This window comes from Fringilla coelebs, assembly GCF_963513975.1.
Source record: "Fringilla coelebs genome assembly, chromosome: 1".
Classification (NCBI taxonomy): Eukaryota; Metazoa; Chordata; class Aves; order Passeriformes; family Fringillidae; genus Fringilla; species Fringilla coelebs.
Genome location: NC_140028.1, coordinates 138,410,985 through 138,647,204, shown reverse-complemented (window position 1 = coordinate 138,647,204; position 236,220 = coordinate 138,410,985). Strand labels below are relative to the sequence as shown.

At 41.0% G+C, this 236,220-nt stretch overlaps 1 protein-coding gene and 1 long non-coding RNA gene across 4 annotated transcripts; one reads left to right on the top strand and one right to left on the bottom strand.

Moving 5' to 3' along the window:
* Nucleotides 1-55,596: 55,596 nt before the first annotated feature.
* ZEB1 (zinc finger E-box binding homeobox 1) lies at nucleotides 55,597-173,814 on the bottom strand. Of its 3 annotated transcripts, none has more exons than XM_084223216.1 (9): nucleotides 173,709-173,814; nucleotides 79,497-79,697; nucleotides 74,370-74,432; nucleotides 72,590-72,751; nucleotides 69,537-69,739; nucleotides 64,380-64,485; nucleotides 61,761-63,571; nucleotides 60,151-60,331; nucleotides 55,597-58,080 (listed from the first exon to the last, which is right to left on the bottom strand). In XM_084223216.1, exons 1-9 carry the CDS (start codon nucleotides 173,764-173,766, stop codon nucleotides 57,527-57,529), a joined length of 3,339 nt encoding a protein of 1,112 aa, XP_084079342.1. In that variant the 5' UTR covers nucleotides 173,767-173,814; the 3' UTR covers nucleotides 55,597-57,526. The 3 variants fall into 3 exon arrangements, with proteins under 3 accessions (XP_084079342.1, XP_084079343.1, XP_084079344.1); XM_084223217.1 differs by lacking the exon at nucleotides 173,709-173,814 and adding an exon at nucleotides 172,826-172,944; XM_084223218.1 differs by lacking the exon at nucleotides 55,597-58,080 and having other exon boundaries at nucleotides 60,157-60,331; nucleotides 61,732-63,571.
* On the top strand, nucleotides 173,511-174,618 carry LOC311164018. Its single transcript, XR_014616833.1, has 2 exons — nucleotides 173,511-173,985; nucleotides 174,382-174,618. It is a non-coding gene; the product is annotated as an uncharacterized lncRNA (long non-coding RNA).
* The last annotated feature ends 61,602 nt before the right edge of the window (nucleotides 174,619-236,220 follow it).

The following is a 236,220-nucleotide window of genomic DNA, read 5'->3' as shown; positions in this document are numbered from 1 at the left end:
ATTGACAAAAAGTTGCTTATAGAAAGTCTAAAAAGGAAAAAAAAAATACCCTATAGTGCTTCTTGTTAATAAAGCTCCTTTCCTATTTTTTTTAAATTTAATTCCAGCTGTGAGCAGGAGGAAAATCTTTAAAAAAAAGGCAAGCAAACCTCTAACCCCGCATAGATTCCTCCAGGCTGTTAAGAGCTCTCCAAACAACTACAGCTACACAGCCTTGACATTCCTGATCTTTTACAACAAACTGGGCTTTGAAACAAGATTTTCCATGTTTCCTTCTTCATGTTACAAAAATTAGAAAGGAACAAAAAATTACAGGCTGCACCAAAACACACGGACCCAGAGGGACATTCCTGAGCGTCCGCCCTGTGTCTGACCCTGCTCTGGCACATGTAACTCGAGCTGCTCTGGAAATGCCAGCCATGTCAGTGGCCATCATGAGTTTTCCTGCCAGGGCTGTAACTCCAGCAGCAGGTGGCTGAAGAGCCACAGAAGAACGACAGGAGCCTTGTGGTACCAATGGGCAGTCGGTGCCACCATTCCTGTCGTGCACGGCTATAGGCTCTCTGGAACTTTGCCCAGGTGGGAGCAGTCAGAGCCACAGTGTCACTGTAGAGATAAGGCTGGAGGGGACTTCTGGAGGTCAGCCAGGGACACCTAGAGGAGGCTGCCTAGGACTATGCCCAGATGGCTTTTAAATATCTCCAGCGATGGAGACTGCACCGCACCCCTGGGCACTGTGCCAGTGTTCCATCACCTTCACAGTGGAAAACTGTTTCCTCACTTTCAGAGGAAGCCTTGCACTACCTAAAACATTTTGAGCACTTAGGCTTTAGGGTCTTGTGAAGAAGCAGGAGCAGAAGGGAATAAAACCCACTCTGCCACTCCTTCTTTGGCAGCCAGCAGGCAATGAGTCTCCAGCCTCCTCCCTTCCTACCACGATTTTATTGACTGCTGGAATAGCGGCTGTACCCACTGACAAAGCAAAAACAAACATGCATGCCCAAATTGATAACAGATGTTGGGAACATCTCAGAAAACACATGAAGCCCTAAACTGGTCTTTCACAGAGATTAATATTAAAATGTCATCCTGGCATGGTGCAGTTCAGAGCAATCTGCCAAGACAAAGAAAGCCATTTAAAAAGTTAAGACTGTGCTGTAAGTCCAAATAAGGGAAGAGAAAAATGGAAGTTTACCCTAAGCTATCCTTAGCTCACCTTACTATGTCTAGATGTGGCAGGTTGTCAGAGAACTCTCCAAGAGCCTTGGGAGCAGGTATGCAGCAGATCAAGTTTTTCAGCTCCCAGCTGGGCAAGACGTCACTGGTGCTTGCAGACTGGAGCTCACTCTGAAGCTCTGCAAAGCCTGGTTGGATTTTAAGCCTGTGTTTTTCTGTCTCCTGACATATTTAGGCATGGGGTGAATTTGCAAAAACCCCAGCACCACAAGTTTTATGCAGAGAGCCATGGGTCTTTTGTTACTCTCTTGCTGTCCCTTCCAGGTGTTTAGGAGGAGTCTGAAGAATGCCTCACTAAAGAGATCCCCACAGAGCATCCTACCACTTGTTAGCTGATTTACAAAACAAAGCCAGTTAGGTATCAATTTAAGAGCAATACAAAAACCCTGAAAATTTGCACTGACTATGATCTGACACCACAAACTGCCTACTACACATACAAAAAACCCACACTTGCGAAGGAATATTGCTTTGGGCAAGAGGGAGAATGTGTGTAATAGGGTTGTGGATTCAACGACTTCAAAAGAAAATGAACATGTCCAAAGAAAAGGGATGTTCAAAGAACAATGTTGTCTTCTCCTACTTTTGGTGCCTTTTGAAACTATCCTGGTGCCAAAGAATTCTCTTCAGGCACAGGTTTTTAAAGAAAGGCTTTGAGAGGTTTTGCCTTAGAAATTAGTACTTATGATGCAGCAATAGAAGGAGATCATGGTGAGCAAGAGCTGGTTACAAAGAAGGAAAAAGATAGAAGCCAAAGGGAGCTGGGAAAGGTCAATAAGCGCAAGTGGAGCACAAAGCAGACTACAGCAATTACAGCATCATTCTGTTCTTATGCCAGTACTGTACTTTGTTGAAAACATGGTGCTTTTCTGTTCCCTGCAGCATAACCCACTAACTCGCAGGATCGCTGTGCCAAAAACCTTCAAGTCAACATGCTGTGTATCGTTAAAGAAATAAGAGGCCACTTCATTCCTGATATTTAGGCTGCTATATTTGAGACATAAACATGTTTTGAGTGACAAGGCCTAGTAAAGTTATTCCATAGTTTCCCGCTATGAAATTTCTCCAGAACTTCTAACTGTTGCTACAGGTGCATGTGGACACAGCTGGAATACTCACTACAGCAAACTTGTGCTCCTGCAAGTCTCCATATTTGCACACATCCCTGTGCTCCCCACATCCTTCTGAGATCAAAGATATCCCCATGTCCTGGTTCACAGCGCAGCAGGAGCTGAAACTGGAAGTGACACGTTTAGAGAGTGGTCCTTCTGCGCTAGCACAGGCACCGTGAGTTGCCACTCGCCTTGATGTTAAACAGGTGTTAAACAGTAGGCAATTTTATAAGTTTCCTTTAACTGGAAAGTGTCTGGAAAGCAATGAAAACCTCACAGAGAAGTTTTTGTGAAATGTCAGAGGGAAACATCTGTTATTTAAAAACCTAATAGGAGGGAAGCACGGCAGTAAGAACTTTCTCTTTGGTGCGTTTTTCCCATGCCGGGAAATGCTCCACTGGGAATCTCACTCTTGCCTGCTGCAGCGCTGCTGGTTGAAGGTTTTGCCTACAAGAGCGGTAGAATCTAAAACTGCCAGAGGTTCAGGCAGGACCTGAACCACCAGAGAGCAGATGGGGTGAGGCAGCTCAGTATTGCACAGGCTTCCTAGGAACACAAGGCCATGCAACTTAGCACCATTTTGCCTTTAATTTGTGGCATTTCCAGCAAAACTTGACCTTTAAGCACCACTGCTGTTCATTAAATTATGTCACTTGGTAGGGAAAAAAAAGGCTATTTCAGGGTCTGTCACTTAACTGAAGTTTACTGAGGGCATCAAGGAAGATTCCAAACACAGAGAATAACAGGTAGAAATGAATCAGGAGCACTTACAAAATAGACAGATCCAACACATTCCTCCTCCCAGCATTTACTACTGTCCACCACCCATGGGTCACTGGGCAACTCAGACACAGCTTATCCTAAGGGATAAATTTGAGATGGCTCCTGAAAAGCTGTTTCTTCTGTTGCAGGTGCAGCCCTGGCTGCTTTGCTGGGGCTCAGGGAGAGAAAATAGCACTTTTAGAGTATCATGCAACTGGTGTTTCAGCCTCCCCTGACATCCTCTGTTGCCCCAGCCCCAGGGACAAAGATGCCGTGGGTCCTCACTTTGTCACAACCACAGAAACTCTTGACAAAAGTATTTTGGCTGGTGATGCAATGTGTCCTAGGAGAGAGAAAAGGGGTTGCTTTTCTACTTAGACCTAAGGCTTGAGCTACATCCTAAGTCTGGTGTATACCTCAATATTATTTATTTACAAACTCAGAAGGTCTGAATTAGATCAAGACAAGCAAGACAAGTCATAGCCAGATTCTCATTTCTCCAGTCATTTCTTTATTTTTCAACTCAGTCTGAGGGTAGCAAGGACTGGTATCCTCTCACATCAGGGGAGAGAAGTTAGAAGGAGGAACTGCAAAGTTTTTCTCTCTATCCTATGGACAGGTGATGACCAAAGCAGAAAACAAACCCAGTCTTGGAAGGCTTCTGTTAACTCTGTTCAGCTTAGGGCAAACTCTCAGAGCCAAAGAAACTGGTTGTTTATTGTTGTGCTGTCAGCTTTTAACTGCTTGGTGTGACTGTTTTGGGTAGAAGGAACAGCTTTGGTTCCATTCCTCTGCTGTACTTGGCTCCTGCATGCACTGGTTTGTTGGATTAAAACATACAGATTGAGGGAGTAAACTAGCCAACAAAGAGGCATGGAGCTCCACTAGGCTGGGGCAGAGGGTGGTGCAGTGCAGGCTGCCAGCACAGCACCCACACCTGGGAGCATCACTCCTCCCTGGGCACGCCTCTGTTGGGGCGCCTCACCATGGGCAGCACCATGGCACACCCCTGGGTGAGAAGTCACATCCACGTCCTCTTGTCCTGGACTCTTCTTCTGGGTTTGTGTGGGTCCATTTGGTCTGTGTCTGCACCTGCCTAGAGAACTCCTGGCATAATTTTAGATCCTGACCGATTACTTGCAGTGTCCTGGAAAAAGCATCAGGTGAACTCAATCCAGGTCCTGTGACACAAAGCCCTATCTATGGGACATGCAGGCTCTGGTTAGTCACATGTTTGCATGGTCCTATTTAGCCAAAACAAGATGATTAGCACAGGATGGAGTTAATGTAGGAGGCAAACCTTTACCAGACATTCCTGCACTGATTTCCATAGGCTCAAAGGCCATGTGCTGGTGTGCAGGCTGCTGGCAGCATTGAGGCACTAGCTGACACTGGTTTTTATAACCCTCCAACCTTTAAACAACAAGAAAAGAAAAGAACCCTAACAAAAAAGTCCCCCTTGATTTTGGAGGGTAGAGGAAAAGTGACCTGTGTACATACATACATGCACTTCCTTGCTCAGGCAGGGGCTCAGCCAGGTATGCTGCTTTTCCTCTGAGTAATCTCCAGAGGCACCACGCTTGAATTGTGCCAGCTCTTTGCACAGGCTGTTTGCTGCTCTGTTCTATCCCCACAGTATTTGCCATAAGCCAGGCTCCTAAAAGGCTTAGTGTGAAGTCCCTTACAGGAAAGCTATTTGGCATTCATCTGCTGCTCAGTTCCACGGCAGGTTACCTCGGATAGGCTGCAAAATCATGATGTAAATACCTACAGCATTGCATTACAGAGCTAACTCAGCTCCTCCCACCTCAGAGCCTGCAGCAGAAAGGCAGCAAGTGCCTCCACGATCTCCTGCAAAGAGCTCTGCCCTCCCTGGCAGCAGAAAGGCTGCTGTGTTCACAGAATCACAGAATATTCTCAGTTGGAGGGGACCACCAAGTCCAACCCTCAAGCAATAGCCCCTGCTGGGACTGAACTTGTGATACACAGACAGCAGCTCACAAGGCAGGCAGTGTCCTTGAGCACAGAGGATTAACTTCATGAGTGACAAATTAAGAATAACTGTCCCATTTCATTATTATTCCAAAAAATTCAGAATGTAGCAGGAAATCTGACCTCTGTAATTGCCTTTTTCTCCAAAGCAGAAATCATACGAAATAAAAAGGCTCCAGCTTCTCGCCCAAAGTCACGCTTTTAACCTCCTGCAAATACACAAAGATGATGCACAATGCCCATATTTTATCTGCAAATGTTCCATTGGGCTAACAGCCCAGGCTGAAACAGATGGGCATAGGTTCTAAAAGCAAATAATGTGCCCTGAAACACTATTTCAGCATGTGTTCCCTTTAGAAGTATGGCCTAAAGAGAAATTCTAGATGCACTGATGGACAGCTGCTTCACCTCTGAGCCAAGTCAAACCTGAGCTTTCCAGAGCCACAGCCTCTGCTGCACAGACTGGAAAGCCCAACCCATTCCTACCTGTGCTGTGCAAGCCACTTTCTCCAGCCTCTGCCCCTTTTGTCTCCTTTCAGTTGTCTTTTTGTGGACTGAAGCATTTGGACACTTACTGTAGGAGCCTTTTCCCTCACAGAAGCCCCAAGTCCTGAGTGAGGTCATGAGCTTTGCATGAATGGCTTAGCCTCCCCTAATTAGGAGCCCCTTTTTTAAAGTATATATTTTTTAGGCTATACTGACATCTGCAGGTGCACCATAGTGGATTTTGGAAACTAGGCATGCTATCGTTGAAGAATCAGCCTCCAGGTTTGCAATGAAAAGGATGATTGCATCACTGGGAGTGAAGGGGGAGGAGGAGCAGGGCCAGCTCCCACGAGAGGGTGCTGCACACTGCAGTGGCCAAGCCCTGCTACCAAACCCTCCCTGGTGCTAAGAGCAGACCCACTCCTTCTTCATGGAATTGTTCTCAGGCCAGCAGGCCAACTTCATAAAGAACCTACAAGGTGCAGCTGCTCAGAATTAGCAAAGAATTGTATTTAGTGATATTTTGGCTGGTATTCAAACCTGTGTTGATCAATGTTGGCCTTAGTTTAAACAATAACCATAAAAACCTACATTTGGAAAAATACAGGGTATTGTAGATGAGAATGAGGGTCAAATTAACTTAGGTCATTGTTACTAGAATTTATAAATGCCTATTGAAACTGTATTCAGCCAGAGCACAATGTGCCTTGCAAATATTCTCAATTTTCTACTGTTCTGATCTTAAAGTGAACAAGTGAACATCTCTGATGCTGGAGATGTCACTGCAGCAAGATGTCACATGTTCTTCGAAATCAAGTGGGGTTCAGAGTGCCTTGCCTTTAATGAACCTGTAAACAAAAAATCCATGAGAGATGCCACTTGAAATAGTTGAGCAACAGGTGCCAAGACAGGTGGGAATTTCTGCCACTTAATGCATGCCTGCAAGTTGCAGAACTGAAAGAAATCGGTTGAAGCCTAACTACCCATGACATTGGTATATCATAACAGTTTTGTAAAGGTTATGATAGACCAATTGTTTTTCTTAGATATGTCCTTTATGAAGTAAAGAAACACCCAGAATTATCCTCATTTTCCTTCCAAAGATTTTTCCGGCTTCTAAAAATATTCTATTACCAATACAAGACTTTCTGTAGTATCTCATTCTGAAAGCATTTCAAGGCATAAGGATTTGGACAGTCATTGTGTTGCTTCTAGGTATTATTACACTATGAAAAGAGAATAAATAAATTAACAAAACAGAGTCCTTTTTGCTTAAACAGAGAAACTTCCAGTATCTAAGTTGTGATTTGTTTATCTCACGTCAAATTACAACCTAGGCTCTTTGCTCAGGGTTTAGAGGATCTCACCAGACACCCAGGCCTGCCTGACTACAGGGAGGCCTGAAGCAGGGGCCTTCAGGGACACAATTCCCACTTTATCCCTGCAAACTGTGCTTATGCAGTCCCAAGACCTGCACCTCTGAGCCCTCCAGACAATTTGTCACTCATGACAGGGGCAGCAAGGACTGATCCTGGGAGCTGTTACTTTTTAAAATGAGGTTGCCATGGTTGGGTACCAAGAATTAGGTGACATACAAATGAACAGAGTAAAGCAGAAGAAAGCCTGGGATGAAGAAACTACACCTTTTTTATGTCAAAGGTCAGGCTCTGCTCTCTTTGGCTTTCCAGGTAGTCCTACTGAGGGTGAAGCAGATCCTGGAGCAGCTAAAGAGAAGGAAGGTGGACTGTGTGTGCTAACGTTAGAAAGCCTTTCCCCCTCCCAGCCAAGACACTACACGTGAGTGCTGCCTCAGTGCTCCTGCAGGTGCAGAGCTGCATTTGTACCATTTCCGGGGGTGACTGAGCTGGTGGGTGCCTGGAGAAGGAGCTGAGGTGCCATTTCCCCTGTGAGCTGGACAGGAAGGGGCTTGGGCACCTCCTCTTCTGCTGAGATCTAAGTGCCCCAACCACAGCATGCAAGAGGAGGCAAGTCAGCCAACACAGCTGCACAGTGCCTGAGAGTCACGTCCCAGAGTCAGATTGAAGCCTTTGAGCAGCTCTCAAAAAATTGCTGCAGAACTTAAAAATGAGCCCAGCATGTGCTGGTGCAGAGTGCCAGGCAGCCATTGGTCAGGGCCTGTGAGCATGAGAAGTGACCCTCTACTAATACCACACTCTTGGTACACATCTCTCAGGGCAAGATGCACAAAAAAGGTTTTTAAGACCTTATTTGCCAGCTGGAGTCATGGCCCTGAGTTATCTCCCAAAGCTCTCTAAACGTTGTATGACTACAGGGAGTCAAGCCCCTCTGAGTTTTCATCACACAAGGAGTGATGAAAACCAAGCTGCAGAGTAAGAAATTACCCTGCACAGCAATTAGGAAACACTCAAATCTGTCTTGTGCACTGGCCCATGTACCCAGCAAACAGAGATGTCCTACAGCAAGAGCAGTGGCTTATCTCTAGCTGAGATTGACCCCCTTGGAACTACAGAGCCTGTATCCCACAGGCAGAGCTGTCTGCAGCCTTTTATAAATCCTGCTATGGCACATTGCCTGATGAAGTAGGAGGCAGAGGTACAGCTCTTTCTGGCTGTGGTAGCTTCAGGCATGCCCCTGCAAGCCCCAGGTTCTCTTGAAGTAAGGGTCTGGGCTGAGGGCAAGGTGGCTCTTCCAGTCCCCATAGCAGAAGCCACTTCTTTCGCCTCACAATACAGGACAAGGTTGGAGAGTTGGAGCCTGAGTGGATCAAAGAGACAGAAAACTCACTCAACAAGTCAGGTACAGCAGCTCTGAGGCAGATTGCACTGAGTGTGAGCTTCTCTCTTCCATCCATTTTACCACCACCATGTAGTGCCTCAAATGGAGAAAAGCTGATCCTTCTGACTTGGCTGCCCTGGGGAGAGAGGCTTTCAAACATTCCGTGGAGGCAAAAAAGGCTAAACCTGCTTGAATATCAGCAAATCTTTACTGCCTTCACTCAGTTTATACTGGGCATCTGGACAGAGATCTTGCCTTGCATGTGAGCTATGGAGCAGCTCAACAGCCCGCCAGGCAGATCCCAGAATTCTTGGCAGCATGGAATCTCCCAGGAATTCATCACTTAGCCACAGTTTTGCCATGTGGTTGTTTGCATCCTTGTTCTCAAATTCAACAGTGCGACAAGCACGACCCCAAACCAAGCAGAGTGTCCATGGACCCACCATTTCCATCACAGCTTTATACCTGTGGACAGAAAACAAACCTCCTGTCTCTGGGATTCCACAAGAAAAGCTCTGGGGCGGGTAAACTCTGTAGTAGTCATACTTTGTGTGCAGAATGCCTGACAGGCATGGACATGAGGCAGCCAAGAAACAGAGAAGGAGAGGAGAGGGAAGGATGGCTGTTGTTCTCACATCCCAGCAGTGGTGGAGACCTTGGGAAGTGGTGCCCAGGAGGACACAAGTGCCAACTTCTTGCTTCTCAGTGTCAAAAGGGTTGTAGTACAAATCACCTAACAGACAGAAATATAAAAGCCATGGCCCTAAAGGCCCAGGCAAATCTTCCTCTTCCTCTGTTATGAAGGTTAGACATTTAATAAAACCAGGAAAATTGATTACATGCAAGACCTGTTGAAGGCCCTGGGCTGAGGACCTGGCTCACTTGCTGACATGACACACATTTAGTTCAGCAAAGAGGAGCCTGAGGACAGGAAAAATCCTCATCCAAACTCTACTTGGTAAAAGTGATGGGGAGAAAAGAAAGAAAAAAACCTGAGTCAGTAGCCAGAATGTATATTTTGGCTTGTGTTTTGGGATAGTCTAAATCTGAAGTCTGATCTGAAAACATCTGAAATGCAAGGAATTCAAATTCAGGTATGAGTTCATATTTGGATCCGTTCCAAGCAAAACAAATAAGGACTGTCTTCTACTGACTGAAGATGAAACACCTTTTTTTCTGCCAAACTGTCTATTACCAAGCACGAATTTAGCACAATTAAAAAAAATTTAAAAGGGTGTGGGGGGCGAGTGGAATGCATTTACTTGAGTTTTAAACAGATAATAAATAGTCTAGATATGGAGGTGCCACCAATGGAGACATAAGACACTAGCTCAGCTCTGCAACTGGGAGTTTTCCAATCTTTTATAAAAACATTTTACACATTGTCAAAACAAACTACAGATAAACAAGCATACAACAGGTGAAAAATGTGACTGCAAGGGCTGTGATGACAATTCTGTTTGCACAATACATTCATTTAAAGGTACTTGAGCATCTGTTACATATTTAGTTCTTTCCTGCTAAAGACAATAAAGCGGGTGAGCATCACTTACACCTAAGAGACCATATGTTTGTGAGATGCTGAAAGGTTCACTCAGCAGAGAAAGAAATGCATTCCCTTCAGGGGAGAGCACAGCAGATCAAATTTCTTCTTTGCACTTTATTATAATGACATTATTAATGCAAGTTATATAAAATAATGTACACAGAATACAGCATCTGGGCTAAATGCTTCCTCTTCCTTGCTGCCAAAACATTAAAAAGGAGTCTTGTTTTGGGTTTAGTGAACAAATAAAGTACAGAAATGAAAGTAAAGAACTGATTTCCCCTACCCTTTGTAATGAATCCACTTCTGAATTGTTAGGAGACACTGGGCATGAAAAGGTGGCTTCCATGCAGGTTTCTCCTACTGAAGAGAAACTCTCAGATGCTCAGCTTAAAGCCTCAGCTGAAGACAGGAAAAGAAGAGGTTGTTTTGATTTGAAAATTCTTGTTTATGATGCCCCCATTCCCAGAAACACAGCAATGGCTGCTTTTGCTCCCCCAGTTTGAGGAAATTTTTCATGTTTTGAGGAAAGCTGTGATTAACCTTTATTCAGAATTATGTACATTGGGAGTACCATGTCACTTTTGGACTGCCCAGAACAAGACAGACCTTGATATACTGAATTGTGCCCAGTGGAGGCCACCAAGATTGTTGGAGGTTGGTGCATGTGGACAAGGAGAGGCTGAGAGAGACCTGCCCAGCCTGGAGAGGGATGGCTGTCAGGGATGATGCTGTCTACAGCTACTGGAGGGCAGGAAAGAAGGAAGAGGAAGCCAGACTCTTTTAAGAGGTGCACAGCAAAAGGCAATGAACACAATCTGGAACCTGGAAAATTCCACCTAGCTACTAAGTTGGACATTTTCAGCTGTGAACGGAGTGAGCTCTTCCAAGGTTACTTCTAAATGACATCATTCTGTAATGCTAAAACTGGAGGAACAATCCACCCTCTTTACGCCTCAGTTGTGATGGGAAATGCAAAAGCAAAGGAGAGGAGTCATAATAAAACAAAGATGCATTTTTTATTTGACTATATGGTGTCCAGGACAATTCAGCCAGAAGGGCCCAAGCAAAGAAAATCTCTGATTTCTGACTTCAAACAAAGTTCACCCAGCTCAAAAAACTTTCCAGGTTAATGCATCTCCTCTTCATTGACTACGGCTCTGCTGAGACAGACAGGGGTCTCAGCCTGGAGAGAGGCTGTAAACTTAGAAATTAAATTTAGTTGTGTGCACTAACTGGCCAAATGAGTTTGTGTTAGTGTATGTGCAAAAGCAGAACTCCAGGGGAGTCTCACTGCAGCTGAAGATGCTGGTCAAGTCATAACAGGAAAATATTGTTGGCTGTGAAGATACCCAGGTTGCTCGCTGAAGGGGTTTTGAAGTGTTTAGGTAACAAATAAGACAATAGTCTCCTTTTCCAGCTCTAAGAAATTCAGGTCTAGACTGTAAATTGCAGTTATACTAAGACAGGAAAATTACCCCTAAAGACATTTGGAGAGGACTGTGTTTCTTTGTGCATACTGAAGTACAGAAGTGCAAGTGCTGTGATGTGACCTTTCACTACAAGTATGTGTAGTGGTAACAAAGGGGAAATTTTGTATGAGAAAAGCCAATGGATTTACTGCCTGAATGAGTTTTGTTTAAAACTAAAGCACTGGTATTCTAAATAGTACTTACTGCGGGGTTTTTAACAATGTATTAAATGTTTGTTTAGCAAAGAACTGAATGGTATTTCCTCATTGATGCTAACAGGAACTCCTGACACCTTCAGTCAATAACTGAGATCTGTGTATCCTCTCTGGGAGGACAGAAGTGATGCTGATGTTTCAGGAAAGGGCTAAACAGAGATCCCCAGCAAAGAAGAGCTGGATGGTTACAGTAGGACTGGCAGTGAAACGGGATTGCACAGGCATGCAAATGAGGAGGACAATTCCTACAGCTGAGCACTCTCTCACTGCTTCCCTGTTACCAAATCAGGACAATGTTACCCAAGATACCCCAGCTCCTTGCTGGACAGATCTCCAGCCCACCAGATGAGGGCCCTGAAAGCTGTAGCAGTCAGGCAGGACAGAGATGCTCCCAAGGGGAGCCAGCTGGCACAAGAGGAGAAGTGGGAACCACCACCCAGTCTCATGTCTCATTCCATGAGAAGCGATAGTGTGAATGGATCTGCCCCACAAACACTCCTCTTTCTGCATGGGCATTACCAGCTGGGGGGGTTCTCACAGACAGAAAGGGCAGAGCAAAAATCTCTGGGGGCTGTGCAAGCCTGCCAGCATTGTAGAGCTGGCAATTTAGGGATGCACTGTTGGACTTCCCAGGCTCCTGGGGACAGGAGACAGGCAGGCCTGAAAGGCATTTTACTGGGCCAAAGGGGTGGTACCTGGGACTCCTGCTTTCTGCCACACCAGTGCTCCCAGCAAGGCAGTGGTGGCAGAGGGGAAGCAGCCCCAGGGGAAGCAGAGCTTCTGGGTTGCTCTCCTCAGGCACACTCTGGACTAAAGCATTTGTCACCCTGGAGCATTTAGTGGGGAACAACTGAGCTATACAAACTCCTCAGGGGAAAGCCAGGGCTGACCTTCATCATGCCCTCTCACTCACCTGCCACCTCCTCCTCCAGGCCTCCAGCAGCCCAGAGCCCACTGAGCCCTCTGCCTACTACTTATTTATTTATCTTGGAAAGATGAGCCCGGGGCGTTTCACATTTCAGCCTTTTGTGCCCTTGAGGGAGGAGATAATGGAAGAGCTGGCAGGAGATGCACACACTCATCAGCCCAGGGATCCCCCACACCACCTTTGCAGGGATCCCTGGGAGGGCACCACCCCGATATAAATAAATATTTATCAGCAGTGCACCATTAAGCCATATGCTTTTTAAAACAAAGAATGTGAACATAAATAAAGCTGGGCTAAAGCATATATATAAAATTTGCAGGAAACACTTGAGACTTGGAGAAGCATCTTTCCTGTACTAGTGGGTTTCCTTCTGCAAAAACAACAATAAATAAGAAGTACTTCAACTAACAGCTATAAATAGCATCCTGTGTGCACCCTCAGATGATTTACATGCTTGTCCTGGAGTGATTGGGCTGGAATGAGTTGCAGCCTGTTCCTCTTCCTACATGGCAGGAGTTCTCCCATTACCTAAGCTTCATTGTTTTTGCACTTTTTATTCCAGGGCTTCACGCATGGCTTGTTTGCTGCTCAGTTCCTTCCCGTGTCCAGCTTCCCTCCTTGCCAGCATTTCCAGCCATGGAGATGACACCTGATGGTGAGCTGATCAATGGCTGGTTTCCTTCCTCTGAACTCACCACAGGGTGAGTTCACACACACACAACACAGTCTGTCGGCTTTGCAGATGTTCCCACTTGTTTTCCTGGGATATTTGAAAACATTTCAAATCCACCATTGACTGAATGAAAATAATTCATGCCTGAAGTAAATGTGCTGATTTTTATTGTATGAATCCTGTTGTAGAGAGGGACACACACAGATGCATATACATCTCACACTCTTTTCAGACATGTGCATGTTTTCTCATGCAGATAATATGTTTCTTCTACTGGTTTCCCTTGGTGTGAAGCAGTATCTTTAAAGACAGGAAAAATTGTATAGCACTGACATGAAGTTTCTACTATTTGAATTTTTATTGCAAAGGCACTAGTGGAAATTTCCCTTGGGAAAATACTTGGCATCTGAGATTTCTCCCTACATTAAGGAACATATATAAATGAGTCTTGATTATACAAATTGCTAATTGATAAGATACAATGTAACTCTCCTTGCTATCATAGCTGTAGAATTGTATTTGCCTTCTTTAAAACTTTTGTGCTGCCTCAAGTGAATAAAGGCCAGAGAACGTGAAGTACCTCAGTGAAACACACCATTGTCCCAGAACAGGAGTTCACAGGCTTTTTAATCTGCTGTGGCAGCTCTCAGCCTTTCAAACTGCAGCTTCACAGAGGAGTGCCATCTCCTCTGCAACCCACATGTTGCTGGAGGTGGTTCAAAGACACATGGGGAGTGAGAGCCTGCTGCAAGCAGCAGACAGCACAGCTTCTGCTGAAGGCCAGACACAATCCAGCTGAGCGCCTGTGATGTACAGATGAATTCAAGGCTGTGCCTGCTTAGCCCAGTGCTCTCCCTGTCAGCCTTGGCAGCTCCCACAGGCGAGCACAGAGTCACAGCCATCGCCTGGGAGCTGTTGGAGGCTGAGGAGAAGTCACCCATTGCTTTATTATTTCTTGCAGGAGCACATGGAGACAGACCTCCCAGTTTATCCCTGTGGAGCCCTGTGAAGATTCCTGTTCCTCAAGCAGCAGTAACAGCTGCCAGAGGATGTGCTTGTGCTGAGGCTCCGCACAGCTGCAGGGTGCTGCAGAAGGGCTGGAAGCACTCCTACTCACAATGGTTGCTTGCCTGCAGCTGGATTATGCACATGGTTGCTTCCAATGTCCACAAAAGGTTGAAGAATGCAGAGAAAACAGCTCAGACAATTGTTTATTTGTTTTCAAAAAAGGAAAAGAAGGAGACTCTCTCAGTGGAGAACATCAATTCATAGCCAAGTACCCGTCTTTGAGACTAGAATAAATGGTGTCTCCACCAAAGGCGATGAATGCTGTTATCTCCTGCCAGGCTGGGCCATGACACCACCTCTTGCTTTTGCCTCACCACGAGCAACAGGACAGCCTCTCCCCGAGAGAAGTTCAGCAGAATTAGGGTCACAACCTCTTTGGGCATCTGTCAGTAGAGGGCAATGTAGTTACAAACAACCGACCTGCTCCGGGTCCCCACCCAGCAGAAGGCATCGACCTTACCTAGTGTTTTATATTGCCATGTGTGACCTAATAGTGTATCCTGCTGTTATGTGCCGTGTTTAACATACCAGCAACACTATGTCATGCAGCTGATACTAGAATTAAGGTCTAGGGTATTTGTTTATGGAGGCAGGTTCCCTTGTGATCGCTGCTATTTGTGGCAGGGGAAAGGAGGGGACACAGCCCTGGAATGGGTTTCCAGTGGGCGTTTGTTTACTGTACTTTCGATGCACTGGTTTATCAGCCCAGGGAATAAGTTATAGCTTCCCAGCCTGCCTGTCTGGTTACAAATTCCAGTCTGTTCCTCCAGGCTGAATATAGAGAGCAGCTGGCTGAAGCTAAATGAATAATACTGCCTCACAAAACAATAGTGCTGGGCTCAACATGTTGCACAGACATCTATTTTGAGTTTGGATATTTAAAGACTAAGGAGGCATGACAGGCACATTTATGGGGCAGCAATTACCAGCAGCCTGCAGACTGTGCCTTGGATGTGAACAGATTAACACCTTCTTCTCTGCGTGTGTCAAATACCCCGGTAAAGAGTTCACCTTTACAAAGAAAGTGTCTCTGAAGAGTTGACAAGTCCTTCCACTTCCTGTACATCCAGCACTTTCCTGTTGGATAACCTTAAGCAGAAACTTTTTGTGCTACAATCAATCCTATCTAAAATAAAGAGGCAAAATATGCTGCTGTTATTTTACTCCATACATGTTATTTTATTGCTGTTATTGGTGGGAAACGGTAGGAAGATCTAACAGATCTTTCTGGTTATTAATTTTCTAATTTCATTCTGGTCTAATGAAAGCACTAAGAACTTCCTTAGCACATAAGGTACCTCAATGCTCAAAAGCAATCATTGCTTTTTGAAAGCCAATGGAAAAGGGAGGTAATTTTCTGCTTTTCAAGACAATGAGAGCTAGGACATAACCAGACACACAGGTTGCTTTTGGAGATACTTCACCTCTTTCAGTTTCATCATCTCACTACAGCTATGAGTGTCTGCATATACCAATAATCCAGAGGAGGCTGGATTCTCATTTTTTTGGGTGCAACCTGATAACCTCTATTTATTTCAGACCAAGAAGAAAAGGGATTTGTATGGCTTTGTGGCCTGAGCTTGCAAGTATGTACTGAAAATCACAGCTTCAGGACACTGTCATGAGAGATTGAAACACTCTCATGCAGGGCAGTGCAAGGATGAGGCTTTAAAATGTGTTTGTTTTACAGTTCATGCCATAAAATCATATACAAGCAGTCATAGGACCTTGCCTGAGGTTTTATAAGCTCGTAGTATCTTCAGGTACTCGGAAGTTCCCAACTTTGACTGTTCTCTCCAGCAGGAAGGAAAACTACTCTCAATTAAATGGTGCTTAAGGGAAAAATTGAGTCTTTCTTAAAAAGTTCACTGGCCAGTGACTCTGGGGTTAGAGAAAGCTCTAGATCACAGCGGGAGGTCACTCAATACCCAGGTTTAGGGGCTCAAATATAAATTAACATAGGATAAGAAAGCTCCGGGCCTAATCTCCAGCTAAATTAGCAATGTGGACTGACCTGCAGATAGCTTATGCACTGATGCATTAGTAGGCTCATGGCAAGTAACTAAAAATACCCAGGAAAAGATATTGAGATGGTTCGGTAAAAGAATGCTAGGAAATCCTTAACTGCTATTCATGCCAGAATTTGCTGGGTTTTTTTCTGCAGTTTTGAAGCCAGCACTGTTCTCTTATCTCATCATGTAGTTCTGCATACAGCAAATGAATGGGACAGTGAAAACAAGCAGTGAACAGAAAACCCCAGTGAAAAATACAGTATATCACACTTCTGACTTTTGTCTGAAAATGGGTTGTGATACAAGTGCTTTGGTCTAACCAATAATCTCTGTAATCATTGAGCTGGGCATGTGTTTAAATGCTTTGCAATGCTAATAGAATTAATCTGAGGTTTTTGGAAAGCTGAAAAAATAAGTATATAATAATTTTTTAAGAAAAAATGATTCAGAAATCAGGTTGTGATTTTCAGAAAAAAAGGAGGATCTAGCAATTTCAGTAGAATTAAGCATTCACACCTGTATTTGTGTCATCAGGCTTACAGATAATTAAGGAGCATATTCTCACAACCAATATTGCACACTTATTTACCCATATAATCTCTCTAAGGTCTCAATAAAGAGTAAAAGGCTTTTTAGTGGTCAGTTCAAAGGACCTAACCGGGAACTGTGCTCTGGAGCACATGCTTGAAGAGACAAATTCAGCAGTTAGCCTGGGTAGTGCCTTAAAACCACAGAGTAATTTAGGTTGGAAGGGATCTCTGAAGACCATCTTGTCACCCTGCTGCTCAGAAGGGGGTCAACTGCAGCACACTGCTCAGGGTTTTGATGAGCTGGGCTTTGCACATCTGCAAGGATGGAGACTCTACAACCTCCCTGGGAAAGCTGTTGCAGAGTCTTCCTCTGCCCTGCTGATGAATCAGGTTTTCCCACTGCTTAATTTGAATTTACCATGTTCCAGCTGGTCTGCTGCCCATCACTGTGTACCACTGAGGAGTCTGATTCCATCTGCCCTTTTGTGGACCCCTTCCTGAAGCTTTCCCTTCTCCATGCTGAAAAAACCCAGTTCTCAGCCTCTTCCCATACATCACCTGCTCCAACCCCCTCACCATCTCTGTGGCCTCCTCTGGACTCAATCCTGTTTGTTGATGTTCTGTGGAGCTCAAAAGTGGACAGAGTGCTCCAGATACACTCTCATATCTCCCTGCCTGCTTCCTCTGCTTCATGCTCCCCCAGCTCAGTGTGGAGCCAGCTGCCTTTGCTGCAAGGGCACACTGCTGCCTCATGGCCCACATTTGGTCCACAAGGACTCCCAGATCCTTTTCTGCCAAACCACTGCCTGTTTGCTTCACCCCCACCCTGTCCTGCTGTGGGGGGGTTGTCTCATTCTAGGTACAGGACTCTGTGTTTGTCTTTTTTGAGTTTTGTGAGATTCTTCTCAGCTGATTCTCCAGGTTGTGCAGTAAAGCCCTGAAGAACAGCAGCTCTACCCTCCAGCATACGAATTATCCACCTCCCCCCATTTCAGTACCACCTGCAAACTGCAGGGAATAGAAGAAAGAAGCAGTTAATGGGACAGTGTGCATCCAAACCCCAGACTAGCAGCATTTGTTCTCTGCCCAACATAGCAGCAGCCATGCTCAGACCTCCTGTGAGTCAGCAGTGAGTACACTCCCAGCACCTGGCAGTGCTGGGACAGCCAGGACAAACTTCCTGCCACCAGCAGACAGCCTTTCTGGGTGCCTGTCATGTTTCAGGCAGACAGAAGTGTAGGGCTGCTGTGACTGAATGTCTAGGGAATGCGCCTGCTCCATCTGAAGAATTTATTTTTGCAATAATGTAATATTAGTACAGTAAGCAGGAGACAAAATGGCATTATATATTTTTTATCAATTTCTTTGCCATCAGAATGCACTATGAGTTTTTTCCACACCCCAAAAAAGAGACATGGGAAATAGGAATCACTAACTGAACTGGAAGTTTCCCCTAATTTCAGCTATTCCCTATAGCACTTTTTATCTAGATTTTGAGTTTTTTTTCTGGGATCAGCTGTGTCCCCCACTGAAAAAGTTGCAGCTGGTCCAGATCAAATGGGTTAAATGCCTTGTTCCTGTCTCTGACAGTGTTTTACTGCTCTGGAAACTCTTTTAGGGCCATATGTCCAATAAAATTCGGTGTCTAGATGGTGAAGCAAACTGTGCAGAACACACGGAGCCTGGCCTCTGCTCACCAGCACCACTGGTGCTGCACAGCTCCTGGCCACAGCCCTGTGCCAGGATGGCTGGGAATGGCTCTTTGTGTCCAGAGGAAGATACCAAACCACTCCTGTACCAGGGAGAGCCCTAAAGCAAGAACAAACCACTTGTCCTCACCTCATGCAAATGTTACTGAGCACAAAAGGTTGCGCGGTTTCTCAGGGATGCGATTACAAAGCCAGGGGATGCACATGCTCTGCCTGTTAATCACCCCTCGGGTGCTTAGAAAATGTAAATCTCCTCTCTATGCTGGGCTTTGGCAGTGCCAGCCACAGAGAGCTCCAGCTTCACCCTGCAGCGTGCACAGCGCTCCCTGACTCCACACTAAATAGGCTCCCACCTGCTGCAAGACCTGAGGAAACACTTGGCATTGCTTGCTTATAAATAGCACACACCTAATCCCAGCACCAAATTAAATTAGACTTAAAATATTCACACAGTCTACACCTGGTTTCCTGCTAATGGAGGCTATACTAGTAAATGTTCTTTTTCTCTACCAAAGCTATCTCCTCCAAGGCAGATCTCACAGAACTCTGCTCTGAGCAAGCATGACTGGGATTAAGGATGTGCTCTGCCTCTGCCCCTCATTTGAGCCAAGTCTGCCACCCAAGCAGGTCACCCCTGGCTTTTTTTTTTTTTCCCAAAAAGTTATCTTCAGTTTGGTTTTTTTGCATCATGAACAAAGTACCATCTTGTTTTAATTTTAAATATATATATAGGGGAAAAAAAGACAGCATTTGAATTTCCAGAGATGCTGGTAGAGTGTGTACTGGGCACTTCTGAAAACAGAAAATTATATTTATTCAAAGTACTTAATAGGTCTGTACCTGAAGTCTTCCATTTTCTCAGTGACACACTGAATACAGAGATTGATGACATGACTTTATGCTTTAAAGATTGCTGTATAATTGTTTCCATATAATAATATGATAAAATGCCTTACTTTTTTTTTAGCACCTACCTTTGGCCTAAAAGGCAACTTGCCCTTCTAGACTTCCAAGGAACTGCTGCAGGAGGAAACAGCTACTGCCATACAAGTGGTTCAATAAGTAGAGCCTTTATCTGAGCAGCATTGTACAGCCCAGGCTGCAGCAGCTGCCTCTGCTAAGCTGGATGGTCCAGAAATTTGCAGGACAATCAAATCTGTTTGTGAGAGTGAACCATGAACCACCTACGCTGGACCCTAACAGGCTGCCCCAAAACAGGAAGAAAATGTTGAAACTTCTAAATTATTAATTTAAATAGTCAACATTTCATATTTTTATTTAACCTTGATTTATGGCAATCATAATGGTAAGGGCAAGTAATTCAGAAAAAAACCAAAAAAAACCCCCACCTTTATCTCTGGCCTGAGGAAAGTATTTGGGATGTTTTGTAACATTTCTGGCTGCCAGATTAAAAAAAAATCATTATTAATACATCTCTTTTCAGAATCTTCAGAATCTATTGGTCTACATGTCCCATATGGCAAGGTTTAGGCTTTGAGATATAGTAAATATCAAATATTTATGCAATTTTCGGGTGAGGGGAAGATGGAAAGACTAGGCAATAGTTTATAATTCAGGTTCTGTTTAATCCATGCTAAAAAATAAACTTTGAAAACCACTGTGGAGGCAGCATTTAATCATGTAAGTGTCTAGGTCAGAACTATAGCTCCTGGCAAGTTGAAACTGAATAAGAGACACTAAAACCAGCCTTCACAAGCCCTATAAAGCCCGTGTGCAGCTCCTTTCTGCTAGTAGTTATGAGCCTTGCTCTTAAAGATGTGGAAGATGTGCCAAAAAGCTGTATCCATGTAAACAGGACTTCTGGTTTCATCACTTTGGAAAAGATAAAATAGCACCTGAGGAAATGACAGGCAAAGTTTGGAAAAACTGGTATAAAATATTAATTGTTTGCAAATTGCTTATTATTTGCAGAGCATTGTGTAAAAATAGAGAGATTGCCTGTTCTGGCAAGGCTATGGACTTTGTTTTTTTAGCCAGTAGCATGAAGCCAGACTGCTGTGGCTGAAGGGGAACCACTGCTTTAATCTGCACTTCTCACCAGCAGACCCACACATTAAAAGCTGCTGCCTGAACAGCCAAGCCACCCAGTAGGAAAGATGAAAGGGAAACCAGGATTTTGAAAACAGTCTTTCTATTCCTTGCTTTACCTCAGAGACTGTGGGCAAGCCAAAGGCTCATGTTCCCCATCTTTTAAAGGCTGGTGACAGCACTTTGCTGCCCTGCAAGGATGATGAAGATATGTACATTTAATACTCTGAGACTCTCTGGCACTAAAAAGAGAGAAGCATCCTGAACGGATACAGAGTAGACAGGCTGCCCTGGAAAGGAATGACTGAGGAATGTGGCTTAGTATTTGCAAATTATAGTTGACACTTTTTTTAGGACTTAGTATTTTCTGGCTATGATAATGTTCTCAAAGGAACAGACCTGCAGTCTCTTGCAAATCATGCACTAGAGCAGATGTCATATTTCTGATATTTCATTCCATTACATTTATTTTTGGAACTCTAAAAATTCCTAAATCCTCAAAATCTAGACTGAACACCCTATCTGTGTTGTAGCATAAATATGCATAGCTGAAGCCCTGGTTATGACTGTCAATACTAACTAGAGAGCCCTAATGTGCTTAAATTTAAGCCCACTTAATTTGCAGAAAGCTATTCAGATGCTGTCAGTCAAGCTGGGAATTTGAAGAATATTTAAGTTGTTGATTAAGTACTTAACATTACAGGTTAATCCAAAATTGTCTGTCCTACTTTTCTTGTGGGTATATGGTGACCTGTATAAATATTGGAGTTCTGTCTCACTCCTTCCAGTGCAGTCAGATCTCATCACCCCAAATTATGCAGGACTAGAGGAGGTACAAATGTGCATTCCTATGTCAGGCTGCTCACTAACAGCTCCCTTGTGCTGCCCATTTGCTCTCACTGATGAGGTGCAGATATTCACTAGTCAAGCATGTGAGGCCCAAATAAGGCAGGAGGAGGAGGAAGAAGGAGGTCCTCGGAGCTGCTCCTCTTTCCATACCTGTGGTGAGATCTTGTATGGGCAGGGAGAAGGTCAGTGCCAGCAAAGGCACACGTGGGAACAGGCATGCTCCTCCGAGAGCCTGGGTTTTATTAGAGCTCCAAAGTGCTGTGAGTCAAGGTGAAACTGGCAACACTAGATCCCTCTCTGTCCAAAACAGCTTCCATCTGAGAAAATCCTGACCCTGTCATCATTTTGCACATGAAAGTGGGAAGGTGAAACCCTCTCCCCTCTAGAGACTGGGGATTTGTGTGCAGGACACCAGGTCAACATCACAGAGCAGAACAGAGCATTTGTGCCGCCAGCACCAGAGCTTTCATGGGGAGGCTTTGATTTCTTTTTTCTTGAAGCCATCGGCTCTGCAACAAGGGTTTACAGGATGTTTTTAGCATAAAACAAACTAAAATATATACAAAACTCCCCACCAACTTTCTAACCCTTCTTCTTAGAGAGAAATGCCATGTAACAGACTTAAAACTCAAAAGTCTCCCATCTTTGTTGTGGCCTATTGTAAAATTTTGTCATTTTAAGCACATGGACAGGCTGAATGTTGAGGCTGCCAGCACTACTTTGTTGAACACCATGCAAGCCAGGGCAGCTCTGTACTTCTGGAGTTTTCTCTCCAGCCACTGTGTTAGCAGAGCTGTGCTACAAAGCTCCTCTGCAGGTGTGTTTCTTGTGAATTTCATGCAGGGGAGAAGACCTTAGGTGTCCTCTGTTCTCACAGGCTTCACTTGAGGTGTTTGGTGCAGGAAGAGTTCACATTTACCTACTTTTGATGCCATTTCAAGAGATGAAAAAATGCAGTGTGGTGGTTGAAACTCATGAACTGGTTGGAGCAGAGATCACCCAGTGACAACATCCTCCAGCACTTCATATTGTCACAGAACCCACCTCATCTTCTTCAACAATTCTCATAGCTGCTGCAATTGCCTGCTCTTCCATGTGACACCAGGGAAGAGTATAATTGATTTCTTGCCTGTTTTAATGGAGCTTAGCAATTAGAAGAGAGGTAGAACAAACATTGCATCATCAACCACTTCCCACAGCTAAGCACCAACTGATCCTCAAACCACAACTGGGACAGCATTTGGTAAAGATGAGAGGTACAGACATATCCACCGATTTAACGTGATGGAGGAGTTCCTGGACTAATCAGGGATTTGAATTTTTGGGGTTATCTGCACAAACCCTGCGTTTTAAACGAGTTACTTTCTCTGCAGTTAAGGAAATCAGATTACAGCCTGCCTCTATGTCTCCTGGACTGTAAGGATGAATGGCTTGTTAAAATAATATATTCTTTAAACATGATCGACATGCTTATAAATGGCCTAAAAATCCAGGTCTAGTAAAAATGACACATGGAGTATGTGCCTTTGTGTTAGTTTAGCCTAAAATGTTCAATGGGAATTGAACCAAATGTTGTTCCCTTCAGTGTTAAAGAAAAAAACTCATGGCTTATCTGTGTTTATTCTAGTAGGTCTTCACTTCTCTGGGAGTTAGTTTTTTAACTGTACTCCCAGGGTAGCCAGGATGTTGGTAAATATTCATTGGCAAAAACATCTCCTCATGATTGGAATTCACTCCCAGCAGGCATTAAATTGGAACAGAAGAACAAAGGATATGCCAGACTTGATCAGACCGCTGGTCTGTCAAGCCTGGTACCCTGCCTCTGGCAGTGGCCCATTCTTTATGCTTCAGACAAAAGAAAAAAACAATATAAAAAACAATGCACCTGTCTGGAAATGCATCCCAAATACCTAACTCACATTTACTACCTCATCTCTATGTAGCCAGGACCAGAGTAACAGAGAACAAAATAACTTAATACAGTACTGCAGGGAATGATTGTATAAATTTTATTTTTGTTTCACTTTATTGATCATTTCTTCAGGATAGACCTTACTTTAATATTTATACAGTTCTGAGTGTCCCTGGCACTGTTGAAAATGAGCTGTGGCTTCTCAGGGATAATTTTGTAGGTGAACGTTTCAGAAATCAGATTTCACTCTGGCAGCTTGACACACAAAAACTGCCTTTCACTTACGGCTCAAAAGCCCCTGAAGTCACCAGCTTGGGTGGCCTCAGCAAGAATTACTTGATTCCAACAATTAGGTTCTGCTTTTACTATTGCAGTTTATCCTGTATTAAGGTTTTATCAGGTCACCCTGCCCAGGACCCACTGTGGTAGCCTGTGCACAAGCCTATCTCAGTTTTGACACCCCCTTTCAAAGGCTTTACAGCCCTGAACACAATCTGTGGCAAGTGAATGGAATAGGTAAGCCAGCAGGAAAGGTGAAGGGCAAGCCTCTACACTCGTCAGGAAAAAATTAACAGGATTCTCCCACACTGGTGCAATCTGTACCAGTGAGCAGATCTGATCTGCTCACTGAGTATGTGGTTTTATTGTCAGGAGAGAAACTGAGGTTTCAGTGACATGGAGGCTGAGTGATGATCTCAGCCCAGGTATAATTGCCTTCTGGAGAAGATCCGAGGCCTGCTGATGAAGAAGGTGCTCAGTCACCCTGCCTTGGGTGCCAAAGAGAGGCTCTTAGCAAATCCTAGAGGCCCCCAAAGCTGTGTTCTTCATGGGCAACGCACAAATAATACAAATGTGCCGTGTCTTTGTGCAGGTCAAGTGTCTTCAGGCCTGTGAGCAAGCAGAGCATCTCTGTTTCCAGGTGAGTACGAAGGGCATTTAGACAAACTTCCTGCACACTTCAAATCCCCCTGCCTCAGGCCACTCTCGAGCACAGTAGATGAGAAATCTTTGATCCCCAGTGCACTGTATCACACAAAGTGTACGTGTCATGAAGGCCTTGCTTTAGTCCCTGATAAATTGTAGCCATGTGTGTCTAAGGCAGTGCTTTGTCAAACCAAGGTGCGTGAAAAGCGATGAAAAGAGACGGGCGGGGGATGCCACGGGCAGTGAGGGCCTGAGCGCTGAGGAGCCAGGCCTGGGGAAAGGGACCAGGGCTTTGACCTTAAAAGCTGCTCTGAGCACGTCCAGTCTGCATGGGAAACAGTCAAGAGCGGACATCTGTGTTTTCGGTCTGTTAACTTGTATTTGACAGCTTGGGTTTTGGCAGCCTGAAAAGATTAAAAAAAACGCAGCCGGGCCAAGGCTGGCCTTGCGCTGAGGCTGATGGCGGCGAGGGATTAGAGGTGAGGGAGGCCGAGGTGCCAGGCACAGCGGTAGTGGTGGGCCCAAAGCTATGACAACAGCCACGCTGCTCACTTTTCCTCAGCTGGTAGCTGTTTGTTTGAGGATTTGTGCTGCCTGCCCCCTGGGTGAGGGTTTGCAAAGTGCCTGCTTGGAAAACATTTCCATCTGCGTTTCTGCACACAGCTGCCAGAGGAGAGGAGCATGGCCTGGGAGTCTGACACTGCTCCGCACACCCCGTCTCCCTCGGGTGTGCCCTGGGCTGAGTGACTTCATGGCCAGATCCAAGCTCTTCCCAGTGCCTTCAGAGCTGGTAGAGCTCTCTCCCTGCCTCTACAGAGTGTTCACCCACTGAAGGTAATTCCAAAAAGGAGCTCATGTATCTGACTGCCATGGGGTGTAAAGCTGGCTGAGAAGGAAAAGTGTAGAGCCTCCAGTGGCTAATCAATTTCTGAGTCTGTATCTGTGGTCTTATTTGCTGGTAAAGTTTTCAATTCATTGCTGCAAGAAGGGAATCGAGATTTTTGCCTGATCGAACCTGCAATAGGGCAGCAGGTTTAGAGAAAGGTACTTGTCCACTTTTTGCTGCTGGAAGCTAAATGCTGAGAGGGACCTGCATGCAATACTCACAGCAAGACTTTTATTAACTCCTGCCACTGTTAAGACTATGTCAGGCCAAAACACCCTCCATCACACAGAATCATCTAATGCCAATGAGCTGATGGTATGCTAGGGACAAGGATTTTGCAGGCATTCTCCTTCCCCCAGAAGCAAGAACCAAGAAGCTGAGACTGCTGTGTTGCTTGTGCATATCCTAGTGAAGAGGTGCTTCAGTGCAATGAGATAGGAGCTCAGAGTAGTGTGGAATGTCATTCTGAAAAATGTTGTTTTTGTGGAGGGGGCAATGGTTGTAATATCCAGCAGTGTTGTCTTCTGCTGGTGCGATGGAGGCAGGAGCCAGCTGGAAGGCAAGGCTGTGCTGCTCCAGAAACCCACACGGTGCTGTAGGTGAACAGCAGGACCAGCTGAACCTTCCAGACCTCTGAGAGCCTGTGGCCATTCTAGCTCAAGGTCATTTAGCAGTAGCACCTGACAGTGAGGGCATTTCTTACAGGCTAACTTGCGATTAAATCTGTTTTGTGACTGAAGAACAATCCAGTCAGTAAAGAGCAATAGGAAATGCCAACCTAGTTGGTCATTTAATTCAATAATTTGTTAAAAAATGTGACTGGTAAGAGGGCAGGGTTACACTCCCAACATCTGTAATGCTTATAAAAAACGACAGAATAGAATGGCACCATAACAGCCCAGTTCTAGTCTCTGGCAAGGCCAGAAACACTGAACATTTGGAATTATTTTTGATTACTCCTCTAGAACAGCATGCACAGCCCTTATGGAGTGCCCAAGCTGCCATGTGTCTTGTTCAGGGGAGTCGTGAGTGTCTGAGCAGACATATGGTGAGGCGAGGAACCAGCCGGTGCGGGTGATGCAGACACTGCCAATTCACTTGCTACTGCTGCTGCTGGGCAATTAGGCACATCAGGAACTCAGCGAGCTACTTTCCCTCTCTACTTGTTCATAAGTGAAAAGACAAAGTGTCAGCAGGGCTCATGCCCACTTTCCCTACCATTGTCTTCATCTGAGTCTCCCCTGGCAGTCACCAAAAGTAAGACAAAAATAACACTGTTTGAGCTGAATGTTTCTCTGTGCAGAGAGACCCTGTAATGCCTTCCGCAGCATTCAGGCCTTGCCTTGGGACTGTACACGGCTCATGGGTGAAACAGCAGTACAAAGGGGGCCGTTGTGCTGAACAAGTTCCTTTGGCACAATAAAAGTCTCTGCCGTAAGAATAAAGATCCTTTGTGCCAGGAGCAGAGCATTTCCAGTGCGTGGCAGTGGAAGGAACATCCCTAGAAACTGGGCAGCATCAGGCATCCTTTCCCAGCATGAGGCATCTTCCTCTCATGCTGCAGAGCACACTGCAGCATTGATTGCAAAGATGCAGGCTATGGAAAGGGACTTTCTCCTGCACCTGCCTCTGCCCCCAGGTCATAGGCCATGCCTGGGTGGTCATCTCACTGCTCTGTGAGGGAGCTTAGGGGTGCAAAGATGAGGACTGGCTGCTGCAGGGCTGTCTCTGAAAGCGTGAGGTGGCCGGTATCTGCTGCTCCAGTGCAACCAGGCCATCCTGGGACCTTTGGCAAGGATACCAGACATGGCCAGGACACCAGGAGTTTGTAATCTCTTCTCCTTCACCCTGCAAGCCAGGGTTCACATACAGGCTGCAGAGCTGGAAAGCCCCAAACAAGTGTTCATACCCCAGGCAGAAATGCCATTTCTTAAATGTTCTCCTGCTGCTGGTCCAAACCCAGCTTGTGAGCTGAGGGGGCCCCTGCTGCCACTCAAATGAAAAACACTCTGTACAGGCGGGAGCACTTGTGAGGCTGGTGCTTAAAACCACAACTGAAAACAAACCAAGTCAACAGAATCAAACCAGACACTGACTACCTCTGAAACCACATGCAAGTCTGGCTTCAGCTGAGCCTGACGAATGCGCATGGCAAAATGGCTGGGGCGGTCACATTTCCTGCTGTCCCCAGGCCCGGGCGCTGCGGTGCCGGGAAGCAGAGCATTCATCCCGGGGAGCAGCCAGGAGATGGACCAGCCTCTGGAACTTTGGTTTGAATGCTCCCAGTGCTCCCCAGCCCCACAGCTGCTCCCTAGCCCCATGACTTCTCCCCAGCAGGTTGTCCAAGTGCTCAAACACTGAGCTGGGAAGTGCAGTGAGACCCGATTCCATCTGCTGGCACCAGTACAGCATTTGTGGGTGGGCAGGGTGGTCCCAAACCATCATGGTGTGCAGCTGTTGGTGGCTCAGGGCAGCAGGCCCTGTGGGCACCTTGGCATTTTGTTGAGCAGCCCAGAGAAGGTTTTTTTATCTGGCTTTAGTTACAGCTGGAGCTGTGGTTGTTAGGAGAACCTTTCACAGAGGCTTAGGGGATTCAGGCACAGTCTGCAGGTAGAAAGAAATATTTCTGGATTTCAGACCTCCCTTTGGTTTGGGAAAGGGTTGTTGATGGGCTGAAGAAGGGTCATGACCTGCTGTGATTGCTCCTGTTGACAGTGCAGGAGACACAGTCTAGTCTCCTCTCCTTGGCTGAGGGAAAGTCTGCCAGCTCCCAGGTCCTGTGATGGCAACTGCCAGGGCTTTGTCTGTGAGCAGCTACTGCTGTGCACCACTGGAATGCCTGGGGAATTTCTGCCTTAAAACCCACCCTGCCTCCACAGCAATCAAGTGTCAGGATGAGAGGGACCAATTAGAGGGACCAGTGGAGAGTGGGAGAGGTTGCAATGCTATTCACTCTCTGTCACTTCAAAAGGGTTTTATTTTCTGTATGTTTAATATGCAAATATTTAATGGGGTGTATTAGAGCATTACAGCCATAACTTGAGACCTTTCAGTCAAGAGTAAACAGGTGCTGAGTCTTTCTTTTCAAGGCCAGGCACAGCTGCAAGCCTTCCCTCCCCAGTACATGATTATGGGATGCTGCTGGGACTTTTTCCACATCCCTCCCCCACGATGCTGCACGCGCTCCTGCAAAGACCCTTTTTTTGTCTTTCTGCAAAAGACTGTCCTCACTGTTCAAAAGGAACAGGAAAAAAGAAATGTGATTTATTAGCTCTGGCACAGAGGGCAAGGTTTTGACCTCAGGTGTGAATCTGAGAAAAATACTATTTTCTTGACAGCCAGCCCTCTTGGAGTGAATTAAAACTGCTATTGTGAGGAAATGGATTAAAGCCGTTTCAGCTTTTATGACAATACAAGCTGGTTGCTTTATAGACCATCTCGGATGTAGACTCACCCCAAGGTGCTTTATAATCATGGGTTTAAAGGGAGAGAATCAGAGATGCAGGGATGAATCAATGGGTGTATTTTATGAAACATTAATGACTGCTTTTGTAGATGTAAATTTGGGGGTATGTGCCTGCATCTCTCTGTGCTGTCCTGCAGCTGCAGCTTAAGCTCTTTTGCTGTTAGTGAAGATCATAATCCAGCAGTGCAGTTTTGCTGGAGGAGCTTTACATCATCTTGTAATGTAAACAATATTGTAAGAGAGCCTGACAGCCCCACAGGATTTTCATTGAGCTATGATTGATGTGGAAAAGGATGGAGCTGCAGTGATTCTGCATCAGTCACAGCTCTTGCCTGGCTCTAAAACTGACCCTGTTAGCACAGTCTGACTTGGATCATTTGTCTCAGAAGTACCAAGGGATTTTAAAACAGCTGTGGATTCAACCATTTCAAATGGGAACATATTTTTGGTTTGTGGTAAGAACAACATAAACCGTATGTGTTTCAGAACTCGGGCCTCAGCATTCCTGGCTTGTTTTGTCAGTGTGTCTTTGCTCTCCTCGGCAGCATTCACACGTACGGGTCCATGGAGGTTTTTTTTTGATTGGTTTTGTTTTTCCACTTCAAATCTTCCTCCCTTCTTTTTTCCTTCCATCCTCAAAGAAAGACAGACAGAAAGAAAATGCATCACCTTTGTTTTTGGGGCTAGGCAAGGTTTAAGCTGAGGTAACACTTAAGCAAAGGGACCTTTTTTTTTTCAGCCTTTGATGTATCCCTCATCTGATGTGTTTTCTCCTAAACTCTGTAGAATGTGCAAGTGCCCTGTGGTAGTAGCAAATACCAGGCACCATGGCAGAGCCCTGAGCAGTGCCTGCCTTGTCTCCAGATGGGTAACCTATTTCAGTCACGCAAATTATTCTGCTTTTCTTCTCCTCAGCCCTTTAGATCACTCCTCCCCTTCTCCTTCAGCAGGTTCCTTCCCCACTGACATCTGTTCTTAGGAATGATGAACTGAGCTTTGGAGCAATTACCACAGTTTGTATTTTCCAAACCGGCTTGCAGCATGTGTATTAAAAACACCAGCATTAAAAGTCAACAGGGTGTAAAAGGTAACAGAGTCTCCCACCTCAAAGCTAATGATGTTTTGCCATGCGAACAAGAGCTGTGTATCCTAATTTGCAGGCTTCTTTCTCATTTGTACAATTTTGAGCCGTTGTTTAATGAAGCCCGTCTGGTTCCCATGATGGGAAATTATATTATCACAATGCTCACGTTAAAGGCCTTATATTTCACCCCAAGCACCTGTGGCTGCACAGCAAGGAGGAAAGCTCTAATGTGCCAACTTGGATTCAGATTTTGAAGCAGGGAAAGGCTGATTTAGGAAATGCTCCTCTGCCTTCTTTGCAGCCAAGCACAGCAGGGGCTGGGGAGCTGGTGGGCTGTTGGGGTGCCTGCAGTCCAAGGCAGCTCTGTGCTGCAGCCAGCAGCTGGGGATTAATATCACAGAGAGAGTAAGAGCTGAGTTATTTCCGCAATCCGTTCACATAATGGATGTGAATGTCAAGATGTCGCCATCTGAAGTATGAGCACCTTGGAACAAAACAAAAAATTACTGGCAGTGTCAGCTTTCAGGAATGCTTTTCAGAGGTGGTGGAAAGCTGCACACACAGCACCGACTTTTTTCAGCATCTTCTTTTCTGAATAAAGGGTGACCTCAGGCCCTCTCCTCTTCCCCCACAGGCAGTCATGCACAGGTCTCTTATAAACTAAACCCTATGCACACTTACTACCATGTGAGCAGCTATTTGGCAGGCAGTTTCTCCAGCAGGCATCCTGCTCCGAGTGGATTTGCGGCTCCAGTGTGTGTTCAGACTCTGCCAAAGGGCTGTGAACAGGCCTGAGCATCTACAAATCCTTCCTGAGGTTTTATTCCCCACTTAGCTGCAGACCGCCCAGAGCTCATGTCAAACATGTGGCAAGGGCTGATTTGGCAGTGTCCCATGTACAGACACACCCTGAATCTGTAGCTCCAGGACCAAAGCAAAGCTCGAGCAAGGTTTACTGCTAACCAGGAGATGGCTGTGATCACACTGGTATTGAATGGAAGCACTCTATGCTCAGGAGCTTCCTGGCTGGAAGTTTAAGTAATGTCCACATTGTCACCATCAGTGCAGTTGGTCAGAATAACCTACTCTGTGAGCTGTGATCATACTGGAGGGCCAACTACTTTGCAACTGTTAAAATACTTCTTTCTTGATCTGGGAGCACAGGCAGGGGAACCTGCATCAATACATCTTGGCCTTGGATGCTCAGCAAGCCTCTGCCCTCTGAGTCCTAATACTGTTATATGACATAAGTAGGAAATTTTGCCTTGCATATCCCATAGAAAAATGCTACTGACTTTGCTGTGGGTCAGCATGTGGGACAGTGGTCCTTCCCATTTGTAAGGATCCTGGCCCAGACCTTGTAAGAGCTTTGTAACAGGGCCATGGAGAACGGAGAGGGAGTTTTTACAGGAGCTCCTGTATTTGGTGCATGTGCTGAATAGTTACTGATGTCTTAGAAATAAAATGCCTGTTGTATCAAAAGAGATGTGAAAACAAATTTTTTTTCTCAAATAGACACTGCCACCCAAAAATGCTCCCCAAAAATTGTCAGTAGGGAAACATCAAAGCTGGGGTATCAGTCCTTCACCATCCCAAGTCAGCTGCAAGGAGATAACTGGTATTGAAAATATTGGATGCAAAATAGGTATGTGATAATTGGATCCATCCCTGTCCATGGTCTGTCAGGATCCTTCAAGGGCTGAACAGTATTTCCCATCTCCCACCCCATGTCACCAACTTTCCCATCATGTAAAAAAGTTTCATTTCCAGGAGAGCAGAAGTGCCCTGGCATTCAAACCTGGCTGCCTGATTTGAATTTAGATTATTTCATCAAGGTAATAACAAGATCTGGGATCAAAATCTGCTGGAATAATTTAAAAAGCCATGTGAGGTCACTGTTGCTTCTTACAAATTGAGCTTAGACATAATTTACCTGGCAGTAACTTGACCTGGAAGAGAGAGGTTTATCTTCTTGGCATGCTGAGTCTGAGTAGCTCGACAATTTCTACATAAATTTGAGATCTTTCATTCTCCAGCTGGTTGTTATTACTTAAAATCTCTTAATGCAAAAAGTATTCCTTCCAGGGGCCCCTTTCTTTGCCTTTCTTACCTTTGCTTTTTTTTTAAAAAAAAAAGATATATTGCATGTTCATTTGCCTTAGGATCTCAGGCCCGTGTCCTTGCAATCCTAATTTGGTCACTACACCTAAAACCTTTGTTATGCTTTATGTTTTAGGTGCCTCTTCACTTCTAAATGCTTCACTGTATTATGCAATTTTCAGGAAAGATTGATTAAGAGACCTACATTGAAAACTTTGCATTGTGGACACACCCCATAGCTTCGCTTAGAATCCCTTTTGTGAGGAGATTACAAGCAGAACACCAGAATTACAGGATTACAGTAGAAATGGGGAAAAATTGTTGCAGAGGTTCCTGAGAGAAGCCTGGTCCTGACCTGTCTTAGGGAAGTTATGGTGCAGTTCTTACACATCCCACTCCACTCCTTTTCAGGGGTTTGAGACTGGCAGTGGGTTGCTGTCTCCCCTCTCTGGGCCCTTCTCCATGTCTTGGGAAACACTCCCTGTCTCTTGTCCCTTCCTTGGACTAAGCAGCTCCTCCTCACTGCCTCAGCTGTCTGCCTGATGCCTGCAGTACTGCCCCTTCTCCCTCACCTACTGCTGACACATCGGGGGATTTCTGCTGCCCTTCAAACCTCTCTGGCTGCTGGAGCATGAAGCACCTCCTCAGCATTTCCATGTTCTAAGAAAGGGTGGTTTCACTTCCTTTTAGGGTTTTTGACTTTTCTTAACTTCAGGAGGGCAGCCCGCTGTGGGTTCTGCTTGCTGCTCCCTTAACCAGAAAGCGTCAGTGCAAAAGAGCTGCCTTGTCCTCATGACCAAACACTGTGGGGAGCCCTGTGCCACCTTCACCATTGTACAGGGAAGGGAGGAGAGACAGGATCAGCTGGAAGTGAATTGTGCCTCAGGTGTCTGCCCAGAGCTGGCAAGACTCACTGTGAACTGACTTCTGTGTCCTGTCCTGGTCACCAGTGGTCCCATAAGCATGTGATGGCTGTCCTGGCTGCGCACCAGAGCTTCCCTCTGGGAATCCTGGAGGCATGGCCCATGGCCAGGGCATGTGCAGGGCGAGTCCCAAAGGACTGGGATGCTGGGAAGCCTGGTGGGGTCAGCCTGCCATGGTGCTGTGTAACCCCAGCCTGAGAACTGGAAGGCAGCAGATCCCTGGTGTCTGGCCTCAGCTTCACTGTCAGAATAGAGTCAGCGTCTTGACATGTCTGGCACCAGCCCTGGGCTTAGAGCATGCTGACCAAAATGCACCCACCCTAGAAGGAAAGAAGCAAGAAATGGTGCTGCTGAACATATTTGCATCAATAAAATGTACCATAATACAAACATCCAGTTTGATACATTCATTATTATAGTTGTTGCCTGTGCCTCTGCTGTTTCTGACAACAATATTTTCTCTTTTTTTCTCTGATTACCTGGACCCCAATCATTACCAGTACCCTTCCCATCATCACTGAACCTCATTTTAGCAATGTGACGAACAACAGCAGCCTCGGAGATGCCAGTTTTAACATGACTAAACCCTCACCCACACTTTCAAACTGGGACAGCTGAGGAAGAGCTTTTATGTAAGATGATGCAGAGCATTACAGCCATCCCCATCAGGTGTTGGCTTTTTTCCCCCTTTTTCTTCATCTTTGCCTCAAGATGTTGCAGTTTTAGCTTGTATTTGCTTTTTTTCCAGCTCATGACTCCACGTGTGACTGGAAGGCAGAGCTGGAGCAGGCTGTGCTGATGTCTGTAACATTAGTGCGGGGCTGTCAGGGAGCAGACGGCATGTGACCAGGACAGGCTAAACTGGGACATGGGACTCAGATACCGCCTTCCCTATTTCTGGCTCTGCCTCCGGGCCCAGGTTCTGCCACTCCCTCTCTTGGAGGCGGCGGTGCAGGGCCAGCGCAGCTACCAGGGCCAGCAGCCGGCGCCCCGGGCTGCGCAGAAGCAGGTCCGTGAGGAAGAGCATGGGCCATGAAAGAGGAACCAGCAACAGGACGGGGCTGGAAACACTCCAGGGAGCCCCAGTCCCGCTGCAGAAGCTGAGGCATTTCCTGCTTCTCCAGCAAAAAGAAACTTCCCTGCACGAAGGAGCTGCTCGGTCCCTTCTGGCTCCCCTGCCGCCGCTTTTGGTTTTGCAGTGAGTTTCTCAGCAGCTTTCCCCCCAGCTCTTCCTCCCAGCGCTCAGTCAGGTGACTGTGATGGATGGAAGGTGGAGGGACACTCCTGGGGAATTTATCCAACCGTCAAACTGTGCAGAAGTGTACAACTTCAGCAAAGTTTTAATCTGCCCCTGAAAGTTGCAGGTTATTTTTTATTGTAAAAGAGATTTAACTGAAAATTCAGGACTTTGTCTCCTGTTGGGTTTTTACCTATGATGAGTTAAAACATGTTACATGGAATTTTACTTTTAAATTATGGGGCAGTTTTCGCACAAATGGGGCACAATTTCATTCTCATAAGAGCTGCCTACAGACATCTGAGATCAGTGCTCTTCCTACACAGCCTGCCAGAGGCCTGAGTCTAAAATGCATAAATTTACAAAAAGCAGAAATGAAACTTGCTCACCAATCCCCACTGCACACTGCTAAAAATAAAAAGGTTGTTCTATACAAAACACCCATTTAGGTGTCATCTGCCATTTCAAATATTACCAAAAACACTTATTTAAGGCTGTTCTGGTATTGCAGCTATTATGGCTGATGACAAAAAGGGGTGGAATAAAAGCCACTCTCCTTTGGTGTTCAGTAAGTGGCTCCAGAAGAAGCAGGTACTGCTCTGTGCCTGCAGGTAACTTGTAAAAGCTTTAATAGGAGAACAAAGAGTGAGAGCCCGTGGCACAATGCTGGCTGCAGGCAGCCTTTTCCTGCCCAGCCAGTGAACCCATTAGAACAGGCACAGCATCAGCCTGGATTTCACTGCTCCTTCAGCCCAAACCTTCAGCCTAAAGCTCTTGATCAAAGGCCTCCCCAGCCTTGTCCCTCTTCCCAGTCCCTCTCCCTGCTGGCCTCAGTCTGCTCCTGGCACCAGCCTGGTTCCCTTTTTTTCCCCAGTTTTCCTTCACAGTCTGTATATTCTTTTCCATCCCCTACAAATCTCTCTTGCTGTCTGTGAGAAAGAGATGTCTCTCCCACAGTCTCTCCCCTTTTCCTCATCTTCTACCCAAATTTTTGTGCCCCCAGGGAAATGGCACTTTCTGCATCTGAGCTGCTTTCCCCCTGCCCATTAACTCTGTCCAGCTTCTGCGGGGTCTTCCCTCTTGTGTGTCCTGATGACCTCCCACAACCGAGTCCAGTTCCACCACGGCCTCCCTGTATTTGCATCTGCTTCAGAGAAACCTCCTGCTGCCTGAAGCAGCATTAGACTCAAGAGGACCCAAAGCAAAGTGGAGATTTGGATATTCCTCCTCTATGAGCAGATGGAAAGAAGCTGCTTAGTCTGACCTGTGAAGAACCCCTCCATTGCCCTCCCCATGGACAACTGGCCTAGCAGAAAATGCTTTCTCTTCTCTCCAGCTGTGCTCTTTGCCTCTGGCTTCTCATATTCCTCACCAGCCACCAACCATCCCTTCCTCCCCAACATCCTCCATGGGCTGTGTGTGGTTTGGCAGTGGCAGCATCACCTGCTCTGTCACTTCTTGGTGATGCTGTGCTCTGACTGCCCACTGCACCTACCCAGCATCACCCCATACCTGACACACACACTTTGAATCCTGCTGTTGCTCTTTGACTCAGACCAGACACCCACCAAAGTGGCAGGATACTGCCAAGAAACAAGGGAAAGGAGCTTATCCTCGACCCCCACCTGTTCTTCCTTGTGCCAGGTTTTCTTTTCCTTTCCCCACACTGTCCCTCACTCCACCACAGATTTTGTATGTTAATATGCCCTGATTTGATTTTGCAATTCACCCTGAGAGGCAGTAGTTAATCTCTCTTCTTGGTCCTAACTGATTTTACTTTCTCAGGAATTTTTGTCACCTTTTTAGAAACCTTTTCTGCTCCCTCCAGCTTGGGCTTTTCCGTCTGCCTGTGCACCTGCCACTCAAAAGACTCCTCCCATTTCCCCCCTCCCTCTTGCATCTTATGCTCAAAGGCATATTAGATTAGAAGAATTGGAGAGGCTTGTGACTTTTAAGTTCCAACAATGCTCTGGTCTTGGCAGATTTCAGTGATGTTGTCACAGATGAATCTATTGCCTGGGAAACTGGAGCACCCCACCTGCGTCCTGCCCTGCCCTGCCCTCAGCAGTGACACACACTTGGACTCGGCTGCCTTTGATGTAATCATTCTTCCAGTATGTCTCTCTGGGCTTATTATTTATCCTATGTAGCATTCCCTCTTACCTTTTTGTTTCTGACACTGACCACATCTCTCCTGCCATGCTATCCCCCTTACCCCCACATTAGCAGATCATTTCAGTTCATTTCTTAGCAAAAATTATGTGTCTTCATAAGTTTCTATTATAGTGCTTCTCTCTCCAGTCAAAAAACCAGAGGTGACACGAAATTGAATAACTTTTTGTGTTTTCCTCTGCATATTTGTAATCTCATCTGGAAGAGCGCTTTAAAAATGTTGCAGAGGATCTTGTTATGACTAATACAATTCTGTCATGCAATTAGCACCAGACTTATTTAATAATCTAGTCTTCAGAGAAAAATTGCCATATCAATAACATTTATCAACCCTCCATAACACAAACCACCAAGGTATCAATCCATCTTTTCCCTTCAGTCACTTGATACTATATAACCTCCATTAAATGCAGTGCACCTGCTTATGTGAGCCCTTTTCTTCTTCAGAAATAACAGTTTGTCACACCATTCATGAACAACAACCCAGCCCAGGGGCTCTTCCCTAGCAACATTTGGTGTTCAACATTTCAGAGGAATGTCTAAGCTTCACTTACATGAAATAAGGTAATTTTTTTTCCTGCCTCTACCCAGCAATGAGGTTATGTAGTTAGGGAGAAAGCTTGCCTCTCGTGTAGTGTTACAGTCCCTGGCATAAATACAGGTACAAATCCCACTGTTACCAGTACAAGGACTTAATGGTTTTGGTTTGACTGTTGCAAAAAGCCACCAAAGCCTAATCTGAGTGGAAAGCTTTCCCTTGCCCCTGCAGTTTCTGGCGCTGTCTGTCTTTCATCTCACTCCTTTTGCCTGCCCAGAGTGGGCTGGGGGTGAGCTGGGTGCGCTCGGCCGTGCCTGCAGTTCAGAGAAACCATTTCTAATTCCTCCTTAGCAGCGTGGTGTGAGCAGCCAGCTGAACTTGTATCAGGAATCAAAGCATTTCTGTATGTCATGACTCTGGAGGAGAAACACATGCTGCAGAAAGTACAGGGTCTAAAATAATAGACACTGGGGGGAAATAAAAAAGCATGTCAGAGAGTGGATTGTTAAGCCTTCACAGTCAAATCCTGAGAGGTCTTTAGCCCTTGCAAGCAACTCCTGTTGGCTTCAAGAGGCCTCCAGGTGCTCATCTCCCTTCAGGATCTGCACACAGGGCTTTTACTTAATGAAAAGATCTTCACTGACTGGTAGGAGAGTGAAAGGGTTTTAAGCACAATAAAACATTTTTCCTGGATTTGTGGAGCAGGCAGCACAGACTGGGGGGTCATAACAGCAGTCCCTGTTCCCCTGGAAATTGGGGACACAACTCCTAGTTCTGGGAATGTAGTGCTGCTTCTCAACTTGCTGCAGTGAAACAGTGTGCAAAATGGGGAACAAAAAGAGCTGCTGTCAGGAGGGCTGGTAGGTAGCAGATGCCTGTGTGGCTCTCTGGAGAGAGGAAAATCTCTTAATTCTGATGGCTTTGAGCTTCTGACTCTTCAACAGACTGCATATTGTAAACCCCAAAACTTGCATTGAAACAAACGACACTTCCTTGTTTCCATGTGGCGTGGAGGGGGTCCCATATGGCTCTTCCCAGGGAGGCAAAGTGATTGCAAATAAAACAGTATTTCAGTGCTCATGGATCCCACAAAGGACAAGTAGTAGTATTATTATCATTATTATTAGTATTATTTTTATTAGACATTGAACAGAAGTGTTGTAACTCAAGAGTATTATTTTCAGTAGTTCTGTCTGCAGGACACCTGCTCTCCATGGTCATTTCAAGACAGCTCCTGCTCTGTTGTTATTGGCTCCATACCAAGAGCCAGCAAAGCAAAAAATTTTTCACTTAAGCCCAAACTTACTGTTCTCCTGTCAGCTTCCCCATAATGTATTACTTCACCATGTCCTTTGACCTACTGCATTTCTTTATAGAGAAATAGAATTAATTTTGAGACACAGCTTAGCTCTGGGGTTCAAAACAGTTTCACGTGTTTACTCAAAACATTAATTTTTCCCTTCTTTTTTAATTTTCAGGCAGAAAAGGTTATGAGAGTTAAACAAAGCACTGCTCCTTCCAAGATCTCCAAATGCCAGCATGGCTGGAAGAAGCTGATGGAGGGAGGAGGATGGAAGGGACAGAGGGGAGGCTTTCTCAGCCAGAACCCAGGAGCCAGAGCTGTTCCTGGGAGCTCAGGTATGGGAAGGAATGAAAAACACCTCTGCTGCACAAATAACCGGTGGTGTATGTGAGGGCGGATGTCTGCAGATCACTCTGAGCTTTGAGGGCAGATTTGTTGACATGCTGAAGCTGCTGCTGCCCACAGCTACATCATCACCTGCTCCTCCCAGGCAGGCTCCCCCATGGGGACAGCTCAGTCTATCCCTGTCCCAGGGATCCAGGCAAAGAGCGGCACCTTTTTCTCACAGAAACCAGGACACAGATGGGCTGTTAAAGTGACCTGCCATCTTCCTTATTCATACATTCCCCCATGAGGATTTGTCATATGAATGATGACAAATCTTGTCGCTGGTGGTAGGTCTTACTTGTCACACCAATAGCCCCTGCTTCATTTGTGGATTATTGTCCAAAGACTGAGGTGTTTCTAGAAGCCATGAAGGACCCAGTTAAGCCCCTTTTCTCATCTTTTCTTTCTGCAGCAGAATTGCTTACATTGTGGAACACACTCACAGTCCATCTGAGAGCAGGTGTTGCAAATCCAACACATGGGTGCTGTTAATCCTACAGGAACTATTTGAGGAAATGGAGGGGGAAGGGAAGTTGCATATAGATATAGGAATTAACAAAAAATCTTTGTGAAAATTTAGCACATTTCTGAGACATCCAGAGCCACCCAGCACCATAAGCAATCAGTAACTGGAAAGAGATCTATTTAGTAATAATGAGAGGTGCACTTGGCATCTCATGTTCAAAGGCATGTGAGGTTTTTAGTCCTTACAATTTCAACAGTAGTCCCATATCTGATGCTCCACAGAAAGCCTTGATAACCCTTTGCAAGTCCAGTCAGCGCCTTTGAAGTCAACGTTGCCACAGTAATAGCTCTGAAGATCTGTGCTGGCTCTTACCTCACTGGAAGAGTGTTATAGTGTTACCATCTATTTTGTAACACTCAGGTTCTTTGAACTAACAGCACTCCCTGGGTTTACAGCACCTGACACATCTGCTGCCAAGCTTCTTTACTTCTTTCTTACTGCTTTTCCAAAGCAAAGACTCCTATAACTCCATTTTTTATTGCTTTCAATAGAAAAGAAAACAAAAAATCCTGGTTCCATAATAAACTCAATGTCTAACTTTCCAGGAATGTTACACAAATAGCCCTGCTGGGATGGATTGAAACAGTAACCTTTTGCAGGATACTTATGTTTGTACATCCTCTTGGTTTAATTCATTTTCCTCAATGAGAATGAAAACACACTTCCTGAAAACATACTTGGATGAAAGCTAGTGGGGAAAAGTCTAGATTTAATATCAAGAAAGATGTAAAACTAGTGGGAAAATGGACTGTGGGCTGTTTTTTTTTTTTTTTTTTCAAGTCAATATTTCATTGTCATATTGGGAGGATTAAATAATGTTCAAACAAGGTTTGTCACAAATCTGGCGCAGACTAGGCAAAGGCAGTGGTCCAAAGCTATTATGAAAGCCATAGCTGGCATTTAACATCATGCATCACCCATGAAAACAAGAAATCTCACAGCACACTCTGATCTAATCATGATACATTTGACAGCTGAATGCCAGAAAGTTCTTTGCTGTTGCTTACTGCACGATGGAGTATCCAAATGGCAGAAAGACACCTGCCCAGGCCTGGCCTGGGGGCTCAGCCTTGAGGCTGTGGGGTGAACCAGACTGTGCTCACCTGGCTCTGCAGGGTCTGGTGTGAGATTGCACACCAGGCCAAACTTACTCTTTGTTGTTTTGAGCATTTGGGGCACAATGAGAAGTGAACTGCTCAGTGCCAGGTGCTTCTACAGATCCCACTGTGCCTTGGCAGTGCTCACCCCTCCCATACTGCCCCAGAAGTCTGAATGGAAAACCTAGCCCAGAACTGAGCTGCCAGGCCACATCATAGGCAGTCCTTAGCAGGGGCAGAATAAAAGCAGTTCTAGAGTAACTGGTTGTAGCCAGGGACAGGGGAGCAGCTCACAATGCAGTGAACAATCTCTAGATTTTTTTATCTAAATATCCATATAATTATGACAGCTAATAAAGAAGGGAAACCAATAGTAATTTATCTGAAGTGCTAAAGCCTTTTGAGTAAACTAATTCTCCAGCCTGTCAAGCATAAGTCTATGTAGCCAAGATTCACTACTCTTTTGGTACCCAAACTAAGATAAATGATCATCTTGTCCACAAGTCATCTTATACCATTTCCCACAGGAAGACAAGGTTTGAATCCAAATTGATTCTGAAAACCCCTGAGGTATGGTCAGAAATCAAATAGATGTCAGCAAAAAACACTTAAGAGGGAAATGTCAAATGCAAAAGCTACCAACAAACAAGCCCAACCTGCAGCCCTCATGAAGAGTGACCTGCCAGGCAGTGCAGACTGCAGAAAAGGACCCACAGTTTTCAGAGATCCAGCAACTGTTTGGATGTTTGGTGTTGTCTGCCCACAACAAAAGAGAAGGCAAGTGCCATCCTGGGACATACACACCTGTGAGTGTGTTTCATGTAAAACATGGAAGGTATAATTGTGTTCAAATTGGCACCGGTGCATTCTCTGTGTAGTTTGGTGTCCAGTTCACAGCATCATGTGTTAAGGAAAAGGGATGGTCAAGGCCCAAAGATTCTCATATGAAAGCCCAAAAGTTTAGAAGATGCAACCCAGGACAAAAGGCTAATGAATTGGGCATTTTCTGTGTGGAAATGCGAAGATGAGGAAAACGTAAACCTTAGCTGTCTAGCAGAAACCTGACCTCTTTCTACCCATTATAAACCGGTGAGGTGAAATGTGATGTCTTCCACTCTCTGCTTTTGTCTGGTAAGGTTTGGTACAGCAGGACTGTGCAAATTTAGACCATTTGTTAGAGCATTTTCAGACCTTTTATCTGGCTGAGCCAGAGCTTCCTCACATCAAAGTCCTGCAAGACTCCCCTCAGGATCCAGTTGTTTGGCCAGCATTCATCACGACCAACTCCTTTTGAACATACCCGGTTGTCTGGGATATTGCATGGTTTAGCTCTGGAGGGCTGCAATGAAGCTGAGATGAGCTCTGGGACGCGATGGTTCTTGGTCACAGCACCAGTGTCAGAAGTGACTGCTGGCCCTTGGAGACACAGCCTGGACACACAGCGCTGGAGGCATTTCCAACATGGGCATCTTCAGTGTGCACCTGCCAGGGCTGCCAGGTATGACACAGGACCTACAGAAAACCTACATCTTCCTGGACCAGCAGCTGGACCCAGGTAGCACTTCCTAGGGGAAAATGGCCAAAAGCCTGGGGCCAAGCACCTGAGATGTGCATGCTGTGAAGCAGAGGAAGAAGAATTGGAACAGTGGTGTTCATTAAAGCACATATAACAGGGGCACCCAGTGCATGGATAAAGAATTACATCATGCTGCAGTGACAGTGCTGGGCAGGGTCTGGGGTTTCTGTCTGTCCTACAACAGAGACTCCCAGACTGAAGCCTGGGGCATCCACAAGCCCACCTTGTTGACGGACCAAGAGCAAGGTAGTGCCCAGCAGGGCTGGCAGCAGGGCACACAAAAGAAGGCCAAGGAAGGCAGCAGAACAAGGGGAATGGCTGGGATAGGGGCTATTTCCCCTGCATATTACTGCAGCCACTTGTCCCTGAAGGCACTGCCCCCATCCCCTGCTGGAGCTGTCATCACCAAACCCGCAGCTCACCCAGGGTGTGGAGCTGGCACGGACCCCATCGACCCCAGATCCTGTTTCTGGGCTGCACTGACCAAGAGGGCAATCATGCACACTTCCTTCCACATTTATGCAAAAAGCATCCACCCCACACGTATTTCCACTGTATTTGAGGCCTTGTGAAATCTTGGCAGAAGTGGATGGATTTTGCCCAGAATACACAATTTAGTACTAATTATCTCTTCCTGCTGGGCTTTAGAGCACAGAGCTTTCAGTTCAAGAACAACAGCTACAAGAGCTAATGGATTGCTCTGTTACCAGGAAGCAAACCCTTTGCAGAGCGTGGAGGATCCTGCCCTGCTGCAGGTCCCGGGGAAACTCTGCAACAATAGGAGGATGGAATTCATTAACTCTTCAGGGAAGGAGAGCACATCACCAGCATCGTAATTGCCTTCCGCTGGTACTGCTGGGGAGAACATCCCAACACAAACGAGCATCTCACCCCTCTCATGGCATAGCAAATTATGTTGTAAATGTAGAAAAAGAAAATTCCCCTTGTTGGGTCAGTGAGAAGCTGCAGAAGAGAAAAGGATGAACTGTGGCTGTGATTCATTCCCTTCCATGTCACATACAGTGGAATTCCATATTTTCTGTGAGTGAGTGTACAGGATATGAATTAAATTTTTGCTTTCCAAACCCCCCTTCCCATGTGCACTTATCTCACATATAGAATGGCCTATGGGCCTCTCTGATTGGGATCCACTGACAAACCTCCACAGACTAATACCCCCTGAGACAAGGAAAAGACTTGCTCTACTCTGCTGGCAATTAAGCTGCAGGTAATGAATTAACAACATATAGGAGTCACACTGGGAGCCAATAATAATTTAATTCTCCTGCACTGGCAGTTAACCACCCAGCAGTAACCATCCCAGAGCTGCTCTCCACACAGCTGATTTTAGAGCTTTACAGACCTACATATGGTGATCATTTTGGTGATTCCAATGCTGACATGTAGCCTGAAGGAGAGTCCAAAGTACCTCCTAGCACAGTGAGCATTTTGGCTAGTGGTGACCACGTCTTAGCTTTTCTTTCAAATGGAGTCTTTTGGTGTGGCTACTCACCTTCTCAAATATCCTTACAAGTGTAAGAAAAAAACCCCGAAATATAGAGCAGATGCTTCAGTACCTTGGACTAGATCCATTATTGACACAGGACCAACATTACACCCTTCTCAAAGACACTTTCTCACTTGCTCATATGGTGCACAGATGTAGGCTGCTGGCAGTGATCTCTAAAGTGATGTGGGCAACTTCCAGATTTTCAGGTACCCTTTGTCTCTATTTCTTGTGTGAGATTCTGGACAGTTTATTCTCATTTGGGTCTTTGTAGCTATGAGGCTAAAATATCTTTATCATTGTTGCATTTTTGCTTCCTCTTGGAAACCGAGTGAGGGAAACACTGCTTTGACGAATGGAACAACACCCAGCACTGAAGGTGAGGATTGGTGGCATTGCCACAGGTCACCAAGATAATCCTGTGACCTGCCTGCCCAGCACACAGAGGTTTTACTGGCAATTCTTCCAGAGAGCATGCTACTACCAGTGGGAAAGGTTTTCACAGCTTGGAATCATGATTACCACCACCAAAAAGTAAAAGGCTGTGAGGCTAAAAGGAGTGAGAATAATTTTTCCTGAGTGAGCTGGGGAAACAGCCGTACCAAGCCTGACAGCTGTTTGCTGGGACAGTTGTAAGCACCCTCCATCACGTCCAGACAGAGTTCCCTGTCTCAAGAACAAGTTGTCCAGCACTAGTTCACTGGGAAACAGCAGAAAAAAAAAAAAAGCAAAACACCAAATTCATTCCAAGGAAGATTTTCTTGCTTGAAATGAAGATAAATAATTCTGCTGCTTTATGACTGGTGGTTTTACTGTGAGGCATTGCACAACAGGATTAAACAATGTTCAAGTATGACTGCATCCACTTGTATCTGGCTGTAATGTTTTCCTTAGCTCATTGTGTCTCAGACAAGGTTGGTTACGAAGAACAAAAGCCTTTTAGGACTGCAGATTACATGCACATGAACCCTTCTCACCTGACTGTGGTAACAAGCATGTGGAATACATATTGAACTCATTCTTCATAGTGTTTTGTCTCATAACATTTGGAATTCAAGTAAGCTTTGTACCTTAATAAATAAATATTGAGCTAATTGCATTAATAAACACAAAGCAAAAGGCAGAAAATACCCTTCCTATCCTGCCTGTGGACAGCCTCAGTTTCCAGCATGAGCTGGAGGATGACCATGGGCAGGGACCACGGGGTTAATCAGAGCAGCTGGACACCCTGTCCACCAGCCTGGGCTGCAGATGCCCCTGTCTCCCATCTCTCTGCCTGGTTGGCCTGCCCCTACTTTTAGCAGGGCTTGTCATGCTCCTTTTCTGTCCAGGTGGTCTCTGCCTTAGTACCATCCCAAGAGACAGGAGAGACTTGACCTCCACAAACCTGCTACCTGCCTAATCCTAAACCATGTCAACCCCACCTTTGAAAGAAAAGCATTATTTGCCTCTTCTCACACAATACACATAATAATGAGAGTGCTCCACCAACACTTTCATTACCCATCTTCTCACAGGACAAGATGCTTATCCTCTCTCCCATACTTTTTTCTTTAAAAACCAAACAAATAAAAAACAGTTGACAAACTGTTGGCAAACAGTTAACAAATCAAAGATGCAAGTCTCCACACAAAATATAGAACTATTGCAAAAAATGATAAGCACCTTGAAGCAGACCTCGCTGGGGCAGAGTCAAGCAGGGCTGTCAGACTTTAAACACCAAGCAGGCACAGAGATGTCCTTCTTCCTTCTTTTGTGCAGTGTCTTCAAGCCCAATGCCCTGGGGGGACTACAGCCATGGGAGTGCCACATGACACAGGTAAGATTTAATGTGTTGCAGCAAATGTGTAGGAAAGCCATGGTCTGTCTTCCCTTCAGGTGAGGCTTGGGATCAGAGCAGTAAGTACAGGACAGCCCCCATTGCATGGGGCATCTGGAACTGAGCACCAGGCAACCTCCACATCACGGGCAACATTCCAGCCCCATCCACAGGGCAGCAGCTTTGCTCTCCTAGAGCCCCCACGCTTCACCAGCTAAGCACTCCTGAAATTGGATCCCCCAGCATGCCTGTGGATAATGACTGAGACTTACCCTTCCTCTAAAGATAGGAAAACCGGACCAAAGATTTTTTCCTGCTGTAGAAATGGTTCAATTGTTTCCATCCTGAATGTGATGTTTGTGATCCAGGACTTCTGCCGTCCACCTCATGCACAGGGGAAAAAGCAGGCACTAGGCTGCTTCCCCTGGCAGCTCTGCCTGTTGGCTTTGACAGAAAGGGATCAAGACCCACTCAGATGCCCACAAAAATTGTTGATTTTTTTTCAGTAGGGCAGCACACTGCTCACCCAGGGGGAGGGGAAACAAGGTTGGTCTTTGGGTATGTTTTGGAAGCTTTGCTGCCCATCTGATGGATAGTTATAAACAAACTTCTGTGGGGTCGGGTCTGAAAACACTGCAGAGCCATACTTTTAGCTAGAAAGATTTCATATGGAGACTGGATGAAAACCAGCAAGGCAATGGACATGGATGCATTTCTTTTTTGTTGTCACAGCTGATGGAAACATCCAGTCTACGCAGGATGTTTGCTGACATGATGCATACAGCAGAAGCTAGATCTAATGAGATGCCTCAACCCCTCCAGCAGACACCCAGAGGTTCCTGTGCCCAGGTGATCAGGGCCACCTCAGTGCCAGTGGGTCAGCACGTCCTTCCCGCCCAGGTGAGGGACATCTTGTTTTAGAGAAATCCCAAAACCTCCTAACGAGCCTGATCTGCAGGCCTGAGGTCATCTCAGTGTATTCTTCCAAAGCTTGGATGGAAGAGGCACCTCCCCTGCTCCTTGTGCAGCAGTGAGGGCACTCAGCAAGGACATGGTGCTGTGCTCGGGCTGCTGCTTCTCATCTGCTACACCACCATGGTGCCACCATGGACTGATCCTTGGGACACAGCAACAGCACAGGGGCATCTCCTCTGCCAAGGGACTGCTCTTCCCACAGGATCAGGGACAGGCTCCCTCTGGTGCCTATGCTTGTTTGTATCACTCGTGCCCTCTCTCCACCGGTCCTGAAACACTGTCTAAAGAGGAAAACATCCTCAGTAAAAGGAAAGGGTGTGCACCAGTGCTGCTCTGAAATACCTTGTGTCTGCTAGGTTATGGTGATCAAATACTGAGGTGACAATGGGGGGATTAAATAAGATGTTGGGTTCCTTCTCCTCATGTGAAAAATTTAACTGTGCACATGGGCAGGAGAGGGGCTTGAAGTGAGCCCTGTCCAGCTGTCCACCACAGATTCTCAAGGTGAAATCCATGTTTTGGGGCATGCATGGACAGAAGGACCTGAGCGCATCCCTGAGCCAAGGCAATGCCAGGCACCAAATTTTCCTTTTGCAGTCTGTAGCTTCCCAACAGAGATGCCTGGACTTTACTCCAGGGTCAGGCCCTCGAGTCTTTTCTCGTGTCTAGCTTCCAGTCCCAGTGTGGTGATGTCCTGCTGCCAGTGCCTCATTTATAAGCACGGGAAAATCCAACCCATTCAGATTTTGAATCTGCTAAATGACTAATGGAGCTAATTGTGCCCTCTGCTCTTGTAGCAGCCTGAAAGCAAAAAAGAGGGGTTGACACCATAGGGCAAAGGACATTTTCTAGCTCTGACAATAACTCAGCAGCCCACTTTTGCATTTGCCGAGACGTGGTGCCAGCAGCCCACTCTTACTGGGCTCCTACTTACCTTTGTAATTTACTTCAGTTTTTTGCCTTCAGTCCAGTCTTAAGCAACATTGTTCTTGGCTTCACTCTGGTACCTATCAGAGCATACAGAAACCCTGTGATTAATAAAGCAAACCCAGAATAGTAGAATACCTGTAATCCAGGGCCTACTTTGTAGTTTGAGCAAAAGCAGCAGCAGGTAAAGCACAGACATAGCTGTGGGAGAGTGGGGAAGAATTAAGTCAAACAGCACAGAAAGAGGTTCTTAGCTGAAAACAAAAATGATCTGCTTGCATCACAAAATAAATTAAGTTTTTAGCAGTAGCTGGAAGTCACACATACAAGGAACAAAGGAGTTCATTTACACGGCACTGCTTGCTTACATTTCAGAGTAACCAACCTCAGTGCAGGACTAGGAGCAGAGCAAACCCAGTAGTCTGGGTTTAACTATGAGCTGTTACTGCTGCTGACCACAATGAGAGGACCTCTCCTAAATTGTATCTCAACACTGGTACTGGGATATGTGTCTTGGACTAATAAACAATACGGGTTGTTTCTTTTTGGGAAACCAGCTTTAAGTTAAAGGGAAGAACATTTCAGAGCATGCTCAGTGCCTGCTTTGCACCAGTCTAAAAGGAGAAAACCCACCCCCCAACATTCCTTTCTCTTGCTTTGGTGTTACTTGGGGAACTGATTCAGCTGAAAAATAATCCAGGAAAAATGGCTGGTTACTTGTCAACTTGTTAAGGATCAGTCCTGATGGGGCTGTACTGGGAAAGGGCAGAGGATGAGAGTATGCTGGATTCTCCCTTCCAGCTGCAGCAGCAACATTTACTAATACTGACTGCATTGGTTGCTGAATTGCAGGCTTGAAGTTTGGAAATTCAGTTCTCAGGAGGTTTAAACATCTGCTTCTGGCATTCCCAGAAGTGCACCAGCATCAGCATGCTGATTAATTCATTAGAGCCCACAGACCTCTTCCTTCACCTGTATTGCTTGGGGAGAATGGCAAGAAAGGCTTAAACCACCTAAAACCTTTGGACTGAACTGCACACTGGCGCAGGAATAACAAGATATTTCGTTATTATGTCCATGTTACAGCACTCATGAAGGACATATGAAACTTGCACTCACATTTTCCATTGAAACAAGGAGGTTTCAAGGCAGCACACTCCATTCTGGCCTCCTGAAAGACAAAGACTCCATTGCTGGCTTAGTTCCACTTTGCATGACAGAATCCTGTATTTGTTTGGCTGGACAATGAGCATATAAACATGATTCTTAGCCTGTGATGGAGATGAAGGTATCAATCCTGTTGGCAGTGTCCCCTATGGATAATGGCCAGACATTGTAGTTAGCACCGTAATTCAAGTCTCCTGCTTGAAGGCAGTGCAATAGTAAATCACTAATTAGACATTCACACTTGCACTTTTGTGTTTCTTTCTTTTATCTTTTGTCCTTTCAAATAACAGCATAAACAAGAGGGTGACTGAATGAATGAAACCCACTCTCACCTTTCCTATCTCTCTTGGCTGGACAAGCAGTGGCACATGCTGGGTGCAGTTCAGAACTGCACTGTAAGGGATGCAGTAATAGCTGCTTTTGCCTAGCAAGGACATTTGTTTGTTCCTCTGCCCCAGGAAGCCAAGTTTCAGAAGTCATGCAAAGATTTCACATCTTTGACACATCACCTTTCCTGCCAAAATTGGTCAGGCATAATCATCAGGTCAAAATGTAAGATGAGAGAAGGGGACAAGCAGCACAAGCTCATAAATACCACTGCTTAGGAGATCAAGGCCAAAAACCAGGGTAGGTGGTTACAAGATTACAAGATGTTTATGGCAAGGGAATTCAAGGGAATTTAAAGCAAGGGTATTTCACAATCTGCTTTTTTTTTTTTTTTTTTTCTGAGAAATATACAATTATCCTAAATTTAGAGCACCTCAGAGATTATACAGCAGCATTCTTCCACTCCTTGTCACAGCTGGTCATTCAGCAGAGCATCTCAATGAGCTGCATGACACTGATGGTAGCATGCACCTTTTGGGGGAGCAAAGACTGCTTGCCACAAGGAGAATTGGATACCAACATGCACTCAGAAAACTCCATGTCAGGAAACAATGTGTCTACAAATCTGAGCAGAAAGATGGGCAAAATGCATTTCAGAAACTACAGGAGAGAGCTGAGGTAGTGGATTACAGGAAAGGCTAATTTGTGAAATACAAGGATATTAACCATGAGACATCCCAGAGAAATTTGAAATTTGTGCTTAGAAGGAATTCTATGGCTAGACCATGGTGCAATGGTCTGTTTGAGGCAGATCTACTGCAACAATGAAGCCAGGCTGCCTCCTGTTCTAGTGCTTTCAAGTGTAGGATCTTCCAGGAGCAGAGTCACTGGAACGCGGCCACAGCTTGAGAACCTTATTTATCCACAGCAGCAACAAGGGATGCACAAGTGTTTGGGGCAAAGCTGACAGAACTGGGGAGCAGAGGAGCAGAAGATGGACTTGAACAGCAGTTTTGAAATACAGTTAAAAAAAAAAGGAACACAAATGGTCTTTGACCCATTGATGGTTCTTGTCACCATACGTGCATCTTTTTTTACATAAAATTTTCCAGCTATTTTCAATTAGTTTTATATGCAGTGAGCTGAATAGATTCAGATTTCAGTGAATAAAATGTATTTCCACTATCAGAGAGTAAGCAATGCAGTAATGTAAATGGTGAAGCAAACTAGACTAAATAAGAAGCTACAGTAAAGTAGAAATTAAGTTTCTCCTTAATGTTGAAAAATCGGAACACTTTAGTAGCAAGGGTGGAAAAGCAGATTGTACAATGGTTTTACTGACCCAAGTAATCATGAGATAAGCAATTTCTGTAAAGAAGGATGGAACAATTTGTATTTTTAAACATGCATGCAATTTGCTGCCCCGAGGTGTTTTTTCCTCTCCACTCCTCTCCCCTGAGGATTGCAGGCGGAGCCTCTACTGGGGATCCAAAACACATGTCCCTAGCAGGTGACCTTCACCAAAAACCTACAAGGAACAAGATGATGTTTTGGGCCAGGAGGAGCTAAAAAGAATCAGCAAAGCTTTTATTCTTTCCCCTCTGTAAGAGCCACTGGCAGAACCTGAGCTCCTTCCAGACTGACAGATCCTCACCACTTCATGTACAGCAGCAATCCCAGCATCAGCCTGTGCAGGGAGCAACAAGGCCCAAACACCACTGGTTTCTGGGAACATTTCTGGAAGAAAATTGCTGGAGGCAACCAAACACCTAGCCAAAAGTCCCACCAGCCCTTTGTTTTTGGCATCTGTTGACCCCACATATTACACTTTAATTGTGTACAAAGTCTGAGATTGTTGGTTGGGCTGAAGAATTGGCCTCTGACCACAGAGGAAGAGGATAAGTTTGTCAAGTGGTATAGCTGCTAATGGCTGAGCTCCCCTGGGCTGCTGAAAATCACAGAAATGTTCTATTTGCCACTGTCCTTCAGAACCAACTGCATGCCAAAGTGAGACAGAAGGCTTTCCCCTGTTAGAGTCAGTCCTCAGTTCGGTTCCCAACTTTGTCTGAATAACCCTGTTTGAGTTATGTTATCATTCATCAATTATTTCATATAATATGGTTTTGATTTCTTCTAACACAGGAAAACTCACCCTATAATCACAGTTGGAAAAGATACAGAAATGGTGATAACACCCATCATAAATGTAAATGGTAGAATTCCTTGTTTCTTGCTTTATAGTGCCTTTCCCTAAGCTTCAGATTGTCTAGGAGACTAGAACGTCAACAAGAAGAAAGATTAAAAAGATAAAAGGAGGATTTTGAAGACAATACCATGTTTTGGGGAACACGAGTCACTACTCTCAAGAATTTGTAATTTACAGGCTGAGGGGCAGCTTTTCTCTGGGCTTGAGCAATGTAAGCCAGCAGCTCCTCCAAAGCATGACTGCTGGCTCGTGCCTGAGGCATTCCTTGGAGCTGTCTAAACTGGGGAAGAAAAGCTGACTTGAGGTCAGCTTAGCCAGCTTGCCTTGATGGAAGCCCCTCTTATCCCTGCAACCAGAGCTGAGATCATTTGCCCTGGTCACCCTTTAACTGCGGCCACTGCAAACACTGCCTGGAGAGCAGGGCAGCAGCTCACAAAATAGTGCTGCTGGCAGGACAACCCCCTCCAACTCCCAGAAGGGTCAAACCTTCCTCCCCCTCACTCCAGTAGAGGAGTTGTGCCTTTTCTGATCACAAGGACTCAGAGTATGTACAAATCTTAACTCAGCTCCTGGTATGGAGAGGACCAGTGAGAGCATTGTGCTCAGCCAGGGCAAAAGAAGTTGAGAACTACACAGAAATGTTGTCCCATTATTGGATTCATTTGGTTTGAGAAGGGAGTCGGATTCCAAGTACCCTTTTTGATACAGGAACTTGCAAACCTGTTGGGAGCTCTTGTTTTGTTTCAGGATTTCACATGATTTTCCAATTAACTTATTTCTTGAACAATTTGGTTGAGCAGATTTTATTTTTGCACACTGAAAGAGCAAAATGCTCTCTCTATATCTTTGCAATAGCTTACCTATCATTAAAAATGTAGAAAGTTTCACAGAATTTAAGAGATCTGATGATATCCATGCAGAATTTGGCTAAAGAGAGAGCTGTTGAAGGGTAAGAGATGGGAATAGGACCCAATAATCTTATGTGCTGTAAGGCTGGTCGTTCTTTGGGCCCAAAGCTACAAGTGAGCAGGATTTCCAAGCAGAACAACAGAAGCTCAGTAGGAATGACACAAAAGTTAGTGTAGGCATGTTTCAGGCTTTTTTTTTTTCACATTTAATAATTTATCCCCTTCATTCCTGAATTAACACATAATGTAAATCTTGTGATCATTACACAAACTCTAGTTCATACAACGATGAGCAAAACCCAAGGACAGTCCCCAATACAGAAATGTCAAAATCTAAAGGCAGAATCAGAGGACTTGAGGCTCACTAGAAAACCAAAGGAATGACCAAATGGCATTCTCAAATATGTATTCTAAAGATTACTTGCCACTGTTCTCACAGTTTTTAAAGATCCTTTGGCAGATCTGCCAGTGTAGAGGTAAGGCCTTAGAGAACTTTACCTAATTGTAGGTTATTACTACAAGACTTTCATATCTGGCATGCTACTAAGACAAACTCTACTACAAAAGTGCTCCTTTCACCAGCACATTTCATGTTTAGTCCAAACTATAGGTTTATTTTTTAATAATTTTTTTAAAAGCAGATTACTTTTTGTGAAGCAGTGAATATATAACAATATATTGTTCCCCCTAGAGACAACATGTATACAATGTGTATGATAGGCATGATATACACAAATAAGAGGACAGTGTGACAGATTAGTAACTAGAGGCCATGAAAGAGCAGAGGGATAAAACAAAAGTAGTAAATTTTTGGTCACTTTTGAGAGTTAATTTGGTCATCACATTCTTTTGTGTTTTTTTTTTTTTTTGTGATAATCAGATAGTGTATATATCATTCTAATAACTGTTCACGAAAAATATGAACAATAAATGACAAAGCACAGACTTGAAAGATACGCTAATATTGAATTTCCCAGATGAAATCTAGAGATTATTGTAGCAACAATTAAACAAGCTATTCTGCCAAGGAAAGGTAAAAAAAAAGTACCTTTTAAAGCACCAGACTGTGAACTGCAAAACACACATCAAAACCTCTATCCAAGCAGAGAATTGCATGCAGACTCACACCTTAGTAAATAATTAGAAAGAGCCCACTTTGAAGTAGTGCTCAGCACAGTGCAGATTAAGCTCTTTTCTCTCTCCTCCTCCATCTCCTATCTTCACTCCAGCCTCCAGGACCAAAATGGACTTTTTTCATCCTCACCCATTACCTTCACCTCTAATGGTCTTCTGCACCCTAAGAAGTATTTTCATTTCTCTGTTATAGACTTCAATGTTGGTTTGGAGTGTCATGTCCTGATCTTTCATTGCTTTGATGATAAAAGCCCCAGTGTAGCATTTTGCTGTGGCAAAAACTGAGCTTTTAGTAGTGTCATATTTTCTATCTTGGAAATAGCTTTGCTTTCAAATTGCCACTCAGTCTGGTGGCCACCACCATCCCAGGTACACTTTGCCAGCACAAACATGAGTAAAGTGCTGCTTGTACAGACTTTGGTTTACCAGCAATAACTGCATTAGAATAATTTCACTCAAGAGTGTGAGTACAACACTTGTTGGCAGTTGAAGCAATTTTTGCTGAGTCTCAACAACAGTGCCTTTTAGTGTAAATATGTTATGTTCTGGGTTGATATGCCATAGTGCATTATTCCACTAACACTTAAGGTATTTACTGAAACACATTGCAACTCCGAGATTAGCCAAAGTAATAAAACTTTTAAATTTCTTTTTCTAGCTTCCATTAATCTATTTGGAATCCAATACAATATGTTAAAAAAACTTTTGAGCTCATCATACAGCATTGCTGAATGTTGCTGTGCTATTGATTACACCCATGGATAGGCTGCTCCAGAAAAATAGCAACTAGACAGCAATGTGGCTATGGAGAATTTGGGAATGCCACCAAAATCACCACTGGGATGACATATGAGTATTTCTGAAAGAGAAGGAACAGTTTCTCTTCCTCAATGTATCTTCAGTGTATTCTCTGCTTTCTCTCCTTGAAGTTTTCTCTGTAGCCTTAAGTGCCTCCTTCTTTTCCTATTAGCTCAGGACCTCCTACGGGTATTTCCCGTCCCAGGGCCAAAACTTGGTATTTACTTCTCTAACAATGTTTCTAGAGTTATTCTGTAACATTTTCCCTTTGCTCACATTATTTGATAAAAGAGGACAGACAACTGTCACAATTTTGCAACTACATCTGATTTTGAGGCGGTGGTTCATTACATTCTGAAGACAGATCAGTAGCGGAAACAAAACCAGTGCCCCCAGGCAGGGCAGGGCTGTGCCATGCTGAATTCCAAGGACACTTTTCTTTCTGCCAGCCTGCTCTCTGAGTGCTGTGCCAAACTGAGGGATGCATGGTGAGCCTGAGGAAGAAGCAGGCGCAGACATCAGCTTGGGCACACAAGGCAGCTGATGGACTTTTCATCTTGTCACTGAAGACCAGGTCATAGCACAGTGTAGTTTCATTAAAACTACATATCTCATGTTCAATGCTCTTTCCCAACTTTCATTTATCTCTAAAAGACAGAACCAAAGGCTTTATGCTTTTGCTTTTCCCCCTTTTTTTTTTCTTTTCTTTTTTTTTTTTTTTTTTTTTTTTTCCATGTGGGAAACTTACTGTCATTGAAACTGCTTTGCCATTAATTTAGAGAGAGGTCACAAAATCACAAAACCCACATGGCTGCAGCTGGGCTGCCGCTGCTCCCCTGGGGCTTGGACTTGGTCACAGCTGCCCCGGCATCTCCACACACACAGAGCTTCCTCACTGCTGGAATCTCACTGCTGGGGCTGGGAATAGCTTCTGCATCCTCTAAGCACCTCTGGCTTCCACATGAGTTTGCTCAACTAAATGAAGACACACCACAGTTTCTGTGTTTTTCAAACAGATAACAGATGATATTACAAAGTCACAAACACCAAAGACATTGCTGAGCTTAACAGATGCAAAACTCAATGCACCAATCCATTTGGAAGATAAAAATGTTAATAACATAGTGTAAGTAATGAATATAAATTTTCTCCCCCAAAACAATGACATTTCCTGAGTAAAAGTTGCTTGGACTTAACTTTCTAGCCAAATTACTGGCCTTCATTCAGCTGTCAGTCACTTACATGAGAAACCTTAGGTTTACCAAAATTCTCTGCTTTACTACTAAAGACAATTAAATTTTCCCATTTCAGAAAATGTCTCACTGGGTTTACTACCACAGGCATCTTGGAATATGAAAAATATGAAAATCTTAAAATAGTTTCAAGAAAGTGTGTTTCATTACCTAAAAGAGAGCAGAGACAGTTCTACTTGGGAGAAATTTGGAACCACCTGATTAATTCTGTTATGATAATAATTACAAGACAATATTATTAATGGAACATAAATGGTTGGTTTCTTCAAAACAGCTTTCACATATTTAGCTCAATGATACTATGAAGGTAGAAGTTTACTTAAAAGTGCAGTATTCATATACTGTACAGCAAGATGCACAGGAAGTAAAATGATTACTATATGGGAGAAATCCTCTGTATGTACTAATGTTGAGATAATAAGATTGAGAAATACCAAAACTTAGGTACGTGAATATAAAGTAACTTAAATGATGTTTGTGAACCCCCCGCCCCCAGTATTAACAACTGAAATTCCATTTTAGGGATCATTAAAAACCAGAACTTTGCTTAAAGAACAGTCTCTAAACTTTGCTTGAACGGTAAAACATTGTAACCATGCATATATATTAAAATTTTCAAGCCTTTATACTTACATTACTGAAACTGTGTATCTGCAATGTTGGCATTGTATCTTTGTTAAGTTCAACAGCAATAGATACGTCAGCCTTTCCATGGACAATTAACTTATTGCTAAGTCAAGAAAACAGTTCTGGACTTATTTCATTTAAAAGCAGTCTTATTGAAAAATAGCATTGAACAGTATATTAGATAGGTACAGCAAAATAAAATTACCCAAAAGAACAACCCACATGGTTCATTTTGAAAACTTAGTTGTTCTCCTGAAACTGGAAAATCAATGAACTAATGTAGCAATCCCTGTGCCTGCACACAGTTCAAACCCTTCTCTCACTTCCATGCTCCTTATGCACCCCTGAAACCCAGGACTGTCACTGAAGCAGGAGCTGTGTCTCACTTTCTACATTACCAGAATAATGACAGTAAGTCAGACTTGTTGACGCATTTTATTGTGAGATGGGGAGTCTGGTAAAAAACTAGAAAATGACCATGATGTAACAAGGAACTTAAAAATGAAGTTTCAGATTTGTAACATACATACATGAATACAGGAACAAATTGGCACAAAAATGTTAAACATTGTTCCCAACACTGTTTTATAAGATTATTCTAATTTGGCTTACTAAGGAAATGAGAGTTTTATGGTTAGACTAATCTCTTAATAAAACTGCAGAGCATCATGCTATTAGTCACACAGTGAATTTCAAAATTTAAGAGCTTTATATTAAAAACTGGGTAAAGGTAAAATGAATTGATTGCAATTGTAAAATTAATACATTCCCATTTTAATTCTTCTGTTCTACAGTCCAAGGCAAGTATAAATGTTAACATAACACTGTTAAATCAAATCTCAATGCAAGAGAACCGATTGCATCTCTACTTTAAATCTTATCAACTTTCCAAATTTTCATACTAAAATATATTATTGTATTAATACAAACTACAGTATTATACACTACACTGTGTAATAAATAAAGAAATATAAAAATAAGACACATAAATATAAAAGTTTTCTAAAACTAAAAAGGTACATATGTCAGTAAGAAGGGTATTAATACTGCCAGGTTTGAAGACATACAGTACAAAATGTTGCACAGATCTATAAACTAAAAGAAATAAAATAATACTGATAGGTAAAAATCAGCTAACATTGTTAATAAATGGGGTCCATAATAACTAACATTTGAAAATACTTATGAGCCAGATAACATGTCATGTATGTGTCTGAAATTAAAGTAAACCAATAAAGCAATAAAGCAGATTAGAAAATTTCCCTTGTAATTATTGTAGAGAAATTCTGCAAGTCAGGTATTAACCCAAAATACCACCAAATAATTAAATAATGAAATATACCAGTGTTCTTACTTCTCTGATGGCTGAGTGTTTTTTTCCCCATTAATAGTTTAGAAGTTTGATACAAATCAACAAATGCTAGTTATTGTAGGCCACACATTGGATAAAGGCTGCTTAGAGCCTTTGTAATACTGATAAATGGCACTTACAGCACATAGGTCTTGCATAAGGCCAAAGGAGATACAAAGCTTCATATCATATCCTTCATATTGTTACTACATACTCAAAACACAATTACAAACACTGTTTTTGACAACTTTCCTGTCCTTACCAGTATTAACACTGTTAGTCCCTGCAATCAGAACTCAACGACAATCTTCTCAACTACATTTTTAACCACATGAGTAAGAAACTTCAGTTCTTCTATCATCTTCTTCCTTAAGGCTAACAATACACTTTAAATTATAATATGCTCTACTACAACATCTAATGTCATAAACTGCTACCTTCTAGGTTGAATTTACAAAGGTAGCCAAGCACTGTTTGCAACTGCATTACACGTCTCTGCAAAAGGGAATTTTGTAGTGCAGAAGTTCTCACATTGTAAAACATAAGAAAATACTGAAGAGGATTTAGGAAATGTTTTACCATAAAAAAAAAAAATTCATATAAATCTCTCCCAATTGTACAGTTTAAAAATTAATCAACTTAAGAATGAAAATTAATACTGATAAAACAAACAATGCCAGATGCTTGTCTAATAATCAGGTTTCCTACAACCTGTTAAATCTTTGCTTCCAGAGTCACTGTATTTTTCTAATCTGCTTCATGTTATAAACTTGTTCCTAACTTTGAAAACTGTGTGAAAAATTACTAAGTTTGAGGTTCAGGCACACCTGGATTTCTTTTTTTTTTCTTTTCATTTTTTTTATATATATATTTTTTTACACAGTAGTGAACAGAAATCACAGTATGCAGGCTACTGCGTTTCCATGAAAAGCATGTATACTATAGAAGGAACTTCATTACCAATTTTTTTTCCTTATAGAAAAAACCTAGCATGTAAGCTTTATTCGTTATTTTCTTCTGACACCTGCCCATTATTTTGTATAACTTCTGGTTCTGCATTGCTTGCTTGATTTACAGCTTCATCGTTCCTGTCACCTTCAGTTTTCCCTTCTTCCTCTTCTACTGCTGCTACTTCTTCTGCATCCCCTACTTCTTGTAGTTCCCTACATTCTTTTTCTTCCTGAAGTCCCTCTATGTCTTTTTCTTCCTCCTCCTCTTCCTCTTTTTCACTGTATTCCTCTTCTTCCCTGGTTAGGCTCTCCCTCTCATCCGAGTCGATCTGCGAGGGGGACGCCCTGACCACCACGTGCTCGCTGCTCAGCGCCTCGGGGCCCAGCTCCTCGGGCTCGGCGCTGTCGCGCTCCTCCGGCTCCCTTTTGCAGTAGGAGTAGCGATGGTTCATGTGCTGAGAGTAAGAGCCCGAGTGTGAAAACCTCTTTCCACACTTGTCACATTGGTAGGGCTTTTCCCCAGAATGCAGTCGCATGTGTTCGATCAAATGGTGTTTGTGTTTAAATGCTTTCGTACAGATTCCACACTCGTGAGGTCTTTTACCTGGAAAATAAAGCACAAACAGCTGGGCACCTTGTAGCTGAAGTTTTAAAAATGCACACTGCCGTTTTTATTGTAAAATGCTGTTGGTGAACATATTAGCATTGATTAAATTTTATATAACAAGATGTTCATTAGCAGCCTGAGTTTCTCTCCTGAGCCCAAAGAACAAAGGTGCAAGGGTACATTGTCACAATCACTACAGTAATTTGTAAGTTTTTAGGAAAACTCATCATAGGAGGATAAAGAGATTCTCATATATAACTTATAGCACAAAAAAGTGGAAATATAAAATAGAAAATGAGAATTTTTTCTTGCATAAACTATTTTCAATTGAAACCATTTTAACTTTTCTATATTGATGGCAATTTCAAATTAGCTAAGCTTTTATGTTGGTTTTGGTGTACAAAGTCCTTCCATGATACAGGTAAATGGAAAATCATTCTAAAATCTAGGCTGAATGCTTTATGTGTAAAACTTGCTGACTACACATGCATTGACATGAAAAAAATCTGTTTCACTCAGTGTGTTTCTGCTGTTTTCCAGCTACGGTCTTGTTTTTAGAGTTTCTTATAAATATATCAGGAGGCTAGCAGTGTTATTTTGATTTTAACATTTAAAGTTGTTACACAAAATGACTTTACAGTCATAGCTCAGACATAAAAGACAAAGACAGTAAGACATCAGATCACACTACACAATGACCAGCACATCCACGTCATCTCATGCCAAACAAGCAACAAGGCAGATGTTGGTCTCTCTTCCCAAGAAACAAGTGACAGGACAAGAGGAAATGGCCTTGAGTTGTGCCGGGGGAGGTTTAGATTGGAAATTAGGAAAAGTCCTAGTTAGGAAATTAGCAAAAGTTTCTTCACCAAAAGGGTTGTGAAGCACTGGCTGCCCAGGGAAGTGGTTGAGTGACCATCCCCGAGGTACTTAAAAGACAAGCAGGTGTGGCACATCTGGGACAGAGCAGTGGACTTGGCAGTGCTGGGTTAATGGTTGGAGTCAATGATCTTAAAGGCCTTTTCCAACCTAAATGATTCTATGATTTTGAATGTTACATTGAAGTTAAAACTGGTAGGGGAAGAACAATTCTGCTAGGAAAAGGAGGAGTTAAAAAAGCCTCAGGACACTATAGGTATGAAATTAGATACCTTTAATGAATACAACTTGAGAAAATTGATCAAGAAAAAAATAATTTTTTATGCTTTTTAATTTTATATGTAAGATAACATTAAAATGTTAATATGCAGAAATATAATTAATATAATAATTCAGCTACTCTGTGAACCAAGAAAGTAGAGCAGCATGGAGTAGCCAGAAGTTCTGAAGAGTTTATTTTATGGATGTGGGGAAAGAGAAGATAACAGAGCCAGCAAGAAAGGAATCTATAATACAAAACCCAATATATATTTGGCACCTAATCAATAAAAAAAAAAAGAATTCTTACTTTAAGACATCACAGAAGAAATAAGAGAGCAAGAGGTATTAAAAAAATCCTACAGATACCAGAACTGGAGCCAAAAGAAACAACTATGAGAAATTAAAAATAAAAATCAAAGCCAAAAGGGTGTTCATTGGCAGTTAGATTCTACGTCTAATGAATAACTGAAGCTGTTAACTTTAAGGCATTATAAATGTAGCTCAATTGGAAAATCCTTCATGCCAGATAGGCATGCTGCTTTTCATGCACAGTATCAAATACATACACAATCCTTTTTTTTCCAGCTTTTATTTTTAAGTTTTTTCAAAATTGATAACCAGGCAAGGTAAATTAGAAGTAATATATCCTCATTTATAGGCTGTAGCTCACAGAGGATTATCCACAAGCCAGATGCAAAAACTCCCCTTTTTCTATTTAGGGTTTAGGTCTAACAAATTTAAAGAAAGACAGAATTGCTGTTCTGCCAAACAAATTTAAAAAACCAGGGGTTTCTAAAGAAAGCTTAGCACAGGCAGTAAGGACTGCTACACTTCCCGACACTGCCTGAGAACTGGCTTCCAGCTGAAATTATCAGTTACATGTTACTAAAGAAATAACAATCAGAAAAGTCTTTTCCTAGTACATACCTGTGTGTTCATACTTATGTCTCAATAACGAGCTGCTCTTCTGGAATATTTTGTCACATAAATCACATGCATACATCCCATTTTCTGTCTTTCTCATTTTTTTCTTTGGGGGTGTTGAATCAGAATCGTTTTGATCTTCTAAATTGGATATTCCTTCTGAGCTAGTGTCTTGCCTTTCATCCTTCAGAAAAATTACAAAAATAAGTTAATTCCAATAAAAGAAGTCACCCACATAAACTGAAGCTGCTATTCCCATTCAATTCCATAAATAGACAAACAAAATTGTTTAGACTTCTACAGTCAAAAAAATCCTTTACTGCATTGTTTTGCTTTGCAGTCCCTGCCACCATCCAGATGCAAATTTCCTCACTGGGACTGGTTTTAATCACATCCAAATATGACTGTTGGCCAGGTCTAAGGTATGCTGGCACTCCATATTTTAGGGCCCATAAAATAACTGCAATATTACAGACCTGTAAAGCACTTCAGTAAGTGGGAAGAGCAAATTTGCCACCTAACTGTATTTTTCAGCTAATGCTGGTCACCTACCTTTTTCTGCCTCACAGATTTTATGAACTTAAAAGACTGGTTTTGCTGAAGTTTTCACAAAAAAGCTATTTAAATTACCATTCCAATTTGCATATTTGACTACCTTCTTCCTCTTGAAACTACCACAAATACCACTTAACCCAAAATTTAGGGGACTTCAAGTACTGTCATGAGTAAATATTTTCAAAAATATAACTGCTGTGTATTTCTAAGCTTTTTAAGTGCTAAAGCTTCCCTGTAAAAGCACAGTATTTTCTACTGACATCAGCAGCACGTACATGTTACTCTCAAACTTTTAACGTTTTAAACAACCTTGTAACTCTTCAAGGCTCCTCAGTCTCTGGCAATACAGAAGCCTGAATAAAATGCTAGGCCACCAATTTCTAAGATTTAAGTAGAAACACTCAGCCACTTTCCTGTTCTGCCCTGTCCCTACCTTAATGTTCACAGGTGATTCTCAGGAGGACTGCCACCAATTAGATCCCATCTGGATGCACCCAGGGAGCAACAAGCCAGGATACAGGAATGGCAGATGAAGATAAATATCTCCCTGACTTTCAATTGAGAATATATCTGCATTTTGTTTAAAGTGACATTATGGTGTAGGATGAATTCAGTTACTCTGCAAACCAAGGAAGCAGAGCAGCAGGAAAGGAGTAACCAAAAGTTCCAAAGAGTTTATTTTCTGAATATGGGGAAAGAGGAGAGGCAGAGCCAGCAAAAGACAAAAGCCATGTTTTTATTTTGCTTTTTGATCAGGAGCATTAGATAGTCTTTAAAATAGTGAGCACTAATGTCCTAGAAGATTAAATACGGAGAATAACTGAGTTGTCCACGCACAACAGTTTCCATTAGTCTGGACTCAAGCTGACTGAGCTAACTAGCTTTGCAGAGGGCACAACAGTAATACCTATTACCTATTTACAATCAAGTCAAATAAGCTGGATAGCTTGTATTTATATTTTTATTTAGTTCACCTTGATAGCTTTCTGTTAGTTCAGCAGAGATACAGATTGAATACATCATACGTACATCATGTAGGAATATGGGGACCGAAGTACCTGATTTCCATTGGCTTGGGTCTGTTTTGGTGGTGTCTCATGAACTGCAGGACTAACTGTAGTAGAGTATGTATAAGCCACCTGTGGAATCAAAATGGTTTGCTTATTGGCAGCGAGAGCTCTCAAGCAGGGAACACTGTTCTGGTCAGCAATGGCAACAATTGTAGGTAACTGGGCAGTGACTGTAGGTATAGCAATATTTATGGGATTGGCACTTGGTGGGATTACATTTACAATAGGATCAGAGTCTGTAACACTGTTGTCCTTTTGTGGTTCTTTTTTTGCACAAGTTAAGTTCAAAGGTTCTTCTTGGACAGAATAAACACTGTTCTGGTAAACACTAGTTATGGTAGATCTTTCCAACAGTTCTCCATGTTGCTTTGGTAGCGAAAGGTCAAGAGGTTCTATTTGTGGCTCTTCTTGTACACCCTCTGCCGTGTACGTGTAACCCTGTGAATTTCTTGATGAAGAAAGGTTTAGTGGTGATGCAGATGGCGTGCTACTGTGTGAACCATTCAGAGTTGAAGCCCCTGGTAAAGTCTGAGATTTCGTAGTACTGACAGGATTTTGTGAGTTATTTGTGCTGTTCTGGGGTTCACTCACATCTGAAGTTGCCGCTTGATCATCGTTGTCTGCGGGGCTGCTTAATTTAACTTGTTCAGGAGAAGATGGCCCAGAAGACTGCACAGAAATCTGTCCAGCTTGCATTTTTTCAAACCACTTTTTTACCACATCCAGTGGTAGGTTTACAGAATCTGCTATTTTTGAAAGCTCTTCTGCACTTGGTTGTGCATTTAATGCATAATACGCTTTTAGGAGCGACAGAAGGTTCTTTAAAGGTGGCTGACCAGGAGACAAGTTGTTGTCCCCGGTTTCTGATGGGACAGGGGACTCGGGTTTCTCAGCTTCTGCTCCACTGGGCTGGGGAAGCTGAGGAGGGCTTTTTGTTTCATAGTGCTTTAATTCTTGAAGTGCATTAAGATCTCCTGGACAGTCATCACAAAGAAGACAAGTGCTATCGTTGGTCTCTCCTTCAAAGTTCTTATCTTTCTCAGACTTCACTGTGAGATCTTGTGGTAATTTCTCATTTTTGCAACTATTTGCAGGAACAGAGTTTTCTTTTTTTAGATTTTGTGGAACAACCTGAAGTTGACTTGGCTGCTCCAAGCTGTAGTTGATGATAATTTTGGTTGTCCCATCTTGGTCAACCAAAGGAAGACTGATAGCTGAAATGAGGGAATGGCCAGCTTGTTGTATAGATGCATTGTTGATTGTTTCTTGTTCTTTGGATGCAAGATTAGCATGATTGTTTTCCAGTACTTGCCTTATTACGTTACCATCCACTGCCACTTTTAGTACATTTTGAATGTCACTTAAATTGATGCTTATGGGAGACACCAGACCTACTGTTGGTAGAACAACAGCTTGCACCACACCCTGAGGAGAACTGGTTGCCTGCAACGGGCTACCACCACTAAAAACCCCATTTTGCAAAGGGGTTGAACAATTAATTCCTGAAGCAACCACTATGGGCTTGAATTCATAATCCACAGGTTCAGTTTTAATTTGGTTAAGAGGAAGCTGCTCTTGCAAGGGTTTATTTTCTATCTTTTGTCGTATCTGTGGTCTTGCTGGGCTACCTGGTGATGCAGAAAGGGAAGGGGACGAGCACTGAGACATCTTGAGCCCTGACCGGGCTCGACCATTCACGGGCATCAAACCAATACACTTCTTACTGCTTATGTGAGAACTGTATGAACCAGAATGGGAAAAACGTTTCTTGCAGTTTGGGCACTCATATGGCTTCTCTCCTAAACAGAAGAAAAATAAAAAAAAAAGAGAAAAGGCATAGGCAACAGTTAACCAGGTTACAGCATAACTTCATCAAGCAATAATTATCAGAACAAATACATCATAATGACCTCTCAAAGAGTCCTAGGGAAAAAAACAATCTTATCTAGTGAATTGAACAGTAAGAGCATAGCTCTGAGCCAAGGATCCTTTAATAAGTTTCTGATCCACTAGATATAGGATGGAGCCCACACGATCATGTGTTCCAGTATTCCTCTATTTGACAATTACAGATTTCATTGAACTTCATTAAAGTAGTACCACCACTAACTTCTAACTTCTTATATAAGATTTCTTATAACTCATCCAATAAATTGTGTCCTGAGTCTACTTTAGTATGACTAATCTTGAATGATGCCAATTACAGCCGCAGGAGGAACACTCAGTTCTTATGTCCTGAGTATTATCAATTAAAATTCTCTAGCAAGGCTTGTAACACACTGAATGATCTGCAAACATTGAAGAAAAACAGACAAGTGCAAAGGACCAGAAAGATGTCCCCATTTCTTCTGTGACAAGTCAAGTTTTCCTTAATTGTAAGAGATTAAGTTGCAACTGTAAATCCTCTTGAGTTTTTCTACATATTCCCTGCACAGAGCTGAAGGCTGCAGTCAGTGCTTGCAGTATTCCAGAGGGAAAAATATATGGAAAACACTAGTATTTTAAAACTAAAACTAATATTTAGACTTACAAGACTGCTATTACAACAAAGTTATAAAGAGCAGAAATGGCAACATTAATACTCAATTCAATGCTTGATTTATTTACCACTGTGGATTCGTAGGTGCTCCTTTAGGTGATGTTTATATTTAAAAGCTTTTCCACATTCAGTGCACTTGAATTTTCGATTACCGCTGGACTGCGTCACATGTCTCTGTAAGAAAGAAGTCTTAATTATTGTACAGGACAGCATCTTGCAGAAACACCTTCTATTTTCACATTGCAACATAGAAAAAGCCATACAAACCCAAAAAGAATCAACTATAATTGTAAGAGACTGAAGGTGGTATGGAAAAAGGAAACAAATTACAAAGCAGGTAGAAACTGAGGTACACATTTCTTCTGAATAAATCTGATACAGTAAAGAGAAAGAAACAAAACAAACTCAAAAATATAGTTGCCCCTTCTCCTAAATTCAGGTGAAGTTTACACTGACATGTTAGTAGGAAGTTCCAGGATGAATGCTAGTTCTACTTGTGAAAGCAAAACCATCAGGGAAAAAACCCAAGCCCAGTAACCACAGAATATTTCATGCAGGATAGAAAAACATTAAAGTCTATAGAAACCTGTTTAAACTTTAATCGGTTGACTTGATTTTTCCATTTACATGCTTTCAGGGCTTACTGTTGGCCTTGGATCCCTCTATATAATGCTGCCACAGGACTGCTCAAGAGAAGGTAGCTTAGTGACAATAAAGGTACTCTTGGTCACAATTAATTCGCAAAACAAATGTGAGAAACCAAACCAAAACAAATAAAAATATGGAGGGTTTCCCAAGTACAAAACACCAAACCTCTTCACCATTTACACGGAAGCTCTGTGATTATTTTTGTTAGATTTTGCCTTGTGAGAGCATTTATTGTTAAGTTCTAAATTGTTTTTGTCTTTATTGCTATACTAGTTTCAAAAAAAGCAAAAGCTATGACAGACATGTAAATATCTGTAGTGTATACGTGACACATATGTTCAAGATTTGTAATTTCACCACAAAATGCATAAATCTATGAATGGGTACTTTTAAAGACAAAAATTACATGCACTTTTAAAGTTGAAACAGCTTAATTACCAACATAAAACAGAGGAACTAGGAATTTTTCTGTTCAAACAACTTGTTTATTAGAAAAACCCAGCAGCTCCTTTTTAAATAGAGCTCATTTGGCAAAAAGATAATCTGCATTGGGATGCACTGCAGAGTTTTGGTAACTGGGGCAAGCATTTTCATAAACTCATAAACAGAGCTGTTCATGGACCCCAGGGACAAACAGGCTGCCCACCACCAACAGCAGGTGTGGATCAGCTGCCTCTGGTGTGAAAGCATGGGAGGAACCCCTGGCCCTGGCCTGCTGTGCTTGGCAGCACGGGGAGCAGATGCTCACCGGGTGCTAGGGCTCTTCCTGAGCAGACATGACAACTGGGGGCTGAGAACTGTGCTGGAGAAGCAGGGATGGGTAAAACACAGGATGGTGACCCTGCTGTGAGACATGCCTGCAGATCTGAAGAACCTGTGGCTGTGCAGATTACTGGATGAAAGTCTGAACTCTCTGCTCTGAGATATGCTGTCCAAATTATCAACCCTTCCTGTTCTACTCCCTGTCCCCCTTTAACAGAAGACAAATTGAAATAAGATCATCTAAATTACTTCCACATACTCTAATTTAAGAGTTCCCCTGGGAGAAGCAGTTGGTTAAGCTGCAGATTTTACCTGTCAGCAGATACTGCTCCTACCCTGCTCAGGGTGAGCTGCTTCCTGCCTCCCCCTGGGCTCTGCAGTGAGGTCTCCACTCGAGTTTATCCCCATTAGCACCTGACCTTCATTCCCAGGTTTGTCAGCTGTCTTTTGCTAGTTCACATGGCTTTTCAGCTCTGTTTAACTAAGTCCCTTGAAGATGATATTCTAGAAGACTGTGGCTGACTCACTGCATTTCACTTTAAATGATCCAACTGCAATGAGTCTAGAGGACCGTGTCAGGATTTACTTAAGCCTGCTGAGAATCAGTTACTATTGTTTGTCTTGAATTATACAAGCTAACAGAACTCAGGATATATAGAGTTATTGCAGGTCCTGGACTACATAAATATTCATACTAAGTATCAGTGCATGTGTTCAATCTGTCAGAAATGCTTCTGCTCCAGTCTTTAAAATCTAATGCTCTATTTCTAAGGCATGGAAGTCCACACTCCACTTATCAAAATTTTAATGAATTTTCCTGTTTTTCCGGTCACAGCTGTAAGGTGCTTTAAGCTTTCTGCTAGGCAGTGTTTCCAAATCGATTTTGCCTTAGCTTCTTATATTTGTAACTCTCTGTTCAGCTTTCTTGCTGTCTCTCGTAGTACTGTTCAGAATTACTTTGAAGGATCTTGTTTAAATGCATCTGAGAAATCATAACACTTCTCCAAAGTACCACCTGTAATACTTTCACCTTCATTTTCTCAGATTCAAATGGTTTTCCCCCTCTCAGCACTGTTAAAGCCACATTAGTCTGTGCCTGAGATATGTGATACATTTCTAAAACATGTACATAATTGCTGTTTTCTGCTCATTAAAGAATTAACTGCAACATTCAAAGAATATTCTTCTGCGCTCCTTCCAGAACTGAAAGAAGAAACATCAGCATTAAGGTCTGTAACTAGCCACTAATACATCCCTGAACCAGATGTTTACTGTGCTTACGACTGAAGTCCACCCCTCTCACACCAGAGAACAAAACTAATTAATGAGAATCCTCCAAAGTTATTTGGAAGACAGAAATTACAGATATATCAGGGGCTTTCACAGATGATTTGACCATGGTTTCCAAGAACTGCCATTTCTCATCAGTGTGCACGACACTGTGAAATTCTGAAAAACTACCTACAGGTGCTTCATAAATTGATGAGAAAAAAAATTAAAACAAATAATATAAGAAGTACTTTTTCACACTTCAACATCCCTTTTGGTGCTTCACATGTCAAGGCAGACAACACATACAGCATCACCTCCTACCAACTGTTAGTGGTGCAGAAACAGCCAAGGGTGCTGTGAGGAGCAGGGGGAGGAAAGAAGAAGAAGGTGCAGGATGGCTCTCAGCTCTCTGCTGGAGCAGGAGCAGAAGTTTTGTATACCTTCCCCTGGCTCAGGAGGAGGCCCAGTGTGCAGGTACCCCTTCCACTGCCTTCACTAAGCTAGATTTTATCTTTGCTCTTTGCTTCTTTGTAGAGAACCACTACAAGATTGTGACAGGATGGACATTTCCAGCTAACAAAGTTATCCAAATAATCTATGGTCAGGTGAAGTCCTTTAAGAATAAGACATCAAGTTTTAAACATGCAGCTGTTTAAGATCCACAGCCAGGAGGTCTATACTTTACTAAAAACAAAATTTTCCATTACTCAAATGATGTAATCATGTATACGCAGCCAATTTTGAAGACATGACAACTTTGCAATAATAACATAAACAAACAAGTATTTCACATTTACCAAGTATCTAAACCATTGTAGTTTTAATTCTGGCTATGGCTTGAGAAAAAAGAACATACTTTTACAGGTGTAATACTGATTCCAGATACTCCATAGAAACAACATTAATCAAATACAATTGTGCCTTCAAAAGTATAAATCCATGAAAACGTTTTTGTGGGAATACAGTTTAAGCTACCCTTTTCAGCAATTCTTCTGATTTACTCACTTGGTATTTTTTATTTTTTCATTCAAACTGCATGCAAGTATGGCTTCTATCTCCCCCAACTACTTTATTCTTATGGTCTTAGGCTTGTAACTGAAAAGACTGAAAACAAATGTGGTAGCCCACAAGAAAAGCATTATATAAATAGCATTCATAGATTTTATAGCTAGAAATATAAGATGTATGTAAGATGAAAGTAACTTTTAAAGTGCAAGCCAAGCCAAAAAGGAAGCGAAACAGAAATTAATTGCTCATGGGAAGCATATTTGAGTAAAAAAGAACTGCCACACCAGAATATGGTGGTGAGGTTATTCCAAAGCTTGTGAGACAATAAAATCCTTGCAGCAGGATGGCTGACACTTTTTGTACCAATTTAATTGACCTGTGAATGCAAACACTTGTGTACAAAAATGTATAATAAATTTTTTACCCTGTTAAATTGTTGGACTTGGTGATACTTTGTAGGATAGAGGTTAACAGCCAATGTGTAAAAAAGCATCTCCTTTACTCTGGTTTCCTTAAGTAAAGCATGTTCCTTTACTCTGGGCTACAGCCTGTTGGTTTGGTGCTACCAGAAATGTCAGAAGTACCATTACTTTTACATTCGGTTTTGCATTTTTCTGTTATATTTGTCTCCTGTTTCATTTCTGGAGAGTATATGAATCTTTCTAGTCTGTCCTCCGAAGGAAATATCTCCCAGCCTCTTTAACTTGGTGGTGGAAAATCTGTATGTTTTTTTCTCTGGATAATTCCTGACTGTTTCAGTCGGATCCTGAGCCTCAGAGGGCCTCTGATAAGAATGTGCTGGGGATGGATGATGGACATTGTGGGGATAAAAAAAGAAAAGAAAAAGAGTGATGGGAGAACAGAGACTCAGGATCTTCTGATGGTTATGATCAGATGTTTAACTCATGGAAGACATTACAAGGACCCATGCCCTCAGGTCAGCCCATGAACCAGAGAAAACAAGCTCATAACATCTTTAGTCTTTTCTGCTGCTTCATTTAGTATTTAACACCATATTTCACACATTTAACACCATATTTTAAACACTAATTATTTATATATTGTCTTACAGCATGAATTGCATTTCAAAACTGTACCTCACAGTTCAAGCAACATAATGGTTTGTTTCTTAAGGGCAAAAATGCTACAGTAAATTGTGAATTATTCAAACTGAACTTATGAAAAAAAGAAGGAAATCTTTCATGAAAGGTTTGAAATAAGATTTAAGTCATAATTTTTACACAATGGTAGCCAATGAACAGAAAAAAACAACAAATTACCTGTAAATGTAATAAAGCACTTCTGAAAACAACCCTATTGCCTAGATGAATGAAAACAGGAATTGAGATCTCAACCTCTGACAGCTACAGAAAAAGCCTGACTTGAGCAGCAAGCTTGAGTGTGTTCTCTGGGCCCGGGCCATCAGCACACAGATGATCTGCTTTGACCAGTTTAGCCGCTCTGCACATTTCTGCCCACAAAACAAACCACAGCATTGCTACAGAGACAATAACCATCATTCAAACGCCACTCACTGGGTCTCTTCCTGACTTGTGTGATGTCATGTGGCGGTCGAGCTGCGTTCTGTACGCAAACGTGTAACTGCACAAGGAGCAGCTGAAGTTATCTTCGTTTTTTTCATGGCGGTATTTGATGTGTTCCTTCAGAGAGGTGAAACGCTTGTACCCTCGGTCGCAGTACGGGCACGTGAGCAGCTGGGAAAACGCGTCAGGCGTTCCTACACGGCAGACACAAGGCACCACGCTTAAATAAACAAGTTCCAAACTTACTACCTGCAACAAACAGGCCTGACATTTGCACTGATTACTGTAAGAGAACATGAAGCTGCTGGAAGCTTCATTTGTTTTAGAGAAGGACTCATGATAATTTAGATTTTTTCCACAGGTATTATGCACCCTCCCACACTGTGGTATGGTTGCCCCAATGTACCTTGGAGAGAGTCAGCACAATATGCTGATAGGACAAGAAGGAATGGTTTTAAACCAAAAGACAGCAGATGGAAACTAGGTATAAAGAAGAAACTTTTCATTATAAGGGTGATAAAATATTTCAGCAGGTTGCCTAGAGGGGTGGCAAATGACCCATTTCTGGAAATATTCAAGACCAGCTAGGACAGGGTTCTGAGCAACATGATAAAGTTGAAGATGTCCCAGCTCATTTCAGTGGGATTGGATGTAGATGACCTTTAAAAGTCCTGTCCAACACCAACCATTCTATGATTCACAGATATGTACGTGTTAGTAGGATATACTGTCTGCAGGACAGAAAGTAGAGAGATCAAATGTGTGGCCATATGTATGAGTCCAATGTGATCTATGGAATCTATTTTGCTGGCTTTCATAAAGTACTTCTGTATTAGCACAGGGAAAAGTGAAACCAGATTGAAACTAAATATTAATTTCACATGTCTATTTCAAGAAGTCACCATTTAGGAAGTTTTAGCTCCATTCCTTCTTAGCAGCATATGTTTAGCCCTCCACATAGTAACTCATTCTATCCTTGAAAAATTAATTTTTAAAGGACTGAATAAAATACTTTCTAAATTTATCAATAAAGATATGTTCAAATAAATGTAGGGTTTGCTGTATTTGATTAAAACATCAATTTATAGGTGTGATATCCTCCAATGACCATGCTACTCTTCCTTGCTTCAAGTCAAACAGGAAGCAAAGGTTGCAATGATGCACCTATGCACTGTGCTGAGCATGAGAAAGGTGGAAGGTCTTTACTGATTAACATTTTATGCTCTGACGCACAAAGGGCACATTTGTACACGCTGTCATTTTAAGTTTCAGAACTGTAAGAATTATTAATGCTCATTAAATGAACCAGTACTTTAGAAAGTACTTCTGAATTATTTACCTTCATGACCTCTTCCAGCAGTTATCACCACAGTCTGGTAATATGTTCTATGAAGTAGCAATTCATTCTGTTTGTGTGGAATTTACGAACTTAATTTTTACTGAATGTGCCACTGATCTTGCAACAGTGAAAAACAATCACACAACTTTCCCTTGTTACTAAAGATCACCACTTTTTCTGTCATATAGGTTCTTTTACACTTGTTATAGTAACAATCAAAATAACCCCTATTCACAGGGACTGTTTTGTTGTACCATTTTTGCTTTTCCTGGTTAAGCTGAGTTGTCCAAAAAGAAAGCCATCCCCACATGTGTAGACCAAGTATACTTCCTTTCAATTCTCTTTTTACCACCTATAATTCAACTCATCTGACATAAAGAATACTCCATTTCAGCACAAATACAACTCAGTGGAAATGTCAGAAGCACATTTACTTAAATTCTATTTCCACTGGAGGAAATGGAGAAATGAAAACCATTTCCCAAAATCACAAAAAACTCAGATTCTGTTGTTTCTCTTGTCTACTTTCCCAGTTTGGAAGCACGCATCTTTACCAAATGTCCCTATATTTTTGGCATTTTCTGTTCCAAAATGATTAAAACACTAAACACTATTATTCAGCATTGTGATCTTCACAATACTTCTCAGTGAAGTTACTGGGAGTTATAGGTCCAATTTAAATGATTAATACAAATATGTATTTTTAATGATTACATGGAAATCATATGACAAGTCTGTAAAACTAACTTGACAATATGTGCCACTGCAACCACATATTAAAATCTTAAATTAATGAATGCACTTTTTAAAGTAAAATCTGTAATAGCAAAAAATCTCTAGAGAAGAAGAACAAAAAGGCTATCTTTACTTCTATCTGCTCAGTTATATTCATTTCTTAAAGCAACTAGAACACAACTCCTAACCATTTATGTAGGCTGTTACCTTTTCTTGAAAAATCATAAATACTCCAATTGACACAAGCTATCTCAGCTAAACACTTGAGAAAACACATAGATTGCAAAACCAATCTCAACAGCATTTCTCTTCAAATATTTCATAATGAAGAAATGAACAAAGTGTAACCTCTCATCTCACACAGAACACCTTAAGCATGAAACTTCTTCAGATGAAAAAAAACTATATCTACTTAAAAACAACAACAGGTCCTTATTTTTTTCACATAAACATTTTTGTACGAACAATGCTTCTTTTTTCTCTGCTGCTGTCCTTTCAGGCAAAAAAACCCAAAAGCCTGTCATAGACTGGCTACCCAATAAAAGAAATTCTATCTATCTAAAAGTCCTATTGGGAACTTTGTTTAGAAATATAAAAAAGGAAAGAAATATATTATAACTCTCCTTAAGTTATTCTTATACATAGTTTTACTATTTTGCTTTACTTCTATTTTATTTAATAAATGTTTATTCTGTTCTTTCATATAAGAATGTTGAATGGATTTATGAAAGCATGAACTTTTCAATGACTAGGTTATCATTTAGGTACTCATACAAGTGAATCCCAGTGCATGTCTTGTTTGCAAAATCGAGTGGCAATGTTTTTTGCTATCCTCTTATAATTATTTAACTAAGATTTTTTCCCTCCATAGTTGCATTTATATGCACCGGTGTCTTAAGCTCAGCAGAAGTGTTGGGTCAAGGAGAGAGTACAACTGATTTCATAAGAACTGAACTGATGACATATTTACCATTTTCGTCCTGACCACTAGCTTCTGGTGTGCCTTGTCTCTGGTCCTCCTCAGGTGCTTCAGGGTAGATAACAGCTGTATCTTCTTGTTGTAGGAATTCTTCAACATTAGGGTCATGGTTTTGCTCATTCTCTGCATCAGAATCACATTCATCTTCTTTTACTAAGTGTGAAAAACAAGACACAAGATACAAAATTAAGTTCAAAAAGAACATAAATGAGATTCAGTAATTCACATTGCCAAATCTTCCTCTAGCCAAGTATTTAAAAACTCTTTACAGATACTAGCATAGGTCAATTCCTTTAAGATGCCAGATTATGCCATGTTTTGAAAGAACTGGTAGCATAATGATATTCAAAAACTTGACTAAACACAGTTTCCCTAACTCAGTGCATTTTATCATTTCAGATTTAGCTGTTCTTCTCAACTTCCCTTAAAATCTTAAATACAACATTAATAATTATTTAGGCCTTGTAGCTGGAAGGTCTATTTACCATCTTGGCTCCTGTGTTTGCAAAAGTACATTTGTTGCCTTCAAGACACAATTTTTCATGTTATTTATAGCTGTTCATTAGCACAAACTCAGAAGATATTTAAACTGAATAAAAACTCGGCCAGATAAATGCAGCAAACTTGAACTCTCACTGGCTTGTTCTGTGGTATTAGAAATGGCTACCAAAAAGGCTTCAGATCAAGTTAACAACCTCCAACATTTCCCACTTAAAAACTTGAGATAAAAACCCAACGAACAACTGTATTGCAAAACTAGATAATTACAAATTAAATATTTTACCTAATGCTTGTATGGTAAATATTTGATCCCAAGTATTAGCCTAAATACGTTGTTCATAGAGTTTATTTTACCATGGTGGAACATTCTCTGAAAGCTCTGCCTGCAGCACCCTAAATCATTACAGATGTTCTCCACTATTAATGTGAGGTATATTTTTAATAGGAAAGTGAAGTGTTATGATTCATCTCTCAGTGTGAAGTCACATACTCAATTTACAATTTGACACAATCTTTTTATGACATGAGGCAGTCTCTCACATGTAGACTGTAAAACGCAATGAATAATGCAGCTGTCCACACTTATGTGGCAAGAACTGACTTTATAGGAACTGAAAAGAATGGGTAAAATTAGAGTTTAAAACATATCAATGTGTTTAGATGTGGGTTTGCTCTCAAATAGGACTTACTCTGATATTATCTACCTATCTAGTATGGGCATTAAATAAACCCCCCACAAACCTTTAAGAAGTTGGACAGGATGTATATTAACCTTCTGTCAGGCAGGGAAATGGAGAAAATAACAAACCATCTGTTTTTGTTTGAGTCTGAAACCGAAGCACACATTTCATTTTGCTTTCTACGTAATCAGTCCAAACAGAGGAGTGGATAATAAAATACAGTATTAGCTTAAGTCTATTCTTGTATATTTCTTCATAGTTTAAAACACTACTTGTTGACCCTACATGTAAGATCATTGCTATTCCTTGTTCTGCCCTTTGGAGACGTGGTGCTGCTGGAGCCGTACGGTCAGTCCTTGGGAGGCAGGGATGATGCTCTGTGTCACCTACACCTCTGGACCCTGGACACCAAAAGATGCCCAGACTTTTTTCCTCAGTTAAAACAGCTTTTACAGTTTAAGACCTCTAGCATGGAAAAGAAAAGCACTTTTATAAACAGAGGTGGGAGAATTCCAAAGCTTTTGGAATGATACCTAACTAAAATTCATTAGCACTTTATGAATAAGGGACTCAGATTAACAAAGAAATACCTGCACATCCAATTTCATCTGTCTGAGCTTCAGGCCCCAGGATTTCCTTTCTTTCTTTTCCAGCTGAAATAGCACATTTCACAAAAAGGATGAATATTTAAAGAAAACCCCACAAAACAACAACAAAAGCCACATGCACTCCAACAACTTAATATACTTATTTCTTCATCAGTGCTTTCCATTTCTGTATTGTTCAGAAGAGCATTTAAACACAATGTTCTTTCAAAGATATGGATGGCACATTATTTCAGCAGTGCGTGATCAGTTGTACCACAAAGATATTTCATACTTAAGAAAACCAAACCTAAAAAGGAAGCGATACTAAACACTGACCATTATGTGAGGAGAGGTAAAGCCATGGACAGTGTGTTTCACCAGCAAATAGAGTCAGCTACTTAAGTGACCCCATCTACAAATGCAGCCATCTGATACACTGGAATATTATTTCCAGAAATCAGAACATCATAAAACAAATGCAGTTATGTTATTTTCTCCAATTAGCGGTTTTCAGAAATGATTGATAATTTGCTGGTAATGCCTGCAAACAGCAACCTAATGTGTTCTCTTTCTTGCAAATTATCTAGAAACCACTTAAGGCTGCGATTGCCTTAAAAATTTAAACAAAAAAAGGATTTTAAACACGTGCTCCCCCTTCAGAACAACTGTGCACTGCAGATACGCTTCACGCATCGATTCCAATACTCGGTATGAGTCTGCAGAACCAGCGCTGCGGAGCCAACCTGCTGCCCCAGCTCTGCCAGCTCTGCTGAGCTGCAGCCCTCCAGGATGCAGCGTGGAAGTCTATTGTACCAACAGGTTGCTGGTGCAAATCAATAAAGGGCCAAGTTGTTCTTCATTTTGGTTCATTGGTTAGCACAGACTGGGAAGCTCCCACAGGAAAAGCCACTACTGACATTTCTCTCCATTTCTGTTGGTACCTGGGGCTCATGGCATGAGTACATAGCAGAGCTACATTGCTTGGTTTGCTTTTTATCAGTACTATGCTATGGCAATAGATGTGAAACTGAAGTGTTATTTCATAGTTTCATTATGGAAACCTTGGATGCTTCAGACCTACACTCTAGAAAAAGCCTTCTAGGTGATGTAGAAGGTTAGAGCACAGCTGCTCTGACCTGAAATGGCAACTGTTACACTTCTATTACTTATACTTCTATTTACCTTTACTTCAGGGCAGGAAAAATCCTTTAGGTTGGCAAGTCACAAGCCCAGAACATTCCAGCTTTTTAATTACAGAAGAAGCCAATTTCTCTTTTATGGAAGGAAGATGATAAATCCTAGGAGAACTTTTAAGTTCTCAAATAATACCAGCTTCCTCAAAGGAAAAGCTTCTTAATTCTGCCTACTTTGACCAAAGCCCACAGATCCAAGGTATCTGCAAATAGTGGCAATTCAAACACGTTTCTTACTTTAAACAAGAAATGTGTTTAAAAGGAAACTGCAACTCTTAAATCTTACTTTAATTTCACCTGACATCTTAAAAACCCCTCAAATTTTGGCTCATGATACCAGACTTGGTTCAGAGTTTGTAAGATGGATGACTGGACAAAGCAAATTTAAACCCAAAATTTAATTTCTTAAAATCAAACAAAATACAAACCCACTGTTTTCTTTTAAGGAGGGTTTTTGATGGCTGTGATTTTTCTCCATTATAAAATAGGATCTACATGAAGGGGGAAATATCAATCAGTAAGTTATTACTCTGGAAATTTAAATTACAGGGTCTCCAGTAAATTCCACTGGCTTCGGTACAAATAAAAGTTATGTTTCCCAAGAGAATGTCAAGGAATTTATGGAATTATAGATTAATCTAGTGAAGTTAAACTACCTCTCAATTCTAATAGTACTAACCTCTGTTTGGTACTGTCTCTTTTCAATAGCTAAAAGTAGGGTATAAGACAGGGAGAAACCCTTTTCCACAGGGAAATGCTGTAGGAATAACTAATAATTTGAAAAATATTAAGTAGATAGACATCTTTGTAGCTACACATGGTCCTCAAATAAAGACAACATTGCAATTGTGCCCTCAGAAGCCAAATTATCACACAGCTGGGAACAACAGAATGGGATGTGATGTGGGATGTGATGATGGGGGAACAGACCTCAAGACACAGTTCTACCCAGCAGAAGTCACAGCTCTGAGTTCCAGAGGAAATTCAAGCTACCTGCTAAATGACAGCTTAAATAGAGGTCTCCACAAATAGCATCTAGGTCATGAATATCCATCCTGGAATTGCAGCTGGACATACCAGATAGCTGTAAAACAAGTTCTTGGGCTTCTACATCTCATTGCTGCTTATGAGCTACCGCTCAGAGCCACAGTGGGGCTTCCCAGGGTTAAATGCTGATGATTTTCAAATGACAGGGAACAGTGTTAACTAGCAGCAAACATGCCTGACAACTACTGACATTGGCTGACAGTAAAGATTTCTGCATGGCTAAGATAACTGATCAAATTGAAACCACTAGCAAAGTGGAAATTTTGGCTGTAGGCAGAAAGACAAACTTCATGAAATTTCCACTCAGTCTTTATCTGCAGAGAAGGAAATAAATTCCAAAGCCCATCAAGAGAGTTTCTAATTTAAATTCTTCAGAGCTAATTTTCTGATATTCATGTAGCAAGCACTATTTACAGCTTGCAGTATTGACTGGTTGTTTGCTTTTTGATCCAAAACATGCCACCAACTGCCAGCACAAACTTTTGAGCATATAGGCTCAACCTAAAATTTGATGACTTAAAGGAATTTTTGAATTCCAGAAAGCACATAAACATAAAACACATTTATACTTTTTTCAAAGATATCTTAGTTCCAGTCCTGAGACCTCCAGATTTGCTAAATACTTAATAGTACATAATAATGCTCTTTTAAGAGCATTAATACAATAAGTTTAACTCCTGCCTTTTTTTTTTCTTTTAATTGTAGCATAGTTTTTACTTCTAACTAAAGCAAAGGAAAATTATATTAGAGAATCATTGCACACATGAATGCTGGCACACTGTCAACAACATGTACAGGATACATGTGGTTCACTTTTTTAAACCCATAGGACTGTTTCAGTTAAACCTCCTGAGAAACACACCTTATATTTAAAACACCTGTTCCTAGGGTCTTTTAGAAATTCAGTTAGAATGACTGGAAACGGAAGGAAACTAATCTGATACAGAAATGTTATGTGTGTTGTTTCTATTCTGGGCAATTCGTGAACAGAATAAATATGCAAAAAAATCATTCTGTCAAGTTCAGCTAAACCCAGAACTACTGAGTACTACTTTACTGATGAAACACAGCTTACTGAAACTGCTGTAGAGTATATTTTTCTAAAGATAATCACCAGTCCTGAAGATAGTTGCACACCATCAACCCCAGAGCATTCCCCTATATGAGAGAGATCATGTATTCAGTACCTCTCTCTTCATATTTCTAACATGCAGCCAAGACTGATGATGTGATTTTCAGCTCATACCTTTCCTTCTAGGAAAGCTATCAAAAGAGTAAACAGTATTCCACCCTAGCAAATCAAAGCTCCATAAAACCTAACGTAGCCTCACTCTTCTCATACAGAAATTGCCTGAAATTTCACCTATTTATTAAAAAAAACCCATCATCAAATTTAAAAACCCTTCCAGACTGTTACAAAAAAGGCTTAAGAATACATAATTTTTATAGAGCAAATTTGTGGTTGTTGAGCAAGCTTGTATGGCAATTGATTAATCTTCTGTCTGGCTACCAATGAAATTCTCTCTTCATTAGCAAACTCCAAAGCAGAGAAACATTGCTTACATTGCAAATCTACAACCACAGTAGAATTTAAAATTAAAGAGAAGTTAGAATTTTAGCAAACAAATTTTTAAAGGTTAAAAACGGTACACAAGGAGTCAAACAAGATGGGATCACATGTCTAGAGCCCTGAAAACCCCCAGAGTGCTGCCCGAGCTGCTGTGTGATGGGTACACCTCCAGAAAACATCCAGTCCAAGAGATCTTGATCCCAAATGTCTGGGAGCCAGTGCTCTTCTTCCTTCCCCTTTTCAGATTTCCTACACCTGTGCTTGAAGGGTTCAAGCCTACCCAGAGCCCACTTTAATGTAACCACAATTTCTGAAGCCTGCAGGAGAGCAAAGATATTACAGGAGAACTAAGAAGATTACCTAATAATTTAGCTCCAAAACACTCATTTCCCAGCACAGCATACCTTGGCAGTAGCAGCTATGTAAAAACAGGCTGAGCTGATTCTTTGAACTCTCAGCTGCTCTCTCTCAGATGGACTGCAGTTAGGGGCCATATGACTGCTTTCCGTTTATTTAGATGTGAGGTCATGCACCATGTATTAAACCACTGCTGTTAAAAGGTGGATGCTAGGAACTGTGGCTGGAGTTCAGATATGCTGAAAAACATTCTGTATCTTTCAGGGTATTAAGGCCAAATTCCACAGTAAATTCCACTAATTTATGCATTTATCCCAATTTGGCTCAAAAGTAAGCATGCTGTGTGATATTATGAAACTCAGTATCTGATTCCACAGTAAAAAAAGGCCCATTTCCTGTCTGTTAAAAATTTTCAGCTTCTAAACCTGCTGCATAATATGTGCAACACTTACCTCCTAACAGTATTTTCAAAATACTGATTCATTATGACTTACACAGCCAATTCAAAAACTAGTAATCTAAAAATTATTTTTTCTGCCTGTGTTTTACAAGGAAAAAGAGGGAAATTAACATCTGATTGGTTTTTTCACATTTTTTGTTTACTGCTTACTCCCCAAGCTGAGCCAATCCTGAACCTTACAAGGAGCCCCGGCAGAGACCTGCCAGGCAAAGACTTGAAAAAACCAAGATCAAGTAACTAGTCTTTAATCAGCCTTTGGAATGCTGCAACTACAGTCTGGAAGCTCCTGCTAAACAATGCCAACACAATTAATGCACCTCTGAATCTGCTTCAAATAATAAATGAAGAACATGAAGTATGGTATAACAAATATGCTATAAAACCTCTTTTTTGATTGCGAATCTTACATGTTATTTCAGTAATAAAGGGACCAAAAAAGTTCTATTGAATCTTTATTTTAGAAATCTTTCTTTACATAGTATCATCAGTAGAAATGAACATACCTTCATCCTCCCAACAAGTGTTTGTACTCGCTTCTCTTTCACTGTTTTCTGGTAACACTATATGGTCCGTTGGCAAGTCATCTTCTGGCACACTAGCATCACAGTCTGCTGCATCCGTTACACTTTCCTCTTCCACTATATGCAATTTATCTTCATCATCTGAGTCTGAGTTTGCTTCTACCACATTGTTATAATTGGTGACTGTGGAGAGACAAAAACAGAATACTGATCAACATACTCTTAACTGACGGCATGGGGTCACATTATTATTGCTTCTTGCCCCATGGGGATGGCACTGCCTTGTGAGCAGCTTGGCTGGAATGTTGGCACACAAGGAGCCCCTGACAGCTCCTGGGCTCCCACCACCTCTCACTGTGCACTCCCAATATAAGGCTGCACAAGAGAAGGCAGCAGGCAACTCCAGAGTTGGAGCCACAGTGCAGCAACAGAATTCCAGCTGGATCACTCCAATATGGATGCCAGCATTGCCTTATGTCACATTTATCATTATTAAGGAACTGAAAACCGCATGGCCCCAGGCTGAGCACCCTTCAGAGAAGGCAGCCCAGCTGCTCTTGGGGCCCCACGGAGCCAGCCCTTTCCTGCAGGCACACACTGTGTGCTCCCCCAGCCCAGCTTCCCACTGCATCCTCCTGTAACCAATGGCACCCCACACTCCAGCTGTGGGAATCATGGGGAAACAAGTGGGAACAATAATGAGATTGAACTCAGAATGGCTTAAGTGCTCCTGATCCAAGCTAAAAGCTCTTGTAGTTACACCCATTAAAGACTCAACAGGATGAATGTGAAAGGAAAAATCACAGAGATCACTTAGACAGGGAATCTCATGAAACATTTGCCCAGTTATCATGAAAAGGTAATAACTCTACTTTCTTAGCAACATATTGCAAGTCTTTGGACAAAGGATTACATGACAATATATATGTTTCTGTCATATGTGAGCAGATTATTATTATAATAGTCTTCATTTGTAGGCACAAAAGATCAGTTACAGTCATTTCAGCTTAAAATGTAAGGAACTGTAAGTAAACTGTATTAAGAAAAAATTACTTTCACAATCTGTTTAAATGTCTTGTTATTCACACTGAAGTTAAACTATGAAACAGATCTATGTTGGTATTATTTCTTCACTGCCAAGCTTGAACTTCTTACTAAAATGCTTCAAAATACAGTCTAAGAAAGAGAATACATTTATAGATGGATAAACCAACAAGACTTGGCTGCAGCACTCCTTCAGTGGTTATCAGAATTATACCTGGGAGGCACATAATCATGGTATTTTATGATACCTGCATCCTGTCACTGTTAGTTCACAAGAAGCCAGACTGATTCTTTCATATGAAATACTGTCTATTAAAGTAGATAAATAGCAAACCAGACTCCTGCTCTTCCGAAGTTAGCTCTTCTTTTTTTTTTAAAGTAGAGATTTTAGTAATTTAAAAATGCATGTAACCAGGAAAAGTGAGTAACATTATGAACAGATAGGCTATTATCTCATTTCCTTCCAGTTCAGGAGAAAAATGTCTCATCTAAAACATGCATGAGAATGACAAAAGATCCTTTTCAATTTAAAACAATCATTCCATGTTTCCATATTTTACATAGTGCTATTTGAAAAATATAGTAACTCCCCACTACTCATAGTACTGACATCTTCTAAAAGAGCAAATTTAGGCAAATTGCCTAAAAACTAGTACCTGGTCCATTTCAATTGATAAATTGATATTCACTTAATATCCTCTAACTGATTTTGCAAAGTAAAATAGCTACTGTAAGTGATGCTATAATACTGTGTGATATAGAGGACATACCCATACAGGAGACAAATTCCCTCACCAAAGCAGACGAGATTTATGAATTTATTTTTCTGAGAAATGGTAAATGCAACTTCAAAAACGTGTGAGAACAGACATAAAGCAAGGGGAAGTAGAAAATAATTTTAGCCTTTTCTCTTGATTGGGTTTTACTCTGAGGCTCAGATGTTGAGTATTATTAATATAAAGTAGCAACGTATTTACATTTGCCACACATAAAAGAGATAATTAAGAGTGGGGATCAAAATTTATAGGGATAAGTTCAGATGTAGATAATGAATACTTCATTTTTTAAAAACAAATTTCCTGTTTAGTTTGGGAAATTAAGTAGTATTCCTTATATTAGACCTAGGTTTAATGGAAAACAAAACCATAATCAAACAGTCTGTCTTCAAAATTAGACTAATGGAGAAAAAATGTTTCTTCTTTCCTCATTAAATACATGACAGATATGATATATTCATTAGGGCTCTCTTCATGAAACATTTCCATACATCCTCACTATACTCAAGTGCCAACTTACTCCTCCTTCCTTATAAAAAGCAAGGAACTGATCTTCGGGATTTCAGTTTCTTTCATTAAAAATCAGACGTTAAAAAGGCAGACAATAAAGCAAACAAGAAATCTGGTTCCAACATTTTTTCTTTCCTCTCCCCAAAATGATTTAGGGAAAATAAAACTGCCAAAGCTGTATCTAAAAGGTCTCAGCACATTTGGGGTGGTCAGGCAACCCACCACCAAACACAGCAGAAAGTCAAGCCCTTAAAATGACAGGAGCACTCATATACCTACACATAATTTTAACAAAATGATTACATGCTGCTTTCCTTCTGTAAGATCCTTGCCTCATCTAGTGCAGTGATAGCAAATACAAAGGGAATGCTCAGTTTTATGGAGTGAGCTGAGTATTTGTAGCCTTCTGCCTCATTTGTTTAGATTGCAATGTGATTGCTCATACTCCTTATTCCCTTCAGCCAGCAGTGCACCCAAAGCTCCCCTTATGGGATGCTAGCCAGAATGGGATTCCATATTATATATTATAATGTATGGCATATGCTTATATGCAATATATTGTAGCTATTTATTGCACAATTATATGATTATATATTTTATATTATATATAATTCCTTTACCTGGTATTCAGATGAATGCTTCAAAGCATATAATTAACTGAACTGTAGTAGGATGATGCTATCTCCATTTTGCAGATTAGAACCTGGCTGCTTAAAACCCAGAAAAGGCTTCTGGCAATCCTGGCATTGCCATGTCAGTGCAGGGTACTTCAGGCTGTACTTTTCAGAAGACTTTGCATTCATACAGTGTTTTACACATTCAAAGCACACTTGTGTTCATTCCAAATGCAGCTGTGCCCAGAGCCCAGGTACCTTGGCCCATGTGCCACAGCAACCAGAAACACAGAGACCACTTCCAAATAAGTGACCTTCCAGAATCACATAAAACCTCCTTCAAAATGAGAAAGTAAAATCTAGTCTTTCTGTGGAGCTTTCAAACGCCTTGGAGAGAATGCTTTTGATTCCTGCAGCCCTCTACTTAAATTGCTCTGCTTTCCAGCAATTAAGGCAAGGGTTCTGGAGGCAACAGCTTCCTTTAATAAACACCCCTGATTTATTCTCTGGGCAGCATTCCTCCTGTGAAAAAATTATGTGATCATATAATTAAAGATCTTATCGTTATGCATACACGCAAGAGACAAATTAAAACAGTTTGAACAATCTTAATTTCAACATTTTCCAACTTTTTTTGAATGCTCAGCTTTCAAAGTCAAGTGTTTGATTTCAAAGAATGTATTAACACTCTTTAATGGAAACGATGGTTAAAAAAACAATCAAACCCTTGTAATTTACTGTATTTTTAGCTAATTAAAATTAAAATCAAAATCCCATTACATGATACCATTCTGATACCTTCATGGCTGCAAATCTTAGCTTTAGCAATGCAGATTTGCTCCTGGCACCCTACAAGACGAATGGGTGGCAGTAGGAAGCTGCTGCCTCCATTTGCTCAGACAGATTTTGGCTCCATGTTTCATAGGAACTACGGCATCTGGCATTCAATTCCAGGGGCAATCATCCTCCTCCTCTCCTTTCTTCAGTTCAGTCCTACAGCCAAGTTTAAACCTTCCCTATCTGTACACAATTTTGTGTGTTTTCTCCTCTTGTCCTTGATGTTTCCTCAGAATAGTGACCACTGAAAGAAGAGGACAACAAGCTCACAAGCCTTGTTCAATGCCTGGCGCCACAGTAGCTGCTGAAGGTGGGAGGAATAAATTTCATTAAACCTTTTTGGATAAAGATTGAAGTATATTCAATACAAAAGCAATACGTAGAGACAACTGCTTACAATCTCTGAAAGAAATTAAATTGACTATACATAAATGATGACTTCAAGGGGCTCCTAATTTGGCAAAATATCCCATGCAGAAAATAAAACACACATAAAACCTTGCCTGGAACAGTTACGGCTTCCCAGTGAAGGAGCTGCAAGTATTTCAGACTTCAGTACTATTTACTTTTAGCTAATGTCATTTAAAAGTAGTGACTAGCTAAATAAAATAATACAGCCTGAATCACAGAAATCTGGCACCAACAGCAGTCAGTGTCTCCACGATGAGACATTGCTCTGTGAAAAGCAAGGACAATTAGAGAGGTTACGTCACCCTCGGCCAGCACAGCTCCAGGGACGGCCATCAGCCACAGGGGACAAGCAGCAGACCACTGAGGGGTTTCTTATCAAGATAACTGTAAAAGCCACAGATCATGAGCCACGGCTGTAATCAGCTGAAGACAGGTCACAGACAAGCAGGTATGATGTATGACACACACATGGGCCTATTCTGTTCAATGTACAGCATGACGCCTTAGCAAAATTTTACATTATTAAAGTTTAATTATTCATTTCAGCTTTACTTTCATAGACTAATAGAAAGCCTCAAAAAACATAAATTACACTGAAGACTAAGTATTTATTCAATAAAACAAATTTTTATATCATTACTATGTAAAATCTCAAATAATCATGAAATAGTAATTAAAAATACATTTTATGAACCATAATTACTTTTTTTCCTCTTGATCACTTTCTTGATACAGTATCCTGGTTCTTAAAGAACAAATCACTAGCTGGAGTTGAAATTTTCCTTGCTCTAAGAACAAATGACTGCAAAATGAACAACAGCAAATGAGCTTCACTTTCTGGATTTTTACAGTCCTAAATGCAAAGCAGATGTATGATGTTGCACAATTCTAATTAAAAAAGAAATGTGCTCAGGTGGAAGTAGTGATTGAAGAGCTAAAACAGAGATATATATTATTTTGCTGGTTGAATACAGGTGGGTAACTATTACACGTATGTCTAATCAAATCAAACATGATATTTGAAAGGAAAAAATTGCTAGTTGCTGATTTAAAATCAGTAAAACCAGGAAATTCAAGGTGAACACCAAGATTGTGGTGATCAAAGACTATAGGATTCATTGTTTCCATAACATAATGGGTGAGTCCCAAAAATACAATTAGTATTATTGCCTCCAGAACAAAAGCTTCTTAAAAAGCTGTCACCAGTTACCTGCTCACCACTCCCCCATCCAAACCTGCCCTCAGAATCACTACATGACATGAAAGATGACATTCCCAGCACAAGGAATGACACAATCAAGTTGATGTCACTCAACAAGAGAAAAACATACGTGGTGGAATATGCATCAGAATTATTTGAGATCTGGCAAGAGGACAGAACTGCACTGAAAAGAGGAGAGAATTCCACAGAACTAAGGCAAAATGCCCACCATGTAATACCAGAATCTGGAAGGCTGCTTTGAACCTGCTAAAACCTTTTGCACAATTCTTGACAATGGTCACTGTCTTTTATGTAGGATCTGGTCCAGCATTCTTACTAGCTGTCTTTTGTACACCTCTCCATACTTACCCCAAAAACCCTACTGACTTCCCCTGAACAAAAAACCCCCCACAACTTTTTGGAATTTGTGAGTCAACACAAACACTGTTGAATTTTTTAAGATGTTGAACATGTAACCAACACATCTGAGTTGTGTGAGCTCAGCATCTCAACACTGAACTGGCAGGGGATGTAGAACAGGTGTGAGAGATTCTGATCTTTTAGAAATCCTACTTCTAAAAGCTCTTCCAAAAAAAAGCTGTGAATGCTCATGCATGAATTCTCCTAGAAAGAAAGGTTTGATTCTACAAACTAGAACAACTCCTGTGCTCTCTGAAGTTCATTCCCAGTTCATGGATTTCTGCTCTGACAGCCTACAATCATCTCCTGGAAACCACTTACTCTTTGTCAGCCCACCTGAAAATCTGCTCCTATATATTATTTAGATCTAGTGCAATATTTAAGCAAAATATATTGTGAAGTCTGAAACCTAGTCATTTAGCATTCAGTATTTTATACTTCGATTTTAGGGTATACTATTAATTTTGTTACTACTCCTGAATGAAATGCCATACTTTCAACTCTCCACTGATAAGCTGCTTAGACCTCTATGCTATTTTCATATTTTTCCTTTCCGTTTAATACATACACTTGACATGCAATAATATATACAGAACCCTGCTACCATCTGAGGCAGAAACTCTGAGAAAGAGCTTAAGAAAAAAGAAGGCATATGCTCATGCTTTTACTAAAATTCTCTGCTTGGAGTTTTCTGGCTTCTGGAATTCCTAAAGGACTTGTGCTGTCTTCATACCTAAGAGCTTAATTTTCTGTGAATTTGTCTGCTTACTTCTTGAATTCATGAAAATTTTGGCATCCACATTAGTCTGAGGCAAGCAGTTTCACAGCTCTGTATTGTGGGCAGAAAAAGTTTCTTCTGTTGATTTTGAACCTGCTCTGCACTACATGCAGTGGGTGTCCATTGTGTGCCCTCCTTGGGTGCTCTGTGCTGTCCATGATTTTATACACATCATAGCACTGCCCTCCCCTACATCATGAAGACTCTTTGCTCACTTGTTACCCATACAAAAGTTTTCCACTGATCATTTTTGCTGCACCTCTCTGGACCTTCTGCTCTGCAGCACCAAAGTGTTAGCAGGAGGAGAGGTGACAATCTAGAACTGTGCTCAGCATTCATCTTAGATTAGAATGGCAGCACAACAACACACTGTTTTCTTCTCTGTCCCTTTTCTAACAACACAACCATATTTCTAGGACTTTTCTTGACTTCCACAAGCAATTAAGCTGGCATTACTAAAGGTTTATTATCTGTAAACCCAGAAGTGCTATTCCTGAATGGTGACAATCAGGTCAGAAGCCATCACAGGACCCTTCCTCAGCTTCACTTTTATCCATCTAGAATTTTACCTGCCATACTACTGGCTTGACTATGTGGAAACACTGTCATTATTTCCCAAACAAATACAAGCAACTCTTAGTGAAAGTATTTGTTGCTTCACACTCGTGTCACTGCCTCCATCAGGCAGCAGGGTGATTTCCTGCAGCACTGGGATGGCCAGCAGCATTACAGAGGAGAGTGGAGGCACCAAAAAACATTCCATTAGGTAGCCTGTTGAATTCAGTAAAAACACACAATGAGATCTCATTATACCCTCAATTAAATTGTTCAGGAACAAAAACCATGCCAGAGATTAGTTTCTGAAACAATCCATTTAAAATTTAATTTAAGAACATACTTGCAATTTTCAGAAATTCTGAAAGTCATTCTGCTTTTAAGAACAGTATATGTGCTATGACTGTGGAGAGCAGAACTAGCTTTTATATATAAAAGTTTGAGTTGTGTTGATTTATATTTGTGTAGATATACACACATATGAGTGTGCTCACAGAGGAATGGGGAAACTGGACTGAGTCCTTCCTCTGCCTGAAGGGATCAAACTTACATCTCCCACACATGTTTATATAAATATATTAATAGCTGGAAAAATACAAGTCTAAATATTTATATGTACCAAGCACATTTCTGATAATTTTGTTTAACTAATAAAAAACTCTTTCAAAATAGTTTTACACCTCTTAACTGACTTCTAGTCAAATGCAGCTTGACACACTTTGACTGAATATTCCAACACATTAAAACCCACAAAATTCAAGAATCTTAATAAGCACTAAGGTATATAAATCACCTCAATACACATACACTGGATTATTTGCTCTTCAGATCAACTCAAAGAAACTTTGAGTTTAAAATAAATGCTTTGCAAGCAGACTGCAGAAAAAAATGTGCTCTAAATACTTTACCAAGAGGAACACTGGACGTTTGGCTTGGCTTACCCAACACACATTAAAATCAATGATGTAAACAGAATTTTTCTGCTTGTCAAATTTAAATTTTGGTTTTAAAATCCATCAGCATTTGACACTAAAAAACCCCCAACCCTCAGTGTTGATGGCAAAGTCTGCAGTAAATTCTGATGATCTAAGTCAGGACCAATTCCCCAGAACAAGGGTAATGGCTACAGCTCTGGCACGACACTCTGAGATGACATAAGTGATACTTGGAGCAAATGTGGCAAATATTCCAGTCTCAGTGAGAAAATTTTCTGTTGGTTGCCTTTGTTCTTATCATCATGTCACTTTCAGGTAACTTAGTCCTACGTGCAAAATGGCATTGGAACAGGACAGTTTGGTCATGTACTATTAGGAAAGGCAGGACAAGCTCAAAGCTGCCCAGTGGGGCAGACATGGTGGAAGTTTTGGCCCAACTGATGTTTAGCCTTGGTCCAAAAACAATCCTTAATACAGGAAACATTTGTTTACATATGTTTACATATGTATACATACAGATACATACTTACATACATATTTTCAGGTTTGACAGCCTAAAGTTAAATTTGGAAATGAAAACCAATATATCATATACTATATCATAATACAAAAATAATATGCTTTAAAAATATTTCTCTTATTTGGGCTCCTAGAGTGAAGTAACTTAAATATAATTTTCGCCATTTTGCTTTGATACTCTTCATTACTCTGCAGCTTTTCTGTGTTAAAAATGCAAGCTTTATAGCTTTGCAAAATGAAGTCTTTCAGTCTTTCAGTGGCACAAAGGGACTTGCAAAGGGACTCTATTGGATTTGCAAATGATGGCCATTTTTCTAATGAAAAAGCTAACTATTGCCCAAATTTTCTCTCTTTACAATCTCTGGATTGATGTAAATGCTACGTGCAAATACAAAAATTCTTAGTGGCAGCATAATTTGAAAAATTGTATTTACTACAAGGTGCTGACAGGTTTGAAAATACTATAAATGGTCCCATAAGAAAGAAATTAACCTTCAAAAGCAAGACAGCCAAAGGTGTATGAGAAAATTAACTGTACCCTTTGCCTGTTATCACCACTGTACAAGCCAAGGTTTCTACAAATGAGAACTTAACTCTGTGTAATTCCATGTCACCTGCTGCTGTCAGGAAGCTTTACAAAAACTTATAGGAAATTTAATACTTTAAGGAAGTATCTATAAAAACAGTGAAGTATTTATGAAGCAGTGAAAAAAGAAACATAACCCCTCCATGCTTTTTTTTTTTTTTTTTTAAATTTTTATAATTTCACTGCAGCTTTAAACACTCAGAAGGGAAGAAGCCGTGTACCATTGTAACTTTTCTCTCTCAGGGCTCGCCCATTTCGCATGCTGTCCCTCAGGGAGCCACAGAAAATGCACAGTAGTGTTCACTCAATATAGGTGACAAAACTTCTCCTATGCAACACTCAAGTATTTACAACTATTTATATTTGTGACTACATTTGGACAAAATAAACATCAAGCAGAAAGTGGGAGTAGCTATGTAATACACAGGCATGAACTTTTGATAAATCTGCACTCTGCCCATTATTCACTTTCTAAAGAACACACAGTTTTTCCATGAAGTTGCACCGGCTTAAATAGAAAATCTTGATATTAATGATAAAAAACATAATCTGAATTTTCAAAAAACTACTGCAGTGACCAATGCTGGGTAAGTGGCAATGTTTTAGTCATTGTCTGATTAAATCAAAGACAAAAAAGGTAGAAACCTTTCCCTCATGTCCTATGTGACTGCTGTTAAGTTTGAATTTCTGTCACCAGTATTAGTTGCACTGTTTATCATTTTCCTCAGAAGACTGGAAAAATTAATCTGCACACCCACTTCACATTCTGAAGGCTGTAGGGGTTTACTGCCTCCAAGACAACTGAGCACCCTGATCATAAAAATCAAGTGTAAGATGTAGAAATATCTGAGAAACCTTCATCTTTTAGTACCTCCACTTACTGAACAAATGGAAACAGTGAATTAAACTGATGAAAGGCTGAGAGCAAGAAGTATGTCCATGTATTACATAGTCTGTTTAACTCCTCAAAAATGACCTTTTCACTGGTGACTGTACCACTCTGCTCTATGTTCAAAATACTCTTAACTCCAAATGGTTGAATTTTTTTTATTTATGAAACTTTTCAGATATTGAAAAAAATTAGCTAAGAGATGCATTCAGGAGATAAGACAATTAATTACTTTTTCAGAGTCAGGTTTTTAAAAAGATGATTTATTATCACAGTAGAAATTTAACCTTGCACACAGAAAAATGCCACCAACTAAAGAGAACCGACAGACAATTGTCTCATCGTTAACTGGCACTAGGTACCAAAGGGTTCCAGTCATTTGGGAAAATGTGGTGAGAGGAGCTTACTTGATTGCAGAAAGATGGAGACACTAAATATAAGATACATACAGGCATAAACCACACACACCAAAATTACATACAAGTTCCCTCATACTGACCAACTTGCTGAACAAGTGTAATATCCCATTTCTGGTCAGAACTGCAGCATAAATTTAACACAACTCTAACACAGTTGCTTTATATTTACCCTCATTAAAGACTTAATCTGAATTACAGTTTGATAATTACCTTAATCCATGCTGAAAAACTTGGCAGCCACGTTTTCTACAGCCACAGCATTCTACATAAAATGTTGGGTTAGCAGAAGCCACTTGTAACCAAACCCACTCCATGATGCTGCTCAATCCCTCATCAATTCAGATACCATTAGGCCAGGTTAATCCTTCAGAAATACACAGCTGACATGTTAATATAAATGTATATATTTCATAATACTGTCTATTTTCTATAACACCATTACCTAGGTTTATAGACAGTAAATATTTATTTCAGGGATAATAAAAACGCTACAATACAGGAATACAACTTTGGCTTTAAAGTTTTGAGATCCTCTTAAATACAAGTAGAAGGATGATACTCCAATGGCACATTTTATGCACAAGAATAGCCTCTGACAGAATTTTTTTCTTGTTACAAAAATTTTATGACTATGATAAGATGCCACTAAAACTCTTCAGCATTATGAAAATTTTATATTTGGCACACATACCACTGAAATTAATCACATGCCTTGTGAAGCTCTGACATAGTTTTTTACTCATTCCTAAATTAATAGAGCAATAAATGACAATTTTGAAGATGTGTTGCATAAATATAATCTAAATTAATAGATTACCAAAATACATTTATTTAGAGTACTAATTTATTTTCATTTCATATTTCACAACATTTTTTCCTAATCTCCAACCAATTTCTTAAATATACCTCTTGAGAGAGAGGTAGTTTGTCAAATGCACAATGTCATCTATTTATCCTGACTGTAAGTTCAAACACTCCAGTATTCGAGTAACTCCCCTGGCTGTTCCCTACTTAGGACACAGTGAAGGGACTTTTTTTCTATTTGTCTATTAAGTTGACAAGTTATATTTTGGCTTCACTCCTATTCCACATATAGCACCTTAATGGTGTTTTATGTTTCAGTTTTCAAAATGTATGTCTTGACTTTTGGATTCAGGATAACTAATTTGTAGTGATTATATGTTATTATCATGACAGAGTGTTATAGCAAACATTCCTAATTCCCTTTTTTCTTTGGAAATAAAGATTACAAAGAGATGCTAGAATATCAAAATGTAGATGAATATAGTCTTAACATGTAATTTAGATGATCTGGTTTGCTATACATACCTTTGTACCTTGACTAACATGAGTTTATTATGCATATTCATACATGATTTGCACATAATTTTTGCATTTATATTCACAGCTAATCAAGCAAAACACTGGCAGCAGAAAATTGCTGTCTGGGAGTGGTATGACGAGTTCCAAGTCCCTCCAATTTTTAATTGTCTACTATATTTCTGCAATACTCATTTTACAATACAGATTTTTCACAATACTGATTTTCAATTCTTTTAAAATATGAAATCACTGACCATTTATATAATTTATTTGTGTGAAGTGGGAAATAAATAACCATCTAAATTCTAAGTGTGGCCTGTTCCCGTTGCAAGATAATGAACAGCTATCATTCTCAGGAATCTACTGCAGTGAAGGAGCATAAAAGAGACGGTCAAAAACCACGCAATGGATTTACAGCATTTTACTGGATTTCAAGGACAGACAATCCCTGGTGTTCTCTTGAAACAGGTGTCTACATGAGATTATGAAAGGCCTCATTTATCCTGTTTAAATGGAAGCCTAAAGCTTAAGGAATAATTTAATTTTCAAAAGATGCATTCTATGAGGACTATATACATTGCTAAAATAGTAATGGTAAGGTTTATGTCAGAGGATTTCATACATTTAAATAAGAATTTTTATATTTATACAAATCAGAATGAAACTTAATTGGTATTTCTAATATTATATTAAGGAAATAAACATATTTTGCCATAATAACCTCTTGAAAATACTTCAAAAGACTATGAATGTATTCAACAGCACACATTAGCAAGATGTTATTTTTCTCTGAAGATCAAGTAATTTATGATTCCAGCTTCCAAAGCTGGGGTTAACTTTTTAAAACTGTAGTCTGGATTTACACTGTTCCATTCCTGTACACAAAGTGTTCACATATAGCTACTGAATCTCCCTGCAAAAGCACTTAAATTCAGATGTTTTGACCAAAAACTGGACAAACCAGTTCTTTGGCTCCTATGTTGAAGAATAACCACTATCTATCTATTGCAATATTTCACAGTCACTGTTAGCACATGCTTCAAGAGAAGTCTGGTTCCCAAAGAAGGTACGAGAACACAATAAACTTTCAGGATTTACACAGCCATGCTGATACTGACCCTACAGCTGCTCCCCATCAGAGATATGAAGATTCAAATCAGCATCTTGCAGCATCAGTGCTGCAAGAATGAAGAGAAACACATGCAAGAGCCTCTTTCTGAAATACATTAATATATGCACTCTAACACAAAGAAATCGTAAATTAGGCACTAGCCTAAATTTAAAATAAAACTCTCATTCAGTTCTCTGAGTTACTTAGAAGAACTAGCAAATTATTAAATGTTCTAGCAAACTGTTTCAGACTGTTTCCCTTAAAATGTGAAATAACATCCTGAGAAAACAGCACTGCTAGCCTTGAAGAATGGTACTCTATCTATCAAAACAGTCTTAAGGAATAAGAAAATACCCTGCAAAGCCAAGAACTTCAGAGCAGACATAACACGATGACACGATATTATCTCTGTCTGAACTTACGTGGCAGACGAAGCCGGGCAATAAGAGGCTGGAGAGCAGTGACACTGAAAGGGACCTGGGGGTCCTGGTCCATGGGCACCAGGAGGGCCAACCCTGTCCTGGGGGACACCAGGCACAGACACCAGGGCAAGGGAGGGGATCATCCTGCTCTGCTCTGCTCTGGAACTGCCTCCCCTTGGATATTACGTGCAGTTTTGGGTGGCACAATATAAAAAAGACATTAGGCTGCTAGAGGGTGTCCAAGGAGAGCCTCCAAGGATGGTGAAGGGTCTGGAGGGGAATCTCGGTCCGTTCAGCCTGGAGGAGAGACTGAGGGGAGACCTCAGTGTGGTCTGTAACATCCTCCCAAGGGGAAGCCAAGGGACAGGCACTGATCTCTTCACTCTTGTGACCAGTGACAGAACACGAGGAAACGGTGTGGAACTGTGCTGGGGAAGGTCTGAGCTGGATACCAGGAAAAGGTTTTTCACCAGAGGGTGGCTGAGTACCAGAACACTCTCTGACTGGCAAAGCAGTGGAGCAGGAGAGGAATGCCATTGTCTGCCCTTCCTGCAATCCTGGAGGCTGCTGGCACCCCCAGGGAGGGCTCCTACTCTTCCCTTCCTGAGCATCAGGGTGCTTTGCTGATGCTACCCTTGCCTTTAAGCCCTATATTCCTGTGATTATAGTTCATTCCTGCATTTATGAATCCTACCAGCAATAGAAATTTCTATCAACTGCTGAAAATTTGTATATTGCTCAATGATTTCAGAAAATAATCTGCTTCTCTCAAGAGAGATGTCAAATTCACAAGCAAACCCAGTACAGGGAGAAATGTCTATAACTGACACAAGTGCCAGGGTTTCTAACATTCTTATTTATTTTTAATCTAATTTAAAGTATTTCTCTACCTTAAAGAAGCAATGGTCAAGAAAGCATTTTTAGAATCAGGAAAGAAATAGCTTTACTTACTGAACAAAACTGAAGTAATTGGGTCTGTAATGTGACCGAGATCCAGAAAAAGCTATTGTGTTATCCTCTGCTGCACCTCTGGAGAAACTCCTTCAGCTGCTTTGCTTCATTCAGCCTCATATTTGTTTCTCCATTAACTCTAAAGTGAATTATTCCTTACACTATTTTGCATTTTCCAGTCATCAAAAAAACCCCCAAAACCCACAGGCAAAAATCTTTCTAATCTTTCACTCATTTGTTACTATCTTTAAAAAAAAATAAAAAGAGAGGCTGCAGATAATTATTATTTATGTTTATATAATATTATCCGCAATTATTATTTGGAGGGGCAAATTAAGTGTTGGCACAAAATAATGGAACGCAGAAAAGACATTCTTTTTTGACATTCTTCAGTTAGTGTTAACATGAATGTAAAGTGAGCTGAATGAACAGTAGCTAATAAGCTAATGCTAAAATCTTTCATAATCATTCATAATTACAGTATGCAACTTTTTACAGTTTGCAACTTTTTACAGTATGCAACTACATGATACACTGAATTTCTATGAAAGCATGCATGCATGTTTGCACAGGATCAACACACGGCACAGTAAAGCTGGTAAAAGGTTCCTAACCAAAAAATACTTTAAAAATAAAGCAAATAAGGAGGATTAACAATATATAGAAAAAAAGAAAACTAAGATTTTAAATATGATATTGGAATTTACTGTACAGCAGGTGTGTTCCAAGACTTATTAATGGTGATGAATAACTGTACTCAATTTAGTCCAACACCTCCAAATTCCCACTGTCTACACAAGGATGAAGTCAAACATTTTGAGACTTTAATTTAAAAGAGCTTATCTGTTTCATGCAACATTGAAATTCATACATAAGGTAAACAAACAGCAATAAAGAACAATCCAACAAAGGATCAGTTACTGGGGAGCTTAAGCAGGGAGACTAGTTTCCAAAAAAAGACCCTATTCACCCCCATATTTATTCATGTAAATGACATTCATTAGTGGCATTCTTAAATTCAATTTTGCCAACTTTTTGTAAACAAATTGAAAAGACAATTGGAAAGCAACTTAGACATGTCTAATTTCAGATGAGTACTGAGGAAGACAGCAAGAAACATCTGGCACTCACTGCAAGTCAGACTTTTCTTTGTAAAGGTTACTACAAAAACAGCTGAATCCTAACAAACCTCAGTGCATGGTTTGTTACAAAACTCCTTTGCTTAGACGGTAAATGATTTTCAAGCTTACTGTATCAGGTCTCCATGAAGAGAAAGAAATTCTAAAAAGGGAGAAAAACTTCCAAATACCTTGTAATAAAACTTCCAATACCAATTTTTTTTATTGCTTCACAGACAGCATGTGAGAGATTTTTTAAGAACTCTCTGGTTAAAATTACAAGCCAGAGATCTCCTGAAGACAGCAAAGGCATAGTGTTACCTGTAGCTACTTTAGTATATGTAACAGTTTAATTTTATAGACAGTATTTCTAGAGCATATTTTAGTTTTTAAGAATCTTATTTGCTCTATCAGAACAGTGCAACTGCAATTCACTGATACGCTATGAAAAGGAATAGCAGCAATAAAAATAATGCTAAAAAAATTTAAAACATTTTAACTTACTCCATTTGTGAATATTAATAATGAAGAGTTGGCTGTTAATAACTCAGACATTAAACATCTCAAGTCTTACAACCTCTTATTTCCTAAGGGAAATAGAACAAGAAAACAGAGAATTTGAAGGATTCAAATGTGATCAGACCTGACTTTTGGATCTTCTAAAAAGAGAAATATATTTTATAAACATGATTTTTTCAAGAACATACCCACATTCTTTAAGAAGATCTGTCTAATCTTCTGTTCCTCCTAAAAGCACTTGAAACATTTTTATGGTTACAAGTGTAACTAAAATAAAGGAGATCTCCTAGAGCGATTGGAAGCGCAGAAGGGGCTACATCAATACCCAGCTAGGTTTTCAGGGGAATTTAGTTTTTCTGAAGCTGTGATGCATCAGAGAAAGAAGGGTGCAGGGAAATGGACTGAGGGTTAGAACACAAGCACAGTCAGTGAGCAGAAGGCTACTGAGAAACCATCACTGAATAAGAAATCAATTCACTCATGAAAAACAAATGGCCACAATGAGGTGGTAAGATGAGATGACATGTTTAAAAAGAAAAAACCCACAACTCTGCAAGGCTTCCTGACAGAAATAGCACTTCTGGGAAAGGCAGCAGTAGAGGGGAAAGGACACATTTCCACTGTGTTGAGGATTGTATGGGAAAGACTCTGTGCCCCAAATTCACCACAGAAAGTACAATACTCAGAGGTGTTATGGCCACTATGAAGAACTGCCTGGAAAAAAGTCTAATGAAACAGCTGAAAATAATACTGTATATACCAGTAATAGCCAAATACATCCATACTGCTCTAGGGATCCCAAGTTAAATCTACAACTTTTCTGAACTCCATGAATGTTAAGAAAGAGAATTATTAGGACAAACCTTTGTGGTTAAAGACACTGTGTAGAAACTTGAGAGATCTGTTGTGGACTGGTAAAAACTGAGAGACACCTATGAAATCTCATCCTACAATTTTAGTTTTTAAGCCAAACATGAGACATGAGGTGAAATAAATATTTCTCTCTGAAAATATGAGTCAGTAAGTTTACCCTTGCCTTCAGAACACCCATCTTTTTGCCAGTTGACATAAACAACATATTGGTTCTTTCTGGAGGACAAGGAAACCAGAGAGAGATAAAGAGCAAAGAATTTAGAACAGACCCACAAGGCTTCACATTACAACTTAAATACAACATGACTTTAAAAACCCTTTAGTGTAAGAGTGAAAATCAACTTTGTTTTACCAGATAAATTTAGATCAATTAGTAAACACTGTAGTCTAATAGGAAGCCACAAGCTTGACCAGTGCAGGTAATGGTTGTGCCCTGAAAAGCAGCAGCTGTAGAGGTGCTGGAACAATCCATCATCCAGCTCATTTACGAGGTCTGCTGATTAACAAACTCAAGGCCACACAAGGAAAGAGAAAAAACCAAGGGAGTAGAGTGGGTAATTAAACTCTTCGTTTACTACACAGTGTACAGAAACACATGTGAACATTCCCCACACTGGCTTCATGCCAGGTTCTTTCTCCAACATTACAATGTTGTAATACCACTCATATCTACTTAAAGACATCAAAAACCACAAAAGGAGCCAAACTTTCTTAACACAAAAATGACTTAAACTCCGTGTGACTAGAAATTTTGAACAATGACAGTGACTTCTGAGACAAATTACTATCAGGATGGCCAGGATGATGTAGAATTTAAAACAAAAAATTTCAGATAAATTTAAGAATTTCAGATAAATAGTTATATTGCAATATGCTCACTATAATGAAAGGAGAGCAGCACTGCATTTTTAAGTAACCCAAAAGTGATGTTAGACATATGAGAGGAGATAGAAAAGTTAGGAATCCTGAGGAAATAAATAAACAAGACACTACTTATAGTATATATTAAAGTATAAAGCCAATCTATGATGCTTATCTCAACAGCAAATTCAGGTAATATGTTTTTGGATGAAAAAGTACAATCTTAGGGCCATTGTTTTGAGAATAAGGCATACATAAACAATATAATTGCAAGACAAAGTATTTCAGGCACTTAGAAAACCATAACTTTGATATCCCAAATAATTTTTTTATATGAAGTTCTGCTGGTTTTGCAAACCTACATACTCTTGACACATACTCTATCAAGATACTTGAGGAAAACTCAAGCCATATGACATTCAAATTCCTTTCTCCAGGAGAATTCCCAAGCATTTTGACTGACTACCCACAATGGAAACACTCAACACTACAAACCAGCCAACTCCTAAGTGGAACTTCACATTAATTTTTGGCCACCTGAAGCAGAGTTTTGAGGAAGCTGAGTGAACCAGAAGAGCTGAAAACAATATATTGTCATAATCTAAACACACCTAAGAAACAACCTCCCTGCTCTGTAAAAAGCCCAATCTAGTTCTTAAGAACAGAAGCAATGAAGATTAATTTTACAATATATTTCATTAAATAATATCTAGATGTTACAGTAGTCCATTAGCTCAGTGCACTCTGAATACTAATTATGCACTATCTCATTTTAGTGCCATATGGAGTAAAAGCTGTGAAATTATGAACCAGTGCTTATGCAGAGATAACCTGTATGGCAGCATTTTGGTAGTACCAATTCTTCTATTAAGAATTCTTAAAGGATCTTGAAAAATGATACATTCTTTCTGTAATTCTACTGCGACTTATACCATTAGACATGATAGTGCAGTAGGATCAGTAACATGCCCTTAGTAATAACCCAACATGAAACAACTAATTTCTTCACCATTTATTAAACACTTTGAATAAACAGTTCTGATGTTATGGTCAGGTCAGTGCTAAAAGGCAGTGCTGTAAAAGAGAAAATTTACTACCAATTTTTGGTTGCAAGAAACTCAAGATGCACATGGAAGTCCCTGCAGTATTCTGACACACCCTCTCTGAAATAAGCTAAAAAGTTTTATGTTTTATCCTTTCACCATGGGGTGTGCAGAACGACAAGAAACTACTTATTCCCATAAGCCCAGACACTGAAGTGAAGAGGGGCTGCAATTACTGTTTACCTTTAAAATGAGTCCGCTATGTTAAATGAGATGTTAGTGATGGCAGAGCAAAAGGCAGAAAGTTATTTGTGTTATCAGCTGTATGAATAAACACTCAGTATTATCTGATTATCAGTCTTATCTACAAGCTCATTGGTATCTATGTATGCTGTTACAAAAAACTGAATTACTTCAACGTGACTAGCAAATAAATAAGCCATGGTCCTTTTTTCCTTTGTTCTTATTTTTGAATAGCGATGAAAAAAATTACCTGGTTGCCTTCCTGAAGTTAGAGATATTTAGAATCCTAATCACAAATCAAAAACATCAGAGACCAGTCTTACCCTCATCAGAAAGACAGATGCCTGGCTGCCTGATCAAACACATTTGGAGCCACACTTTCTATTCAGAAAGAACAACATTTTTGCAAGTAAAAATGCATTTGCTCACTTTTATTTTACTAACACACTATAGACAGATCATTAGGCACAGAGTAGGCAATTAATTAACTTTGTGCAGTTAAAGAATTAAACCCAAAATGTTTTCTTTAAATAATAAAAATGTCAGCCACATATACCTGTCCTATGCACTTGTCAAAATGCAGCTTCCCCTCAGAAAAATGAGGTACAACTGAGCAGCATAAACGTTCCAACAGCAGTTTAGCAAACAAGGAGCTGTCAACTTCCAATAAGCTATTATTCACACCTCTTTAATCACTGCCACAGAGTCGATTATAAATAGCCTCATACATTTTTAAATAAGGTCATTCTGAAATGAAACAACAAAGAGGGTAGTAAATATTCCAGTACATAAGCAATTTAAATTCTACAGCATAACAGGGCTGTGTGTTCTCAAATACTCAGTTTAAAGAAAGCCAACAAAACCTTTTATTAACTGGTGCAGTGTCAGACACGTAATCTCTGTGAGATCAATAAACCAGGCCAATTATGTAGTAGTTTGCAAACAGATCTGAAAGAAATGAAACTATTAAGACTTGCTCACAAAATCCAGCTTCAACAGCATTATTTACAATATAAAGTAATACAAATTAAGTTAATACAATACACGGAGCTGCATGAGTAAGTGTATTATGTAAACATTTCAGAGGAATATGAAACAGCTTCTCTCTGTTTTCCCAGAAGAACAGCACAAAGAAACAACTTATGCAGAACGTTGATCATATGAGACCGTTCTCTGTTTTTCCTGAGATTTTAAATAATTAGAAATTAATGCACAAAGAAAAGCAAGAAAAGATCTACACAAGTAGAAGTTCTAATTTTTCCCTCTGTTCCCCATATTTTCTGATATTCAAGATTGCTTGATAAAATAACAAATATGACAACATTAAAATCAATTATTTATCAATTAGCTCAGACAAAAAATGATAAAAATTATGCTTTTTTTTTCTCAGCAGCACTATAATAGTTAACTGGACCGCAATTTAAAGATGTTAATTTAGCACTACCAGAAAAAGAAAAATTAGGAGGAAAAAATAGCCCAACTAGTTCTCATTTTACTGCCACACTTTGTTGTTACTGTGAGAAGTATTGGAGCACTTCTTATTATTACAAGCTTTGTTTTTCTAACTTGATACTCACAGAATCATAGAATATCCTGAGTTGGAGGGCACCCAAAAGGACCACAAAAGTCCAGCTCCTGACCCTGCACAGGACAACCCCAGCAATGCCATCATGAGACCAAGAGCATTGTCCAAACACTTCAGGAACTCTGGCAGGCAGTGGTCACAGCACCAGATGTGGGGAGCCTGTTCCAGTGCCCAACCACCCTCTGGATTAAGAATTTTTTCCTAATATCAAAAATCTCACTTGACACAGCCTCAGACCATTCCCCCAGGTCCTGCTACTGGTCACCAGAGATAAGATCAGTGTCTGTCCCTCCTCTTCCCCTATGAAGAAGCTGCAGACTGAAGTGAGGTGTCCTTTCACTCTTCTCTAGGCTGAACAGCGCAAGTGACCTCAGCTGCTCCTCACAGAGCTTCCCCTCCAGGCCTTGCTCCACCTTAGCTGCCCTCTTCACACACAGAGACTTGCCTGTGATTTTCAAGGCCTGCTGATACATTGTGCCACACCCACCCATAGAACCATAGTCATTACCTGCTCCATTGTGGAAAATGAGCTCCATGAGTAGGGAACCCCAATACTCCCCACTCCCCAAACCTTTCTGAGGTATTTAACCCAGCCTCACTTATCAGATTTAGCTCACAGGTGTTTTCCATAGTTCACAGGCTGCTTTGTACATGATTCTAAAAAGGCTAATATTTCCCATAAGCAGCAAAAATACCAAAATCTTTCACCAACCTAGAAGCATACCTTAATATTAAAATGTCATATTTAAGTATAGATGCATCTGGACAGACACAGGAGGCATTGTTCTTTGTACCTGCACTTGGAGCTGGCCATGCCCAGAAGCTGTATCCCCACAGCATCACACCTGACCTACCACCCTGCTGCATCTTCTTGGTGTTTCATGGTCTCACCATAAAGCAAGAGAGACCTCCTGAATAAAGGAATATTCAGAAGTTCCATTCAATTAAGAACTGAATTAACTTCAGAATTCAATTAAGAACTTCACAGCTATCAAAACATTTACCTACATCCACAAACACCCTAGAAAACAGTGTAAAGGATCCACTCTTCTCAGTCAGACAGTACTGGTATTCTACACAGCTACACCTTCTAACTGGATTTCCATGTTTTAAATAAAGTAGTAGCTTACACAGTGAAGGGATAAAATTGCAGCTGACTACAGCAAAATCTACATAAAAGCAAGGAGCAAGCTGTGCTATTTCAGTTCCCAGACAATAAAGAAGTAGAAAAGGTTCCGATGTCAACAGGCATCTTAGAATATGTTTATTTCTACATTAGGTATGTTGCTTTTTCATCTGGTTCACTGTCATCTCCCTCACAACAGCCCTTAATGAATACTTAGAAAAGGAAATAGCTTACACAAAGAAACACACCCTCTCAGCCTTTATGTCACCAAAGTTTGGTTTATTCCCCAAAGCTTGCAAACTTCTGTTTTCTTAGGTGTACGTCCTCCATCTACCTTAAATTCCATAATTTGTTTATAAGAGCTAGGCCAGTGTTCCAGTGTAAGGTTTTTTTAACCAGTGTCAAGGAAATGGAGCTATGCCTGAAGAAAAACTAAATATTTTCCTCCAAAAAGATGCACTACCTTATATATACTATCCATATATTGCTAAGCCATCCCTAATTTTTCTATTTGTTCTGTATAAGACAGTTCATCTGTACTTTCATGCTAACAACTTTTGGTAATAACAAAGCCTCTTACTTGCTGTTCACAGTATGTTCACAAGCAGAATTTTCAGGAAGAAACAAAGAGTCAACTATACATGATTTCTTACCTGTGTAAGCATTTTGGGAGGAAGGATTTCAAGCATTTCCTAATATTAGAAAGCATACTTTCATTAGACTATTGTCAATAAAACAGAATCCTTTTTCCTCATCCAATATGCAACTAAGCTTATAATCCAGTAATTGGGAGAAGTCTCGTGCTAAGAGTAGTTTCAGTGGTTGCTGTGAGTCTCATGATAATTTGCTTTCAGCTGCCTCACAACCTTGCAGAAGCCATGGAAGAATGCTGAGTTCTGATAAACAAAAGAAAGAATTGTGATACATGTCCCACCACAGTAAGAAGGGCAGTTTGGATTCATGAAGAACAATGAACTCGAGAGGTGACAGGTCTGAACCCTTAAGATGTTTTAGGACAAGACATCCAGCACTATCATTAGAGATCAAGAAAGCTGCAATCCCACAGCATTGGAATGCCCAGCTGGCATTCCACAAACCAGTAGGAAAGGATCATGGAAGTGAAACTAGAAAAATCCCATGACCTTTGGGCACCAATTAGGATGTTACATATTCTCAACATCAAAAAAATCAAGTCCACCATAAAGTACAAAAGCTGAGCCAGCAAAGCAAGCTGAGCCCCAAAACTAATGAAAAGCAGTAAAGACACAAACCACAAAAAACCTTGAAAACCTTGATTTGTATTTGTTAGTATTAGATGTGACTTCTATAAAGAGTAAACCAGAAAAAATACAGTCTGAGTTCTATAAAATATATCTGTATTAAGACTATAGACATACAGATGTGTTTACACACACACACACAAAAATATAAATAACTACAATTATTTATGAAGTGCCTAAAATCCTTAAAAATCACTTCAATCTACTTGACTATAGGAAAAACAATTTTATTGTAATCCAGCAAGGGGAACCCCAGTCCTTGCTGCATTTGCACTCTGGGCTGAGAACAGAAGCAGGAATGGAAAAAGGAACATAACAGAAAAAATACAACTCAATTATAAACCAAATGAGTTAAAAATAAACCCAACTCTCACATGATAGCACAACATTACTCAGTATGTTAGGACCATGACACAATAAATAGAGAAAAATACAATACACATACACAGATGCAGGCAGCACAACAGCTACACTTATACGAGCTGTAAATGAGAATGAAAACCAACACCTACACAATAAAAACTTTAAAAACTAGCAGGTGGGCAGCCCACATGGGATGAAACATCAGCTAATGAAATTCAAGTTTCGAGATAACATTCCAAAGAAGGTCTTGGAGCACACACAAACAAGAATCTGCACAAGTGTAAGTTCACTTCATTAGGAACACAATCAAAAGCACAGCCCTACTTTCATCATACTACAGTAAAATTATTTTTAATTTTATGAATTAATTTATACACAAAATTAATTTATACTGAATTACCCTAAAGAAAGCAAAACTTTTAAAAAAAATGCCTTGTCTTCTGACCTGCCTGTGAATCGCCCTGCTTAATTTCTCATATCTGACCCTACTTGCTTACTCATTTGTTACAGTTTAATAGATAATTCAAATGACATTGAATTAAATAGTTTAAGGAAAGGTATATGCATCCCAGTCATGATGCAATATCTGGACTGAGATATAGTATGTTATAAATTACACCTTAATAATACTCATGCTCCACTGGATATGGCATCAGAGGAATGAGTAGTAAACAACATCTGAAATTATGTTTTGTTGTTATATTTTCTTCTTTGGTGACTACACAAATGAAGAATTTCACACTTTTTTTTTTTAATAGAATATATTTAGTTCTTCCAATGGTTGCTTAGTGTCCCCTGACAGCCACCTGCTTCAGGAGAGATGGGCTGCCCTGCAGGAGTGCTCACTTCTCTCCAAGATTAAGTGGAATGAATGTGGCAGGACTAGCCCTGATCTCAGCATCTAAAATGCTGACAACTCATAAGCACAGGTGACTATGACAAGGTACCTAAGGAAGAAAATACCTGGAAGAAGATACCTGGCCATAACCTGAAAGAAAACAGATGCTTCCAGGAGTAAGGTGTACTCGAACCTTCTCCCAGGAGGTAGTAGAAGACAATGCATATCAGAAAACTGAGGTAATTTCCCTTTTACAAAATCCATATGGCTTTCAGTTTTACCCCAGGTCTCCTCTAACATTCTAATTTATATACTTGGGAAGAGATGCCTGAACTTCCTTAAATGTGCAGAAATAGTGAGTGACACATGCAGAAAGGATGAGAGGGGACAACAAACATGGCCAGGTTTAACACATTGGGAGCGACTCCACAAGGCTGACAGTATTACTGTCACTGAACCAGCCCTGCAGAGAACTAAGGCCTGCTGCATACTGCAGAGAAGAGCCCAGCTTTGTATACAGGCTCTTCACCAAGTAGAAGTGAGCTCCATCAGGTTCCAACTTGACTTGGCAGAAGGCAGTGACAAAACAAAACCCTCACTGGTGTCCCAGCTTGTGCCAGGCACAGGCAAACCCATCCTGCTATTGAGACTGGCTCATTAGTGCAGGCATGCTGCTGTAGACATACAGATTACTGTTTCAAACTCATCCAGAGCAGTAGTGCAAGCAAAGTGGAATACAAATAGTATATGTAACTAAAAATAAGCTTAAGGAATAAAAAGAAAAAGGCAGAAATTTCAGCTAGGAGCTCCTAAAGTTTCCAAATGGCTTCACCCTTCTGCTATGGGCATCATACTTGGCAGACAACTCTCTTGTAAGTCCAGCTCTGCCACTTCAAACCCTCTTCAGACCAATTTACAGCCTAAAAGAGATGAAACCAGTGTCAAGGGAGTGTTCAGTCCTATTTCTTTCAAAAAAAGATTGTCAGTGTAGGGAGCTTAATTTTGTCCTGCATTTCTACCCCTACATTTTAGTGCTTGGGTCCCTAATCCAGTCAAGAACTGCTATAAAGTAACAGTGGGAGAAGGAAAAGGTCTGAAACATACTGAAAAATTAAAGAAGATTTGAGCATCCTAACATGAATGTAATAGAGGACATAATTTTTCTTATGCTTCTTTGCTGCTGTTGTAACATTGAAAAACGATTTAAAAGAAAATTTTTATTTAGAAATTATGACATTGATCAGAAATAACAATATATAAAGCCATTTTCCTTAATTTGAGAAGGTAATGCAAATATCAGTTTTAGAGCCTCATTATACCTAATCAAACTGCAAAACTTTTTTCTAAAAACACAGACTACAGTAAGAGCAGAAGATAGACGTGTGGAAATTTTAATGTAGGGAAGTCTTTGGTCTAGGTAAGATCTGCAAGATCTCAGACTTGCATGGACCCATGATCACAGTTTAGTTTTTTCCCACTCATGTAAAATGTTTTCTTGAACACTGGCCACTGCTCTGCAAAGCTTCTCTTCAGAGAAGAGATGCAGTGAGAACACACCAGGAAGCCCCTGGTGTTTTCTCACTGCATTTTGCACCAGGGATTGCAGGAACACCTGCATACAGCAAAAGCTGCCAATGTGCTCTAAGAGAAATACATACTGCAAAGGAAAGGCATCCTTCCCAAGCTCAAAAATACCATCTTGATCACAAGTTTTGTTTCCTAAAGTTTACTTTGCTTGCTTCCACTGTTCCCTATTCTGCATGTAACTAAGTGCTCAAATTCCTTTTGGATTTTGAATATGTTGCTTCCTTTGTTTTTGTGTCTGTCTGCACTGCTTCTGTCAGATAATGTACCAGGTACGACGAACGTTTTACCAAATCCCTAGAGAAATGAATCAGGGCAACTAAATTATGTATTGATTTGGCTTTCCACTAGGTACAACAAAATGAAAAGGGGCACCTAATCTTCAATTCTGAATTCTGCTCTCCAATCCCCAGGCTAACCTGGGCTACTCTGAAGCCATCCTACACAACTGGCTGTATTGTGGACACAGCAGCCCACGTTCAGCTGTCCTGCCACAGGGAGCACCTCTTCTCTCAGCTTACCAGCAGGGAATTTCCAAGGCAATGTGTACTTTACCCTGCTGAGCAAAGGAATTAGAACAATGAAAAAAGGATCACTGACAGAATGTCTTAATGTGGTTCTTGCCAATAATATGAAAAGATGAGCCAGTTGTCAGAAAGTATCCATGGGAAAGGTTCATGTTGCTTTCTGAAGTCATCCTGAATTAGCTACACACTGGTGCAGGTGTTAGGTCTGCTGAGAGGGAATTTGACATGGCAGTTTTTTTCCAACTCTATATCTTATAAGATATGTATAGAAAATCATAAAAACACAGAATGGTTTGGATTGGAAGAGGCCTTACAGATCATTTAGTTCCAGCCCAAGTGCTGGACCTCGTGCTTGGCCTTGTTGAACTTTGTGAGGTTTTCCTGGGGCCACCTCTCAGGCCTGTCAAGGTCCCCCTGGAACTCCATAGCACAGAGCTCGGTGTCTTGCTCAGGATGAGCTCATCTCACTGTCCATTCTGCTGGCAAAGATGTCACACAGTGCCAATCCCAGTGGTGACCCCTGGAAATATCATTATTAACCTCACAGACTGAAGACAGGCTACAAAAATCTTATTACTTGAAGAAAATGTCATTCAATTAATATGGTACTCTTGCATTCAATATATTGCTTCCTGGAGAAAAACTCAATGTTGTCAAGTATTTTAGGACCCATATAATCTGATTTCATGAGGAACATAAGACATTTCATTGTATGAAGAAAAAAGCACTGTGGTATTAGAAGTAGCTCATTAGATGAAGTCTCACCTTTGCACCTCTGCCAGAGCTTCAACTAACTTAGCAAAAAAATATTCCTGTTTATTAAACCTAGTAAAACATTTCAGACATTAGACATGATTACAACTTTTAAATAGCAACTACCTTTGAAGTTACTTCATCTGAATAGAATTTCACAGGTTTCCCCCAAGTTAGGTTTGAGATGTGAAGGAAAGCTAGTTTGGGGAGGTTTAGTCCAACTGTAACTATTATTAGTCCTAGCTGACTTGAAGTGGAGAAGGGAATGGTTTTTTTGATGTCATTTTGGGTAAGAGCGCATGTGGCTGCAAATAGCGTGGATGTTTGCATAATGATAGGCATAATGATAAACTGCTTTTATTTTCAGAACTTAGAAAAGTGTGCTTCACAAAAAACCAAATTTTTTAATATTTTCTTTTTAATAACTATTCTGAAAGATAACGGCACTCATATTTAACTAAAGACAAATAAAAGCATACATTTAAAAGGTAAGTGGCAATGAGTCTCAATTTTCTGTTCCCAAATGGTAAAAGAGACTTTCACACATCACAAGGGAGGTGAGGGGTGCTGAGACAGAACACCAAGTTCCCCAGATCTCTGCCAGCTTTACAAAAGGTCAGAGCCTGGGGCTCCAGCTTCCCGGAGCTCCTGGGCTTCTGCTGACACATGAGAAGTGAGAGTGGGAAGGAGGGAATTCTCCCCCTTGAGTGAATGGCTCAAGAAATCCCAGGACAGGTGGAGATGGCAGTGTCAAGACAGGCTTAGATGAAAAAAGTCTGGAATCCACATCTGCAAGTGTGTATTTATGTTCACTTTATTAGTTAGCAGCCTAGAGTTTGTTCTGTACACATATGGTAGCCTTGTCTACTTAGACTAAAAATTGTTCTGAAGAATATCCTTTCACTTCCTGTACAGGATTTTTTTCAGGAAGTACTTACATGACAAGTCCTCCTCCCATACCTTAGTTAACTAAAATCTGTGTACATACAAACCTTATTCAAATTGTTCTCTAAAAGCAAGTTGAAATAGTCATATTTAAACAAATTACAAAGAGACAGGTTGGAAGGTGAGAAAAAAATTTTCATAACACAAAGTCAACTTTAAACTTGAAACTATGAATTAATCTTAGAGATCAAAAAAGAAGAAGTGAAAAGTTACTTTTGCATGGTTCTATCTGAAATTAAAATTTTTATTTAAAATTGCTTACACACTAGCTTCAGCTCTTAAAACAATTATTTTCTAACTCAGCTTCAGAAAGATTCTAACAGTAGACTGAAAAGAAATACCACAAAATAAGTTGTTCCTCCAGAATCAGAGACTGGAGCAGTTAACAGATCAACAGCCCTCTTCATCTGTGCCAACTAGATTATTTCCAGTGATGTAAAATCCTCTATACCCAAATCATAGATCATCTAGTTCCAACCCCTTGCCATGGGCAGGGACATCTTATACTAGACCAGGTTCCTCAAAGCCTCATCCAACCTGGCCTTGAACACTTCCAGGGATGAGGCATCCACAGCTTCTCTGGGCAACCTGTTCAGTGCCTCACCAATAAAGTATTCCTTCCCAATACCTTAATCTAAACCTCCTCTCTCTGTTTGAAGCCATTCCTCTGTCCTGTCCTTACACATCCTTGTAAAAAGCCTCAAATTTTCTCGAAGGCTCCCTTCAGGTACTGGAAAGCCACTATTAGGTCACCCCAAACCCTTCTCTTTTCTAGGCTGAAAAATCCCAGTTCTCCCAGCCTTTTCTTGTAGGAGACCCGCTCCATCCCTCCCATCTTCTTGGTGGCCTCCTCTGGACTCACTCCAACAGGTCAGTTTTCTTCCTGTGCTGGACACAGCACTGCACAGACACAGTTAGACACACCCCACAAACACAAGTAGGATCTCACCAGAACAAAGCTGAGGGGCAGAATCACCCTCCTCAACCTCATAACATCTTATTCAATCTAACTTTGGAGAGTATCTCAATAGCATTATCATCACAAACCAGCACCAACTCCGTGATTCAGAGCATCTCTGCAGGAGTGGCTGAATGTTGCACCCTGCACACCCTCTTCTTGCTGTGTAGCCCACCTACTGAAAACACAACACATGTGCATGCATATGCCCATTAATTTAGACAACAAATCATGATAGCACATGATGATTACAATTTTGGAATCACAGGTAAGAGACCAGAAGAAATATTTTAATTTTCAGTAGTTAGGAAAACAAATCTCTCCACAACACTGTCTTTAAATGTGATGGCAATTTCAAACCCAAAAGTAAATTGTGTCTGTCACTTAAACAGATAAAAATACAGTTTTTATAGCACTTTTTAGGAGCAGCTGTGCATTCACCAACTGAGAATTCATTTCAATACTGACAAAATTTTCTGCAATGAGCAAAGGAGAAATAGAAGGGGTAAATATTAGCATATGCATGACTAAAATAAGAAAATTCAACATTTTGTCAGAGGCATCTTTATGCTTTAAGTAGAACAGAAGAATGACTGGATATTTTGAGCTGTGCATAAATGCAGCATATATGTCTTCTGATTTTCACCCATTTGTAGCTACAATAGAAAATGAGCTTTAAAGATATTAACAGAATCACAGAATAAGGGTTGGAAAAACCCTCTGGGGTCATGGACTCCAAGCTTTGACTGGACACCACCATGTCAAAGTGCCATGTCCAGTCTTTTCTTACACACCTCCAGGTACAGTGACTCCACCACCTCCCTGGGCAGGCTATTCCAATGTCTAATCCTCCTTCTGTGAAGAAATTTTTCCTACTGTTACAGAAATCTTACACCTTCTGTTCCAATGTTGTGAGAGGCATTTTGTTATTGTATATACTAATAGCACTTGTCCCACTGATGCCAAATTGATTTTTGCCTTTTTTCTTTTATATATACTCTGAATTCTTTACACATATATTTGTAGCCTATTATTGTATTTGTCATCCCAGTACTTTTCTCTACCTTTTCCAGAGGCAGAAAGGTAAAGTACATCCCGGAGCTCCAAGCCCTGGGGGGTTAAAGGTCCTTATCCTATCTTGCTTCACCCTGGCAACCAAGGTTGAAACCAGCTCTTCAAGACACATTTTTATAAAAAAATTTTGCTTCCTATCTGAGGGGGGAAGATTCTGAGAGGGTTGAACCAGGCGGAATTACCTCACCACTAATGTCTCTAATTAGTGATTTTTGTCAATTATGCTAATTTGCTAAACTTATAAAACTGTATTCACCCTGTGGTGGAGGGGGGTGGTGTTTTGTGGACATTTTCCATATCTGCCCCTGGAGATGTCCAATAAAAACCAGCCTTCACATTATGTCCTACCTAATATTATCTAGAAAGTGTGGTGTTTCATTTCTAGGTTCTCTAAGGCATCGCTACCACATCTGAAAGTAACATCCTTAAAACAATAATCTGAAATCAAGTGGGGGGGAGGATATAAAAAATACACTTCAATATTGAAACTCTGATACTTAGCTTGTTGACTGCCTTCCTCTGAAATACTCTTTAAGAGTAGACTGAAAGAGCCTGTGGCTCTTGATGTGACAGCATCTCACATTAACATTTTTGGGAAAAAATAATGTTTTGACCATATTATTAGATTCCAACAAAAAAGATCCAAGTGCCAGACCTAATATCTAGAATTGTTGCCAGTTGAGGATTTCACTGATAAGAGAATCAAATTAGACCTAATGAAGTAAACAGTAAAGGAGGAAAAAAAAAATGGTCCTACCCTCTCTCAGCACACCATGACTATGGCAGCAAACCCTAACAGATGCAAGAAAAAAAACAATAGTTTCTGCTACTTCTCATGTTTAGGGTCTTACAGCTAAACTATAAAGCATCACAAAACATACTTGAAAAACAATGTTGCATTAGATAATTAAGAGGAAAACTAATCGTCCAACTGATCACACTGCAAAGCACCAAATGTTGGGGGCTGTTGCAGTCACAGGTGGATATTCACTGGAGGGCAAGAACAGAAGGGGTTTGCTGTGGCACTACTTTGCCTGTTCCCTTGCCCTCTTCCATAGGCGTCAGCATCCCAGCCATGACAGCAAAGAACTTTTCCCCTCAAACCTTTACAGTTATTTGTTCCTAGATTTTGCTATGAGAATAAAAAATCCTTAAAGCCTGAGGCATGCAACCATCTTTCAAAGCAGAAGAAAATAAAATCTATGGGTGAACAAGTAGCTGGAAAAACTCCCCTGATAACAGGCAGTATGCTAGGATGAAGAAAGTAAAATGTTCTTTACTTCTGCTTTTTCCAGGCCTCTGGCTAACTGAATATCTTCTCCAAGACATAAAATGGCAGCAAGGTAAGTATTAACTTGCAAGCAGCTTTTCAAGTGTTCCACTATTCTTCCAACAAAATCCAAGCTGTCTTGCTCACTGGTATTCTGTCCAATTTTTAAGCTTTTAATTACATTAAAAATTACCTTCAGAATCTAACACCTTTTAAAAAAATTGTTCAACAGCCTTTGTGGAGTCAACACAACTGCTACAAATACATTGGTCCTTGTTTTTGGAATGAAGAGAGAACTCCACATAAGCAAAAAGAAGAAACTGCATGCCAGCTCCAATGGGTCTGGACAGAAGTACTCCTGGATTCTCAATATTATTAATATTCTGTTTTCAAAATGGCAAAACAAATTTTTTCTGTTTTCCTTCTCATGTAGAAAGCTACTTGAACATTTTCTGTTTTATTATAACAATGTCAAACATCCTAGATACTTAGTAAGAGCAAATTCCTGTAACCAGTTGCTATGCTGTAGCTATTAGCTGAGCAAGCTGTACCCCAGGAAGGATATAAAAGAGGTCTGAAATTTTAGAAGCTAAAAATAGTTGGCAGTTTAAAGAAAAACCAAAAATTATTTGTATTAAAGAGTTTTTAATATGTGAAGAAAAGACTGTCAAATCTAGAAACGTATTCAAATTTTGTCACTGTGTTAAATTCCCCAATTTTAAATGACATGTGACCAGGCATAACTGCTAGCTTTGAAATGTAAAGCAGAAAATCATGCACATGAAAGGAAAAAAAGCTAAAGCAGGTCTAAGTTTTGGGTTTGGTCTTTTAAAGACTCTGAATCTACCTTGAATAATTTTTCTTTAGGTCAGTGCTTCATTCCCCTGCCTTAGTTGTCATCTTTAGAAGTTGATTTTTAAAATTTTTCTGCGGGACAAACTAAAATACTGTTTCTAATAAAACTGTTTGCTACAAGTGTGCAATTTCTGGGGTATTTAGGACATTAATAGGGCAATTTGAAGGAACAAAACCATTACTTTCTATTTTACAGATCACTAAGTAATTTTCAAGAATTCTGAAAACAGTACCTAGGAAAAAGTATTAACAAACTTGAATTCATAATACAGTCATCTGTATCATCCTCAGGAAATTTTTAGGATCTACAAATTGAATGCTGAAAGCCAGTGGCAGATACCCTCTGTATGGCATGTGATACATCAACATTTGGACTAATACCAAGTTGGGGAAATTAATCTGAAAAGCACTGAACATTGTAGAAGAGATAAGAGCAGACTCAGCACAACAAAATCACTCAGCATAGATCACATGAAAGACATAATCAGAAGTTAAACAAGGAAGATGACTGCACAGCTGAGGGGAAAATAATAGCTCCTGCAAATTCAAGTTGAGGCCCTATGACTCTACACTACGTTTTTCACTCACATAACCACTTGCTGTTTTTTCATGGGACTTTTGTCTCATTCCACATACAAGATAGGCAATGGTCTCTCACTAAGCAGGTAGGCAGATTTAATTTGCAAAGGCATCACTCTGAGAATGTTCAACTCCCAGTTGACCCTGAAATTGTGTGGGATCTTCTGCTCCAGCTGGATCACTACAAATCTAGGGGGCCTGATGGGATTCATCTGAGAATCCTCAAAGAGCTGGCTGATGTTTGCAAAACCTCTCTGGATGATTTCCAAGCAGTCTCAAGAGTCCAGAGAAGTCCCAGCTGGATGGAAGCTGGTGGAATATTGTCCCAGTTTTGATGAAGGGCAAGAAGGAGGACCCCAGAAACTACCCACCTGTTAGTCTCACTTCAGTGCCCGGTAAAGTTATGGAAAGGACCTGAAGGACAATCCAGTCACTGGTCACAGCCAGCATGGCCTCATGAGGGTAAAGTGCTGCTTTTTCATTCTACAAGAGGGTAACCCACTGAGCTGATCTAGGAAAGGCAGCAGATGTAAACTTTCTGGACTTGAGCAAAGCTTTTGATACTCACTCACAATATCCTCACGGACAAAGCGTCCAGCTGACGGCGGGACAGCCCTGTTACACGATCGGTGAGCAAGTGGATCGGGGGTCAGGCATGAAGAGTTCCAGCGAATGAGCTGACACCAGGCTGGTGTCATTAGTGGGAACCATCCTCAGATCATTCCCTCCAACAGCTTCATTAATGACTCAAAGGAATACTACATAAGTTTGCTAGTGACACTAAATTGGGAGGAGCTGTCACCTCCAAGGGCAGAGAGGCCTTGCAGAGAAACCAGGGCAAATTAGAGGTCTGGGCAATCACCAACTATTTGAAGATCAACAAGGGAAAGTGCTGCATTCTGCACCTGGGATGGATGTATGGACAGACTGGGCAATGAGAGGCTGGAGAGCTGTGACACAAAAAGGACCTGGGGTCCTGGTCCATGGCCAGTTGAACCTGAGCCAGCAGTGCCCTGGCACCAGGAGGGCCAACCCTGTCCTGGGGGGCACCAGGCACAGCAGGGCAAAGGAGGGCATTGTCCTGCTCTGCTCTGCCCTGGGGCAGCCTCACCTTGGATATTACATGCAGCTCTGGCTACCGCAACATAAAAAAGACATTGAGCTGTTAGGAAGTGTTCAAAGAAGGTCCCTGAGGAGAGAAGCCAGAGGAGCAGATGAGGTCACTTGGTTTGTTCAGCTTGGAGAAGAGGACACTGAGGAGACACTTCACTGGATCTTCAACATCTTCATGAGGGGAAATGGAGGGGCCAGCACCAATCTCTTCCCTCTTGTGACCAGTGACAGGACTTAATGGAACAGCAGGAAGCTGTGGTGGGAGACGTTTAGGCTGGATATCAGGAAAAGGTTTTTCACCCAGGGGGTGGTTGGGCTCTGCAGGGAAGTGGTCACAGCACCAGCCTGACAGAACTCAAGATGAGTTTGGTCAATGCTCTCAGGGACATGGTGAGATTCCTGGGGTGCCCTGTGTAGGGCTGGGAGCTGGACTCAATGATCCTGATAGGTCCCTTCCAGATCAACATATCTCACGATCCTATGATTCTTTGTATCAAGGTACTTAAACATCTTCACAACATCACCATGACAATAGGAAGACCAAGCTTTACTTGACAAAATAAGACCAGATTTAAAAATTAAATAAAAAAGCCAAAAACATAAAACAGTAATTTGTGTTCTACAATTTATCAGATCAAGTTTTTAAAAGTATTTATCATTTTGACAGCCACATACATGTGCAGATGAGAATTTTAACCGAGTGCAGCTGCTCCTGTGAACACCAAGTGTTCTACAAAAGTGACCTCAGTGGCAGCTACACAGCCAGAGCAAGCTCTGTTCATTGACCACTGAATGAGAAACAGATGTGATAGAAAGCTGTACATTATAGACCATTGTAACCACTACTGTTCCAGGTATGCAGTGGCCAGGCTTCACGTTTTACATATACTCTTTCCTGCAGCTGGTGACCTGGCTCATCTTTTGGATCCTGACTGGTCTGCATAAAAAATGCAGTAACTCAGCATCAAACAGGATCTCAGACTTGTACCTCTCCTTCTCAACACTGCGAGTAATGTTGGCAAATTTATTTTGTCTCTCAAGAGTTTCCAGTCAGAGACCTGAAATAACCTTGCATCAATAACTTTGAAAGATACTATTCATTAAGTTCTGGAGACAGATGAGAATGAAAGCAAAAGCTTGGAGACAAAGCTTTACCTGTACAGTAGTCTCTGGTACCTTAAAAGCCTCTGCAAACATTCGCGCTCCTCTTTTCCCAACAACCCCAGTCGATATCAGCCCCGGCAAGGAGCTACAACCTGTTCCTTGATGCTTTCCTCAGAGCCTTCTCTTCCCCCTCAGCTTGTTTCCAGGTCATGTCTTTACAGTTCTTTACTTTAACCCACAGAATTCAAAGAGGTTAACAAAATATCAAAGTAACATGACAGGCACACAGGGTTTAATATTCAACTAAAAAATACTACACCAAGCCTTTTCTCAAGCACACACATGACTGGGCTAATTCAGGTTTTGCAGGCAGCTTCTCCATAGTTTTTAAAACCTTTGTTGTTTTATTCTTTTTCTTTTTAGACAGTATTTCAAGATTACAAGCAGTTAATGTAATCATGCTAAAGAGACCCACACTCATGTCTAAGGTTCAGTGGCAAAATCCTGTTGAACAGAGTGGTTTTTCAGCAATGGATTCAGTTTGAGAGATATTAAAGACACCTAAATATGATAATTTTGAGGACCCCTGAAATTCTAAGAGCTATTACGATTAGTAGTAAAAGAAATTGTATCATTTAAATATTTAAGATGGAATACACCTTACTTACCAGACCTCTGATGAGAGCTAAATCTTAACAAGAGTACACATTTATAAGCTGCACTGGAGAACCCTGAATCCCAAGCAGAGTATCCTTAAGGGTACATTACTAGCCATATCAAAACCTTCTTTCCTGACCTAAAATTCACAGAATTCTCATGCTTTTGCAACACATAGATACCTTTTCTCAGTAAAAAGCAAATAAAAAGTCTTAATGAAACCTTACAGAACCCTGTGTTCAGAACATAAGACAAATGATTTGCTCAAATTTCACTTCAGAAACTTTTCAAAATTATTGCACAGCAAAAAGGAATTTTTCATAAGAGACATGAATCCAATAGAAGAAACAGCGCAAACTCCAGCTTGAAGACTTAAGTTTTCACAAAGCAATAAGCAACAACCAAAAAACAAAAACAAAACAAAAAAGGAAACAAAATCTTGCTTTTACAAGGTGACATGATACCCAGATGCAGCATACATTTTATACATATTTTAAATAATTAGTCAGATATCAGTTCTAAGGTTAAATCTGAGAGTCTGGAATTGCTGTTATAAGGAAAATCTGGTAAAGCAGATGTTCAAGAATTGAAAGGAAAAGAACAGATGAGGGCAGTATAGATTTTTGCCAATTAATACTTTAGAAGATAAGGAAATACTTACAGCTATTTTTAACCACAGCTTCCTGCTGTTTTCCAGACTTACATTTAAATCAAAGTGCCACTTGGCAAAGTAAAACTGCAACTCTGACAACTTTCACAAGCTGAAGCTGTTCCAAGAAAAGAAAAAAAAAAAAAAACCCAAGAAAACACAAACCCAAACAGGATCCTTCTAACTCTTCTTCCCTAAGCAATCTGTGCCATATCAGCTTATGCTAGGCAGGAAGGATCTCAAGGGGTCATGTTTTCAGTGCCACAATGTAAAAGCCAACACTGAAAGACTGGGGAAAGAGACTATTGATTCTTACAGGTCAAAGAGGCACAAACAGAAAGGAAGAAATAAGTGGTGTCAAGACGAACAAAAATTAGCAAAATTTCCAAGCAGAACAGATTAAGTTGACTAGTCATCACACTAATTAAAAATGCTCTGTATTTTCTCTAGGAAGTGCACTAAAATACATTCCTTTTCCGTTTTACAGGTGTACCTAATTTAAAACAGCATGAAACTTATAAATAGGAAAAATCAAATAATCTACTTCCTCAAGATTGTTTGTTGCTCCACTTGTAACATCCAATTCCAGCTCATGTACCACGCCAAAAATCCTCTTACTACCATGAGGAAAAGCTGGGGTTTTTCACCCAGATTCATTGAAATTGCAACCAAAAAGACAGAGAAAAAAAACCCAAACCATATATTATGTATGTTGTACAGCTTTAATAAAGAGGCAAAGAAACTCAGAAATGGAACAATTCTAACACATCAAAGGCAGAAGTTACAAAGTATTTTTTATGTAACAGCACCTTAATGGGTTGGGGTTTTCCCCCTATGTGTCACAGGATGACAGTTTTACTTTCAGAAATTAGACTTTTAAAAAGACATAATCACGAAAAAATACATATATACATATAAACACCCTGAATTTAAGGGGATGAACCTAAAAATCAGCCCAGTGAAATGCTAAACTAGTTTTACACATAGTGAAACTTGGGTAAAAGCAAGTGTAATTCCAATAAAGGCATATAGAAACAACCACATCAAATGCCTTTTGACTACTGGTATGGGCTGTTGGTAAAACCTAAAACTATGCTAATGAAGTTCCTAAAATAAAAAGTTAAACATGGAAATCAACTTTCATACACTAGCATTAATACAGAAAATGAAAATCTTTGCAATCATCCACATATTCAGTGCTTAAATCATTGAGAATGTTTCCAGTGTACTTCATAATAGTTGTTTCATGTTGACACAGCTCAAACTCCAAGCATATAAAAATCACTGCCTATTTTAACACACTAAACAAAACAATTAGGAAGTGTGTGACAGTTCAGGTAGAAATATCGGTTGTTAGCCATTAAAAACAAAGTAAGCAGCATTTCAGATAATTTACTACTATGCAAAATAGATGTTATTACTATTCGTTTGTCACTGCAGAATTTCTCCCTGTAAGCAAAACCCAACATTTTTTTAAAAAGCAGAGTGAAATAAAAAGGAATGATTACAGAGAGATGATGAGAAAACTTTGTAGAGAAACAAAATGGGACATACTAGATCATATAGAAGACATTCCACAGAGCATATATATAAAAAATTGTTTGACTTTTATTGTACGTAGATATTTTGATTTGGGAAGTTACTGGAGCCACTGAGCCACACTGCTCAATGTAGACAGTTTGCTGTTCTCCTTTTTTCACAATGTTCCCTTAGCATCTGCAGTTACTATCTTTTACATTTTTCTCCATTTATACTGCAAAACCAAAGAGCTCATCTGTCAGAGATGAACAGCAAATCAAATAATAGTCAGGGTTTGGAGGCTGGAAGATGAATTATGAGGAGATGCCAAGCAGAGCAGCACTGCCAACACTCACTGATCCTTGAAGGTGTCCAAGGAGATGGTGGATGATACCCAGTGGTGCTCTGCCCAGAAATGTGAGTCTAGGAAGACTTGTGTGAGATGGAAAATTGCAGCACTCAACTTCTGCAGCAGGTGGGATAGACAAGGAGCACGGGATCCACCAAGGCTACTTAAATCCAGTTCAGGGGCTCTCTAGCACATGGCATGGTAAAGGGTCTTCAGGCCTCTGTGCAGGATGGGGATTGTGCTGCAGCTCCTCAGCAAGGTTTCTCCTCACTTTCTGAATGGCCAAGAGGGATCCAATTGTGTTGAGAAGCTTTCAGGTTCTAAGGTGGTTATGGTGAAAGACTGGCAGCTCAGAATAGTTTTAGAAAAGACCTTTTGATATGGAGGTAAAGACCTTGGAGTGCTCAAACATGAAAAAGGAAAGTCCACTCCAGAATGCTTTGTGCAGAAAAGCCTCCATCACATGGGAATCTCTGTGGAGCCTTCTGGAAGTAGAAGGCATGAACACACCCTCCCTCCCAGAAGGACCTAAAAAACTATACAGAGAACCAGTGAAGGACACTCTACAGCCAGATCCTTAGTCTGATTCAGGACACACAGTCCTTATAATCAGATCTGATGACTAAGTTGCAGAAAACAAGGCAACAGTTTCGATGCATAATTTCTATTTTAAAAGACAATAAAAATCTGCATTCTTGACCAGACTTTACTAGTTTGGCTCTGGTGGAATTGCACACTGGTAAGGGTGGGAGGGCAAAGGGACAGCTGTGATCAAGAGGCAGAAGAGGGGCTTTAATTACATTGTCATCATGGTTAAGGCTCCTTCTTCTAAGAGTGCAGGGAGGAACCAATAACATGTATTGTTATACCACAAGAGTTGCTTAAAATTATTCAGGCTAGAATAAAATTTAAAGATTACTCAACATTCAAGTTGCTATTAGAACACTTTGTTTTCACTTTCTTATAAAAAGCAACATCAGCCAATTTTGTTAAGAGTTTTGACATATTGTCTAAATTGAGGCAAATACTCCACATGGAGCTCATCTGTCACAAAGTAGCTAAAATCATTTCAAGAAACCTGGATACAGAAAATATTTTAAAACCTGAGCAAAATACATGCGCACACACACTGAAGCCTCATCTTTGAGCATGGTGGCACCTGTATATTTAGTAGAAGGATCCTGCTATGTTTAACAATGTGCAATTTAGAGGACAGGAATTTGCACTTTACTGTTCTCATCCCCTAGAACTGGCATAAAATATATCTTCAAGGTACTGTGGGAATTAGAAATTTGTACATACTAATGACAATAAAAAAAGTTGAGATCCACAACACCACATAGCAAGTCTCAATAGGTCTTTTCTACTTTATTAGCTAAGCTGCCTAAAAACTGTGGACACCCTCAATATTGTCAGAGGTCTCTATGCTGCATTTTCCCCAGAGTAAAAGTTTCCAAGTTACAGCACCCAAACGGTTTTATACAGTATATAGACACAGCCCCGAGAACTGAGTATCTTTTGTGCACTGACATTATCTGGAAGAACACTGCCACAGCAGCAATGGAAAAAGTTTAGGAATTTCACCAAGAAAGTTTTACAGTCTTTCATTGACAACCATGACTTCAAGGATAAAGTTGGTCTTTTCAAAAATGAATTTTCCCCACAGTTTTAGCTCTTTGATTAGGTAAGCACTGAAAATACAATCCAGAAGCCAGAAAGTTTCTCCTAAGCTTTCAACTACTCTGTGCTGACACCTAGGCAACATAGAAAGGAAAATGTGATTAGAATGCAAAGGGCATGAACGAAGTGAGGAAAAGGAAAAAAGGAGATTGTAGCAGATGCGGTGAGTGGGAAGCTGCAGGAAACTGGCAAGGGAGGATTTGAGCCTACTTGGCAAAAACAGTGGGAACTGGAGGGAGGGTCAATGGAAAACCCAATCATGGAACGCAGGCAATTGACAAGAGACAGTAAGAAAAATGGCAGGTGAAGGATTAACAAGCAGTTGGGTGAAGAGGGAGAATGAGGATGTTGAGAAAGTGGGAAAACTGGGAACAGAGGGAAAGGTACCAGCAGGGACTATCACAGAGCTCAGAAACCGGGAATGCAAGGAGGGGGACACAGAGACAACATCACAGGTGCTGAAAGGCAGGGGGAAGAAGACACATTCATGTAGCTCTTTTCCATTTCTTCTGATAGACACTGGTGAGGTGGGGGCACAAGAAGATGGAACAGAGCAAAAAGGAGTAAAATTAGAAAGAGGTCTAAGGAAGGAAATAAAGAATGGCAGTCAGAAAAAAGGAGAACCAGGTAAGCTTCCATGAATATATATGTACAGACTGAACAAGGAGAGTGTGACTGACACAGGAACTCTGAATAATAAAGTTGGGCATCATGAACAAGACTGAGACAAACATCCAAAGATGAAGCAGGGAAGGTATGGAGTATGAAAGCAAGTTGAGAAAAAAAAAAAATCATGCTCAGAGCTGCAGAAAAAGGAGAAGCTTCTATGATTTTCAGAACTTTTTCAAGTGGAATTCCTAACTCCTAACTGTTATCTGTCTTCTCTCTTGGCAAAGGTTATACAGCTTGCTAGCAAAACATGCCTCCTCCTACTCTACAGTAGTCAGTGGAACCAGCAGCAACAGCCCAGGCTACATAACTTCATAGGGAATTCAAGAGTTCACAACTTCCTGATCAGCTGCCTACAGGCTAACAGAATGAAAGTGCAAAGGCATTAGCTCAGGCTGTAAAATTCCATTTTTGCCACCTCACATGAAAAAAAAGTCATATGAAACCATTATTTATATGGCCCTTCCCAAAAAACTGTATTACCCTTCAGTGTAGAGGATGCATCTCCACTGGGAAAGAATGAGGAACTGTCAGTGACTGCTGCATCTTTGGTTCATTTACTGCAGAGTTCGCAAATTTCTGAATGATACCAGAATTGCAGCAAGACAGTCTCTTGCTGATAAAATCATATGCTATTCCTGCCTTTGCTACAGATTCTCTTTTGTTACCAAGCAGGTAATTCAGACCAAGTTTATTTAAAACTCATTAATTATGCTACTTTCTCCATTTTTTTGTTCAGATATCCACTTGAATTTTCTTCTAAAGCAAACTGCTACTATATAATCAGCTGCAGCTACACTAGTGGGAGCTATTCTTGGTATTGCACAAGTTAAGTAGGTTTAAGCATTGAAGTATTTCAGAATGCAAAAAAGTCACCCAAAACTGATGGAAAACCTTCTCTTTACAATTGCACCTCAAAGCAGCACTGTGAAAAGAGACAGTTGTGAAGTATTACAAATACCTCTTTAGAAATAATTTTTATTTCTGAATAGTGTTGAACATTACACTGCAAGATTCAAAGCAATACATAGAACAATAAGGTGGAAAACTGCTGTGACTAATTTTCCATTAAATATATACCACACATCTGCACTGAAACCTGAGTTACATGGAAAAAATGCATGTTATCATGAAGCTAAAAGCAATTAACCATACACATACATGCAGTGAAGAATCTGCATTTGGAGAGAAAAGACAGAACAGACTGGAAAAGCAGTGAGATCCAAATTAACTATATAGCTTGCCATTTTTTAACCTCTGAGTTTTCACTTAAAGCAGTACAAGTTAAAACTGTTTAAGACAAAAGAGTACATAAATCAAGAAGGATAGGAATTTAAAGGGTCTTGCTTCAAGGGTTCTTTTTTTTTTTTTTTTAATAGAACAAGGCTTCCAAATCCTAGACTACAGTCTCCAGGTACTCCATTTGCTGTCATGCTTCTTTCAAAGCAAATTACATTTGACAAGATTCGGATATCAACAATTAATTAAACTCAAAGTGGTAAATTATGTTCACAGCCCACTTAAAGCATTAAAACCTTTTTTTGCTGATAAAGTTTAACAAGTAAAATTACCAGGAAAAAACCATCAGTTTTTAAAAACAATCCTTTTCTGGTCAGATATAAGCATTTGTTTCTCAGTCAGAATACCCAGAGATCTGCCGAAAGCCAAGAAGAAATGAATGTTACACAGGGAACTCTTCTACACTGGGAATAAAGAACAGGTGATGGTGACTCACTTTATATGCATATCAATGGCATGACTAAGGATGAATTGCTCTGCAAAACATAGTAGCCCTTTGTCCAAAATAAACTTCAAAACTTGTCCATCACTTCTAGAGAATATAGATTAACAGAATTGCTGACATATTTTCTCCTTTTTTACATGCACATGCATCCTCTTGAGCTCAATGGAAAAGCTTGGTCTTAAAGTTTTGAACTAAGATTAAAAAAGAAACCCAGAGGAAGACTGGAATCCAACACATATTGCGTATTTGGAGTGGGTGTGTTTCGTTTGAAAGAAAAAATTCCATTCCTGCAGCTGAAGACTGAACAGAGAATATAATTTAAAAGAAGTCTTCTCATGAAGAGGGAATGTTGAAGAATGGTATGTCTTGTCTTGTAAAAGAAAAAATTTACAGCAACTAGATGGACTCACTGGAGTTTGCTGCACTCTGGTTCAGATGGAGAGCTGCTAAAAATCCACTGTTCCCATTTTTAATGTTATATGTAGTCTCAGGGGGAAAATTTGACTTGACAGTGAATTAATCTGCTCTTTTGGTTCTTCTTACAAGAGAAGTAATTCTGTGGTAGCAGCAACCATGTAAAGCTACTATATTGCAGGGTTTTCCTTCCTCCTTGCATTACACTTGCCCCTTAGATTGTAATTTTTCCCTTTATTTTTCTTTCCTGTTCTGCACTGGTTTTTGTATCATATTCATTTTAAATTAGATTGTGCTGGCAACAGACTAGATGAAATGTTGTTGATATTTTCTCTTTCTGTAATTTGGTAAATATGATAATCTGATATATAATGAACTGCAAAAACCTTTTCAGTGTGCCCGTATTGCAGTTTTGGTTTAGTTTAATGGTGTGTTATGGTATTGATTTCCTTGGAGATAGAAACTAATCACAACTGCAGTATCCAGGACCATTTGCCTCAAATAAATGCTTTAATTAAAAATCAAAACTCTAAGAGAAGTCATAAGCATTGCTACCAGAATATCTGCTATGTTTCACTCCAGTTTCCTCTCTCCAATTCTCTCTATGCTTATGAAGTTTTCCTTAACATGGGGAACAGCTACATAATTTACATCAGTTGATTTTGTACTTTTAAAAAATGGATTTTGCATACTTGATCTCACAGTCAGTCCATTAAAACATTATTATTTGGTTCCAAAATACAGAGCAAAAAACTGCTTAACTGAAATGGGAATTTTGTCCAAGACCAACTGTTTTCCAAATCTGCTTTGTACTTTACCTGTATCTATACTCTATTAGCCATTTACAATGTTCATGTTGTCATTCCACCTCTTTTGAACAGTAATTACATTTCTCATAAATTTCTTGTTTAAAATACAGCCTAATTTGTAAGAAGAAAAATCCCCATAGTTTAAATACTAGGTTTAATATCTATTTTAGTATCAATTGCTATGTTTAATATCTATTTTCTTGTTCTAGCTGCTACAGCACAACTCCTTTTATTGCATGAATTTCTGTTGAAAAATTTTATGTATCATGTTAAGATTTCAGTCTCTCTGAAAGATGAGACAACCATCTGTTCTTTTGATGCATGTATTAGGAATCATAGACCAGCTACTTGCCCTTTATCATAGGACAAGTACTCTGCTTCAGTATTAAGAGTACTAAAAACACTGTATTTCATTTCTCCCTTTTGCTATTCTAGCACGAAATCTCTCTGCAATTCCATGTCACCCTCATTTCCATGACCCTGAAAAACTTCATATCATTTGCAAAGTTACTTTTTTTGCTCTCCACACCCTTTTTCAGATAATTTACTGAACAACAAAAGTTTTCTGCATTTGTGTATCGTATTTTATCACCACTCCTTTATTCTAGTACCCTCCATTTTAAATTAATTTCTCTGCCTTAAGAATTTAAGAACTTTTCACAAGGGTCTTGGCTAACCATGTCAACAGCATATCCTTCTTCCCACCTGTCCTGTGACTCTTCTAGAGAAATCAGGAGAAACCTTCATGTCTGGCACTCTGGACTCATCCCCAAGCCGAACCCTCCTTCCCAACTGCCCTGATACTGACACAGTCCTCAGCAATAAACTTATTGAACACCACAGATTGCTCAGTGATTTCCTTCTCAAGTCATCCATAAGGAAGACTATATGTTACCTAGGGGGCTGCTCACTCCCCTCCACCTCCAAACTCAACCACCAGATTTAAGGCAGTTTCCTTCTGCAAGAGAGCAGAGCTGGACTGAAGTGAACTTGTCCTACCTCCTGTGCTGTGAACACACTTACCTAAAGGCATCGCTTTTTTGTTCCGTGACCTTATTTCCTTCAAGTGTCACTTCCATACATTAATCAGTTTCTAGTATTACAGAAAGCTTCTTATTTCAGATGCTTGAAAAACCAGGCTTTAATAGTTTTCAGGCACCTTGTAAATTGTTCCCCAGACCCTTGGTTTGGCCCTCTCTAGTATTTCTGGGTTAAGCCTACTAGAACCTAATGTACTTCCTATTCTCAATGCTGGGCGCCATTTGAACTTTATGAGGAAAGGTTATCTTTCTCTTTCTGTACTTCCATTTACTGCACCATTTAATCACACAAATCTCTTGATCCTTCACACAAGTCAACTACCTGCAGGTTATGTGGTGATTTCAAGGCTTCAAGAAAAATCACACCACTCTGGGCTGCCCCTTTCCATTTCTTTTTAGTTTAAGGAACATTCTTACAGACATCCAAGTTGGGGGCCAACTTGCCCCAACAAGGACCCCCTACAAAAGACTTGTTTTGGACAGTTGAAACATTCCTGGAGGAATGAAGTATAGCCTGATTGCTGTAAGAGTAATTCCACATTAACACTATTTCCAGTATCCTTATTTGGGTTCAGTCCATCATTTAGGACAAGTCAAAAACACTTTCCCTTGCGAGCCCTCCAATATTCTGTCCGTGATATTTCTGCTGTCTAAGGAAAGTGTTATACTGTGTACTGGAACACTGGCAACTTCTTGCACAAACTTCTCACCTTCTCTACAAGGAGGACCAAGCATTTCTTTGGTCTTTCTGGAATCTACCAGTCTTGCAGTGTAATTTAAAAGGCACCTTCAGATCCTTCACATCATATTATCTGTGAATACAATCACTATGGGCAATGCTTTTATTGTGACCTTGAGGGGACAACAAAGTTCAGCTGGGGACGATATGATTGTGTATATGTGCATTTATTGCATATTAATGCCACAACACAACAGCAGCCTGAAGTGAAAGCTCTATCACCCCCCTTCAGCAATCACATCTTTTATTTTTGCAGTTCTGCAGCTCACTTATGTGCTGCATTCTGCACTATAAGTACCTAATTAAATACACTATAATTTTTCCCATTGCATACTGTGCTATAAGATACTTTGGTTTGTGAGAACTCAACAATGTTTACAATCAAATGAAACACTCCTTCTGAAAACAAATTAATTTTGGTTGTTTGGGCATTTAATAGACAATTAAGATAAGTTTGTTCTTTAATAAAAGCACAGAAGATGTAAGAATATGAGCCAGATGTATTAATGATGCATTTTCTTGATTTTATTTTAAAATCATATCTCCTACTGACATATGTAACTAGAATTTCATTTTAGAAATATCTATGGGAATGTCCATCTCCATTCAATGCTGTCCAGGTCAGTACTGACTGATGGGAAATAACAATGACTGAAACTGAATTTTTGGTTCCTTATACCATCAACACTTGTATCATCAGATACATAAGTAAGAGATTTCAAGATCAATACATTGCAAACATCTGTAACCTGAATCCTGCAAGTGTCAGGCTGTACTGTCAAAAGAGTACAAGGTCATGTCACCTAACAGAGATGATACACAAGTCTCTATGTATATATGAAGCTCTCTAAAACATCTTTATAGAACAAAAAATCTTAGCAAGAGCCATAAGTTATAAAACAAGAATCACTTTTATGCATCTCAGTAGTGCTCACTGAGATTAAACTGTAACTAAATAGCACCCCAGCCCTTCTTGCAAAGAAGTTTAAAGAGTAATTTAAACAGAATTCTGTTTTCAGTCTTTCTTATTCACATGCATTTAATAATTTCCTTTGGTTTCTTCGTGCCATGACGCAAAATGTAAAAGGATTACTTGCATCCTAAAAGTGAAACCAAAACAACCCTACTCAAATCAAAGCAATCTTAAGTCAAATTGACAACAAAATTAAAGACATTCACAGCCAAGTCTTGACATTCATTATACATCAAAGGTAATAAATATACAAATATTTTGACAGGATATCTTGAAGCTGAAGAAATTTTAGATTTTCAAATATTCTGAATGAAGGCTTGAATACTGAAGTCTCAGGTAAAGATTTTCAGTAGCTGTCTGAATGTAGAAATATGAAGAATTATAATGTATTCATTAAACCCCATAATCCTTATCAGAACTATTATTCATCAATCCATTTTAGCAGCAAGAAATGTTTACCATGCAGAAAACTCCAATATAATTTCCAGATTAAGGAAAAATACTCTCTCAATTGCCTGGTAAACAAGTTAGGAAAACATTATTCTATGAGATTTTCCAAGCTGCCTTGGTAGCACCAAGGTGCATTGCTATTTTCCCTCCCACTTCTGAAATGCGTATTTTCACTTAGAGTATTTCTAAATTTCTTACTTATTAAAAGAAAATTCCATTAGATGTAAAGCTAAGTCACTGAATAAGCAAGCCAATTCACTCAGTGATAAACACTGGTAATTACATCAGCATATCAGTTTCAATAGAAATTATAGATGGTCTCCAGTCAAGAAAATTAGAGAGTAGCTTTAGAGACCAAAAACAGCATTAAAAAAAGATGTTTGAAAGTCGACCAAAGTACACCTATTCTGTTGTATGTCTTTAATTGCATTGCTGTAGAAGAAACTCAGGGGCTGGGGGTTTCCCCTTTCAACTTGCATAGGAGGAATACAGATAAGTCAGAGTATCAAAAGCAGTAACTGGACATTTTATAAAATAATTTTATAAAGATTCAAAAATAAGTTATTAGTAGAACTGCATTTTGCAACCAGAGGTTAGGAATGCTTTCAGAAAGGGCACAGGAGGGAAGGGAAAGAGTAGGAAATTATACCTTCTTAAGTGCGTAACAGGATTTTGGAAAAGCTAGCATTCTTTACCTACAAAGTCTGTTAAGCCCCTTCTTCTACCTGACCTTTCTGATTTCTATTGAAATGCCTTATTTAACTTTCTATAGCTCCTGCACAAGTGTCCATGTTGGGGAAGTATGTAGGTCACAGAACACACTGATGTTTACAGTCAAATGTGTGTGACCAACTAATTACATAACAAAACCTACCCAGTGCAGCCTGCATCAGTACAAACAGCAATTCACAAGTTCTGTATCTCCTAGCACACCTCACAAGAATCATGCTTTTACAGCAGTCTGCCTCAAAGGCTCATGGCAGGGAGAATGAATTCTGCATGTATCGGTTCAGTTGCTGGGTTTTAAATATAGATTTTTCAGGGTATTTTGCTTCTTACAGGCACAGACAGAGGACAGCTGTAGGGAAACACTACAAATATCTTGTTTTCAACTTATGCAAACAAGATGCTCGCAAGACTCAGAGATCTGGTAACTCATATATTAAAACCCCACACACAGTATACATAAAATTCCTCACAAGGAAATCGTGTCCTGAAAGAAAAGGGCAGAAAAAGAATACTGTACTGCTCCTTTTCAGCCTGTGCATTATGAAGTAGTATCTAAAGAAAACTGGTATTCCCTCATAAGACATTACAGATGAAGCAACCAAAAGAAAGAAACAAGAAATAATTAAAAAAAAAAAAATTTCACTGACAGTTGGGAGCAAAAAGATCTCTTCTGACTCTGACAAGTTTATGATCTCTGAGAAGCCAATCCAACCAAAACCAGAGCATTCTCAATCAGAAAAGAGGGAAGAAAGGTATTTACACTGCTTGCTCACAGCGCTGTCCCATGCTGTTCCCCCACATGTTCTAGCTAATTTACCCATACAGCCTTCTGGCAATTCTGTTTATTACATTTGAACATAAGCTTCATAAATTTAAAAGCTTCTTGTGTTCAGTAATATCACTCTATCCATGCACCAAAACTGAATGCTCATCTGGGCTTTTTTACCTCTTCAGTGTAGCAGTAGAAAACTAGGGGACAAGAGAAAGTGTGAGCCCATCATTTAGAAGTTACACACATTCTCCAAAACAGAACCTGTGCTAAAACAGCTCTATCACTCCTCCTCAGACATTTATGAAATAACTGTTTATTGTCTATGCAGTCAGAGCCCACTGAATGTTAAATACTTTTAAAGAAGGCTGCATGGCTTAATAGGAAAAGGTCCATGGAGCTCATGGACTAGGGCACTGCAGCCACTGACATGCTGTCCCTAGAACAGAAACATTGATTTGGAGTGGAAAGATGTAGCATGAAAACCACAAATGGAAGGAAAGAGGAGGAAGAAAGTTCAGAACTTGTTTCATCTAACAAAAATCCTCGTCTTCTTTTGGACTATTTTCCCTAGCCAATCATCATCCCAAATTTTCATCTGAAATTACTTCAGTTCCAAGCCTTTTAGAAATGCAGAACATTATTAATTTAAGATGTCAGAGGTGGGAAGAAGGGAAAGTCCTCAACAGCAATGTGAACATGAAAAACCCTTGTGGAATTATGGTTTTAAATATAGCCTGTTCAGTTTACCTTTTGGTTTCAAGTGTTTAATATGTAGTATGAAGAGCCATTAGGACCACAGAACATGAAGTTATCTTTCTGACCCACTCCTGGTGTAACTTTGCATTACATAATGGCACAAGGGCATCAAAAGGAGTCAAGCCCTCTCTTTGACAAGGACTCTGGCTCATTTTGTATTTGTTAACAGGCTTAATAAATATTTGAAATGGGAATAGAAAACTATGTTAACAGTCTGACATTCTTCCCCACCCTTTTGTCCCTCCCATACAGAGGAGATTGGCAGGGGTTATTGTTGCTCTGCACAGTAGAGTAGTAGGAATTAATGCTGGACATGGAACAACTTTATTTTCACACTTCTTAACATCAGTGTAACACCAGCATTGCAGAGTCTCTTTCGTTAGCACACAAAACTTAAGCCAAATATTCTCATTTATTACTATTTATTTTCAACTATGAACCATTAAAGCCACAGATACACAATGTAAACTTTTGCCTCTCTCCTAACAATGAATTTAGAATATACTTAACTTTCCAAAAGATTACACACATTACATATTTCCACATACCAAACATGAACACAATAACTGCATCCAAGCCTGTTCCATAGAAGAATGAGTGGTTTGCACAAGTGTTCACAAGTTCAACTGGAAATGTGTAAAAATCCACTGTGTTGGTGGCAGTCTGAGATCATCTAGAGCAACAGGTGTTCAACCTGTACATTCAATCCATTCCCAACCAGTGACAACCAATTATAAACAAAATTCCACAAGCATAAATGCATCAACCTTCTCCTGCAGAAGTCCCACAGCAACAGGCAGATTACAAAGCAAAACCCAAGAGCTGCTATGCCAGGTTGTGCAGGGCAGGAATGGATGCAGCAATTTCCATTAGCACCAACACTTGCACCCATCTTGCAAGAGCAGGGCCCCTCTCAATAGCTTGCAAGGACATTCTATAACTTCTTCAGCAACTGAAATTTGTCCAGCTTCCATTCCTTCTTCCTGCTGCTGTTCTACACACTGTCAAGGAAGATGAAAGCAAAAAAACAGGGAGCTAGTACAAGGGATGGTAGTTTACACTGAGAAATGCAATGCATACTGAAAGGATGTTTTAAAAACCCTCACAGTACCAAACTGACAGTGACATAATGCAGACTTACATCAGTAATCCAGAGCACTATTCAGCCATAGTGTTCAACTGTGGTTCATAAGGAGCGAGATGTTTATGGAAGTCAGAATACAATGCTTTAATCTGGCCCAGTAGCTTTACATTTTACACACTGTGGGTACTAGCAGTAGACTGAAGAGAAAAACATCCAACACTTAAACCTACATTGGACTAATACAATGTATTATCTGCTTGCACCCTCAAAATGAAGCGTAGGAAGTAACCTACAAGGAAAACTAGCCTTCTCTAGCTTTCTCTCAATTTCTTTAAAACTATTTAATTGCAAGCACCTTGTTCTTCTTTAAATGTAACCTTTTATATGTTCTTCTAAATCTGTTTTGTTTTTTACAGTTGCTAAGTTGTAAGTAGACAGTATCCGGAAGCATTGCAAGTGAGCAATAATTCAGTTGAAAGAAGCACAAACATATGGGTGGGTAATTGCTATAGAGATAGCTGAAGAGTAAAGAGGGAAAAATACTTAAAATTTGTAAGAACAAAAGCTCCCACCAAAACCAACACCCTTCAATCTTACCACAGGAGTAATTTCACAAGGTATGGGACTGCAAACTATCCTACTAGTATGAAACATTTGCAAAGCTTGAATATCTACTCCTTGCTGTGTTTTATCACCCATCCATCTTCTCCATTGAAAACAAAACATGTAGAATTTAAGGCTTGGTCAAAATGCAACTGTTTATGTTTTCCTATTACACTGGGAGTTAGTCATGCTTTTTTACAAATAATTTTGAATAATTTCAACTTGTTCTCCAGTCAAGTAAGAGAAGTGCAACAGCACTTACTAGTGTGCAATAAGTACAAGTGCTCAGGAAGAATACTGAAATAGCAGTTCTGCATTTCTTTTTACGTTTCTCCTTGTAACATAAAGAGTTAAGTTGTAGCTCATGATACTTTCTTCAGGAACTGTTTGCAACTGCTATGAGATGAAGCATACATATATATGCTTCTACACTTCTCTCTGCACGGACAACTGCCTTTTTAAGAGATAAATTTCCTACAGCAGGCTACAGGAGACACTGTTCTCATCATGATGCTCTTAACTTTAAATGACTGCAAGAAGACACTTAAGAGTAGAACTCTTCAGGAGGATAAACGGAAAGACCCAAATAATTAGAGATACAAGTGTAGGTTACCTAAACCAAGAAGATGCCCAGGTAGATGATAAAAGACAACAAGCAATACATATATAAGCCTGTACTAAAATACATCCCCGTGCCTGCCAAACATGAACAGCTTTCCAAATAATCGTGGAGCATCCCACATTGAAAGGGACCTGCAAAGAGCACTGAAACCAGCACTTATAAAATGTATATTTAGCAATTCAACAAATTCAGAAGTTTAGTCACCAGCTGCCAATAAATATCATCACTTGAAGATCCAAATCGTATCTTGAATTGATTAGATATTGGAATAATCACATTTTGTGCTGGTAATCTCCAACTTCCCCATGAACAATGCAACTCAGTTAAATACAGAGGAGGGCACAGCAGCTTAATCACTAATGCCAATGCATACTAACAGAAGTCTCGCAGATGGCATTTGACAAATATTAACTGATACGAAAATATTTTTACAGAAATGCTCTCCTTTTCCAATCTCCAAAACCACCAAAATATCATCACAAAACTAACATAAAAATTGAGATCAAAGTTGAACTATATTTAAGAGTGATAAATAGAATGCTGCAGTTTAAAAAGAGGGGGAAAATAGAAAGGCCAAATATCAGTCTCAATTTTAGTATCTAAATTTAAGTGCTAACCTTCACTCTGCCCTCTCATTCCTGTGTCTCATCTAAATTAGGAGTCACCAATCATCACTATTTAAAATGGAGCTACCCAGTCCAAAACCAGTTAATCATTTCATCCTGCAAAATACATGCTCTTCTGTGCTAATTAAACTCTGTAAGGACCCTTGCTGGTATTTACACACAATCACATTAGTTACCACACCTCTCAGCTGAGAGCCCAGGACAACACAGTTAACAGATCAAGGCTGTCTTCACACAATCCTAACAGTGTTCCAACACCACTACACTACCACACCTCACATTTGAAACTTCTCTCACATTCAGTGTGGTGTAAACACACACCACTTGTCAACAAGTTTGTAGGATCACGACATAAACAAAACCATTTCAGCAAATTAATGCTCTTGGACCACTGGAAGGACAAGCCAAATTAAGTGGAGGTAGCATTAGTTCTGCTGGGAAGCTTTTTCCTCAACAGAATGACAGTCTTGTCAATATTGCTTAGAGTCAGGTTCATCCTCTCTTCAAACTTTCCTTAAGGAACGCCACAAGATACAGGTCTGTATCAGGTTTGCACTGCAAGGTGTTGGTAGTGGGAGGGCTACAGGGGTGGCCTCTAGAAAAAGATGCCAGAAGCTTCCCCTATGTCCAACAGAGCCAATGCCAACCAGCTCCAGGCTGAGCCCCTGCAGCAGCACCTCTGGAATAAAACATTTAAGAAGGGGGAAACTGCTTGGAATTAAAACAGTGGAAAGAAGAGTGAATATGCAAGAGAAACAACTCTGCAGACACCAAGATCAGTGGAGAAGGAGGGGGAGGAGGTGCTCCATGTGTCAGAGCTGATGTTCCCTGGCAGACCATGGTGAAGACCATGGTGAGGTGGCTGTGCCCCTGCAGGTCCACAGTGGAGCAAATACCCACCTGCAGCCCCATGGGAGACCCTGCACCAGAGCAGGTGGATGCCCAAGGAAGACAGACCCAGTGAGAAGCCCATGCTGGAGCAGACTCCTAGTAGGACCTGTGGATAGAGAAGCCCATGCCAGAGCAGGTTTGCTGGCAGGGCCTGAGACCCCACAGGAGACCCACCATAAGGGAAATTATTTAACTTCAGAAGGAAACCAATCTTCCCAGAAAACAAAGATTCTCTAAAGCATTAGAACATGGACTAATGTAATTAACAGACTAGTGTAATTAGTTCAACAATCTCCTTACCCTCTCAGAATAGGGAACATGTCTAATTTGTCCTGCTTCCCAGCCCCACTCCCATCCTAGGTGGATAATCACTTACTGTTTCGGCTTCTTGAGTCAATAAGACAATCCCTTATGTTGTAAAAACTACAGCTTTGGCTGCTTTACATGCCAGAGTGCAAAAGCAAATTCCCAAGCACAACTGTGAGTTCAGTGAAGACCAGCTGGTAGGTAAAAAACATGAATTACAGTTTCAAATCATCCTTGAGAACTGTTAGCATTAACTTCATTCATGAGCTGAAGCCTTAAGGACAAGCAGAAACTGGGGAGTCTCTGAGGCATGGGTGGTAGCAGTACATCAAGGGGACACAGTTCTGCTGTGAGACTACACAGTCTCCTGCAGAAGCATTTTTCTTCCATGTACTGAAGTGCCTTAAGATGGTACTTGAAAGCTTGACAAACACAAACTATTACAGCTTGAAGAACTTGGATAATCTGAGTATTTCTTTTAAGTTTCTGAACAACTTCACTGCCTAACTTTCCATGACCTTTACACATACTAAAAGCTTTATAGCTAACAGATTTCACAGAACAAGCATCTAAGGTTATTCATCATTATTATTCCAATAATTTGTCTGTTTCGGTATGCTGTCACTATTTGTCATCTTGAACAGTGTGAGAAGAGGTTATTAACACAGACACAGAAAGAGGTTCACACATTTCTGCATGTGCCTATTTTCATGCTACTATAGCCAAAGCATTTCTGAATGAGGTGTCACTATGAAGGTCTAGTTTTAAACTCCTGACAGGTATTAATTATAAATATTAATGCCAAAAAAGCCTTAATTATAATGACAACAACTGCCTTTCAAATTTACTTTGTTCAGGAAATACTGTAACATGTACCTTTTAAAATTATTATTTTCCTAATGTGGATTAATTTAGAAGCATCCTCAGTTATTAATAACACTACTTCTGGTTGTGTCCCCAGTCTACAGCTGCTTACCATGAAGAGCATTACTAAGTTATACAGTACACCACAAAACATCTGTAAAACCCAGAGGAACTCACTCCAACTCAGAATTTACTCAAATGATGAGTTGTTCTGACTTCTCTTCTGAAACTACTCTCATGGAGTTAGGCAATATATTCTGATAATTTGTGTTCTTGTTATAGCAGGCATAGGCATCTCTAGTATCACAGTTGGATTTAATACTAGTAAAACTATCATTCAAATTCTAATTGTTTAATTTGGTAAATAACCTGGTTCAAGTACTTTAGAGGGCTTTTAAGTAGACAAAATAAACAAAGAATAGCCTTGGCAAAAGCCTAAAATAATTATAGTCAATTTTCACAACGGCTCTGCTTGAGGGATTAGTCTCAACAGCTCCAGTTCATCATAACCCTTAAAAAAAAACCAAAAAAGCTTAATTTCCCCATCACTTTATAGCATGTTGAGTTGAACTTAACAATACAATTACATTATGGAGTTAGCATTTTCTCTACTGTCAGGGAACATCTTTTGCATATGTTTCCTCAAGTAGGTCTAAGTTCTTACATGTTCTACAGCTTTTCTCTAAACTTTCAATGCTATCCATACACTGAGAAGCAATCAGGGTAGCCTACAAAGCACAGTTCACCAAACCCAAGTTCTGATTTCTGGTCATGTTATTTGCCTAAAGGGAACCTGAAGCTGGAAATTTAAAAAGACATCAGGTGCTAAATTCTGCTAAGAAGTTTCTGACAATTTCAAAGACTCTTGAAATAACATCATTTGGCCCATACTACTTAAAAAGTCCATATTAACTTTTGTTAACCCATGGAACAAGCAGTATATCCAAAATAGTGAGTTATTTATGATGAACAATAACCTCAATGTGAAGAGACTAAAAACAGATGAAACTCCTTAGGATCAAGCCTTTGAATATCTCTCCATCTAATTCTAGAGAAAGTCTTTAAAGTTGGCCTTAAAGAGACACATGAAACTTCCTCAATCATGTACCACACAGCAAGAAGCTGGTGACTGTCCTTGATTACTAACAAAACAAGCAATTGATTCCACATTAACCTACTAAGTTCTTTAAAAGACTATATAAAAATGGCAAAAAAATGCATGAAAAGCAGCAGGTAATATCCTAAACATCAGATAAGAATGTTCTTGATAAATACAGAAAGCAGCTTATCATTATTATACAGAATTTGCCATAGTAACCTAATGCCTAACAGCCATCTGCTGTAAGGGGTTGCATGTTGCTGACATTATTAAGGGGTTTCAAATGACTCAAACTGGCCCTAAGTGAGAGTTATATTCAAAGGAACAGTGAGTGGGAGATGCTCTGCATAAAGCATTAGTGAAATTAAAAAAAAAAAATCCACAAACAAACAAATATCCACAAAAATGAAACCTCAAACAAAGCAAACAAACTAAAATCAACCACATGCTCTTCATTCACCATCAAGCAATCTTAAAGCCAGTGCCTATTATTGATTCAGAAGAATGAGATTGATTACCAGAGCTAGACAACCCCAAGAACTGAACACAACTACTCCATTTGAAGCTGATTACAGCACAGAAGTCAAAAACAGTAGGAAAAAAATGAGGATGAGATCTACTCTTCCTCCATAAGGTGGATGCATTCTTCCTCATTACTAATCTTTCAGGGTAGCAAGGAAGAGCAAGCACGTAATTTGTGGGAAAACAATCATTGTTTATTACAAGGACACATGCCAAACCTTCAAATCCTGCAAAGAAGACAGTTCCAGCAAGGTTAAAAGCAGTGACCTGTTTCACTTTATCAGCAAGTTCCTTACCCATATTTGCACATCAGTGCAGAAAGAAAAAGAAAGGTAGAAAAATGACTAACAAAACAGTAGTGAGATTCAGTGTAGAAATACTGGTGGTTAGGTAGAAAAAGCCAGGTTTTCTCACAACTAGCTTTGTTGAGCTCAACTTCTGCACTAGGTGAAGCTTCTTGAAGAGGAGTGTAATATGACAGGCATTCATTTCTTCAACCACATCCAAGCAAGTAAAGCTAGGTTGGTTATGCTCACATAAAAAAAGGCTTATTTTTCAATACCACATCTCCTTCCATACTCTGAGACAGGATTATACAAGAAAAGAAACCCCCAATCCTCCTCATGCTTTGACCGTGCTTTCATGAAACTGATACATTTCATTCTTCAGCATATCAGTTTTGATTGTTCAATATTAGATACACCATGAATTAACATTTTTCAGCACCAAAAACATAACTTCTACTTCATTCAATGTAATAACAATGTAACTTAATCAAGGATTTCCTGAGACATAGTGACTACGTTCATATATCCACACAACATAAAAGCCCCTCAGCCTACAATTACTCAGTCGCCAAAGCACCTGATGGACACAGCAGTATGTGAGGACCACCACCAAGAACCCTGAGAAAAAAATATAAAGTCTCATTTTATACCACCATAGAAGATGAAGCTCTTTAGTACATCTGGAACCAACTCATCTTGAAAAGCTCAAAGCTGCTTTACAAGTATTGAATCACTCTACATGCTACAGATTTTACATCTTGTGCAATGAAAGACATAAGTAGAAAGTGTATTACAATTATTTATTGAAAACATCTCTCTAATCCAAAGACTCAGGTAAACCATACTGCACAAGCAGCTTGCCTCCTAGTCAGTTAAAATGTTTTACACCTTCCACAGCCATGCAGAAGTTCTGACAGAAGCAATGAACCTTCAGGCCTTTAATTCCCCAGCAAAGCCCATTCAACACATACACATACAGAGAATTCCTATCCTTAATACACATTAGTGTATCTATTCAACATACGTGCACAGGCTACCTCACACTGTGCAGAAAACAGGTGAAAGAAAAACCTCTGTTCTACTTTTCCAACTTGTCCTAGAAAGTACACATCCAGAATCCCAAATGCAATACATAAGTAAAGAACAAAAATTTCTATCAGATTAAATTCTGCAGAGAAATAGAAAAGTAGATATAAACATACAAAACCTCAAACAACAGCAAAAAAACCCCAACTAAAAACCACCAAAAACCTTCAATTGTCCAAAGATGCTGTTCTCTGTCCACCAGACAAAAGTTCCTAAGCTTCAATGAGATTTTAGATATATTCAGTGACATGAAGATGCACTTACCATGAAAAAAGCAAAAGGTTAATTCTTCCTAGATTGCCTATCCATGACCAGTTTTAAAACTTTAAAGAATGACATTTCTTTAAGAAATTGTTTAACAAGCCAACATATGTGAAAGTGGTTCTGAGCACATCCCATGTCTTTCAGGGACATCACTATTCTAAAGTAAAAAAGCTTTCAGCAAGGAGTGAGTAGTCATTGATCCCACTAAAAGTTTTTAACAAAAAATGGAGAGAACAGTGGCAGCCAAAGAAGTGTACCAAACACCCTCACAAATCTCAGTTTTACATAAAAGTCAGAAATACTCTGGGATTTTTTTCTTTATTATAGTCAAAAAACACTCTCTAGTTCTTGTAAATCTGTGTCAGTTTCTAGGTGTTAAGAGATAAAAACATGCTAAAGACCATTAATTAAAGGAAAAATCTCACCCTCCTCAAGATATGATGTGATCTCAATTTACCTTTTTAATGTGAGGATATCAGTCTTCAGAGTTTCAAACACACTGAAGGCAAGGAAAAAAACCTACACTTAGTAAGTTTCCTTCTATTCTTTTGGGACAGCCAAAATACCTGGCTAATTAGCAGAAATTACCTCTCTCTAGTAATATTAAAACAGTCTCACAAGCAGTTTCCTCCAGCACCCCTTGCAGTTTGGCTCACAGTGATATAAAAAGGATGTTACTCCCCAGGACACATGAAGAAGCCGCAGTCTGGATTTCCAGGATTCTAGATCCTGTGTAGTTTACTCTTAGACACAAGCTAAGGCCTTGCACTGTTTCCTAGGAGAAAACAAAGCCTTCAACGTGAAGTTTATCACAAGCCGAACACAGGAGGATTACAACAGTGAAGACTCACAAGGGGTACAAATATCCCATATACTTAATTTTCCCATCATGATTTGTTTTGCTATACAAGGATCCTCAGTATAACGGAAAATACAAAAGTCCTTTGTGCAGAGGGCAAGTGTAGCTGAAATAGTGCCAAAAAGACTGACATGCTTTTTGCTCCATCTGCCTGCTAATAACCATAGGAGCCATCAGCCAGCTGTCTCTGCTGTTGATCTCCAGTACCCAGAAGTTTCCAAAAGAAGTCCCCAAATCCACACCCACAAGCAAAACCACAGCAAAGAAAATGTAAAGCCATTTTCCAGAATAGATTGGAAGACAGAGGAATCAACAGAAGATTGCAAGAAATTCCAAGCAATTTTTTTTTGTTTGCTTAGGGAGGATGAGAGGGAAATTTACCTCGTGCTACAGCGAGTAGCTACCCCAGCAGTAACTCAGTGTTTGGCTAGCAGTGGCAGTAGTCTTACAGTGAACATTCAGTCTGACTGTCACAACATTAAGAAAACAATGCATGCAAATCACTGTTTTAAGAAGCAATTATCTAATGGGCTTTTGGTAAGTGCTGCCGCTTTATCAGCAAACCCTAAACCAAACAAAAACAAATACTAAGGGTTTCGGGAGGAGGGAGATGCCCACAACAAAAACTCTACTGCCACCTTTCTCTTTTGCAATACAACAATGCATTAAATAGGATAAAGCCTAAACAGACATAAATGTAAAGGAGATAATACAAATGTATTTACTACCACCTCTATAAAACAATATTAGTCACTGTTTTCATCTGCATAAATGAAAGATATACTTAGCCACTGGAGGGCTCTTAAATCTGAAGATGTACATATTGGTGCCCTACTCCAAGAAGTTTTTACTTACCTTTTCAGGACTATGAAGCACAAACTGTGACCCTTCACCTTTTACTTAACAATACAATTACACTTTGATCTAGAACCTATATTCACACTTTACTTTTACATCCCCTAATCCCCACAAAATTTCACATAGTTGTATAACGGCATAAGCATAGGTGGAGCTTTTTTGTAATAAAGCAACAGAAGAGTGATCCCAGGTGCCTGATGCTAATGAAGCTGGAATTACATTTCAAGACTTGAGAGGGAAAAAAAACCAATATCAATTTTTTCCAGACTTACACTTCTTGTCAGAAGAATATTTAAAAGCGAACATCAAGACAAACCCCGTGTTTTCTCCATCCCCTCAGGTTCCTTGTTTTTTAACTGTAATGGCTTCAGACTCTTTGCCACCCAGCTACTGGAAATGGGATTTCTTCTTGGCAGTGTGTGCCACAATTGCATGTTCTAATACAGGGCAGCTCAGGCTTACACACTGCTAGTGATTAGAACTGCCTCTCCAATGTTTAATGTACACAGATAGCTTGGGAAAGCCTCAGAAGCAGATCTAGTTTAAATTGTATGTTCCAAACAGCCACCAAGACAGGGGAAAGAAGATACAAGACATCCCTGCCATTGATACTGAAAGTAATTTGCAGGCATTCTTTAGGCAAAGGATTGCCTAAAAGGAAAGAACAACATTTTTAGGTAAAGAAACTGAAGATACGTATTTTGATACTGCTCCTGAAATGTTATGCATGACTTGTAAAACTGATCAGTATAACAAACAAAAAGACAAGATACAAGTAAAAAAAAAATCTAATTAAAAAACCAACGAAATGCTACCAACTGTGATTTCAAGTTTGGTAGTAATAATTTGTTTACTTCATGCCACAAAGCACATTTCTCTATACCACCATATGTGGTGAAAATCTCTCCGATAAAGAACTGCCTACCTCAACCAGCAGCATTATTGAAAGTACTTTATACCTCTGCTCTTGATCCAAGTTCTGTTTAATGACATGGTTGGTTCGAGTTTGGTTTTCTTTTAGTGTGTGTTCTTGGTGCATGTTGTTTGGTTTGGGATTTTTTTTTTTGGCAGAGATAGTGTGTCAGGCGTTTTATATGCTTCTGACCTGAAAATCAGAATCATGGAACAGTTTGGGTTGGAAGGGACCTTTAAAGGCCAAACTTCCAAAAGTGCTGCTATTGCTATCCCTCCCATGGTAGAATATAATGAAGTATTTTACTGTGACTGGTTGTAGCTGAAAGAAAACACATGCATACAAAAAGAGAAAATTAAAGTGTGATAGTTTTATAGTTCTGATTCAGGAGAAATTTTTTCAAATGGACTGAAGTCTAACTGAAGTTCAGCAGTTGCTCAAGCTTGGTTTTTTGTTGTTCAAAGTCAATACTCACAAGTTGCTTTAAGTAAGCATGGTGTGCTAATTAGTTTTAAACAGGTCATAAAAGAGTCATAGTTCACATGCAAAGTAATTTAACCATTCACTAAACTCCTATTCAATAGGCAATGAAGCCTAACAAACTGTTTCTTCCAGAGGTCTAGCAAAGACAAGTTCCAAGCACTTCGAAGTGAAAATGTAAGCATTGACCTTTGTTAACAAAACACATCCAACACGGAATTCACAGCCAAACTGATTTACCCCCTTTGGCTGCCCCCCCAATAAATGGAGCATTAAAAATCACTGTTAGAAAACTTAAGTGAATTTTTCCACAATTTGCCCAACCATAAAATGTATTTTCAGTAGGAGGAGAAAGCCATCATCAACAGTTAACAATTACAAAAAGTTACTGCCAAGTTGTGTGCATTAAGCCAGTCTCAAATCCATAAAAGATCTAACATGTCTCTCCCTCAATAGAGGGAAAGCAAATAAATGAAGATGAAGAGTTGGGAGTAGAGAAGGCACACAGGGAGAGACTCCCTTGAACATAACAGACAGCTCTTAGATTTCTGAATCATACAAATCCAGTGGCTTTAATATAGCTGACTATGACAAGTGTTAAATCTTAAATTCGTCTCCTTGCTAAAAATCTCGTATTAATATTTTATTTTGTTACATAATGCTTCCTTCACACAAAGCTAAGTTCCAGAATCTTATACCTTTATGTAATACAGACTTACAATTCCCATCCTCAGCCTTCCCCCACATTTCACATTAAATTAAAATGAAACTAGTGTACCTCATCCCTTATCCCACAGGACAGAGTCTGCCATAGCTCCTTTCATGCCTCTTTCCCTGTGCAGTCCTTTCACTGCAGCACATCTCCCTGCTCTGGAAGACAACCCAAGGCCATTCCTGGCTGACTCTACTCCAAACTGGAAATTTTTTCTACTTTTCTTCTTCACTCACAGTATAAGAGAGAAGCAAACAAGCAGTTGAGGAGAAGGTCCAATGGAACAGCAAGGGCTGAACTTAAAAAAACCCCAGTTGTTACACAGAAACATCTTCAGTTATAAAATGCACACAATAAATATTTTAGAGAATGTGGTTCCTTCTTCCATTGCTTTTCTGGTCACGCCCTAATAACGTCACCTCATTTGCTGCTCTTTGACTAGAATGATGGCAAATGAGGCTGTCATGGGAACACTGAGACTTGTATAAAGCCTACAGCCTATCAAGGCAGTATTCACTGACAGTTATATGAACACCTTAATTTTGAATTTTGATGTAGTCATAATGCTTAGTATTACTTCTTCAATGCATCACAGAGATGGGAGGTCCTTACAAGAGACTTAAGAACATGGATCTGCTGGTCTTGAGAATGGTTTACTATTAGCTGCAAAAAAAAAGTACTCAAGTACTAAACTCTGAGGTTTACAAGAGAAAAATACAAAGCCAAGGTGGGCCAAGTAGAAAAGATCTCATTCTAAAGTTTTTCATTCTTGCTCAGGGTTGCTCTCTCACACTAAGGCTTTATATTGTATCTTCAAACATGTTATGGGTCTCTTCATTTGTATAGGTATCTTCTCATTCTGCTTTTGTCCTATTTCCACAAAAAAAGTACTGCACCAACCACCTGTATTTGAAGTACAGTTTCTGCTACTTTTTTCCTGTTTATCTTATGCTCCTTTTATAAAAAACCCCAAAATTTAGAACTGATTTCTTCCCCCTGAATTAACGCACAGCCTTAAGATACGCCATCTCTCCTGCAACTAGGCTGGTTCCCAGAGGCCTGAAGCTTCAGGCCTGCGACATCTCAACTCCATGAACTCCCCTCTATCAGCTATGTCTGCCAGCTGCTCTTCTCTTTTCATATATAAAATAATCTTTAGGCAGCATATGGCCTTGACTATGTGTGTATGTTCTGGCGGGTTCAGGCTAAAAGGGTTACAGGCCATTTGTCAAGCTGTATCACATTTCCTCCACGCCCTTCCTCTCGTGAGTAACCCAATGCCGCTCGCAGGCAGAGCCCGACGCCGAAGCACGGCCATGACCGAGGGAAGGCTTTTACTTGAACTCAGCATTACACACTGGTGCCCACAGAGTGAGTCACGGCTGTTAAAATAAAGGGCATGACACAGCAGAAGTTAAATTGATAAGGAATTAACAGTTCATCAGGCTTGAGAGGAAAAGGCTGGTTCTCCAAAATCATAAGAGGTTAAGCCTTCATTTTGTGCGTTAAGACAACCACTGGAGCCACCATGCACCAGCACAGAAGTGAGGTCATGCTACACCATCCCTCATGGGTGAGGAAGCCCACATTCCACAGCCCTCAAGAATCCCATTCCACTCTGCAGCGTGAGATCTGTAATTGAAGGGCTTTGCCAGTTCGATACAATCAGCCAAGTGATGATCTGCACTGTCTGCCTCAGAAAAGGACAGATCTAACATTTACTGGATTATCTGAATGTCTCCAAGTGCGTTACAGGAAAATCAGTTTGTCAATATAAACTCCTAAGTGACTCAGGGAAGTTTTACTGGCATAGATATATCAGTCAAGGCACCTGGCTATGCCTCTTGCCAACACCTCTGAAACCAGCACAGTCAGGATGAATTTCCAATACACTACTGTCTCACCTTTGGTTTCTAGTTCCTCTGAAGTGCAGTAGTGTTTTGGGATGAGGTATCAATGGATGGCTGGAAGAGTAAGTTCATTTCCCAGCTTCACAGACAAGTTTTCTGTACTTCACAATTAAATCTTTTTACTGAGCCAAATTATTTCCCGTCTAAACAGTGCCTTTAAAGTGAGTCAATTGCATATAGCAGCAGACATCTCTTTTCTTATTCAAAACAAAGGAAATTAAAGATTTATATTAACATAGCAGGTATCACAATCATAAGAGAACATGCTAAAAGCTTTTCCATGGGAATCATCTTGTTTCATACAGGTCAGGTCATTGAACACATAATTTACAAGACATGCTTCAGTATCAGGATAACAACTTTTCCCACATCTTGGCCAGACACCTTTGAAGAAAAATAATAAATTACCTCTCAGTACATTTAATGATGGTTGAGAGAAGTCTAAAAAAAGTGGATGCTTTCATACTGGTGAACAGGCCATTAAGTTTCAGAACTTGAAATGCACAGCAATTGCACACTATGAGAATGATCAAATTTAGAGGCATTAACAAGGTGGATTTCCTCATTCATAGATGACTTACAGAAACAATTAACTAAAGTCATAACAATATGTAGTTCATAGCATACAAATATGCTGTAGATACCTGCTTCAATATCTACTTGGGGAAATATGAAATAACTGGTTTCACAAAACAACTTTGAACAGGTGCCTGCATTTCAAAGGTTTTTGTCCAAATACAATGGCAGCCTAATGCTCGAGAAACAGCATAAACCCTTCTGATTTGTAAACCTTCAGAAGACCCCTCTTTGAGGCACAGAGCATAAGGAAACAGAGCTGCAGTACAATGAGATGTGTCAGCATGCAGCAAGAGATTCAGGATGTTCAACTTACTCGGCCAGCTCCATCCTGATCCCAAGTGACTACACAACACTACTTGGGTAATAACAATAAACCACAGTGCCTACCACCTTCCTGACCTTGCTGCAAGTTAGTTCTGAGATTCCCCAAAAGAGATGTTCCTCTCCTGACACAAGACCGAGCAGTTATCTGTAGAAAATACTCTTGCCTTGGGATATGCTATGCTTGGAATTGCATACCCTTTTTGTAATGGGAAGCTAAGAGCTTCAGTAATAGTGGTAAACTACAAAATTTGGCTTCTGAAGACATTTCTGTGCAGGAAGGTTGTTTGAATTGTTAAGTATACCACTAAAAGCATTTAGAGCACAATTGAAGAACCAACCACAAGAATGCCCACTTACAATAGAAAATCAACCACAGGAATGCCCACTCAAGATAAGCCTAAGTATCATTCCTACAGCTCAAAAAGTTAGGAGCTCAACAGCTGAAGCACACATACCTTCACTTACCTGTGGTCTGCTCAGTCTGCTCTCTCCCTGGCCCTACTAGCATTCATTAAAGTGGAGCAAGTTGCAGGAAGAGCTGAAAACATTAAGGTCACCCATGTCCACATTTGTATTAACTGAAAAACAGTCCTTTGGTGCTTCTTGTGATGCTGAACAAGCATCTATACAAAAACCACAGAAGTGCCAAAACATAACCAGATCAGTTTCTCAGGATTGCAACTGGAACTCTGGCAGACCTCTCCACTGAGGTTTTTCATGACAGCATCATACAAGACAATTACTGATATTGACTGTCTCGCTCCATGGTTAGGTTGGAAGGAAGGGATGAAGGCAGCTCAACATGTTTATGCAGTTCTTACTGCAACATTTTAAGAAGTCTGGTCATTTTAAACAGAATTTAACAGCAAGCTGCTTGACAATCCCCAAATAGATGATAACTCAATAATGTAACAATTTTCAGGTTTGGATAGGTAAAAGTACAGCAGCAAAGTTGTGTTCTCATCTTCAAAACACAAGCTGAGCTCTTCATTCTCATCTTACCTCCATGGAAGCAGTGGAAGCTAAGGTGTTAAGAATGCCTCTAGCCATACCTAATATATTTTATTGGTTGTGCTATTTATTAATTTAACAATAGTACATGGGACCTGGAATCAGAAACAGTGAAACTAAAACCAGTGAAATTTATTTCCAAATGTGAATACCTAGATTCTGAAACCTCAAAACAATGGACTCACAACAGCTTCTTACAACCAGCTAAATGCCACACACCCTACTTTGAAATAAGTTGCAAAACACTGTCAGACATCTTTGCATTAGTTTGCTTTGTGGTTTGTTTCATCTATTCTAATCACATTTAAAATTGGGGGAGAGGGAGGAGGGGATTCGGTTTTGGTTGGTTTTGGGGCTCAAAGCTCCAAATAGAAAGACTCTTCTTGGGACTTTTCCCAAACTCCTATACATTAGGACAAAAACTGCATTTCTTCCATGCTTCTCATGCTGGAGACACAGAGAGCTGGACCTATGGTAGTGCTAACTGTTTTAGGAAAGCAAAGACCTCATGCAAATAAAATTCTGTCTCTTTTTTTATTTTCTCTTAACAAACTGTAACTTTCCAAACCATGCCTGACAGCTGCCTGCATTCTACACTGAAAATCTGTTACAGTTCATGGTATCAAAAACATTGCTAAGCATTTAAAAGAAATGCCTTATGGGTCATGTTCAGAAGTTAAAACTTAAGGAACTCTTCGAACCTACCTAAAAAATTGCTGGACTTATATGCAGCTGCTTCACTTGACTTAACAGCTCTACTAAAGTAAGTGCAAAGCATACAGGTTTGAAATGGTCCATTATAATGTAAGCGCTGCTTTGGTGGTTCAAAACAACCACTGGAAAATGGAGATCAGCTGCCCAGATTCCAGCAGACATTATGGCAGGACCCTTTCTTTACCAAAAGGTTGATATACCTCAAAGGAAATCACTGACAGGTATGATAACGTTGTTAGCAGTTAATTCAGTCAAAGGACAAGGAACGATTTTCAGTTACCCAGACTTATATTTAAACTTTTATCTTGATGTCACAGCAGGAGGAACTTGCTGCTGTTACTTGGTAGCAAAAAAAAACCCACTGAAATGTTGAAGTTGTAAGCAACAGGTTTGCGTCTTACATTAAATGAAACATTTTTATGACCCGTTAAAACTAATGAGATGGCACTCAATTAGCTGAAAGAAATACCCATTACAAAAAAAAAAAAAATTACTTAATACAAATGTGCCTGTCCCTACTCCTTCACACACAAATATTGCACAACTCGACATGATCGTTACAGGACTGTTCTAGGTCATTACTGACCTTACCAAAAAGGTAAGTTTAACTTCAGAGCACCATCCTAAAAGAAAACCAAGGCTGAGTTTCATGTTTATGTAGTTATGTTCATCACATTTAACAATTTACACAGATCTTCTACACCTGCATGGTTAGCAGAAGCTTTATTCCTATTTCACCAGAAACTGGGTTCAGAGCACTGCTAGAGATAAACTTGAACACCCCAGTTAGGCTGGGGACTGGAGCAACAGTGGTTTAAGTGGGCAGGGAGAAGGGGAAAGAAATGGGAAAAACCTCACACCAGTCCACAAGCAGAAAGGGTAGACCCCAAACCCAAAAAGCATCGATCTTTTATTATCTTTGTAATATAAATTAAAAACTGTGAAAAAGCAGAGCAGGAAAAAACTACAAGAACTAAAAGCAAAAACTAGAAGAAAAAAAGATAAAAACACAAAGAACTAGTAAGTTGACTCAGAAGAATGTTTGGGATGAAACAGATACAGCCTGTTCTAAACTTGAGTTGAGGTTTTCTAGCATAGATCATAGATTTTTGCCCCTGTGCATGACCAACATCTCAGTGCTGAAATTACACCAACAGAGACTGTTGGGCTTGCTTCAGTTCAACTATACATGCTACTGCACTTAGAATACACCAGAACATCCCATCCTTCAAAAGAAGAAATAACATTAACCCAGTTACAAAACCCAAAACAATTTCATGCCACATACATCCTTACACTTGGAGCAAAACAAATACATAAAAAACCCTACAACATCCAGCATCTGAAAATATTTTTGGTTTATACTGTTGAAAGAATAATTTTTTTTAGCTGAGAACACTACTTTCCCCAAAGTAAAAATATTAAAACATTAAAGTAGCATACAGTTCCTGTAGAGATCCCAAGCTGAGCAAGATGCAGTTGTGGAAAGTCTAGGACGCATGTTGCTTGTGCTAGACTAGACTAAGAGAATCTGCTCCACTCACTATTATTGAAAAGAACCAGATTTTCTGAACCATAGTAACGATGTTGCTTGCAGCAAAGTAATTTGTAGAGGTTGATTGACATTGTAACTTTTCACAGACTTCTGCAAAGACCTACATTCAACATTGAACAGAATTGCACTGCGTATGGATATTCCTCCCCGGGTAATTCTTCCACCCCAAACCCCCTTGTTGTTTAATTTACAGGAGGATGCTATTTAGTGAAGTTATCGAACATTTCTTGCTCCTATCCAATAAAGCTGGTTGAGCCATGGGGTGCAATCTCCTGGAGTTCACCAAGCAGAGTCCTCCAGACACCTCCTGCACAAGACAGAAAGCAGACAGGCTCCTGGGGCTGCCAGCATTTCAAAACTGATCCTGGCCCACATCAGTGCCCTTTGCCAGCTGTGCAATTAAGGCTTATGTTGGGCTGTGCTTCCAGAAGGCCAAGCACCCTAGATACACTGAAGCACAGGACAGATAATCAAAGAGCACACACATTCAGCAGAAAACCACCTCAGAGAAAAAGCAAACATTGGAACTGCAGCACTGTAGATTAGAAACCATTATTTACTGGCTTACAATGCACTAGCAAGAGCCTACAGAAGAGTGAATCCAAGAGAAGAATGGGAAAAGATGACTATTTCACATCATCATCATTGCTTTGCAATATAGCTGGCAATTAGAGCTGCAGTTATGCTGATGACCAGCAGAATTCCTGTCTCCTTACTGATCCACTTGAAACACTGCAACTACTTTTCTTTCCTCCTAGAAGATAAATCAAAATTACTACATATACACAGTGCTATAAAAAATGCAATCAAAGCCTTTCCAATGGTAATGTCAGAGATTTAAGGTGCATCAGCACAAGAGCAAGAATCAAAACAGTCACTTTTGTCAGTTACTCCATTCAATAATCAGCAGAAATGATCATTGACAGTTTTAGCAATGTGTGTTTTCCCCTTCCACTCCAGTCAAAGGCATCCCATGTTTAAAGCTGACTTTAAAAAATGCTCAAACATCTTGAGGGGTAAACAATAAAATACATCTTGTAACTGAAGGATGTTAACAGCACACTCACTCCTGGCTGAGCTTTTAGAAGCAAACAGCAGCCAATACTTTGTAGAGTGTAACTATGTTTCTTCCCAACACAACACTAGTTGAAAGAAATCCGGGATTATCAGGTGTAGACCAAGAGCATCTCCAGCTTATTGTGAGCAGCTGCTGCATATGTGACCAATAAAGAGAACCTAGCATCACCCAGCCCCCAAAGTATGGCCAGGTGCATCACTCAAGAACTCAGAAGTCTGATATTTGAAAATATAAGTAGTGCAAATAATCTACAGTTCTACCTGAGAGTGAGTTTTACCTGCTGTTCTTGTGTTATAATCCCAAGAACATCCTTCTTCAACTGTTTAGATTACACACAAAACTCAATAGTGGAGGTGGTGTAAGAATTAGCTATTAATTAACTTTACAATTTACCTGTTGGGGCAAATAAACCAAGAAGAGTGTCATCTGCAGAAAGCTCTCACAGACACCAATGCTGCCCATCAGCCATTTCACTACAATGTACTTTTGCCATGAGAGAGGGATGCAGGCATATTAATTTTAAACCAAGTGTAGAAGACATACAGTCAAATTATCACACAAAAGAATATTTGTGAAAAAGGCTGCCTATATTCTCCACACTTAGAGATGCATTGCATGCATGTAATCTTAACCAAACTGCATCTGAGGAAGTTCTTCCCAACTTTTCTTAAGCAATCAGTATTTGGGAACATTTCTCAGAACACAAATACAGAAATTTTTTATCTAGCCTGTAATCAATTTCCAAATGTGCAAAGAATTGTGTGTGTGCCCCCCTGTCCCTGGGTTAAAAACAGACACCAGCATGATGATCTAGTCTGCCACCTTGAGCAGCACAGAACACAAGTTTCAGCCACCAGCTCAAGAAGTCCATGATTCCTGGTTAACCCAGAAACTACTATTTAAAAAGGCTTATTAAACCCATTTAAAAGATTCATTCATGATGATCACAAACTAACGTTTGGTAAATTCCCCAAATTTAACCATCTTTAAGATCTCACATGTAGAAGAAGCTATGCTAGAAGTAACTGCTGAGAAGCAACAGGCATCTACCTTTACCTGCTAGAACTACCCAACTTCAGCTTTCACATTTTCCTCTGAGCTTCTTTCCTCTGTGACATATCAAAACATTTCCTACTCTTCTTCCAGGTAAACTCAAAGTAGGCTTGTTTATTCTCAGCACTAACTGTTTTTCTAGAATTTTAATGTAAGTTTGGTGTTCTGGTTTTTGGGGGTTGTTTTTTTTTGTGGTGGTGGTAGTTTTGGTTGGGTATTTTTATATTTGTTTGACTTTGGTTTGTTTTTTAATATGAACACAGACACAATCTTTCCTGTACATCATGCTGGCAACAATTCTGAAGAGCTGGTACAAGAAGCAGGCATGATACTCTAGCTTTGGTCTTCTCTAATGACTTATACAATTGCAACATCACCTCCTCAGCATTTTCCTGTCAACAGGGAGACATTTCAGAGTCCTGAAAACTCACAATCAGCTGGCAACCACGAACTTCAGTGTCTTCCAGGACCATCCTTTCAAAGGATTAGCAGCAGTGAGCAACTACAGCCTGAAAGACTTTCTAATGTTTGCTGTAATTACATTCTACCTGAAGCTATTCAAAATTGAAATCCCCAAAAGGTCTATATGAAAAGTTAGCATGTGAACATTCCTTCTGAGTAGATAAATTTCACTTACTGCTACATATACAAATTATTTTCAGTTTCTTTCATATTACTTTTTGTAAGTTTAACTATCAAACATATGGATTTGAATTCTTCAAAAGGGTATTTGGAATAGCTAAAAATATGTTGCTTTAATATGGTTTTGGGGTTTTTGTAAGTATTTCCTAAAGACTTCTTAAAATTCACAGTAACATTAAAGGATCAGAAGAAAACACTGCATAGATCACTTTCACCCAAATATCACATTTCCAAATCATTGAAGTAATGTGGTGACTTTCCATAGAGCTTCTTGTACAACTTCAAGAGACTTTATTTCTACAGAAATAGATTAATATATTGCTTAGTCCATGAAATTAAATTATTTCCTTTCGATGGAAATTTGGAAAAATTAATGGAAAACTTTTAATATAGTTATGCATATAGACTTATCTCCTCTGTAATTTTTAATAGGAATTTTTAAGTCTCAAGCAAAAGCTATGACACAACAAAACCCCAGATACAAAGTTATGTTTCAAAGCAGATGGATACTACATTGATACAATTATGGGAGAGAAGAAAAGGAAGAAAAGATACTTGTCAGGCTGCCTCTATTTCTATTTGCAAAACAAGACACTGTAGAAAAAAATCAGCATGAAGTTTGAGATACCAACCGTCTTGACCTCCTCTTAAGAAATCTACACCTGCAGGGATGGTCCAAACAATCGTATCACTTCATCTCAGAATCTGAGATTTTAGAAGACCCAGTTACAGGTTGAATGTCTACAGGATGCCTACTCTGCCTTCCACCAGTCCCCTAGTTCATTACAACAGTGCAAAACTACTCCTTTTCTAACATAAATCTATTCATTTATATAAATGAAGTCAAAAGGACTGTAAAACAACACTGTAAAGCATGAACACTAAAAGATGGAACAATTTCAGCTATAACTCTGTACAGTATGAGACATTTAACTAAAAGTACCTATTTGTTTAAGCACCATTCTTCAGTTCTTGTCCCTGCCGCCCTCCCTCCAGCCACTTCACTCTTTAAGTACTGAATGCATCCTGTGGTTAGTGAGCACTGAATACTGAGGACATTGCAAAATCCAAGATGTGCACTCTGGCTATGGAGAAACCTTTGAGAAGGCAACTACTACTATACAGGAAGAAGGGAGTAAGAAAAGATATTTTTGTGTCTAAGTTGCTCAGCTACACAATAGATTCTTCCTTGATCTGAAACAACTAGCAATTACTCTAATCACATTGAACCCAAGGCCCTGAAAACTGCACTGCTATTAAAAAAAAAAAAAATAGTCCTTCACAGATACATCTCAATTCAAAGCTTCAAAGCAGCTTTTCCCATTACTGAACCTCCCCACTCCAATGCCTCAGTCTCATTTATGATCACCATTTCAGTACAAAAGCACTACTTAAGTAATCAACAGAAATTAACATTTTAAGTTAAAAGCTAGTTGTGACCATATACGACAGCACATGCAACTGAACAAGAGTAAACAGCAGAGCCTCATGGCTGTTCCCTCACAACGCTCTGAGATAGCAAACAGATTGCAAGAAGCTCATTCCTTTCCCACCAGGAGACACAAGAAACCTAACTTGAGTGAGATGGGTTGATACTAAGGTGTTCTGAAGGGAGGTGTATGGGGCAGGGCAGGTAGCCTGCTTCCCAGCTGAACTAACATACCAGTCCATGAGTCCCAGAGAACTGAAGACCAGGTTGTTAGAGAAGCTCTAGACAGCTAACATCTTCAAGATGTAGCTTTTAGTGCTCAAAAATTTCAACCACTATTATTATTTTCAAAAGAAAGTAATAAAGGAGAGAACTCACTAAGAGAGTTTTAACAGTGAAAGAGCATAAAAGTTTTTTGACTGGTAGAGGTAAAAAGAGCATTAAGGTGAGACACAGCTCACAGACAGTAAAACCTAGATTCAGGCATTTTTGCATCAACTGGCTGCTTATGTTCCCACTAAAATCAATGGTATATTCTGCTCATCCTAAAGCAGATACCATGTTCAGTCAGCTGAACAGTTCTTCAGGTCCACTGGCTAGGTCTCTGCAGACTATAATGGGAACACAGGCAATGAGCTCACACCCTGGCATCTAAATTTAGGTGCCCAAGACTGTGAGCCAACCCTACAATTTTTACAGTCAAAGTACATAGGCATGCTGATAGGCCAAACATACACATGCTGTAAGCAGCCCCTGGGACAACAGTCCTTTAAGAAAACCTTTTCTGAAAAAGGTTGTAGTGATAAAGAGAAGTCAATAAGAAAGCTGCTAACAGAATGAGCTGAAGTCTGACTACATTACATACAAGTTTCAGTCTGCATGAAAAGAAAATAGTTTGTAGATATTCACAAGGAGGCAGAGATTCTGCCCTACAAAAGTTGTCTTTAAAAATAGCAACGCATCTGAATGACTTCCAGCATACAACTGCTGAGGGAAACCATCCCTCATTCATGAGCTGTGTGAGTAGGGAAGGGCTGACATGGATGTATCTTTTTATTAGAGTTGTCTCACATTTTTCCAGTTGCCACATGTACGTACATAGCACTGGACTTACAAAGTAGAAAGTTAAATAAATAAAGGTCGAGTGAAAGAAGGGAATGTATTCTAAATGAAACAAAACCCCCCAAAAAATCCCACACCAGAAAACTCCTACAGCACATTAGCTAGATTTTGAGTTAGGGCATGCTCAGACACTGCAATAAGACAACAAAGCACCACTTCCCTGAATTGCCCTAAATTGACCACTTGTTCTTAATCTCTCCCAATTGTGAGATAACAGATCCACTTGTTGACAGAGCCACAGATTGCATCAATTGGTTGCCCATAGAATAACACTGGGACCACTTGTTTGACAATTATGCAGGCTAACATCCCTCTCTCTCTCAGTTCCTCAGTATCACAGTCAGAGGAAAGGACAGAAGAGTGAAAGCAGCTAAAGAAAGCACAGGCTACATTCTTAACCCTTGAGATGCCAACAGTTGGCCTACTGAGGTGTTTCTGTACACTCGGCTTTCTCGGCACACAGGATTCTCCAGGGTAGAGTGTGAGTGAAAACTCTATCTACAATTCATTAATACTTTTTCTCCTTTGGGCTTGCCGGCCACTTTGACCAGGAATGATTTTCAGTCAAGAAATCAAGATATTGAAGCACAGATTCAAGCAGCAGTCACAGGAAGACTGGAGCAAAATATTGCTGTAAATAACATGACAGCGATTCTGCATTATTCTGCTGTCTTGAAGTCTGACAAAAGCTGTTCTTTCCTCTCTTTTACTTTTTCAACATGACCACCAGACTTCCCCTAAACCTTTACTTGACAGGATATTATTTCCTTCATCTAATACTTTGTCAAGTAATCCCAAGAAGCAGCCTCTCTGTTATTTTGCCCAAGGACCTAAACTGGTAATTATTTCAATTGTCCTGCATCCTCTTAGCTACTAGGACAGGACTAGCCCCAAGAAATAAATCACACCAACCAACAAACAAAAAATTCTAGAAAGCAATACCACAGCACTAGCAGTGTGGAGCTGTTGGTTTTTTTCAGTCTTCAGTAGTTGCTACTTAAATAGGACAGGACCAGAGCCATTTTTAAATGAACAGGTGAGGTAACTTTTAATTTTCCTTTTGGAATGAAGCATTCCAAACATAACCAAGTGATAGTAGTTAGTTAAAGCCCAACACAAAAACACAAGCCTTGGGGCTGTTGGTAGCCAGACATTCAAGAAGACTCAACTCAACTGTTCCCAGACAGAGAAAAACCTGGGGACAAACCCAGAGTTTCCATTTTGAGGTAAGGCCATTCACATGTTCAACACATTACATTGAGCTTAAGAGCTCAAGACTAGAGCAGGAAGGTATAACATAGATTTCAGTCCAGTTTGAAGGAATGCTTTATGCCAATGGGCTCCAGACCTCAGAAGGAAGACTTCCCAAATTAGCACGAAGACTCTGCAGCAGCACAGCAAGTTGCAGGGGTAGATGAGCTGAAGGACCCTCACATGGCAGGCTTCTGGTCAGCGATTCTGCCAGGAACTGTGGCTTTGAATGCACATCAGTTTGTGCCTTTATGGTCTCAACTATTCAAACTAGCCTTTAAGGCACATTAGAGTTCATTTATTCCCCCAGGCACTTGCACTTGGGACAGTAAGAGAAATGTAAAATCCAACAAGTTTACATTCCTGAATTGTCAGCTGTTGGTATTACTGAAGTCTATAGCTGTCTCCAGGAACTAGAATGCATTTGAGAGCAACTGTGAAATCAGATCAGCTTTGCAACTAGGTACAAAACAGCAGGTTTGTTTCCTCCAGCACTGCTCCTCCAGTTCAGTCTTTTCACTTCACAGCTGGTAGAGATGCTTCTCCAAATCCCACCTTCACACCACTAGACCCAAAAGAAGCCCAAGAGAACATAACAGGCTTGGAAACCAATGGAGAAGCTGTGGGAGCATTAATTACTAGAAAACCTCCCTTAACATTTCCAGTTTAAAAGAGCCTGGAAACAGAGGACATAAAGAAAATAGCAACTCTTACACAGCATGTAGTTTCATAGCCTGAGAGAACAGGGGGGAAGACAGAAATAAAAGAAAAGCTGTTAGCACATAACATATAAGTAGCATTTTAAGAGCAGAAGGTTTGATTTACCAATTAAAACACTTAAAACTGCAAAAGTGAACATTTGACTCCTGCCTTTTCATTCTGATTAATACAAGCAAAGGATTTTCTGGTATTATTTATAAGTACCCAAGACTAGTAGATGAGAGCTCATAACAGCTCTGAAAAACACATATCAGTTTCACTCAACTATGGTGCAACTGTTCAGAGTTTTCTCATACTGAGAAACAGTAAGCATTGTGGCATATTTTGTAACTTACTAGTTTACAGCCTACAACAGTAAGGGGTTTTAAAATGCAAGTTCTTGCTGTCATTAATATTATAGAATTGAACTAAGCATGCCACAAAGAACACTACAGGCTAAATGCAGGCTAGTGATACTCAGGTATGTAAGTGCAACATCCAAACCAAGGCAGGTTGTGATAGGGAGAGGGTGCACAGGTCAGGATCCAAGCAAAAAAGCACACCATGCTGCTCAGCCTGAGATTCTGAGCAGAATTATGTTGGTAGTGTCAAACAAAGGCACTAAACAGATTCCTTAAAGCAGCAAGAGATGATTAAATACCTCTTCTGCCTTCTTTCCAGTGGCTACTGCCTCCATAACCCACATAGCTAACACAGGTACAGGTCTAGGCCTCAACTACTTTTTAAAATTATTTTACTGGGCTGAAGTCTTTTAGTTCCAACTCATGTGCAGGGCTGCAACCTGTGGGGCTGAGTACACCTTCCACTGCTTCTGGGAGGAAAGCAGGAGCCAGCTCTGGGTGTTCATGTCCAGAGAGAGTGTCAGGCAGCTGCTTGTCTTCAGCCATCCCCTGCTTGCCTGAGTCAGACAAGAGAAGCAGTGTCCTGCTCTCCCCAGAGCATCTCCTCTTTGAAGATGTACTGAAGGAACATAATTCTCCTTGCAAAAAAATTCAAATCCCCAAAACATCCAGCTCAAGAGCAATTCTTTGTGCAAAAGTGATTTAAATCTGAAAATTGGGTGCTGAGTGAAGCATATTTGTTTTCAAGCAGAATGAACAGGTTTTTAATTACTTATCCTCTACGCTATGAAAAGAGAAAGTAAACAATGAAAAAACACAGAAGGGAACTGCTGAGGACATCAAAGTTTTGTTTAAAAACTACAGAAGTACACTCAGGATTTCACAATTACTCTTAACAGGTTTAGTTATATATATAAAAAAAAGACAGATCTCCTTGATGTTTAATGTGCTTTAAATCTCTGAAGTTAATGAGAGTGAGTTATTTCCTAGTTTGGAAGCCTTTAAAAAAACAAGGGAACACACTCTTTCCTTAAAAATAAAGGTATAAAGGTTTCAAAATTTAAAATCCAATAGAAAAAAACCCAAACAAGTGCATGTGTAAAGGTGGAAAACACTGGCCAAAGCACCAGACTTGGAAGCGCTCACCCCATGAGGTGCACAGGGCTCAGAGACACATTAAGTTGTTGTTTCAGGGAAAGCCTCAAAAGGTGCAGGGTACACAAGCTGAAAACCCCCAAGTCAGAGAGAAATTTCCCATAAGCCTCGTGTGAAAGGCTGCCTCCTTATCCTCCAGCCCCTGAATAGTGCTTTTCTTCTGAAACAAAGTGTATGAGGTACAGCGAACAAACTGTAAAGGTAACTAGGCCTTTTGTCATGTAGTTCCTCCACCCACTTGTACTTTACCGCACAATAGCTCGTTTACAGATTCAGACCACTCCAGCTCCACACAGAAACAATCCTGTATTGTGAAGTGAATCTACCAGAGGAGTAAAATCTAAAAATACTGCAAAAAGTCTATAGCAATCATTTCGTAGAACTCTCCGGTTCTTCCCTTAGAGACAAAGGCTTTCCCAATTTGAATGGCTAATAACAGACTTAGTCACTCCTTACTTGAGTGTGACTAATAGCCTGCAAAAGCAAAAAATACATATGTACCATATGAAGCTGTTTATCTCTTAAAAAAAAAAATTGTACTGAAGCAAAAGTAGTTGTAATGTGAAAACCCATGTTACTTCCTCTCCCATGTCCAGTGGGAAGAACAAAGCACTTTGTAGCACACAGAGCCATTCCCGCATGTGCTACCCAGGACAAGCCAAAGGTGCTTGTTTACACCAGTGGGTCGGTGCAGCAGCTACAGAATAGTGATGGGTAGAAAAAACTAGCAAAGCACACGGCTCAACCAGCAATCTGCCTAGTCAGCCATACATTAACGCAAGTAAATCATGGAAGAACAGTCAGGCTGTTGGGAAACTCTGGAAGGAAAGACAGATAGCCTACCTACACTCTACTTGCACTTTCACCTCACAGAAAATAGTAAGTCCATCCCCCCAAGCCGCTATAATAGAATAAAGATAAACGCAGGGATTATGCCAAGTTGACCCCAGGCTTTGTTCTTTCCCTCCAAGCACATTCAGTGAAAAGGTCTAAACACACATCTGATTTGACAAGCATTCAGATTCACAAAGAACGTGGTGAAAGTGAAATCATACTTGGGGCATTCATGGGTCCCTATGTCAAAGGTCATTCAGCAGTGTTTCAGCTGCTGCTTGCTAGGATTTGAAATGAACTAGTTTAAACCCCCATCACCACAAACACTGACATACAGTTTATGGCAGCCAAATATGTCATAGCATGTTCAGCAAAATTTAGCTCAGAGATAATATAATTTTTGCATGAACATTTAATCCTCACAACTGGCACTACCTCATCTGGAAAAATGGATCATTTTCCTTTTTAGCCAGATTCATGTCAACTCACATAACTCATCTGCAGAATATTGAATTATTATTAGAAAGAAGGTCTGACCAAACCATTTATATCCTTCCCTCTTTACATAAAAAAAAACCAAACCCACAGTTTTTTCTACCTAACTAGAAGTTAATTAGTTGCTTCAAACCGGAAAAAAGGTCACATTTAAATCACTAAACTACACCAGAGAGCTCAAAAAGGTTTATCAAATAACTTATCATTGATTTTCTTAGTTTCTCAAATATTATTTGAGTCCACCAGCTGCCATTCAGGATATTTAAAGAATGCACACAAGAAACTACCTTGAAACAGTAGCGGGCTGGGAAGCTTCAGGGCTCCTAAAAGTGGGGGAGCCTGCAACTGAAAACCTGCTGAGAAATAACAACAGGGAATGAAAACAAATGTATTCTTCCAAAGCCTTTGTGAAGCTCAGTCTCAGCTCCGGGCAGCACAGTGGCAAGCCCAGCTGTCGATTCAGCAAGCTGCAAGACTGTCACTCCAAAACAGGTCACAGTTCAGCAAGCAAGTTGTTATTTGTTTTTACTGCCGACAAAGAGGTCTACACCCTAAAAGTGGCATTTCTGAGGCAGTGCTTTCCTAGAAACAACTCTATTTCTTTATGTCTTACAAATAATACAGCATTTTGCCACCAGTAGACATCTTAACTAGAGAGAATCTCAAACCTCACTTTATTACAGCATCCTTTTCCTTAAGGATGCTGGCTCACCATAGCTGGCAATCAGACATGTTTCTGTCACTTTGTCAGACTCCCCCAACCCAGACTCCCCCAAGCTGAAGAGTAAGGCACCAACATCTCCTACCACCTCTAGCTCCCATGCCAGAGCATTGTCAGTGTATTTGCCAATAAGCAGCCTCTATTCCTCACGGTTTCCACCAAAGGCATACAACCAGGTAACAGCAGACACAGGACCTGCTTCTCAAGGCAGCAGCTAGAGGGCTGTGTTTAGTGGGACACACATATTAACTGACAGGAATTAGTTGCATTAAATGCTCTCATCTCAAACACTAGGGCATCAATTTAAATAACCTTTGGGCAGGAGACAGTCTTTATTCTTTTGACAAATGAAAGAAAAAAAATACCTCTCAAGGAAACACAAAATATGCTTGTTCTTTGTGGCTAAGGAAATAGGCCCCCTGAATCCTGCAGATGCTCAGTATGACTTCTTCATCTGCACCTTTCCCACATGAATAACTAAGATTCCATTAAAAGCAGAAGATTGACATGATCTCAAAGACTGAATACTTTGTTCCAGAGAACCCATGCCTAAATGGAAACCTACAAGTAGGCTTTCCATGACTGTCCTGCTTGCAGAAATGGAGAAAAACAACAAAAATAACACTTCTAGAGGGTTTGAGACAGGAGAGATGACTAAAGAACCCTTACTCCTCTCGTGAGGATGACAACACAAGCATCACAAGGAAATGCAGGCCTCACTTCACTCCAAATCCCTTCAGTCCCCTGCTGTGAACAAAGCACATTGCTTTCCTAATGCCTGGCAGGTTGTGTTCAAGATGGTACAGAAATCCCTCCTATTCTATCATGCTGTGTAAGCAAACAGATTTGTCATGTTGATGCAGTTGCTTACTAGTTTCAGAATATTCTGAGTTTTGTAGATGGCTGTGATGGCTACCAGATACTCTGGGAATCTGAGAGGTACAGAGAAATAAGATTCAGTTAACAAAACCTTAAAAACAAAACAAAAATAAATAGAATCAGAGATATTGCTTAGTTTCATCAATAACACCCAAGGCAGTAATACCAACTTTTTTTTTTGGCTGTATGGTTTTCCAGAACTCCATTGTGAGTCAACATCAAAAGGAAATCTAAGGGCAAGCACACGTGAATGAACCGGAATGATTTTGAATACTTGTTTCCTCCAAAACAGAACTTGACACTCCTTGTTCTCATATGCTACAGGCTGATCAGCTGAGGATTGCATTTCAGTCTCTGCAAGTTACCCAAATTAAAGAGTTCCCAACTGTATCAGAGACTGTCCACTGAAGTACTCTGTAATAATCATGCAGGTTTTCCAGAACTGCATGATTAGCTCCAAGAAACCTAAACCACCTATTATTACAGCAGAGATAATCATAAGCCTTATTTAAGCTGAAAAACATAGATTTGGCTTTTTTTGGTAGCATTTTTTTCCCATCTCTAAAACAGTCTTGCTTGGAAGAGGGGGAAGAATGGAGGTGAAAATACACTGTAGCTCTGCACATCTTAAAATCTTGATGCTTTTGGACAGCTAGATAAGCATGACAGGATTCACTACTTCATCCAGGAACAAGAACATTGCACTGACTCATTTAACTTCTACTCTACATTTAACTTCTACTCAATTCTAGAATAAGGAGAAAACCATGAGGCTTTATAACATCTGTCTATACAGCACATCTAAAAAACTCTTCATGTTTGCTGGATTCACCAGGATTCACACAGGGCCTACAACACATAGAAAAGATGGCAACAAACAATATTTCACATACCCTAACTTGTGTACTGCAGAAAAAAATCTGTTTTACCTAAGAAAAACAACAGACAAAAGACAGATAAACTGGATGGTTCTGGGCTCAAATAGGGAGCAAGAACAAATCACTGGGAACCTGGGAGCTTCCACATCTTCATAGCACTGTGTTTGTCAAAGCCTAAGGCAAGGGCTGGCCACCAGGACCCCCAACAGGAAAACTCGGGGGAGAACACAAAGTGAAGGATACAAGAAGGCACCTTCCAGGCCTGTCTTTTCTAAGCATCTCATTTTGTGAGAAGCATTGCACTTTGGATCCAAGTTTGCACTAGGCCTCCTGTAAATTCATAGCTTGTACACTAAACACTTTGCAGAGGAGACACTAAGCTCTTTCCACATCCTCCTCACTCCAATCAGTAAAAGACAACCTGTTTGCATAGTTTTAGAATATGTTGCAGTTTGAGTTAAATCTAGTGATAAATATTCTGAACTGGTTACCTTTTAAACCTGAAAAACATGGACTTACAAGTTTCTGCCCCATGCCATTTCATAGCTCTGCAGAGGGTGCTCTTAATTACCACATCCTAAACTCAGGATTCCAATCCTGCTGTACTAGTGTTTGCCAATAAAAAATTACCAAGAGTCTTAAGTATCAACCCAAGGGCTGTTATAACTGAGGGCTAATCTTGTTTCTTAGTACTAGGACTATATGTCAACTAGTATATTTTTAAATAGCGAACTTCAACCATACTAGTTAACCAAATGCTGACTTCCAAACTAACAGGTACTAACTAGCAGGACCCAGAAAGTTCTCAAAAATTCCTGCTTTTAGTGAATTTGTCTGAAAGGGATGTTTAGAAACAGTGTACTGCTTGGTCAGACAGACTGACCTACCATATCACTTGCCACTAATGAAGAGCAATCATTCAACTCTAGGAAGCAAGGACACGGGGTTCCACACATCCCATCCCTCATTGGTGTATGTCCCATTACAAGACTTCTTTTATGGATGTTTGGAATATATTAGCACAGATCCTTTCATAGCTGCAAACTTTCCTCATAATACAGTGTTTGAGTCAGCTGTGGCACTATTACACCTTACACAATACAGAAAAACACAAGCAAAACTGTCCACCAAAAGAATACCTTTTCTGTACCTAGATACTTTTAAGATAACGAAACCCCCATTTTCCACATTTTCTTCTGGCTAAGTGAAGATGATCTTTCAACTGTTCTGCACTCAGCTCTTCTGCAATTTCCCTTATCTGTCCTGAACACCAGCCACGGCACAATACTGTAGCCATGCCAGCCAGACCAGCCAAAGGCAATACTGTTCTCAGTCCAATATGTAACTATAAAAACCCTATAAAAGACAAGAACAGGGCTAGCTCTTTTTATTCTTATTCATAAATGCAACTTTCCTAAGCTGCAATACTGTGCAACATACTGCTTTCAGGAGTGCCAATTAAGTCACAGATGTTGAAAGATTTGTAAAATATGTAGCTAACTCCTTCCCCACTAAGAGAGTTCACTTTCTTATTCTTAGTCAGATGTCTTTACATCACCTACCAGTGAACACACCTCCCTTTCCATCTGTGACTGCAGAAACTAGTGGCTTCCTACTGTAAACCACAGCAATCACATGGGGCAAAGAAAGAGGAGACAAGAAAAACCCCACAGATCTCTCTTAAACTAGTCTGGAATTTATTTTATTTGTCACCAGTTACAGACTACCCACTGTTAGAGATAGTTAACTAAGCTTTAGTTTTATCACCAGCTTCCTTGCTAAGTAGCTACAGTCTTCAGCCTCATAAAAAGATCATATTATTATAGAAACAATTCTGAATGCAAAATAAAAATGTATGTAAAGAGAATTAATACTGCTGTCAAGGGAGCAGCATTTGTGGAGCTCTATGGTATTGTCAGTTCCAGTTATTTCCTTTTTCCTTGGGAGAGGGGGGAGGAAGTGATAGGTAGCAGACTTTACTGGAGGAGAGGAAGGGAGCAGAAATTTTGAGGAAGGGTTTTTGTGTAAGGAAAATCAATCCAAGGGACTGGGGAAAGTTGGTGCGTAACATGTAGCTAAAAGGAGATCTTTGAAGTACACAATCCTTACAACAAACAGTATCCACATCCAGAACAGTCACAAGGAGACCTGGCAGCAGCTAAGAGAATGAGAAAAATAAAGCTTGTTCAAACAGTATTCCCATTTTATTTATTAAAAGTTGCAATTCATACATTTTGCTGCTAAAGCATAGATTTCCAGAGTCCAGTTGTAACCACAGCAACATATTGAACAGATCACAACAAGCAAGACAAACTACACCAAATGTCAGTTAAGAGGTTTGTTTAATTTAAAGACAAGTTTTCCATGCTTTAACAATACATCCATATTCTATATACCAAATTGATTTTATCCTGACTTGCCAGGTAGTTTTGGAAGCTCATATATATCAGAAGCTGTCTTAATTTCCTGAGCAGATGCAAACCAGGAAGATCTTCCATTTCGCATAAATTAACATACTGCACCTGGTTAGTTTTTTTTTTTTTTTTGTGGGGGACAGCACCTTTTAGAGCTTGAATGCCATAAAAACAAACAAAAAAATCTTCTTGAAAGCTGTAACTGGAAGTCACAAGTTCACAAGCAGCCACTTCTGCTTACTGACACAGTAAACTGTAGACAATCAAGAGGGCTTTTTTAAACACTGGATTCTTATCATGGGTAAGTATAGCTGTCAAAAAAAACTGGATAAGATTCCTCATTAGTTTTCCTGCTACTATGCTTCTACACACAGCCTCATTTGTCTACTTGAGCCAACTCTCTACAGCTTTATATTTCATGTCCTCCTCCAGCATCTGGACTCCCTGTGTCTCAGCCATGCTCCTGGCCCAATTTCCTTCAACTCTGTATTAGCACATCTTCCAAAAGACTTAATAAACCTAGCACACTTCTGCAGGGCAGATTATGTAATCCTGTAACTAAGCAAAACATTAGAGATAACAAAATTGAAAAGAAAGGAAAAAACCACACACACCTGCATGATGAAAATGAAACAGCCATGATGCTGTTACTCCCTTCCTTCCCCCACACATATACAGCAATCAGGAATAGCAAGTAGTACATCACCAATTCAGCTCGTAAGTATTTTCCTGCTAGAAGAACTGTCAGTACTGCTCTGTAAAGCACCTAGGAATACTTTTGACAGTTGAAAAAAAATTAAGTTTATTTTATAGCCAATAACATGATCACAAACCAAAGGCTACTCTCTCCATCTCCAGTACAGACATCCTCCATGGCAGGCTTGTCATTTTTTTGCTTTATAATGGAGTCATTTTATTGTATGCAAGAAGCCCCAGGCATTCTGTACAGCCCATTACTCTTTGCTGCCCACATTCAGATGGCTAATCTGCTATCAGCCAGAAGCTTGACAGACAAAAGGAAAAGGCAGGAAAACAGCTCATGCAGCTGCACATGCGCACACACACTTCAGCTACAAAGTGTTCCAACAGCAGACCAAGAATGAACAAGACACACATTGGATTGACAGTCCTACTTAAAACTGTGGCTGAAGGAAGACACACAAATTCTTTAAAGGCAGACAGGTTGGGGAAATATTTAAGGGATAAAAAGCTTCATTAGGATGCCTATTAAGATACTTGAAAGCATAAACCTGGAAGACTTTACTCAGTAAGCGAGCACCTTGGAACCTTTGAAAAGTCAAACATTTTTATTCTGAGAATTTGCTATATGAGACCTTCAAAATGCTTTAAAAAAACGTCAAAAGTCAGGAAGAGAGTTAAATATAGGCAACTGTAAACTATTAGAACAAGACATTTGACAAGCTTGAGATTTCAGCACTTCTGTTTTCTTTCTGGCTCAGAAAAGAACTCACTTTTCTAAAGAGCTGTATATATTTTCAATATGCCAAATTATTGCGACACCATACATATGAAAAAGCAATAAATTATTTCCATACAGTAGTGCATAACAAGGAGCTTTTTAATTACTTTTTTCCAGGCACGTGACATAAATAAATGGAGAAGGATCACAGCGTCATACTAAAACAAAGAAAATGGCTATATTTGCTGGAGTTCTTAACCACCTTATTTTATTTCACTTCTGAAGGAAAGCATCTTATCACTGTCATAAGCAGTACTGCCAAAAATATCTTTGAAGCATCAGATCCACAGACAACAGTTTGCATCAAACATCTTGGAAGAATTTCTGTCAGGATCATAAGCCTCTGCTGTGTGTCATGATTTTTATTCCACTAAGTCTATTTGTACCCCTTACAGTTGGAAAGCTAAAATTCTCCTTGTGTGAACTGGCTTAGTTCACAGAAACAAAGTCTGTGACAACTAAGAATAAAACTACTTTTATTCACTCATATGCTGAGGTAAAAGCCAGGCTCATCTTTTTAAGCCAGGCTCATCATCATGTAACTACCACATGAACTATGCAGGCATGATTAATCACGTGGTGAAACAGAGAGAACTATGGCACGTTATACTGTGTGATGTGTCACTGGAACTATTTCCCTTTTCCTATGCCACAACTACCAATTAAATTCTGCTTCTCATTTCTAAGGTATTATTTCACTATTGTGCAGAAAGTCTCCCAGTCTTTTGATTGCACTATAGAACCAATTCTATCTTCCAATACTTGCTCAAAACCATACTTAGTGTTCCAGGAATACAGTACATCTGTCAATTCCAAATCTGGAAAATGTACAAGGTAAGCCTTACCATGAAGGGCAGAAGTTATCAGAATAGGTTGTTCCATAGAATTAGTCTCTGTGGGTTTACTATCATTACAACACTTACAAACAGAAGTCTATCTTGTGTTACTACTGGGAGCATTCAGACCAGTCTAATAAATTAAATTATTGGCTATAACTACAGATATATAGATATAGATAGATAAATGTATTAGATAGATGTAGATATATATATGTCTACAAAACAAATCTGTACAGGAAATGCAAATTTAGTTTCAGCACTCAGTAGCTAGAAAGTATCAAAATAGGTTGTAATAACAAGCCATCCTACAATCTGCTCCTATCTAAAGTTTAAAGTTGGCAAGAATACTGTTTTCTTGTTGCCTTTCAGACATGGAAGTTCTGAAATCCCCTGCTGAGCCTTGTCCTGCAGGTTGAGTACTTGTCTCCTGCAGCCATCTGCAGCATCTCCTCAACAGCAGCACATCCCCGACGGTAACTCTGCAACCTTATCTTCCTCTCCCACATGTACAAGGTAAGGGGGAAAAAAAATACTACATTTGCATATGTAATTATGGTGCAGCTCAGCAGTGAGCAAAAAATTACTGGAAGTTGAGAACAGATATGCCCGATGACCACACCTTAGTATTTCAAATGAAAATGCTTAGCAAGGAAGGGGAAGGGACAGCAGCAGGGAAGGAAGCCAGTCATTACAGTTCCAAATCTGCTTCAAAGCCCTTATTCACCACCTCATGCTCTTTACCAGGCAAACTGTACCTAGGTCCTTCCTGTGAACAATAGCATAAGAATGAATCCAGTAGTGTGTGACTGGTTCTATTTTGCTTGACTTAACCAAATAGCTGTGCCAGGAATACTATGAAGAAAGGAAAGGCTTTGGAAAGACAAACAGAAAAAGGATGGAAGATTTAAAAGGTTACAGATTCTGAACAGTATCTCCTTTTCCAGTCTAAGACTTAACATGACTTATAGTGGATAGCTTATAGGAACCTAAGAGAAATGACAAAATGGACTAGAAGGTGCGAAGAAGGAAAATCTGATACATACCTGGAAGCACACAAGGCAAAAATACCTCAAGGCATTAAGAAAAACTGTTTAAAGACAAGGGCATCTTAGAAAAAGGGACAACTCATCTCCCTGATGCTTCTAGGCATTAATAAAAATTTTGTTAGCTTACATGAGGAGGAAGGTGTTAGGAAAACAAACAAATAAAAAGCCCAATCTGCTTCATTAGGGACCTACCAGTTCAACAAAAACCAACTTAAGTCTTGCAGTTAAGGCCTGATTTCTCTGTTCTTTAGTTTGTCCTTTTTCAGATGGAATAGATTTCCCCAGGCTTTTTTCAAATCATGCCACATTTGTGATGTTTTGTAATATCATTTTGCTTTCTTCCATATACACATCTGTGGATGGATGCCTACAAAATAGAACAGAAAATTGCCCTCACTGTCTGTCAGCTGCCTATCAAAGAGAATTGGGAAAAGGATATTTGCTGAAATAATGAAAACATTTTATATCACAATAACTGAAGGTGGTCTCTAGCATCACTGGCCCAACTACCTTTTGATCGTAACAAGGACAGGCACAGTAGTTCATAGGTAAAAATACTCTCTGCCACATCAGACTCTTAACCCCTTCTAGTGCTGTCCATGAAAATCACTCTCAATCATGGTGAATGGCAAGGTTTATATATTTATATATATATATATATATAATTATAACTAATTTAGCTCCAATGATCTTGCCAGATCCTCCAGTGTTCCTGACCTGTGAGAAGCTAAAGAACAGAGGAGTTGTAGAAAGAGAGGATATCTGCATCAGAAGAAGTACAGAATACTATGCAGTTAGTTAAGGAACAGTTGTTTCTCTTCCTTCTGATACGCTCCTATACCATTGAAAGTTCTTGGTGTTTAAAGAACTAATTTTACATGTTCTTTCACTGAAGAACAACTGCTACTCATCTCCACAGATCCAAACTGAACAGGAAGCAAAGTCATCACAGCAAAGAATTTTTTTTGCTCTCTTTTTTACTTTTAATTAAGAATACATTCATCATTAGACATGTTCATTTGCTTTCCACAGTTCACCAAAAATAGGATCAATGGAACACACTGAAAGGAGAGCAACAAAAAAGATGCTACCAAACAGAAAGCAAATATTTGTAAGGAAATCAAAAAAGGATGCCCATTTTCAGGTTTTAACCTTTGGGTGACAGCAGCTGTTAACCAAATTGCTTTGAAACAACAGGGGTAAAGTCCTCACATCACGGAGATTGTGACAGCTGGGAATGACAGCTGAAAAGGAGAGAACTGAAACAGGCTGCTTTCAAACAGTACTGACTTCTCAAAAATGAGAAAGCATATTTTTAGTTAACTTCTGTTGCTCTGAAAAGGCATGTTAAAATAAAATATATTACATTACAATAATGGCATCTGAGACAATCAGAGTGAGGCAAAGTAAAAAAGGCTCCTTTCTTCTCTATTGTCCTTTCTGGGGACAAATGCACAGGTCTAAAGAAACATGGTTAATATGTTCAGCATTACCCAACTGAAACACCTGAATCCTGCATCGCTGCTCCACATACAGATGAAAATTTAACAAGTTTCTTCTTTCTACTCTACCATCACCTACTCTGCTAGCACATGAATGTAAGCTGCCAGGTACTCACACAAGGAATTGGATGTACAGGCCAAGATACAGGAAGACTCAGTACATACATTTTTACTGCCTGAAAGGTGCTTACACTCTGTGTGATGGAAGTAGTATTCTTTCTCAGGAGTACAGAAACAGATTTATAAAGCTATGCTGCATTTAACTGGAGTCAGTATTTTATCCATCAAGTCTCACTGCTCTTGACTGTGATTCCCATTCTTCTTGACTATCACTCAGGAATACTACTTATCTACACAAAAAAGAGATAAATACATTATTAAATAAACAAACTGTAGCTCAATAGGAAAAATGAAAGCAACTCTGGTCTTTCCTTGAAAGAAATGGTCACAAAGATTAGAAAGTTGCAACTGTGAACAGTTTTTCAAAATATCAAACTTTTGTTATTCTTTCCAACAACAATAAAATAAGATGCGAGGAACTGGGGAATCAGAAAAGCAAACAGACTGAGAAATGCATGAGCACATAATAATTAGCTAAAAAATCATCTCAGAGTATTAGAGGCAATGGCTTATAAAGGTTGAAAAAAACTTGCCAACGTAACATGGAAATAGAAAGTCTTACAAAACAAGAGACTCATGAAACCCCCTACACAGCTCAGCAATTCCAGTACTTCAAGACACCACCCAGCCAGCTGAGGTCAAAGCTATTTACCACTACGATCTTCTCATGCAGCAGCCAAATACATTCCTCCCTGGAAGGCCAGCAAGGTGCATCAGAAATCAGGTATCAGACCTTCAGTGATAAGCAGACTATACCCCTGCTTACTCCACTCTTCCTCCTTCATACACGTTTTGCCTCGCCCATGCAGCATGCACGCATACAACCCTCTGCTCTCTCTCCAACCTTTGCTTGGGCACTTGTCCATATTTTTTTTTAACTACTAAAGACCTCAAACAGCATTTCCCTCAGCAGGAAAGAATCTCTATCCTGACTAACGTATTGCAGTGTCTCATGAGTGGAGCTAACCACACATCTTCACAAATCAAGATATGAGAATGCTCTTCATACTCACCTTTGCCTCGCGCTGCCCAGGCAGGAGCAGCACCCACCTGCACCCACAGCTGCTTCCCACACAGCTCCACCTGTGACAAGCAGCTGTGGTGGTAAAACCTAGACTTGCATGTTTGTCCCAATCTAGTCAACTTATCAGGCCTGGCACTTAGTTAAGCATTCCTGGGAAAGTTTTGTTTTGAGGAGGACTTATGCTTTTTTATTTACTTACCATTTTCCAATATTAGAAATACCAGTAATACACTGAGACTCTTCTCTAGTCATTACTGTCACAACAAAACCAGCATCTGGTGAAATAATTTCTGCCCAGATGTTAAACTCCAACACAGTACCCTTAAAACCCTCCACATTACAGCAGCAGCGTTGATGTTAACAGTGTAGACTTTAACTTATTCCTTCCTGATGTGATTTATTTTTGTCTACCCTTGCATCACTGAACATAAGATTTGGAAATACAAAACACACCAGAAGACAACATTCTACTTTTCTGGCACATCGCTACATAGACTATGAAGGCAGGAAACATCACCAGTGAAAATACTATCTTAATACCATTTAAAAATGGCTAAAGAAAAACTGAATGTTGCGTCCTGCCACTTGTTTGGTAGAAGCAAAAATATTCCAATAAACATGAAAGAACTTAATTATTTAAGCTGAAAGGAATAGTAACCACCAAATGACAAAACTATTCTTTCCCTTTAAGGCTCTAGATCAAGCCAAACGCAAGAGTAGTCCTGAGGATTAAAAATGGATTGGGACTCAGTCTTGCTATGGACTTCCTGTATGACCTTGGGTAAGTCACTTGAGAATTTAGTTCTCAAAAATAACAGGCCTATTATAGCTGCCAGAATGAAGCACCAATGTTTCTGAGACCACAAATAAAAGACAGGGTTCTGCTTACTTGCCCAAAACAGAAAAGATCCTAGGTGTGACTCGTCTTGAAAAATGTAGGTAACGACCATGAAAAATTCAGGAATATAGATGTTAATCAGCTGAAAGTTAATCTGGAACTGTACTTTGCAATATGGTACAAAAGCCTACATAAAAATAGAGTAATTTTTGGGTTTCAACCTCTAGTTTTGGGTATTTGAAACCTATCATGAGTAGAAGCCCTATAATTTCCAGAGACTCAGAATGTTCTGTTTACAGTTGACAAAGCACACCTACTCCAATCAGCTTGCAATATCAATTAGTTAAAAGTTTTTGAAGTGACTACAAACAGCTAATGACTTGAGCAATAAACTTATATTTTTGGTAAATAATAATGACTGAATTTAGAAGCAGGGATGTTTAAGAGGCATTTGGCCAGGTAATGTAGTTTCAGCAGTTTCTCTGCAATAGAGAGTAGTTCATCAAAAATCAGTTTAAAAACCCTGAGCAAAAAAACCTACAACCTAAGTTTCACAGAAGTTAATTTTATTTCTTTACCATAGTAATACAGAGTCCCACGCATGTTAAAAGTGTCTGCCATCCCTCACTGGCATTTTAAACTCTATTAAAACAGATGTTTCCACACCAGGAAAGGCATTACAGTGATATTTTAACTTCAGAGTACTTCAGCCTCTCCTCCCAGCACAGGAAAATGTCTATAAGAAAAAATTACAGGCTAATACCAAAACCGGAGTCTCAGTGGGGAAGGAAGCAGGGAACAGCTGTAGAACCCCTTCCTCCTGCTCTGTCCACAAAGGAGCTGCTTAGAGAGAGCAAGAGCCCAACCAAAGTCAGTAACACAAATTAACAGGATCTGTCATAAAGACTAAAGTCCACAGAAACCCCTCCCCATTGAGTCCACCTGATATAACTAAAAATATTCAACAGAAAATTTGGACTGAATTAAAGAAGTCAAATCCTCAGACTTCAAACTAAAAACATTGAGTGATTTCTATGAGTGGGAAGCCCATGTCAGAAGGAAAGTTTCATCTTCTTGCTACTTTTCATTAACACTTTCAGCAGCACATGTACAGAGCCCTACAAGCAAGGCAAATTGTTTCAGGAAACAAATTACTTTAAAAACACCCAATTGCCTCAGGTAATTAGTTACCATAAGACAACCTGCTACACAACTGTTAAAATAACAAGCACTGACTGCTGACAGAAAAATGAAGAAATAGTGACGAGGAACTCACACTGTATTTCAGTAACTAACACTAAAACAGAAGTACTACTTGTTTATAAGAGAGAAGGTTTCCTCAGTCTCAAACAGTTAATTCAGTTGTCCATGTAGACCTGTTCACTGTGCCTGGAATTTTAACTCAGGCTACATTCCACAAATCCCAAATTGCAAATTTAAATTAACATTAGAGTGAAAACATGATACCTAGCAAAAAAGAAAGGCAAGGGGGCAAGAGAAGACAGGCACAACCAGGAATGTTGTATCCCAAGTGTCACTAACACCTGATGTCCTGCCGGTAGCCAACACCTTGGAGCTAGAAGAAATATGCTTTTGCCTTATTCGAGGGACTTACAGTCTTCTTACAATTCTTAGCCTGGTAGCAAAACTTTATATGAAAGTGTTACCTAATAGAAATAAAAAGAGAAGAACCAACTATAAAGCAACTGGAATAGCACTCTAACAAGTCAATTGACATAATCTTTTAGTAATGAACTCACTGTGATCAAGGCTGGCTTATATCTTCTCCTCACATGTACCTGACAGCATGCAGAATTTACCCAGATTCATACATTCCTCTTTTCACCATCAATTATGCATCTGCAAACCTGAAGGCATACTTGCATTATTTTCAGAACATCTATACTTAACGTTGATATCTTTTCACACTCTAGGAAGTAAAGTTTTAAATATTTTGTTTTACTTATCTCACAGCATTGCTGAAGAACAAGATGTGTCACTTTTAGTTTTGCTGTTTAATAAGAACAAAGACAATACCATAACATACATGAGAGAAGCTAAGAAAGCAACTAATCCTGACTGCAAACCAACTCAGAATAAGAAAACCTTTGCTGATATTGAATCTATTTGAAGTCTACTCAGAAGTCTCACAAGAGTGTCGCTATGCAGATGACTGGCAAAAAATACCCAAACCATGTCTCTCTTGCCTCTTCATTTTTCCATCAAAAAAGAGGGAGAAGGGAAATAAGTAGATGACATGAGAGACTCCCAACCAGCGCTGTGTTTCTGCTGTTATCACATTATCTCAACGCTTTGTTAACTCTTCTGCTGTAGCAGAAGTTGTTTGTGTATTGCCCAGAACTAAGGACAATGGCACAGGGTAGTTTTCTTCAGGTAGGAAGTGCCAGATTTCCTTGTAAGTGGAGGCCTTAATGGCAGCACCAATCGGCTCTTTGCTGACCTCCTGTAGGGGCCAATAAACAAGGAACCAGCTCCAGAGCTAGGATGATAAAACTGTCTTTCCAGCTAGAGTTAATGCACCAGGATGGCTCCCAAATACAAAGAGAAAGCAGGGGAAAGAAAGAAAAAACAAAAGTTTACAGTATAAGATTAGCTGTATTAAGTTTAACAAGAGATAAAAAGAAGAAAAGTTTACAGTACTCAATGCCATAGCCCAGTATTATTAACTGGCATACTGGATGTCTAATGCAATCTCTCTGTAATAATTTCATATTCTGTGGGAACATGGATAGGAAACAACATAAAAATGCTTTATTTTTTATACTAGAAACAAGCCAGTTGCTTATGCATCTCCCCTATGCCCATTCCTCATTAATAGAAGATACCTATAAGAACCAAGTGCATTCTGCGACTTTGGGGGGAAAAAAGCCTCATACTTATTTATTTTAAAGGTTAAAGGGTTAACATTTTTTCTATGCATTTTCTTCAGTAAATATTTGCAAGTCAAACATAAACCCACTGCTGAGAAATCTCTATTATCCAGATTCTATTATCTAACCGATTCTGATGCTCCAATGCACAATGACTTAAGTTGGTTTTAATTCTTCAATAAAAGGAACCAAAACCAGCCTAAACCAAGACATACTACATTTTATATTACAGAACTAGTTTATAAAGACTCAGAGGCTTTACATAATAAAGTAGGCACAGGAATGAGGTCCAAAAGTGATGAAGATGAAAGATACCTGGAATGATACCAGATCTTATACACCTTTTGTTTTCTGCAAGTGATACATGCTGCAGACAAAACGGTTTGTCCTAAACAGCCTTAAATCTGGTTTTCTAATATTAAGCACAAAGGAAAAACACTGACAGCAAGCGTGGTAAATAAATCCCTCCCTTGAGAATGAAAGCAGCAGACAGGAGGGGGCTGACATGCATGCAGGAGAAAACTAAACACCATCTTTTTTTTCTACCTGCACAAGTTGCCATTTGCTGCAGCAATCAAGGATCTTTTTTCCCCGTCGATTTCAAAAGCCCGGTTTTCAGAAAATTTCTCTCTCAAGTCATCTGTTGATATGCTTTAAGAGTATGGCATTCATATCACTGGATCTTTAAGAGAAAAATCCATTTTCTTTCCTGTTCAGGTAAACATGTTTACAGCTCCTGCACAGACGCTGGGTGGTTCAGACTCACATGTCACACATGTTGTCGTCAGCAACAAGAAAAGCCCCTTTTTCTGATCATCCACATTTTTAATAAGGTAAAGAGAAAAGCACTTTCCAAACTTACCTTTAGCACAGCCAAATCATGAGCTAAATATAAATATTTACACTAGGACAAGGAATTAATAATACGAGCGTGCAAACAAGAATACTTGGTAGAAACCGCACACAGCAAAAATAAGAAAACCCTTTTAAGTTCAACGCAATCAAACCAACCCGTTAGCCCCTGGAAAGGCCGTCATTTATCACCACGTTATGCCCCGAACAGGGAGGATTAGAGAGGTGAAGCACCGATCGTGATTCCGATCTATTTCGGAGACCGTTCACTGCATATGAAAACATCTCAGATCGCAGGCAAAGCTTTCCTAGCTGTGACCCTGCACAGGAAATGCCACATAAAACCTAAAATTGCCAAGGAGGGTTACAAAATCGCCTACTCTACATCCTATTCCGAAGAGTCGTGCTACGAGGACCGAACTACTTCTCCATTTTCCAGAAAATAAGTAGAGAGTGGGTGTTACGAGCCTTTATTCCCCCCGCCGTGTACCTTCCCATTGCATCTTAAAGTAACACACGTACCAAAGGGGAAAAAAACACCACCCCACAGCAGCCCTTAAGCCTGAAATGTAAATGTAATTCCTTATATAGACTGCAGCAGCTGGTCACACACGCACGGAGAGCGGAGCGGGGGCCCCCGGCCAAACCGTTACCACCCATTATTATACAAACAGGTACCTCCGAAGCCAGAGGGAAGGGAAGAAACTTCGCCGCCCGCCCCCGCCGCCCGGGCGCAGCCCTCCCTTCCCCACCGGCCCGGCGGGGCGGCAGCGCGGCCGCGGGGCGCCGCCGGGCACCAACTCTCGGCGGGGCGGGGAGGCGCGGAGCGGGCGGGCGGGCGCGGAGCGGGGGCGCCGGCCCGGGGCGGCCGCGCTGCCCCCGCGCGAATCGCCGCCCGCTGCGGCGGCGGTGCCTCCCCCGCATGTGCTCCCGGGTGTGTCCCCTCGGGGACGGCCGGCGTCCCCCACCGCCGCCCCAAGCTAGGCGAGCGCCGGCCAGGGGCGAGGAGCCGGCCCGCTATCGGGCGAGTGGGGAGGAAACTCCGGCGGGCGGCAGAGGCGCTCCCGGGCGGGCGGCGGGGCGATCCCGCCCGCGGGGCCGGGGGGAGGCCCCGCTCCGCCCGGGGTAGCGCGCAGGTAACAAGTTTCGGAGTTGGGGCTGCCGCGGCCGGGCGGGCGGCGGCCGCTCCCCCGCCGCTCCCCGCGGAGCTCGGCGTCCCCGCCCGGGCCGGAGGGCGGCGGCGCGGCCGGGGGCCCCCGAGCCCGCTGCCGGCGGCGGGGCGGTCGCGGGGCTTGAGGGGGAAGCAGCGTGTAACGGTCCCGGACAGCGACGGAGTGCGGAGGCACCGCTAGGCGGAGGAGGGAGGCGGCGGCGAGGGAGGCTGCAGGTAGCGGATATAACGGTGCGGAGGGAGCCGCGCTCCCGGCGAGCCGCGGCGGGGGAATTACTTTGGCGCCCGCCCGACCTCCCCCCTGCGCGCTCGGGACGGCTGTGCCCGGCCCCCGCCCCGGCCCCGCCGCCGCCCCAGCGCGGCCGCGGCGCTGCCCCGCGGGTGACTGACCGTTGTTGCGGCGCGGGTTCGGCTGCTTCCTGCGCTTACACCTGGGGCCATCCGCCATGATCCGCTCGCTGGTGTCTAAATGCTCCAGTCACCTCCTCCCCCGCCCGCCCCCCTCACTCCCTCCCCTCCCCCCCGGACCTGGTTTACGACACTGGGTGGTTTTACTTTTACATCACCTTCCTACACCTAGTGCTCGCCCGGAACCTTGTTGCCACGGGAGACGGGCGCTTTACGGCAGCGCATTTGAACGGCGGCGAGGGAAAAGTTGCGCCCGCAGGTACCGGGGGCGGCCGCACCGCCCGGGGGGGGCTCGAGCCCCCCGACCCCCGCGCCGCCGGCAGCGCGGGGGGACCCCCACGGGGCGGGGTTAGGCCGGGCCGGGGGTGTCGGTGGTCGCCGGCCCCCGGGGCGGCGCAGGAGGATCCCCGCGGGGCAGTCCCGCAGCGCCGCGCTGAGGGGCCGGCCCCGCGCCCGCCCCGCTGCCAGGTGCGGCCCCGGCAGCCGTCCCCAGGTACGGCGGGGCCGCGGCGGCGCGGCCCGGCCCGGCTCCCGCGGCCCGCGGGGCTGTCCCGGCGCGGGGCCGCGCTCCCCGCCCGCGGGGCTCGCACCTGGCGGGGCGCGCAGCGCTGCGGGCGCGCCCGCGGCTCACCGGGACCGGCGTCTGCTCTTCCAGGGCTGAGCGAGAACCAACAGCTGCAGCGCCGTGACGCCGTTCCCACCGTGCGCGAAGTCTGCCGCACTCGGGCTTTCCTTGGTCACACTTCCCGGTTTTACAGAGAGGAGGAGAGGTATAGAATTCTATGCCTTAATAAATAAAAAGAAGAGAGCAGTTTTTCATGGATAATTAATAAGCGACCTTTGTTGAACTTAATAAACTTATTTAATGTATACAAAAATTAAAACTATCAAACACTTGTGCTATTTATTTACTCTTGCTTTTCACTTCAGGCAATAAAATAATTAAGTAAGTTGGCTTGTAGGCTTTCTTATTTCTCTTTTTTTTTTTTTCCTTTATCTTGGCATGATTCTGTAGAATTTATAGTTCTGTGCTTCTGGGGAACTCTTTTATCTAAAGAAATTAAATGTAATTAAATTTCAGTGAAAGCATTTCACTTAATGGGATACTTTCAATAAGAAATTGATACATTACAGAACTTGAGGCCTTAGCTGTTCTACATTGTCCTATTCCACATGCTATATATTCACAATCTCTAGCAAGTCACCTCATTTCATGGAAGCAGCATAACTTGTCTATCGGAAATGGACTATTGAACACTGCCAGTTTATGGACATATCTTGCATCTGAAGCTCCCACAAAAGCTTCTAGATTCTAGACAATCAGAAGTGCTTAGAAAAGAAGTATTGGGTTAAAATGGGTGCAGATTTAGGTAAAGATCCAAAGGGATATTTTCCTAATCAATTGTACCCTCAAAAACTCCCAAGCCTTAGCTTTGGATACTTACATGAAAGCAGTGGTTGCAGGTGCCAATCATTTGTCTGATAGTTCTCAAAAAATCCTTAAGTTTTAGGTGTATTGTTTTTACATATGTGTCTTTACTCAGTGGTGGTTGGCTGCTGACCTCAGCATTTTAATAAGGATCTACCTAAGAGTGATGAAAGAAGCAAATCAAACAGTACCAAGTGCTTGATGGACTAACAGGAGTCGTTCAAAAGCATTAGATTTGGCGTCAGCTGGGAGTACTGAACCCCGAATATGAGGATGGCTAAGAACTGCAACATGAAACCAACTATAAGATAAAAGTGAAAATTGTCAGCTCAAATTTTGAGTGAGCAAATTACAAATTTTAAGGCAGAGTTTTGTTTTTAGTTCAACATCCTTGCTTGTAAAGTTTCTGTGCAGAAGATAACCTGTGGCTGTGAAACTGATTGCAAATAAGTGCTTAAGGTGTCTTGGAATTGTTAGGTGCTTTCTATCATTCTGTGGATGAATTTGAGGACGAACCAAAATATGATGTACAATTTTTCATGCAAAGTTTTTACTCCCTTAAATTTAGTCATGTTCTTAGAAGGTAGTTGCAAATAATAATATCTGTAAGCATGTTTGCAGATTTGTAAGAATATTCTCTTTCATGCCCACACAAAGTTCCAGGCCCGCTATAAGCAACTTTGAAGAGCTTATTTTCATTGAGTCTTGTCACTTTTCACCTCTTGATAAGAATTCTTGTTTCTTCCTTTTGAGCAATTTATGTTTCCTAAGAGAATGAGAAGAGAAACAGTCTCCTGGTGTTTGTTGTGCTCATTTTCCAAGAGCCATAGTGTCTGTTTGAACTTGAATCTCCTGAGGTTTCCAAGCAGCTGGGAGAAACTGGTGACAACTCCTGCTGCCCATTAGTTTCTGAAGAGCAGAACTGAAACTGGCAGGAACATTGGTAGCTGTACACTGCTATAGTTTGGATAAATGAGAAGAGAAAAACAAAGCAACCTTGGTATATGTTATCTTTGAGACCAAGGAGGTCTAGAAAATAAAAAAAAACCCAGAGATTAATGTTTTGCATGAAGTTATTGATGACCCTTATCACTATTCATTCTGAAAAGTGTCTCATTCACAACTTGCAAATAGACATGAAGACAGGTTGGGTTTTGGGGGTTTGATTTTTCAACTTTGTTGTAATTAATCCAAGCAACTGGGCACTTCACATCTTTGTATACAAAGTTCCCATTATTTACTGTGTTAAATTAAGGGTGCAGCCACTGTAAAAGAATTTTTACCTAATGCATCCTTTTAATCCTAGATGCAAAGCAACTAGGTAAAATTCCTATTATCTTTGTCATGTTCTGCAGTACGTGAGCATGTTGTACATGTAATTTAAACAGGTTTGTGCTTCAAGAATGGAAAATCTGGTTTTCCATTATGATGCCCAGCTTTCAGTCTGACTTGTCAGTCAAGGATGCAAGAACTAATTAAGATGTTCATTTGCAAAGTCTTAGTGAAGAGGTATATTTCTGCATCCTCCTAAATGTGGCAGTCTTAAGATATCTCTTTAAAGGAGAGATTCTAAGACAGTGGTCATCCATAATAATTTCTAGTAACATGATTTGTATGGGAATTTAGGCAACCTGAATAGGTTATTGTAGTTAAAACGTGGGATTGCACAGCTGCTGTACTTCACCTTTTTTGAAATTTATTTCCATTGTCTGAAGACAAGAATTAAAATACTTCCATAGTCACACTATGATGATGTTGTATGGATGTTCAAAAACCAGGTAATGATTCTTACAGACAGTTTTTCCCATTTTAAAAATGTTCCTGTATCTTGTGTTATGATTTATGATGTCTTAAGTATGTATCATTAAATAAAAGCAATCAGTCCTTTGTTTGTATTCCTACTCCTTATTGATGCTTATGAAGTGAAGTTTCATGTTGTATCTTGATTATTATAGATTTAAGGGTGTTTATTTAGTTTAATGAATTGAGAATTACAGTGGAAAACAACTCAGTATTGTTTCTTGTATATTGTTGTTTTATTTCTGATTTGTGGAGGTTCTTCTTTTTTTTTTTTTTCTGATTTCCATTAGTGAAGCTTTATTTTCAATTCTGCATATTTCTTGGAACCTCAGTTCCTAAAATTTATTTTTCATTTAATGATTCAATGATTTTTTTCTTTTTGATTTTTGTTAAATACACTTTTACTCCTCTACAGGAATTGTAGTTGAAAGATTTGTTAGGAGAACAGTGACACAAAAATACACAGTTTACTGCAGCTGAGGAACTAATCTTGAATAAAACGTTAATTGTTGAGGTAACAACATAGAAGTATAGTGCCCTTTCAGGTGGTTTTCCAATTTCTATTTATGTTTCCAAAGGAATCTAATAAGTTTTGAAGGTATACCCTGGGATGCTGTACAGTCTCATAAAATGGTAAAGCTGCTTGAAATTTTCCCATTCATTTAGAGCAGACTGTAAATATTTATCATGGGAAATTACCTTTTTTTTCACTTTCTTCATCTCATAATTTTGTTTTCTGTTTTCATACTTTACCATGAATTTATTTGTACATTTAAAGCTTGAAGCTTATGAGGTCTAATAAATTGTCATGTCTTTGCACAACTTGAGGAGATTGGACCTGCCTGAAAGATGTAAGTGTGAGGGTGTAACTCTGCCATAAATCATCAAAAAGTACACAGCATAGATAGCTGTAACAACTTGCACATATGCAACTGACTTTTGTAACATCTTCCTTATTAAGAAAAAGTGTTTGTGAAGGTCACAAAGGCTTTCAAACCCATTTTGTTTCTCTTGCTCTCCCTTTACCCTACTTGTTGCATATTGTTTTTCTCTTGAAAGCGATTAACCTGTGCTGATACCTATGTCAGGTTAGTATGCCGTAAAAAAGGAATGTACTAGAACAGAACAAGGACCTACTCTTCCATTCTTATACTAATTTTAGCTTTCATTGTGATCTCTGTTTCAGAGCCTTCACACAGCAAAAAATGATTTGAGAAAAAACTTGAAAAGGTCATTTCACATTCTTCATCCAAAAGGCAAATCTCATGTATTCAAAATGGAATTGGAATGAAAATTTGGATATAAGTGGTGCATAGTGAACAGTTGTGGGGGTTCAAAATACTATTTTTAAAAAATTACATCTGAAGTTGTTACTGATCAACTTACACTTGTAGTGAAGTTAGATTGCCTGCTGTTAATAGCAGCACGTTTTCCATTCATCTTTGTTTATGATGACTTTGCTAAGTGTTCTTATCCTTTTTACTAATTAAACACTAATATGTTGTGAATATTTTCACATATGGATCATGTTTGTTTGCTTCTGTAACTTCCCCTCTATTTCTGATTTAGTTCTGCTCCCCAGCCCTTATGCTGTTTGCTGTCTCACAGTTTAGTGCAATTGCTCATTTGGCTCTCATTTGGGGTTATTCCCTTTGTTATGATGTCTGTACAGCTCTTTAAATCCCAACTTAAATCTGATTTCTTAATTATTTCATTGCATAGTCTTCTCATTTATATCTGGGGGTTTTAGTAGTTGAAACAAATTCTAATGTTAGGTGTTAGTCATTTGTTATCACTCGTTTCTTGTTTTTCCTCGCTTTAAGTGCATAATGTTTCTCCAGGGAATGTTTGTTAATACATAAAAGGAAAGCTGTTGTTCTGGAGCTCGCAGTGTGTCTTCTGAATATACAGAATTAACATAAAGAAAAACAGGAAAAAAAAAAGTAAAAGTGTCTAACAAAACAAACAAATAAATAAAAACAAAACAAAACAAAAAAGTCTCATTTTGCTTAAGAGACCTCAACAAATCATCAGCCAACACCATAAGGAGAAACAGATATTGCAATGGTTAATTTCTGGAATGTGAAGTGAAGCTTTGGTGCACTCAGCATAGTTTGTCTGATTCTCAGGGTTGGCAAGGTCTGTCTGATAGTTACAAACATATGGTGTTAAAATGCAATATGTTTGAAACTCAGATGCATAGACCAAACTTATTGGAACTACAGAGCTATGTAAAATTCAGGTGTAATTATATCTGAGTTGAGTTTATTGGAGTTCAGTGCAAGAATGATCATGTGTTGATACAGAATTGGAAAGGGATTGTGATTCTCACATAAGGCTACGCATATCAAGAATTTTGGGCTGCGCCATCAAAAAGAAAAGCCTAGTATGGATCCATCCAAATAATAGGGTTTTCTGTTTTCCATTGTGGAAAAAAAATTCTAAAAAGATTTTATGTGGGATCAGGTAGAAAATGTCTTTTTTCACCCGAGTATTAAAAGCCTGCATTAGCGTAATTATTAAAGGAGAGCAGGTGGTCCGCAGGTTTCTATGAACTAAATGATCTGAAAATTCAACTTTATTAGGTTCCCTGTTCTTCCTGGGGAGATTTGAACAGAGATGTCTATGGTGGGAAATATCTTAAATCCCTGGGCTTTAGATATTATGAAGAGCTTTCATTTTCTCTTATTGATGACTAAGTGCTGTAAAAACGACAAGAGCTCCTGTGTCATCTTAAGAGAAGAACTCTAAAACACTCCCCACACCATTTAGATAAATGTTATGGCCATTAGATTATAATATTTCTCTAGTTCCATTATTATTTTAAGTATTTTATAACCAAAAACATCCATCAGTACATGTGAAGCCAATCTGAATTTTCTTCAGGAAGGTGAATTTCCATCATTGCTGAATGACAATGGTTCAGATTTTTATTAGAAGAGAATATAATTGAACCTTGGTTTTTAATATCCTGCAGGAACTCAGTAACTACTGGGATTTCATATTAAAGATTGATCATACCCAAAGTTTCATGCATGCTGGCTTGTTCTGAAAAGCCCAAATTGGTTGCTGAAGAGCAGTTAGGTAGAGAAAAACCAAGTTTAAAGAGCTGCAGGTGGTTAGGTAGAGTGAAGAATTAGGCAGATTAGGGAATACCAGAAGCAGATCTTCACATGTGCAGAGAATTTGCCTAAAAAATCCTGAGTAAGAATAGAATTCTACCTAGAATTATGTTCAGAGCTTTGTAGGTGTCTCCAGCATCTTGACTGACCATGGTTTTGCAAATACAAAAAAGCTATTGATGCCTCAGCTTTTATATTTTTCAGATTCTGTGCTGCTTTAGTGTGTAGTTTTGAGCTTCATATTAAGGGATGGTAAGCTCTCTTCACAGAGTAGGGAGACAAAAGGATTCCTTCTCTAGCTGGGGACCAAGAGCATAAACAACGGTGGAATGAAGAGAAAAAACAAGAAGGATGGGACTTCATAAGCTAAAGCTTTAATTGGACAATTAACTCCAATATGCTAATGGACCAGAACTTATAAAAGTGAGAGACTTTGTGACCAGTCCTCCACTTTTTGTGACCATTTTGGCTTCATCTTGGGTGTAGCCCTGACTGGGCTCTTGTACTGCCCAAGGTATACCCATTGAGGCCTTTTAATAAATCCCTACTTGATTCTTTAACTATGTCTAACCTCTGTTCTAGATCAGCCCTCACAAGGCATCACCATCTGCTGCAAAAAAATTAAAATTTGATTTGTTGTTGGTAGTTTTGTTTTATTTCACAGGTTCATTGCCTATCTCAGTAAGTGTTGGTAGTCCTTCAGGTGGGCAGTTGAGTTCTTGTGGGTGATGACAAATTCCTGTTTAGGGACCGTGGCAGGTGACCGTGTGTGACACTCAGCTGCCTCACATAGTTTTTACTTGTGGGCTATTCCTTCCAACCACTTTGTAGTTAGTGGGGATCTAATCAGTAGAGCCTGGCACATCTCACAGGCACAAAAGCACAGTGAGATGAATTCCAGCCCATCTCTTAGTCCTGACATCAGTCCAATCAGTGAGGTATATTTTCCTGTCATGAGGTGTTTGGGGTTTTGGAAATCACTTCACTCCTCTGTTCTAATTTTCACTCTCAGTTTTGTGGGGTGAGAAGTCCTAGAATTTGTTGTCTCACCTGCAACAGATGTCTGTTTTGTCAAATACATTTAGATACTGTTTCATGACAAGGCAATCCTCTGTGGATTTTCATATAATGTATCATATCTCACACAACACCAAAGGAAACAAAAGTATTTGTTATGGCATGAAAAAAAAATTGCTTTTTTCCCCCCATAAATATTTGAAATCCACACAAATGTTTATAAAACATCTGAGCAGTCTTAACATAGAGGGGATAACTGTGCAGGCCTTATTCTGCAGAGATGTGCAATTCTAAAGTTCAAAGTTTGTTCCTGCAGCCAGATGTATTTGGATTCATCGTTGCAGCATCTTTCAGTGAAGGATAGAAGAAATTAGCTTAATTGTATTAATAACAGTACCTTGGTGCCATGCCATTATTTATTCTAAATAATGTCAAAAACTTCGTGGGATTCATTGTTAATTTTGGTGTTACATTAATTTGCAAAATGGATAAACTCCTCATTTCAATATTGTCCTTCACCATGAATCCAGGGCTGTACCTGCCTTGGATTCTTCACCTTAGACTGCTTTGTCTTCAGTTGCTGATTGCTTCCTAAATAGTGGTCTGCTCCTAAATGGTTTATATGTTCTGTAATGTTTTTATGTTGACATTGTTTCTTGCTTAAATGTTTATTCCAGAAGTGGAATGTTTATTCTAAAAAATAATGTTTGCAACTCCTGTTAATTTCCCCTCTGCCAGGTAGCCTATTTTTCAGACTCTATTTCAAGGCATTCTAACTACAGCCTAGTCTTAATCTGAGTCAAATCACAGCCACATTTTCTGTTGAACAGTAATGCACTGCATTTGTTTTACAGGCTCTGCAACTGCATTTTAAGGACATATGCATTGCTTGGGTCTCCATTCTCCTTACACTGATGCATGCTGGTATGAATCCTAAACAAACTGTTTTGGTGCCTTTTTCCCAGCCTGTTTTTCCTCTGGAATAGTGATGGATAACCCTTTCTGTTGACTTGGGCAAGATCAGAGAAAAAAAAAGCAAACAGACAGACCTGTCCATTACTCTGACTACCTAGTCTGAAATGCCAAACTTAGCAAACAGGCCGTTCTTCATACATAAAAGAAAATATAGACACAGTACCCAGCCAGCCAGGAATCACCAAATGTACCAGAGCAAAGCCCATGGCTAAAATGAAATGGAAATATTTCATGTAAATTCATCTGTGTGTTCTTTGTTACTTGCTTGCTACACAGTGTTGTCTGTCGCTTCCTACTACAGCAGAGCTCAGGGTGCCTTTCTTCATTAGCTTTTCTTACCTTTCAGAATGTTAAAAAACATGCCAAACAATTTTAGTAACATTTATGGCGTATATCTGTTACTACAATTTATCTGTTTGCATATATACACACATGCATGAAGCTATTTTTAAAGATTAGGAAGGTCACAAAGGCATGGGCTTGGCCTAGATTCATGATCCCTTGGTTATACCCGCATCTGGCTGCCCCATCCTTCCCAGGAGATTACTCCCACTGCAGCCAAGGCTGCTGTTCAAATCCCCATGTATTAGCAAACTGAAAACAGCAATAGTCCAAATTAAAAATGCTCCACTGGACCAGCAGCTGCAGACCCAGCCTTTCTCCCATTTATCTGAAGTGGCTGAAGAGGCTACTGTTTCCAATTGTAGGATCAATGATCTTTTCAGCTGCTCCAGCTATAGCCAGCATAGATGGCAACATTACAGAATGGAAATATTAATTCTTCTCTTTTCAGTCACAGAGTTTTAATTTTATCCCATAATATGTTAGCTACATTACCCCATCTCTTCCTGCAGCTTGAGAAGGTGTGTGGCTTGGCAATGTGTTAATGTATTTTCCCTCCATGTTCAAAATAGTTTCCAAATCCTAATGATCCAGGTTATGCAAGGCCCACTCTGAAGATGATCTTGGAATTTCCATGGAAGGCAGTCCTGGACAGATGCTTATGTGTGATTTTGACCTATACAATATATGGAAGGTCACACATCAGTCAGATGCATTTCATTCATCAGAGTAGTTTTCCCAAATACTTTGAGAAACTAGCTAAAATGGAAAATTTCTTAACCAAGAAAAGTGTTTCAGGATTCATTTGGTCTTTTCTTGTTCCAACAACTTTTACCATAATGTTAACTACTAGCTAAGGGGACATATCTCTTTTGGGGAGTAGTGTGGAGGAGTAGGTACCAGAAAAGTTCTAGATACTTTTTATTCCTCTTTCCTGATGGGAAAAAATACAGGTTTCTCCAAACCTTTTGCTCTTCCCCCTCAGAATTTTAACAAATTCATCAGAAAGCTCTTTTCTTCATCAATTAAAAGAATGTCAAAAACACTTCCTTTTTGCAGTCCTACTTGGATCTAAATCTGCATTTGACATTTCATGCTACACCCAGTTCCAACAGATGTAGGCTCTGTGGCCTTCAAATTAGGTACTATGTTAAGTTATATCTAATTTTAGGCCATGCCATATGGCTCTCCCTGTATTCTCCTAGATCGTGTATGGAAGGTGAGCATGCTGTTTCGTTACAGAGATCCCTTGCCTCCTGAAGGCATGGGAAGACTCCTGCTCTTTGGACCACAATCCATCAGCAGGCTTTGTAGAGCACTTCTACATTCTAGTTAAAGATATGATCTCAAAAAGGAAATACAGGCATCAATTAATATCAGGACATTGATCCCTAGCCTGAGAATGAACATTCCCACTGCACATTCCATAATAAAATATATGCCACAACAGGTTATATTTAACAAGGAAAAGAATTACCAAGTTTCAGGATAAGTATGCCGCAGTAATTTTTCAAATTTTCCCTTTAGAAGATGCCATTTGATATCAGGGACTAGTAATCTCCAATTTTTAAGTTACTATTAATTTCAGTGAACAGACCTGTTTTCTGTTATCTGACCATCTGGGATCCTTTTAAAAGAAAAACATCATTCCAGTATTAGAAAGAATATTTTAGCTTGCCATATTTAATCAAAACATATTGAAGCAAGATGCAAAGCAGTATCAGATAAAAGCTAAATTCCTCTGTTAGATGCTAAGTGAGTATAACCTTCCTGTCTAAAGAGAGTCAAAGAGTTTAAGAAATTACTGGCTTAGGGTTATGCAGAAAATAAGGAGTAGTAATTTAATAATGTCGCAGTTAAATATAATAATAAAACACAAAGATTAATATATGTTGACTGTATGTTAGGATATTTTAGGGGTTAAGATGTACATTGAGCAGAGTGTCAGGTTTTTCTCTTTGCCTCTCCCATTAGGAATTAGATCACATTCCACAAGGCTAAAGGTAATCACCTTGTTTTCATTTTCCATTATGAATTTTTCAGTGCTGCTCTGTCAGGCTCTAACCACGTGTTTTCTAAACAGACTCCATCTGACCAGTGCTGAGAGCTCTGCTTGCTGGCGATGCATCCATCACTGGGAGCATGTTCCCTCCTCACCTGACAGCGCTGCTTATCCAACTGCTCCCACAGTGGGAATCTGCAGAAGGCACTTAGAGAGACTGGGGAAGCTCTTCCCTGGAAATCAGGGCTCTTTGAGATGAACAGAGGGAGGTTTGAGATGATTCTTCACCCCTTTCTGCTGAGTCAAGTCAGCATTAAGTCAATTCATGTTCTCTCTTAGGAGTCCCAATTACAGCTGAGAATCTTAGGAAGCCAGAGAAGGAAAGAAAGAGGAGGGCTGGAGTGCTTTCATAGCCTCTTCTTTTGAATATCCAAGGAAAGTACAAGGAGAGCCCCACTACTCATGGAACCCAAGAACTGCAATTGCAGAATCTACCCAGCATCAATCCCGCTGGTTTAATCCACAGGATTTTTGGGGTGATCAATTAGTCAGTACTAAGTACCTATAGAACTGTCTGCGTTGGACCTGGCTATAAGATCAGTCAGCATCAGCGTTCTTTCTCTTCTACACACTGCTGCTGGTGCTTGGTCTCCATTTCTTCTCGATTGAATTGATGTACGGGGCATCCAAATTTTTGGTTTCAGTGTATTTAATATTTTGTAACAATTTATATAATTATAAGCTTGATTCAGTGCTATTTGTTGAGAGTAATTAACCTGTAGTTGCCAGCCTGTAGTTGCCTTTCAAGGAAGTAAAAATGAAAAAGTAGTTGTGGTCCTTCTTTAGAGTGACACAGCTGAAATAAATCCATTGCCCAAAAATGAGTGGTAGGCAAATTTGTCAGGAGCCAGCTGTGCAGAGGGATGGCTGGAAGTGGGTGTCACTGGCGTATACCTGGAAAAGCTGAGAGGAGTGACAGGAGGAGAGGTAAAACTGTGCTTTGGGGAGAAAGTCCTGCAAAAGAACTTTGTTGTCCAAGCGCTGCTTAAAGCGAGGCATGAAAAGGCAAGCAGCGCAACAGCACCACAACTGCCTTCTCTAGTGTTTCATTCCTGCCTGGTTGGCAGAGCCATACGCCAGAGCTTTCTGGAAACTCTCCTGGTGTGCACTTGGCAGCCACCAGCCTTGGGAGCGGCTCGGGCAGCCGGGTGGGAGCCCCTGCCCAGCGCTGCAGCCCCGAGCCCCGGGACAGCCCTGTGCATCCCGCGGGAAAAGCACCAGTGGCGCCCTGCTAGCAGAGCGAGGCAGCTGATGGGGCTGGAGGACACTCTGCGGCATGAGCTGGTAATTAAGGATCCTCAATTAGGCAGAGCCTTGAGGCAAGAGGATAACCTATGTCTGGGAAGAACAGGTGGGGCTGTAAATCAGTGTAAGTCGCTTGAGAACTCTTGGGGTTTGTTTGGATTATTTTTCTTGTGGTTTTTTGTTTGTTTTCTCATTTTAATTAGATAGATAGATAGATAGATAGATAGATAGATAGATAGATAGATAGATGGATGTATCTATTACTTTCTATTCCTAAGTGGTTTAGAACGAACTGCTCCAAAATATTGAAGCATAAAGAACAAGAGAATTGCAAAATATTTGAATCAGTAACCATTCCTAGAATTTTGAGTACAAATTTTTGATACAGAGTGTTACAAAAAAAAAATAACGAAGCTACTGGTTAGTGGGACATCAGGGAGACACCCCAGATAATTATCTGACAATGAGCAGTGTCTTGAATCTCTCACAGTGAAAGTCCTATGGATTATGAGCTCCATTTTCTGGCACACAGTGGCTTACTTTCAGCCATTTTTTTACTCTTCATTTTTGCTCATCCACTTTCAGATGTAACTAATCTCCCCATGGTGGAGATTCCAGCATTACTGCAGAACTGTCCCACTCCACATTCCATAATAAAAAATATGCCACAACAGGTTACATTTAACAAGGAAAAGAGGAATAGAAAGTGGTACATCTGCACAATGAATATAATATAGCATTGACTTGGAATTTCCTGACTTCAGCAGTGCTTCCAAAATAATAATGCATTCATAGAATTACACTTAGCTTTCTGCTTTTAAAAGGAAAATATTTGAAAGCAAGAGTATTTTCATCTTCCAAGTACTTCTGGCTCTGTGTGTGAGATAGTGGAAATAACACAGGGCTGTGTAACCACAGCAAACAAGTGAGGTGGGAATTCTGTTCCTGCTTGGCTGGACCAAACCAGAGCAATATTGAAGCCTGTATTTTGAATTTAATAGGTAAAAGTTTTTCCCAAGTTTTTTTCCTCCCTAAACTCCATTCATTCCTATGGATGAAAATAAAATTACTTGTAGACAGAACTGGTTTACAATTGCAGTTGACCTGCAATTACTAATGCCTGGGATTTCCATTTTAAGAGGCAGGTTTTAGCTGGCTCTGGTTGGTTGGTTGAAATTTTACCTGATTAGACAGAAGTTTCCTTTGCTGGCTAAATCCTGCCTGACTTTTTCAAGTCACAAGTTCAGCAAATTTTTTCATCAGTATCTATCAAGCAATTAAGCAAAAATATATTGTTCTGACCATATAGAGAAGCTCTGTATTTTAAGCTTGTTTAAAACTTGGCAAAGTACTCACCATCTTGTTGGGATGTCTTTTTTGCTTTCTGTGCAGAGTTTCAGAAGTTGTAGCTATTTGTACAAATTTAGTACATGGATGTCCAAAAAAAGAAAAAAAATATTCATCTACTCAAGCATGCTCCAAAGCAGGGGCAGAGTTAGATCACTGAGAAACACTTGACTGATCCACCAGTAAAAATGCTGAAAGGCAGCTGAAATATGTACGTATGTAACCTCCCAGCAGTTTTAATTTTTGTGGTGTTTAGCTGGTGAAATGTATAGTTATTTTCCTTCCCTGCTTTACCAGTAATATTCCCTGATATTTACAAAACTTCAGAGTGTAGATTTTATTCCCCCTTTTATAAATGATTTTTTTTTTTTTTTTTTTGCATCACTGTAAAAGCAAAAAATTAACCACCTGACTCATTGACTTCTTCCTAGGTGTTACTCTGGAAGGCATTATCAGATACTCTTTGGATACTGACATTTTTAACCATAATAATAAAAATGCTGAAGATGTATAAAGATGACATCATTTTGGGATCTTGGTCAGTGAAGATTATTGGGCATACAGCACTGTGTCTTAGCTCCATTCTCAGTTAAGTCTCTTTTAGCATCCAGCTCACTGCTATCAACCAGGGAGATTATTGATGCAACATACACAGAGGCTCTGGTACTTCCTCAGTGCTCCATCAAAGTGAAAATCTCTTCTCCATTGTCCTTGTGTCCTCCCCCTACTATATTTTTGCTGTTACAAATAAGACCTAAGAAATAAAAAGCTGTAGAACTTGCATTACTACTGGTAAATAAATGGCCTTATTAGTGTTCACAGAAGCAATACCAATCATTTGTTTCCGTGATTAGAGAGATGTGTTTGTTTTCCTTTACAGGTTACTCAGTGTTTCAATAAATTTAGCTATTGAGTTTTGATACTTCACTGTTTTCCTGTGGGAGTATTTGGAGATAAGTTCACAAACCAGCAGGTTTCAAATAAGACACATTGCTCCTGGTTTTGAAAGAGCTCCTGGGGCTGGGTGTGCTGGACACTGAACGCCAAGGGGCCCGACGGACAGGCTGACGCTGTCTTTGCCAAGTCTCCAGGAGAAACTGGTGGATATTGGGTCAGGCCCTGGAAATTGTCTGTCTTCTTCCATTTAACTGCAGGCTTAGAACAAGTCTGAGCAGCTTTTCCTGTGGTGAGCTTAAGCGTGGGATCAGTGCAAACACATATGTTCTTGTGGCTTCATTGGATCCAGAAAATCTGGTGGGAGTATGTCTGCAACCTAGTCGTGATTGCTGCAAGCTGTGAGCGTGACCAGGGACACTGCAGAGCTTCAAAACCTTGGGAAGACTGTGTTAAGGTTAATGACATTGGATATGCAACTGATTTACAGTGTGCTGCAAGCATCCTTCCTATATGAGACATGGAAGAAAAGGCGATGCGACCTGTGGCTTTTTTGATGAGTAAATTTGACACCTTGCTGCACCCTAAAATTATCTGGGAAGTTTTTTGTTTGTTTGTTTGTTTGTTTTTTCAGACTAAAGATATAATACTGATTTTCTGGAACTAAAAACTGCAATGCGTAGGGTGTTTACAAGTTCTAGAATCTAAATCAAAGTTTTGTCTACCACTTATGTGATATCTACCTACTCCATGCCCTATTATTTAGCTTATGGGAAAAAGCTGTGCTAGTGTTACTTTTTTCCATATGTTCCACTCTGATATTGAACTCCTAAAAAGCTCAAAGCAGACTAAATAGGTCATAGTCAAAAGAGTAAGGTTGCTCTTCATGCATTCTTTAAATCAGATGTTTTAATTATAGCTTTCAGTTTGTTTGCTAATTAGAAAACAGGTCCACAGTGTGGTATCTATCTGCTTCCATTTGAATCAATAAACAGAAAAGTCATGAGAAAGGGACCTCTTCCCTTCAGGGAGTCTTTTCTTGTTAATGTTGACTCAGGTTGTTAGTGCTTATTCTTGTCTCCTTTCCTCTTCTGCTTACTTCCCAGTCTTTTCTCTTTCAGTTCCTCCTTGTTTCCCAATGTGAGTGAGATCTGTTGCCTTTCACATTAGCATCTATGCATTTGTCCTTTATATTTACCTGCTCTGTCATGACTGTGCTGTATTTTTCAGTCTGCACTGTGAAACTGAGGTCTTTAACCAGGTTGAATAATGCATTTTAAGCCAATAAAGAGCTCAGATGTGAGTTTCATTGTAAGTGAAAGAAGAGAAATACTTTAGCTATAAATAATGAATATGTACTTTTAAAGAACTTGTGAGAACTATTTGGAATTATCCTGAAGGTTTGCCTCCCATCTGAAAATCACAGTGCTGGCTGAGAAATGAATACTTCATGTGCTTGCAACTTGATTAAATTGAGATAAGTTACTAAATGGTCTGACTTTTTTCTGTTTGCTCTGCGCTTTGAATGACACAGTCAGATTTTATAACTTCTCTTTTATGGTTATCTGAATCCAGCTCCTGCAAAGACTTAACAGGTATACATTACTTTATTTTGGCTAACTGTGTGTGTAGAGATTTTTTAGATTTGGGACCATGATTAGTTTCTTCCTTGCTGATCAGACCGCTGTAAATTTCAATAGGGAAGCAGAAAAGCCCCTTAACAAATTTTAAGGAAGCTTCTAAAACAGTGATTTGAGGATGTACTATTTAAAGTGAATTGCATTAGGTACTGGGTTATTTTGAAATAAAGGATGTCTGAATAACAGTGACCTGATTTTTGTGTGTTCAGACTTGCTACTGCACACCATAAAATTAGAAACTATTTGTAAGGGAGAGAATAATCAGAAATTCAAATGTAGCCAAAATGCTGTGGTGTTCGAGGGATGCAAATTCCTACTTGTTTAACAGCTTGTGCAGGGTATAGTGGGTCCCTGCAGACTCTGGACACACCTTGCTTGGATTCCATACTTCTCCTGTGTGGCAAGTCTGAAGGGCTTTTCCCACGATCTGGAAATAAAGAAAGGTCATTTAAAACAAATACCATAAAAGGACAAGGTAAAATTTTTCAGATTTTACAGACATTATCTGTCTTCAAATCTGTCACTAGACCTACATTAAAATAATGATCACAACCCAAATATAGAATATTTGAACTGCCCTTTTCCAGGCCAGATGTGCTATGTTACATAATGCCATTTTCACCGTTTTAGGGCGATTGCTGGAGCTTGGAGTAAAAGGAAAATGAACATATTGTAGGTATTGCTCCAAAGAGCAAACATCATAAAAAATGTTATAAAACTCAAGGCCTTGAGCAAAACATCTTAGCAAATGTAAGTTCTACTCAGAGCCTTGCCTACATTCAGGCTGAATTCTTCAGCAAGATACAATCCAGCCAAAGGCCCCAGAGCTTGCAAAAAGACACAAACACACATCCCTGCAGCCACTTCACCTGCACACATGGTAACTCCTCAGAACTCGCTCCTTCTGCCTGGCTCGCTGCTAAGGCAAACCCACAACAACAGAAACTTCCTCCATATGCTTCTCAAAACCTTATTAAATCAAAACCATCCAAGCAAGTATTTGTTGTGTGTGCGCAACAGGCTTTCCAGCAACTCTTTGTAAATAAAGCATCAATGTTTCCCACTGCTTGCAGGGAGTAAATCTGCTGAGTTCAGAGCACTGTGATCAATCCACATTGCAAAGTCACAAACAGAGAAATGAAGGACAGTTGCTGTCCATTTTTTGCACTGCAGATGCATTAATCAGATTCCATTTTCTTCATTGCTTCAAACTGCATTCTCAGGATGACGTGCCAGGGTCCTGCCTCCATGGCTCACGTGGCTGTCCCCTCTGCCACTGCAGCCGGAGATGGGACAGCACACTCTCCACTTGGAGCATTGCACAGCTGTGATCTCAAGCAGAAGAGGAGTGACTGCACTTGAGAGAGCATTTGAGAGGAAACTACACCAGGGGAAAGCCTTGGAGCATCTACAGCAACACATATAGGGAGCACACCACAAGAGCCACTGAGCTCAGGCAGCTCAGGCAGCATTTCTTCTCTTTGTAACATCTTTTCACCGTGAAAAAAATTTTCTTCCTTTTCAGGCATTCTGTAGCAAGGGCAAAAATAGGAACCCAATTAGGCCTGGCCTCCCAGCAGGGAGGAGAGAGCGGCCGAGGACAGGGGGGGCCGTGCCTGGTCATGCCTGGGGCACAACCTGCACAGGAACTCGCTGTCCCTCAAGAGAAATGTGACCTTTAGCGGCTCCCTTGTTCTCAGAGGGGATGACAGAGCAGCTCTCCTCGGCAAGAGCAGCAGGGGAGGCTGTATGTGAGCCCTGTTCCCTCAGGGGCTAAGCCTTGGGGTGTTTGTACTTTGGGCCACATTTACTTCCACCTTGTAGACTCCGGATGAAAGAAAGGATAAATTGTCTTTTCCCAAGCTATTGAAGAGAAACCTGCTTCCCTCTGAGAGAGGGGCTCAGAAGTAAATGGGCAGCATTTCCAGGCTATTGAAGTGTCCCCATGGCTTCAGACTCTTTGCAAAGTGACCAAGGGGTAGGAACAGGCAGGGGTAGGTAGGTAGGTAGTTTGAGCACAGCAGACACCAGCAATCTGCCAACTCTTCTTACTCTCCATCTCTGCTAACTGGGCCAGTCAGACCTGTGACTTGGCCTTGGGAAGGCTGGTGTGCCTGCATAGCTCTTGAGTGTTGTTCAGAAAAGTAAGTGTGGGTTTTTAAACTTATTTAGTTCTTTACATGTGTTTCATTGCTGTGGTATTTCTAGATCTGTGCCTGGTTAGTTTTTATTTTGTGGGGTTTTGTTTTTTGTTTTGTTTTTTTTTTAAATTTTTTTTTGCTTAGCATCAATAACATGAATAGGAGAGATTTAAAGATAATTATATCTCCTCTCTGGCTTTATTTGGCCATGGGGTTTTGTAGTCTCATAAGGTAGTTTACTCTTTAAAAACCTGCTTATAACCTTAACCTCATAACCTCACTCTGCACCCATCCCAATTTGACTTTGACTTTTCCGTGTGAGCATCCCAGTTATTCAGAAGATGTCTGCAGAGGTGTCCAATGCTTTGGACAAGGGCCTGACTTCTCCCTATGTGCTGCCAATGCTTTTCTGTATCTTATGGTCATGTTTTGCATCCTATAATCATGTTTGGAATTTATCAGGACAATCCTGTCTCGGCTGCACTAATCCTGTGATCAGCCAGCAAGTACATTCTTATCTTGTTCCTCTGCTGTTTCCATTTTTTCTTGTTAGTTGAAATTCTTGATGTCACACTTTCTACTTTCAAGTGTCTGCTCATGTCTAGTACCCCAGTCCCCCTTCTGATGTTTTTCTGGGAAAAAAAAAGGAAAAAAAAGCTGTTAATGGTGCCACCTTATCTATCGCTTTTCTTCGAGGCACTTGCATTTTATACAAAATAATCATGCAAAACTCTAAGCAGAAGAGTCAGGAGTCCTTGCACTTTAAAAAACTGCATCAATACAGAAAGTCTACGGCAGTGTGTGCCTGCTGACTGCACCAGGGCAGGCAGCTTGTGGAAAGCAAGTGTTGTAGTGGCTGGCAACACACACAGAGTCTGAAGCTCACAGGGAGTTTATGCAATTGATTAGATTATATTGTGCACAGTCATCAAAAATGGATCCTCACAATAATTGTAATGATGTGCTTTGTTCTGATCTTTGCTTGCATAATATCAGAGGAACATCAACTTCTAGATAAAATAAATGTAAATGGACATAACTGAGCCTGACAAAGTTATCACTCTCCAGTTGCTGGAGGTGAGATGCGAGAGAAAATAAATTCACTGTCCTGTTACCAAAAAAAATCTTTAAAACTCACAGGTGGTGTATTTGCTGCTTTTGGGGCTGGTACAGCAGGTCCCTGGGTGGCTGTGCAGCAGAAACAGCAGTGATCAGCGTGTTCCACAAAGGTGGGTTTGAAGAAGCATTAGAGATTTTATAGCAGCTGAAATATAAATAAAGGAGAAAGGCAAATGTCTGAGGATGAGTCAGCCAAGAGGTGAATGCATTTACTCATAAGTGGGCTGTTTTGTAGATCACATTGAGACTCCTTAGCCAAGATAAGGCTGCAGACTCTGGGCTTGAACTTTTTAGAAATCTTTGATTAATTGCTAGTGGATGATCCATCTAAAACGTTCCTGTTTCTTTCTCTCCTTCTTTTATTTAGCTCTTATTTCTTTAGCCTTCTGTTCTCTTGCATTTTCCTTTTTCTCTGTAATTTTCTTTTCTCTAATTAAATATAAATAAAAAGGACTGCATGTTCTGTGCTGTCGCTTATGATACATTACTTCCCAGTAGAAATCCCACATTCAGTAGTGATTTTAGCTGACAGATTGCAATTAAATAAAGATAGAAGATTTATAGGTTTCAACTGTGGATCTGCATTTCTTGCCTTCTGTGTAGTTTTGTTTTCCAAGTTAGCTGGCTTTTCAACACGTGTACATGTATAAATATTTCTGCTTTTCTATCTGATCAGATTAGTATTATTTAGATCACCCCTAGTGAAGCAAGCCATGCTGGCATGGCAATGTCAGCTGGGGAAGGGACAGATTTGGGGTTTTTTTGGTTGGCTGGTCGGTTGGTTGTTCCTTCTTTCTTGTCTAACTGGGGAAAATCTGAGTTTAACGTGCAGTGAAACCAGAAGGATCCTCGAAAAGACACACCAAAAATTCATGCTTTTTTTTTTCCTTTTTTTTTTTTTTTTTTTTAATTCTTGAGAGAGAGCTCATTTTCCTTTGGGTATAGCTCCACAGGTGAAACTGGTCTTTTTCTCCCCTTTTCCGCCCTTTTCCAGAGCTCCCGGGTGCGCTGCTCCCGGCGGAGGCGCTGCCAGCGCGGCCCCAGCGGGAGCCCCGTGCGGCAGCTCCGGCCGCGCCCGCTCCTTCCCCGCTCCTTCCCCGCTCCTTCCCCGCTCCTTCCCCGCTCCTTCCCCGCTCCTTCCCCGCTCCTTCCCCTCTCCTTCCCCGCTCCTTCCCCGCCTCGGGCCCGCCGCTCCTTGGCGGGGCAGGGGAGCGAGGGGAGCCGGCCCGGGGGGAGCCGCCCTGGCAGCGGCCGGCCCTTGGCCGCCGCGCAGTCGATGTGTTTCCCCGTGTTCTGCCAATTCCAGGCAGACAGAGCGGCCACGGGAACAGCTGCAGGGCAGGAAGCGAACCCAGAAAGAGCTGAAAGCTGATGTTGAGCAGCAGCAGCAGCAGCAGGCGGGACAGAGGATGCCTGATGCAGCTCTGCTCCCTCGACCGTGCAGCGCGTTCCCGGTGGGACCGTGGATGCGCCGCAGCGGCAGCGATCGCGCTCCCGCAGGAGCGCTTCTGTGCTAAACGCCGGGCAGGAGGCAAACCTGGGCCCACTCAAGCGAAAAACCTCCTGTCATTTCAAAAAAACCAACTACAAGTTAACTAGAGTTATTAACTATTATATTAACTGTAGTTTTCACAGCATTAAACCCAATTATCTTGCAAAGTGGAATTATTTTCTTTTTTAACCTAGCTGGCTTTTTGAGGAGAGGCCTCTTTTATGGTCATTCCTCATTTGTTATGGAGATGATCTGCACCCCAAGGAGACCTGAAACAGTCCCCCCAGTTCTGCATGGAGCAAGGGGACCCCAGCTCCTGATACACTTTCCATAGAAGAGGATGCTGTGAAACAGGAAAATTTGATTCCATCCTGGGTCCTATTCACAGCTTCCTTGGTAATCCCGCTTCTTGATAGCAGAAATATTATAGACAGAGAAAAGCTACTTAATGCTATCCTGCACCAGACCTCTGGAGCAGCCTATATCCCTGCAGCCTTTTCACTGTGTCTGTATTCAGTCCCTTTCAGTGTCAGTCCTTCTCACTGGGAATTTGTTATGAAGAAAAACCTTAAATGCAAACTACTTCCCAGGCCAGTAAGAAATATTTAAACACTTCAGGCATTCAGTCTGTGATTCAGAGATTTATTTATAAAACTGTTGATTTTGGGACACTAAACCATTGCATTTAAACTGCAGAAGTGAGTCATATTTGTGGGAGGTAATTACTACCAGAAAGCACAACTAGCTTTTGTAGGTTTCTCTGTAAAATGTCCACTTATGATCCGCAACTACTAAAAATAACACGCTTTGTTGAATTTCAGCGCAAGTTATCTTTACAGAATTATGTGGCTTTATGCATGGATTCTGTTTTCATGTCATATGAAGAAATAAATGTCTCACATACCTGAGAATTTATTTGCGTGTTTTATATGGACTGTCCTGATCAGGAACTTGTTCTGCTTATATGATTTTCATGAAATTCAAAGATTTTGTGATAACTTCTAGAGAGAAGCCATTTAGCATGAGAAAAGAGATTGTAGCAAGCACTTATAAGCAGTGTTTGTTCATCAGAAATGTATCTAATTTCTCATTTCATCCAAACCCACAATAATCCACTCAGTCTGTTCTCTTCTCCGTGGTTAATAGGTTTTGGGAGCTGAGGGAGTTCCAGATGTCCAACACCTGCAGAAGCTACTTGCAGAGCTGAAGGGAACTTTCCTCATTATCCCTCAGTCATGACTGAGGAATTCAAGTTTATTTAACTTGTGGTCACTTAGCAGCACACCCTACTAGCAGATGAGTCAGATGGTATGCCACCTATCCCAAGAGAATACCCTGGAACTGAGTTCAGAAAAATAATGCCATCCATCCTGGCATACTGGGCTTTGAACAGTTTTTCCCATGTCAGTCAGGGAGTGCTAAAGATGCACCATGGACCCAAGCAGCATTTCACTGCAAGCAGACCAAAAATGCAGCTTCTACCCAGCAGTTAGACCACAGTGCTCTGACTGCCTCCTTCCCTTTCAAAAGGGACAATTTTAGAAGAGGCCTTCCTTTAAAAACTGCCATTACCTGTTTGTGTGATTTGCCAGGAGTCAGGTAGTGTCTGCTACATTTCCCAGCAATCCTGTGTCAAGATCACGATCCAGAAGCTTTTCCCCTGCTCTCCCTGCTGTCCCAAAGTGAATGCAGCTCCTACCGACTCCACAGCCTTGGTGAGGCCATGGGGTCAGAGATGGGGCACATGGGACCTGCACTTGCCGTTTGTGGCTTTCTGAGGAAGAAATCTAAATATTATCATGCTAAGCTATACCCCTTTGAGCAGCTCCACCTTATTCTACCCATGATTTTTTGACAAATAAGAACTTTACTTTTCCTGGATTTATATATACATATATATTTTCCCCCTGGGATCAGGTTTTAATTACCAGCTGGCTCTGAACAAATGTGCTGCACTGGACCATGGCAGCAGGGCTGGCTACAAGAGGGTTTGTCCACATGGACTCCCCATGCTGCTGGGATACCTCTGGGATTTACCCATTCAGGAAGAGGGCTGAGTGACTGTCACCCCACACTTGGAGACACCACACTTTGAGGGGCGTCAGCTGCTGGTCAGGAAAGGTCAGAACTGTCTCTCATCACTAAGATTACCTCAGCTGGTAAGAGCAGGGTGCTGATAATGCCAAGGTCATGGGTTTGATCCCTGAACAGGCCATTCACATAGGAGTTGGACTTAATGATCTTTGTGGGTACATTCCAACTCAGAATATTCAGTGATTCTGCGAAACCTGCTCCTCCCTGTGCTCACAGGGAGCTTTCAGAGCTACCTTCCTTCACTCCTGACTATCAACATGGAAGTGCACTTGGGTACACTTTGCACTTTTACCTTTACAGGCACTGGTAAAAGGGCTTTTCCCACTTCCTAACTCACCTGGCCCTACAACACGGCCTCTTTGTCCTATTCCTTCCTCTGGCTGTAAGCTCCTGCTCTGGGTTAGGCTGAGCTTTGCTTCTGTGGTGCTTCACCTGGGCCTCTCCACACACTGACCCCACCACTTTAAAACACAATTGGCTGGTAGAGTCTCCTGCATATCACTGGAAGTAGAAACTCCTTTATGCGGTGGTTCCTTTTCTGACAGGAAACACCTTGCCAGAGCACTGAGGTGACACAGCCCAGATCTGGCACCAGGAGAGATTTACTCTGCCTTTTACTCTGTTGATTTACTCTGAGAATTTAGCCTTCTTGCTTCTCTTCCTTTCTGACTTTGGTAAGGACTGTCTGCCTTTCCTGATGAGAGACTTTGGCCTGATCTGGAGAAGCATTAAGAAAGGCTGCCTGCAGGCAGACAGACAGAATGATAACTCAACTTTGGTACAGAATTTAGGCTCTGCAGTCTCTGGTTTATGTGTTTGTGAGGGGAGACAGCAGCATTTGTAAGCCAGTTGCTTTCAGTGATTCAGGAGACCTAGAAGTGTTGTGAGGATTGCACGGATAAAGACTGGTCATAGATTACTCATAAAAAGCAAGATATTTAGAAGAATAAATTAAATGTTAGCTGACAATCTGCTTGCCAAGTTTTAGTTCAGTAGAGTTAAAATGGCCAAGTTTTTAATGCCAACAATTGAGGTTTGCAAAGGAAATACCAAACCAACCTGGTGGAAAAAGAGATGGACATTAAATTACATAGCAAAGACTGCCTTTGCTTTGTATGTGGAGAAATAAACAAATTACAGAAAAGAAAATCAGTCTGAGTCTTTTCAATTTGATCCCTGTGCCTAAGCAGAAAAATGTAGGATGTATCACTAATCTCAGAGCTCAACAGCTCAAGAAAACTGTGCAGAGCTGTTGGCCAGGGGACAGGGAAGAGGACCAATACAGGGAAGTGCTGCAAAAATGCTCAGAAACTGGGGCTCGGTCTCATCATGTAAAGACTTAAAAAGAGCCCAGACCACAAATTCTTGTCTGTTCTTATTTCAGCTAGTGCCAAACAGACACATTCTTTCATGTATACAATAGTTTTTCTTGGGTACAATGTCAACAATATATACTTGTCGTTGGATATTTGTGTAATTTTTCCTGTATAATGTGTAAGAGCATGTTCCTGAATTCCTGCAGCAGCAGCAGGCCAGCTAAATTCACTGTGAGCCCTATCTTCATCCAAGAGGCATTCCTCTGAAGTTGGAGAAACTATTCACTGAGTGGGGACTGCCAAAGCACACTGGAGCAAGGAGAGCAAAATCTTTTCCTGAAATATCATTTCAGTCACTTCAGTTTTACAAAATACAGGAGAAAACATTGTACATTGCATGGTTAGACTTATTTGTCTGCTTCAAAAGGATGAATGTATTTCATCCAGAAGTGACAGAGGTGCCTGAAAAACCACTTCTCAGAATTAGAAGGTTTATTCTGCAGTGCAGCTTGCCAAACCACACCCAGTGATGGACATCAGAGAGGTCACAGTACAGAGTGCCAAGGCACAGGCACTGGTTCTTGCACAGGACCAACCTAGAGACAACTTGATCAAGCAAATTCTGCACCATGGACATTCCCAAAAGGTGTGCTACATTTGTGGGGTGTGGCAGAGACTGGCAGCCAGGAGCCAAAATTTCCAGACCACTCTTGTCAGATAACCTAAGAATGGCTGTCCTCCCAATTTTAACTTGCTAACTCAATGCAAGTCTTTCCTCCTCAGTTAAGTAGATGTTGTGCTATGGCAGAGCATTTCTGGGGTTTCTGGTGTAAATTATTCTTATCTGGAAAAAAGGCAGCACCAGGTACTATTTGGGTAACTCCATCGTGTTGTAGTCATTTGCAATAAGTTGCTGCAGTTTTGCTTACTTTTTTGTTGTGCTTTTCTGTTCTTTCTAGATTTTCCTTTTATGTACAATAATTTTTTACCAAATTTAAAATAAATATGTGTTTTATCGCATGCACAAATGTAAATCTTGTGGTGCAGAGGAATATACAGACTGTTGTTACTCTTGCTTAAATGATGCACAACCTTCGTAGTTTTAACCTACCAAATAAAATCAGAGAAAAGTTTTACTGATTAAATGATCTGTAGCAGCAGGAATACATTATTTAGTTTTTCTTATATGCTCCTTGCTAGAGGTAAATGAGATATCATTGCAATCCTGTTCACTCTGTTACAGCTCTGGCTGTGTCAGCATTTACGTTGCAAACCTTCTTCCAGGGGTTTATAACTCAGCCATAAAATGCACTCCAGTCTGAAACTTGGCAAACAATGTCTCAGTCTGGCAGTGAATTTATTTCACAAAAAGTGAGAACAATCCAATATCTGTTTGGCTGTATCTAAGTTATAATTGTTTAGATTTTTAGCAACAGAGCGGTCTGCACAGCAGATCTTGAGAAGTATACACCTGCCTGACACATCTCTCCAGCCTCACCCTTTTAAGGTCACCCTAAAATCCTATGTCAAACTTTGTCAAAGCCTGAAATGCTTTGTGAAACGTTAATGCTGCAGTGAGTTTAATTCCAAAGGTGGAGTTTCAGAAGTGCTGTGCATTGCACTTCTCTAGGTAGCCCTGCCACTGCCCCCACTGCCAGCAGAGCTCAGCCGAGCAGCCAGACAGCTCTTCATGGTACATAGCCAAGCCCCAGCCCTGCTGTGAGGGTGAGTAGCAATGTCTGGTCCACTTTTACATGTGCCTTCATCCTCAGGACCGGGCTCTTCTCTCCCCTTCACTTCTGGGAGCCCAGGCACCCCACCCACCGCACCCGCTGCAGCGCAGGGAGCCCGGCTGCCTTCCCTGGGCCAGCCTTTGATCCCCCAGCAGTCACACAGGAAACAGCCCCATAAAGAGTGGAGCTGCTGAAGTCAGGATCTCACGTCCAGATGCTGACTTTGCCATGCTCTCCCTGTGGCTTTGCTGGGAATGTCTGATGTTACAGCCCCCAAGGCCAGGTTGGTGGGCAGTGGGGAAGCAGCGCCTTCGCCGCACAGCCACGAACCTCCTCCTCCTCCTCAGCAGCAGCCACCTCCCCAAAGTCCTCTCCCGAAGTTTCCAAGAGAATTCCTGGCAGTACACCAAGGCTTTTTTCTGCTGTTAGTGCTGGAACATAACTTGGGTGTTTACATCCTTGGATTTGCCATGAAATTACCACTTCCAAAGACATTAGTGCATTAAAAAGCGAATACTACCGTGAGAGCAGGCAAAAGACCTTTTTATGGAGCACATCTACTCTGCTCTTTCTCTGTGCCACACCTCAGGTTTTCTCCTTCAGTTTCAAGAACGTGTTTTGGCACTCTTTCCATCCAAACCAAGGAGCTGAGTGAGCACTAGTCTAGTTTGCCAGGTTTGATATATACTCACCAACCAGCAATTATAAAAACCATTCAAAACATACAGCATATACTAATACATAGATTTGAAGTGATGCTGTTATTAACCATTAAAGAACATGCTTTATTTAAATAGAAATAGAAAGGTTGATGAGATTTTATCTAGAACCATCTTTAAGACAAATATATGAGATGTAGTTTCCAAATATTAATTCACTTTCATCTCATGATATTTCCTTTTGGAAAGCCTCAACGCTCCAGGTTCTCTCTGTTTCTGCACTGCAGATGTTGGAAGATTGTGATATTGATTGCATCTGTTTAAAAATGAGCAGTTTGCAACATTATCTTTAATCTAAGCAGTATAAAACTATGCTCGGGGAAAAAAAATCATAAATGTGGTTTTGAGCATGCACACAAAAAAGTATAACTTAAATAATGTCATAATCTTAAAATACAATTCAACTAGACACCTAGTATTCTGTAAAAATGAATTTAAAGAAAAACAGGCATGATGTTCCAACTTGCTTAAGCCAAAGTTTGCATTGGATGTACATTCAGGGCATATTTTGCCTGAATTGTTCAACTATTTATGTCATTTGGAAGGAAATTATTTCCAGTCTCCAGCAATGAAACTGATCTTCCAAACTCACTGACAATTTCTATCACAGAAATAAAACCTCAGCAGTTAGGTGATTAAGACACTGAAACAACCAATTCAATCAAATATTTGGGCTCCAATGTAAAATGCAGGTTTAATGGTAGTCAAGCTGTTTTGCTGTGTCTGGGGAATATTAAGAAAGGGGAAGGAAATAAATATTAATATTAAAATATTCAAGCTGTCATAATAAGGATTATGGGAGAAAATAGGCAATATTAAAATAAGATTCAATTTTAAAAATTGAGCCAAATTTGTACATTGCACATTTACAGAACTCAACACAGTTACAGTGATATACCTCCCTCCTTCTGAAGAGTTTCTTCCATCAGGGCTTTTTTCTGGCCAGGGAAAGCATACACATTTTATGAGCACAGTAGAAACACACATTAAGCAAGTATGTTCATGGTTACACTGGAAAAACAGGGCATTTTTTCCTGTACAAGTACCTTTTTTGAAAAAGCGCAAATAGCTAAAGTTCCTATTGTCACCAATTCCATGCATGAAGGAAAAAGGTAGCAGAAGCATCCACCTTGCAGATATTGTCTGAAATGCAACATTAGCAGAAATGTTGAACCTGTAAATAAGAAAATATTTCCATGACAGGAAAGATAAATCATTCAGGAATCTTATGAAAAATTTGCCCTGATAAATTGTCAGACTGAGTCTGAAATTGGAGGAGGTAACTCCTTTGTTGTGATGTTATGGAGATGAGATATTTTTCTCAGTGCTGAAACTCTTGAAATGACTGGCAAGATTCAAGAATGAAAATATAGGTCTCAAGTGACAAACTGTATGAAAAAAAAACTGCAGAAATTTTTCTATGACTGTATGAGATCACAAAATGGATTGACATTTTGAAGAAAATGAGCTGCACAGTGTTTATTTTTCTTCCCAAGGCTTTTCCCCTGCTGGACTTAGGGGCCATGTACAACTGAGCTGAAATGAGCATGCTCAAGAGTAGGTTTTTCTGCCCATCCACTGAGAAACTGCAGCAGAGGTCCAGCTTTTTCCTCCCAGTCCCACAACCAGGACATCAGCCCTGGCCCAAAGAGCTAGTGTAATCAGGATAAAGGCTTGTGGCTTTTGTGACATCATAAGTCCTTGGTTTTGTCCAGACACCCAAAGCAAAGCCATCTGGGTTGTGCTGGTCCAATTTGTCTATAACATGAAATTAGCACAGCCATCAGCTGAAAACAGACTTTGATTGTTCCTAGTCCTCAACATGTGCAAGGTTTTCTCTTTACTTAAAAGTTCTCTGAGTCATTCCATTCTTCTGCTTTGTCTGTGGCCCTAGTTAGCAGTGGTGTATGCAAATTAGATTAACTTGCAGAGGTTGGCCCTCTCAGTAAAATCTGCAAGCCCAGACTAGCATGAAATCACATTGGCTGTCCATTGGGTGCCACTACCAGGACTGAAAGTTATCACAATTTGGTAACACATTTTCGTCCATTGTCTATTTATGATCTCTCATTTACTTTCTGGTCCATGATTCCCAAGAGGTTTATTTGTCACAGAACTGCTGCTATCTGAGCTCTGGTCTAACCTGACAAAAAGACAGCACTGTTTCAAAGTTATTTTATGCAACTAAACAAACACGAGTCCGAGAAGGGAAAAGGGCTTCTAATTATTATTCCCAGGGTTGACAAAGACCTTTTAAATCTAAGTGGTCAGGTTTTTATTTTCGGGGCAATCTCAGATCAATATGCCTTGTGGGAATTTTTGGTGGAGCAAACCTAAACATTTTGTGCTGTGATTCATGCAAATCATTGGCATGTTCTTTGAAAAAGTTTGTGTCATCAGCTAGGTGAAGGTCATAAGTATCTCCCAAAAGGATACTATCATCACTATTTCTTCATCTTCAGACTGGTGAGTTGAGCTGAGTTTGAATGCAAATCCTCCCATGAAGGATAGTCTCCAAGTCCCCAGGAATCAGGTCTGCTGGTGTGAGCTTCCTCTGCACTCCTTCCTTGAAGCTCCAAGCTACCAGACTGTGGTTTGTATATTCACTTTTCTACCATGAAGATGCTCACACTGCCTGGCCACCTGCCCATAACTCTCCTAAGAACACAGGAACTAGGAAATTGGATCAGACCCAGCCCCTTCAGCTCCCACTCCTGTCCCAAGTGTGTTTTATGCCATGTTAGGGCTCCATGGAGAAAGGGGCAATTACAGAATCAGATTTCTAGTACTCTCTCATTTTATAACAGTGTTTGTCAGAACTCAGGACATCCCTCTGGGCGTCCGGAGTTGCCAGGACCCCTGCCAGGGGGCTCAGAGACCCTGGCACAGAGCCCAGAACCCCTGTGGGTTTGATTATGACCTGTGGAGCAAATTGCCAGCTTTGTATGAGGACCTGAAAGCCACAGCAGTTTAAGTTGTATAATAAAAAAATTATCACTGGGTGAAAAAATAGATTTCTGGAGTTTCTAGAATGGGGGTTTCAGGGGCAAGATAGAGGGATTTGGGCGTGTCCAGCCTTCTTCTTCTCTGCCTCCATCTTCTGCTGTGATGTTGGCACTTTTAGATTGGTTCAGAGTAGAAGCTCACTGTCTAACATAGGTGATAGGTATTGGAAAGTAATTGTACACATGTTACACGTAGTTTTTAGTATAAAGAGAGAACACCACCCCGGGGGCAGGCAGCGTGCCTGGAACTGTCCTGCTGGACAGACCTCGGCAGGGCAGGAGAAAATTTTTATAGATGAGATGCAATAAACAACTCTGAGACTGAGAACTGAAGAACTCCGAGTCATTCTTCGAGCACACGGGCCAAAACAGAGACTTCTCACACATCTTGGGGTCGCAGTAATCTGCACCTTGGGAGAAGTGTTTTAAGGAATTTTGCAATAAGTAGTTCAGTTCGAAGCATTGGTCTCATCACGCATATATATACATGTCAGTTATGGTAGTGTTCAATTTCAAATGACAAATCTATTTTTCTTTTTGACTCAGCTATTATTTCAGCCATATCCTGTGACAACAGATTTCAGAGAGTAATTAAGGACTGTAGGAAAACGAGCTGATGTTTGATTGTTTTAAACTTACCATTGGATAAGCCCTTTGGCAGTCTCTAATTCTGTCGTGACAAATAACATTTTATTTTCCCTTTTTTTCCCCCCACCAACCATTCATAATTTCACAGATTTGCATTGCAGCCGTATAAAAGAGGAATCATTTCACTTCTGAAATTGAAAATCCTAGCCACAGCAGGCTCCCTGTACAAATGCTTTTCCAGACCTCTGATCTGCATCATAGATCCTTTATTGTCTGCGGTTGTGCCGCGTACTCCCTGGAATGAGATAATCAGCCCCGTGCAGCACGGGAGCTGCCGGGGCTGGGGCAGTGGCACTCTCATTTCTGGTCCTCTTGCTGTTCCTCTCCTGAGAGCTCTGCAGGCTGCTTTCCCTTTGGCTGTTGCAGAGTGTGACACTGGTGTGTTCACACCTGGCTGTCTTGTCTCAGAAATGCCACTGGATTTGAGAGTCATGGGCTTTGGGTTTTGAGACAGTGAAGAACTTGGTGCTTGTAGAGCTGCCCTTAAGCTTCCTGTGATTGCTGATTTCAACCAAAAAGCATGAGGCCAACGCATGGCTGCAGAAACAGCTCTCCATTTTCATGTTGAGATCAGAGAAGGTTTGCTAATAGAGTCGTAGGTGGAACACAGCTGTCACAATTAATCCCAGTACACTGCTGGGTAGCTCTGACCTCCTGGCCAGGACAAGAAGCTGCATGGGAGAGAAGGGTGCAAAGATTTGAAGGAACAACCCATTTAATTTTTAATTTCAGCTTTGACCATAAAACAAGGGTGTTCTTACTTGCTTTAACAAGTAAATATGTTTACTGGGAGAATTGGCTTCAGATTACAATAAGAATTTGTTTCTATGAAAACATTTTGCTAGTTTTAATTGTTCAGAGAGCTTTGGAAAGGTAATGGATCCCATATCCTTGACCACAATACCCTATTGTTAAACAAATTTAACCCTTCACCACTATTTAAAAAAAAAAAGGGTAATGTAAATATTGCTCAGTCTCATTTTATATATTCCCAGTGTTGCTATTTCTGTGTCACATAGGCCCTCCACATATATTTAAAGTGCATATGCTGAGAGGAACCCTTTGGCTCTGCCCTTTTTGTTATTTCAATGTTCAGGAATGAAATACACTGTTTATGTGACTCCAGGTTTTGCACTTGTTCATAGGCTGTGTATACTGTTCATAAGCTGGGTTTATAAAGTGGAATGACCTCAGCCACCTAGTTTTCAAGCCCTAAGTCCAGATGCTGACACAAATCCTTCAGTCTCAAGCACATTTCTTTCTTTTTGTTATTGATAGTTTTTATTTTAAATTTGTAATTATTTTTTCTTTGCTGCATGGAAAAATTCTTTGCATAATAAAAATTAGGGAAACTTGGTATTCAGCTTTCTTGGCCACTGAGACTTTAGAACTCCCTTAGAGGTCCCAATTTCTTTCTCCCTTGTTTATTTACTTCTCCAAAATATGCTTCTAAGAAGTTGTGGTTTCTCCTCATTACACAAGACAGACAGAACTGTGTTAGTTCAAAATAACAGCCAGGTTCTGCCCTAATGCAAGACCTGCATTACATCTGGAGTGGGATCTCCAAGCACCTGTGTTGCCTAGATGAAGTAAACAGAAGAACCTAATGGAGATAGCTTTTACTCTATGAAATATTTACAAAATCCAAATTTCTTGATGTCCCAGCATTCCCTTCCTACCACCCCTTCCACCCTCTAAAATCCCCTACCCTCTGTCCAAGGAAAGATTGCTATCCTAGTTTTATATTAGAAATCAGAAATGTCTGACTTTTGAATCTGCTCTTTTGTCTGAACATCCAAAGCTTTCTCTTCTTCTATCACATAGGAATAAAAAATTCTTCCCTTCCTTCTTATCGCTTGCTTTCATCCAAATAAAGATTTTTTAAAATTAATTTTTATATTTTTATTTTCCCCCCTGAGTAAAGAGTTGAAATTCTGGTATTTGCGGTTCCCTGTTTGCGAAACAGACCCAGACTACCTTGGAGGAATGTTTTAATAAAATGAGTGATTTCAAGGTAGGAGGTCATGCTGGTAGGAGGTCTTGAGCTAGACATTGGATATATGAACCTGCTTGGAAGCTGGGGGAGGAAAACAGCCTGCAAGGCAGAATATTTTGGAGAAGGCAGCAAAAGGTCAATCTCTGTGCACATGGCTCAGTGTTTGCCACAGGTGCAACAACTGTTTATATCACTGCCTTTATTTTCCCAGCTTTGGCCCCAGCACTTGAGACGTGCTCTTGGTAGGTTGTAGGATTAACAAGTCAACTCCAAGAGTAGATAAAGAAGGTAGGGAGTCAGGAGAGATACTCTGAGTAGGGGGAAAGTGGGGGCAAAACCTGAATGCTTGTATGGAGCCATGGCCATTGCCATGAAAAGACAAAAATAGAGGTTAAGTTTTTTATTTACTTTCTTGCTCTTGCTCTCAACAGGGAGAGCAAGATAAATAACAAGGACTGAATGAGACTTCAGCAAGGAATACTATCCAAACTACAGAACAAGTGGATAACAGTGTCAGACAAATGGCCTGTTCCAGGCAGATGAGACTGCCCAAGAGGAAAATTGAGATTTATACTACGCAGATGAGAAATCTGGCACCACCTATGAATTTGGCAACCAAATATTCCCTAGCTAATGACAGGGTCATTTGTGAGATATGTGCTTCCAGCTTGCTGGAATGATCAGTAATGGAAACAGTTCTAAACCACAGTTGAATCCTCAACACAGCAAGGGCCAGAAAACTACCCCAGGGTAAAAATGGACACAAGGGCAGAACAGATATGGGACACCAGAGAAAGTCCTTTTCTGAGCTGCCTGGAAAAATCCTATTCTGGTTGTGGGTGCAACCAGGTGAATGGAGCACTGCAGAGCAGCTGGATCAGGTGGAGAAAAGCCACCAAGAGCTGGGTCACAAACCCATTCTGTGACCTGTAAGGTGATCAAGGTGGCTGTTGAGACAGCTAAGGACAGAGCTGCTGTCACTAGGATCAGCCAGAGCTTCTGCTGGAGAAGAGAGGATGGGTGCAACTCTGGGCAGTATCTAAACAATCCTCCTGGGATCACAGCCTCTGAGAGCCCGAGATGTGGCTGAAGCTGGAGATGGTCTCCCTGCCCTGCTCCACAGAGTGCACCCGTGAGTGCCAAGCTGCAGATCATCTGTTTCTGCCAGACAGTGATAAAGGGCAGGCAGGTCTGCAGAAACAGGCGTTGCTTATTGCCCAGGGCCAGCACAGAGTCTGGGGCTGCCTGTGGCAGGGAGAAAACTCCCAGGTAACCACAGCATCTGCAGGTGAACTGAATGTTGAAAAGGATGGGCAAATAACATGATTCTACCTATAGTGTAGGATTAGAGGCACCTCCTGTGGTGCAGTAATGGGCTCACTGAGATGGAGGAACCATTCAGCTGCCTAGCAGTGCCGACACAGCTCCTGGCAAGAAAAGCTTGGCAGAAATACCCCATGGCATCTGGCCAGCCAGAGAGGTGCTGCAGCACCAGCATCTTGGGGGTATTGCAGAGAGCTGTGTGACAGAAGAAGTCTGTAGGAGCGTGTGTGTGCATTCTGCAACCTCAGCACAATGGTCAGGAGGGGAACGTTAGGGCAAAATTAGCCCAATGCTAATCCTCTGCATCTGATGTCTGCTGATTTCTGAAGGACACTGATCAGCAAGCCCCAAACAATAGAAGAAATCTGACCATTTGGACAGACAAGCAGCTGCCTTCCCTCTGTAAAGTCCAGGGATAGGAATGGGGAGACCCTGGGGGCCTCAGTCTCTGTGGGACAACCAGAGCTCCAGCCTGCTGCCACAGAAGGATGACTGTGAACAAAGCAGAGCAAATTTCTGCAGCCCTGGGCATTTGGTGACAGAGTCCCAGCATGCTGTTGGGTAGAGCAAGACCAAGAGAAGAGTTTCTCTCCTCTATTTTCTTTAGGTCCATTATTCAGCTTCGAGGTTTTGATCAGTGCTGGTATCCCAGAGAGGTCCTGATGACATATGTAATCCCACTAAGCAACTACATGACTTTGTTTTGTTTTTCTTTAGTACTACAGTGGAAAATAAGGTACTGTCCTTAAAACAACTCCCAAGCTACATTTTTCTGAGGAAAATAAATAGTATTTAACACATGATGAAACCATGTTGGAAATGTCCAGGCATGTAACAAAGTACTGAAGAGCTCCAGGTGCTGGAGAGAGTAGAGCAGCTCATGGTCACTTGTAGAAGGAATAGTCCAAGGAAATTCCCTGTTGCTGCTTGGTAAGAGACCATCTGTGACCATGGCAATAGGCAGAGCAGCAGCAGGCTGGCACCAGGAGATGAACACTCAGGCAAGCCAGTGAGTATCTCTGGCAGCCAGAACAGGATGCTCAGATGATGTGTACATGTACACTCAATAGGGTGACCATTGAGAGATCAGGTCAGGAAAATACCAGTCCCAAAACAGAGTCAGAGCTGATTTGTTCCATTTTGAAGGCAATAGCTACATGGCCATGTTAAATTGTTACTTCTCTTTTTAAAGAATGGACTGTGTGGAAGGCATTCAAGCGAGAACAGAAATCATGAAATGCAAGGTACATTTCTCAGACAGTAGGTTGTAATGCACTGCAGCAAAATTCAAATAATTCAGTACCACGGGAATCTGAGCACAAGACCTCTTCCCCTGGGTACCTACAAAACAAGTGAAAGGCAGGAATGACAGCAAAGAGCCAGGAGCAAAACCTGCACAGACAAGAAGAGATGTCTGCCTGGAAATACCACGCTCTTGCAGCAATCCTCCCAGGGACAGAGCACCAGCTCAGCAAGAGACCAATGAGCAGCAAAATCTAGAGCCCAGGGTAAGCTGACAGACAGGCTGTCTGTCTGGAAGTGGACAGTGCCTGAGTGACAGACCAGCCACGAGGCACAAGGCAATCTGCTCATGGGTGCTCATGGGTGCCAGCTGGTACTCCGGGCAGCAGTGGAGGTAAAACTGAAGGCAAGTGGAGAGCAAGGCAGACACAGCAAGATTTCAGGAATTCCCTGGTTTGACACAGCAGTGCTGGGGAAATGGATGTCCCAGGAAGCCAGAGGGGCCTGCATGACTGAAGCAGCCAAAAAAGCTTGAAAAGCCCCATCAGTAGCAATAACACAAAGATGAGGAAGGCTGGGCTGAAGGGGGGCACACTTGAAAGACAGCAAGGCTCTGGGTACTGCTGGACAGCAGCAGCAACAGTCAGAGCGCAGCTCAGGCTGAGCAGGGGTAACTCCTCACTCAGTAATAGCTGCCAACATGGCAACAATAAACAGCTAAGAGGAGAGATTAACGACCTTCAAAGGTCCTGGAGGAGCAAGTGTGGCCGTGGAGAGGGGCTTGGAGGGGGCAGCAGGAATTGCATCTGCGTTTGCTTGGCTGGAATGGCTGCGGCGTCTCAGGTTTTACAAGTGTGGAGCCCTTTCATGTTGTTGTCCAGTGCCCAGAACATGAAACACTTGAGGTGAAATCCTGCCCCCACTGAAGTTAATGGGAATTTTGCCTTGAGTCTGGTTTCTCTCTGCTCACACTCTCTGGTGTAAGGAAAGACAGATCTTGCCTCAAGAGAGAGGGAGAGCAGAGGAAGGAGGCAAGAAAAACATTAGTGTGACTTTGCTGTTGAGTGTGTGCCGAGGGGACAGGGCTGGTGTCTCTTCCTGCTGGGGACTGAGGCAGGCCAGGACTCACTGGGCTGAACAGAAATGGGGAGCAGGGCTGAGAAGGCAGGAAAATCCTCAGCACAGAGGGAAGCAGATGGAGGGGGGAGCTGGCATGAGAAAAAAAGCACAAACTGAATTGAAATATGCAGCAAAGAACAATCAAATAGCAAGGGGAGACCACCCCCACAGGGCAGGAGGGCAGGCAGGACAGGTCACCAAAAACACACCTTGGCAGCACCAGCAAACCCACAACAGAGTTGGAAAAAGGGCTGGGACAGATTTTTTCCCTATTATGCTTCATGGCTTTCTTGGTTTTACTGCATTGGCAAGGCAAAGCACGCTGCTGTACTGCTGGAGTGGGTAACTGCAGGGCTCAGAAAAGTGGGAAATGGGTGGGTTTATGTCTTCATGGGCATCACAGGAGGAGGGCAACAACCTAACTGTATGACACTTCAGCAGGATACCTGAATCCTATGTGTTAGTTATAAACAAGTGGCAGCAGCAGAGATAGGAAGATCACACACAAAGGGTAGTTCAGCATCTGGAAGTTGTACAAGAACCCACTAGAGGAAAAGTAGCAGCTGCAGGTGTCTGAGCCGTGCCAATTTCTTTGGCTCAAGCGAGCAGATTTCATTGCATCTTTGGAAGAGTCACTGTGGAAGACACAATGGAAGACCTTACAGAAGAGGTGCTTTCCTTTAGCTGAAAGCTAGAATTGTGATACGCACAATTCCTGATTGTCTCCGTGCTGAAAGTGCTACAAAATAGCCAGGGAGAAAAGAAATCCCCGCAGTAGAGCTGCCAGTGACAGATGACAGCAATGCTGAGAAAGGTAAAGAGCCAGAGCAAGAGAAGTCTGTGGGCAGACGTGTTTAGCACTTTTCTTTTTCCCTTTGTCTGAAATGTTTTCTGATGGGAAATGCTCATTTGACTATATGAACATTTCTCTGTTGTTTCCTTCAAGAACATGTCTGAAGCCAATTGATTCTTGCCTAGAATCCTCTTGTCTCTCCCCAGCCAAAATGGGCAGGAAGGTCCCAGGAGTATGGGATGACCAAGTCTTTGCACCACAGGACCTGGCAGTGGTGTCAGGGTCCCTGTCCCTGCCCTAACAGCATCAACACTGGGGCAAGGGGCTGGGCTGGGTCACCACAAGCTCTGAACAAAGGTAGTGGGCAGACACTGAGACAACAGAAACCATTCAGTTTTCACTATTCTCCTTCATATGGAAAGTAATTTCTGGGGAAAAGTCTGGTTTCTGTGCTCTTTCCTCGTGCACGTAGGGGCAGCTGTTCTCAGCGCAGGCACAGCTCCCAGTGCCTGATGGCCACTGAGCTTTGAGCTGAGCTGACAGCCTGAGCCCTGCCTGTCTCCTCCCAGCCTCAGCTCATCCCTCCGCACCACCACCGAGGGTTGTTCCCAGTTGTTCATCGGGCTGTTGTGAGACCTAATTACCAAGTGTTTATGAAGAACCTCATTCATTAGAGGAGCTTAAGCTATATAAGTGCATATTATCATTTAGGATACTTCAAGATGAAAGGCACTTAAGTGCTTGACAAGCTGAGAAAGCAAATGTATACAGGAATCACGGCATTTGCCTCTGAAACGAAGCATCTGGGCTGAGATGTAACAACTGTTTTGGGCAGTGGTGTGAGGTGAGAACAGCAAAACCCAGGAGCTCAGCTAAGGATCCCAAGGCAGCAGCAGGGCTGCTGCTTGGGGCCCTGGCTGGGGGCTGCCAGCAGGATGCCAGCACTGGGGTGGGTGCCCCTGCACGGGAAGTCTGAGCCAGGGAGAGGGCAGGGACCAGCCAGGCACTGCTGGGCCACTGGGCCCCTGCCAGGGGATTGCACATCCCAAAGGGTACTGACAGCAGGTTTGCAGCTGAGAGCTTCCTGTTGTTGTTCTTTCCCTCCTGGGAAGAGAAGGAAGGAGGAGGACAGGGAAGGGAGAGCTCATGTGCCACATGTCTGAGCCAGAGCAGGTCAGCTGGAAGGTGCAGTGCAAGTTCAGGGCAGGAAAGATTCATTGAGCCACCTTTTTTATGACTATTTTGCATGCATAACTTTGAGCTGAAATAAATACCAGCAGATGATTTAAGTCCCTTCCAACAGGCCCTGTAGCCTTTCAGAGGTATTAGCAGCGTGCCTCCAATAAGGAGTGCTCTGTTTGGTGTGATAAATCCGTGCTACACCACACCTCCCACGTACACAAGTACTCAATTTCTGCAGCAAGTGGAGATAGCAATGAAGAGGCCTGGAAGGAAACCAGAAAATAGATTTCTGGGGACTAGAGACCATTTAAAACACATGCTGCAGTGACAGTGAAGCTTTTTTTGAGAGCTTTCATGAACTACATGCATGGGCTCCTTTGCCCAAGCCAGAAGCCTCGGAAAGCATGTTTTGCATGGTATTTTTGCCAAGGTCCTAAACAGAACAAGATTAGTATGTATTACTAAATTTCTTTCTTTCTTTGTTTCAGTTCCTTAAACTGTGTATGACATCATGATACCAAAGCTCTGAGTGAAAAGTATACTGGACTATATTTTGAAGTCTTGTTAGGGGAAAAAAGTCTGAGGGAAGACTTAGGTACTTTCTAAGTTGCTGAGCCCAAAGTATGTGCAGCAGCACACAAAAGAGTCCACTCATCAGACTTGTAAATGGTTTCTTAAGATATTGGGCAAACTGTTCCATATTTGCCCCCTCCTATTTATGTGTATCTTTATTTCCAAGATGTCAGTGCTTCAGTTCATGATTTAATTCTGAGGGCATCTATTTTTCTCTCATTACTTGCAGTGTCTGAGATCTTATCCTTTGCATTGTCCACCTATGCATCCTTGCTCATTTTATGCTCTGCAATCCTCTCCCCTCCTATCAACTTCTTGGCCTGAGGCTGGCACATTATTACTCAAACTTCTACGAATATGTGTGGTCAAGCACAAAACCTTTCACTGGCCATTTTAACCTGGCTATAATATATTTTGGGCTGCGTACCTAATTTACTTTTTTCACTTTCTCTTCAATGTCACAACAGGAGCAGATGTTATATGGCATAACCACTGCTGGGCTGAGTCCAGGGCTGGGGACAGGGAGGGATCACACCCCACCCCAGGACAGCCAGGAGTGTCCTCACAGCTCCTGCCATGCTCTCAAAGGCTTTGGTGTCCAGCTGTCATGACCCCCATTTTTATCATCCCTGTGGCATCCTCTGCTGCCTCTGCCATCTCTCACCAGCCATGGCTGTTATGGCTGTAGAGGAGGCACAGAGGGGCTCTGGCTCTGCTCTGTGCATGCAGGGCTGTTGGTTATCTACAGGACCATGCAGGAGCAAGGCAGTGCAGACCTTGCAGCTCCCCAGGCAAACAGCCTAAGACAGCAGTTAACATCTCATGGCATCTGTAATCTATTACATCCACCTGTCCTGAAACTCCCTCAGCTGTGAGTCTGGAGAGTCTTAAAACTTCCTTAGTTCTTGTTCTGCTGGACATCTCCACTCCAGGTGAATACCAGAAGAGGCATTTTGCACTCTGCGCCTCTAAGACTCAAGCTGTTTTTACTCACATTGCTGCATTTAGGACCAGCAATGTTGGCCCATACTGATAAAGACTCACTAAGCTGATAATGACACTCTGACATGGCAGTATATTTAACAGTAAGAAATCAATATTACTGAATGCCACCTTTATGTGGAAAAAAATCTTCATTATGTGCAGAAAAGGTAAATTACCCTTGTGTTGGATAAAATCAAACTGCTCTTTTACAATGAAAGACTGCAGCACGATACAAAGAAACAGAGTACTTGTAGCTTGTGCGAGCATATTGATGTACCTTTTGTATCTTATTAATATTTTCTTATGAAAAATCAGTGATTTAGAGGATTTTTAATAGAAAGGATCTTGTGATGTAACCAGTACCTTTAGCTCCCTGCAGCAGAGCTGTAGCACCTTTCCAGGGGTGCCCTACACAGACAGGGACTTGTTCTGAAGAAGATTGAGCTCCCTCCAACACCACTGATAGCGAGCTTAATTCAGCTTTATTCAGCAGGATCTCAGATACAGGTACATTTCAGCAATGCAGTATTTCTTGTAGCCCAAGTCTGAGGCTTTTGAGAACTTCAGCATCATGTAGAACAGTTTCTGAATACACTCAAGGTGGAATGGAGGAAATAAGATGTTCCCCTCTAATGTGTAGATGTTAGCAAGACATTATTCTTGTCTGTGAGACAAGAATAAAGTGAAGAAAAAAAGGATGTGAGGAAAAATCCAAGAAAATGCAAAACCCAGGCAATTATCTTGCCTGGGTGAAGGCAAATTCACAAATAGTGTATGATAGAGAGCTGAACCCCTAAAGCTCTGTAAAGTCCTGGAAGTCTGAAAGTACACAGGCTGAAGGCACAGGCTGACTGTACTCTCACCAGCACTGCTGAAGCTGGAAGATATCTACCTGAGCTTTTAAATGTTGACTACTCTGCATGGAGATATGAGAAACGCTCTTTATCTAGCACAGAGCTTGGTCTGGTGTGCCAGCTTCAAAAGAGCAGCTGCTGCAAGTGTGTTTCCCAGGGGCTGATTAAACATCGGAAGGAAATTTCCAGAGTCAGAATTTACATTGTGAAGAAGTAACTTTAAAAATAAAACACAGCTTAAAGTTTAGCAGAATGTTTCTATATCAGCTGCTCTTGGAAACTGTTGCTTAAGTGCAGTAAATATTTCTTTATAATATGCTGTGCTGTTGCATAAAAGGAGAGATATATTGAGCAGGCAGAAAGTCAAAAAGAAGTAGTCTCTTTTTTTAACCAGCTTCGCTGATACACAGGAGGGAAACAAGCACCAAAAATTGCTAATGAGTGATTGAAATGTTACAAGTTTTTCTTTGGAGGTAAGAAAAGGAGTGTTGCCCCATGCTTGCCTTAGGGGTAGGAGTAAGGGAGGTAGAATCCATAAAAAACATTCCACATCCCTCGGAGGAACCAAAGAAACCCAGAAGTGGCACTGGGATGAGGTCTGCAGCGGAGGGCAGGCAGGGAGAATCCTGCTGCAGCCTCTAAGGCTTCCCTCTTTGCTAAGAATGAAACTGGTAGGACAAATTCCCACACAAGTCACCAAATCTTGCATACTTCTGTGTTTCCTTCAATCCACTTTAATTTACTTTATTTTACATGGATTTAAATGTTTGCATCTTACATGTTGAGTGGCTGAAAGACGGTACAAGCCAAAGCAGCATGTAAATTACAGCAATTCATTTTCTTTGTGTCAGGTGAGCCCAAGAAGTAAAGAGGAGACTAATTTAATTTAATGGGAAGTCTAATTTAATTTAATGGGGTCTAAGCTACACTGCTGTCATACAGACACAGTCTAATCATGCCCAGTGTTTCTCCAGTCAGTGCTGGTACAAGTGTTCCATGGGCACCTCTCATCAGCATGACCAAGGCTGATAAGCCTTAAAAGTAACAAAAAGGGACACTTTTCCTAAGAAATATATTTTTAACCTTTACCTCAAAAATCTGTTCCAGTGTTGCCATTAGAAAACCTGTGGCAATATTTAGTAGAAAGAGGAGTTAGAAACCAGCCTCCCTTTAACCTGAATGAGACTCTTTTATAATAGATTAATAGAGAAGTTTGCCTTTCTACCCCAGGGTCAAAGCAGGGCAACTAATTTATAAAGTGAAGCCACTAATTTATAAAGTGAAATCGTGCCTCACACAAAGATTTGGGAAAATAACCCCAACCAAATCAAATACAAAAAACCCAAAAGCGAAAAAGAAAGAGAAGATTTTTGTCAGGCTGTGCTTAAGGGCAAGCCATTTTCTGTGCTTTGAGCATGTGGAGGGTTCAGCCATGGCAGAGAAGAGTCAGAGGTCCTGATGGCAGGGCCTGGCAGGGTTTGTTCTTCCCTTCCCAGAAAGGAGGAGAGACTTTTCCAGGGAGGGCAAACCGTGCCCACTTGATGGAAAGCAGTGGATGCTGTTTCCATTGGAGGCAGCTCCACTTTCCACCTCTCATGTACCCTGAGAGCACCAGGGCCCTGACCCTGCTGTGATGAGCCCTTGGGCAGGAATCCTCCTGCAGGCAGCTGGTGTGGGCCACCTGTGGGAGGTGGAAATGCTGCTGCAGCTGCTCCTGAGGCAGGCAGAAAATTCTAATTGTCCAGAATCCATCAGCAAAGTCCTTTCCATGCTATGCAGAAAACAGACAAAAGTAAAGGGTTTGCAAGAAGCTAACAGAAGGAAAGGGTCTGCAAAGTCCAGTTGACAGTTTAGTGGGTTCATCCTTGTCTGTGCAGAAGAGAAAATGCATGAGGCTTTGCATGCAGCTGGGAGAAGCTCTGTCTTATCACTTGGAAAGCTACACTGGGGTATTTCCCAACGATTCTCAAAATTTACACAGGAAATAAAGCCATTACAGAGATGTGAAGGGTCATAATCAGTATAAAGCACTCCTTCAGGAAAACTGTGGAAATTTTCTTATGTATTTGTAGAAAGAACTTTAGGGAACATCTAAAGGCCCTCAAGTCTGTTCCTTTGGTTTTATGACAAAATAAAGTCTGCATCTGCAGTTGAAGGGCACTAGGAATATTTACCACACAGAAGATGACCCTGCAGCACAGATGATGAGGTTCAAAAACTGCAAACCTACCAAAGATTAATCAAGAGCTTTGCACTACATTTTTTCCAGCTTATTTTGGGTGCGAGTAAAAAGTAACTTCATTGAAGTCAGTGAATTACAACAATTACCACTGGGGAGAAGAATGGACTCTCTGGATAGACTCCAAGGTTTCATCATACCAGTTCATGCTTGTTTTCTGACTATGACCCCCTTTTTTGTTATTTTGTCAAGTCAGGCTGAAAGAGACCTAATCTCAGCTCCAATAACTGTTCAATAGTTTAAGATCTATGAAATATTTATGCACTCAGCAGCTTGCTTCTGCATAATAACTCGCAAAGATTGATAATGTTCCATCTCTGAGGCTTTTGACCGATGGCATTAACTTTTAACATGCACTGATTTACTGCCCCTGATGCTTTCCTTCTCTTTGGCTGCCTCCAGCCCGGCAGAGCCCACGCCACTGCTGCGCTCCAAGGAGTGGTGCAGAGCAGGATGAGGCAGGAGTCAAGAGGGATGTACATCCCAAGGGAGCCTTTTCTGCTGCTGGCACTGGGGTCACTAACAAGCTGGAATCCTGGCACTGGCTAAGCTGGGACACTGTGGATGTGGGGTGACCCACCTGCTGCTGGAGATGGCCGCCAGCTCCATCAGGGCTGGGAAAGAAAACCCGAGATTTCCCTTTCTCCAGACAAGCCTCTGGCCCCTGCAGTTTCCCAGCCCACCCAGGGCTCCTTTCGCATCTGGGAACAAGTCAGCATCACACACCAGTAAAAAACACATCCAGGACAAGAAGAGAACCCCTATTTTAGGGGAAACGAAGCAACAATGGGCTCAGCCAGTCGTTTGTGGTCTGCTTGGCAGGACCCAGATCGCTTTTCTTCCCTGGCTCTGCACAGGGATAGAAGCAGGGCTGCAGCACTTAAGGCCTTGGCACCGTCCTCCCGGTCGGGATTTGGAGCTGTTCCAGCAAGAAACCTACACCTCAGGCCAAGAACTGGGAATACACAGGGCTGTTCTGGATGATTTAAGGTAGATAGCAACAATTTGAAAACGCCTATTGCCTGGCTGCTCCTTCAGCCTGTGAAAATGTTTGTGGAGGGCTCCAAGGTTTCAGCAGTCGCAACAATGCGGTTACTTCTCTTTAGGAGCCTGTTTTTTCTCAGGAAGATTTCCACCTGCAAAAAGCTCAGAGGAAAAAATCAGTAAATTCAAAGGAAAATCTGCAGAGGTATTTGAACTGCTCAGTTAAGAAAGAGCATGAAAACTCCTTACTTTTTTCTCATTTCTTCTGGGAAATACATTGTATTGGCTATTTCCCTATTTCGTGTTGGGGTAATAACAAGATCAATAAAGGACAGAAATATTTTTGACCCAGGAACAAAGCATATAAATCTCAGCTACATCTTTGAACTCACACATTATCATCTATCGTTTGCCATGGCGACCCTCACATCCATGACAGGATGTCTGGATGATGTTCAAGCAAGTTATTTAACCTCAGGTGGCTGCTAGCAAAACTGCTGTGCTTATGGTATTTTCCCATTCTGATGACACAGTCTTGGGTTGCTTATTCCCAGAAAATTATGAATCATTGTGGGTCACTTTACTCTCTGCAGATTCCCTTCTAGAGGAGACTATTAGTTTTTTAGCATTTGGGGTGTTAAGCAGCATCCGCCTTGTGAGTTCTCTGGGAAACAGCCATATTTACACATGTATTCCTCTAGAAGTAAGTACATCCTGAACAAAATTTTCTCATAAAAATTTGATGCTGCTGCTCTAATTTCCAAATAATTATCAGCATTTGTAAGACCACAGGAAAATATTCAGGATTAAGGGAATCATTGTTTTACATGTGAAACAGAAGGTCTGAAAGCTGCTTGTAAATTAGAGCCACAGTGTCTTGAATCCACTCCTTTCCTGCAGGTATGGGGAAAGGAATACAGGTATGCCAAGGTATTCACTGCCTTATTCTGACACATTCTGCTGATGCTGATTCTGAAAAACTCAGATCTGTTATCTGCAACATAAATACGTTGGTCTTAGATAAAACTTTTGAGAAAATACATTATAGAGAAATGTGTTAGTATTCCCTGCATGGAATGAAGAGCATACAAGGGCAGTTTAAAACCACACCCCACCCATGCAATGTTGATGTTTGAAGATGGAAACAGAGATGTAATGGAAGCAAGACACAGAGCAAAGAGGAGACACAGGATGTGGTGAGAGCCAATGCATAAAGGCTGCGATGCTGTCATGCTCACAGTGAGGGCCCTGATGTCTGCACCTTCCTGCCTACCCACAGCATTTACCATTGGCTCTTCTGCCTGCAGTCACACATTCCAGGTAAATCCTCGACTGTCAGACCTCTGCAAAAATTACACTGGAGGCTTTGACTGTGAGATAAAATTGATCTTCAGATAGAAAATATGGCTTATGCCAATGGAATTGTCTAGAAGGGGAAGGGCTAAATGTGATGGCTGGTAGCACTGACACTGCCGCTCTCAATGTATAGAAATCCACAAATCTGGTACTAGGAGGAGGAGATCTGTGTTCCAGTCCAAATGGCTTTGGGGATATGTTTTATCTGGGATGTTTTCAGTCACAGAGTGAGAGTTCTCTAGAGAGACTGCCAGTCTCTTACTGCAAGCTCCATGTCTGTCTTCTTCCACTGTGGTGCTCATGGTCAGTACTCAGCAAGTCAGAAGCTCTTTCTGACTGTTTTCAGTCCAACATTTTTATAGTTCTGGGCAGTTTCTAAACTCTCAGTTATGGTAATTTATGCTGTAATTTTCTTGACATTCACTATAAATGCGTGTGTACAAGAGAGAAATGGAAAGAGAACAGGGAATGTTTCTTTTCTGGCAACACTGTTATACCACTCCCCATAAAAAGGGGAAAATGCATGATGTTTATAAGTTCTGGCTGTTGGAAAAGTCCTATTTTATGTACCATGTTAAAAAAAAAATCTGGATTTATATTATTTCAATACTAACATTCCTGCTAAATTCAAAGGTGCAGACTCACGCCCTAAATAGGAAAAATCTCTTGCAGGTTTTGTGGATAGATGAAAAGAAAAACAGTGTTCAGAATAACACTCTAATATGTATTGGAAAAATAATAGTCTTTAGAGAATTGCTTCAATAGCTTCAGGATTAGCATTTGGACAAGCTGCTGATGTTCAGAAAATCCCTCTTTAGAACAACGAGACTGTGTGTTGGTGGGGAATGTGCTCCACTCCTACAGGGACAAGGCAAACATATGTTCATCCAGAGCAATGACTGTACCACTTCAGAGAGCTTTGCTTCAAGAGACTCTCATGGCTCTCGCTGAATTGGGCTTTTCAAATCCTACCAGACTCTTCTCTCAGCTTTAATTTCAGCCACAGCTTCTATAAGGATTTCATTAAATATTTGAAGACACAGCAAACTTCAGCAGACAGCTGGTTCCAGGAGATCTGCACAGTAGCAATGCTTCACTTCAGGGAGTCTCCTGGAAGGATGGCAGTGGAGAAGAGCATCACCACCTGTGTTTGTGACCCTCAGAGCTCTATTACCTGGAGACTATTACCTGAAGCCAAGAGGAGATGCATGCCTGTGCACAGGGGCTGATGATCTCGAGCACCAACCAGGCACTTACTGCCCTGACAGGGACAGGTAACTGCAGCTAAGGAGCACAGCTCTGGTTTGAATAATCTGTGGAAGCAGGTAGAGGAGCTGAGTTCAGTTCTTATACCACAGATGAGACACTGGTGGATGTGAAAGGCTGTGGGGCTCAGTGATGCACTATGGTGCCATCCAAATAAAGCCATTTTAGGTGATTCAAATCAGGCAATGCTTTAAAATAAGATGATTGGGACTAGGAACTGGATGCAGGAGTTAAATCCAGCCTGCTTGCAGCCTAGAGAGAGCATGTAAGGGTTAGTTCTTGGCTTCTGAGGGAGATTCCTAAACCAAGGCAAAAGGAAAGAGCAGAGGTGCCAATAGAGCTGGCTCAGAGCTCCATGCCACCAGCCCCTGCCTAGGCATGAGCCTCTGCCTCTCCCAGAGGTGGGAGCCTCCTCCAGAGGCTCAGCACCCACTGTGCAGTGCTTGAGAACCAGGTGGCCGTGTTGCCCCTTGACACCTGGTTTTACCAGGTTTTTAGTGGTGGGAGGACCTTCCAGGAATGAGGAATCTGATTTCAGATGCTGTCATTGCCTGAAGGGGTTCTGACCCTCATCTCCTGTTTGAAGTATTCCCAGTTCACAAACATAGTGAGACAGGGAGCATCAGGGAGGCTGTGGAGTAGAAGAGCAGTGGCCAAACTCCCTTGTGGATTTACCCCTCACTCACAAGGGAACAGACCCTTGATTTGTGGAAGGCTGTTGAAAATATTCTTTTCTCAAACCTATCAGAAGTTATCAGAATTATTCTTTTAACTGCATGGGTTTGAACAACATGGGGATCTGGCCTCATGGCAGTGAGAGATGGCTCCCTGCAGGATACAGTCTGGAACTAATGCAATTTTCTTGCATGTTTGAATGAGATGCTATTAATATGTATCGAATGTTCACTTAGCAATAATTGTATCTACTTCATTACTAATGACAGTAACGTTGTCATTTAGAAATTTTATTAAAAATTTGCAGCTGAGAGGGTAATCCCAGTTTAAATACTGCATTCCCACTTAACAAATCTCAGATCAGAGACAGCCTCTTTTATGGTTCTTGAATGCAGTGGAGAAAGTTGGATACTCACAAATCATTTGAAACCATTTGGAAAGCCATGAAAGCTTCTCTAATGATTGATCTATTCAGGAATTAGAAGAGCTAGAGTAAAGGTGAAAATCTTTTTGTAATCCTCAGCAATGCCTTTGCTGCTCCACAGAGCTGCATCTGAGTTACAGGACCGAGGGCTCTTCCTCCCTCTCACATTCAGCCACAGAACCTGTTGAAAGCATGCAGGGGTGAGGCCTGGATGCATTCTTTGTCTGCTGTGGATTCCAAAGAACAGAAAAGGTGACAGAAAACTGGACCCCAGTGCCCTGGATGGCAGATCATGAGTGTACCAAGACCTGCCTTATCCAGATCATGAGTGCACCAAGGAGCAGACCTGCCTTATCCAGATCATGAGTGCACCAAGGAGCAGACCTGCCTTGTTCAGGGGTAGCTGGCCAAGCCCCCAGCTGCTGAGCTCTTCAGGTGTGGGTCCAGCCCCAGAGTGAGAGATCAAACTTCCAGTCTGCTAACCCTCATACTTCTACAGAGCTACAAGGCTGAGTGTGTCTTGCAGGTGTCACAAGAAGTAAAACACCTCAAACCCTGGCAGAACCCTCTTTGGAAGTTGGGATACCATCTCTTACCTGGCTCCTTTTTGATAGTTTACTGCTGGGATCACTGGCCAGAGCAGTGGGAAGGCACTGCCCAGTGTCTGCTCTGCCCTTCCCACCTAAGGTGACCAGTCCCACCTCACATTTTGTGACCCTCCACTCTTCAGATAGCATCTACATTCCTGCTAATAATAGCCTTCCTCTATCTGATAGAGCCTCACAAGGTGCTCTGAAAATTTAACTAACATCTCACATGCCTATTAATCTCTTGACAAATCAAATAAATTAATGGTGAAATGAAATCTTGTGCCATAAGTGGATGGGCCTTATAAGGCTTAACTCAGCAAAAATACATTGAGATGTCACTCAGGCAGGCACCTCCAGGATAATAGGGGACTTTTTAATGGGATTTTTCTCCCTCTTCAGAGTTTTCTCCAACACTGGAGTAAGCATTTTATTGGTCTTGCTGACTCACACCTTTAATTAGGAAAGAGCAATGTTTTCTGTTCTCTGAATAATATGCTTAAATAAAATGTTACAAGTACTCAAATGTATTAAAATATTTAAGAAAATATTCCATAATTTAATGTCATATATATTTCTTGGCAGCAGTGAACTCCAAGAGCCTGAAGCTGTAATTGAACAATAAATTTAAACCATGATTTCAGCCCATGTATTATAGATGTGTTTGGGATCTTTACCAAGCTCCTTGCTGATACCATGTCATTGGAATCCCTGTTTTTCAGACAAACTCTTTTTGTGCATTTTTTATAGAAAAGTCCTTATATTGCAGCAGTATTGACTCCAAAGTCATATTTGACTGTAATTTCGAGGTCTTAACATGTGGAAATTGGATAGACCTATGACGGTCTTTCCTTCAAGGCTGAAAAATAGCCACTAAATTTATTTCTCTGGTCTGAGAGATTCTTGGATAGGTTATTTTCTGGCTTTTTATTAACACCTTAATAGCTTATTCACATGCAGAACTGGCTATCTACACACCTTGCTAGAACTTGATATTTAGAATATTTACCATTTCAAACCTTCAGAGATCTTTATCCACTGCTTATAGAGTCAGATTTAGTAATTACAGACACTCTGTAAAGATTATTGAAAACAGTATTCAGTGGTTATTCAGCAAGCTAAAAGAAGGCTCCTCTTTCTCTATTGCATGAGAACACCCAAATTCTGTGTGTGTGCTGGATCTATAGCCAAGTTAATCCAAACTGCCTCCATTCAGTGTATGCAAAGTACCTCCAGCTCAGGGAAATGCATTTGGGAATTTGCAAGCATGTGTGCTTAGGTCTGAATTCAAGCACTCACGTCTGTGGTGGCAGAGCAATATGGCACAGGAACAAATTTAGAGTTGGCTTCTGCTTTATTTCTTTGGCTAGTGTTTCTCCTTGAGGCTTCACAGAGCCACAAGAGAAACTGCTCTGCAAAAGTCATCTGTGCCCCTGCCCTCCATGGCATATGAAAACTGATCAAAAAAAGGTGCCAGGCAATGGAGGTTGCCATGTCCACATTAGGGGGAAAAAACAGCTCCTGCTGTTCCTTACTGAGGGATTTGGGAGTGCTCTCCTCCAAAACCAGTCCCTTGAGGCTGACCATCTGTTGTTTCTGAACCTGCTCCAAACCCCCTGTTCCTGATCAGGGCTGTCGAGAAACTCGTGCTAAGACACACCTTGCAGCCTGGGCACCCTCGAGTCCCCTGTGCCCGAGGCTGCTGCTGCCCAGCCAGAGAACGTGACAGGCTGCCCTGCCTCAGGGTCAGGAGCCAGTGGCCGGCACAGGGAGCTCCAGTGGCTGTCCCACACACACCTGTGTGTCAGGCTGTCATCCACAGGAGGATTTTATGAAGATGGTGCTGATGGGACACCCATTCACCCTGGAGCAGAGTGTAAAATGTCACCCCTTCTTGCTTTGTCCGTACAATATTGTTCCATAATTTAAAGATGTTTTGGAGACTCCTTATCGCTCCAATCAATGAGAGATAGCACTATGCTGGCATGACTGAGCAAATTCCAGAGTTGGGAGCTAGGACTGGTTCTGCGTGAAGATCTTTTGTTCCCAAGAGCATGACCTCATTTTTGGTACTGTAGGATTTCATCCCTTCCCTTTACTCTAGCCTCGAGGGCCATATAATTCTTCTTTTGTATGGTATTCTGCTATTCCTCTGGATTCATGATGTTCCTTAACATTAGGTCACCAGCTAATTCATCTGCGCAGTTCTAATGGCTTTGACAAGGTCATTATCAAAATATTAAGACTTTGGAGTCTCTCCTAGTAACCTCCCTCCAGCCCCATATTTCTTGCAGGATTACTCATTGTCTCCTTTTCCTCCACACTCCTATCTCTAAGCCAGCTTCTTACTCACCTTTCACTTTCCCAACTGACCCCAGCTTTTCCAGTTTAAAGAAAGGATTTCCATGTGACCTATAGTAAAATATCCCACCAAAGCCCAGAGACTTTGTATGGAATATTTTCTTTATTAGATAAATTTAATGTTTTATCTAAGGCAGTCTGGCAGAAGCTACCTTAAAATCACTCCTGTTGCGTTTTATCACTTTAATTATGATTTTCTTCAGAATCTGTTTTAAACCATGAACACTGCTGAGACAGACTAATGAGTCTAGAATTAATCTGCGTACTTTGTTTTCCTTCTGAAGCACCGTCTTGCCATTTTTTGTGCCAGTATTTTTCAGAACTCGGGGATGAGATCATACCCTTTCTCTGAACCAAGTGCATTCAACTCCTTGAGTTTTGTTTCCACCGTGATTTCCAGCTCTTTTTACCATCGTCTGTCTTTTCCTGTCATGATTAAGCTCGTCACCCCTGTGGGAAACTGAGGCAAAGCCTGGATCCACAGTGTCTCACTTCTATTTCCTTATGTTTTACACTGCTGAAGAGCTCTTGCTCTTTGCCTCAAACTTTGCAAGATCATTTTCAGTTTTCCTTTGGCAGTACTGAGAATACCTCTGCTCCTCGCTTTTTTTCATAATGGTCCTCTTTCCAATTTTTGTACAGATTTATTCTCTTTCTTACGTCTCTCTGTCTAGCATAGTCTGGAGTAGAAATCTGTCTTCTTGCATTTTATCCTGTTTGGGATATAGATTTCTGACACTTTGACACGTTTGTCCTGAATGTATTTTCATCACCTGCATGTTCAGGACTCAGCCTTAAGCCCCAGCTCACTGGATTTCTGGAGGACATGGGATGCAGCTGGAGCAGATGCTGGTGTGTGTTTCAGCTCTGCTGAGCACCCAGATTTCTCTGCTGAGGTTTCAAGCTGCAGATGGAGGACTGTGGGCTATGGCTGGAGAAGGAGGCAATTGCTGCAGGTGGCTGCTGGAGGAAGCAGCCCATACTGTGATCCTGTCGTGTTCCCAGGTGCACACACACCATCCCAGTCAGTCCTCTGCTTTGAAATTCAGGTTCTAGCTGGAGGCTTTCTCAGCCATCGCTGCTCTGCGTTTGCATATGACAGAAAGGAGAACAGGGAACAAGGTTCACCTTGCTATGGGATGGGCATGAGACACAAAACACTCATGAAACAGGTTTTTAACCTACACTGTTTGTGAGGACTATGGCAGATGATCATCTCAAGCTTCCCAACAGGGAAAACAGCAGGAGTTCATGCTGAACCAGCACTCCAAGGTTGCAGGCCAAAGCTCATAAGTAGCCAAGGTGCAACCCATGTAGCACAGGATGAAGAGGAAAATAATGGACTGGTTCCATTCGTAATGATGTAAAAATAATCCGAGACTTTCTTACTGCTACTCTGAATGTCCCAAGACCCATGGCAGGGGCAGAACACTGGAGGCATTATAAATACATTCTGAAGTAATCATTGCTCCTGTTTTAGGATAGAGAGTGGAGGTGATAAAGAAACAGTTTTTAGTACTAAATAACTCCCCTACTGAAGGGAGACCTGGGGAACATGGAAGAAACAGGAAATATTCCAGTGGAGTGGTGAATCCTATCCTTTCCTGGGTTTCTGTTCCAGCTTTTGAGTCACTTATGCCACAGCTGAGTGCTGGGATGACTACAGTTCAGCAGTTTTGGTGTGCCTGGGGGCAAACAGAGGAGGCAGAGGCGGCTGAGCTGCTGCAGTGGGACCGGGCTGGGACCCGCTGGCACCGGGCACTGCAGCCAGCCCCTGCCATCCCCCAGGGCAGCCCTGCCACCTCAGAAACAAAAGCAGTTTCCCACTGAAGGAGAGACAACTGAGCACTCAGGAGCTTCTGAAGAATGGCTGGCAGTGTCAGAGGGTGTAAGCACAGCTTTGTGTGTGCTCTCAGGTGCTGTGCTGTGCAGGGAGGGCTGGCCCCTGAGCCCTGGTCCTGTGCTGCTGGTCCCAGCTCGGTGCCCTGGCGCTGCACACCCACAGAAGGGCTACCCCTGTGTGAGCTCAGGGAAAATGCAGGTGCTGGAAGCAGGGCAGGCATGCCCAGGCCCCGAGCATGAGGCTTAGAGACTCTCAGGCAAGTGAGACTTTAGAAAGATAAAGGATTTTTCCCGTGCAGTGGTTACTGCGGTGTCTAAACACAGAGCAACATCTGTTCTGCAGAGAAACACGCTTTGTTTCAACATCAGGTTCTTTGGAAACATTTGTGTAATCAACAAAACTACAAGCATTTAAATCTGTAACCCACTGTACACTACAGAGACTTCATGGGAATCACGAAGGCTGAAGCCCCCCCCGAAATGAGTTGTCACTGTGGTCAGCAGGGCCATCCTGACCTAAACCAGGTGAGTGTCTGACCCTAAAGCCTTTAAAACATGTGGTACTGTCTGTACCTGGGAGTCGTGCAGCACTGAGAACTTCTTTCTTATGATTTTTTTTTTAAGGCATCTTTTGACAGAAACAGTATTGCAAAAAGGAATTAAAAAGTACAGCATGATATACTTAAGCAGGAAAATCTTACACCGAGCCCATAAGATATATCTGTATCTTCTGTGATCTTTGGATGCATATTTACTTATAGGGCAATTTCCAGACCCCTGCTGTTCTGATGGAAAGTGGATATTTTTATAAAGCCATCTGTGGTTTTATTTCAGAAAATGAAACTTCATGTGTATCACTGGTGTTTTGATCACCAGATAATTTTTGTGACACAGTGGAAAGTCTGAGACTTAAAAAAATTACAAAGATGAACAGATGATAATATTCTTGAAAAAAAAAAAAAGAACTTTACATAAGAAAGAAAATATGAACCCCACAGCAGTATCTTATATAAAATAGCAGCAAGAAATTATTTTATAGTTTTCCTGTGAGGGAGGGAGAAATGAAAAAATCTAGTTGTATAAAACTGTTTTGCTGTTTATTAGGTTATTATTTCTCTGTCTAGAGCAATACCAGACTATGTTTGATAACTATGTTTGATAACACAGACTGAGAGCTGTGAGGATGAGAGGGTTTAAATTTCTGAAATAAAAATTAAAATTCCTTATTCAGTTATTCAGTTATTCAAAGTCATTGAACTAGAACACTATAGTACAGAATATTACATTCTATCACAATTTATCTACCTTTTTGGCAAATTTATTGTTCTGCTTATTAAAAAACCCCAACAGTTCTCTACCTGTCATATTTGATCATACCCTGTATTCTTTAGTGCCGCGTGCGTCGCTGTGAGTGCCTGTAATTTGCCATCATCCCTGAAGATGTTCTTGAAAATGAGATGTTTCATCTCAGTGGTCATACCCTGCTGACATTTTTAAAATAAATAAATTATCAGCTCTGTAATACTGTTGTTGAGGTTTAAGAGGAATTTATGTAGAGTGCTGTGCTTCTGTGAGAATTGTGAAATCTTAATCTTCCAGTAAGTGACAAAACTATTATTAACATATCTCTAGGTAATGTTGTTTGGTGTTGATACTCAGTGGAATATACTTTCCATTAAAGTATGAAACCAGCCCAAATATGCTTTACTCTCAGACATAGCATTAGCTGTGCTGTTTCTTGGAATGACTGCAATGTAGAAATTAATCTAGTCTTACTCAAATGACTTTTGTGCCTCTGTACAAACTCTGGACTCCTTCTTGTGTGGCAAGATGAATGGACACAGGAGGAAAAAAAACCTTGGGAGGCAAAGCCAATAAAAATGTCTATTAAAGCCAGAGGTTTCAAAGTGATGAGGTGGCTCCCAGTGATGTCCAGTGCAGCTCCTCAGCTCTCGGTGCACATCTCATCTGATCCCAAGTTGGTGAATCCCCATCTCAGCTTCGTCACAGGAGTGAGCTCTGGGAGTGTAAATATGAAGCTGAAGCTGGCCCTGGGACAAGGCAGGGTGGTTCCCACTGTGAGAAGAGCAGGCACCCTGTTTGCCAGAGTCTGAACACGTGGGCTGAGGATGGGTCCCTGCAGCTCCCTCAGCCAGATGGCCAAGCAGAAAGACTGAACAGGTGGTTGGAACCATCCAGGTATCTTCCAGAAAATTAAAATCCCTCCTCCATGCATTCACAAAAAGAAATATAAACAGCCTCATATTAAAGAATACAAGAAATATGAAATGATTGTAAATAGGAAATGTTTGCAGCGAAAGTAGCTGTAGAAATAATAATAATTTTTAAAAATTGAAAAAAAAAAGGTTTTTCCCCAGCGTTTTGCCAACAGTCTGCCTTCAAGGGATTCAGTGAATTTATGAGAAATACACAGGATTTTTATTATCATGTGGACAGGGAAAAGATAAGTTACATATGTCCCTAAAGTTTGGAAAAGATTTTTCCTAGCTGATCAGCACAAAACTAGTGTGTGTGAATTCAGCCTAGTAAAAAATAACAATGACAGTAAATGGTTAATTTTCACCTGGGAAAATTTTAACAGTTGTGTTAAATCAAAATACTATTCTAGAAAAACAGGTAATTAAAAAGTGTATTAATAATATGATTGGAGATATGTCAAAAAAGTAAAGGCAGGCAGGAAGCAAACGGGATTGCAAGCAGGTTGAAACATCTTAAGCCAGTTCATGGGCAGCCCCACAGAGGAAGAAAGTAATTTCAAATAAACAGAAGGCTGAGCAGTGTTAACAATGGACTGATTGCTGGCCTCTCAACACACCATAACCAGTCAGAAAATAAAACCAGAAGTGAGGGAGAAGCTGGTGAAATTCTTGGAGGAAGAATAAATTTACACGGAAATGTGGTTTTGGAAGCCCTGAAACTGAGTTCAGCTCAAGGCACTCAAATTGTTTCACTTTATTTCTTCTATTTTTTATTTTTGTCAAGAAGGTAGGGAGAAGGAAGCAAGGAAGGAGACAGAAGACAAAGTGTCATTTCATCCTCCTTCATCTTCTACTCACCTTGTCCTTTGTCTGGGCCATGGAAGAGCCAGCTGTAAACCCTTTTCCCTTCTGAAAGGACCAGACCTTGCAGAAATGTCCAGAGAGGTGACACACAGGGGACTCAGCTTTGTGCATGGCAGCATGGATGGGCTGAGCCTGAGAGAGGTGTGTGACAGTGGTGTGTGACAGTGGTGTGTGACAGTGGTGTGTGACAGTGGTGTGTGACAGTGGTGTGTGACCAGAGGTGTGTGACCAGAGGTGTGTGACAGTGGTGTGTGACAGTGGTGCCTCCTCACATGGCTCTGTAATGACTCTGTGTCCCCTGTGCCCTTTCCTGGAGCCACCTGGGATGCTGTGGTGCACCTGGGCACCTTTCTGGGCAGCAGGAGCTCCAGCCTGCTGGGGGTCACTTCTGCCCAGCAAGTGCCCAACTGTGGTGTTCCTGGCAGCTTGATAAAAAATTGCTTTGAGCTGTGTGGGATTAGGTGAGGGAGGGGGAAGAGGGTCTATTCCTGCAGGGAAGAAAAAATAAGGAGTTCTGTGTCTGAGGGCTGATTTACCTTCCACCCTCTCAAAGGTGCAGTTTGACGTATTGGCTCGTTTTCATCTTAGTCTTTGGGAGGAAGATCGCTATCCTCAGATGTCAATCAATGCCTTTCCAAAACTAACCTAAAAGAAAAATTAAATATTTGACAAAATTCTTCCTTTTTCCTTGTTTGTCCTCCACTGTTCTGTGTGAACACTTTCAGCTTTTCTTTTTAAATTTCACAGCCTACAGCATTCAGTAATAGCTCATTCATTATTCAAGTAAATGTTTCTGTAACTGGGTTAATAATAGTCCTCATAGCTAAGTACAGTAGTCTAGCTGGTAGAGTTTAAGTTCCCACAGAGCTTTTGTTTTCCTCAGTTTGCAGTAATATTCCCAATAAAGTCATTCATGGAAATTACTGGGTCACAGCAGTTTATGCATAACAGCCAGTGAATTATTATAACAAGATTTGTTAATACTCTGAAGGAGATTTGTAGTAAGATAGTTATCTGAAAACAATCTTTAAAAAAAAGAAGTTGAAAGTTCTTATTTCAAAGTATGCTGCTTTCTCTGCTGCAGTCAATTCCAAGAGCTGCTGAGGTTACTGTAATATCTGAGGGTAGCTTGTGATTAAAAGCTTAGACAATTTTTCCTCACATAAAGCAGAAACTGAGGCACCAACACAAGCAGAAGTGCTCAATATGGAGCCCACATTTAAAAATGGAGCTAAGGATCATTCTTGAATCAAATACTTCAGTGTGTAGAAAATTGAGATAATAATTTGACTAATAAACACTAGAATATAATTTGGTAAGAACATACTTGCATGACATACCATAGAAGTAAATTATGCTTCTCCTAAACTCATAGAATTCTCTGAGTTAAAAAAAAATACATTAAAGCAAGATGATGGATATAATTTATTTAGAGTGTTGAAAAGCTTCTGATAGGATTCTGCCTGTGAGAATATGAAAGAAGTCTGGTAACAAGAAGGTGAGGCGAAATCTTGTCCTGGATTAACAACTGCTGAAGAGACAAGCTGGCAGTGGAAATAAGTGTCTAAAGCCTGGGGCTGAAAAATATTCAGAGTGAAGCGCCCTAAGGATGTCTATAAGGACTATTTTTTATCTGCCCCTGTGCAGGTGATTACATTGTACATACATGACACTGATTTCCTTCATTTCTATGAGGATCTGTTTACAACAGACAGCAGACAAATATGGACTTCGAGATAAGGGATGCATCCATTAGTTTTTTTTAGATTTTTTGTCTTAAGACAGAAGTCTTAAGGCTATGATCATAGTTTCAGTGGATTTGCTAAGTACTGCATTTCCTAATAACACTAAGAATTTGATGAACAATGAAATGTCAAAATATGCAGCTGATAAAAGCTTGATCAGAAAGGAAAAGCTGCAAAGGATTGTTTGAAACACCAGACAACTCTAATACCACCAGTGGTTGTCCTAACATGATGGCAGATGAACTTGAACTAAAAGGTAATGCATTTGAAAGAAATAATTTAAACTACTCTGACACACTGATGGCTTCTGAATTAACTGTAATCTCTGGAGAGAAGACCTGAGCATTATTGTGAACAGCTCAGTGAAGATACTAAGCAGCAGAAGCAAAAAGAAAAAAAAAAAAGTGCCTGAGATGCAGCAGGGAGGGGATGCATTAAGGAGAGAATGAGAATGTACCTACCCTGGTGTGCAGCCGTGGCTGCAGGTGTAGCCACTCGTGCACTCACTGGGGTGGCTCATCAGCCTCATTACTGCCTGCAACTTCAGATGCCACATGTGCAATCTGAACCTGCTAAAAGAACCTGTGAATAATTCATGGATCCCAAGGGAGAAGAAGGGCTGGGGATGATGAAGTTGGTCACTTGTGTCTAGGAGCCAGCCAGTCCTTCTGGCAGTGTACCAAAAGCTGGGAGAATGGGAAGAGTTGGGTTGACATTAGGGGTGTCTGAGCACACAGACTCCTCATCAGAATCGGCCCTGCTGCTCATTTTCAGGATATTTCCAAGTCCTTCTGCCAAAATTTGCCCCTCTGTCATTTTCCAACAAGGATCATGGCCCATCTTGCCTCTCACATTGTTAATTATTGTCATACCTGTGGCCTGGGTGCATAAACCCTCATGGAAAACTGAAACAGTGCTAGTCAGGACTCATGAAGGAACCACAAAAGAAAAGGCTGGGGGAAGAAACTGCAAGAGAGCAGTGACAGTGAGCAAGAAAGAGTGGAGAGGAGGAAGGATATGGTGGAATCCCATGGGACCCCCCATCCAGACTTGGATCAACCCCTCAGACAGCCTCTCTTCAGCATTGTTCTCTCTCCAGGTCTGTGGCACACCAACGTCTCTGACACATTGCTTTACACCTAGTTCCCATTTAAGAGAAAGACAGGAAGCTCCTAACTCTGGTTCAGCTGCAGCTTCTCTGGCTTTGACACAAGATAACCCCTGCAAAATGCAAACTGAAGCATGGTTATCTTTGCTACCAGAAGGGCTAAACACTTCATTAGGTTTTTAAATGAAAGCTTAGTTTCTGGAGAATGCAGTCAAATCTTCAGGAAGGACCTAATTCCTCCCACATTTTCATGAGCATTGGGGATCAACATCTTTGCCAGTCAGATGCTCTTGTTCTGCCTGTCCCTGAAAACAAGGAAAAGGGGAAGCTTGCATTTACAAGATGACACTTTTAAAGCTGACAAAGAGAACCATAAGTAAGTAGGGTAGAGTGAACCTGTAGTATTCACTGAAGAAAGTTTTGAATGTATTCTGCAGGATCAGAAAAGCACCAGCCTTTTATAAAAGCAATGTTTGCCCTGCACTAGTTACAGTGGCTACAAATGGTGTTAAGAACCCAAATTTTCTCCCTGGCCTGGCATAGTGGATTGAAGCAAGGGACCAGTAACAGGAATTCTTGCTCTGGGACCCTCCTCATTTATCATGAACCTCATCCCAGAGTTGTTTGCTGTGTCCTTTCTCACTGGCAGTAATACTGTGTGAAAATCAAAGTTTTCATTGAAAGAAGGAAGTGAATTTTTTCATACTGTATAAACAAAATTGAAACTCTGACTCCCAAAGTTTCAAAACAGCAAAAAGAAGAAAAAGCCAACAAAATTTGCAGGTTTTTTTTTGATAGGACATGAAATGGGAGTGGCTGGTGTCAGCAATACTGAGAATGGCTTCTGGAGCTGATGAGACCTGCAAGGAGTGTTCCAATAGGCACGAGGAGGCACGAGTGGCCACTGACACCAAGGAGAGACTGAGGAAACAGGGAAGGGCTAAGAAAGAGAAAGCAGCTTTACACTTCCCTCTTCTAAGGTACTCTGAAAAAGGCAGTGAAAAGCCTCTGAAAGAAGCTCAAATAACCCTGGAAACCTCAAGGGAGGCTGGATTTCAAAGGACTGCTGAGAATGAAGATCAATAGCACCAAGGAGGACGGCTCAGTCCCGTAGCAGATAAGGCAAAGGCTTCACCACACCGGATTTAACGTTTTGCCTGTGAGTTTGCTTGGAGGGCATGGAGTCTGGATTTAGTGGGACAGCTAAAATATCCAAACAGCAAGAAGAAAGTAGTCATTGGCCAAGTAATCACAATAAAAAAAACTTTTGTAAGGGTTATGGGCTCTTCTCTTCCAGAATTGCCGCACAGGAACTAGCAGTATGTGTTTTCTCATTACTGATGAAAGTGATGAGAATGGTGGAGACAGTGCACGAGATTAGGGAGACCCATATTCCCGTGGATCATCAACAAGGATATCTGAAACCTCTGAAACCTGAAGCATCATAACTCAGCAGATGGATGTGTCCTTTCCTATTAAAGCAAGTGGGACCAAAGGGGGAAACACTTGCTTTCTCCTTTAAGTTCTTCCGGAGAAAAAAACTAACGAGGAATTGATATAGGACCCCACTTTGAAGCATAACTCAAATAAAACCTTGTAATTGAAGCTGAGTTAATGGGAAATGTCATGCTGGCTTTCATAATACAAACCATGCACCTGTCTCTATAATGCCATACCCCTTCAGAAGATCCAGTGGTGGAGCCTGATAATGAGCCAACATCACACAGCCACACTGCTGCTGGATGTGCTGCACAAGGTGTCAGCATCGTGCCAGCTTATTCCCTGAACAGGCATGGCTGATGTTTCAGGAGCTGTAAGACATCTAGGAGAGTCGCCAACAGGGAGCAAAACCACTGCTGCCAGTAGGAGGATGGGGTAGTGCCAAATTAGTACAGAAGTTCCTGTACGTGCCAAATAGCTTTCTAATTACGTTGTGATCAGCAAGACAAAACTGTGTCTCTTTAAAAACATATGTCTGTACTCACAGTGGGTCTTCAATGCAGAGGGGGAATTTAGATGCAAAATGGCAGATAGGAAAGGCTTCTTTGTTTTCAGATGTTTGTGTGCTTCCAGGACCCCAGTCCATAGGACTGATGCCTTCGGTCCAAAGAAATCAAAGAAGAGGATGAAGAGGAGGTGGGATCTGGCAGGTTAGAAAATGATGGAGTCATTTAATGTATGGGCACACATTGAAACAGGTGAGTCTGGCAGATACCTTCCCACTAAACATCAAACAAAACCCATTAGGGTTCTGTTTGGCTGCTTTTGGTTGAATAGCACATGTTCCAAACATAGCACTGGACCACTGGGCCCAGCTCCTTTGGTGGTTTTGATTTCAGTGTAATTTTCATATGAATGTAGGACATATCTCTAAGAGTTGGGTTGCAGAAGCCTGAACTTGATAAGCTGGTCCAAATGACAAGGATGCATCTGATACTCATTAAAAAGAGGATGCAACAGCTTTTGGAACAGATAGTGGAGAGCAGTACATCATGGGGGATTTTACAAAGAATGAAAAGTGAATCATGTAGCTATAGAAATAATTATTTAAATATGTGGTAAGTAAAATTTCATCTGGATCCTTTGCACTCATTCAGACTTTTTTTGAGCTCCTCTAATGGGTAATGAGGCCACCACATGGCAGAGTGATGAGCAGGTTTACATGGGCTTAAGCCTCTGCCTCTTCCCCAAGCCATTACCCTCGGGAGCCAAGTACATTTTGTATCCAGCAAAAAAATTAAAAGAGGAGAACATGTGAATACATTGAGTGCTCTGTGGATTTGATGGGTGGTTATTTTGCTTTTAATGCACAGTGAGCTGTGGTGTAGATCTGTGCTACAGTAGCTACACTAGCTCTCTTTCAGACTCCCAAAAGTCACAACACAGCAGAACAGTTTTCTCCATTTTCAGTGCCTTTCTTGTGTAGGTTTCATGTGTAGCTGCTCCTGCTCCACGGGTTTTGGGGACTATTCAACAGCTGGGTTACAGCACATGGGCACCCCCTGAGATCATGCAGGTTTTCTCTGTGAATATGAGTATTTTGAGAATCAGCAGTACCTAACCAGGCTGGAGCTTCAGTCTTTTCCCACTTCTCCACATATCCTTGGTTGAAGAGGCCTGATCCCTGTTAGCATGTGAAATAACTACATGGTTGGGATAAAACAGTAATAGTACAGGCAGAAATGAAATTAATAAATGTATTCAGTGTGGCATTTTCTACTTCTGGGTACACAGGGTTCATGCAGGACTGCTTGGATATACTGTCATTTACCATACCCAAAAGAACATTTCTCCAGTTGCCAGTGTGCACATAATTCTGCTAGGCACCTATGCAGATCCAGCACCTTGCAGCAGGTCCATGCATACAAAATAGCAGATATTATTTTATTTTATTTTATTTTATTTTATTTTATTTTATTTTATTTTATTTTATTTTATTTTATTTTATTTTATTTTATTTTATTTTATTTTATTTTATTTTATTTTATTTTATTTTATTTTATTTTATTTTCCTTTTGTGGATTCTGGCAGATTTTGTCACTGTCAGTTAGCATGAACTTACCTGCAGTAAAAATTTCTGGGTCCTGCATAACTAGAGAAGGCCACCACTCCCCAGACCCTCTGTGTAGTTCTCTGACAACCTGTTTTCTTTGAGATTTCAGGCATTCCAATATTGTGGGTCATTAATTGTAGAACTCTCCTGGCTTCTGTTTGAGGAATAAAAACAATTTACTTCAACAGGAGGTAGCCCCTTATGAGATACATCCAGCTGGCCACAGCGGGGATCAGCCTCGTCGTCTTTGTGAGCAGGATATGTTCACATGCCAAAGTCAGCAGAAACAAACTAGATGACACATCCACACTCTGAAGGTTTGTACTCCCAACAAACCCAAGCAGAAATAAGGCAGGATGAGGAGCCAGGTCCAAATCAAGCATTTAATTCAAACATTTACATGCCTGAGATCAAGCTCTTGGATTACGGATTAAATCCCTAAAACGTTTAGGAAGGCGGGAGCTGCCTGTGAATTGTCTCTTAGATACGTCTGGGGACGTTTTGTGACATCTGTTGTACAAGCTTGGGTTTGTAAAACCCACATGCAAAACAGTGGGTTCAGACCAAACTGCTGATGTCTGAAATTTTCACTCTGCTTGATATGAGACCTTGCCAAATCTCCAGCAGTATCTGTGCCTGAGACTCTTTTACCTCTCATCCCACACACCTTGAGCTGATTTTTACTTGGACAACTTCTTGCTCTTTATACTCTGGGAGCCATATATCAAGGAGAAATCTGCTCAGGAGGAGAGGACAGGGATTCTGTCTGCTCTCTCATCCTTAATGCAGTTTTCATCTTGAGGTGATTTAAGTCTTTCCATTCAAAAAATCTGACATCAGCCATGCACTCTCAGCCAAGTGAGGTTACTCAGGATTTACTGCATTCTGTTGTGTGACACTGAATTTGGGGAACTGTTGTGAAGATGGTGTTTGCTGTTGTGACTTGGAGACACTTCTGTCTCACCCTTTGGCTTGGAATTTGGTGTCCCTGCATCCCTGCACAGAAAGCAGTGAAGCAAAGAAACTCAACAACACTTTTCACTATGCCCTGCTGATGAAACCACC

What these genes read in the sequence shown, in the direction of transcription:
- ZEB1 (XM_084223216.1), bottom strand. Translation starts at nt 173,766, where the DNA reads ATGGCGGATGGCCCCAGGTGTAAGCGCAGGAAGCAGCCGAACCCGCGC. An exon ending in GAACCCGCGCCGCAACAACG is followed by an intron (nt 79,698 to 173,708) that starts GTCAGTCACCCG and finishes GTCTCTCCACAG; the next exon opens with TCACCAATTATAACAATGTG. An exon ending in CACTTGTTGGGAGGATGAAG is followed by an intron (nt 74,433 to 79,496) that starts GTATGTTCATTT and finishes GTGCTATTTCAG; the next exon opens with CTGGAAAAGAAAGAAAGGAA.